At 46.1% G+C, this 284,698-nt stretch overlaps 11 protein-coding genes and 1 non-coding gene across 13 annotated transcripts in view; 7 read left to right on the top strand and 5 right to left on the bottom strand.

Annotated features, from left to right (window-relative positions):
• Nucleotides 1–33,054: 33,054 nt before the first annotated feature.
• LOC131271968 (apyrase-like) lies at nucleotides 33,055–34,737 on the bottom strand. Its single transcript, XM_058273568.1, has one exon. It carries the CDS (start codon nucleotides 34,735–34,737, stop codon nucleotides 33,055–33,057), a length of 1,683 nt encoding a protein of 560 aa, XP_058129551.1.
• Nucleotides 34,738–36,166: 1,429 nt separating this feature from the next.
• On the top strand, nucleotides 36,167–37,966 carry LOC131271957 (apyrase-like). Its single transcript, XM_058273556.1, has one exon. It carries the CDS (start codon nucleotides 36,167–36,169, stop codon nucleotides 37,874–37,876), a length of 1,710 nt encoding a protein of 569 aa, XP_058129539.1. The 3' UTR covers nucleotides 37,877–37,966.
• Nucleotides 37,967–44,586: 6,620 nt separating this feature from the next.
• Nucleotides 44,587–47,176, top strand: LOC131271948 (pickpocket protein 28). Its single transcript, XM_058273545.1, has 7 exons — nucleotides 44,587–44,644; nucleotides 44,766–44,883; nucleotides 45,196–45,505; nucleotides 45,572–46,434; nucleotides 46,502–46,593; nucleotides 46,672–46,841; nucleotides 46,907–47,176. The coding sequence occupies exons 1-7, from the start codon at nucleotides 44,587–44,589 to the stop codon at nucleotides 47,174–47,176; spliced, it is 1,881 nt and encodes a 626-aa protein (XP_058129528.1).
• Nucleotides 47,177–47,238: 62 nt separating this feature from the next.
• LOC131258469 (mitochondrial fission process protein 1) lies at nucleotides 47,239–48,628 on the bottom strand. Its single transcript, XM_058259795.1, has 4 exons — nucleotides 48,336–48,628; nucleotides 48,128–48,255; nucleotides 47,947–48,056; nucleotides 47,239–47,883 (listed from the first exon to the last, which is right to left on the bottom strand). The coding sequence occupies exons 1-4, from the start codon at nucleotides 48,385–48,387 to the stop codon at nucleotides 47,715–47,717; spliced, it is 459 nt and encodes a 152-aa protein (XP_058115778.1). The 5' UTR covers nucleotides 48,388–48,628; the 3' UTR covers nucleotides 47,239–47,714.
• Nucleotides 48,629–54,764: 6,136 nt separating this feature from the next.
• On the top strand, nucleotides 54,765–83,083 carry LOC131272048 (myotubularin-related protein 4). The gene is made up of 12 exons (XM_058273665.1): nucleotides 54,765–54,881; nucleotides 71,818–71,941; nucleotides 72,018–72,207; nucleotides 72,280–73,119; nucleotides 73,187–73,568; nucleotides 73,652–74,187; nucleotides 74,274–75,196; nucleotides 76,868–77,379; nucleotides 77,615–78,120; nucleotides 78,195–78,384; nucleotides 78,456–78,572; nucleotides 81,152–83,083. Exons 2-12 carry the CDS (start codon nucleotides 71,821–71,823, stop codon nucleotides 81,755–81,757), a joined length of 4,923 nt encoding a protein of 1,640 aa, XP_058129648.1. The 5' UTR covers nucleotides 54,765–54,881; nucleotides 71,818–71,820; the 3' UTR covers nucleotides 81,758–83,083.
• Nucleotides 80,737–80,809, bottom strand: Trnam-cau (transfer RNA methionine (anticodon CAU)). Its single transcript has one exon. It is a non-coding gene; the product is annotated as a tRNA-Met (tRNA).
• Nucleotides 83,084–84,699: 1,616 nt separating the features above from the next.
• Nucleotides 84,700–89,732, top strand: LOC131272186 (5-oxoprolinase). 2 transcript variants are annotated; one of them, XM_058273840.1, is made up of 3 exons: nucleotides 84,700–85,079; nucleotides 85,500–86,075; nucleotides 86,109–89,732. In XM_058273840.1, the coding sequence occupies exons 1-3, from the start codon at nucleotides 84,723–84,725 to the stop codon at nucleotides 89,151–89,153; spliced, it is 3,978 nt and encodes a 1,325-aa protein (XP_058129823.1). In that variant the 5' UTR covers nucleotides 84,700–84,722; the 3' UTR covers nucleotides 89,154–89,732. The 2 variants fall into 2 exon arrangements, with proteins under 2 accessions (XP_058129823.1, XP_058129822.1); XM_058273839.1 differs by having other exon boundaries at nucleotides 85,500–89,732.
• Nucleotides 89,733–91,973: 2,241 nt separating this feature from the next.
• Nucleotides 91,974–180,580, bottom strand: LOC131260299 (uncharacterized). Its single transcript, XM_058261995.1, has 15 exons — nucleotides 180,453–180,580; nucleotides 176,973–177,529; nucleotides 156,914–158,802; nucleotides 156,744–156,837; nucleotides 136,809–137,028; nucleotides 136,591–136,730; nucleotides 136,367–136,494; nucleotides 133,922–134,357; nucleotides 133,714–133,841; nucleotides 133,429–133,644; nucleotides 133,211–133,361; nucleotides 132,796–132,871; nucleotides 96,918–97,663; nucleotides 96,689–96,851; nucleotides 91,974–96,614 (listed from the first exon to the last, which is right to left on the bottom strand). Exons 3-15 carry the CDS (start codon nucleotides 158,794–158,796, stop codon nucleotides 93,880–93,882), a joined length of 7,116 nt encoding a protein of 2,371 aa, XP_058117978.1. The 5' UTR covers nucleotides 158,797–158,802; nucleotides 176,973–177,529; nucleotides 180,453–180,580; the 3' UTR covers nucleotides 91,974–93,879.
• A 991-nt stretch (nucleotides 180,581–181,571) lies between these two features.
• Nucleotides 181,572–203,006, bottom strand: LOC131262398 (E3 ubiquitin-protein ligase MYLIP). The gene is made up of 5 exons (XM_058264429.1): nucleotides 202,837–203,006; nucleotides 202,312–202,705; nucleotides 183,563–184,578; nucleotides 182,899–183,465; nucleotides 181,572–182,813 (listed from the first exon to the last, which is right to left on the bottom strand). Exons 2-5 carry the CDS (start codon nucleotides 202,396–202,398, stop codon nucleotides 182,624–182,626), a joined length of 1,860 nt encoding a protein of 619 aa, XP_058120412.1. The 5' UTR covers nucleotides 202,399–202,705; nucleotides 202,837–203,006; the 3' UTR covers nucleotides 181,572–182,623.
• Nucleotides 203,007–210,182: 7,176 nt separating this feature from the next.
• On the top strand, nucleotides 210,183–213,158 carry LOC131271939 (uncharacterized). The gene is made up of 3 exons (XM_058273532.1): nucleotides 210,183–210,203; nucleotides 212,688–212,942; nucleotides 213,024–213,158. Exons 1-3 carry the CDS (start codon nucleotides 210,183–210,185, stop codon nucleotides 213,156–213,158), a joined length of 411 nt encoding a protein of 136 aa, XP_058129515.1.
• A 1,113-nt stretch (nucleotides 213,159–214,271) lies between these two features.
• LOC131271934 (diphosphomevalonate decarboxylase) lies at nucleotides 214,272–215,973 on the top strand. Its single transcript, XM_058273523.1, has 6 exons — nucleotides 214,272–214,417; nucleotides 214,474–214,544; nucleotides 214,619–214,733; nucleotides 214,811–214,945; nucleotides 215,005–215,330; nucleotides 215,390–215,973. Exons 1-6 carry the CDS (start codon nucleotides 214,363–214,365, stop codon nucleotides 215,822–215,824), a joined length of 1,137 nt encoding a protein of 378 aa, XP_058129506.1. The 5' UTR covers nucleotides 214,272–214,362; the 3' UTR covers nucleotides 215,825–215,973.
• A 66,519-nt stretch (nucleotides 215,974–282,492) lies between these two features.
• The window catches only part of LOC131271864 (zinc finger CCCH domain-containing protein 13), a 23,455-nt gene continuing 21,249 nt past the window's right edge, over nucleotides 282,493–284,698 (top strand). Inside the window, exon 1 of the mRNA XM_058273422.1 lies at nucleotides 282,493–282,537. Coding sequence (XP_058129405.1) covers nucleotides 282,493–282,537 — 45 coding nt within the window. The remainder of the gene's footprint in view (nucleotides 282,538–284,698) is intronic.

Genomic DNA, 284,698 nt, shown 5'->3' with positions numbered 1-284,698 from the left:
TTTCACCAATCGAAAGCCCTACTGAATCCGCAGTAAGATAAATTTATTCCTGACTCTAAATGGTCTTAAACTCAACTGTGGTACGTACAAAGTGTTAAATGAAGTTTGAAGCCAGTGGAATGCGACTCACACGACCGATTTGCTAGAGCTTCCAATCTCAACTACCAGCGATCGAGGTCTTCGGCTGATCGAAGAAATCTCACAACCGCTCGATCGGGTCATCGTCTTCGAACATCGTAATGTCGATATCATCACATGAGTACGCACAGATCCGGCTATCGCATCGTTGATCATAACAGGATCGAGCGGAAGAGGCCACTCATGTTGTCTCCCCTGTGGTAATCCATGTTCAATTGCATTTCCTCTATTAAGTCGTTACTCTTCCCCCCGGGCGATCACGCGTTTCTCCAAACCCTAACGATGGTTTCTGTGGTGTTTGAAGTGTTCATCAAAGTTACTTCCGAAATCGATGAAATTAAACTAAACAGCATGTCGCCCATCTGTTCCCAACTTCTTCAAGATGAATCGCTCCGACGTCGTCCAGTTTCGAGCTTCGAGTTTACTTTTGCGTTGCGTTGAAACAAGTGAAAGCTCCTCGAGGTGCAGCCGAGAATGATTAATTGTGCGTGCGGATCAGGTTTCACTAATCTCCATCCCGTGTTGGCCTACGTAGAGCGGGCAAAAGCACCTCTTCAAAGCAGAAGAGTTGAAATGGGTCCTCGAACGGTCGCTCGATTGCCCAAAAGCCTCGTTTGTCAGCGTTTGCGGTGAGTTTGCGGGCCCTCGAATATATGGGGCGTTATATTGGCGGATGCCCCGTTTGCATGATACAGGAAGCAATAACTCACACCCGAGTGGGTCTGTTCGTATTAACTAGCACCGGTCGGTATCATCTATCCATCTTACCGTGAGTCTTCGGAGGGGTCAATGGATGGGCAACAAAAAAAAAATGGAGGAAAGTCTACTTGTAACATGGCGTAAAAAGGCCTCAGGGAAGCGCCATCAAAAGATCATTCTCAAGGTGCTACTTGAGTGGAAGGAAAAAGCAACGTTGTGGTAGGAAAACCCCTAACAAGAAAAGGCATTTCAGTGCACCGGAAAACCCTAGACGGAGGCCACGCTTCCCCCTTCGGAGAGCTTCGTTTCCGGCGAGAAAATGTGATTCCAACACCCGTTTGCGTTTTGCTAGCTGACGAGCCAGGAGTAAAAACTCGAACGAACAATATGAAAGCCATAAGATAGGAAAACACACCGCACGGTTCTCTCCGCCGAAGCTGAAGCCCTTTTTCTCCCTTTTCCCGGTATTGTCCACGCTCCGTGGGCTATTTTTCTTCGCCGGAAAAAGCACTTCAACGCGCTGCGCCGGACGGGTGACTAATAGAAACGGACCGTTTTCCGCATAGATTGCTGAATAATACCGCAAAGAGTTGAGCCGAACTAGGGATCGGTTGGGGATGTGTTTCTGGGAGGAAAAAGAGGGCGGGGGTAAGGATGGGGGGGCAACCGCTTTACACAGCGAGATAGACAACGACGTGTGAAAACCCGATGCCCTCCCCTCGAGGATTGAGGACGATTTGTAGATCGGTTGAAATCTAACCTCAAAACCGACGTCCTTCACCGGCCCTCAATCTACCCTTTCCTTATCTCCCGGCGCATTCTATCTTTCGTTTTCCATCGAAAAACATGCCTCCCCCCGGTGGAGTTCTCGTCAAACAAGGGGAGCGTGGTCTCATGGAGGGACACTTTTTCCCTGCATCCCAAGTTGGAGGGTGGCCCATGGAGTGGAGGGAAACTAGTGGACAAAAAGAACATTATCATTCGCACGTTAAAAGGGTCCACTCCGAAGTTTCCGGAACCCTGGTCGGTTTTCTTTGTCAAAGCAATAATGCAGCAATGGAAGAGAAAAGGATTTCGCCGTGCGCTGGTTTTCCACGGTATGAAAACAGAATAGAAGGATGAAACGGGGCGATGAATTGAGCTGTTCATCAATCAATCATGGGCCGATCCAGCAAAAGAAAAATGGTGAAAATAAAGTAAAAAAAACGATATCGTTGTCGTTCATACAAAAAAAGGGTAAAATTGTGCCTCGAGGTAAGAGCCATAACTTAAGAAGATTTAAAGAGATATGCAGGACATACCATAAACAAGCGGACGTTGGAGGATATATTTCTCTAGACCTTATCGTTGTCTTAAATTGAATTTTGGTAACTTTCAGTGTTTTTTAGGATTATTTTTGCAATAAACTTTTCTCAAACTCTCAACGATCCGTTTGCACGATAGGTACTGGTTAAGTGAAGCAAACATAAAACAGAGTCGTAGCATACCAAACCTGGACCAGACCAGTCCGGAAAGTTACGACTTTTCTATTCCATACCACCGAACCACCTTAGTCCTAGCTGAAGAAAATTTTCTTACAAAAAACGCCCCACCGCTTTTCATAGATTTATCTGGCTCAAGACGCAATGTTGGTCTGCTTTTTGTTTTCGGTGACCCGAGCATGGCTCCCACAAATAAAAAGAACAGTACGCTTCAACCAAACCATGACGGTCAACTCATGCAAATTTTGTCTTCAAGGGAAAAGGTTTTCCACCGCCCGAAAGCGGCGTGTTTCCATTTTCGCTTTCTCGCGTTTCGGTCGAAAATTATTTAAATTAGAAGACATTTCTGGCTCCGGCCGAAGGAAAACTCGGACTCGTGGACTCTTAGTGGAAGAAAAAGCCAACAATAGAAAGGGAAACGCCACAAGTCAAGCAACACTGACCATGAATTGAGTTTTTGGTTCTTTGCCCTCACTGACCATTAAAAGGAGAGAAAAAAATATCAAACCATTGCAACGTGCTCCATCCAAGGATGTACGCGAGAATGTCCTAATGATAGCTCGGTTAATGGTAGAATTTGTTTTTTCACTAGGTAAAACGGCCCGGTTACACGGCCCAGTTACAGGATCCAAGTACAGGACCCGGTTACAGTGCCCGTTTACAGGACCCGATTCCTGGGCCCGGTAAGTGGGCCCGTTTACAGGTCCCGGATACAGGGCCCGTTGACAGGTCCCAGTTACAGGGCCCGTTTACAGGGCCAGGTTACAGTGCCCGTTTACAGGGCCCGGCAACACGGCCAATTTACAGGGCCCGTTGACATTGCCCGTTGACAGGTCCCGTTTACAGGGCCCGGTTACACGGCCCAGTTACAGGATTCAGTTTACAGGGCCTGGTTACAGGGCCAGTTGACAGGTCCAGGTTACAGGGCCAATTTACAGGTCCCGTTTTCAGGACCCGTTTACAGGGCCCAGTTACAGGACTTAGTTTACAGGGCCCGGTAAGTCGGCCCGTTGACAGGTCCCGTTTACATCCCCTGGTAACACGGCCCGGTAATACGGCCCGTTTTTAGGGCCCGGTAAGCAGGTCCGTTGACAGGTGTCCCTAAAATCTCGAAAACGTTTCATTTCCTTCGTACTGCAAACTTTGAATGAAACTGTGTAGCACGTTCACGTTTTGCTTTGTTTTATTTCGGCAAAGTAACCATCGACTACCAAAAACTCGTTCAGCGCAAGAAAAATTTCCCCTACCATCCTGCATCCATAGTATCCTTAGCAAAAGCACAGCGGCTGGGGAAACCTGGGGAAAGTGCGTGGGAAAACCGGAACGTCGAAATTGTCGAAATTGTGCATCTCGCTTACGTGCTCGCTTCGCTCGTTCACTTTTGCTATTGCTATCTAAGCTCAAGGTCGAAATTGTCGAAATTGTTTGCATCTCGCTTACGTGTTCACTTCGCTCAATCGTACTGTCTAATGGAACCACTCAGTTAGCGGAGTTTGTATACGGGACTAGGTAAAACGGCCCGGTTACGCGGCCCAGTTACAGGACCCAGGTACAGGACCCGGATACAGGGCCCGTTGACAGGTCCCAGTTACAGGGCCCGTTTACAGGGCCCGGCAACACAGCCAATTTACAGGGCCCGTTTACATTGCCCGTTTACAGGGCCCGGTTACACGGCCCAGTTACAGGATTCAGTTCACAGGTCCTGGTTACAGGGCCAGTTGACAGGTCCACGTTACAGGGCCAATTTACAGGTCCCGGTTACAGAGCCCGTTTACCGGGCCCATTTACAGGACCCGGTAATACGGCCAATTTTCAGGGCCCGTTTTCAGGACCCGTTTACAGGGCCCAGTTACAGGACTTAATTTACAGGGCCCGGTAAGTCGGCCCGTTGACAGGTCCCGTTTACATGCCCTGGTAACACGGCCCGTTTACAGGTCCCGTTTACATGGCCCGGTAATACGGCCCGCTTTTGGGGCCCGGTAAGCAGGTCCGTTGACAGGTGTCCCTAAAATCTCGAAAACGTTTCATTTCCTTCGTACTGCAAACTTTGAATGAAACTGTGTAGCACGTTCACGTTTTGCTTTGTTTTATTTCGGCAAAGTAACCATCGACTACCAAAAACTCGTTCAGCGCAAGAAAAATTTCCCCTACCATCCTGCATCCATAGTATCCTTAGCAAAAGCACAGCGGCTGGGGAAACCTGGGGAAAGTGCGTGGGAAAACCGGAACGTCGAAATTGTCGAAATTGTGCATCTCGCTTACGTGCTCGCTTCGCTCGTTCACTTTTGCTATTGCTATCTAAGCTCAAGGTCGAAATTGTCGAAATTGTTTGCATCTCGCTTACGTGTTCACTTCGCTCAATCGTACTGTCTAATGGAACCACTCAGTTAGCGGAGTTTGTATACGGGACTAGGTAAAACGGCCCGGTTACACGGGCCAGTTACAGGACCCGTTTACTGGGCCCGTTTACAGGACACGTTGACAGTTCCCGGTTAAAGGGCCCGGCAACACGGCCAATTTACAGGGCCCGGTTACACAGCCCGGTTACAGGACTCAGTTTACAGGGCCCGATAAGTAGGCCCGTTGACAGATCCCGGTTACAGGGCCCGTTTACAGGGCCTAACCTTATGGATTTAGTTTTATACTTAATTTTATTCTGCGTTGGTTATTTCCATTACGTTGCAGCACCACTTTTCCCAAGAGTAAATGCAGTGTTCGAAAAAAATTGTCCCTTAAATCTCGAAAACATTTCATTTCCTTCGTACTGCAAACTTTGAATGAAACTGTGTAGCACGTTCACGCTCTGCTTTGTTTTATTTCGGCAAAGTAACCATCGACTACCAAAAACTCGTCCAGCGCAAGAAAAATTTCCCCTACCATGCTGCATCCATAGTATCCTTAGCAAAATAACAGCAAGTGGGGAAACCGTACAGTGCGTGGGAAAACCGGAACGTCGAAATTGTGCATCTCACTTTGGCGCTCGCTTCGCTCGTTCAACGGTGCTATTGCTATCTAAGCTCAAGGTAGAAATTGTCGAAATTGTGCATCTCACTTTCACGCTCGCTTCGCTCGTTCACCTGCGTTATTGCTATCTAAGCTCAAGGTAGAAATTTCATCTCGCTTACGTGCTCGCTTCGCTCAATCGTACTGTCTAATGGAACCACTCAGTTAGCGGAGTTTGTATACGGGATATCAATTTCTTTCGCTGCCTGCTTTCTTTTTTTGTTACCAACAATCAAACAGAAGCAAAGTGGATCCATCATGGAATGACGGTTTTTGCAGGAAAACCCATCGTTGGACAGGAATTTCCTTTAGCTCGTCAAAATAAATGATGTGCTTGGGGATCAATAAATAAGTTTCGGGTGGTAGTTAAGGAGAAGAAAAAGTTTTCCGGCACCACATCCACGTTAATTATATCCTTTTTAGTAACGAGTTTTCCTCCGAGTCTGTCAGATAAAAGTAGAAGAGCGAAGTAGATCACAAAAAGATTAGGAAAAAAATGGGCCTGCTTCGATGGCGATGTTCTATTTTGCTCATGAAGCAATTTTATCAAATCAAAACGAATAAAGCTCATTATCATCTCATTTCTTCGGATGAAATTTCTTGCAGCTGACTAGCGAAGGTGAGGCGCCGTGTAATATATTTATTGCAATAAGTTCGTCATTCCACGCTCCCACCGAACGTCTGAGCAAACCGCCAAGCTTGAACCATCTTTTAAAATTACTTTTTTCATTTGAAACATTTGAGGGAAAACTCACCGCCATCGTCTTGTGCCCCACACCAAAAGAGAAAACAATATTCAGATGGTCACCTGCTCACAATTTGCCGAGGAAAAAGGAAGCCTGGCCCGGGAATGGCCAAATATGCAAAACAAACGGCGAACAAAATGTAAAATTACGCAAAGAATGCTGCATAAGTAATTTTTGGCAGCGAAGCTCATCTCTCAAGCGATAAAGTTTTTTTTTCCTTTTCCGCTGAGGTGTATTAAAAATTGGCTTCTGGTGTGGTTCTGACAGGGCCATCTTATCGCTCCCACTCTTGCCACCATTTCCTGCCTCCGCATTGTTATGCAATCTTCGGAAACATTGTGCCAAGCTCGTGGCGTCCCTCCGTTTGGTCCATCGGTCCTACCGCAAACTTCCTTGGAGTGAGCCTAAATTTCCGGCACGCCCGGAAACTCCGATTCACCTTTCATCTTCTTTCGGGGGCTTGGGCTTGGGGGGTGGGGAGCTAAAAATAAAAGTTTCTACAACGGTAGAAAAATTTGAACCGGTCTGAATCCTCAAGAAAAACATCGTCGTCTGCTTGTTTTTGTTGCTGCGTTGGCTCGTTTTAGATAAAATTCTTCCTTGCTTTTTCCTATTTGACCCTGAGTTGGCACCTTTACCGTCGTCTTCTACACCATTTAAGCTACTGTTCACCACGCCTAGTCGATTTTGCGGTTGAATAAAAAGCAAACAAAAATGGTATTAGCACTTGTTAGACGTTTCCATTAAAAACAAAACGAAAGGTTGGCATGAAATAAAATTGTTCACCCACCGAACAAGACAAAACAAAAAAAAAAGAATCACATACGATCCTCCCACCGTTTGCGAGTTGAAAAGCACATCGTCATCGTGGGTATGATTTTTTCGCTCCCCCCTTTCCTTTCCACCGTGCAATGGTTGAAACAAACGACGCCAGCTCGGCAGGACCATCCTTGGAGGCCAGAACGCCATCGTGCAGCCGGGGACGTCTATTATCGTAACATTCTTTCCTCAAAAATAAAGCAAAATAAAAAATTCACCCCCTCCCAACACCGACCAGGATATGCCATCGCAAACAAGCGGGGCCAAATGGTGCCGAAGGCTTCGAAGTGTTCAACTTTGAATAAACCTTCTTCGGGGGAAGTATGAGATGAGAGTGAAATGAGGAAGGAGAAGATAAAGAAGAAAAAACAACATTCTCCCTCGAACGAGTACCGGAAAGTTCACACCCATCCCGACACCCGCGCAGCCTTCCCCCACCCTGGACGGGACACTTTCTCTGCTGCATATATTTGGTCCCCCCTTATAGACACACACACACACCCATACACCCCGACAAACTGCTCGAATGATAATCGCATGCAAATTAGTTTGGAAAACATTGTCCTCGGCCTCTACGGCCCCCCTTTCGGCAGAAGAGCACCCAACGGAGAGCCACGGTCCAATAAAGCGACCACCAAGCGACGCCTTAAGTATGCCTTGATGTGGATCGAGTGATTTTTCTATTGCCTCTGCCTTTTTTTTGTGACGTCCCACATTTTTTTTTTTTACTTGTTTTGCTCCCTCCTCGTGTGAACTTTTTTCCATCGAACGGCGAGAAGGATTCTTTTTCCGACGAATTTTTGCACCCTCACTCGTTGTTGATTTTTGGCGGTCTGCAGCATCACACACGTGCGCCCTGCATAATCGAAACTTTTCCGAAATTTTTCGCCCGACCGTCCGGGAGGGGGTCGAAAGGGGTGGTGATGTGCGGAACGAGCGGCGGATTAGCTCCGTGTTTCGGAGGGGCCCAAAGTGGATTCCAATTAGTGTAGGACGGCATGTTGTTTTGGGTGTATCTGGGGGATGCTTATTTTTGTTCTTTGTAATCAACGTGAACTTCAAACTGTTTCGCTTTGACCTTTCAGGTAGTCGTGATCTTTTTGGATGTGATCAAATATGCCATCCATAATGGACATATGTAGAGATAATCAATGCTAATCTGATCTTAATTATATCGCAGAAATCAACACAACTTTGTTTCCAGAAACGATTGATCCATCTGCTTGTACCGTTCAATCGAACAAAGTCCAGAAAAGTCCAGAAAAGTCTTAATCCAATCCCAACCGAGACGTTGTTATGATGCGCTCCGTTTCTCAATGGTAGTCAATCAATTATAGTTTATTGCTGCAAACGCGACCATCGAACGATAACCGTACCGTCGGGGTTGGAGCATCGTACATCCGTGCCATTGCTACACCGTGGATGCACGTTGCACTTCGCTGCACTTTCCATTATCGTTGCAGCATTGCAACTTTCCGTCTTGTCAGGTTTGCCGTGTGTGTGTGTGTGGGGGGGGTTGTTGTTGGCTGGATCGAATTAATATGCTCGCCGTACATACCAGGCAAGCGAGTATGGGATGGAGGCTACGGCCCTTTCGGTACCGAACGTGGCGAGCATTGCATTGTCGGGCAAATAAATAAACTATTTCCGCTGAAATGCCACTCAAGAAAAAGCCGGTACGTCGGCGAACTCACGTTTTGCCCCCGGCGTTACGGCCGGCTTTCGCCTCGTGGTGGTCGTTGTCGGGATAGCTGTCGGTGTGGTGCCCGAATGACTCCTACCGCTCCGGGACGACGGACTCCATCCGGAGTTGAGCCACTTGCGCTACACTCGATTGCTGCGCAAATAGTTCGTGAGTCGGCACACAAGAGCTGTGTTCCGAAATCGCATCTCCCAAGGACCCCGTTTGCCTCACCCGGGGGGGGGGGGGGGGGGGGGGGGGGCTTCACCCGAGTTGGGTTTCTAGCTCGACCGGAACAGCTTTGCTGGCATGACCGGCCGGAAGCCGGAAATAGACGGACTTAAGGCTGCCATTCCTACCGGCGAGCTTGCCCCGTACTGCATGTGCTGTCTTGGGGTGGAAGTTTCCGATGCCATTCTTTTCCATTTGTTGGTTGCCTAATAAAAACTTCCCTTCGAGCTTGTGAAGTCAAATAAGGTAAGCCATTAAATGTAGCTCTTCCTGCCTTCCGCGAGAATCTTTGCGAGAAGACGTTGAATCAGATTGGCAGATAAACTCAATTGCGCATTGCCCGGCCAAAGATACCCGTTAAAAGCGAAGTTACAGGGAGGTGGGAGTTTGTGTGCTTCAAAATGGCTACCATTACCTGTCAGGACCTGCAACCTGCTACCACGGAGCACACGATTGCTCTCCCCGTCAAGGGATAATCCAATTTGTGACCGGGAACAGAAGGATTCTCCATTAGCGCGTGGAACGTGGTAAAGTATAGCTCACCTGGCAGAACCCGATGAACCCCCCATATGCCGATAACAAGGTTAGGCGATGGTCCTCGTTCATCCACTTTGCTGTGCTCCTAAGAGACATCCTTCGGCGCTCGAAAGGAAGGGATCGAATATGTTTCATTAAAAAGAACACCAACTCTAAAGGCGAAAACACACGCACACCTTGGCACAAACGCGCGTGAAGTGAAAGCGCCTCCAGCGCGGAACCATCAATAAAATAAACTTTCGCCAAACGAATTGTCACCTCGAGCTCCACTCGAATGTCACCGTCCTGCGAGAGTCAGATCGAATTTCTTCTGACGCATTCTCACGTCGGCGTGTTTGTAGGGTATCTTGAGTGCGTAATGGTTTGCGCCCCTCCCTCCCGGCGCTTTGCCTCACACGGAACTGTCCCGCATGACAATTTGTCCCATTTATCAAACCCGCGCCATGTGTGCCAAGTTTGCAGCGTAACGGAAAAAAAAAGAGAACGAACCACGTGGACGTGACTTTCGGGCACTCTTCGCGGGCTGAGAATGTGAAAGACAATGATTCATGGCAGTCCGGCTGGATCGAAGGCCGGGTGAGAACTTCCATTTTCCGACCCATCATTGCCATTACGGATAAAATGCGCACCGCCCGTAATGACCTGTCACCCGCCCGGGTTTTTGGGGTGTCTAATGGGTGACAAGTGATAGGCAAACACACAGTCGAGTGGAGTGGAAGAGCGTTTTTCGGCCCAAGAGTGGAACGATAAGCGGGAAACCTACGTGGTGCCGCGCGAGAGAGTCCCATTAACCTACTCCCCGGGGCCGGTGCGTGGACTTGACGAGGTGCGTTTAGCACGTGCCGGATCGAGGAGCCAACCGGAACCAATACGCGGTTCGCTCTTGACAGTGAACTCGAAATCGAAAGCTCCCCTTTGGAGGGTGGATGGATGGATCGTTGGTTGGTTCGGCGTAAAAATGTAATGAGAAGAAGAGCAACGCACAGCAACGGCGAAGTTGGAGGGGTTGGAGCAGAGACCACCACAAACAGATGTCCGTGACCGGTTCGGTTTCGGTCCACCGGTGCCCGATGGTGTGTGTCCATCCAACGTTTGCTTCCAACAATTCAACCAGACGGCCGTTTGAGCTTTCTTTCTGCGCCGGCCGAAGAAGAAGCGCTAGCCTTTTTTGTAGCTGCACAGTGGGTCAGGGAGTGAAGACTTATCGGTCAAACGTACTTAATTTTTTTTCAATTGGTGGTTGGTAACCGAGAGGGTAAAATTAAAGCTGTTGTGAAGTTCGTTTATGGTGCGAGAATGAAATGAAAAAGGATTGGTTTTATATTTTGCTATTCCAATTACCATCTTCTCAAACTCGGCTTTTAACAGAGAAAAACATATGAGGATAATTAAAATTGAATAAATTTGGTTATCTTACTCATCCCAAAGATGCTCATGAGTGCAACGGAAACTTTCTACATAATAAGTATTCATAACATATAAACATTTCTAATACCCTTTGATATGAAATAGGTGCAAACTTATCTTCTTTTAGGAAGACATTAATCAACTTAATGTGTTTCATCAGCTAAATTTAAACTAATTATAAATATTTTCGAAGTAACAATACGATCTCGATCGGTGGACCGTCTCACCGCTGTGACTTGAAAGGTGAGAGTGGAAAGAATGGAGCTAAAAAAGCATGAAGATCGTCGAGACCATCGGACCTCCGAAACGAGAGAAAGTGTCGATCGGTTTCACCCGATACCGGGAGGGTTTATTTTGGGGAATTTTTGTGTCGTTTCCTCATTTTGTTTTTTTTTCGTTTTGTTTCCCTCCAAAAAAGATGTCATCAATTTGCTCGGCGACGTTTTCGAACGCAGAGAAGCGGATCTGAGCGGAGCAGATGAATCAGAGATGAAAGTTGTAAAATGCTGTGGTTGCGTTGTCCATCGAGTCCAACATGTTGAGCCGGGTTGTGTTAAAATTTTACACAAACATAAAGAGAACGATGGCGATGCTAACGATCAAGGGATGTTTTGAAAACAACTAAGCATATCGCGATCGGTCATCGACACGGGGCGTGGAGGAACAAGTTTTCCTCCAGTCACGCAAAAATCCGAACCTTATGTGATTGCATCGCGAGGGGAACGATGGACTTCCCAGGGCGGTTCATTTCGAATGCAATCCATGATGCAACCATGATGCACCAAGCGTTTCGAAGGATTAGAAATCGATCGACCTCTTCTTTTTTTATGTAGCGTGATTCATCGGAGCGTTGCGAGGAAGGAAGTCATAGTGCGTATCCGGTGCGTTAGTCAATCGAGTCGTCTAGTTTTTGTTGTTTTCTGTTTTTGATGCTCACAATGGAATGCAATCGGAATGCACTTGACCGCGGTGTGTCTTGCGAATGGTTTGCAAAAGAATTCGCAACCGTTAGGCGCATTATTTTACATCATTTCCACAGAAGGACAACGTTTGCCAACATTCCGGTTGGGAAATCTTCGAAAACAAAGCACTAACTTTTATTAACGAGAATTCGAGTGGAAAAGAAACATTAAATATAATGAAAGAAACAGTTTTTCAGGAATAGATACAACTCATACATCATCTGGATAACGGTCATGGTGAAATAACGAATGCATCGCTACCGAACGGAGGCACAATCTTGGAATCAATTGTAGCAGAAGCTAGACAATCCCTAGAAATCTTGCCCCTCTCTCACCCGCCTTTCCCTTCCCTTCCATCCCTTCCGTCTTTCGGGAAGTCACCATGGACGACGCGTAAATCCTTTCCATACCGATAGCTTAATTTATTACAGCAATATAATGAAAACGAATAGCTCCGACACACCATCGGCATGGTCTTCCGTTACGGATTGTTTCGTTCGGTTCTGGGTTTTTCTTTTGCTTTTGCCCCCCTCGGTTGAGGCTTAATGGACGGATGGATACAATTTTCGTTGATTAGGACAAATGGCTCAAGGGCTAACCGGACCGGATTCCGGACCAACCCACCCGGCAAGCCTTAGGGAACCGGGATGGGATCCGGGAAGCAGCACAATTTTCTCGACGCACAACAGCACGCAGTGTGTGTGTGTGTGTGTGTGTGTAATAAACTATCTAACAACGGAGAGCACTTCTGATTAAAGGGCCCGTTCTACTGTTTTATGATCCGAAAAATGGACCACTTCTGGGCAAAATCGGGAGGAGGGATAATGTATGGGGATCGTTCTGGATGGCGAAGGATCGAATGGAGAAGGAGGCCGAATGTGTTTGTTATGGCATAAGAAATGTTTGGCTCCATCGAAGGAACCATCGAAAGTTATGCAGTGTGTCCACATCGTTTAAAGCCAACAGCAAAAAATAGGTAGCTGGGAAGTAGCTATCAACTACTTCCTCATGTCCTGGAGTTTCCCAAGGGCCGTTCCTTTGCGAGTTCCGAACAATAGCGCACAACTTTGTCGCAGGTGTTTTCCCGGCTTTTGAACGGTTTGATTATACTCGGATTTCCAAACGGCCAATCTGCAGTGCAATGGCAAACTGCCGAATCTCCACCGTCATCAATTGCACACTAAGGAAGTTGTAAAAGTCTTCCTTTGTGGAGGGATGCACTTGGCAGGACGATGCAGCGGACGGAAAACTTATTGTGTCGCCGTGGCGCTCACTCCGGGCCCAACTTTCAAGCGGTTACGAGCCAAGTTTCTGTATGCGTCGAATGTCAGGAAGTTTGCGGCCATTTCTCATCGTCTGTAAAGCTGTCGTACGACACAATGGGGAAGATGGAAAGTTTTTCCACCGGTCCCTGGGGGGCTCTCCTGCTCCCATACCTCCCCATTCGTCCCCGCATGTCCTTTGAAAGGGTGAAAATTCAATTAAATCCCGCCCAGCCAGTCCAAGGTTCGGTCAATCACCATTACCGATCAAGCGGCCCCACGCTGACACATGTGGTCGGGGAGGTAGTAGTGGTGGTGGTGCGTGACGAGACCACAAACGAACTATTTCTGGATCCCGGCGGATCTTCAATGTCTGTAGAGATTCCATCCCCCGTAGCCTGGCACGTGGATAGACAGATTGAATTTAAACATCCCCCCGTCGACTTCCGAGTAAAACTCAAGCTGGAAGCAATTGCCGAAGGATTTAGTCTTGCGAATAGTCAATCCCACCCAGACAATGGGAGGAAAAAGGAAAAATGGTTCAATTCAAACTGAACCTCCTTAAAGGTCGAAGAAGATTGTGCAAATAGTACAACGTCTTCGGTTCGGATAATCATTTCCCGTGAACCAAGTTAGCCTGCAGCCAACGTCTTCATGGCTTGTACTCGACAATCGATTGTACTGAGGAAGTACGGATTTGTGGATTTGTCGTGGGGGAAGATGTGCAACGCAACGAATTTCCCCTCGATCAAATGGTTTCATGCAAAAATGTCTATTTTCCACGAACCTGGGTACAAACATGGAAACGTTCCTAACGTCGACACAATTCTCGTTTAACGTCGAGTTGCTCGAACATGTACTTTGTCGGATTCTGCATACCGGTTCCCGATCGATCGCTTAAAGATTTGACTTATCCTTTATCTTGCTGCCACGTTGCTGCCATCTTTCGTTTTCCATCTTTCCCCACGAGAAACTGTGGAAAATCTGTGAAGTACGAGGTGTGCATGGAAAAATCGAAACACGATGTTCACGTGAATCAACGCTCCAAAACAAAAACAAGCCCAAGTAGCTAACATTGTTGTCCGGGTCTAGATTTAACTCACGTTCGGCGAACGAAGACCGCTTTCCCGCCCCGATCGATGATAACGATGGGTGTGGGTAGGTGTTGAGAGCCGTGAAAAAAAATCGAATATTGCACGAGAAATTGTGTCGCCCGGGCGTGATTGAATCGAACGGAGTGGAATGTTGGATCGAAATTTAAATGGCAATTTGCTTCACCCAGCACGTTCGCCAATGTCTGGGTTTGTTCGGAGGCGGATACTTGCTTGTTTGCTTGCTGTTTCCACCGAGCAGCCAAAGCTTGTCTTCAGGATGCCCTGAAGCCATCGAACGGCGTGAACGAGAGAAATGAAGGTTAACTTGGCGAATGGAAAAGATAACGGCACAGGAAGGATTTGGCCTTGATCGGCACCCTATCACTCGGGAGGGGGTGGAACCAACACCCCGAGCCGGGTGGTGATGCTGCACTGTCCTGAACCACCCGATAAAGCGGCATAAATCAGATCCTCGCCTCGGGAGCGGATTCACAGTTGGTTTGAAAGCTTTCGAAATGTTTCCCACTGGAAGTGCGCACTTAAATCCTCCAACAACGACCAACAGGGACGAGCTCTGGGAAAAGCGGGTAGGTCCTTCTGAGAGGAGCGGGGATTTTGTGGGTGTGAATTTTCCACACGATAAACGATTATTAACTGAAAACAGCAAACGTTTCGGTGGGAAGGACTTGGTGGTAGCTTGAGGAGCCACAGAGACAAACGGCAACATCGGAATCCACCGACACCATAGTTCAACACACTCTCTCGACTATGAATCATCTGTGTTGGTCTTTTGCCCCGTTTGGGACAGCAGAGAGACGGTTTTCCTCCGAAAGGATGTCGGAGGAACGGGAGGTTGGATGACACTACAACCCAGAAGGACTCTTCTCGGCGTCTTTCTTTAACCGCAAGCAACATCCCCGCTCGGTTTCGTATTTCTTGGGAAATGTCTCCGCTTCGCATGGAATGGTTTGCCTTTTGGGATGAAATCATGCAAAAGGCATTTTGCACAACCATTTGCTGCATATTTTATGAACAGTGATTAACAACATGCGTGCGATAAATATTTTAAAATTTAGTTACTTTAAAATACTAAAATTATTCGAAGAGAAATGTATTTACGCAAAATTGTGTGTCTTTAAATCTTGGATACAAATGCATCAAAATTATTACTCCTTATTTTCCGAGCAACAACCAAGCATCGTAACCATCATTCAAGAGTTTGTCTTTAGCGATAAAGTGCAGCTACAGTCCCTTCCCAAATCCCCCAAATACTCCATGCGAAAATGGGCATCCCCATATAGCCTCAGTCATAGTCCATGAACTCCAAGAGGTCGCCTAGTATGATCATTCCGAATCATGAAATACGCCAGTCCTTGGGGAGGCACGGAGTTTTCCATCTCACGCAACGTCCCTTTCCGGGACCTACGTGTTCGAGGGTTTATCTAGCAATATTTGTGTGTCTGAAAATGTGAGTCGAGGAGTGTTAAAGTATTTTCACTTCTCACTCATATCGCATAAATAAATAAGTCATAAATTTTTATTCACGAGTCCCACGAGGGAAGGGCAGGCTGGCCGGAACGGCTGTGTCGAGAGCTCGTGTGCTCGTAGCTATCGCTATCGAAATTTGAAACGTGGCGAAAAAAACGGGAAAACACTCTGACAAGCTCTGATGTACAATAATAAAAAATGGAAGCGAAGGAAAAACCACAAGGCTCGAGCAGGGCCGAGGGGTTCGCAAAACGTGGGTCGCCGGGTGCACGGGAAAAACAAACCAAATACGACGGGCATAATTCACGCAGCATCCAGCACCGGGTGCTAACATTTTCCACCGTATTGGTGGCGATGCTTTTTGTCGGGTTTTTATTTTACTACTGCCGAAATCCGGCACTTTTCCGTCGCCTCGGTTTCGGCGAAGCCGTATGTGTGTTTTATTTTATTTGCCAACCACTTTATCATCGCAAAACCGCAACTGAACATTTTCGGCGGGTTTCGCTGGTAGGTAGGTGCTCATTTGTTTACTTTTCCTGTCCACCTGTTCCACATTTTCCCATCCTTCTGACTTCCGTCTTATCACCGTAGAATTTCCACGCGAAGGTACCGAGTTTTCCTTCGTCGCAATCGGAAATCTTGTTTGTGCGTTGCTCTTAGGCTGGCACTCGCTACCCTCGCCGGGTGCGTGGTGTGTTTCCGGCGTGGGAAAACCCGCAAAACCGAACGGCAACACCGTTTCGGCGAAAACGGAAAACTTTTGGAGCTTTTGCCTACTGAAACACACCGCCCGGGGGTGGGGTTCGTAATTTTTATTTCACGTTATTTTAAATTTGTTCTACCGCCAGTTTTACGCGGCGGGCAGAAATGTTGCAAAAATTATTAATTGTGGCGGTGAAAATGTTGCCGAGTGTGCGCTTTTCTACCGAACGGCGGAACCAACGGTGGGTTCGGGTTGTTCGTGAAAAGGCCTACCACCGCGCGCGGAAAATTGCACACCAGAAAACGCAAATAAACCTCCGGCCGTGTGATGTTAGACTCGTCTTTTATTAAGGCTACCCGCGGTTTGCAACGTAAATAATGCTCTTCTCACATGCGCAACGGCAGAGCGTTCAATTTTCCAACCAAACCAGCTTGGTTGCCGGGTGGAAAAAGTGTACGGAAGCCGTACCTTTTTTTTTATATCCAACTGTCCCATCCTATCGACATCATATAAATGGTAGGTTATTTTTTATCCGTTTCCTAAAAGGTGGAAAATGTGTGTGATATGCTTTTTTGGTGGGGTCATATAAATTGCTCGGAATTTAGAATGAAAAATTTCCCACGAAGTCCACCGTTGCCAAGGCAAGGGACGATAGCGTAACATTTCGGTCCGTGGCGAAAAAGGTGCGTTCAACATACCGGCACAGGCAAATGGCCTGTAAAACCTATACGACCGGAAATGAATGATATGTCGCAAAAGCTACGCTTATTATAAGTCTTACAGTCAACTCTCTTTTCAATAATTTATACGTGAAAACTGGTGAAAAACGACAGCGAAACAGAAATAATAAGTGTAGTGAAAACTACCCTAGTTGATAAAACTAAATTGAAAGTCTCTTGACAAAATTCTTTTTCATCGAGATAATAATGCAAGGCCAAACTTCAACACAAAATTCCACTTAGAACAAATCGCTAATTATTCCACCTGCTCAAGAAAATTCCGAATTTTGTTGCAAAGTTTCCGCTGCGGCTTGGCTTGGACTTGTTTGCGAAGACGTTTTTGTTTTCTCTTTTCTTTTTCCAGCTTTACACTCATTTAACGACTTCCTGCCGTGTGCAGGTTTTCCCCGTTCTTCGTTCTTTGGCGGTCGGTTGGTTTATGTCGGTTTTGTTTTTTTTATTCCAAAACGTACGTGGCTGCCATTTCATTGCAGCCAGATAAGAGATGTCCCGTTTTCTTTCTTCCCGCGTACCATTTCGCAAAATCTCATAACTTCGTGCTCGCTAACGATCTTTCGGTTTAATTTCTGCTCGGTTATTTCTGGTGGTTTTGCTGTTCGTGGACCGGGGAGAGGCAGTAGCGCCGGTGAACTTTGCCAGTTACAAATTAACTGTCAAAAGAAAGAATGGCTCTAAAACACTGTTCCGGTCATTCGCGTTTCGTGCATGATTTTTTTTATTTCAGCCCGGATGTTAAATGCATGAACCAGAAATAAGGGGGGGGAGAGAAAATTGGTGGTGGAGCTGCATGCCGCCAGGACGGTTCTGTTGTTGGCAAATCTGTTATTTAATGAACTCATGCCAACTTCCGTTTTTGTGGCAGCTGTCCCACAAGGAACGACTCCCCGGATGACTTTTTGATGGCAATTTGAACTCGTGTTTGCGTTTTTCGAACCAACGCTCCCGGTGGAGGAAGCCAAAGTTTGCTTCGCCAATCTCTCGAGAACAATATGATGATAATCCTGAAGAAGCGGGAAAGTAATTACATGCATTAACAATTTGTTTCAACATCACAAAAAATGTAATTTAGTGACAACCTCACATTCGGGTCAAAATGCTTGCTTCGAAAGTAGAAGGCCATAGAAAATTTATGGTACCATTTCTTTTCTTGTAAATTCTATGAAGCATTCAGAGACCCCCCACAAACCGAATGCTTTGTCGTCACAAAAAAACGACAAACCTAAACCTCATAAGCTCCGCAATCAAAAGCATCCCCTCTCATGGAACATTTCGAGATTTTGGCTTTGAAAGTTTGAAAACCTTATCCCATGCATCTGTCCACATGCCAACAGTGCTACGGTTTTTCTCGTCTCCCAACATGATCCAACCACCTGCAACAGTACGTGCTTTCATCGGGTATATTTTGGCGTAGTCGCTGTAGTAACTTTGCTGACCCCGGGACGACGCATCCCGATGAGGATTGAGCAGATTTTGGTTTTCGGAATCCGAACCGTGCACGTGCACCAGCTGCATCAAAGTGAGAAGGTTCCATTCAAAGAGTGCCTGCAACCAGCCCAAAAAAGGACTTATCCAGAAGGATCATTCATCGAGACCGAGGACGGGATCCTTCCATTCCGTGCTGGCATGTTCATAAAGGCGGTATGTTGGTTTTAAGCTTTTGCCCGTTTTTTTTCCTCCCAAAGCAAACGCACGCATCCACAAGGGAACGATGGCGTTTGCAAATGTTTTGAGCGATGGATCCCTCCCGACGCGAACGAAACGGTCCTAACCGCAACGCGACTAAAGCTGGTCGGAAGTTTCAAATTATTCATAAATAATTTATACCGAATTCACACGATGGAAGCCTCTCTCAGCAACATCCCCGTGCCTTCCGGAGTCGTGGCTTTCGAGCGTTTGAAACTTTTTCCCGTTGGATTTTCATTTCATGCCGAGTTCTTGGGCGCAGAATTGCACTCTTGGATGAGGTCGGGAACTTCCCTCCGGGATGCAGAAGTTGTTCCCATTCCCTGGCAACATTCGGGCGACTAGCGCTACTAGTATCATCACAAGTCATTGGGGCAAAGTTTTCCGCAGACAACAACTATCGCTTCAGCTCAGGCAACCGTCATATTTTACCAACCTCTGCACTTTGCCACTTTTTTTTTTAGTTATTTTTGTACCCAGTTCGCTTTCCAGCTCCGTTAAGCTTAGAAGCTATTCGAAATAAAATCACGAAACGTGTTCCCGGAGTGTTATGTACACATGCGACGCTATCGAATTGTGGTTCAAAACGCACAGTTGGGTTTCGGTTACAGTTCGGTGAGTCACGGGGAGGTCCATGCATGGCCAGTGAACCTAATGTCCAAGTAAAGCTGTGGAAATTTAATGCGGATGCGAACCAGAATACGAAATGTCGTTCCAATAAGTTGAAATAGTTTTTTAATTTAAAAAAAACTGGAAAATTTAAACCTTTCGGTTTTGAACGAAATAAAAGGAAAATAATTTAGCTTAAAATTAATAAATAAGTAAATTATTTGGAGGAACATCCAATCCCATTTGCCAAGCGAATGCTTTTTATTTAGACATCAACATAGTTACATGTAATTTCATTTTACTCTCTGTTCTAATTTAAATGTTGAAAGTTGTTATGCTCCAATTATCGCCACCTCGGTTCATAAGGTTCATGAGAATTTAATTATTAACAAGAGTAACATCACAACGTCCCTGCAGGAATGAAAACTCAGTACGTTTCAGAGGAAAGTCAGTGGCAGTTGTGTTTATGAACTTTAAACAGGATACTGCCATGTTTTTTCGGCTGGAAATACCATCCAAGTCCCAAAGCGAGGCGTCGCTCCTGCGGGGCACAGCTGGCCGATGGTTTCTGCATTTCGAATGCCATTGCCGTCCTGTGTCGAGCAGGTCGCGCATGTACGGCGTGGTTCCTTTCACGTTCTTACCCCTGAAAGGAGCCTCACTCCAGCGGACGCCCTGTGTTTAACCTATTCCGGCCACTCGGAATCTTCTTCACACCCAACGCGCGCGTAAAGGAACGTCGCCGAGGGTGAGAAAATTTGAATTTACGTCAGCAGTTTCGCAGCACCCGACCCGACAACGGGGTACCACCGTTTTGGTTGGGAAAGCTCTCCACTCTCCCGGGTTGAAAGCGAATGGGAATGTCGTACTTTGTCGTTACATTTTATAAATTTTTCGCTTTCAACCCTCGGTTCCCAGCGTTGTTGCCCAGCAGGAAACGCCAGATTCGCGTCGCCCTAGCGGTTGGTGTGTTTTTCCGGCTTCCGTCGCTTCATTCCATTGCCGCTTCCCGCTTTCCCGGGCTCCGATGGTGACAGTTTGGGATCATATTTCCCACCAAATTATGAGCAAACGTTGCAACGTTTTTTTTTCGTCCTTTTTTTTTTTGAAGCCAAATGGTGCCTTGGAAAAAGTTTGGTGAAAATTGGATTCCTCTTTTTCATTTTTGTACACCTTATTTTGTCCCTTATCCACCCGATTCGATCGATTTGTTGTTAGATACGGTGCGCCTCGTTGGACGTGTCCTGCGAGTTCCTCTCCCTCTGTTTGCCAATTCATACTTCATATTGCCTTATCCAGCCCTCCAGTCTGGCTGACCAGATTTCGATGTTTGTTCAGCATGTTGGTACGTGAAAAACTTTCGTTTATTTGTCCACCTCTTCATGGTGTGTTTGGTTTTTCTTTCCCACCAGTTTATATTACGCTTTATATTGCCCTAAAAACCAATTTACCCACACTCCCCGCGACCACTTTCTTCTTCCTTCTTCGAGCGGATTCTTTCGTACGTTCGTGCATCGGGCGTCCAAATAAGCACGCTCGTGAGGATAATAAATTATGCATCCGTGCACCGGCGAACTGAGGGGGGAGAAAACGAAAACCGACCGCCGAAAACAAAAAAGCTAAGGACCCGGCTGGCAGCGAACGATAAATAAGTGGATAAATATAAGCGCCGTGTGGCGTCGGCGGGGACGACGGTTTGGCGGTTCCGAACGTATCCATCATTTATGGCACATCGGGTGAAACTCGATGGCAGTAAAGCATAGGACAACGACGACGACGACGACGACAAACGTTAAAATGATAATCCTTGGCGTGAAAGCCAACCAACCCTTCGCCCGGTGGTGCAAAACTCGAGCACTCCGTGGACTATCTTTTCACACAAGCCATTCGAGGTGGTTCCCAGGTTTCTCGTCCTTCACCACGCGGAGAAATTCCTGGAAAAGCTTCTGTTTCTACAACCCTCGCAACCCCTCCCATTCCTGACCGACCAACGATAAAAAGCTATAAAATGATAAATTCGGGAGTCCACCCCCAAAAGGCGACGGAGAACTCACCGGAAACAAGGGGGAGACGAACCGTGCGGTTACCCGGTAGATCCCACGCCGGATCAGAGCCATTTTCGCGCGCGTTCTGGCCGCGTCGGAAGTGGATTATGGCTAATTTATTGCATTGGCTTTTCGGGGTATTTTCCGGGAGGAAAAGGAAGGTAAAGGAGGCAAAAGAGAAAAAGAGGAAAAACATAACACACCCACAAAATTTAAACCGAACGCAAACGAACACCGCGGATTTCGGTCAGGAATTAGGAAAACGAGCAAAGGCTGGACCGGGAGCGGATGGAGCGCGGTGCTAAATAAATAAAATCGACTGGAAACAGACGCTCTTCGGCCCCGGTGCGCTGAAATGGGTTGAAAATGGACGCCGCATTCCTTTTTTCTCGTTATTTTTATTTGCCTTGCTCCCAACGGGCTGAGAAAACAACCGACCAAGATAATCCGAGGCAGGAACTTTTCGCGATTCCCAAAACGTTTTCCGATACCGGATGCCGGATGTCGGTTGGGCAAAGCGGTTGGGTTCTTGGGTTACTGATTAGCCACCGTTTTATTACTGTCAACCCCGGAAAGGGAAGAATTTCCTGCTCGGGAGGAACATTGATCCCTGGTAGAAGATGTGCTCAAGGCATAGCGACGAACTGAATAGTAACGCGTCGTGATTTATTCGCGAAGTTTTTTCCGTCTTTTAAAAAAAGACCCTCAACGTTAGAACACGATAAATCGAGAATGATTTTCTATTCTCGTTCAACGGCGAATTTTCTGTTTAACAATGGACGAGAATGACAAATGCTTTCCAATTTATAACCATCGCCCAAGAGAGGACCGTCAAAGAAGTCAACCCAATGTTGCCGTAGATTAGCCAATAAATCAAATCCTTCAACCGAACGATGTTAGGACCAGAGCGGCCGCCAAAAACGACATCATTGTCGTCAATGCGCTAATTAGATCCAATCCTCCGTTACCGACTCCGTTTTTCAACCCGTAAATCCATTTACTGCCACAAGAAATTTAAAATGAAGACTAGAGTAGAAGCAAAACAACCCGTAAGGACGTGGACTAGAAGCGTGCCCGATTAATTTGCAGTGACCGCCAAGATTCGCCTAATGTGCGTCGAAAGCTCACCCGCTTCGGTTGTGGTCGGAAAAAAGGTGGCTTAAAATATCGCTGCTGGTAGCAACGCCATCCGCCCTTGGGGTAAGCGAGGGCCATCCGTTTGGTTTCACCGGCTTCGTTTTGGCTTTGAATAGACTGTTCAAAGGCAGGTGTTCTTAGGAAAGTTTTTCTTGGAGTTCCTGTTCCTATGAGACGCCCAGTTTTTCACCCCGAGATAGAAATCGTAGGACAAGAGGAGCATTCTAATAGGTTGGGCGCAAAAAGTAGGCAGTGAGATCGAGTGATCAAGACGTCAATATATGAAACTTTTATGATCGCAAATGACTATTTGCTAATTAAATAGAGTTTTTCTCATACCATCGACATGCGACAAGTGATTCGCAAATGATGATGTTTGTAAAAGTAGAACAGATTAATGGTCTAGTAATCAAGCAGGCCAAGTTGAATAGGAAAATTAGCATCATCAAAGAACTTGCCTACTACACACGCAAGAGGTCGAACTTAGTTAACCTGGCACTGCGTAAGTGTCCTCCAACAAAGTACGATGTCAATTCAGAGTGCTTTAGCCTTCGCCACCATATGTGCTTACCAACGTCACGAGAAGAGGATGGTTTGTTACCAAGGTTCTTACACCCCCCATGAAACTGCGATCTCGGTTGGAGTAAACTTCTAGTACGCAAAGGCACATTACCGTCCCGCGTGTTATAGTCTCTTGTGGTCATTGCGTAATCCTTCTCCAACTTCCAACTGACTTGCGACCAGTGACACGGGGAACCACTACTACAGATTAGAGTGCCTCGCTCTACACACCTTGGCTTCAGTATACTAACCGAACGATCCCTAGAGTAAACACTGCAAAATCATTCCACTTGGAAGGGGACAGTTCGGTCAAGTTAGCCGTTAGCGTTCCTCTGCACATATCTTGTGTCTCTCTTTCTCTCCTTTTCCATTCCGTACCTTTATTTTTATTTTTATTCGCTCACCGACACGGCTCAACTAATCGACCTTGCGCTGCGTTAGTTATTTCATTAATAAGCGACACAAAGGAGAAAAAACCTGGCTTACGTTCACAAGTAAAAAAACGGAGCCGCGACTAACCTGTACCGATGTTGGGACGTTCGGTTGCACGAGGACTTGGATCTGGCGATGCTTTTCGTTCAAGTTTGTGTCTCACGATGGTGGTGGCACAGGCTGGAAGCTAGCGACTGGTTGAAAACTAGTTTTATTGAACCTCCCCCCGGTAGTTCCAAGCCGGACTTAGCCTCTTTGTACATTCCTTAGGTAGGGTTGCTTGGAGCCAACGACCATATGATCGTGGGATAAACAAAAAGTGTATTAGAACTGACCCCATCTGTAGCCAAAAGCAGCAGGAAGGCAAACTATATCCTGTTAAAATAAAGTCTTTAATTTGAAGCAGCTCAATTTGTGGTTCATAGGAACCCTAACTGATTAGGATACGATATTACCTAGCAACAATGAAAAACTGTCTTCCTTACATCGCTTCATCTTGCCCCATTTCAGATAATGTTTTCTTTGATGAAGTACATCAAGAGATATTATTTTATCTTTTTCTAAAGACAAAAAACGATACAACAACACTTCTCCATCCAACATGCTTCACGACACCTTTGGCCTAAGACGTTGATCTACTATCACCGTTCCACGAATTCTGCTTACTGAGAGCGCCATGAGCGATCCTTATGCCACAAACTCCCCACCTGAAAAGGGCCCTAGAAACTGGCGGGGAAAAACAAGTTTTCCGTTCGTCCAACAACTCATAAACAGTGTTTTTATTGCCCCGACTTTACCTTCTCGTGCGCCCTCGCCGTTCGACCGACGGTTACCCTTGTTTTAACTCCCTTGTTTCGACCTAGGCCCAGCAATTGGTACTTCGATGTAAACGTACGCCTCTTAAAGTGATTGCCTGCAATGCATTGAAGAGTTGATTACCTTATTGTATTTCTCTATCTGCACCGTGAGATTGCGATTGCACTCAGGGAGCAATTGGTAATCGAACGATATAACCATTGCAGCACGAGAAGTGATGACGTCCTCTGGCAGTGGCCCGGAAGTGGTCATTCTGCAGGACATTTGTTCAGTGATCAATGCTTCTCATTCGATTTAGACATGCTGTGCTGCTAAAAATCAGCGAAGAAATAGGGTGCAAGCTTGAGTGGTAGCTCTCAAAAGCCCACTACATTCTATCTCTTGAACCATACTCGAGCCATAGAAGTCCAGGTCTTCCCTCAACTGCTCCCTCGTAGTAATCGTTGTTTGTCGTCGCTGGTATGTATTCGGCAGCAGATTGTGCACTTACCCGGAGGTGGAAAGGGATGATCCTTTTTCCCTTTTCTGATCAACTCCCGATCCATTCCAACACACCATCCCGGACCGACTGGAAGGTGCCGTATATACACTATATTTATCCCAATGGAACGTAACGTTCGTTGGCCCATTTCGACGCCCATCCGTTCGCTTATCTACCGTCGGTTGTCGACGCTAGTGAAGTGCACCAAATTATCATCCTTTGGTTCTACAGAAAGCGAGCAAAAAGGGGGAAAACTGGGAACCCAAACGCCCAGGGAGGGAAAAGGTCAATCCAAAAGTTGAAGCCACATCCAGGGGATGTTCAACAAACCGTACACGGTGGCGTCGGAGGAGCGGACCGGGGAGCAAGAAGAAAAAAGAAGGTCGCTTACGAAGTCCTGATTGTTCCTGATGTTAGCAGTTTGCTCGTAGAATGCAGGAAAGGATTGCGTGTCCTTTAGTTTCCGTTCATTCATTCAATACGCTGCTGGGTGCGTTTGCTAGGATATGGTCCATCGACCCGGAGGATGTCCTGTCGAGGACAGATATGTCCTGCCGTGCTAACCTCTTTCACAAGATGTCGTGCTTGTAGTATCCTTTTTTCATAAGCCTTGTATACAGCTAAGGATAAACCCTCGGACAACGGGCTCAGTTCACCACAGGACAGATATGCTTCGAATTTGGGTAAGACTGCCTCAAAGAATCCCAACGAACCTCGACGTAAATGAAAGCCAATCGATTTCTAATGCATGAGATGACTAACGAGTCCCAGGCCGGTTGTATTCAGCCCAAAGTGGTCGGTGAAAATTCATGAGAAAGTAAATCAAACAGAACTCTATTCCGACCGTCAGATGATCATGGTTGTGCACCCGACGGAAACGGATGCCCATCGACGTCTGGCTCACCGAAGCTTGTTTTCTGTCCTCCATTGCATTGCCGAATTCCGGCCGTTTTATTGACAACCCAACGGAAAGGGCAGACAGTACACTCAACATCCACCCAGACGCTGGGGTGAAAACTTCCCTCCGGAAGCTGTGATTAATTAACCGGCACTGAGTGCTTACGCTTCTCCGGCCTTCGAATCCATGACTAATTGATAATTAATGAGCCATTGGTGATGATTGCAGCCACACCGATGGAACGCTGCCCTCCTTCCCAACCGGAAGGCGTGTCCCGGATAGTGTTGCCGGCTTTTTTGAGACTCGACTGACATCACCGTTTTTCCTCTGTTTTTTATCGATCAATTTGTGACATTCCACCGACTCGATTGCACGGGAGTTCGTCAGCGATGACACAAATTTACCCGCGTGCTTCCGGAACGTTATCCTATCAGGAAAGCGATGGAATTTTCTCCCACCCCTCCACCGGCAGTCGTCCACAATGCTAATGGGGACCTCACGTTTCCAGTGCTCTCATCTTTAATTTAATTTATTCATTTAATTTCACGTTGTTTCAATTTTATCAACACCCCATCCCGTTCGTTTTGGAGCAATGTAACGGGGGCGGAAAAACCACACCAGTGAAATTGTATCGGATTTTATCAATCAAAATTATGCACCTTCGTGATTTACGGTATTTAAAGCGATTCCGTCAAACCCACTTTATGGTTTACTGTAGCATAAATGCGGTTGAAAAACCGCTTCCCATTTGCTCATCAGCATTTATTCAGTTCAAACGGGGATGTCGATGTGAGTGGGTCTAGCGGAAATTGTGGCTCATGTCGTGTGGTGAAGGAAATTGACGTATTTTTGCTCGAAAAATCAGGAGCAATGATTGGAAAGGAAACCCCACCGACACACAACACATTAAATATGGAGATTGCTTATTGATCATTTGCACAGCAACTGAACAAAGGGGAGCTAAAAATACCAATCCCTTGTGAAACAGTCACCAAAAAAGGCTTTCTTTTATCTTGCCCCGGTTTCAACACCATCGCAAACGCCGTTTGCAACGCTTTCGAAGGCAGTGAAACCGAAATTCAAATCAAAGAACACGCCACCCCTTACGGTCATCAATCACCTCGGGCTGATGTTATGTTGGGCAGAATTAGTTTTTCAAAAATGTTCCGCATTCTCATGTGTGCGGTGGAAGATTGGAAAAGGGGGGAGACGAAGCAAAAACGAACATGAACTACAAGAGCCTTGATAAAATCAGCCATTTTGTGCTACGACAAATAACCAATGATGTTGACTGATGAACAGATTTGGCTTACGGTTTATTGAGGCAAACCCTTAACAAAATTCGTTACTCACCACAAGGACCTCGGTTGATACCAATTATCTCACAACCTTTACCATGCAATGGAGTCGAGCTTGCCGGAGTTCAAACGAAAACATTTGAAAGTTTTTACAAAAAGAGCCCTACTCCAGTTTCCTTGTGCAGGAAGATGGCGTTAAACCAAAAAAAAAAACCCTTGACACCCCAAACCTTGTGACCATGTGTTAAATGAGTTGCACCATCACCATTCCACCGGTTCGGTTCCGGTAGTACAGTTCCGCCAGTAGGTCGTTCAACGGCCTAGACAACGCTCGGCAGGACGATCGTACTTTGAACCACACTTTGAACTAGTTTCTGACCTCAAGAGGTGCGCAGCTCAAGAAGGTGAAGGAATAGACCGAGAGGAATCGTTGGCCGTTCCTTCTGAACCACTTAGCCATAGTTTAGTTTTCTACCATTTTTAATACACCTTTGGCCTTCCTCCGAAACCGAAACCTCCCCCCCCTGGTGTGAGTTGTCCCCAAGGCGGCCGTTCTCTTTACCCACCATGATCGATCGAGTAAAGTGGTTTCGTACGACCGTTTGCCTGCAGACATAAGAAAATTTGCTCCTTCTCTCGCTCTCTCTCCCTCCCTCTGTTTTGCTTGGTCCCACCCATGTCTTCCATCTAACCTTCGATTGATTGAGTTTAGATTTCGCGGTTTCGGATTTCGATTCGGACGCTCGCTCGAGACACATTTGGGCTGTGTATGGAGTGACCACCCGAAATTCCACGCCGGTGAACCATTCGACTCCGGTTGGTCTCCGAATTAAAAACAGCCGCCAGCCTCCGGGCAATGGCCCGGAAAGCGCCAACTCGTGTATCACTTTAAATCATTAATTTAATGACAGCACGACGGACCGACGGTCTGGTCGAAATGAAATTCGCAAATACTCCCAACGGTTAGGTTTGAAAATAATAAGATGTGAAGTACGGTAGGTAAAGAAAAGAAAAGTTTGCGAAAAAAAATAAACCATCACCGTCTTCCGTCCGAACGGATGCTCTCTCGGTCGGGTGGAAAATTTGCCAAATTTCTCCCAGATTGCACCATCTGCAGATCCGGCTGATTGCAAACTTTGACCATTCGACAATCGATCCTCTCACCGGAAGCCGTCGGTGATTGTGTGTAGCGACTGCTTTTTAATATTCGAGTCTCTTTTCCTGCGTCATTGATCGTAGCCTTGCAAAGAAAAAACTTATCACTTTCACTTGCACACCCCGAGCAGCGCTTTGCGGAGTTCACTTACGATCGGATCTACGATACGAAGTGATTCCAGCCTCCAGGGGACAGAGGGAAGTCAGCCACGGTGTTCGGGAAAGTGATTTATGATTCCAGGTTCTTTTTTTTTCTCGGAAAGGCAAGAAATCTTCTCCGTTAGAGAAAACCGGGCAGGAACTAACAGCCCTAACCAAACTTTTTAATTCGTTAGTGGATTTTGCACAACCTACTGCGAATCACCGGGTGAATTAATTTAAACATTGTTCATTACGTGCTGCTTTAACTGTTTTCTTCTTGTGCACAACGGATCATAATTTGCAAAACCAACTGGGCGGCAATTGCAAATTGCATCGAGGGAGCGCGCAAAGTTATGAAATTAAAAGCAAAAAGGATTTTGCACTTGCTTTCTCGTTGGCGAAAACTTTTTAACGAACATCTTTCCTTTAATTCCCCTTTTTTCCCTGTTGAGAAAGGCCGACTGGAATTAAAAGAAAAACGCAAATAGAATGAACCAAGTTTTGCAACACTACAAATTGATCAAATAAAGATTGTTCCCAACGGTCCGGCCCTCGCCTTTGGTGCTGGGTAACTTTGTGCCGCTCTTGTTACTATTTATGAGTTTTGAAATTATATCAACACCGCTTACGCTGCAGAATGGAAAACGTTGCCCCAGGACGTTGCTGGTTGGAAAAAAACTGCCTTCATTGGTCGAAGCAAAGGGAACTCAGGAGGAGCAAGGAATGAGCGCCGTCGGTGTTAAAAGAAAAGTTACCTTCGCGCCAACCATTAAAGGATGAAAAGTTTTTCCTGGTCTAAGGGGAGTAACTGTGGTTCCTTGCAGAAGAAGAAGAAGCTGAAAAAAACACAACACACGCACCATAACACTCGCCCGTTTCCGGTAAGTCCTCCTCCACCACGCTGATTCCATTACCCACGGAGACCACAATGTTGATGAAGCTGCTAGCGGTTGTCCACACGGTTTTGTGGTTTTAAGTTTCCCCTCCGGGCTGGCGTTAGGAAGAAGTGAACAAACTTTGCCGTAAAGTCGGTTTGGGTCCTTCGAGCCAACCAGCATTCAGTTTCCATACTTTTGTTTTTGCTACCCAAGAAAACCTCATCACTCGGAGGCGGCGAAAAGGCAACCGCGTCGCCTTCAGACCCAACACCCAAGGTGACAGAAACGATCAAATGTCTTGCGGTGGACCTTAGACAACCCGAGCGCAATTTATTGCTCCTTAGATCCTTGTATAAAAAGGGAGAATCTTGGATACAAAAAGATCAATAACGAAGACACCAAATTGAAGATCGACATGGATTCCTGTTTTAACTAAAGTTTCGTAAGAAAGAGACGAAGCTCGGATAGAAAATGATTGAAATCAAAGTGCATAGGATAGAAAAGAGGTGGAACAGCAATTGCTATAAATTCTGCGTCTTTCGTTCGCAGATCGTAGTGATCACTCGACTGTACACATGTTCCGGACAATTTAGTTCCCTTTCAAGCAATTTTTAGTCGTTACTTATCATTATTCATTCTTATTTTGTAACTGTCCTAGTCTTTTCACACTATCTCCGTGGGTTGGTAGAAGAAAACAACGGTTGCAGAATTTTCCCCGCCATTTTTTCTTCCTTCAAACACGCCACAGTTCCGTTGTCTCATCAAAGCTATTTATGGCAATTTGCGCTTCTCATCTGCGTGCAAAAACTTACCTCAGACACATGATGAGCTCCTCGGGCGACCATCGCCGCACAAACCGCCCCATGCAACAGGAAGCTCACGCAAGCAAATGGAGATGCTGCGGGAGGAATGTCGGCGACGGCGGGGCCCACTTCCGGATCCGTTCTAGTGGAGCCACTAACGGATCATCACCAGCAACCCGGTTCTACTTTCGATGCGGGCGATAGACAACGGGAGAGAGGGAGAAAAAAACGGTCCACTAACGGGGCGCCACACAGCAGATATCTTCATTAAATCGCCCGACGACGACGCCGCCGAACGAACGGTTTATTTTGATTTCTTTTCCTTTCTTTTTGCCATGTAATAAATTCCACTCCACTCTTCGACACACGTTCGCGGTGTTTTGTTCCTAGCGTTTTTGTGTATGTGTGTGTGTGTGTGTGTGTGTTGGCCCTTAATCGCGTCTGGTTCTATCTGCTTCCTCCCAGTTTTCACCATGTCGCCACATCTTCTTCCTTTTGCTCTTGCTTCTTTCACACCCCGAAGTTCACCCGCTTTTCCAATGGAAATCAGCACAACACCACTATCTTCAGTTCCGCCGGTAGACGGCGTCATCATGCGTGTACCCAGTAACACACTCACAGATACCCACTGCATCTTCTCGATCATCCTCCCCCTCCCCGCACTTCACCAGACCGGAGCAGCTCGTACGGCTCGGGCGGAAATTGGTTCGAAAACTAATTTGCATCAGAATTCCGAGCCCGAGGAACTACTTTACCATCGAACGGTATATTGAACCACGTACCACGTTTCACTGCCGGATTGGAGCTGACCGGGTGGGAAGCGGAGAAGGAGGAGGAGGAGGAGGAGGCTCGGCTTAAGGTCAACCCAAGCAGGATCAGACACACGGTAGCCGACAGGGTGAGCGGAACGCGAAACGGAAAATTGCCACCAAAACCGACGCGCGGGAAACGTTCAATATCCGGCCTACCGGCCGTTCGTGCGGAATGCCAAATTAGAAACGTGGGTTTTATTTTGGCGCCAGCCCCGTATGTGTATGTCAACACACTGCTAAACAAAGCGAAAGAATGCACGTTTCAAAAATTAAAACACGTGCTCGCGTGCTTTCGCTCCTACGGCCGCAAAAAAAGGCCGACACAACGTCGTAGGACACTCTAGATTGTAGGTTGGACAAAAGTGAAACTAACGCTCACGCCCCTACTAATTGCAAGTTCCACTTTGATGTGACGCATTGCCACTAAGTGTGTAAAGTGACAGTTGGTGGCGCTTTTCCTTTTCCGATCCCTTCCCCCCGGAGCGAACCTAACCGGATCTGAAGTCAGTGCACCGGCTCGGAAACCGTTTGCATCCGACGATCAGTCGCTAAACGCTAGCACGACCGTTGGCCGTTCGATTGGCTGGCAGCTCTTAAGCCTCTTAGTCGCTTTCACCTACTCTCGCGTGTTGGTGCGATGTCGAAGGATCGGGTGTAACACACGCCGTACACGTACTACGGACTTGTCGGAGCCGCGCCACGAAGCACACGATGCCTGCAACTATCACGGGCCACGGTTGAAGGTAAACTAAATCCGTGTTGCACCGCTTGGTGGAACGTACCTAGTACCACTCGGCCATCGAACGGCAACTTTCTATCCCAACGAACCAACGTGCTACTGAGCAAGAGAGCGAGCTTTGTTTGATGGGGATGCAAGCTCGCAGAGATGCTCCACGAAAGCTTCACCGCGCGCGAGAGAACGTACCGAAAGCACAAAAACTCTTCGAAGATGCAATCACCGCATGCTGCGTTGATGAAATGAAAACAGAGAGCAAATAACAATCGAAGCACGTGAGGAAGAGGTTCGTGAGAGGACACGTTTCTTAAAACTCGCGAGAGAACACGTGGGGAGCTTACGGATATCATCTCCGAAACCACGGGGGAGACCTGTTGGACCACATGGGGGGACACAAGAAGAAACGAGACGGCATACATGCACCAGAAGTAGCTTCAGGCCGCGTGTGTTTCGAGATAGCTGTCGGATGGCCTACACGATAACGAGCATCGAGGTAAGAAACTGGAGTTGGCTACAGGCGGGCACGGAAAAAAGCAATAGTTAATAAGCAAAATTTAAAACGAAGAGCAAAATTAACGAGAACCATTAATCTTTTTAAAACACAAAGTTGTTCAATTTTATTTATAAAACTATCCGACAAAACTAAAACATTTACTTGAATGATAAGACAAAAAGCGGTTTCACTAGCAAAAATAAAGGTATTTAAATCTGAGGACCTTTGAATCATTCTTTATAAAAACGATAAAGCTTAAAAATGATATGAAAAACACATTGAATTCATTCCCAAACCCAAGAAACATTAATCATCACAAGTAACTGAAGACCACTGAACGGGCAAATTCCTAATCACTACTGAACCGATTGCAAATTGGGAATGTACACTCCAAGCTAAAGCAAAGACAAGTTCGCTCACTCAACTCAGAGCAGGTTAACCGCCACGAAACCGTCACAGAATGTTTACCACCCCGGGCACAACATGCCCGGCATGTGTGCCACACGGAACCACGGGCACCGCGGAGAGCTGCTGGAAAATGAAAAACTTTTCGCCGAAACTAGTACCGACCTGAATCTCCGACTCATTGCTGCCGATAGAGATTTTGGTGTTCGAGAAGTCAAACTCTTGTGTTGATGTTTGCTAACACGCGAAACGCGCCTTGAGCCATTTGTTTTGCTTTTTCGGGAAGCTCGTTGACTTTGCCAAAGTTTGCCGTATGCGACAAGATTCCCGCCGAGGGTGCGGCTTTTCTCCTTTGGATTTTGGATGGTGCCGGTTGAGACGGCCGCAAAACACGAAGATCAATGTCGTACCGTTAGCCAAAAGCACTCCTCTACCAATGGCCTCATTCAGTGCGCAACCGAAGCTATCGGTTTGATTTCGACTCCTCGAATGTGCTTCTCCAAAAATCCAAGCATCGACGGGAAAGAAGTGAAAATCCGCTAAAGCAAACAAGCTGTTGAGGCTGGCGTCTGGAACTGAGAGGTGCTTTCTCGACCGGGGCATGGGGATAGGAATGTTTGGCAGTGACGTGATAATTGATGCATGTACGTTTTGATGTTTTCGTTTTTCGCCGCCGAATATCACTCGAGAACGGTGATGCGTCCCTCGATCCCGGCGATTACCGGAGTCATCTTCCGCACGTACCCCTCGAGGACGGCAATGTCCACCGGACCCACTTTGAGATTGGTGGCATGTTGGGGAATCATCGTGTATCCGCTTCCACCGTTCCTTATGTATGTTCCGGTGGCTACACGATAAACACGTGTCGGTTCCAGTGGTTCGTACTTTGGCGTCTTACACACAAGGCAGCGTAGTGCCACCGACACCACACGACTTCCTTCCGAACGTCGAAGGTCGTACACCACTCGCATACCGGACACCTGCATCATATCGGATGTTCCATACCGGGAGGCACTGTGCTCCAAGACTTCCAACAGATGGCGTCCTTCCAGATCGAAGCTATCAACTGTGTCCTCAAAAGGAACGGCTGTCGCAAGATCGTCGTACGTCAAATGACCATCACGCAACGAAGTCCTCATTCCACCGCCGGTGTTGAACGTAATGGCCACGTCCGTCCACTGATCCGGCTTCGGGGCCTTCTGGAACTCCGTGGCAAAGTAATCGATGTACCCGTCCGTGATGAAGTTCCCAAAGTTACACTCACCATGAGAACACTCCGCCTTGGACAAGGTTACGGCGGATGTCCCGACCGGTCGGTTTGCTTGAACATCGACCTGTTCCCGCCATGGTGCCAGCTCGTCTCGTACGACCGCATCAAGTGGAACCGACTCATCGAGGAACTCCGGATTGCCCTCCCAATCGCGGATGTTTCCTTCCCCATCAAAGTACAGAGTGATCCGACCGACATATTTAGCGTACGATGCTGCCTGCACGATGAGAGTGCGATGACCAGTGGGGTGTTCCACCACTACCGGATAGCTGTCCTCCGCTTGATCCGGGAACGTCTCGGTGGACCCATTGTATAGGAAGGTATGTGAATGACCACCGACCACGATATCCACCTCGGGCAGCTCGCGGGCGATTTTACGATCAATCTCTAGACCGCAGTGCGACAGAACGATAATGTGGGTAACTCCTGATTTCACCAAACTCTCGATCTCCGTCCGCAGATGCTCCACCTCGTCGAGGAACCGCAACTTCTCCGTCATTCCCATCGTATTTGTCAGATGATGGATGACTCCAACGATGCCGATCTTTCGTCCGCCGCGTTCCAAGACTATACTTTTCCGGTACTTCCCTTGCAGAGTAGGTTCCTCCGTATCGTCGATATTCGCCACCACCACCGGGCTCTCGATCACATCGAGAAAGGGCACTAGACCACCGATTCCATGCTCAAACTCGTGGTTCCCGAGGGTCATTACATCTGCCGGTAGCATGTTCAAGAAGTGCGCCGTTACGTTCCATCGGAGCAGCGAGTACCAGAGCGTACCCTGGAAGTTATCACCCGCGTTCAGATATATGGGGTTCCGGTCGGCGTACTCCTGCCGGAGAGATTTCACACGGGACACAACTCTGGCGTACCCTCCGATGCACCGTTCACCCTCGTCCGGTTTGCAGCGCGTCGAGTAGAAGTTTGTCTCCTCAAACCGGGCATGGAAATCGTTCAGGTGGATCAGTGTGAGCGGAAACAGATCGTTTTGTTTCGCAATCAGTACTCCCGAGTGGCCAATGGCAGATCTGACCGACGACGTGCACGCCAAAAGCAACACACAGACGTTCACCGAAAACCGCCATAGAGTCATCGTGCTAAGTGGATCCAAACAGTGTGACTGGCGAGCACGGTTCCCCTACTGCACCGCAATCAAGCTACGACCAAGTCGTGAGTTTCACCTTCACAACGACCACAGCAATATACTGTTACGTCACGAAAGGCGTTCTTGATAAGAAAATCTGCCGCGATCAGCACTGTCACGGATTACACCGAAGCGTGATGTCGACGTGAATCGTTTGTGGCGTCTTTGAAAGAGATGTAAAATGACGGTTCTCTGGGATGGCAGCAACACGCAGTCTCGAGGTACGATGTTCGGAATTCAACTGGCCGACGGTAGACCGGACTGATTCGCTTTTTAACCAACGACTGTCATCCTTCATTGGCCAGTTTATTATTCATCGTAAGATAAGCAAACCGACAAAAACACACTTACTGTCTGTTGACTTTGTCGTCGGATGGCGAAGAAGATGACGAATTGACACTAACCGAACCGAGATGGTTCTTTTGATAACGCTGTATTTTCAATCAAATGGTTTAATGAGCAACAACAATGATCGAACCAAAACGGTTCGTGTTTGAAAACTGTTGTAAAAGTTATTTTGGTCAGTTTATTACTTTTAATATGGGTCTAACACCTCAAGTTTGAAAAGGTACAGTTAGTGTGTTTATTTTTTCATGTATTCTTCATGAAGGCGTGGTCCCGAAAACATCATTCCTTTACTACCGCGTTCACACAAACCGAGGAATGCGTGTAAATCGATATGGATCGATTTTTGGACGGGTTTGATGTATCGAAAAATTACACATGATTTATGCAAATTGCAAATAAGACCCTCCCCGATCGAATTCCATGGAGAAGATAAAATTAACTAATGATTTCTTCGCACGTCATGGAGTTTTAGCAAATTGAAGGGAGTCAAATCCATTACGCTTATATATTATTCCCATCTTATCGGCACACATTAATCACATGCCGTTATCAGTACTGGCACAAACGATCGTTCTCAGATATGGAATTAATTTATTGTGATCACGCAGATATCACACACAGCTAACAGCACAGGTTAGATGATTGTCGGAATTACATTGAGAAGTTATTTTTACCTTTTCCAAATTATAGTCACATTGAACATTTTAATCCCCAAATACCATAAAATTTCATTTTACAATAACTAAAGAAAGAATTGTTGCTGATGAAAGAACCAAATACGCCAAAATAAAGCCTACTACGATGGCAAACAAACCATCACAGATCAGTAAGCCATTGCCAGCGTTGGTGATTGCCCGAAGCCAAAAGGATGCACAACACTGTTGCCCAATCTCCCCAATCGAAAAGAGAGAGGAGGAATCTAGGGCAAAACGGTTCCCTGATTATCGTAGCGTTGCGTCGTTATAACTCTTTCTTATCAACAACAACCGGTCTCGTGTGCCAGTGTTCGTCCACACTCGACCCGAACAAGATGTGGACCGAGTCGGCGCGTGTACTTTGTGGCGTTCTTTTGACGCTGTGTTTGACAGCTCCTCCCGGAACGGAGGCGGCCAGCATCGATCCGCAAGGTGTCGTCATCAGTAAACCTCAGAAGGAACAGAAAGACAACAATTCGCTCTACCCACTGACGGTGATTCATTTGAACGATCTGCACGCACGATATGAGGAGGTGAACACGGTTTCAACCCGGTGCAAACCGGATGAAGGTGACCGGTGCATCGGAGGGTACGCGAGGGTGGTGGCACGCGTTAGGGCCCTCCAGCAGGAGTACGCCGACCGGAACCCTATATATTTGAACGCGGGCGATAGCTTCCAGGGCACGATCTGGTACACACTGTTGCGATGGAACGTGACGGCGTACTTCTTGAACCTGCTACCAGCCGACGCAATGACCCTCGGGAACCACGAGTTTGACCATGGCGTCGAGGGTCTCGTCCCATTCCTCGAAGGGATTACGAGTCCTATGGTGGTGGCGAACATTGACGACGCGGAAGAACCAACGCTGCAGGGCAAGTTCCAGAAAAGTGTGATCCTAGAGCGAGGTGGAAGGAAGATCGGCATAGTGGGAGTGATACACCACGCCACGGATACACTCAGCATGACGGACCGGGTGCGATTTTTGGACGAAGTCGACGCCGTCAACCGGGAAGCAGCTGCCTTGAAGCAGTCCGGTGTGGATATCATCGTAGTCCTTTCGCACTGTGGCATCACGATCGATCGGAAGTTGGCCCGTGAATGTCCGGATGTGGATGTGGTGGTCGGTGGACACTCCCATACGCTTCTGCACGAAGGACCGGTCACCGATTGGCCGGATAGTCCGGAGGATAGCTATCCCGTGGTTGTGGAGCAGGTGTCTAGTGGCCGGAAGGTGTTGGTCGTGCAGGCCGGCTCGTTTAGCAAGTACGTTGGCCACCTGGTGATGTACTTTGACGACGCCGGGGAGATCGTTAGCTGGGAGGGAAACACCGAGTACCTAGACGAACCGTACCCCAAGGACGATGAAATCGAGCGGGAACTTGTGCCTTGGCGTGCGCAGGTAGATTACCTGGCCGTGCGCCCAGTTGGCGTTTCGTTGGTATTCCTCGCGAAGGAAGGATGCCGAACGGGAGAATGTAACTTTGGAAGTTTCGTTGCGGACGCCTTCGTGGACTACTATGTCGGCCGGGATGTGGCCGAATCGGAGTGGACGTACGCTGCAATCGGTATTACCAACGATGGAGGATTGCGGACGTCACTCAACGCCGGTACACTCACGTACGAGGACCTCGTCACGGCCATCCCTTACGAGAACACCGTCGACACGTTCGACCTGCGTGGCGAGCACCTTCTGGAGGCCCTTGAGTACAGCGCGAGTCGTTACGGAACCGCCGATGTGCTACAGTTCTCAGGCCTCCAAGTGGTGTTCAACCGGACGAAACCCGCCTTCCAGCGGGTTCAGAGTGTGCAAGTGCGCTGTCGAGTCTGCCGAGTGCCACGATACGAACCGCTGCAGCCAAGCGCCGTATACCGAATTGCGATTGCCGCCTGGATTGGCAGCGGTGGCAACGGGTACGAGATGTTCGGTCAGCACCGGTCAAACGTGCGCGTTGGACCGCTGGATATTGACGTGTTCGAGAGGTACGTGCAGAGGATGTCACCGATCATGCAAGGTACCGATGGGCGTATGAAGTTTGTCACGTGATTTCAAGCGCACTCGAGAATGGTTTTGTACGTCTTCATGACATTGAAAGACTCCTTCTTTAACAAAATAAATGTTTACTTCATGACAAACGAAAAAGTGTTTACAACCAAACAGCAATAGCATTTGATTGATATTTAAAATTATTAAGGATCGTTACAGGGACATTCCCGATGACATTTAATTTCACAACTCAAACTCTTTAAGAATATTTAGAGGATGTTGATCATTCTATAAAGTAAATCAGACAGGAGACAAGACAGGAGTAAAAACTAGTAAACTAGTTTCAGTTTACCCTTGGGAAACTTGGCCATTGAGAAATATTCGCTACTTTTTTGTTATTTCTGTTTTCATTACCACAAAACCAAGCTAAGCTGCCTTTTTTAATAAATTTATCACTGAACTGCTCATTTTTCATTCACTATAAAGAGCAATTTCATTATCTAAAGTGCATCCATTAACACAGAAAGTGGAAAAGTTCAACACGGACATTGCAGATGTAATGCAACGCCACTTTCCTGCGGCACTTTAGACGACATAAACGATAGTGAAAAACGTGATTCAAAACCAGGGAAAACATCAAGTCCCATTTTTCTGCACAGTGTATCTCCCCACACACACCCGGTAAAAACTGCAAGTGTCAACTAGCTGATGAGAGCGCGTTAATTTGCATCAATTTACACCGCGCTGTGCCCTTATAAGCAACCTATGTGGCAATGCTTTGCAAGCTCATTTTCATTGCGTAGCTTTTTTTTTAAAAAAAGGGACAATATTTAACAAAGAAGCAATGAAAAAGCATCCCTCGTTGAGGGAGCCCATGTTGAAAAGCACCTGCATCTCGTTGCATCGTCGTGGTTGACCTCAAAAAACCCGGCCGGCTACTCGGTGGCACTAATGACGAAGGCAAATAGCGATGTGCTATTTATGAAATCTAACTATCCCGAGGGAAAAGAATGGCGTTGGTTGCAAGGGCGCGAGCATCTGTTTCTATGGTTGCCGGGGGAAAGCTAGTTAAGCACGGGAGCTTAGCTTTGGAACCTGAGATCGTTGTTCAGGAAGCCGGTCTTTATCACTGTAAGCTTACCGACATGGACGCTCGTCCCAGAGGAAGGTCAAAGCAAAATGCAGAGTGTTGTACCCTGAACTCTAAGGAAAACTTAGTTTAAAACTTATCTCTGTTTAAACACTGAATCCTTTGTTCAAGCACGAATTAATTACTTAGGTTGCTTAATGATCCTTGTGTCTCAAATTAAATACCTTTCAGTTTAATTCGTTTAAAAAGGAGTAAACCAGTATGAACCCTTGCCATGGGCACATATCGAATAATTAAATTAAAAGACATTCCGCCAATTAAGAACCATCTTTCCCCAGAATCCGAAGAATCTTTTTTATTTTGTGCTCGAACACGAATAAAACCCATACCAACAAGATTGGAAAAGTTAGACCATTCCCAACCCCCTCCTTTTATGAGAATTTATCCCAAGTGCATTGGTGACATTAATTTCTACATTCATTTTTTACGAAACTCCACCCAACCCCGTCGTGATAAAATACGTGTTATATGCAGTAGCGACACGGGTGCGAGGAATTTACAGCAAAAGTTTACGAACATGTGCCCAGCATAAGTGGTAAAAAAGGGAACTAAAACAAACAGTCCGTAACGCCGGCTGCATCACTCCAACTGAACAAACATCGGAACCTTGTACTGAAAAATGTCCTTTCGCTTGTGTAAATGTCCCTCGTCGCCTGCTTCGCTATGGCGCTTCCTCATTTCCGACAATGAATGTTTGTGGATTTTACCCTGCGGTATGTTACATGCAGCGGAACCAGCTTGTTGTAAAGTCCAGAATTTAATTTCAGCTAACATTCAACCCACCTTGTGTCATACCTGACCCAGTTCGGTTCGGTCCAAATTAACAGAACCCAAGTGACCACAACCGGCTTTTCGGACAGCAGCAACTCCATGGAGTGGGTAACACACACACACACACACACACACACATCCTTCGTGACACTCGGTGCAATTCTGTGCCGTTTGCCATTCATATCGTTCCGTTCGAATCAGACCCATCAGGGCTTGATGAGGGGTGAAAGCGCATCAAGTCAAGTGTGTCCCGCGTCGACGAGTAATAGGTAAAAGTGGGATTAGAGGGAGGAGGGAGGACAATGTTTATGCAAACTCGACAAAGATAAACTTTATGTCACACCATCGGAACATCGTACCGTGGCATTGCGGCGTCGGTTGCAAATGCAATTCCGCGCACAGTGGGACATTAGTAGATGTTAGGTTGTCTAGGACACTCAAGTAGATTCAAAGTAGATGCTCTTAAGTAATTTTATAACCTTAGATCTGCTTTCCAAGAATTGTGTAAATTTGTCTACCAATTCCAAACAACTTTCTTGTTTAATTTTTTTTTCACCTATCTTCTTTGCTTTATAATAATGCAGCTTATAAACATCTTCCAAACCCAATAGTATTTAGTTTAGTAAAACTATTTGAAATGAAGCAATTACTACAAGTAATTAGAAATATATTCTGTCAAAATAAATAACTCATGCCCAACTGTGCGACCGTGCATGCAACCACCAGCAGTTTCCTTCCGAGCCACAATCATCCAAAGAACATTCGAGCACGATTGCCGATAGAAACAATGCATCGATCCAGGCATATTGTGCTCCAGTATCCTACCGAGAGTTTCCATTGCCGGATCGCATCCGTGGATGGAAATTTAAGAACCGTTTAACCAACCGGCAGTCATTTCGGCACATCGCGACACATACCTGCAATTCGCTTTGGTTTGTACAAAAATGTGACACCATTTCCGGAGAACAACGAAAAGAGATAGTAACCGAAATCGAACCGGAAAAAAACGATACCCCACCGAAAGTGGTTCACTTTCCAAAAATCGGATAAACTTCTCAAAATCGCTTTTAAATTTCGTTGCGAAAGTGAGAATATGCACTTCAAGCGAGGTGGTGAATATAAAAACAAAAGCTCCCCGATTAATTCGGAGCCAGGATTCGATCGCGTTCGAATTTCCGAACAATTTACGTGAATGGACCAAAAAAGCGGACAGTGACATTATTGATACAGTGGTGTTATCTTACCCTCAGGAACTCTATCGTGAAGAGATGGGCAAACAGGGAAAAACACATAAACCCGTTCTTATGATCTTTTAAGCAACTCAAACCGAAAGCGTACAACGATACTACGAAAAACAAAAATCAGTAAACACATTAATTCGCAATCCTGTTGGACCTTCGGATACGTTTAATTAAAAAAATCGACTTTGTTCAACGATCCGGATGCGATACGGATAATGTTTTCACCCTTCTTTTTTGACGGTAAACGGAATATTAAAAAAAAAAAAAATTGGGCGGATATAGGAAAAGGCCAGAACCCGGTACACTGATTGTGACGATGAAAACGGTGTTTGGGGTTTTTTAAAATGAGAATTCATAATTTTTCGATAACTGTTGAACGAAGTCACATTGGAAGGGAAGCCATTTGGAAGGATTAAATTCAATTTCATTCATTTCGCCCAAAATAATCTGTATCGTGATGTCTGTTGTGCAATTATTCGTCGAATATTCGCTTGGCTGCTGACTGTGTGTGTGTGTGTATGAATTTGCTAAAGTGCATTCCCAGCTTCCAACAATGCATCGAACGAAACAATCGCGGGAGAGAAAAACATTCAAAAGTGCATTTTAATCTCAGCGACGACCCTACGCAATCGGGTGTCATTTATGCTGCACTGCACGCATGTTGCCTTTGTACATTGCGTATGCCGTTGTTTTATCTGTTGATATGCACCACTTTTTAATTAACATCCAATGCCGCCGTCAACCTGGAAACGATACAAATTAACGCAATGCGCTACGTCCAAGGGGATTTAAAATTCAAATGGGGGAATAGCAGCGTACTTCCTAGAATTTTCGTGCAATTAAATTAACATCGTTTGGATTGATGAGGATCATACTTTTTTACCCACTGCACATTTAAATGGTTTTTCTCATACAGCTCAAGAAGGCTATTAATTAATTATATGGAAAGTTAAATTTAAAATTGGATCCATGCTGATGGGTTCGAGATTTATTTGGAACGTAATTTGAAACCGTTTTCCGCTGAAAAAAAAAGTTCGCCCCGTTCGTCGGAAAATCCAAACCATTAAAATTGAAACGAACCTTTAAGGGCAATGCCAACACACGGCTGAAAACATGAAAGCTTTGAATAAACATCAAACCGACCATCAGCCCATGCGAAGGCGGAGGCGGCGAATTTTATTCGATGCAAAATAAACAAATATCCTTCCATGTCCAACCCATTGGATAAAGCGCTGAACTGGAATTTAACTGTATCAAAACCTTTTTACTGGGAAGTTTTTGTTTTTGTGTTTTCTTTTTCCTGCTCATAAGCGGGTTATGAAGAGCCTTTAACATTTTCAACAGTGAATTTTGACCTTTACAAATGTTCTATCGACTGATACTTCCATACTTTTAGCTTAGGTTATGCTTTTTAGTTCATCATTGGGTGTTTGTTTCCACTCATATGGGATAGTTGTGTGGAACAAAAATTACGAAAAGAAAATCTGCTTTTATCAGCATGAAAACTCATACTCCAATTCCTCCGATAGAAATATCTACAGATCTAAACCCCGCTCAGATTCTGGCAATGCAACGATTATTGATCGAATGGGATAGAATTTCATGATGCTCCCATTTTCCTTTCTTTTTCCTCCCTAAGCCGCCATCAAAAATAAGCTATTACGGGTGCTTACAACCCAGGTTTTGGCTTCTATCCCGTTCCCCGCACAGCATATTTCCTTGCCTACCGCAAGGAAAATATGCTAACCGGAGCCGCAAGCAGATGGTACACAGGCGGCTACGGTCGGAATCCCGCCGGTCAAACCGCCGCAGGATTAAGCCGTTAGCCCGTTAGATTTCCATCCCCCGTCGCCCTCTCGTTAAACCCTTCTTGCCCTTGCACCACCTTGCAAGTCGCTTTTGGCCAACAACTCACGGCCCAAAGACCCGAACCCGAAGGTAACCGGGCGAAAAATTGGAAAGTGATGACTTTAAGGGCGGGTTGTGCCGGGTGACAAAATTGCAAATTAAACTTTAATGAAATTTCAATTTAGGACAATCGATTAGGCTCTGGACGGCGACCGGAGACGAGCCACGGCGAAGGATGAGGGTCAATCGAACGGGGCAAATAGTGGAATAAGAGACTTGGTGCTGGAAAAAGACTGGTAGAACGGAACGATTAAGATGACCACGCTAAGGCTTAGCCAACCGGTTAGAGGTTCGTTACCCCCTTCAAGGGTTATCTGTTTTTTAGACGATGTTCGGAGGAAGTTTTCAACCACAGTTCGACTAAAGTTCGTTTGTTTGGATCAAGTTTAAAAAGGTTAAAAACAGGGCTGGAATGAAACTCCACGTCTTATAACCCTCATAAGTGTATTCCAAACGAAAACATAACTGGATCAACAATAAGCAAACTTTGAAGAACACACAATTCAATACCTATCGAAAGGCGATTCCTCATAAAATCAGGGGTTTGTTTAATATATTTGTTAGTGTTAGCGGGATAAGAGAAACAAATAAAATCCCTCTAGCTTACCAACAGCTTGTTTGCGGTTTGGAACGTTTTCCTTCGTTTGTCTACCGGCGTCGGCTAACATAATGGGAAACCGGCAGGCTCCGGCATCCTAAAGCACACAGGATCGACTCCGTGCTTGTCTGCATTTTCCTCACTTGTCAGCCAACAAGTCACCTATCCTCGACTGCCGCTGCCTCGACTGGAAGGATTAATGTTACCTTCGTGACCAACCGATGGCGTTTGCTTTCTTTGTGCACGGGGGAGGTTGCTGTGATGTACGGGCGCCCCCCACGAAACACACAAACACACACCGTACACCAAGAAAGCTCGGGGAAATTATATCCTCCCGTATGTGTGAAGCACAGGATAACGGATCGTGTGAGCAAGAATGGTTGATTGATTGTCGATACATGCAAATAATTTCCTTCCGGCGGGCCGGAAACCCGGTGGCAAGTGGAAAGGCCGATGGAACAGCTAGGGCCTATGATTACGTGCCGATGATGATGCTGCTGTTTGCTTCCCAATCGTAGGGTTAGCAGGTAGGAAGCAGTTTCGGGTGATTTTGGGATACCGCAGCGAGTGGGTGGGTGGGTGGCTCACTGGGAAAATGTGTACGTACAAACTTCTTCTCCCACGTAGGGAAGGATGTGCCACGACGTTGGGCAAACAAAAGTGGGCTCGCAAAATTTCCACAAACAGGAATAAAAGACGCTATCGAACGAGAATGTTTTCCGATGGCCTTTTCCTCTTCGATTCGATTGGCCCACGATATTTCCCTACGTTTTACCGACCAATCGAATGGAACGAAAAACAAGGATCATTATTGAGCTTTCGATGGGCTTGGGCTTTTGGGTGGGATTACCACAAATTGCACCATTCGGTCGATGATATGGATGATCAAAAACGGGAAAATCGCACCCAGGTTGGATTATTGGATCACCGGTTCGAATATTTGCCAACCTTTGTTAATAAAGATGTTTGACAGAAATGGCTTAAGGCATTTTTCTTCAAGTTTTATGGTGTAAATAAAATTCTTAATTGATCAGGATCAATAGAAAATCGTTTAACATCAAAGTATACAAATTTCGAGTAACAGGTGCATTAATAAGTGAACATGGCACCGGTTTTTCCTGTTCATAAGCATCGGTTTCCCCTGGCGGGTTCCGAGAAGGGTGAGTATTTAAAAAAAAAAACGACCATCTTATTATGCTTTTCTAATTAGTCTATGATTTATAAAACCAACCAATCCAAAACTGAGCTTAACTAATCACCATTAATTAAAACTTTTCACAGAACCGCGGGACAAAGTGGTAAGAGTGTCGTTCTCGGAAAACCTTCGTGAATATTGCCTCAATACCACCATCCATGGGCTGAAGTACATTGGAACGGTTTCAATGACGGTATGGGAACGGTAAGATAAGCTCTTTATTAAACAAACCGATGGTTATCCTTTCATTCGAAGGAACAAAAAATATGTGTTTGCATGCAAACCAATGTTATCCATGGCTTCATAAGTTAAGACCCTTCATCGTCGACCACAAGCAGAAGCCACGATATCTGTTTGTTTCCACTTAATTAGCCCCGATAAGTGTACGATAGTTAGCATGGGATAACAAAACCCAAACTGATTTAATTAGAGCCGATTAGGAAGTCGGAATACGGAATGCTATGAACACCGCCGGAACACCTACAAACTAACCGGTGCTAATCGCTACGTTTCCAGGGCGTACTTCTTCCTCACCTTCCTCATCGTGACCGTCTGCTCCATCTACTTCATCTCGAACGTCTACATCAAGTGGCAATCGTCGCCCATTATCATCGGGCTCAATCCGATTGCGACGCACATCCGAAACATTCCCTTCCCCGCGGTTACCATCTGCAACATGAACCAGGTGCGACGGGAGGCGGCCGAGCGTATCGAGGCACACACGCTAGAACAGTCGGTCCTGCAGAGCATCTGCTCCATCGATGGAGACTTTAACGTCACTACGTACGAGGGCAAATGGTCCGTGGTGAAGAAGCTTCTGTTGAGTGTAAGTTCCGAGCGATGAAGCGGAGGGCTTGTTGGAGTATTATTAACTCGCACCCTACCTTTTTAGGCGACACAACCATGCTCCGGACTGCTGAAAGCATGCCGCTTCGCTAAGCATCCGGAAAAGTGTACCGAAATTTTCCAATCCGTCTTCACCGACGAAGGACTGTGCTGTACGTTTAATACGCTCGATTCGGAATACATGTTTCAGAAAGAAAATGCGCTCAACATTTTCCCGAAGGAAACGAGCGATGCCGTGGGACGTTTCCGACCCATTCTCTGGACGCCCGAGACCGGTTTCGTAAGCCATCCGACGAACAACAGCTTCCCGCGGGTCATTGCTGGAACGGGAGTTACGATGGGGCTCGCCATCGTGCTCGACGCGAATGTGAGCGACTATTACTGCTCGTCAACGTCCTCGACCGGGTTTAAGATCATTTTTCACAGCCCAACCGAGTCGCCGAAAATCACCGACTTTGCGCAGTACATTCCGGTGGGCTCGGAGAACCGCATTATCATCACGCCGAAAATCAACGACGCGGCGGAAACGATTCGTAAGGTGGCCCAATCGCAACGGCAATGTGTGTTCGCCAACGAGGCCAACCTGTCCTACTACAGTGTGTACTCGCGCAACAACTGCGAGTTGGAGTGTGAAGCGAAGCTGATCCTGGAAAACTGTGGCTGTGTCCTGTACTACCTGCCGAAACTGTACGAGGACACGAAGATCTGCAGCCGGGCGAATGCCCGCTGTTACGAGCAGATACGCAGCTCGATCGCATTTACGGCGAATACGAGTTTGTCGTGCACCTGTTTGCCCGGATGTTTTGAGGTGAGCTACGTGCCGGACGTGACAACGGCGGAATTGCAAGTCGGACAGTTTGAAATTCGTGAACCGATGCTGAGCGATGTGAAGGATGAGCAATACGCCAAGTAAGTGGGACAATTTGGAGCAAATCGATGGGAAGTTAAACTGACCGTTGGCTTTTTTCAATCGAAGGAAAAATCTTGCACTGGTATACATCTACGTTAAGGATACCTATTACCGTAGCTTTACCAAGGGAGAGCTCGTTGGATTTACAGATTTTCTATGTAAGGCCGCCCTATGCATTACATTATAAAAAAGCGCTGCTTGGTAATTTGGTTGTTTTTTTCAAATACTCACCGCAGCTAATGTTGGTGGACTTCTGGGACTGTTTCTGGGATTTTCCATCATCTCGCTGGTGGAGGTTATATACTTCCTAACGCTCCGGCCATACTGTACCCGAAAACGGCATCAGGCTAAACTGCAAGAACCCGGCAACGGCCTCAGACAAGATCCTCGGCGTGATTTGCTTTGGGTAGAACGAATCTGAATTTGTGCAAATCCTTCCCTGCTGATGGCCACACTTTGCCTTCTTTTCAGTTCGGTTCGAAACCTCATGGAACGACGGCGGTACAGTTCATTGGACGTTCGTTCGGGCAAGAGTACCAGGACCGGCTCCATCACCACCAATACCAGGCTGACGGACGCAGCGTAATGGTAACTGAGATTGCTGCCAAAATCAAACAAATTGTTCACTCTCGACTGCAACAGGCCGGTGGATGGTTGCGGAATACATTTCGGTCCAGGAGGAACCAGCTTGGCCGTGCCTTCGGTGCCCCCGGAGTACCAACGTATCCTTTCTACGAATGAATCTTTGCAACCGCTCATAGCTTAACGGAGAGGAGACTAGCGTACGTTGATTGTTGGTTGGTGGCAAGCTTTTGTGGTAGCAAGTTTTATTGTATTTGGCTTGTAAAGGCATCCCTTCAGCACCAGTTTTGAGCACGTTTTTCGTACCACTGTTCTAGTTGTTCCTTTCACCCTAACAATAGCAAGTCAGTTAACGATGAGAACTGTCCTATCACAGTAAAGTGTATGAATGTAGTAGAACGTTTGCACGTAAAGTGTCCTTGCAGTCGTTATAGACAATATAATATAACCAGTAAATTTAACATCCTTTTTTCAATTCGTATAGCCTCAAAGTTCATAGTGACAAAAATAGGACTCTGTCGCGACCTAAAGCTACCATTATTGACCGAACTGTCTATCTGTCGAGTGTTTGTTGTTTCCGTGTGCGTTTGTGTTTCCACATTTAACTAACTAACATACTGCTGTTTGCGCTAATATCGATTCGTGTTCGAGCACCGTAGGGAAAACGAACGAAACATCGTCATCACCAGAAGCACTATTATTTGACATACTTCCGATAGGTGTTATCCATCGCATAGTCAACCGCACGGTCGATCGGATGGATAATGAACGGAATTGCGAGTAGCCCGAGCATCGTTGGTCCCCACTTCGCAACAGGACCTTTAACTTTGTTCGCTTTCAAGGCGACCTTGGACAACCAGCAGATACTAAAACGGAAGAAAGGATTGTTTGAAAACTGATGTGCTTTAGATGTTTGAAAATATACTTACCGGTTGATGGTGAATCCAGGAATAATAACGGATGCAAACATTTGCCACAAAAGTGTGTCACCGGATGCAACGGCAGCTCCCCGTAGTCCACCTCCAAGGATTTCTGGTTTCTAGTAAGACGAGAAACGAAAGAGCTATAATAATTCAATAAAGCTTGACTGAAAGAAATATTCACACTTACGTCATATTGCTTCTTCGACTTATCAGCCGTATCCGCGAGAACGTACGTTATCGCAACAGCGTAGCTGGCGTGTACGAAAACCTTCTTGATCACGGGACGGAAGGCTTCACCGATCTCGTTCGTATATCCTGTATTCCCAGTTCCCCCGAATAGTGATGTAATCCAATCGATTCTTGCAAACAAAGTCCGTCGATCGAAAAATACCTACCTAGGTAGCGCACCGGAGTGTCCCGGTAGAGGTCCTTTTCGGTAATTGACATCGTATTGGCACACCGTATTGTCACCGTTCGCTAGGGGCACAGGAAAAACAAAACACCAGCAAGATTGCCACTCGATTCCTCTTATCACCTAGGCGATAATCAATGCACTCCTCACTTGACTTGTTACGCTTCCGATGGGATGCGATAGTGAAGTGTTTTGTTTACATAACATTGAATTCGCTTCGCACGTGATAGAAATGCCGCTAGATTCTTTTTAGCAAGGAAAATCTCAGCTGGCGCATGCATGCTGCATGACGTGCTATCCGTCAAGAAGATATCAGCACAGTTTGTGCAGGGTTGTATCAATTCAATTTTCAAAACAATCGTTCAAAGTTTTCGCGGAAACCTGAGCGCAGAACATTTGTCATTGATTGTATTTCTTAAATAAATCATAGAAACATTTCAGAAGAATATGTACCTTTGTGTAGCTGTTTTTAAAATGCATTTTGTATCGAAATACATCGGAATCTTTTGAAGTCTTGCTGGCAACCCTGTTCACTGTTTATTTTACGTTTGTTTTCAGCATGCAGTACACGTATGTCTATGCCTAGACAATATCTACCGACGCTAATCCTACGTCAGCTACATTGTCTCACAACAGACAAACTGACAGCAGCTCTCCTCAACAAGGGACCCTTCGATCCGATCGTTTCGATCCAATCATCAGCGAATGTGTTCGTGAACGGGCAATGTTTTGCACAGGCGCCTACACCTCTACCAACGCGACCACTTGTGCCAGCTAAAACTACTTCTGTTCGCTCTTGTTGGTGCGTTGAATGATGGAAATGACGCGTTTGTTCACTGTCTGCTTTTAGTTCACAACCGAACCGAAGTGATCTGGCCGTTTTTCGTACACCGTGGTGCGTGTCGCGAGACAAAACGACGTGAAAATTCGTCGAAACTGCATCGAAGTGCATCGGTTCCGTGCGTGAAAAGCGAGCTCGTTTGCTTCGTGTGGGCGTCCGTGGTGTGTTTTTCTCATCGACGACCATCGACCGTCGCCATCGTCGCCGTCGTCGTCGTGATTGATTGCGTAAAGCACCCCACAGTGTGTAAGCGAGTTTCTCCCGTCTTTTCCGTGCAGTTTTCAGGCGAAGAATCTCCAAGGAAGGCCATCCGTCGATTTCTTTTCACCGTCGCACACACGCCCTGATCGTGCCGTCTCACTCATAAGCTGTGATGGTGCAAAGTCAAAAGTTCGATGCAATGCCTTGCGTGTTTTTTCCTACCGCGTCATTAATCTCCCCGCGAGCAGCTGTGTTGTGGAAAAACTTGTGGCTGTGTCGGAGAAAGAACGAACAGCACTTTTCCTTTGTCGCGTAATCGTAATTCACGGGAACTGGATGCATCTTTTGGTTCGAATTTGAAATTAGTCTTATGCAAATGCAGCAACGAATTGAACCTGGTCTTGTGCGTGTGTGTGGGTTAACGAACTACGTTCCGTGAATGTGATCCGTTTCGGTACAAAGAGGTGGACCACAGTAGGCGCAGGGGCGGTGCAGTGGGACGCTCTAGTGTTTCAGTGCGTGCAGTGACTGGATCGTTTTTCGTGTTATTTTGTTTTGTTTTCTTCTTACCTTCTTTGTGCCACGTACAATGGAACGGGAAAAGCGCAAAACAAAAACGATTAATATTTGAATCGATTTTTCCTACCACATTGTTTGGTGGTTTTTATGGAGACAGTTTTCTCTGTTTTTCCTTTCATGTTTTACTACCGGTCGTTGCTTTTTTGTGGCACGGGGTATGTCGTGAAGTGATTCATGTTCATTCTTCAATTTTCCAAAGGACACACCAAGGTGGTGCAGGTTGCTAGTGGTTCCATTCAAGCCCAACAGCCAACTTTGTTGATTGTGAACGGTAGTTGGCGTGAGTTCAGTGCTTTTTGCGGGTTCAGTGGAAAATATGGGCCCTTGTTTATGTTATGTTGTTTTGTTTTGTATTTTGTAATGTCGGCAAAAGCGAACGGATCCTTTGTTTTCGATTTCGATTGGTCACCATCGTCGTCAGAAGACGGCCACCACTACCACCACGAACGCCCAAGTGTAGGGTGGTGTGGTGCAGCGAAACGCAGCAGGCCGTTAACTTTTCTTGCGATTCCCTTGAGATTCTCCCACATATCACATGTGGGGTGGGGTATGGGAGGGTGGTTGCTACCAACACAGCGGATGGGAAAATTTAATTCGCAGTTCTTTTGTTTCTTTTTTAGGGTGCATTTTCTTAAAGAAAAACAACGGTCGAAACAAAGAAGGAAAACTGGTTGAAGCTAAGCGCATGGCAGCTTTGTTTATTCTTTTTGCAACCCACGGCTGACGTCTGTCGATGCGATGAGGTTTTACAGGACACGTCGGATGCACTTTACAGCTGCAGCGGTGTGCGTTTCGTCCGAAAATTATCATCTGTTTCGACCCAAGAGGACAACTTGCATGCTCCCCAAAACTACATTCGACCCACCATAGGGCAGGTGGTGGAGAGGGACATTGCAACTTAAAACGAACACATTCTCGAACCAAACAGTCGATTAAGAAGATGGAGGAAAAAAGGGGGAAAGGTCGCAGTGGCGTTTATTCGCGATCATTCGCAGCGCCATCCATTCGGTGTGTTTGTGCGCGGGTCGTTGGTGACCGCGGGAACCGTCGACTGTTTATTTTCTTCAATCCCCCCACCCCCATCCCACATATTCGACATTGGCGTTGTGTTTGTGGAAGATTGTTGTGTGTTTGAACTGCGATTGCTGGCACTTTTGAAAAAGGTGAAAAAGCACGGCAACCCCATCGGGCTGTAGTTTCGGTAGATGGTTCAAGATGGCTGAAGGAAAACAATTTTTTAATTGTTTTTCGAAGAAACATTTCGCCCTCACAAAGAAACCCGCTGTTGTAGATTGATTTATTGCCCTTGAGGGTCGTTAGAGATCATAATGTTTACATGATTTCCCAGTTATCTGCCTTTCATCGTCAACGATATTGGTTCCGTTTATCTGTTGATTTTTTGCTTTTCTTCTATTCATTTTTGTCTGTCGTCGTGGGTTGGATGCGCACACAAACGTTATCACTAGCACACGCAGCCCGTCGCGTACTAGCAACGACCTTCGTTTGCCACAAAAACAAAACATACAACGCGAACGTTGTGGCGGATCGCTGTAAGTCCCGTGTAGTGGTGGAGCACCTTAAACCACCCCACGGATCACCCTACCCCACATTTTAAAGCGCAACCTTCGCCTCCTTTTTAACATCCTACTACGGTATGATAGCTCACAACAACTGGATATATGAACGCGCTTCAACATTCAGTAGTCGATACTACGACCGCTGTCGAAGTAGTGCTACAACAACACAACTCGGCCGATAGTAGAAAAAGCAAAGAAAACAACTTCACGGTCATTTGCTCTTACTTGGAATACCCCGCGACCGCTGGCTTGCATTTGTTTTTTACGTTATCTATGTATATTATGTACTATCTTTGGTTTTTGTTTGATTTTTCTGTTTTTTTCGTTTCATTTTAGAGAAGAAAACAAAAACAAAACAAACACCCCGAAAAAATAAAACACTCTACGGGGAAGATAATAAGCATACGAGTATCATATCAGGAAGAAAAAACCATCTTCACCACCTCAATGTGGAGCATAATTGGCATCTGGCAGACGTAGAAAACAGAATAAGAAACCACAAAATCATATCCACGCGGGGAAGAGAAAAAATCCAAAAGGCCTATATTTTACGAGCGAAAATGATGGAACAATTACTATCGGTGCATGAAGCATGATGATGAATAAGCTTTGCACAAGGAAACAGAAAATTGAAGAAGAAAGCGACACAAGAGAGCCGCAGTCGGCTCAAAATGATCAATTTTTGCTCGATATGCCATACAAGAATGGGATTTTTGTGCCACTTCTGGAGAACAATAATCTTTTTAAACTAACGAAAACGGTGTAAAGTTTTAAAAATAATATTTTAATTCATTTCACGGACGACAGTCATGTACAAGACGTGTTTACTCAATGGGCTCATCAGTTACGTTCCATTCTACCAGACTAAATAATTTCGCAACGGTTGCCTTCAAGCACTCAAGCCCGTTGGCCAATGTTTTATTCTAATTAACAATTCTGCACAGTTGGCAACGTTGAAAGCCATACAATCATATTCGGAACGTAATCGGTGGGTTGTGGGGTAAGAGACGCTGTAAATCGTCGCGGTTTGCGGTTTACGATTAAATTGAAACTGCTTCACGCATTTTGCTTGGTGTGCTTCCTTGCTTCATGGAAGGGTTTTTTACTGCTTGTTTGTTTTAATATTCTTCATTTTTCAAGTCCGTCCAAAGTTCGGCTGGGAGACGTACTGAAGAATGTATGGCGACTTTTTAAAAAGCACACTTAAATTTACGAACGTATGCCGTGGCCTAATATATACGGCAAAATGGACCGGGGCAATAGAAGGCCATTGAATATCTCAGATAAGAACGTTATGTAACCTACGGTCTGGAAAAACGACTGGCTTATTGCGTTGGGCAGCTTGGAGCGCTCGAAGTTTAGTTCTATTTTACTTTTTCTTGCGGACACGTGCTTTCAGGTGAGAAATCACATTTAAGGACACAAACCCGTCACGACTTAGACTTGCTGCTGTGTCACGATTCTGGCAGGGTCGCCGGTACATGTCGCGAATTTGAAGTGTGTACATGTCGTTCAGTTAGCTCAGTGTCTACTGCTGGAAAACAGTATCTTTAGAGGGTTCAGTAAATAAACAGTATCTTGTGAAAACAATCCTTAACGAAACATGCTCAATCGAGAATAATCAGTTAAACATTATTTTAGAAAAATAATCAAGACAAAGTCTAACCGAATAAGGAAATGTCTTTGTACGGCCAATAAGAAGAGGTTTGCTTTGTGTAGATGCGTGACAATGACCGTTTTTTCAATCTATTCCTCTTGTTTCACTGTGCGTTGAATGTCTATTTTTTAGTTATTTTCCATGCACCCAGTTTTCTCGCAAACGGTTTGTCATGGTGTGTGAGTAATGAGCGAGTTTTCCATGCCATTTACAAACAAGCGAACAAACACTCATGTTCACGTTTATGCTGTCCATGTGACGTCCAGCTGATGAATGAGTTTTTACGTTGCTATTACCTTCCGCCTGATGTAGTTGAAACTTTTGTGACACGTCTGGAAAAGCTTCCTGCTTGTAGCGCATAAGCCCCCGCTGTTGTGTACCATGTGGATTTGACTATCGATTAATTACGTCACAGAACAAATCATAGCAACCCGATGGATGCAGCATCACGTTTAGAATAAAAATAGCCGTGAAACATAACATTTTTCGTTGTTTTAAAAAGTTATTTACTCAATTTTTATAAAATGAAAGAGGCTTACCGTCGCCACAAGGGAAAACAGAATTTCATCCCACTGTATTCCCCAAGTGTGTGTTACCGACCTGCTGTCAAAATTCCAGCAAGCGGGTAGGCAAACGTCAAACCCTGTTGGAAAAGCTTTTCCGAGTACACACACACACTCACACATATCACCCCGTCCACGAAACGGCGCGTGTCTGTCAAACAGCATCATCTGGTGGAAACTCCTTTTCCTCGCCGTATTTTCTTGAGACGTTCATCACCACCGCAGACACCAAGACCATTACTTGGTTTCCTTTCGGGGGGGTTCCCGTGTCGGACGGCAGGCCAACAGCAAACTCTCTGTTTGTGCAGCTCGTGGCGTGGAAGTGGTGCTCGCCGTTCGGTTCAGTGCAGTTACGTGGCTCGTGTGCTAGGACATCATGAATTCGCGGTGCGAAACATTCGTTCCGTAAATGAAAGTGTAAAGTTTAGTGACGCTCGGTGTCGTCAGCCTTATTATAATTTTTCCTTTGCTCCTATGCGTCACCTTCAGGTTTGAAGTTGCGAGTGAAATTTGTGCCCCTGTTTCATGTAATATGTGAGTGTTTCGTGTTGTGTGAAAAGTGTCAAGTTGTCGTTGCTTCGCTGTTCGGAAACCCGCAGCAAACGAAGAGTAAATCGGTGAAAGAAACTACCAGCTAGAAGGAAAAACCTGTGCCGTCCCAGTGGTGTGTTTCCAGGTGGTGTTGAAAGCACGCTGTCCTATATAAAATAGACAGAAACAGTGCCCAGCAAAAGTGTCGCGAGCTCACCGTGAAGAAAATCCTCTCACTTGAAGGTGAAGAAGAGGCGTCCTTCACGACCTACTACGGCGGCAGCATCCTTCGCAAAGATGGTACTCTGGTTGGTGTCCGGATAATAGTGGAAGTAGCCACCACCACCACCATCACTATCAAATTGGGTTGTCTGGTTCGTCCTCGGTCTCGGCAGTTCGCAAGAAGATCCTTCTGCTCCTTGGTACAAGCAAAAGTAGCCACGTGAGGGGAGTGCACGGGAGGCGAGGGGTGGTGGCAGGCATGCCAAGAAATGCTTAAAGGATTATCGAGGTCAATCTGTTGTTGCCGTAACACGCTGAAAGTTTGTCGCAGAAAAAGCATTAACTACCATTGACAAAGGTAAGTAAATGGTTCTACAATTAATTAAATGGGGATTTAAAGTTGATTAGTTTTTTAAAAGTTCTACAAAGTTCCGATAGACTTATAGATTTTTAAGTAGGGCAAATTGAGTAAAGTCGTCTAGTAGAGTGTTGTTGTCATATTGAGTAATTTTATGCAATTTTCTATTTGACAGATACAACCTTGAATGATACTTTCCTAAATTTTAATCTAACCTTACGTGGCCCCCTTCTGATCTGGACATCATTTATAATTAGGCAGCACTGAACAATAATTTCCGCATCCGGCATCGCCGATTTGCTACCCCTCCCTTCCCGATCTGATGAAAATCGCATCAAAAACGAATTGCGACCAATTAATCCCGCGCTCTATCGCGTCCAGCCTTGAATGTTTTAGTCAAAAACCAATTATCTAACGAGAGGTATACAAGGAAAAGTAGAAAACATTAGGCCGAGTGTTGGGGGTCGATTTTTCATTACTACCTTCATTTTCACATCGGCCCGACGGCAAACCATTTTAGAACTAGATCCGTCCGGAATCGCTCCGTTCCTTAATGCGCTCTAACTTTGGCTTTGGTCGTGCCAAATTGATGAAGTTCCGGGACGGTGAGTTTTCCTGAACTCCGACGGCCAAATGGCCGACCGAAACAGAAAACAATGATTTTTTTTTATCTTTGGTTTTTGCAATCATCAACGGAAAAGGGTGGTAGTTGGTGGTGGTTCGCAAAAAGCAATCAAGATCAGCGACACGCGATTTCGCAACGGCCGGGTTTTTTTTTCGTTCATACCTATTTGCTCTTCTGTAAAAAGGCTTCACAGAAACAGTTCAATCGTACTCGCCAGATGCAATCGTTTCGTTGACGAACTGGACTTGATAGGGATTGCCTCTGATCGATTAACAAGATGGATGTTTTCCTTCGACTATTAGGGTTTCTATGAACCCTTCAAAAGTATCTATTAATTAGGTATTTTACTTTTATTTTACTCTAGTATTATTGAAAGAACTTATTGTTCCATTTATCAATGTAACACGTCAGTTTTAGTAGTTCTTCTTTCACACTCCATAAATTAGCCTTTGATAGAGTTGGGGTGTGTTTCTCTATAATATGATACTTTCGTGGGAAAACTGGATCATTACCTTCGCGCGTCGCCTTGCAACACCCATTGGCGCTGTGTAATTAAGCCGTATCTAACTTCTATTTGCTATCGATTGCCCGATCAGACGGCGCCTCCTCATCTCCCACCCTCCTCCGCAAAACCATGGCCCATCCTCTCCTCAATTGCGTTGATTGATGGACGGTTCCAGTGCTCGTCGTTGTATCGCAATGGCAACCGATACCAAAACCGACTGCTGCAAGCCTGTCCCCACGGGCCACAAGGCCCGCACGTCTAGACGTGCTCGACAAGCATCGCCACGTACACGGGGCGCATTCGCCTTGCCTCGGTTCCATCTTTGACCCGGTTCCTTCGTAATGTCCTTTTTCGATGTTCGGTGGACTGTCAAGACCGTCGGAATGGGGCAACATCGGTCGGTGGCCAGTCCCCCGGTGGCCATGGGGAGAAGGGACATGAAACGGGTCGCCTAATGGAAAGGCTCCATTTTTGGTCGTTTTCGGACGGACAACCAACCAAAAAAGAAGGATCCGCCATTGCGACATCGAGTTGTTATCACTCTTTTTTTCGATGTACGGAGTCAATGGTAAAGTATCAGTAAAAGAAGGAACGGCAAACACTTAAAAAACACTTATTAGCAAATATGAAAATTATAAAAAATCAAGAAAAAAATATACATTAACAATATGGAACTGTAACCTCAATTACTCTACAAAAATACATTGCCTTGTAACCCCAATAAAAATTAAATTAAGGAAAATAATGGGCAACGTTTCGACCTTACCTCACGATGTAAATTGCCCTCCTTTGTCCCCCACCCCGCCTGGTGGTTTATTTTTCCTTCTGTTAATGTAAGCAGGAAGCCGATGTAATTGGGTCGGTCGGAAGTAAATTTGTTCAACTTGCGTTGGTTGATGTTTTTAATTTGATTGAAATATATTTTTGTGTGCTTTTCCATACCTTTTCATGATGCTGAAACGCTGTAAAAAGTGTCATGTGCATTTGTGATGGTAGGAAAAAATGGAATTGTGACGTGAACTCGCTACTAAGAAGTAGGTTTCCTTATGTATTGGTATGGTTATTATGTTCTTGAACTATTTCAACTTCAACACAAACTCCTTCAAGAAGGCTTTCTGGCGGCGGCCGATGGCGCTGGCTGTTTATCGAACACGCATACACATTCCTCCATCACCACCCCTCCCCCACTCGGCATGCCACGGATTGTTTATCAAACGAAGGCGATTGCGTGATGAATAGTTAATGCAATGCGTTACCGCAACTGTTGGGCTTCCAGAAGCTCTCGGAACATGCAACAAAGTTGCCTCCAGACGCCACTGCCGCTTTCGAAACCGTCATTTTCGGTGCCATCTTTTTTTTTTTTTGGAAGGTGATGCAATAAATGGAGACCGATTCGATAAGGAACTTGGGTGGGGGGTGATGAAATAGTGTCCTTTTTTCGACAGTAGCTATGAAAGAAAATTGGCTATGGAATTCATACTGTTGATGTATTTTTTAGGAAACTTTTTTCACATAAATAAAATATGTTTAGAAGCATTTTAATGTGCTTGAGTTATATTGCAGGACCGATGGAGTTGCTGAACGTTCTCCTTCTTCTGAAACATCCCCTTCACAAGTCGCGATAATAGTCCTAACATCGGACCATCATCTGCCCCACTATCACTGCTCGGGAACGAATATCACGTGAATAGTTTATGTACCTCAGCTGGAACGGTTTCTTTGGCAAGTGCAGCGGGAGATTTGCACTTGCCAATCCCGATAACCCGATTGCACCGGTTCGTGAGCCGAGGATCGATCGACAGGCAGGGATTTGCTTATCTGCCCGAGCGGAGTTCATCGACATACGCTCTGCTGCACCACGACGTTCAAGTCTCCTCTGAGGGATGAGAAGTGTATTTATTTATGGCTCAGCCTCTCGATAGACTCTTTAAGGGATAGATGATCGGACTGCAGGGAAAGATCGTGTTTGGTGAACGGGAGAGCGAGGAGCTGGTTCAATGTTTTGCGAATAAATATAGTCATTTGCAAATGTTTTGCTTGCCTTTTTAACCGATTGATGATGATGATGATTTGAATCAATTTTAAATATTATCATGCAAAAAGGAACCCTTTAGAATCAGTTAATTCAGATTTTGATTCATAAATCTAAATTTCACTTATGTTTGGAATCTTTGTTTGGATCTATGAATCCCAAATAAATTATTCGGAAGAATGAATCTCGCCAAACGTTCTCAGACACTTAGAACATGTTTGATGTATAGTTCGATAAAGTTTTTCCTGTCTTCAGCCAACCTCAAGCTAAATCCATTAGAATTCACAAGCGTTTAAGCATTTCGTTTTTCTTCGTCCTTTTGGACAAATGTATATCCCCTAGCCGTTAACCAGCTGCTGCTAATTCAAGTGTATGCCAAAAATAGCTCGTTTGCCGTTGAAGGAGAAGAAGACGAAAAAAGCGCGTTCTTCAAAAGAAAACACCACCGCTCACGTTTTTGATGCATTTGCTCGGGTGCAGTTGCTTGTTGCAAAAGAAACGAAAAGAGGAAGCAATTAGGTCATGGGAAAACAGACACACTGCACTGCAGGCCGTGAGGGGCGGCCCCCAACACTGAAAGAGAAAATAAACGCCTTTCCGAGAACGTCTTTGTGCTGGACGTCGCTCGCAAGCAGAACCCGACGGACTTTCCCTCTCGACTACCGGGCCAGGGGGGTTGGACGTAAACGTAATTCACTGCACTGCAGATGTAGTACAACACATATCGCGCCGTGTCTTCGTGTTTCCGGAGGGCACAAGGACAACGCTGCGGTGCGCGCGTACTTGACAATCCCTCGTACGTAAGGCGTGGGAAACGGAACCGGAGATGATTAACGGCAAACGAAACCGGAACTTCCTTCTGGGGAATGGGAATGGGGAACTAAAGGGACTACCTTCAAACGATACCAAAGAATGTGTGTGGCGAAAAGTGTCTGGAAAGTTGGTTCTTTTGCTCGTGTCTTCCGTCGGTTGAGATTGAGATCAAGATTTATTTTTGTACACCGGTCTGGAAAGCGATTCAAACGTCGCGTTTGGACAGCTCCGTAAACATCTGGCGAAAAATAAAAGCGAAGAAAAAACCCAGGGTGGAAATTTCGGCAAATTGTAAACCAAACGGAAGGCGCATCAAAATGTTGCGAATTTTTTGTTTTGCCCCTCCCCAGAACTCTGGCGATGATCTGGCGGTTGGCAGTAGCTCGTAATTGACCTCGAACCAGGCCATCTGCCCCAAAACTGGTGCAATGACTGGCTGGAATGGCCATGGTCTTCATCGGCCCCTCCTGGCTGGCTGGCTGGCCGTGTGTTATTTATTTCATTTCGTTTAACTCCATGCCACAGTGGTTGGTCCGAATGCTAGTTTCATGAACCTGGTGGCCGATTTTCTACGGAACACGAGTGTGTAAATTTAATAAATAAATTAAGTGCCAATCGGAAGCGGTTCCCCCTGTTTTTACGGATTTCGCTTTTATTGCTCTTTCTTGAGCTGCGTCAACGACGGGGTTTGGTAGGATTTTACGCCGGTTCCCACATGTCGCAGGGTGCAGTGGTGGGAAGTACGGTTGATTCGGACTCAAAGTTGGCAATAAAAAAGTTATTTCATATTTTACTTTTAGAACCACTTCAAACTTTGATGGAAGGGGATGATCATTAAACAGAACTGAACCAATGAAAATTGACAAAAAGAAAAGAAAATCGTAGCAGATATATTAAGTTATTAGCATCATACATTTATATCCGATTGAAATGAAATGACTAGTGTTGTGCTTAATGAATCTTTTGGCGAGATTCATTCATATGAATCTTTCACCTGAGATTCATTCGGATGGATTCATGAATCATTGCGGATTCGAATCTTCAAAGCTTAATGAATCTTTCGAAACTTTAATGAATCTTCATGAATCTTTCATGGATCTGTCACGAATTTCCCCGATTCTTTCATAGGCGAGGACAATGCGACCAAAACAAAAAAAAGGTGTTCCTCAACCCATTTTTGGCTGGTGACTTTTCATCAGTTAGTGTGTCTTTAGGATTCATGAATCTCTCGACGAAAGAATCATGAATCCCTTAGAAGGCAGAGATTCATTCAGATGCATGAATCGGAATCAGATTTACACAACTCTAGAAATGACACAAACGTTTGTGTCGACGTTTATTTCGAAAACACATTTTCGTGCAATAAATTTCAATTTCTTGAAAAGATCCCTTGTCCGACTTTGAAAGGGCAATATCGCTTTTCATTATCCTTCCCATGTGGGCCCTCCGAATTGTCTCGGTACCCTTGGGAAACTGATTAAACATTCAAAAGCACCTTCTGGTCGGCGAGACACACCACACCACAACCCCTTTTTTCCGGCAAGGACATTCGCCGCACGCGTTTCCGTCTGGCTGTCGGCCGGACTTTCTTCCGGCGTCGAATGGAAAAATGGTCCCCAGCGGCATTGCGACAGAGAATTCCGAGCCAAGAAAGTCAAGCTCAGGTGGTGTCTGCAAAGTCGATTCTTGTCGTCTCAGTGTTTGAAAGGAAAAATATGTCCCCTGCATAATTGAGGAGTAATTTTTGTGGGAAAACGCACAATGGGTTGCCTAGCATTCAGGAAGTGATTAACTTATATATCGTCGAGTATGGAAATGTTGTCAAAGAAATTGACATCAAGTTTTAAATCAAATATTCATCATTTAATGTTCCACAAAGTGCCCGAGAACTACATCCTGTGCTACATTGTCGCTTGTGGGTATTTCAGTTCGCTTTCGCTTTTACCACGGCACGTTATCGACGTGATATTATTCCGCAAATCACTCTCCTCACAATTGCGGGAATTTGTTAAACCTTAGTTAAACAGCACTACAAAGTAAGGCGTCTAACTTAAACCCCCCCGCTTCCAACGCAGGCCGCGGGAGGGGGGGCGATAAGAAAATGGTGCACACTGCACGGAAGTTTTGCACTCCGTACAAACATCACTTGATGATTGGTGACGTCGGCCTCGCCTGACCGACGGAAGCTGGTTCGGTCCAGATTCTAAATTGCTAGCGACAATATAAACTAGTTGTGCTGTTACCGATTCCATTTCCAGCTGGCAGCTGATTTCATAATTTGTTTACCCTTTAGCAGTCAGCGGACTTTTATTGTTCAACGGAATCAAAGTTGTTTGTATTAGAAATCGGCAGATATGTTTTTTTTTATTTAAAACACTTCAGCTGATTAAAACTATATTTGTATCACATCACCAAAGTCATTACATTGTTTCGTGTTTTGTTCTCTCTTGTTGTCTGATTTGTGAATGATATTTTGTTTGCAAGCCTTCGATGTAATTATGTTTTATGTTTCCTTTTCTTTTTCACCCTAGTAGATTGAACTTGTGATAGAATGGTTTTAATGTAAAACTCACTTTTGTTGCCAATTTGAAGCTGGTTTTTCTCCTGAACAATTTGCTCTGTAAAAATCCATCTTTGATTTTGCTTTCACCACCCAAGTAATAACACTTCTACATAAAATGTTTTATTATAATTCAATCTTTCAACATTTTTCGTTATCTTCTACGTTTTACGTTTGGTAATATATTGAGTTACTTCGCTTGTGTGGTTTTGTGAGACAAGATTCTAAAAAAAACCGAAGGGAAAATCTTTTCCATTTTTGGAGAAATGCGGAAGATGGTTTCGAATCAGCCATTGATCTTTCCTTTCCTGCCCTCTTACCTACCCACCATTACGAGTGGGCGACCGCGAGCCATCGACCCGGCTCGCGATGGATTCGATCTTCAATCGCCTTTCTCCTCCGAGGGTACGACGTACGGAAAGCTTTGCCAAAAACATTAAGACAACAAAAACCGGTTACATTGCGCATGTTGATGGCTCGATCCGCGATCGGGGAGAGTGCGGAAAGATTTCGATTGCCTCCCCCCCCTCAGTTGGTGCGCTGGGCTGGCTCAAGAAGCAGTTCATGCAACAACCACGAGCCTTCGTTCACGATCCCGCGCTGTGTCGGGGGGGTTTTTCCCTCCATTTCACTGCATTTTTTCCTCTTCTGGAATGCGACCGGTTGCCATCGATCGCGTTTACCTTTCTGGAGTCGCCGCCGCCGCTGCACGGTTGGAAAAGAGAGTCGAGAGTGGCGTGTGCTGCGTTTGTGGAGTCGTTTTTTTCCCAACAACCAACCAATGCGCTAATTGTACACGCTGCTGGTCTGGGGCGGGTTACAACCCGGGCCCCGGTAACCTTATGGGGCACGCAAGTGTAAATGTCAAGCTTTTGACGAGTGCAATGGTTCGTGTTGTTCGTGTTAATTAATTAATGGAAGGAAATTTTTCTTCTAGAAGGAGTTTATGTGTAATAAAAAATTCCATAACCCTCCCAACGGTTTACTGTTGTAAAAACAAGGTTCTCAATATCGAATCTTCAAAAATATTTCTGCAAGTCCTCTAGGGCGATGGAACATGGCGCGACAACCGGGTGTTGTCATTCTTCCCACGCCACGTGATCTGGAGTACCGAACAAACCTACACCAAGCCTCACAGTTAGACGAGATTGTCTATGGACTAAAACAGTTAGACGAGATTGTCTATGGAACCGGCTCCGAAGAAAAACGGAACTGAGTGTTCGAGGCACGGCACGCACGAGCCACCCGAAGGGTGTAAGGGTCGTTGCAGTCCGGAGGGCAGCATACTAACGTGGCGTGGATGATTAATTAGATGAAGGAGAAATTGGAATGTGCGCGCACAATCACCGCTTCCAGAGGCCACGGCAGAGACACAAGCGCGCGTGCTATCCTTTACATCACGCTCGCGGGAAACGATGTTTAGCCACCCTTCCACCACACCAGCCCGGCTTGAGGGTCTTTGGTACGAGATCCATTCATGTGCCACCCAAACGGCTCGCGCTGGTTGTTACTGATCGTACTGAAGATACGAGCCCCCCTCGAGAGAGATACTTTCACCGCGAACGCTTCAGATTTACTTCTTAGGCGGGCGCTTCTTCCTCTTAGCCGTGAAGTACCAGGCCCCGGGAAAGGAGACCAACGACCTTGCTAAGAAGCAGCAGCGCCCGAGAGGCGGACGAACCCTTTGGTGGACGAACTTTCCCCCAAAGTAGTCGTTGCCGCCGGCGTTGTTCGGCGAGTCCTCCGGTACTCTTAGAATAGCCCTCTTACCACCAACACACAAGCGTGTATAGACCTATCGTTGTCGTCGTTGTGCTGCATGCCCACGTCCGCTGGGGGAACGTACGGCCATGACCAAACTTGGACCGCTTTCGGCGGGGTGTACGGTGTTCGAGAGTCCCAACCGGGTGGCTTTTGGAGGTGGTAAGGTCGCTCACTTCACTGCTCCTCTGCGAGTTCCTCTCCCCGTCGACAAGGCCGGTAGACGCAGTCCTCCAATCCCCCGACATAGCCAAGTCGGCCAAGACTTCATTTTTTCTCGACCCTGTCTCGGTTAAGGTATTTAGTTGCCGCCGCCAAGAGACATGTGGACACACACCACACGTACACGATCGTTGTGCGCGTATGTGTAAGGGATGGGGATCTCGCATAGCCGGATCTTGCCGGCATTCGATCGCGCAGTTTGCGATGCACAGAGTCCACGTGTGGTGCAACCCCGGGGTTTGCTGGTTTAGTTCGTTGTTTTATTTTGGCCAGACCCTACCAAACGCCGGGGTGTGTAGTGAAGACGGTTTGACTTAACCCACTTCCTTTTGGTGGATCGTGTCAGATATGTCGCCTTTCGTGTAGTGACGGATCGGCGCGAATTTGGTCTAAACTCTATATCGCGTACGAGGTGGCCTCCAGCGTCCTCCTCCCAAAAACATCGTGGCAGTGGCAAAACTGAGTGTTTAAGGTCGATGGTCTTCTGGGGTAGCAATTTTTCGCATCATGGACACTGACACGACGCTACCGGTGGACCTTGGAGACGGAGAATGGGATATGATGGTGCACCGGCAAACACCGGAAGGATTGTACGAGCAGCGACTGCCCTCCCAGTCCTCCAAGGAACTCGGTGAGGTAATTTCAACGAGGTCATACACACATGGCAGCGGGTTTATCGAGAAGAAGCACGTCATTTGAAGCTCAGAGTTCAAACAAACTATCAACACTAATGCCTATCGCTGGTTGAAGTTTTCTGGAAAATCCCATAATCTGCACATAAATTGTTTCTTACAGATTTCTGAGAAGCCGTAACGAAGAATTTAGATTGCGAGAGGTAACTTAAAACTGTAGCTGATCTTTATCGATAGACGTTTTCCAGGAAAAGATTTGAAAATTCTTTGGAACAAGTAACTGGTAGCGCTCAAATCCCCAAATCGAAACGATTTGATTAAACGTTTTCCTCCCTCCGAAATCCGATAAGCGACTTTCCCGTCTCAAGTTCCTCGTATAGACGATAGGCGAGCGGAGCTTGCGTGGCCACAAACGGTGCATTTATGAAAGGTGCACGAATTCAACGAAAAGCCGACAGTACCTGTGCCAGAATCTCGATTTTCGTTTCAAGGTTGAGAGGTCGTTTTGGTTCACCGGCACTTCTCTCGTGGGTCGCTGGATTTCGCTGGTGCCGCCGTAGTATTCTTGGGGCGGTGTGCAGTAAACGATAAGTGGAGCTTGATTAAGGCAACACCCGGGAATGAGTCGTTCGGTTTAGCGAACTTTACATTGGCAGTGCCTAGGATCCTTTCTCCCGGAGGGAAAGTGTATTTCAATAGTGCAAACGGTAAATGGTTCTAAAGTGACGCCTGGCCAATGGTACGCAACAACTGCGACTATTACTGCTTCCAGTCGGTGGTAGTCGAGGAGGAGTGGGAGCTGTTGGCCCATTCTCAACCGTTCCGGTCGCGATGTGGTTCTTTCGCCGAAGAGGAAATTCCCAAGGTAAAGAGGAAGGCTTTCCAAGGAACCTTTGGAAGAAAGTGAGTGATTTCTTTCATTTGCCATTGTGTGCCACAGTGTGTGCTATCGGGAAGGCCTTCCCTTTTGCACAGCTTGGCTTAGCTTGTGGTGTTCCCAGTGCCCCCAAAAAGCAAATATAATCTAACTGGTTGTGTTACAACACTCACCAACCCCTATCGTCAAGGGTGCACAAACGTCTGATAAGGTCAGTTAGCGCTCGCAAAAATGCAACTGCAAGTGCACATCCCCTACCCAGGGGGGGATGGTGGAATGTGTTTCTGTGCATCGTATCACGTCGTCAAAAATTCCAGACATTTACCAAAACCATCGCCCCATTCGTAGTGTGGCTGGTCGGAACACATTAATTTGGCGATGGGGGGGATGATCATGACCTGAAGAAAGACCGCGAGTGAGTGATAAGAAAATTCGATTCGAAACCGCGAGCCAGCGATAAGATGGCAAAAGGTATGAAACAACGGACCCACAAGTGAAGTGGCACCTCACGGAACGGGCGCGTTTCGAATGTCGGTTGCGGAATGGATTGATTTCCCGAATTCGGTGGAAATGTGAGACGTTGAACCTTACCTCCAAGGAAGGACACCCGGTTCAAGAGACGTAGCTCTAATTTCGTGCAAATACCACTAGCTTGTTGTTCACTTAAGCGTAAACTATGTGCATGTGTTAAAGTGTTTTAAAAATAATGACTTTCTTTAGGAAATGGTTGTCCATGGTATGTAAGCAGCTTATAAATAAAATGTGATTCGGCAAGGTCCTTTTAACAGGAAAGGCATTTAAAATGCTATCAACACAAAAAAGAAAGGTTATCAAATGTAAATAAAAGATATAAACTATGGAAGGCTTGCAACAAAATTACATGTTTTCAAGTGCTCGATAAAAACTGTGATTGTAGATGAACGAGTGAGTGGAACGAAGTAAATAATGCCAAATAATGGGCAAAAGCAATTGTGACTCATATTGCCTTCGTGTTTGTTTGACATCAAGAGAATTTTTTGGAATAACCGTGGAGTTCTAGCACTCATTATGCTTTACTTTCTTCTACACGTGGCATAATGGATTGGTAATTCCACGCTGTCAAAAGTGATTTACGTGTGTGCGAGGCCCCTATCAACAATTGTTCTTAAAATAGAGCTCTCGGTGCCAAACATACTTACCAAGCAACGAAAAAAAAACCCCAATGGGTTCTGTAAGACGTCTGACTGTAATCTACCGACCGATTAATGCCATCGATTTGGCGCCTACCGACTTCCAGCGTCTCGTGACAACGTTCGGTCGTAGTTTGAGTGCATCCAGGCTTATCATCGCCCACCTAACGTTTGCAACAAATGGTGGTTATCACACAACCACACCAGCACCATTCAGTAATAAACATTAAACAGAGGAACTGAAGTAAAAAAAAGGAAACATGTTCGAAGCCAAAGCCAAAAAACAACAATATTGCACATGTCTTGTAAAATGGGGCAAGGAACGACTCCCCAAACTCGTGAACCGCTTGCAAACCAAAACAAAAAATTAAAAAACGTCCCCCCCCGTAATCTTTAGCTTGTCTTATCTCGGACTGGGCTGTTAGACTTTGGCTGGTTTGGTTGGGTGGGGGGGTTACTTGCTTGCCACCGTGCAACCGGATCGTCCGCATCTCACTCTGGTAACGTTGGAGGAAACTGGAAACGGACGGACGAAACGGGTCAAATTTGGCGACAAACTGTTCATGTTCACAATTGACACCAGCAAAAAACAAAAAAAAGGAAGATGTCGCTGTTATCGGTCGCGTTGGAAATTGCGCCGCAGAAACGGGTCGGACCAAAACATTGGCGTCCTTGATCTTGACGCCAGACCGGAGACCGGTTGCAAGTGAAGCGAAAAGATGACGCTTTGCGACAAGACAAGAGTGCTGGCAAAGATGGTCCTGGTCGGATGCGTCGGAAGCCATCCCAAACATTGACGCACTGTTTTGTGGAGCGGTGTGCGTCCTGAAGGCGAAATATAATTGCCGATGGCGCCGCTGGAAATCCGGTGCAATGCAGCGTTTTCGGGATGGCCGCCGGATGCTTAGGGTGTCGATGTCGCACTCTCTTCGCGCGGGGCGAAAGCGTTGAACCATTTCTCCGCCGGCAATTAGACGAGGAACGCCTAAGTAATTGGCCTGCAACTACGCACTTGTCGTTTGTTTTCGGGGTTTCCATTTCTCTCGCCGTGTTCCAATCTTTTCGGGAAGTGTCGGGGCATAGCGTGTGAAATATAATAGTTCAACCCCCGTGGTCTTTTGGGTGCCCACGAAAGTTTAGCAGTAACTTAAGTCTATACGCTCCTTCATTCCAAAAGATTGGATATCTTGTGCTTGGAAATTTACTTGGAATATCACTTTGTATCTAAGCTGAAACCGAGGTCTAAAACCATCCATCGCCATCCAGAAAATCCTGTTACTGTTCCGAGTTCTTCTTTGCCACGTCCACTTAAAACCAGATCACGTGATAAATAGTAGTCTGTTTTGATTTCCTCTTTGGCTTTCCGCTTTTTCAACATGGGAACTTTCCACTCGTCGTTATCCACTCGGCGTTCGGGGCCCCTTGTCTATATGCAAGTGGCATGTGCTAGGAATCACGCACGCAACCAATAGACGAAGAAATGGAAGTGAACGACCGAAATGCATCCCAAATGAACGATTGGGGTGACAAAGAAATAGGGAAAGAGATAGCGAGATTGCTCTTAAGAAATGTCTCCACTTTGGGATGCAGGACTGTGTGCGCAGTCGTAGACGAGTTGATAGCTATAGATGCTGTGGAAATTAAGAACTGAGCCGGAACTCGTGATATTTGTCACGTATCGCTTTTTTGGGGATATTTTTCAATGATGCCTCATGGAGCTAAGAAAAAAATGGCACCTAGATATGATCAATATTTACTTCATGTTAATTCTTTGTGAAATTCAAGATTTCCTTAGGATTACCTGTTTCTCTCATTGTAATACGGAAAGGTTTCACGTAGGTTCCTCAATGTCCGGATGTGTGATTCGCACCAGACAGACGTACGTCAGTTTTATCTTCCGGCTTAACACTGTTTTGACAACTACACACTTGTTTTGCGAGCTTAACCCCGGTGTACTGCAACGTAAAATGCAGGTGTGTAATCGCGCACGGCGATAAGAGCGGCAGGACGATGCTAATAAACTGTTGCTAAATAACATTCTCCAACCGCCCCTTGGCTTTAGACAATGTGGTGATGATACTGAGGAACGCTCAACCGTTGAGAGCTGCATGAAAAGGTGTTAAACGAGTAAACACAAAACAGGTGGAAAGGGTCGCGAAAAAATTCGCGCTGAAATAAATTGGCAAATATACACACCGGTCACGCCCACCTTCAGGGGGGGGAGAAAATCAGGAGTCAAAACAGTATAAAGCAGGTTAAGATATATCGTAAGATAAGGTACGGTAAGATCCTCTCGCCCCGGAGGTGATTCCCGGGGGGTTCACTTTTTTTTCTCAACCCTATGGCGTCGTAGTTGAAAAGTTTAAACTGGTTTCAACCAGCTCATGATTGGTACGCCTGGGTAGGTAAATTACACTAGCCCCAAAGGCTTTTTACAATCATTTGTTTCATGTCCGTACTTGAGTATAGGCGATCGCGATCTCCGTGTTTGGTTTCTGCAGAACACTAACTACGGTTGTTAGTAAAGTGTCTCTCCAGAGAGATAAGTGCGATGTGTTTTGGTTGACTCATTCGGAGTAAAACAACATTTCACACTTCGTTCCGGCAGCAAAAAAAACAAACGGCTGTTTGTTGAAGGATAGGTGGAGTTCCAAGGTACCAACCGTTTCTAAACAAAAACGAACAGCTGATAAGGCGTCTGTCGAATGGCACATGTGATCGCAATCACGTTTCTGAACGTAAGAAGCGCACTCTGCGATGGGGAACTAGGAGCTCTGGTCTATTTCTAGGCACCAACTTCGGAAAACTCTTGCCTATCGCTTTTCCGTATTGTCCAAGGAATCCCATATTTCACACCATCGCTGGGATCGCTGTAAAAATACATGTTCCCCAGCGTGACCTACTCAAAGGTCGACAGGAGACGCCCAGCTGTTGCCAGCGTTCCATCCATGGACTCTGTTTGTCTAGCGTCGTTTGGGTTTAGCAAGAAGTCTAAACAAAGAATGTACAACAACCACACTAAGGATCGCTCAGGCTATAAGTGCTTTGGACATGATGATCGGAAACGATCGCCCCCACCTTAGCAGGAGGCTTACCATATCACCCTCCGAACCATGTGCATTGTGTGTTTACTAGCGGCTAACGTGCTAGTATGTCGATGACGCACGTACTCTTGTGCTCCGATCGTGTCAGATCACACGCGATATAGCAGCTGTCGATCATCTGATCACCCCGGTGCAGGAGGTTGGCCCAGATGTTGCAGGTTCCGATTGTCAACATGTGGGTGGAAATCGCGTGAACGCCTTCCCCCCTCGTACGAGGGTCAATGATTCTTGCCTCTAAAAGGGGTTGGGTTGTGAACGTCACGTTGGCGCTTCCCGTATACTGTTCGATGACTGGTTCAATTCGATTCCGTGGCCATAAAAAAGGGTTGTGAACTGGAACTAAAATGTGTACACAAACATCATTGATGCTTGAGTTGATCATTGATGACGTGTTGTCCAGACGTCCACCATAAAACGTTATGCCCCGTAAACTTCCTGTCTCTGCATGTTGCTATGCGCCAATAGGCAAAGGCAATAGATTTCTACACCCAGTGATAGTTGTGGCTATGTGAGGACTGTCACGTTTACCACCACCAGCAGAAGGCCGATGCAGCAGTGCGTCGTGCCCATTTGATTCTAACGCACCCTCATTGTCGTCATCATTCTCCCGGACATATGGCCATGCATGGAAAATGCCACAGTCATTGTGGCAGAGTCTGTCGGACTTCATCCCATAATCAGTCGAAGAAGGTGGCCACCAAGATTGAGGCAATCATCCGTATCCCACTCCACTTCTTCGCTTCTCCCTGCCCTGCGGAGCTACCCACTTCCTCTCTCTCTTTCTCTCTGTTTGAAGACGTGTTCAAATACACAATCATTCTAATAGCCTCTGCTCATCCCACAACCTCTCTCGTTCTCTCTTGCTCTGTCACTCCGCATTGGCTTCCGAAGTCGGGGACGGGTATTCTCACCATATTTTACCCCCGGTACAGCTGGTCAGCGATCACAAACGTATTCCAGCGCTCGACCGGAGCGTACGTAAGCTTCATTCACCGTAAGAACACAACCCAGCTATTACCGCACTCAGTGGACGGGGAAGAATATCTGTGCGGAACCTCTCAAGTATTATCAACCTCTGCACGTCTGCAACGAAGGAAGAGGCCTACACATTATCGCAGTGCGGAGCGGAATATTCTGGAACACTTTGGAACTGATCGGGGAGTGTAGAAAAAACCTATAGTAAATTTAAAAAACGACCTGCAAAAATACACTCATAGTGATAAGGCGCGGGGAATACGCGATCGTGCCAGAGAGCCAGTCTTACGTTTTCGCCGCATCCACGAATTTGGCGGCGTAATCTCTACAACGCCGGGATCCTTCATCAACGATGGGGATAAAGTTCCTGCTCTTTAACAGCCAGCAAAGCCGAAACTCGCACGGAGGTGCTAGAAAAGTAAATATCAATCAAACATAGGAGTCCTCAAGTTATGGGAGTTGAGAAATCCGATCATGATCCAATTTATTGGATTTCATGGATGAACGAAGAGTTTAAGAAGGTATAAGAGACCTCTCTTACCTGAAGGAAACTTGATCTACGGTTAAAATACTTCGGCGATCATTTCAATATAATCAGGATGTCATCTTATCCAATATTGGATGATGGAGTATATCTGATATCCGATATAATAATCGACGAGATTTCCAGAAGTTTCTTATTCTCTGAAGGAAAAGAACTTCAGTCGAAATCTGACCGTTCGCACTCAACCCTTAGAATCCTCCACTCGATGGCTCAACATCGTACACCAGGAGGAGGTCACGTAAAGGTTCACCCATAGACATCCCTCGGGGCGCGAGCGATAGGTGCCAGATGTGCAATCTGACAACCGACTTCAAGCTGCCCATCTGGGACAACACTTTTGCGGTGCCGGAGGTCACCGTCGGCGACGTTGCGGCCTCGCGCGGGAAACTGCAGATGCACTATCAGAGCACACATCACACTTCATCCCCCGTGATGTTGTTGTTCGGTTCGGTGCACGCACAAACCGTTCACACCAAACAATCATCACATCACAACAACATCTCCTTGAGATGGGAAAATTTTCCATTCGCGCGACGAACGGTTTTGATGCGTTCCACATCTGGCGCCCTCCCCCCAAGCAAGTGTTTGTTTGCCAAACAGCTGATCCAACTATATGCAACCACCGCAGATAACACCCGCAGGGCGGAGAGAAATGGGTCTGGCCTTTCGATCTCTTCCGCACGGTTACGCAGAAGGTGGCGGGTTGTGCTGTGGGACCTACTATGTCCATCCTGATGGACGTTTGATTGCATCGGAAGAAGGTTCAGTTGAAGGTAGGCCATCGGGCGCCTTCTTATCGTGGGGAGGATTGGAACTGCATTAACCTTTTCTCAATCAAAACCAGCTCGAGAGTGAGAGTGAATGATTGATGGATCATCAGGCGCAAGAGGGGGGGTCTTGATAACATCGGGCCATAATTAACGGATCGCCACTTCTTTATGAGGATGGAGTTAGTAACAGTAACGTGATCTGATGGTGCGAGAAAAAGCGGAAGACAAATCTCTCCGGAGATATCTTATCTGCACGCCGGCGGAGGGGAACTTATAGCAACACCTACGGGAATCACCAAGGAATCAAACGATCCTAATCTCCTTCTCTATTCTTGTCTCTTTGCCAGATAATGGAGGGGTCGGGCACCGGTTCGCCGCAGTCATCATTGTGCATGGTGAAGCCGGCCGAGCTCTTCCCGAAGCCAGCCCTCTTAAAGGATGATGAAAAGCTCACCGTCCCGTTTACCGAATGTAAGTACGAGATCCGGGTTCGACCGAGACCCGAATGGGGTTTTTAACATTTTCCTGAATTCCCTTCCCGCTTCAGTGGCCGGTGAAGGGGTCCACTATCTGGGTCAAACGGACGACGGGATCCTCGCCCTGTCGAACTACAGGCTGTTTCTGCAGAAGAACAGCACCGGCGCGGAGGTGTCGGTTCCGCTCGGACTGATCGAGTCGACACAGGTGCGCGATCTGTTTCACCTGATCGTCAACTGCAAGGATGCCAGCACCGTCAAGTACGTCTTTCTCGGTTTGATCTTTCGCTTTGAAGTGGTTCTCTAATTGGAGTATTTTCTCGCGTCCAACAGATGTTCATTTGCCACCTCGGAACAATGCAGCGAATGGCACCGTCGGATAACACTCGCGATCGGCGTTCCGGAGACACTGGAGTCGCTGTTTGCCTTTCCGTTTCAAGTGTGGGCCTCGGATTCGGCGGCCCTCAACCAGGACAACGAGTGGGCCGGACGGCTACAGCGCGTCGGTTCGTTCGATGACGAGTTCCGGCAAGAAGCGGAGCGCCTACAGTTCGATCTCCAGGGCGCGTGGCGCATCAGTCAAGCGAATGCGGACTTCAAGCTCTGCCCGTCCTATCCACGGTTGCTGCTCGTACCGGCCTGCATCTCGGACGACACGCTACAGAATGTGGCTAGCTTTAGGAGCTCGAGGCGCATCCCGGCCGTCGTGTGGCGTCATCAGCGCACCGGTGCAGTGATCGCCCGATGCAGCCAGCCCGAAGTCGGTTGGCTTGGGTGGCGTAACTCAAAGGACGAGCAGCTTTTGAAAGCCCTCTCCGATGCGTGTTCGTTCGACAAGGGCAGCCAGGATCGGTCACAGCAACAGGAACGCTCGAGAAGAACCTCACAGCGTACTCGAAACAGTTCCGAGGCATCCAGCGAAAGTAGCCCCCCGAGAAGTCCCGAGGGAAGCCACGAGGAGGTGGAGATGGATGAACCGAAGAAGATCCTCATCGTGGACGCCCGATCGTACACGTCGGCGGTCACCAATCGGGCACGGGGCGGTGGTTGCGAGTGTGCCGAGTACTACCCGAGCGCAGAGATTCAGTTTATGAGCCTCGGGAACATACACGTGATACGGAAGAGTTTCCACGCACTGAGACAACTTTGTGCGTCACAGGCGGACATTCCAGGGTAGGTACCACAAGGGAAGGATGCCGGACATGAACAAGACTATAACTGGTTTGAGTTTGTTTTACAGCTGGCTCGGAATGTTGGAACGTACCGTTTGGTTGCAGCATCTTTCCGGCCTGCTGGCAGCGTCGATGGTTGTCTGCCATGCGATCGAGCGTAACGGGCGGCCGGTGTTGGTGCACTGTTCCGACGGTTGGGATCGTACGCCGCAGATCGTTGCCACGGCCCAGCTGTGCCTCGATCCCTACTACCGCACGATCGATGGCTTCCGTGTGTTGGTCGAGCGGGAGTGGCTCAGCTTTGGACACAAGTTCGCCGATCGCTGCGGTCACGGACCCGGGTCCGATGAGGCGAACGAACGGTGTCCAGTGTTCCTGCAATGGCTCGACTGTGTGCATCAGATTCATCAACAGTTTCCGTGCAGTTTCGAGTTCGATATGGGCTACCTGGTAAGTGTGTAGCACCCTTAGAGACCATTCCAACGTTGACGTTACCTCAATGGACAACGCTCCTTTTTACTTTCCCATCCCAGATTAAATTGGCGCAACACTCTCACTCGTGCCTGTTCGGAACGTTCCTCTGCAACACGGTCAAGGAGCGGCAGGAGAACAGCGTTCCCGATCGGACGTTCTCCGTGTGGCCGTTCCTGTCCGGGCCGATCTACAAGAATCACCTGTACGTGCCGAACCGCGAGCGGGTCCTCTGGCCGGCGCACAACGTGCGCGATCTGCGCCTCTGGAGCGAAGTGTACCTGGGCAGCTGGGGTGGCAATCAGCAGTGTGCCTCGGATGCGGCCGAATATCCGCCCGCCAATCCGGTCGGACACACCACCGATACCACCGCCGTCGGGCCAGCAGCGGGCCGAAGGGGCGTCGAGGGTAGTATCATAACCGTGGGTGAACCGTCGGTGGTGGCCGTGGGTAGCAACGGTGGGGTGGCAGCTGCCGGGGGGCAGGATTTAAACGGGTCCATGACGAAAACACGCTCGTACAGTGATATCAAAGAGGCGACCAGTGGCGGTGCAATGGCGCGCCGTTCCAGCGATCCCAACATGACCGTAGACTCAAGGTAAGTGTGGTGGCCAGCCGTCTGTGGCCTTCCAAACCAGGGTTCACAAATAAATGAAAATATTTCCCTTCCCCCCGACTCGGTAGCATTCTCGGTGGTCCAGTGCTCCATCTATCGCAGGAGGAGAGTTCCATCGATTCGAACCTATCGTCCGATCGGGAAATTTCGCCCGATCCTATGCAACTCAACTCGACCGACGAACACCACTATCATCGGCTTCTGCTGCAGCATCATCTTCGGGGTGGCAACAACACCACCACCAGCCCCCAGCTGACCCTAGACTCCGGTGATTCTTTTATCCAGCACGCGACCGAGAAGCTGCAGCGGCTGACACAAGACTTGAACCAGGTGGACGTCGAGGAGCTCGAGGGTGGCGGCAACAAGAACCAGCCGCAGCAGCGACGCACCTGCAACGGTGACACGACCACCGGAACAACTGACACTTCCGTTCCATCTAGTCTTTTCCTAAGTAACGGCAGTAGCGGTGGCGCTGGTGGTGCTGGTGGAGTGGACAGTTTAGTTGCCGCGGCAACAGCCACACTCATTCCCACTGCGACCACCGACGTGCGTGCCCTGACCACGATGGCCGGTGGAACACCGCCGGCGCACGATCACACCGATAGCTACCGGTTCCAACCGATCGTCCCGGAACTTCCAACGGCGTCCGTACCGTTCGGTCAGCAGCGTAGCAGCTCCCCGGCACTACCCACCGAAGGGCAGAAGAACCATCACCAACCATTACACCAGCGACTATCAGTGGAAGATATCGATGAAAATACCTCCCGGATCATCAAGATCGAAAACTACCAATCGACGGTGGTTGGTGGTGGGCCACGGAACGATGTATCCGACGGTGGTGGCGGTGGTGGTGGTGGTGGTGGCATTCGTAACATCATTGGACGACCGATCATCACCGGGGACGATCTTATGATGGAAAGTGTGGACCTAAGCGGCGTCGGCTGTGACGGTGTTGACGGAGGAAGCTTACTCGTCGGAACCGGAGTCGGTGGTAAATACGACAAGCTGTACAAAATTATCAAACACTTCCTACGGCAACACATCTAAAGACCGAGACCAAAGCGCTTCAGGACCAGGTTTTTGGAGTGTTGTAAAACAGAAAAAGGGATTCCTTCGGTTGTCGGAAAGGTGACCGGGACATGGTAGAACCAATGTTTGGGCGTTATGTTGTACGTTCCCTTTTCGGGCACACACGTGAAAGCACTCGCCAAACTTTTCTACGATGTCCACAAAAATGCAAACTTAGTCCTCTTTTGTTGCGCAAGCATAAAAGAAGTCTTTTGGGGTTCCGCTCACAGGAAGTTCTAAGGCGCAAAGGACAAAAAAGGCACTGTCCATCCTTACGTGGCAGTGCTTACTCTTTCTCTCTCTCTCTTTTTCTATTGACACGCATGACAGAGTTGGAACGGAAACATTTCTCTTCAAAAAAGTATGTCGAGGAGATAAGTTTGATTTTCTTCAAGGCTTGCGAAACGGGTTTGTTATGACTTAGGGTGAGAGATGGGAAAATCTGTGTACATATAATACTTATTTCAAATGTAACAAAACCGCATCGTCGTCGGCATAGAACTGACCACAGATTCGCACCCGAAATTTCTAGCGATAACGTCTGACCGGATCCAGATGCTTCGGTTTCCTGGAGGGAACTTACGGGCGATGCTGAGTCTTAGCGTACAAAACCTGATAGCGATACGAAATGTAAACAAATAAATGAAACATAAACCACTAAACGAGAAACATACAAGAAACGAACAAAAAAGCATAATCTTGTTGGAAGTTTTTTTTTTAATTAAAAACACTCTTGTCTAGAAGATTTCGCATTTCGCGTAATAAGATTGTACACTGTAAAATACCCTTACAAAATTGGGATGAAAGGAATGCAAATGTCTGGGGTGGCTTCTTGCTCTGTTATTGATAACGCGCTAAATGGTTCACTGGAACCCGCCAAAGACTGGCAGAAGAAACTACACTTGATAAGAACTGATTTGTTTACCTTTTTTTTTTTGGTATACCTTACTTTTTTGTCGTAATTCGTTTTTTTATTCTTCTCCGGTTAGAATCAAAGTTTATGTTTTTTTTCTGTGGTTATGTCCTGTTTTTTTGCAATTGTTTATTCTATGTACCTTACGCAGACAAAGTGGAAGTCGTAAATTATTGAAGGCGACATGTTCAATTATATTGCGTCTAATTTGCTACGATTGTGTAATTGAGAGTTCTGGACGTCACGATTGAAAATTACAAGTTATAAAAAAAAATACTCAATGGAATGGACGATGTTTGTTAATTTATATAATAAAAGATGCGAGCACTTTTATCTCATTGAAACACGATACTGGCCAATTGCAGAAAAACAGGTGCACTATAACGATGGTCAAAACGATGTATAATATATTTAGATATGTTAAAATAGCTTTGATAAAACATATGGAAAAGTTTAAAATAAAATGTCCGCTCGTATAAGGAAGGATCCGGTCTCAGATGGGAATATTATAGAAATAAGAGGAAGTTTAATAATACAATCATGCACGCTTTTTCCGACAACCAAAAGTAATCCAAACGGTCTCGTTCGTCTTGCTTGCGTAGGATGTGTGTTTGTAATTCTATTCTGTTATTTGACTTGCACATGTTCACTAATATATTTTTCTCTTTTTGCTACGTCCAGATATGAACCTCTCCGGCTCCCAGAATCGACTAAATTCGTCCTCACCATTGCCAAACGGTGGTCGATCGTTCAGTCCTAACCTTTGGCACGGTTCGATCGAAACCAGCACCGATACGCTGGTGCCGATGGACCAGTACGGACCGTCGGCGTCTTGTGCGTTCCCGCTAAGCCCACATCACACTGGAAATGCAGGCGTTAGTCGACCGGAAAAGCTACAAATGATGACGGACGAGGCAGCGGTGTACGAAAGGCGAAAGGAAGGAGCAGCCGACCAAGTGGCTGAAGATGGTGGTGGTAGTATTAGTAAACTAGTAGCCGTAGGAAACAGTGATAGTAGCAGTCAGCTGGAATTGTTGGTGGCGGTGAACGGGGGATTGGGGAGGATCGAACGGACGGGCGATGATAACAAGGACACCGCCGGTGGGGGAACAACAGTGGGAACCACTACCACAGCGCAGACTGGTGATAGCAACGGATGTGATTTTACTAGTGATAGTCAGGATTACGATAGGGTAAGTGTCTTCGGCGTCAGCTGAGATGACGATGAAAAATGACTGCTGTGAAACACTTCCTGGACCTCAAACTACCACTATGAACTTAAATTACCAGGGCAACGAGCCATAGTCACGTTGCCATAGTTATTTGAGTTTACAAGTCCTGATTTAAGGTTATGCGGGCGTTTGACAGCTGGTGTTGAGTGAAAGTGAGCTTGTAAATAATTTTCTATCTACTTCCTTCCTTTTGTAGAAATTATCAAATCAGCCAACGTCTACGTACACTGGCCGGGCAGCGTACGATGTTCCCGATGGGATCGCAACCCGCGACACCCGTTCAACACCAAAGGAGCTTCTCGATAATCTACGTTCACGGCCACTGCATCAGCAGCAGCAGCAGCCGGAAGTTTCCCCATCCGTGCCGGAAAGTGATCGTGGACCGCCTGCCTCGATTGGTCAACACAACAACTGCAGCGTCAACTACAACAAGCTGAAAGCGAACAGTCTGGCGCGAACGACATCCCCGCCGCCGCCCATTACTAACAATATGCTCAGCTCGATGATGCTGATGGACGAAAGCATCATCATTCAGCCGCAGTTTCAGCAGCTCGAAATCAACGGCAAACAGCCACATTCCGGCACCGGATGCACCGATGCTGGCGAGCGGCTACAGAAGGAGCAGCAGCAAAGGAGACGGCGAAACTCGTCCCTTTCGAAGCACGAAGCACTCATGAGTCCTATCAAACCAACCAATGGAAGGTGAGGGGAATCGAGAAAGGAATTCGATCCACATATCGATCCTAAACCAATTCCTTTCAACCCTTTTCTTACAGTTTATCCCCAAGTGCCACACACTCTCGGTTTTCGACGCCGGGCGTCCGCTCACTGCCACTGACACCACCGAGCACCGTACAGTTTGCGACGGATCGGCCACCGGTTGCGACGTTCTCCTGCCCGGACGGGTTGGCCCATGCCTTGTCCGAGCAAAACTTGCGCCTCCAGCAGATTGTTTACGAGCATCGGGTAAGCTAGCTTAAACTACCACAAATGAGTTTATTCAACTCCACGTTTATGTTCTTTACCTTTTCTTCCAGTTACGCGAGGAAGCGTTACAGCGCGAACTGTATGCGACCCGGTTGGCTCTCATGAAAAAATCCTGCCAGCACTGTTGTGGTAGCAGCGTCCAGCAGCCGGACGGCAACGATGATCCGGTAAGCAGAAGACTCGTAGTGACATACGATGTACACCTTCCGCTGGAGGATCCATTCCTTCACTCCTTTCACAGGCTTTCTAACATGTCCAAAGAGGATTGATTCCTTCAATATAACAAGCTTTCTCATTTGTCCTTTTTGTCTCGTACGAGAAAAAGTGGACAATCTGCTTCACCTTTCGACACAAATGCAAAGCTTAATGCTTTTCTTTTTGGCCACCAGACTCCAGGAAGAAAGGGCTTTAACGTTGTTTGCTCCAAACTTGGTTTGATGAAAAAAGGGGAAAATGGTACATACCGGACGAAGAAGGCAAGATCCATCCAAACTTAAGCCAGGCCATATTTTCAGATCATAAGAATATCCCGCAAAAAGAGAACTGTTTGTTTATCGTAGTAACTTGTGTTGCTTGCGCCTTTTTTAAAAGCGCTTCAAATTCCTTTCTATTTTGTTCCGTTTGGCTGCCACCGTTGATCTGCTTATCTTATATTTTATTTTCTCATCTTCTTTTCTCTATGTTCTTGTCCAATCGTTTTCTACTCGGAAAGCCACCCTAAAACCTTACATGCTGCGCGTATGCTGATTGGCTTAACCGAGAGAACAAAAAAACATGCGATCTAAACCAGCATAACAAACTACCGTCCACCGTCCTCTACTACTACTACTACTACCACCTATATCCTCCTGCCGACCCCTTTAACCAACCCTGAGTGATTTATTCTCCTCCACCATTGGCATTGGCATGTGAAGAGATGAGGTGTTTTTGAACTGTTGTTATCGATACGACTAGTATTACCTATCAACCTGTCGACCAAACCTACCAACCTACCTACCTACCTACTACTACAACCACTAGGTGCCGGTGAGCCTTTCCATAACCAGAGCTGTTGCTACTTTCACTGCCGCTGCTGCTGCTTCCACTACCTTCACCGACCTCGACAGTAGCAGCACTAGCGATTCAAGGACAGTTTGTGGTCGTTGTTGCGTTGCAGGTAGTGGGCCATGTTCACTGCACCACGCCACAACCACCACCACCTCCTACTTTTACCCGACGGTTCAGTGGACAACAAGAAGTTGCACCTCAACCACAACTACTTCTACTACCATGACGCATGAGAAGCAGCAACACCGTTGGGAATGTCCTCCATCAACGAAGGAATCGGATGGAGAGAGCTTGGAATGTCTCGAAGCACCACCGTGCACTTCCCTTCTTCTTTTTTCCGACGAAGAGGAAGACGAAAAGGAGCAAGAGGAGTTCTTGATGCCAGGAGTGGATGGACAATCCACTCCAACTATAGAAGAACAGCAACTTCGTGAGGAATTACGGAAGCATCAGCGTTTGTTTACGCACACGGCTCGCGTTTGCCGTACCGTAAGACGGTTCCTCGAACGTACCAAGCAGAAGAAACATGGCCCGACCGGGGAGGAACTTTTTGCTGGGGAATTTTATCGTGACACACGCCCCCCGAGGGAAACTCCTATGAACTACGATCCGCTAGGAAGCGCCAACGAAGGGCTTGTGTTGGATGGCACGTTTTTGAAACGATACTTCAGCGAAAGTAGCGAGGAGGAGGATGAAAACGATGATGATGATGATGTGGACAGCAGTGTTTTTGGTGGAATTCAAATGATACGCAGAATGGAAGAAACACGCGCAAGAACTTTCTCTTGGGGAAGAGGCAGTAGTGATGATGGTGGTGGTGGTGGTGGCGGTGGTAGTGGACACAAGATTGACGCTGATGTATCCTTCCCCCATCAACTGGTCAGTGATGATTTTAATTTTGCACACTCCTATTTTTGTTTACTTGTGTGTCTTTAGAAAATTTTGTAAACGCGTACTTTTCGGAAACTGTACGCGCGTCCCGATGGATGTGTTTTGTTTCATTTTCTGTGCTATACTAATCCTTCCTTCAAGGTTCATTAAATAAAAACCCTCTAACTCAACAAACCGATAACTTATCACTCTCAAAAAAGAAACAATCAATTGTTTTTCATTGCATGTTTCATGTGCTTCACAAAGCGGTTTTTGATTTTTGTTTGAGTTTAAGCTTGTTGTTGAGTTTATATAAAAAGGATGAAAATGAAAAAAGAATAACCCAATTGTTCCAGACAATCGTTGAAAAAAAAAGTTTCCCGCTCCGAGTAGTGCGAGAAAAAAGTTGTTTCCTGCCCCGAGTGAGGATCGAACTCACGACCTTAAGATTATGAGACTTACGCGCTACCGACTGCGCTATCGAGGCTGTGTGTTAGGAGTGGGGATAAAGCGTAACAAAAGTCTAGGTAGAACGCATGCAGAGCTTCTCACGGTGAAACATACTTGCGTTGAAATATGGGACTGAATTGCAGCGAGAGGTGGGCCATCGATGGGGGATTTATTTGACCATCGTTTTTGGCTGTTTCCAAGGGAAAAGAAACTTTGTTTAATATATGCTGTTGGATTGCGACTAGAGTATAATATTGCAATTTTTTTTTAATGGTTTCCAATGTGCTTCAAGTGTGTTATGGTGCGGTGGAGAGTTCGATGGCTGTTTAATTTTTTATGTTTTTTTTTACTCCCTTTATCTATGTTCTCTCTGGTGCAGATGATCGATTCGATGAACGAAAACGCATCCAACTGTTCCTGGGAGGCGGTGGATGACCGCAGTGCGCCTTCGTCCGGTGCCAACTCATCGCAGCAGATGCAGTACAGCAGTGGCGTCGGTAGCAGCAGCGTCCTGTGGGTGCCAGACCATGCCGTCACGCGCTGCACCACCTGTCAGACCGAGTTCTGGCTCGGCCTTCGCAAGCACCATTGCCGTTCGTGCGGTCAAATCTTCTGCGCAAACTGCTCCGAGTACTCGGCACACCTGCCGGACGAACGGCTATACCAGCCGGTGCGATTGTGCGGTCCCTGCTACCAGCGAATATCGTCGACCGTGGCCCCCGCCGTCAATTCCACCACCAACACCAACACCTCTAGCTGCGCGCCGGGCACCGTTGCCAACGGAAGTGCCACCAGCTTATACCGGGCGACCAGCAACAACAGTGCGAGCAATCTGTCGCGATCGGCCGGCAATAATCACCCCTCGGTGCATTCGATGATGGCCGAATGGAAGCACGAGGGCAACGCGCTCAGGGGCAGCTCAGAGCCGCCGCGGGTGAACGAAAGTTGCTGCAAGCAGAACGTCGCCGCAGCGGCATCGAATTAATCCCAAGACACTCTGTCTCTCTCCGACTCCCTAATTGCCCCCTGTTGTTTTTAAAAGGCATCACCCAAAGGGAATGTGCCCCAAAGTCAGCGTGGATTGGTATAACTTTTCCCCAACATTAACCAACACAAACAATTATTTATCATCGTCACTAGACTGGCAAGTAATCATTTTCATTGGATATAGATTTTGTTATACTATGGCCCCTCCGCTCTGGAATGTACAGAGCTCCATCACATGATCGATTACATTTGATTATCTTTGTTATTGTTTTTATACGCCTACGTTCTTCACTATTTATTACTATTAAAAAAGGAAGCTTACCGCTACTTTGCCCCTTTACGATAAGATGCTCCTGGACTGGACTGCGTTTCCTTAACAATCGGTTTGGTTTTCACTGGAATGAGCAATCAAACAAAAATCAGTGTAAAAGAAAAAAAAAGACTCGCAAACGATAATATATGTATGTACATTGCGGACTCATTATTACACATTAAGCACGTGCGTTTGTCGACCTTTTTTCGATTGAGTTTTTTTTTTAATATTTTGCCTTTTGTTTTATCAACTTTGAATGCGTTCAGCTAACGCTGTGTGATTTGGTCAGAAACGGTTAGACTCTATTTTTGCAAGTTATGCAATGTAGAGCAAAAACATAGGGGATTAAAGAAAGCTGGTCGTTATCAATTATAACTTATGTGGCAATACAAAAAATGGTGCACCTATATCTGGAGGAATGAAAATTAAATAATATTAAAACCAAAAATTGGAAACCTTTTAGGGAAAACGCATTGAGATCGTAAAATTGACAAAATCAACGGTATTAGAACATACAATGAGAAAACTATTCCTACGAGTGGCCCAACCTCCAAATGTGGAAACAAACAAAAATAGGCTCGAAACAAGCAATTATAAATAAGAAAAAGGTATAGTGTGGAAGCCACAAAATCGCAAGAAAAAAAAACAAAAAACAAAAACACAAAATAACAGAAAACACCATCGAGAACACAAAGAAAATGTATACATAGATAAACGAAAACAGAGCAATGCAAATACACATGGGAAGGATATATCGTTTAAAAATTGTAATCAGCATAGCTAACAAATCAAAGGGTAGTTCTAATATCGCAGCCAAGTAGAACAAGAAAGCAAAAACAAAACTAGGTTTTGACGCAAAAATCAACACAAGCAGCTAGAAACGATTTCCTTCTTAGCTCCCAATGGTACGCCCCTCGCTGCTGTGCATGCTGCTATCCAAATAGTAAAAGAAAAAAAAACACACACAGTAGATAAAAAGCAAATAATAGACGTACTGTAAGCAGTCTATAACATTTAGCAAACAACCCCGATCACGTGGCAAAACACAAGATTATTACACAGGAGTGTGAGTAGAGAAAAGTTTTTTACGTTTTTTTCATCTTCCTTTTTTAAACATATAATTTCACCTACAAGACAAGAACTAAGTAAAACGATAAGGAACTGTCACACGAAATATACATCCAGCTCGCGCGCACGCAGAGATTCCCGTCTCTGGAGGACCGGAGATGAGCAATCACTTTCGGGGGAAATACCGGTTGCCACCGATTCCACCCAGCATGGCATCAACAACTAGTTGACAAACTAATAGCATTATAAACAATTGTATCGTACCGCAAACAAACAAAAAAAACAAATACGTGAAATACACAAACAGCAAAACTACAAAATAACAGTTTGGTACGGTTTATCGCAGTTTTAGTTTTTTACTGAAAGAAATTAGGTTAAAAAATGCCACAATTTAAAACAAAAACCATAAACCAAAATTGTTCTCAAAGTACAATTGCAGAATAGATATGGAAAGGGTTCTGGAGAACCAAATTTAAATTTAAAACTTCTGGAGTTAGGCTCAAGATTTTCACCTCACGTCATCTTCATCTCACGGCTCATCTCACTCGCCGCATTCCATCGTCGCAGTGAGCCTTCATCTTGCAGCAACAGCTGAGATGAACGTTGCGCATGCGCTGGTGTTGGTGAACATCCCGGCCGGCTGTTTAGGGTAATATGGTGGTCAAACGTACGCTTACAAATTATCACAAATTGCTTCGTTTCGTTTTACAATTGCTGCATTTCTTTTCTAATTTCTTTATTTTTGTTGGATGATACACGTAATGTTCTATTTTAGGAAAAAAAATGGGAAATTCCGTTGTGGTTCCCATGGCTACCTAGAGGTTTAACCTCTTGAGTCCGTGCAAATGCGATTAAACTAAAAACACCAGTCCGAAATGGATCCAGATCAATTCTTCAAATTACTTTCCCCTTAAAAGTTGTAATTTTTCCTTCATTTGGAAATGCGTAATAATCTGAAGAAAACATTGTACTGGGGTTGTCCATAGGACCCCCATGCTTCCTTAGATTGTTTTTGTTTACATAATTTCACACGGAACGGTGCGCCGGATGGCCTGTCACAGATTGCGAGACGAACTGATATCACGACGATACGCGGGTGGCGTGCGGATTGTCGGACGCAGATTTTTCCTTCTCCCGGTCGGCAGTGTCTTTATCCAGTAGTGGCCGCACAGTCATCTTGCTATCGTGGTTCCAGCCAGACGGATTGCACGGACGGACACAACGGCAGCTTCGCTTCTCCTGAGTGTTTCGCTTTTTTGCCCTTCGGTTCTTCTGTGTGTCAGCGTTCGACCTGTCCAGGGCGCTTGTCTTATCTGCTGGTGCTTGATGGTGGCGTCGTAACCGAGTGTGCCTGAGGTTGACTTTGTCCGCATCTCATCGCCTTATCAAACGGCAGAAGTGTTGTGGATGTGCTTAGTTTTCATTTGCTGACGGGTGGCTTAACGGAACGTCGGATATTTGTGGACCGCCGTAGCTACTACATCTTCTTCTCGACGTTCTTGTGCCAAAACTAGCCCGAGTCGGAGCCAAAAGTCAACGCGTTTGCCAAGAGATAGAAAGTGACCAAAAAGTATACGTATAAATGGCCAGCGGAAAGTACAACTTTGCCATCGATCGCGGGGGCACCTTCACCGACGTACTGTGCATCACGCCGGACGGGACGGTGCGCACGCTGAAGCTGTTGTCGGAGGATCCGGCCAACTATCCGGACGCCCCGACCGAAGGTATCAGACGTATACTGCAGCAGGAGACGGGCCGAGCGCTTACACCGGATGGGCTCATAGACACGGGACTTATCGGATGGGTCCGGATGGGGACGACGGTGGCCACCAATGCGCTGCTGGAACGGGCCGGCGACCCGGTGGCGCTCGTCGTGAATCGCGGTTTCAGGGATCTGCTGCAGATCGGTAACCAGGCGCGGCCAAACATCTTTCAGCTGGTAAGCAATTTACTCTGATTTTTATTGGTGTTAGAATCGTAGCATGCGAGCAAACTATGCGAAATGTAAGTGAAATAAACGATCAAGTAGGCTTGGTTAGAGGTTAAATCAGATCCGTTACAGCAACACACACAGATAAGCAGGAATAAAACAAAGATAGGACATTTTATAGATCGCGTAAGGCGTTATACGTATGGCCTCTGTAGAAAACATAAATATGTAAAGCTTTGTAGAAAATTTAAAAGAAAGAACAACAGTCTCGGTAGGGATTCATCTTAATGTTGTAATTCAATTTCATTTCTGGTCTCAAACAAGGGTACAGCAATACAGCTTGCTGAGATTCATTACTACAATCGGACAGGACAGTATCGGATACGAAAACTTCTAACTGAATTTTTCCATTTATTTGTTTCCCTTTAGAATATTAAAAAACCAACCAACCTTTACCGGGAGGTAATCGAGATCGATGCGCGTCTTGTTCCGGGTCAGGAAGGCATTTGTCAGCTAGGAGAGGGCATTACCGGCGGTTGGAGACGCCTAACGGGGGCTTCGGATGCGACGTACCTCGAAATGATCCCACTGGACGAGGTGGACCTGCGAGCCAAACTGACCCAAGTGCTCGCGTCCGGAACCCGTTCACTGGCGATCGTTTTAGCACACAGTTATGCCTGCCCGGAGCATGAGCTCCGTGTGGGAAGTATTGCGCGCGAGATGGGCTTCCAACACGTGACGCTATCGCACGAGGCCATGCCAATGTGTCGGCTGGTGGCACGCGGGTTCACTGCTTGCGCCGAAGCATACCTAACGCCGCACGTCGAGCGTTATCTGGACGGATTCCGGGCCGGATTCCGCGATCAACTGCGTGGCGCGGAGGTGCTGTTTATGCAGAGTGATGGTGGTTTGACGCGCATGGAAAACTTTCGGGGAGCACGCGCCATCTTGAGTGGACCGGCGGGAGGAGTCGTCGGGTACGCGGTGACTGGAGTTCGCGATGCAGCTGGGGAGGATGAGCAGGACGCGCTGGTGGAGACACCACCGTTGATAGGGTTTGATATGGGCGGTACCTCGACGGATGTGTCCCGGTACGCCGGTTCATACGAGCACGTGATCGAGAGCACGACGGCAGGTGTTACCATTCAGGCTCCACAGCTCGATATCAACACGGTTGCGGCTGGCGGTGGATCACGTTTGTTCTTCCGCAGCGGACTGTTCGTCGTGGGACCGGAATCGGCCGGTGCGCATCCCGGGCCGGCCTGTTACCGCAAGGGGGGTCCACTGACGGTGACGGATGCGAACCTTATCCTCGGTCGGTTACTTCCGGAGTACTTCCCGGCCATTTTCGGACCGGACGAAAACGAACACCTTGACTATAATGCATCGCGGTCTGCCTTTGAGGCACTTCGGGAGGAAATCAACGAACATCTGGCAACGGATGAGGCCGGAACGGGTCCGCTCACACTCGACGAGGTTGCCATGGGCTTCGTGCGAGTTGCCAACGAGGCAATGTGTCGGCCCATTCGCGCGTTGACTCAAGCACGAGGCTACGACACTGCCCGCCATGTGCTGGCGTGCTTTGGAGGTGCTGGAGGTCAACACGCGTGCGCCATCGCTAGACAACTCGGAATGCGCCGGGTCGTGATTCACAAGTACGCCGGCATCCTATCCGCCTACGGTATGGCGCTGGCGGATGTGGTCCATGAGGCACAGGAACCTTGCGGGCTGGAGCTATGTCCGGAAAATCGTGCCGCGTTAAAGGAACGTCTGCATGCCCTTTCCGCTCGCTGTGTGGAGCAACTGGAAAGCCAAGGGTTCGCACTGGCCAACGATGGGATCACGCTGGAGCCGTACCTTCACTTGCGCTACGAGGGAACCGACTGCGCGCTCATGTGCACTCCGGATCGGGTGGTGGAAAACGCGGACCATACCGTGTACGGTTTCGGTGACTTTGGGCGCACGTTCCGCGAGCGTTACCGGAGCGAGTTTGGGTTCGTTCTGGAGGGTCGTCGCATCCTTGTCGAGGACATTCGCGTCCGGGGCTGCGGACGAGCGACTCTGTTCGATGAACCGGACATCCCGGCAGCGACTGGTCCGATCTACGCGGAGAAAACGACCGTGGCTTACTTCGAAGGCGTTGGGCGGCAGGTAACGCCGGTGTATGACTGTGCCAAGCTGCGGTACGGTCACACGATCGATGGACCGGCCATCGTAATCGATCGCCTCTCGACGATCGTGATCGAACCTGGCTCGCAGGCCAACGTTACCCGTCGCGGGGATCTGGTGATCGAAGTTGATGCCCTTGTGGACGAATCGGCCGGCGGTGGCCGAAAGATCGTTGACGAGCGGCTCGATGCCGTGCAGTTGAGCATCTTCAATCACCGGTTCATGAGCATCGCCGAGCAGATGGGACGCGTGCTGCAGCGGACGGCCATCTCGACCAACATCAAAGAACGGCTCGACTTTTCCTGCGCCCTGTTCGGACCGGACGGTGGGCTGGTCAGCAATGCCCCACACATCCCAGTCCATCTGGGTGCCATGCAGGAAACGGTTCAATACCAGCTGCGGGTGCGCGGAGGTACACTCAAGCCGGGCGATGTCCTCCTCTCGAATCATCCGCAAGCCGGTGGCTCGCATCTTCCCGATCTGACCGTAATCACGCCGGTGTTTGCCGGCACGGACGACCAGCGGCCGGTCTTCTTTGTGGCCTCACGCGGACATCACGCGGACATCGGTGGCATTACACCCGGCTCGATGCCACCACACTCGACATCGCTCGATCAGGAAGGGGCCGCCTTCAAGTCGTTCCTGCTCGTCGATGGAGGTGTTTTCCAGGAGGCCGCGATCGTGCAGAGACTCACGAGTCCTTCGCCGACCTCTGGAGCTCCAGGGACGCGCAACCTCTCGGATAATCTATCGGACCTTCGAGCGCAAATTGCCGCGAACCAGAAGGGCATCCAGTTGGTGTCGGAGTTGATCAACGCGTACGGCCTGTCGGTGGTGCAGGCGTACATGGGCCATATGCAGGCGAACGCGGAGCTTGCCGTGCGCGATATGCTGAAGGCGATCGCCCGGGAAACGCTGTCCCGAACGGGTCGCACGGTGCTTGAGGCCGAGGAGCACATGGATGATGGAACTCCGATTCGACTAATCGTGCAGATCGATGCGGATCGTGGATCGGCGGTTTGCGACTTCACTGGCACCGGGTCCGAGGTGGCCGGCAACTGTAATGCCCCCCGGGCCATCACCCTGTCGGCGTTGATCTACTGTCTGCGGTGCATGGTAGGCCATGATGTGCCACTGAATCAAGGTTGTCTAGCCCCGATCGAGGTTCGCGTCCCACCGGGATCTATTCTTGACCCGTCCGAGGGAGCTGCAGTCGTCGGGGGAAACGTGCTGACGTCACAGCGTGTCGTGGACACCGTGTTTGCCGCTTTCGGTACATGTGCGGCATCGCAGGGATGCATGAACAACGTCACGATCGGGGACGAGGGTTGGGGATATTACGAAACCGTGGCCGGTGGAAGTGGAGCCGGTCCGGGATGGCACGGAACGGGAGGTGTGCACACGCATATGACCAACACACGCATCACGGACCCCGAAATCTTGGAGCTGCGCTATCCGATCATCTTACGCCGGTTCACTTTGCGTGATGATGCAAGTGGAGGCCGTGGAAGGTGGCGCGGAGGGGACGGTGTCCATCGGGAGCTTCTCTTCCGTAAGCCCCTGATGCTGTCGGTGCTCACGGAGCGACGTACGCTACGCCCTTACGGGATGGCAGGTGGAGGTCCGGGAAAAGCTGGTCTCAATCTGCTCCTGCGTGTTGGTGATTCAACTGGCTCGACGCGTCCGGTGAACATCGGTGCCAAAGCGGCCATCCAAGTTCGTGCCGGCGATGTGTTCTCGATGAAAACTCCCGGCGGAGGTGGTTACGGTGCACCGGAGGACGAGGAGGAACCGGTTCGGGGCGTTGTAACATTGGCCACCGACGGCTATAATCATCCGCTCGCTCCGTCCTCGAAGGCGTTCATTGAGCGCGGCAGCGTGTACGAGTACCGGATGGCTCAGGAATCGGTCTGATGGCACGAGGTTGGGTTTAACTTTAATTTTTACCTCGTCCTGATCGTTGTCCTGCTGATCATCGTGATCGTAATGTTTAAATAGCCACCGGAGAGGCGGGTGACTCCGGGCCAGAGGTTCGGTTTCACTTTGTCCCTCGATGGAGATGGGGAGAAGTTAGGAGAAACGTAAGGCAACGAAGCACAAACATCACGAGTGTTCACTCAAGTTGAAATTAAAATCAAATTCTAACAAATCAAACCACTTCCTCTCTCTCGCTCCCTCTCTGAGCAAATGGTTCTTCCATAATATTTCTTCTCTACCTTACCTTTCTACATTACATAGATCGAAGGTTAGGGCATAGGGTTTTCTTCTCTCCCTTTTAACATAACGGGTAGCTTTAAAATGTAGGAAGTTTTACCGGAAAGTGTTTGCAGGTATCGTAGTACGGGTAGCGTAATTCTCTAGGGGCCACTTATTAGGACATTAAGACAACGATGGGGAGAGTTCTAAACTTCGTAGAGTTAGTTTGAAACTTTGATACGTAACCAATTTTTGCCTTCCCTTACAATGTAGCCAAATTCAATAAAGTATTCAAACGTAAATCATATATCGAACACAATTGGGTGAGCTATTTCCAGAACAATGATGACAATGACAAACAGGATGCGCAACAGTCGAAATAAGATGAATTTGGTAGATTTTTTAATTATTTTTTTTTTGTAGATTTTTAAAGGGAGCATATTATCTTAGCAAACTCTACTTACCTTACGGTCGCGAAAGACATGACATTTCATTTAATTCAATGAAATCGCACACTTTTCTGTAGGACATGATCTTTTTTTTCGAATTTTCTATTTTATTTTTCGTTCCTTCTCGGTGCTGCTCACAGCTGGTTGTTACACGCTTATTGTGTTTTATTTTTTCACATATAAGGACATTTTTACACTGTGCAAAGAAGTTACGTGCTCTTTGCCTCCTCGATGGACTGGACGAAACACGGTGGCATAAATGTATTACTCACACGTCAAAGTGACCACTGAAGATGAGTTTGTGAAATGGGACGTACAAAATGCCACACATACACTTTTTCCAAATTCACTGATTTCTTTTGGCTAATCGAAACGAACAAAATATGGAGCACAATTAACGCAGTCAATGAATCACCGCCATTTTGTTTTGATTTATTCAACTCCTACGCTGATTCCGACAGTATTTCGGTGGCCATGCGCCGCAAAAACAAATGAAGAAAAAATCTATTTCATCGACAGAACAGTGGACTAAATGTTCGGTTTTGAAACATGCTTTTCTTTCGCAAAATATTTAATCACCGGTTTACTTTAAATAGTGCAACCCGTTGTCCAGTTTAGTGCGCTTTTCATGTTATCTACGTAATAAAACCAGTGAAGTGCGCACGATTTGGATTTATTCACATTCATGGCTTACTTTTCACCATCTCACTCGCAACTTACAGTAACGCACGACCTCTTTCAATGGGATCAGTTTGTTTTCATTTTCTTACTAGCTTTCTCTTACCTATCTAAGATGTTAGGTTTTATTTCAGCTTCATTTCATTCGACTCAGCAGAATACAGCGGTTGCCCGAGAAATGTACGCCACATTTTTTTTACACAATCATTGATGGCGCTTTTTAACAATCTACCATCCAATGTTCTGCGACCTATTGTTCTTCGCGACACCTTTCAACGGTCATTGGCAAATTATGTATATACACATACACACCCACACGAAACCGGTCGTTAGCAACCTTCCTCCGAGACGTCCCGAATCAAACTGAATTGGTGATCTAGATTGCGCACGATTTGGATTTATTCACATTCACCATTCACCTGTTTGTTTCATTCTTTTTCTTCGTTGAGTGGATTTTCCTTTGGTTCGTTTTCGATCATGAAAGCGAGATGCGAAATTTCCTGTACAATCCACTCCACGGTGCCATGTCCTTAGGTTAGTTTCAATTTAATACAATTTTAAATGAAAAAGGATCAATAGTACGGGGCAGTTGGTCTCTTATGCTGATGCGACTTAAAAAAAAACAATATGACCATGTTTATTACAACGATTTGCCCCTCGTCTGTCCCCTATACTTCTGGTTTGTTTTAATTCATTGTTTTTATCACAATTTTATTTACCTCCTGCTGTCGTCATCCTAACCGGTACGATTTTGCTGGTTTGTTAAAGTTTCGCAACAACTGTTCCCTTCCATATCTCATGGCCGAACGGTTATTTCGATGAGCGAGAGTGTCAACAGCCTACAATATGTTAAACTGAAAACACTGATAAAGGAATCGCCTTCGCTTTTTTGCTCTTAGCCGGTAAAGTGTGAACCGCCATTGCCGGTCGCCAAGGTGACACCAGTGCTGACTCCGATGGGACCATTGGACCCGTTGCTGCTGCTGCTACTTCCGTTGCTGTTTCCATTCATGTTTTCTGCCACCGGTGTTGAAGGTTTGTTGTCATCTGCAAGAAAGGAAGTGATCAATGTTTGCCTGGGTAGCAGAAGGTTGAGGAAAAAACAGTCAGCAAAGGATCATCCGAAGCATGTCCCGGGAAACGCCGCAATTGGTAGAGTATGGTGATGAAAGGTCAGGTTTCCATGAAGTGGGCAAGAGTTTTGTGAAATAATTTTGTACGAAGAATAATGAAATAGAAATTTCGGGTGTTTAGAACGAAATTAGAAATAGTGGGTGTTAAGTCATAAATCGAACAAAACATTGAAAACAGTACAAAATAAAACTGAAAAAATATCAAGGGAAGAAAACATTCCAATTTTCGGTAAGCAATTAAACTAGTAAACACAAAATTGAAAATGAACACAAAACAATTGTTGGTACGCGTTTTGATTATTGTTTCAGTTTCTTTGCTTTTTTTTATCTGTCGTCAGTTTTTACATCATCACCTAATAAACATTTCCTACTGATAGTACTCGAGTACTATTCCTGCTGCACTGCAAACGCTCTATCTGGGCTCCTGTTCACTACATTCTCGCAATTCTCCTACCAACGTTCTACAACTCATATGCTCCGCAACACATTGTACGCCATTTACTTCCTTATATTTCCTTACTTTGTTGCACTGGTTGTTTCCCTTTCCTAGTCACACACGTTTTGTATGGTTACGATTTATTAGGTTTTGTTTGGATATTTTTTCTGAAACTTATCTTTTCCTTTCTTGTTTGCTTTCTTCGTCAGAAGATAGGATCTAAAGCGGTATCGTGGTGTCCTAGGCACTACACCATATAGAGATAGAACTAAACTTTGTCTCCTATACTAAGTTAAGGATAATAATAAGCATACGGGGGGGGTGGTGCAATTAATTATATTGTTTTGCTGGTAATAATTATAAAAATAATCTTTACCTCATCTCCGACTGCTTTCGATTGGAGTTTTGGAAAACAAACCAAAAGAAGAAAAAATGCTCTTACCACCTAACTAAAGGGATCCAAACACTATTACATTAAAGCAGACAGAGTTTGCATCCGTTTCTGAGTGTTCAAAATCGAATAGAAGAGGAAAGTTATGAAATTATGCAGCATCTTACTTATCTACTCGCTTTAGTATCCCTTTCACGACGGTATGTGTGGTTTGTTGCCTAACGTCGATAATGCACAATCTTAAGTGTAAAATAAAACGCAATGATAAGAAGCCAAAGAGAATAAAAAAATAAAACTAAAGTAAGAATCTGTCCAGTGTATGGGGGATAGAAGAGATGTGTTTAAAACTAACATGTAAAATTATACAATGGAACCAATCGATTGCTTCTTACGCACTAAATTATAGTCCCGAGGGCGAAGGTCACCCGAATTCCGTTTTCGGTGCTTCCACACCGTGTTTGGTCAAGCGTCGCTTCAGCATTGATGGAATTTTCGGAACCATACCAAAAAGTCGATGCCCCTCTCTCTCGATTCTCGTGAACAAAAGCGAGACTTTACGCTAATGGGATGTTTTTTCTCTCTCTTCTACAAAACGAGCATATTAGAAAACAACGTCACAAGGACGAGCAAACTGCAGCAGAAGATTGGGGGTGTGTTGTGTGCGTGCTTTTGCAAATGTTGGTCTGAACTGTTCAGAGCATATCCGAAGGTGACGGCTATATTGTTTACTCTTATTCTGTATATACAACGAAAGTCTTACACTAAACGCTTTTGGGAATTTAATCCCAACCTCCCCAAAAACAACCAGAGGTTGTGTGTGCGCATGTAGTTACATATCCTTTCCAACCCCTTGTTTTTTTTTGTTTGCCAATTCCACACTTTCAATGTTTTTTTTAAGTCGTTTGCCGTGAAAATCTAAATCGTATCATTTTCACCAATTGTCACCTTCGCGCCGTACCGTACACACAGCATCGTTTTCCTTTTGTCCGATCTGAGATCTTGTGGAAGAATAGATGTGGTTGTGCTTGTGCGCTCGCTATGCTGCTATAGAGGAGCATATTCGTATTTACATTTTTATTGTTCGTCAAAAAGTACTCCGAGGAGAGGAACAGCAAGATTATCATGTGTGTAGAGCTTTAACATTTTTGTTTCAAATGCTTTGCCTCGTTCTAGGCGAGAGCGATCTCAAGGATATACAAATCCATCATCGCACGCCCTCTCTGTCTCTCTCTCTCTCTTAGAGTGTATGGAACACAGTGAGGCCCATCGTCCAGGAATAAAGAAGTATCTCAACGAGTCAAATAAATATTCCTAAACCTTTTCCATATACCACATGTAGCCTTTCGTGAGAACCGTCTCACCGGTTGTCACCCCTTTGCGCGCCATTGTTAAGCCCTTCTACAATAACGGGCGCCCCGCCGTCTGCACTGTTCCCTATGGCGGACTTCTTTCCGTTCTCCGCGCCGTGAAGATGTGTCGTGTCCATTGGCTCCACATTTGAACGGTCGTCGGGCGTACTAACACCACCGGGTGGTGAGGTACGCCGCTCACGTTTCGATGGTGGAAGCACCAGTTCCCGTTCGGCAACAACGTGATCCTCGGCCGACGGTTCAACGACGACAGTCTTATTATTACCTGCTGATGCCGCTGTTCCACCGATCGGGGTGCTGGTACCCGAAGTCGTCGTCGCCGTCGTGGTGCCCGTTTTCGTCGTGGTCGCTGATGGTGGTGTTAGGGGGCTGGCACCACCTACGGTGCCACCGTCGGGATTATTACCACCACCGGTACTGCTGCTGTTGCCATTACTATTCACACCCGCTGTGGGGGAAGTGGACCGTTGACGCTGGTGCTGTTTCTCTAGCACCGTCGTACCATTATCGTCCGCTCCGTTGTCATGTGGAAGAGGTGGTGGCGGTTGTGTGGTGACATTCACCGGATCGTCCTTCGCGTTCGACCCATCGCCACTCGCCGCACGATCGTCTTTACCGTCCTTCGCCATCGGGTCGTCGTTCCTCGCGTTGGAGGCACCCGTTCCATTCGCTTCCATCACCGGCGTTGTTTCCGGGGGGGTTGCATTCAAATTGTCCCCGCGCGGTGGGGAGGACGACACGGGACGTTTGGTTCCCGTGATTACTCCACCGGTAGTAGTTCCATCATCCAGCTGCGACGATGATCTACCGCCGCTAGTCGCATCGTTGACGGTCGATTTGATGACATTCGTGACACTGCTGTTCGTGTCCACGAGGGGTGTCAGCACGGATGGGGAGGGTGCGCCTATCGTTGATGGTGGCGAACGGGACAGCTTCAACACCGAGGGCGACAACGATGAGTCATTACCATCACCGCGAGATGGTGCTGGAGGTCCTGTGCTGTTAATACTAGCGACGTTTGTACTATTTACATTGAGTTCCGGCACCAGCGGACCGGCCGGCGATGAAGGGATGACGGAAGGAGGGGCAGCTGGAGGAGGGGCAGGATCGGATCGTACGTTCGACGGTGGTGGAGGTCCTCCACTGTTGCTGCCTCCTCGGTGTTGGTGCTGCTGTTGGCTCGCTGAAGAACGTTCCTGGGAGGCCGCGGCAGCCGCCACGAGCGCGGCATGATGATGATGATGGGCTAGCTGCTGCTGCTGCTGTTGATGATGATGGCTTGGTGGTGTTATCACACTGCGTCCTCCACCACCACCACCTGCTCCGGGAGGATGTTGCGGTGTTTGTGCGCCGGGATGGTGGTGCATGTGGTGCAAATGATGACTTCCGGCACCGGCCGACGATGGATGGGACAGCGAGGGATGCGGCAGTGGTGGCTTGCTGCTAAGCGAGAGTGGCGAAGCTGCCGCAGCAACTGCGGCCATTGCGGCGGCCGTGTAGTACGGATGCGGGGCGGTCGCGGGACTGTTGCTGTTGCTAACGCCACCGCTGCTGCTACTGGCGGCCACCACCGGGGATGAGGGAGAAGCTCGGGTGGCCGGATGTGGCGATGGATGGGTGGACGATTTGCTGGACGTCAGGGCCAGCGGGGCACCGTGGGGCGAAGTGAGATGATGGTGCGGGGACGGTGCAAGATGATGCTGGCCACCGTTGTTACTGCCGTTCGCCGACGAGACGACAACGCCAGCCGGTGACCCACCGGAAGAGAGGTTCATCGATCCGTGCGCCGGCGGAGGAATGTGCCCGGCAAGGCTGAGGTTCTGGGCGTTCGCGAGAGCCGCTGCCGAGTGGGACAGATTCAGCCCGCCCATGTGCGCCATCGACGAGTGGAACGCGGAGTTCATCGTCGACGCGATGCTGTGGCTGTAGGCGGCCGCTACCGCCGCCAGGCTTGTCGGGATCGCCGAATGCCCGAGACCACTGCCGGGCGGTGGTGGTTGTGGCACCATCCCGGCCGACGGATGCGATAGGTTGAGCGTCGAAGCCGACGGTGGCTGTGGCACTTGTGACAAACCGAGACCCATGCTCAGTCCCAGCGATGGGTGCAGTGGGTGATGCGAGGGAAGCCCCAGCGGACCACCCTGCGGACGCATGCCGAGCCCGAGCGACGGTGGCAACCCCGGCGGAAGGCCCGGAATGGAGAAGAACTGCCTCGGCAGCGAGTGAGGTGACATCATGTGCATCATGCGTTCACGCTCCCGTTCCCTTTCGCGTTCCCGCTCCCGCTCCCGAGCTGCCTCACGTTCGCGTTCCTTCTCGCGCTGCTCCCTCTCCCTCTGCTCCTTTTCACGCTGCTCCTTCTCGCGTTGCAGCCGCTCGCGCTCCTCCTTCTCACGCTGCTCCTTTTCGCGCTGCTCGCGTTCCCGTTGCTCGCGCAACTCGCGCTCCTTTTCGCGCTCCATGGCCGCCTCCCGGGCTTCCCGGGCTCGCTCTTCCTCGCGCAACCGAGCCGCACGGTGCTCCTCTTCGAGCTTCATGCGCTCGTGAATGCTCGGCATGCCCATCCCGGGCAGCATGCCGTAGATGTTGGGCGAGTACGGAAGCGACGGGTAAAGCGGGTGACCCGCGGGTGAATGATGACCGGCGCGGAGCATCGGGTAGCGCGGATCAAGATAGATCGCCGGATCGTGGTACGCGAGGGCGGCCGGATTGAAGAGATTTGCTAAAATGTCCAAAATACGGGAAAAAGATGCATTAATAAATTATCCGATGCTGGGAACGCAAGGGTTTACTCACTTGGCGGCATACCGGGAATGGAACCGAAAGCCGAATAGGCATCGATAGGAAATGCACCGGCAGGATGCGTCAGGCGTTCGTCGGGTCTGTACGGCTGGAAACCGCTGCGGGCCAGCAGTTCCGACTGAATCGTATTCGAGCTGGGTGCACTCAAGCGTGGCATCTGTGAAGAAATCAGAACATTAGCTCACCGGTGTCTCACAAATGGGTTTTCCTGCGCTAAAATTACCTTCTCCGGGGGCTGCGGGGAGGCACGTTGCTGTTGCTGGTGTTGCTTCTTTGCCCCTTCGACGCCACCCCCGCGGCCTGAGCCCCCACCCTCGGGCCCTCGTATCCGACCATCGTTGATGATGTTCCCCCGCGAATCCTCGCGCCTATCGACCATCGACGCCATCGAGTTACCTCGTCCATCCATCGGCAGTGGCCCTCCATCACCCGCTCGCTCCCGCTCTCGATCGCGCTCCCGTTCCCGATGATCTCTATCACGTCCACCCCCACCTCCTCCTCCTCCGCCTCCCCCTCCACCACCACCAGGTCCTGCACCGCCACTGGGTCCACCATTCGCACCGCCGACGCCCGGCTCGTCGTCCTTCCCATCGGCCTGCTTGGCCAGGTTACGCAGGGCCGCTGCGAACGAACCGGTCCCGTTGCCTCCACCCCCACCACCACCGCCACCACTACTGCTGCGTCCACCGGACGAAGGATTCTGTGTGTTTGGCGACGAAGAGTGATGCGGTGGCGGGCCGGGTGCGGCACCTCCACCGTGCGCCACCGACGGTACGCCCAGTGGTGGCTGCTGGGGTGGTGGAATCAGTCCGGGGGAGGCACCCGGGGGCAGATGGTTCGGACCACCGATCAGGTGGTTCGAGTGCGGCGAGGAAGACGGATGGTGCTGCAGGAGCTGTTGGGCCGACGCGGCAAGCACTGGCGGGGCCGGGCTGGTGACGGGACGTTTCTGAGCCAGCTTCGATTGTACTGCGAAGAGAACGGGGAAATAGAAACGAAGAAGACGCAATTAATACGATATCCAAAATGGCCGAAAGCATCAAGAACGAAATTCGAATACGGGCGAAATCATGTTTTAAGTAGGGATGAGCGTACTGAGTAAGAGTGAGTGATTGAGTTGAATCTTGCTATTGAAAGATTGGTTTTAGTACGAACGGATAGTTTCTGAATACTCCATTATTATTTGCAACCTTAACTGGGATTCGAATCCGAAAAGAGTGAATGAGCGAGTAAAATAATTACTCCGATTAGAGTGAGCAATGGAGTTAGTCGCCGCAGAGAGCCGGATCTCAAAGATGTATATGTATTCATATATAGTTCTTACCTAAAGTCCCGGTTTGGGACTCATTCACTCTATTAAAAATCGAATTCCAAATAAGAATTCAAATCTCTGCGACGACTAATAACTCCGGTTTACAGATTTTAAATAAAAAAAAGAGTGACTTAAAGATTCGAATAATCGTGATGATTGTTCACTCTGAATTAAATCTTTAAATAGTCTTCAAATCTTTAAAACCTTCATCACTAATTTTAAGTTCTCTCAAATAAACAGAATCGCTGCAAAAAGCCTCTCTGGTGTAGTAAACCCAATCGTTTTTGCAATTCCAAATGTTCGACAAAATACAGGACATCCTATCCATCATCGGTCTACCGTGAAAATATCACCGCAAAGCATCAAGTGATAGCGCAAATGATGTGTCTCGTATTGATGCAGATTTCGACATACTTGTCCCAATTAGTTTGCAGAGCGGGACGTGGAACGAACGATTTTACATTGCACCGACAAGACCCTCTCTTGGCGGGCCACGTCACGAATCGGTGCGCTTTTTAACAAGCATCTGATTGGACGTGGTTCACCGAACATTCAATATGCAAAAGCCTGCGGTTCCAGCCGTCGTCGTCGTTGTAGGATGCGAAAAATAGGTTGGGACCGGCGGGAAATTCAACAAGTATTGATTTTCCTTTCCCCAGGCAGGTGCAACTGCAATTGGAATATCATGTGGAACATATTGACGTAGGTTGCTACCCCTACCCAAATCCCAATGAGTGTACAACGAGGTTAAAGGAATGATTTTGTGTTTGGGTAAACTTTGTAAAAACTATGTGAAGTTAAATGAATTCGTAAACTTTGTACTGAATTGAAAGTACACCAAAACATCCGCTTTCATGAACTTCTAGTCCTGATTTATCAGATATTGGTACATCCTGGGAACGGATGGAATCAACTGGCATTACATTCGATTAACGTTCACCTCCTCCAGCGTGCAATGCATGTTCGACTGGTGATCCACACGTGAATGTTGGATCCCAATCATCCCATCCATCACCGTTAGGCGTTAGAGTACGCAGGATGTAGGCTAAAGTGATTCGCCGTGAGTATCCCAGCCCGGGGATGGTTTATCGGTTGCTTCCGATGGATTCTGATGCCTCGCATTACATGGGCATAGCGTATGTGCGACCATTTCACCTTCTTCTCAGGGTCCCTAAGGGAGGAAGTTCTAAACGTGGAACCTTGCAAAACGCACATCAGATATGCGCCCCTCCGGTGGCCTGTGGTGTATGTGGTCGGGGTCCTGTGTAGATGGACACCGTCCGTGATGAACGTTGATTTGATTTGCGAACCCGGTTGGTTGCATCGTGCTCGATGCCATCGTTGGAATGGAACAGTAATTGAACCGCAGCTAGACGTCCCATCGTTACTTCTAAATATTTGCGCTACACTCGGAAAGCCGTCTCACACCGAGGAAGCGTATCGCTGACTTCCGTTGTGGCTTGTCGTGTCTAATTGCGACCGGCAAAATGGGAACCTGACCCAGGCAAGGATACAAGGAAAACCAAGGGATCGATGCGTAAGCTTTGCCAAAGTGTAGGTGTAATTTCTTTAGTGCATGAAATTCCATTCAGCACGCTATCAGTAACGAGAATTGATATGATGTATCCAATATAAAAAAACACCACGATTCAAGAACGCATAGTTTAGGAGCTCTCTAGAGATACGTAACAAATTTGTCGAGGAGTTGCCTGGAAATCATTGGTCGTAAACTCGGGTTTATGAGGGACATACTTCCTAAACACAATTTCCTGAACCAAACCAAACGCAAACAAATCAAAATGGAATGAAAGAATAATGTACATTCGCGCCAAACACCTTAAGGCTTAAGTGAGGCTTAAATCGCGACATAATCCTTCCCCTCTAAATGAAGGAAAATTCTTCTGTAAATCACTGGAAGCTCTCGAAGCGAACCCAGGGGTTTCCCTTTTTTTCCCCTCGCAAACGGGACAGGTTTTCACCAAGCGATGTTTAAACATACCAAACGCCAAACAGTAGCTTATGTCTTTTTGAGGCCGCTGCCCGAAACACGACTCCCAAAACCGGATCCCGGGGTTTCAACAAAAGAGGCACGCAACAGATCTTAACGTTTAATTTATTTTTCGCTTCCCGAACCTGGCCACCATAACCGGCGCGGCAGTAGAAGTTGTTGCGCTCAAGGGAAGGGACACGAAAACTCGAAACCGACCTCCAATCTATCAATGATCCTTTTAATACTTTGGCATGCCTTTGGTCTCACTTTTACACCAGACCAGACCTGGTGAGGTTCGATTGTGTTTCGTGTTGTGTTCGCTTTCCTGGTTCAGTTCCGTTTGTGACGATCGGACGAAGGACTTTTCAAGGGAAGGATTAACGGTATTATAAGACCCAAGGACCCTTCTTCTTGCGCAACTTCCGTTGAGCGAAGGGTCTGTCGTCGCAGGGAGTTTCATCTCGCGGGGATGGGTGAATAACGAAGTGTAGAAAAATCACTTTACGATAATTGTTTGCTATGTCTGACATTCTTTGGGGTCCGGATTTCACACCCCAGGGATTAGGACTTCCCAATGCACGCTATTTTGTTGCCCTTTAAAAGAAACTCGATGACATTGAAACTAGTTCGCATGGTGTCGTTCCAACGAGAATTGAAAAAGGGAACTGGTCCCTGGAACTAGCGAAGCATAGCGTTCCACCCTAAGAAGCAGCAGGAATACAACTTATCGCCATCGTCTTAAGCGTTTCCCTCTTTGTCACGGTAATCAATCCCATTCCAACTGCTCATGAATGGAAGGGATTTCACTCGTTTATCCCCGGGGGGCCACATTGTGGTGGCTAGAATGTGCGTGTTTTCTTTTATTTCCACCGCTGCTGAGGGATGTTAATGATTGTTCGTGGCCTCTACCATCGCCCGGAGCAATCTGGACGTGTTTCGATGGAAGCGACGGTGGCATATAATCAATTATTCACAAGCCAATCGAAAAGTGCCCGTTAAGCGTTTGGAGTACTTTGCCGGATAATTGGGATCGATTGGTTTGCTTGCTTCGTAGTTGCTGCTTTTCGGTTTCGACGAGAATTATTAGTTCTTGCGGTTCAGAGAGAAATAAATGAGTATGCAATTCAACCTAGATCGTTTTCATTCCTAACTGTTCCATTTTTTCTTTTCGGTTGGGATTTCAATTATGCATACGCTGAAATTTACATACACAAGCTATGTTCCAAGTCAAACCACTTCAGTCTAACTTGACAGGATCTAAATGCGATTGTTGTCACTTTGAACTTTTGGGGGGGAAAACTCCACGAGAACAGAGAAGATTAGAAACAATCATTTTTGGTTCGGTCGACCGATTCTGGTGACAAAAAACAAACACCAACCAAAACCCACTCATGTTTTGGTTATGTTGTTTTTATACGGCCACGTTACGGAGCGATGTCCCGGTCTCCGTTTCAAGTGGAACAAATTGTTCCAACTCTCGGGCGCAAAGCAGCTGAAATGTTCTAATACGTTTAAAGCTGGTTCTATTTCGCTTCTAAAGGGGGACCGAAGACGAATCGCTCGTGTGCTGGTGTCATAACATTCGGCAACCGATCCGAACCGTTCTTGGGATGTGATGCTCATCATGGGAGTGACTTTTACCATAGCGAAACATTAACAGTTTTCCTAGAGAGGCGACTGCTTGGAAGATGATTCATTGGCGATTACCTTTTTTTGTTTTCGCTTCTCGAGCTCTCAGCCTTCACCCGCAGCTTAAGAACAAACATTTACGGGGTAGTAGGAAAAACTTAGAAAACATTTATTGCCAGAAAACCCCCACCGGTGTGTGTGTGTGCTGAAGGAAAAACAAGCTCTAACGAGGGTAGATAGAGTATGAGCAACTACCAAGTCAAATAAAAACCCCCACACGAGTGAAAAGAAAACGATCACCTCCACCCCGCCCTTTTGGCGATGATGATCTGCCTTCTCCTTTAAAAATACAAATAATAATAATAAACCAGTGGGAGAAAACGATCCCATTCAACAAGATAAATATAGGCACTTAAGTGAGTGGTGTGTTTACAAAACTCGGCAAAGATGGCAATAAAAATAAAAACGCACATCTATATCCCGTTCCGAGTGCGTGCGTGCACATCCATCTAACCGGCCCCCTCACGCTTCTCTAATTTCCCTCACCCGACCAAGAACGAAGAAAAAAAGGGCAGCGGGTCGGTCGATGTCGTGTGGGTCGAGAAAACGGTTTGCCCGAGAGCTCATATGTCGTCCCAGCCAGCGTCTAACCTCTCTAACGGGGCCTCCTATATCCACTCGTTGCCCGCATCATTTTCGAACCGTTTTTCCTTTTTTTTTTTTCTTTTTTCTTTTGCTTACTATTAGGAGGACTGAAGATGAACGCAGTGGAGAGAACACGAAACAACCCGCGGGGGACCCAATTTCATCGAAACTAATATTATTGGCTGCTCCCTCCACCCATTTAGGAGTGTTTCCACCGGGTATCTAGTTACGGGAATTGTACTGAAAATGTGTGTGTAGACACAAACCGTATTTCAACAACTCGAACTTCGGAAGGAAGCAGTTTCTGGGCTGGAAGCGGAAACAGAGACTCATTAGTAGCTTATCCGCATTGAGGATTGACTAATTTCATCAAACCATACCACCACCATGTACAACACTACACTCGATTTTCCAGTTTTTCCCCAACCGGAATGAACAACAATCAGCATTGTTGGGTGGAAATGATTTGCCAATTTTACGCCATCCCGAGTTTTTGAGAAAGGATACAATAGTGGCTTTTGACGTTCGGGTAAAAAAGGGTTTTTTGGATGGAATCGTCACATGATGATAACCAACATTAAATTAGCTTGCCAGCAAAACTATATTACAAATGAAAATCGGTTGTTGAATTTAACGTTCAATGAAACCAAAAATCGTTTGATAAGAAAGGAGGAATATTTAATGCATGAAATTTATATTCTTGTAACAAATAATCCTAAATGTATTATTATAAGTTATTTTTCCTACATCTTGCACAACCATAAAAACAAACTTTGCTCAGACCGATAACTTTCCCAAACGCCCAGGGAATGCATTCAACACCCCTTTTCCTCGAGGTTAAAACAGAGGGATCTTTTTTCCGGTATGTGTATGCGTGTGTTACGACCGCTCACCTAATAGCTAGCCATTATTTAGGGACTCGTTTTACAACACGAAAACGAGCTGTTAACACTCTGCCCTGCATAGTACACACCGTTCTGATGTACTTCTGTTGGGGTATAAATTTATAATACCAGACACAAACACACACCCGAAACCATACACCGTACGCTGCTGCGTGCACTGGTCCAGTGTTAATAGGGTGTTTTATTTTCTACTTAGATTCCAGGTTTCCCTACCGCTTTTGGGCGGCACGGAAGCGATTGGAAAAGCTGGTAGCGTCGTTTAGCTGATGAAAGGCGACGAAAAACGCCGCAATTGATTTCTCGCCCCCGGGCGGGGCGAATGATTTTCCGAGCAGTTAATAGACTGGCTGCCGATGAAACACATTCCGTGCATATTTGAGACTCGAAATGCGGGGGCGAGAGGGGGGAGAGTTTTCCACTGCATTATAAATCTTGCCAGCAGATGTCGGAACTTAATTAGGGTGGATTTTTTTCTAACTACTCCAAGGGGAGCTATTTTTTTGTCGCCGGTTCCGTTGTCAAATGCCAATGGAATTGGAAAAAGTGTATGTAAATAAAAGCATGTAGGCATAAGTTAATTTCTCCCATCAATCCATCAGCGGCAACAGTCGAGGACGAGAGCGCCGCCGCAAATACTGTCACTTTGAAATGTCTCATAATTACCGCTTTACAAACCGTCACCGGCGACGAGTGTTTCGTGTCGCGATCGTCAATGATGAGCACGTGAAAAAAGCAGCAACAGCAGCAGGAGAGATTGACAAGATACATGCCCAGCAAAATCACCATTAACCTTCGCCGGCGAACGATCCGAACGACGGCGTGCGGTGATGAACCGCAACTGGCAAATGATGATTTGTGACGCTCACACACATCGAGCGATGGGTCCAGGTTCTCAGGGGTCGGTCAGCGGTCTGTGTTTCCCTTGGCAAATTGCGGCACGTCTTGGCAGTCCATAACTCACGGAACACCGCCCAACGTGGTCCTGGTCCAGGGAACAAACGGACGACAACGTTGGAGGTTTCATATTCTAATACTACTATGCCATTGCACGTTTCGTGCCATCCGGGTGAAGCAAATTGTGGGTGTCGATTGCGTGCTTCCATAGCCAATTTGTGCCAGCGTTCAGGACGAGAAAATTATGACTAGTTTTTCGTGAAAAGTAACATATTTTTTTTTGCTAGATCTCTTTTCGACTTTTTTGCCTGTTTGAATTTAGTAGAAAAGATCATGATATTTCTTTTTAAAAGAATGTTTTAAAAAGTTTTTATCATTACATAATAAAATAACATTTTTACTATTCCAGATGCCTTAAATAAAAAGTGAAATGAAAGTAGAAGTCATCTTTATACCATAACGCTTTAAAATATAATGAATAAAATGTATATCATAGGGTAAAATTGAATACAAAAAATATTCACCCCAGATTGAGCGACTCCGTGTAAAGCATGTGAGAAAATTGCTACAAATTGTAAAAAACAAAATCCCATTTACTACGCCACATTTCATGACATCCACCGCACCACCCAGCGTGTGCCCCAGTGGGGGGTGGGGCGTGGGGTGGTAGAGAGGGATATTTTGGCTTTCGCTTTCATCTATCATGCAGAAAGTCGACCCACACCGAGCGCGCACTAATCCGATCCGGAGCAAATGGCAACAACATTACCACCCCACACGCTGTCGACATGTGTAAATTCACCGTGACGACGCACACGGTCCGGTGGCAAACGAGGGGTGGTAGGGGTGGGAAACACAACGGGCAGGACAAGTGAAATGCCAGGAAAATTGAGAGCGGCAATAAACAAACAATCATTTAACGCGCACGCCTGAAAACTGTTTTAACTGTCACTGCAAAGACCCACCCTCTGGGCACCGCCCCACCGCCTCTTCACCCTTCCCCGTTTTTCCGCCTTTTGGTGGTCGCACACATACGCACGCACGCACGCACGCGGTCATGACAGATGAGTGGTGTGATCAAAGCTGTCACGGAGTTAATGAAGGTTGTGAAAAACGTCCAACAAACGACGGGACAAAATGTGGCGGCCTCCCCCCCCCGAATCCGCAGCCCACCCACCGAGTGCAGACAAGGAGTGAAAGGCAGAAGAGGGGGTGGGTTTAAACCATGATCCACAAGCTGTCAGTGGAGAAGAATCACGCACCGGCGTGACCGCTTTGACTTGGTCGATGGGGGTTTCGTTTTTTTTTTCAATGGCGAGGATCAGTCGCACAAACACCCAAACCCAAATCCGCCCCAATCGCTCGGATGGCGATGGTGGTGGTGATAATGTACGGAAATCTTAGACGAACGCCTCGAGCAAGCGCTACGCACAGTATTGTACAACGTTCCCATCCGACGTTCGAAACGACCAGCTTCTAATAAAACCTTCGCCGCAATCGGCAGTAAAGTGCGAGGGATAACGGCAGGCGGAAGAATTTATGTCAACCGGAAACCCCGGCTACGAACATCTTCGGCCGGTCTGGGCACGTCGGTCGGTCGAGGTTTGTGTGTACGGATGTGCCGGGATTGGGAGCGTGTTTATCCGGGCGTGAGCCGGGAGGAAAACAGTTCGCCGGAAAAACGTACGGTACGGCCCGCACGTTTCCCCATATGCGCGGCTCTTTGTTGTTGTGCTTTTCTTTTGAAACGCGATACTGGGGGTGTTTGTTAATGTTTTCATTTCTTTGAAGGTTCATAACCATAATAGAATCGTCGAAAAAGCGAATCTTTCCAAACGCAACCAAGTGAAAAAACAGTACGGTTTAAAGAAAATAAATTTACTACCGCTAAAAACCTGTTCTGAATAAATGTTGTTTCAGGTTTTTCACTGGATGGACCGTTCTCGATTTTTCAACATCAAAGGTTTGCTCTCTTGGAAGTCAATAATGCAACTATATTCCATTTTCCAACAATATATTGCGTATATATGAAAAAAATAGATGTTAAGCGATCCGTTGGAAATGTAGTTTGTTTAAAGACTAGTTTGTTTAAAGACTTCTTGATTAGAGTTTTGTAACTCGGATTAAGATTCATGAATCTGAATGATTCTTTGTGTTTTAGAGATTCATGAATCCCAAAGATACATCAATTGATGAAAAGTGATGCTCCAAAAATGGGAAACAGGATCCCCCTTTTTTTGGTCGCAAGATCCACGCCAATGAAAGAATTATGGAGATTCGTGACAGATCCACGTAAGATTCATGAAGATTCATTAAGGTTTCCAAATATTCATTAACGTTGGAAAATTCGAATCACAAAAGATTCATGAGTCCATCTGAATGAATTTTAGGTGAAAGATTCATATGAATGAATCCCGTCAACATATTCATTAAGTCCAACACTATTCTTGACTAAATGACTTCTTACATAACCAGGGAGTTTCCGTTGGCAGAAGTTGACAAATGAAAAACGAAAAAAAAACTTCCAAAACGATAAAATCCTTTACACAACGATGAGCATTTCCTGCCACAGCTCGCCCCGGAAAAACTAGTCTCTGATGAATACACACAAACACATCTAATTCCGAAGAAATACACAAATCGATTACCGATACCAAAAAACATTACACTGCCCGCCAGGATTAACACCCGTCAAGGGGATGCGATGCATACAAAAAGAGAGCACAAGGAAACGAAATGGGAGAAACATAATAAAAAAAAAACTGTCAAGAGGAAAAGGAAATCATTTCCCGCACGGCAATAAACACGACGGCCAAACGACGGCCCGGCTCGTTTACGAATGTCTACGGGAGGGGGCAAATAAAAAGTGGCACAACAGACCACACTAAACCCCGTGGAGAAAATGGCACCGAAGAAAGCAACAAATAAAACATGGCGACAAATGACGATTACTAATAGTTCGGGCGGCGGCAGGATGGTACGGCCATAAATAAAAGAGCGGGAAGAAAACGGAGAAGAAAAAGAACGATGCGAACGTATGTGTGTGTGTGTGTATGTGGAAAAAGAGTGGGTGGAAAATAAAAAAAGAATCCCCGGGCTGTTATGCGATAAAATATGGTCGCAAATAAAATAAACCTACATCTTTGCTTCGGACGTTGATATTCGTTTTATTCATTTTCACCGAAAGCAGATTGGTGACCCGCAAGACGGAGGGTGAAGAAGGGGAGAGCAGAGAAGGGGGGAACAAACCCCAAAACGAAGTGGCGGAGCGGCGAGCGGAGTATTTTATCAGCTCGCTAATTAGATAAATCCGTATCATCGTCGTCGTGTATCCGCTCAAACGATTATTTGCTGGTCCGAGGTTAAATGTATGTACAACAAAAAAAAAAGAGCCACTGGGAGTGAAAGAGAGGAGCAGAAAATCCCGAACCCCGAGTGACTGGCCAACAAACGCACGATGCGCACACCCACGGTCCATTTTTCATCACCAACATTCGTCGACTTTTCCGTTTTTCGACTACTGCCACCCGGTTCCGGTTTCCTGACCCAGCCCTGCGGCCACAAATCCTTCACACCGTAAATCAATTACTCGTCCCGTCCCGCTCGCTCGCGCGTCGAGCCGTCGACGAAAAGCACCATGCGCATCCATCACCAGGCGCCTCCATCGCGTGACGATCGCTTTTTATCTTTGAGCTCACGGCAGCGCGAAGGGGAAAGAAAATGCCCCACAACAGGGGGTGGTTGCGGGCGGTGTCGGTTCGGTTTGCGGAGTTGGAAAATCCGCTCGTCGAGGGCAGTGTATTTACCACCCACTTAGTGAACCGAAGTGACTCGCCTCGGTTTAATGGTGATGGTGTCGATGTCAAATTAAATATGAACTCAAGTGGATAATAAACAGAGCAGGCGACGGGGAGGTCGGTTGGTGACGGGCCGGTTGGTGGCGCACCGGATGGCAGGTGGTGGATGTGTTTAATGTTAGTGTGAGTGTGCTTCCACAGACTTTTGCGTGCTGCAAGAAGTTATAATAGGGGGGTGTGCGAACCGAGAGAAAAGTTAACACCGAGAGTTGAACGTTCTTAACAAGTTTTCCCCTTTAGTGAAGGATTTTTAAAGTTAGTATTTAAATGTTGGCCAAGTCATTCAAACCCAGCAATACTTGAGTTTGCAATTCTTATTTCATATCAGCATGTTAAACATACGATAATGAGTTTAATTTTCCACTATTTCATATTTTCCTAGAAATTTCCGTTTGTAGGGGAATTTGATTTTCCCCCAAAGGAAACACCATATTTACTGAGATAAGAGAGAGTGTATGCGAGGGAGCTAGACAGAGAGCACATACCGACAGATCTGTGTCCGTGTATGTGTGCGTAGGTGGGTGGATAAAGATTGCTCACGTCGTTAAATAAGACGGTTTGTGATTGTTGTGAGAAGATTTCGGGTGAGGTTTTCATAACCGCAGCCAAATCATTCTCAGTTCATCCTTCCTCTCCTACCTTTTCCGGTTCCGATTCGGCGGATCAGGATGGGATTTTCTGTTGCTCAGCAAAGTATCAGTGAACAGCTTACAACGACGAGCCGGTGAAGGAAAATGCGAACAGATGCTGTTACTGTTCGTGTCTGATATACGAGGATAATACATTCCGGACACGGTGTTCATGTGTTCAGCTACTTTTTGTACAGCGAATGCCAGTGAGAAATCAGAATACTTTGCACATTTTGAAGACAATGAAAATGTTGAACGAAAATTTTCAATTATTTAATAATAGAAATAGAATTTTAACTTACTAATTTTCTGCCATCAAATACTTATAAGTTTGTTTCATTTTTGGCTTATTCATTTGCTATGTTTGTTTTTAGTTTTCCCTCAACTAAACCAACCGAACATAACGATCACCTGACATGACGAGGGTCATCATTATCAAAGGGGATGCAGGGATTTTCCCAACTGTGATACCCTTTCTGCCATTTCCATTCTCGGTCTGTTTCCACTCAAATAAAAATTCAACAACCAACCTTCTGGCGCTCGGCTCCTAAGTACTATTGATCTCTTTATGCTGCAACAAAAGATATGGCTGATCAAAAAAAAAGAAGGGTATTTTTTCCGCCAACGTTCCAACGCGACGAAGGCTTACCAGAAGGCTCAATAGAAGGAAAGGGAACTATTTCGAGAGTTTCCTTTTGCCAGCGACAAAGAATCGCTTCAGCGTTATATCTGTTTCTCCTTTCTTTGCCACGGAATAAAATAAGTAAGTTCGCAAATCCTTTACAAAGAAGCATCGAGCGGAAAGTGGGGAGAAAAAACATCTTATTTTGTCAACACCGCCACGGAAAGGCACGGAACATTTCTTCACACCGGGTAAAGTTCCACTTCTATCGAGAATTGGAAAAAAAAGACGGACCCACCCACACAAAAGCCTTTCCTCTTCTCGGGCGGAGCGCGATCCTTGAGAAAGAAAAGCGACAAAAAAAAGAAATGAAACAAGACCCCGAATGGGATGCGAAAAAGTGAACAAGTCGGAAGCCTTGTCGTTGAAAAGGATGCAAACGACCCGGTTTTTCTACCACTTGTCTTCCCCCTTTCGTCCATCGATAAACTTCACCCGTCCCGTTCCCGGGTTGACTTTTCGGTTCTGCAAACAGTTTTGCCCAGTAATGGAGTACAGGCTCATCATTTGCATAATAACAGGAAACGATAGAGTTTCGCCCCGGGATTGAGCGGGCTCGGTCGGGAAATTCACTCGTACAATGTTTGGGGAAAGAATATTGCACCGATTCGATCGGAAAAGTTTAAATCATTTAGCTAGCTCGAGCTCGAATTTGCAATAACCCATAACTTAGCAGACACTTTTTGGGGTTTCACCGAGGATTTCTTTTGATGGCCAACGTTTTGGGTTTAGTGTAACGAAGGGGCCTCGATTTTTCTATGACATTTTGATACTGATCCTTTCTGTTAAACGTCTAAGATTAATTTAGGTCAGGTCCACCGTTGTCAAATCACCTCAACGTATCGTTATCGGTATCATTCCATCCCCGTTTATGTAACACATTTGTACCTTTGATATGATCCCAAAGATGTCTCACATTAACAAACGAATATACAACCGTTTTCCTGTTCTCCCCTCTCTTACCGGGTAATGGGATCGGTGCGTGAATGTTTGCCAATCCTCGCGGTATCCATTCCATGTTGATCGAATTTGACAGCCCGTCGGGATCAACGCCTGTAGAACGGCAAGTCGAGCAATCTCACGGGTAAATATTCTAGCACCTCAAGAATTATCTACTGAACTTGTTAAACACTTCCGGATTATCGTTGCGCGGATTCGGCGGCAATTAGTGAACGTTCAAAATACCGACGGTAAGTTGACGCCTAGGCAGAAAATCCCTTGATTTCTGCTGGAATGCACCGGCTTGCAGGGAAACATTAGGCCCCATAGATGTACGATTATCTACTTTTGGAAGTTGGTTAATGCTTTTCTTACAAGCGAAACTTTACGAGCAAACTTTGTTAAGCAAGCTTAACACACATTGGATCACATTCACACTTGACAACGAATCGCACTTATAAGCGTTCGAACACCTATCCACTCTGGAAAATGTGCTTCATTTATCGGTCGAGGATTGAGCATTTCGAAAAACCATTTGCATGGTCACTGGTTCGGAATAGATCCGTTTTTTGGAATTCGCGTTTGATTGTTATATTTTTCACTGGCAGAACATGTTTGTTTCTGTAAACATTTACAAAAACTGAAACGAAATATTTGCTTAGTAAACACTCAGACACAATTTCAACAACGGTTGATGGAAGCAGTTTGTATTATCTTTCAGTACCAATGAATGCCTTTTTTCCGCAAACAACCCAAGAGGTATTGCGCAGGTTAAGATCATTTAATCAAAAACGTAGTTGAACAATTATAAGCACCTCACAATGACTACCAAATTGACGAAAATGAATTATGAAAAACATTTTAAATAATATCACAGTCCTCCGTCGAATGAATAATATAGAAATTTAAATTAATGAATGAAGCAAATAACAGAATAGAAGAAATATCGTCAACAATACTCTTCAAATGGTCATGATTTAATCTGTCATCAGTTTCGATGCAAAAAATATTCGTAAAACTGATTCCACTCATCGATAAAAAAGAGTGCAGCAATTAAAAATCAACAAAGCCATGCATGCAAGATAATACACATTTGATGAAAGCATATTTTTATTCAGATTTAAAAAAAGGAACAATCAAAGAAATTGTGAAGTGGCAAAAAATATCAATCATCAATCGGCAGGAAAGGAAACAAAAAAACGGGAAAAGATTTTTGTTTATGTGCGCAAATGCGATGCACTGATAGCGAGAGGCAAGGTTGGTCCCGTTGTTCAAAGTGCATCCCCAGCATCCAATTTGCATGCCAAAGTGAAAACCAACATGGCTGAAATCCAGCTCCGGATCGGTGGCGTGTTGGCAACACTGCACGGCCAGTTCGCTTGTTGGATGCTGCAGCCACACACTTCCATTCCAGCAGCAGCAGCACACGAATTGCGTGTTTGGCACGCGCCCACACACCACCACAGGGGGAGGCGGTTGGAAAAACCAGCCGGTGGAGGAAGTGAGGGTTCCTGTGCGCTTGACTCGCATTTCCACCGTACTGAATAATTTAGTGGCACTGATTTACATGATTTGCTTTTCCACACTTTTCGTTCCGATTACTCAACTGGTGCCTTCTTTTCTCTCGCCCGGTGCGCGTTCGTGATCTTTTACTCTCTCATTTTCCGTCCCACCGATCTATATATTTTTCCTTTCCCTTTTTCACTGCACAAAATCACATCGGAAGCGTTGCATTCGGTACCAGACCTTTTTCTTCATCGCCCCCGATCCGGGTGTTTGCACTGCAGCGTCTGGCAACACTTACATCCCGTTCTCGCTCGCACACTATCAACACGAAAAAAGCGGCATATGCAAGTGTTTGCCGGTCCACAATCCAGCACCCTCTTGTGTGTTTGTGTGGGTGCGGTGGGCAGATTTGTTTACCTCAAGAAATGGCCGAACGACACACATCATCAGAAATGTGTGCTCTTGAGCGGCGGGCACCTTTTTCCCCTGTTTTCCCGATCTCTCACACAACACACGCGATTGCTAGAGAGAGCGACACACATTATTCCGCCCGGTGGAGAAAAAACACCCCGATCCCGAACGTTAACCCCCTTCGGAACGTCCTTCTCTCGGTGGCGGTGCGTTTTCCATGCGGGAAAAGCGCATACAACGACAGGAGTGCGGCCAGCACGCAGGCGCAGACCACCGACAGGGGCAGGCAACATCGTAATATGCTGGTCTTTCTTCTCGTCTTTGTTTTTTTGTTGTTGTTGTTGTTGAGTTCTCCTTTCGGACTGTTGCTGCAGCAAGCCGTTACGCGTGGGAAATGCTCGAGAAAATGTGCATACTGTCGCTCTTCACTCGCCACACTTCACATCTCGATGGCGTTGATCTTGGGCAGATGAAAATCACACTTGCTGTGTGCACATGTGCATTTGCAGAACACACAGTTTCAATTGCCATATTTTATGGTGAGTGAATGTCTTATAATAAAATCAAGCATTACAACAAGGAAAAGACATGAATTTCCTTTCTTTGGATTAAAATTAAAACTTGTCACTGTAAAACACTTATTTCAAAAGGATCTTTAGAGCTAATGTGTGCACTTTACTTTAAAAAAAAATTATAAAATAATTCACAAATACACACAGCACAACAGTGCATTTCTTCTTATCTCAATCTTGACGGAACCAACGGATTTTGAATCAATTTTCCGCAACACTTGGTGTACATTATTTTCCCACTCCTGCGTGCCACAATTTCACACCTTTGGTTTACATACTTCCAACAAACCACTAGCGCTATCTCGCCTTCTCGTTCACCTTGTGCGTTTTATGAACTTCCTTCTTCCCCTTTCCGGTCACAGTAAACGTCACGGCAACCCACCTCCAGAACGGTGGAAAAAGGACAACGATGCCGAAGGCTCAACACTGGCAACGGCAGCAACAGCAACAAGGACGACAATGAGAGCGCGGCGGCAACCACACCGCGCCGTGGTATTGCGACGACGACGACGATGGGAACTCGACTCGACTCGATCTCAAACACCGCGGGAACGCATTGATCCTGTTGCGACAGCTGCTACTGAGACACTGCCGGCCGACTTGAGGGATCGGGCGCCTTGAAGTGCGATTTTCCCCACGACGACGACGGCGACGACCGAGAGTAAAAGGTCGGTCCGACGCGCTTCGTTCGTATGCGTGTGACGAGACGGGATTGCGCGTTCTCCTCCAAGAAGAAGACGGAGAAGAAGCGTTTTTCAGATCGGTTTTCCCGACCGAAGCGGCGTTTCCTTCAACACCGAAGGAACCGTGAGGTTGTGTTGGTTGGCAAGCTGTGAGTGGTGTTGGTACCGGACTGAAGAAGAGCATTGCTCGCGCACCATATGTATTTCCCGAGGAATAAAGAAAGCACAGAGAGAACATCGATGGTGTTGAGTGGACATAAAAAAAAAAGAACAAAAACCCTCCAAACTTCACACAAAGAAAGGCCAACTGAAAGGCCCGAGAGATGGAAGCCGTGAAGTGTGAGATGAAGAGAAACATATACGCCACATGTGGCCCGCATGGAAATGTTGGATTGGGTTGGGTTGCATATGGTCCTCCGACGACGACGATGATGCTGATGCTGATGATGATGATGATGGCTTCTGTCCGTCTCGCTTACGCTCGCTCAACCCACCCGAAACTTGCGGACGCGCAAGTGTGTGAGGGAACCATATGGTGTCGAACACGGCACAGTATCGCCACATAGATGGATAGATTTTCCCGCAGCACACATGGAAAGCGGACGACGCGGGCCAAACTCCAAGATTCCTACCCCACCAATACGCATATGAATAACACCAGGAAGGCGAACACAGCATCCTGCTGTTCCGATGCAAAATTGCAACATCGAAGCTGGAGGAGAAATGGGAACGAAAGGACGAATCGGTCCTTACTCTTACCATTGCCTTCTCTCTTTCCATCTCGGGCAATATTTATGGTAACGGTAAAAGAAAAGCGTACCCTTTACCGTTACACGGCGGGCCACAGTTGCATCGACCAACGTCACATTCCCGAACTGGGATATAGTGGTTATATTGCCGTTCAGGAGGGTTTTGGTTACTGTTCTCACAATTTTTAGCTGTTGCTGCCAACGACCATGACCAAGTGCAGGACACAACTGCACACAAGGAGAAGCAAAATAAAGAGATATCATTGCAACAGAAAGAGACAAAAACAATGCAAGTATTTCCAGATGCATTTTTGTGAAAAATATAAACATTTGTTTAACCTTCATTACATATTGCACGCCGTATCGAACATAGAAACAATTGTTTTTCACAAATTATGTTGTATTGAGATGTGCAGATTTCTTGGATTTTCCTCAGGAAAACTTTAGAAACTTGAGATAATATAAAAAGTGTTATACACAAGACATAAATTCAACAACCAAATTCAAATGAAACCGCACTAAGTTGAGTTACTTTGCGCATTCTTTTTTATACAAACTCAAACAGCGTGTGAAGGAGCAGTAAACAACGCAACAACGCAACAACTAATGACAAGCAAATAAACAACTATAGAACAAGTTTTAGAAGTTTAAAAAAGAAAACATAAATATACAAAGTTGTAAACGAAGGTTGAAGGGAGATAAAACGATGTGCCTCTTCGGGGTGGAATTAAAATGGTACTGCTCTACGCCAAATAACACCACGTCAACATTGTCACGTTGTTGACAAGAGAACCGCAAAATATACGGATGAGTGATAGGAAAGAACATTCCGCTCGCGGCGTGTCCGTGTGCTAACACTGACAATGTGTGGAGTTAGTGGCTGTCGCACTAATGCGCTGCCTTCGCATAATAAAAAAAAAAAACGATAAGAAGTCCAGCAAGGAAAGGAAAGGAAAATTGAGGTCTCACCTCACTAATTTGCTGCTTAGTGTCATGGTGGGAAAAGAGAAGAAACAAAAAGGACATCATGCGCCACAGCACATAATCAGCCGGGATTTTTTCAACTAAAACGACGAGCAACTAAGATTCTTTTTACTTTTTCAAGAAAAATAGTTAGAGTGAACAACTCCACAATTGAGCTGCGTATTCATGGAAAAGCCTTAAAAGATTCCACGGTGATGAAATGAACCACACACAGCTGACATAAATTTTCTGAAAAGCCAAAGCACATCATTCAGTCCTGCCGCAGGATTTCTAACCATTCAAATCACATGAACTGTCCTCATTCCAACGTAAAACAGAAGAGCAACACTTTCAACAAGCATTCAACGAACTGCTTGTATATGGGTTGAACAGGATACAACGCTCGTATACAGGTTGAATTCAGCGCAGAGGAAACCAGAGTAGCGAGATTTTAGTACAAAATAGAAGAACCAACTTCTCAACAAGAACACAATAGTTTCTCCTTCAACCATTTCCACTCGCGCATTCTTTCACCAGAACAAGATGAATCGCGACATACCAACTTTGCTGGCATGTAGTGTGTCGGCATAGAAACGAAAAATGGCTGTCGACGATCCAATAACCCAATGCTCAAAGCCATGTCGCAAAGGGCCAGTGATGCATGTAGGTTACAATGTATCAATGTAAAATGTAAAATGTACAAACATAATTTATTTATTGAGTAAAAAAGTATAAAAACCTTGCATTAAATCAAAGTAAACTGAAGAATAATTCAAAGGCAGAAATGAAAAAAAAGAACCACAAAAATGAAAAATATAGGAAAGATAAATAAATAAATTAGAAACATATAAAAACTAAATCAAATTTTAAACAACCAAAATGTAACGGAAAACCCACCCATCCTTTATAGAAAACTTGTGAAAACTAGAGCGAAACAAATATTTGACAAGCAACTGGCAACACTGACGCGATCAATCGCATGGGAACTACTGTGTGCATTTCCACCACCTACTGGCGGACTCGCACACCTCCGCCCCCTCTTTCCCATTGTGGAGTGCAATCGACTTACAAATGTTTGCACCATGTTCAAGGCGTATTTACTCTACTTTGCAGCGTTTTTGATCGTCATTTGGAAGATTGGAGAAGTTACTATCTGCTTCCCTATCGTTTCCATACTGCTGACTACTACGGGACAAGTTTCAACCACTCTCTCTCTCTCTCTCTCTCTTTCTCTTTCCGGCCTTCCCTTACGTCACATTCAGTAGATCCTGCTCCGGGCTGAGAAGGTTCTTTGTTTAAGAATCGGAAAATGTGTTAGGCTAGTGTGCGCGTGGCCTTGCGAGAGAAGCCTCTCCTGGCCCGATGTTGGAAACCGTCTCGCAGAAGTAAATTTTCCACAGAGTCTGTACACATACACACTCTCTCTCTCTCTCTCTCTCTCCAACCCTGGCGTACGCCGGAAAATGCAACGCAGTTCGCTATATAGCGGCGAATGACAACCCCCAAGGTGTGCAAAACCCCGACCTGAAGGTGCACACAGAGAGACGAGTGACCCTTTCCACTCCGGGTCGCGTCTGACATTGGGACGGCGAGCGAGATCCTTTGTGAAATATGTACTACACAAACAAGTGCACGCTTTCCTGCGTCGGTATGTAAGCTCTCGGAACCGTCCTTTGGCAAACTTGCTGACTGGTTGTGATATATGTGTGTGTGTATACGTAGGTAGGTGGGTAGCTTAACTCTAGGACGAGCAACACATGCACTTTATATACCGCTCGCGCTTCTCGCTCGTTCGGTCCGTAAATTATACTCCCGGAACGACCAACCGATTCTCCTCAATTTTCCACTTGAAAGGGATACACATCACTTCACAGCTTGGACCGGAAGGGGTCCTTCCGCTTGCTTTCATTTCCGTAACCTACCCCCAAACATCCCCGCTCGCCCCAGTTTTCCGTCCAAAAGTGACGATGCTTGAGGAGCATTTTGCTTCCACCTGATGGATGTCGGCCAAAGTGTCGATCCCTGTGCGAGGGGGGGGAGGGTGGAGGTGGATCGGGTACGCAAGGGTAGTATGTACACCACACACAGACACACACACACCCACAAGGGTCGGCATGCACATTGACGTTGCTCAACTGCTGTTTCTGCTGTTTTTCTGCAATGTTGTGTTAAATTGCGACCGTAAAACGAAGAAAAGGAAACAAACATGACAACAGCAATCTTTTTTCCGCCTCACGAGATCCGTTTACCTTTCACCCCCGTTTTCCTCAACGCCATCTTTCTCTTCATTCGTCCCCGTCCCGCTCGCTACTCCTTTTTTCTCCATTCGACCTTTACCGGCAAAGGAATGTTCGTGCTGCGGAAATGATTTGAAAACGATCTCGCCTGCGGTTGACTTTTATGGGTGCCACAAACGCATACACACACACACGCACACAATATGCCACCCCCCTCACTTACCCACCCCTTCTCCTTTCCCTCACTAGCACAACACCGGGAATGTCCTTCACAGCGAGCGGAAAAAGGATATTACGCTCGGTTCGTACATGTCGCTCAAAACAGCAACGACTCTTGAAAAAAGGACGTTTGCGGTACACGGGCGTGTGTGTGTATGTGTTGATGTGTGTATGAAACTTCCTTCTCTAGCACTTGCCGGGTACTGTGCCGTACTCTTTCTGTTGCCGTTTGTTTGCTTTTTTCCAGTTCCAGCACCGAAGTGACAGCAGGAAAACGAGCAGCGCACAACCGTTTTCGCGTTTGAGGAGAAAATTGGGAAAACCGGGGCCGGGCCACACCACCTCTTCGCGTTGATTGAGTTGAAAGGTGTCAAGTACCGCTGAACCTCAACGCTTACATATCGTCGTCGTCGTCGTCCCACGTCTTTTACCCACATTAACAGCCCCCGCGCCGCCCCCGTCTCGTTGCGCCCTGGCCACCCCCCCCCCCCCTCGCGGGTTTTCCCGACCCGAGTTTTTCTCCCCCGTGCGCGCTTGTTACGGTGTGGTGGAAAATCGAAGCAACAAACCCCCGACCCCGAAACACCAAACGAACCGAAACGAAACCAACCGCCACATTCCACCACCACTGACTTCTTTCTTCCGCACAAGCAGAGAGCGTTGTGTATGTGTTTTGTAATACATTTAACGATTTTGCGATGTCCTGGACTGACGACTTGGTTGGTTGGACAGGTGAAGAGAGCACTGGGCTTGGTGGAAAACGAACGAGTCGTGAAAATGTGGCAACACAAATTCCCGGGTGGAAGATTTATTTAATGGTCTTTTAAGTTAGTGACAAAAAGACATCGACACCAGGTTCGGAGCGGTTTTGAGCGAGGGGGCGCCACATCCGCAGGAAGCCGGGCAGGACGGGCGAAAGGGAAACCCGGTCGACAACTATACCGGTACGAAACTACTAATCTGCCGCAACGTAAAGTGTGCGCAATAAACTACACGAATGACGGAGCCTCGGCTCGTCGCCACCGAGTGTCCCTTTTCCACTCTCAGAGGATGGGGTGTTTGTTTCGAGCCCCATTCTCGGGTGGCGCAGCAAGGTGGTGCAATTATGCTGATTTACCTTATTTATTATTTGTGTATGTGCAGCATTTGGGGGAAAGTTAGTCTCGCCGTCCAACCGCCACAAAAACCACAATCCAGGTCCGCTCAAGGGGAAATGTTAAGTGGGATCACATCGGATCGGTCGGAACGATGTGACGAAAGCTTGTTGCAACTATGAGTATTTCTGACTGACAGCTGGAGTCATGTTTTTAATGTCATGCGATTCCATTTCCCAATGGTGGAGTATTAATTTGAGGAGGCTTTCGGGAAATGAAAACAAGGTGATTGAAAGCCTAAAGTCAAATTAATAAATCATTTCAATACTTGACACCACACACAATTTTACTAACTATGATAAAATTGAAAATATTTCGCAATTTAATAATTACATCCAATTAAACACTTGAAAAAAAGACCCAGGTTTAAATCAAATAAATTCTAACGCAAAAAAATCCGGTTTCAAATCCATCAATTTAGTTTCATCAAGTACGAAATAACCTACTAAAAATTAACCAACGCTAAGGAGGTTTATGATTCTGGATCAAACCTTTATGCCCACACCGTCAGCTTAATTAATAAAGTGTGCTGAAAACGCACTCAGCAAACGAAACTGGGTTCCAACGCCATTGTTCAAACAGTTCTTTGAACATCCACCGAACGCTTTCGGGAGGAGTTGCAGGTCTCAATTTTTTATTCATTTCCCATTTAACCCTTTGGCACTCGAAATCTCTGCCCCGCACTTAATCCCAACACCGCTTTTTTGCCTTCTGGCAACTATTTCCACCGGTGACCCCACCATCCGGGGTGGACAATTTCCACCCGATAGCACCCATCGGAATAATATCATTCCGGTGAAAGGCAAGCAATCGTTCGGAAAGGAAAATTTCACTTTTCCCTAGAACGGGTCGGGGGTGGTGGTGGTGGTGGATGGGTGGGTGGCTTGCCCATTAATGGAAAATTTGTCAACGCCAGACGGTGACGCGGGTCCAGCGGATGGGGAACGGGGGGGAGGGAGAGCGGGCGTGCGAGGAAAAAGCGAACGAAACACGAGCCCGGGTTCGGGTCATAAACGAAGGCTAATTGGAATATTCACACAAAATGGAACGATTATTTTACACCCCACCCTAACATACACGGACAAATTGACCCACCAACGCAGCGTAGGTGGGTTGAGTTCGTTATGCATCTGAGTGTAAGTGTGTTTGTGTGTGTGTGTCGGCGAAAACTGTTGCATTAGGTATATGCTAACTGGGCGCCTCCATCGTAGGTTTTCGTCGGCTCCATGAACATTGCTTTTTATTTGAAAAATCTGTTGCTAGCCTTGGCACCAGCTTTGTTTCACTGTGGGGGTTTTTCACGCCGCCCGGAAAATGGTGTAAGCGATAAAGTGCATAATAGGATCACTGTGCTCGGTGATTATACGGCACGACGACAATGCCATTTAGGTGCGACCACAGAATCGCTTTGTTACCCCTAGGGCCGGGTAAGTCAATAAATACCCGGTGAAGGGTTAGCGTTAAATTGAAGCCAAGCGTAGCGAGAATAACTATTTCAGGTGACAACAAAAATGACAGCTATTGTTGGGCAATTGTGGTAGTTGTCTTTATAATCCAATGGAAAACAAAATAGCCCAGTTTAGGGAAGAGGCTTTTTCAATTACTTTTTCGACGAAAAGATATTTTATCACAGAAAGCAAACCATTCCCAATTCTTTATTTATCAATTTAAATTATTAATTGGTAATATAATTATAATTTATCTTCCCTATCAATGAATGCATGCCAGATCGAAATTCTTTAAAAAGTCACAACGGTAATGGAAAAATTTCTGCTAATTACTTCTCACATTAATTTGATCGGATGATTTTACCCAAACACCTCTCTCGCCAAGAACAAGCAATTATGAAATTTGCCACATTTAATTCAATACCATTGAAAACTTCATTCCAAACCACTCCACTCCATCGCCGCCCTTTAACCACCCCAGAGCTAAAGTTTCAAATGGCGACAAAGTAGGAGCAATATCTTTTAATGGACCTTTCATCTGCAAGGCGGGATAAGGCGGGGGTTGTGCGAACTTGTTGTGCCTCCACATTTAGTGGAACCACCGAAATAGGCGTAAGACAACCGACAAACATCGTCAGCTTTCCACCCCGAGTTGCCGATGTTGCCGAGACGATGGGACACCCGGGAGCAATCGTTTCGCAACCATTCGAAAACGGCCAGGCTTCACTCCTCACCACCTCCTTCGCTCGCTGAGACGAACATGAAAACTTTGTTCAAACCAACGCCAAACACCACCAAGCCTTCGGTAACGGTCTAATGTACGTCACTGCACTGCCCTTGCCTTTTTCCTTCCCTCCCGCCGTTGGATTGAAACGAGAAAAGCGTCGACCGACGGAACGGGAAAAACTTTCACAAATCTCCACCATGCACACACACACACACACCCACGAATCCGCTGGTAGCAACTTCAGCTGGACAATGTTTCAATTTACTCAACAGCCATATAATGTACTACAGCTATTTCCGTCGCTTGCTCCTTCTGTTTTACTCCCCAAGCCCGCACTTTGGTATTGTAGCCAGGGAATGGCCGAGACATTCTTTATGCCAATAAGTGGGCAAATGAAGTTTGTCCTTTTGGTGGAGGAAGTTCGAGGAAAAAAACGGGGAAAACATACCATCTACCCTCCCTCCCCCGTCCGTTTGGACAATGTTTATCCCGACGGGAGAGTGCAGGAAGGATAAAGGTAATCAAAGCATGGTAAGAAAGCAAACTTGAAGTATACGAAGCGAAGGAAAGAAAACAGTGAAAAACGAAGGCGATAAAAGCAGTGGAAAATAAACCGGAAAAGCTGCTTTAGAGAGCTGTGGTAATACCGATACCGTTCAAGCTACAATCGGATTTAGGATCTTTTTTATCGTTTCACATCGTTTCTCTCGCCGCTTTTCGATCTTTAAAATAGTTCTCCACCGTCTGCGAAAAGGTATCTCTTTCTACGTATATGTTTTTATAGAGGAACATTCGTAGTTTTATTTGCCTTAAAATTAAAAGTAGGTAGTGAAATGGCTCTAAAACTTTTATTCGGAGAGTAAAGGATATTGAAGGGATCAACAATTGAATATCAACTACAGCGAGTTGTTAAAAAACTGTCTAAAATATGTAAAAAATTATCAAAAAATTACCGTGAAAGGACAGTTAGTGAGATTTTTGTAAAAAGTTGGATGATAAACACTTCAGGCATAATTTTTAAAAAATGTTATACCTTTTGTGTTGTGCGAAGAAATAATTAATTTTTCAAACGCAGATTCCGAAGCGGTTGACATTCCCACTCCCGACATGCATCATGCGGGAAACTGACATGACAGCGTTGGTGGACGGCTTATTTAACCGGCACGTGCGATTTCCATCTGCCCACACCCAAACGCCATCCTTAATCTGACATGCGACATAAGAAGGACATCGGACAGATAATGGGAGTTCGTTGGGACACGTTCGTTTCAAGTTCTTTTTTTTTAAATTGTGCCTACCCGAGATCGGTCACCATCGCAACCTGTGAGCCTCGACCGCTCGGGATCGATGGCGTGCGGCACTATTGCGTCGTCGCCTAATTGAATTGACGACGATTGTTTCCTCCGGTGCGGTGAAGGTGGTTCCGGGGTTCCAATCGAACCACTCTCTCCTCCACCATCAACCGTCAGTCATGCGCTACTTAGTGTTGGTCTGTTGGTCTTTGAGCTTATCACCTTAAGCCCCAACAACTTCGTTGCCCGTCGATTCTCCACTCCCCGGTAGTTAGGACGCTTCCGCTTTGACGACGTGCACACACACACGGTTCACTGGCACAGGATTGAGGTTACGTACGTGGGCAGTCAAAGCAGCAGCATCCAACGAGGGACGGGAGGACGAAGAGTGTGTGTGATTGTGTTTGCCGAAGGATGTAGCACAGAACAAAACGGGAACGATAACGACATCATCGGTAAAAAGAGGAAAGAGTGTCTTCTTGCCGGACGGTAAGGTAAGGTACAATTTCGACCAGTGCTCTCGAACGCCATCCATCAAAGTTTGTTTGTTTTGTATGTTAAGTCTATTTGCATCTTTTCTAATGAGGATCATTCGAAAGAACAGAGAAAATTGCGCTTATTTGTAGGCATTTTAAGGGAAGTTTAAGGGAAAAGTTCGCAACAACTCCACTAAAAGGTTGGCAAACACTGACGACTAGGGTGACCATTGGACGTCGGAAACGAGTACAGAAGCAACTGACCTGGAAGTTCTCCCTAGAAAAAGCAGCACACAAGGTTGGGAAAGGCATCGAAACGGGCCGGAACATAACAGCACGAGCCAAGTCCATCCTCCTGGCTGGACCAGTGGACCAGGCATCAATACGCAACATCCAACAAATACGACACATGAGTGAGCGAAATAAAGGACAATGTCGTCCAATGTACATTGTACCGGTCTGGATTTCTTCACCCGATGCCATGCAGAACCGAACATTCCGGAGACACAACACGCTCTTATCGCACGTTTTAGCCTTTCACCCTGATTGCGACACGTCCGGCGTTCTTGCCCCGGACACCACCTCCGGCTCCAGAGGACGACTTCTTCCTTGTGGTCAAATTGAGTTAAATGTTTCAGTTCATAAGCCAGCCGCATTATGTCGGATCAAATCAAGCGCAAATGACTCCCTTTATCGGGGAGGTCTTCGATCAAAACCTGGCCACCGCCGTTCGGTAGCCGGATGGCAAAACAGGGTGACATCATGTTGTGATCAATGCTTGGGCAGAGAGACGTTCGTCAGTTGCGCCTTTTGTGGCTGGAAAAATGTATCGATACCTATCCGTTTCTAAAATGGATAAGCATTGACTAAATGGGATAGTTATATCTGAAGTACTGGGGGACTTTTGTTGGACTTCATAGAATTGAAAGGTGAATTATGGTTTGGAACAGAAGAGGAAAAGTTCAGGAGAAATTTATATTTGTAAGTAATTGGGTTCCAAACCCTGATTCAAAGGAACGTTGCCATCTAAAAATATGATTTTGAAAAGTGATTGAGGACTCACGTCTATTTATTCACGAATGCAGGATCCTTCTGAAAACGAATGCCCCCCCATAGCCATTGGGGGGTGTACTGAGTTTTTAATACACATTTCAGTACTTCAGGGAACTACGGCACAACACTCTACGCCAAAGTTCAAACCCAGTATTATTAGCTAGAATTTGTTGATTCTAAAAACCGGCGGCTCAACGGAAAGTTTATGCAAATCGGATGCAAGCCTGCGCAGAGAACCCCAGAACAAGCTCAGCCGAGTGCCTATTTTTAGAAAGCAGAACAGAAGGTGCTTCAGGATTTTTTTTTCAACGGTTTCCAACCCTCCATTGAGGGTCCCGGGAAAGGAACCACCGCATCCATCCATCAGAATCGAAAGCATCGATCGATCTCGGTCCGCAGCACAAGGACCCTGATGTTCGCCATCGCAACCATACAACGCCAACGCCAACGCCAACGATTTTAATCAACCATCAGCATACATCGGCCGGACACAATTCACGGCGGCCGCCTTCCAAGCGCTTCCTGCGTCCCCCCTGATGGTGCACACGCTCCATAGATCAATCGGTCGGCCCGGGAAACGGGCCACGCCATCATCATCCTACAGAGGCATAGCCAGTCGTGCTCTTGTGAACGGGTTGCCTCTCGCCATGACAACGAGGTTTTTACGAATTTGCATCACTTCAATCGTGCTGAGGTACGGGCACGGGTGTGTGTGTGTGTGTGTGTGTGCACACGCAGTTACACAAAAGATTCCATTCGACGGGACCGTCGTCGTCGTCGTCGATGGCATCGTTTCCGGCGAAATAGTCCAGCGCCCGGCGGTTCAAGTCACGTCAGGATGCAACGATGCACAACATGGCACTGATTGCAAAGTTCCGAGAACGGCATTTCATACGATACCAGGTACTATTCAATGGTGGCACGAGCAACAACCATGATTGAATGTATATTCTCTGGAATTCTCTAAAAGAACGATATCAGCGCAACGTTCGTAACAGACGCAAAATTTCCTATTTCAAATGTTTTCTAACCAACGGTAAAATGTTAAACATTTCTTCCCGCAACCATTTTCAAATCAAATTCACATTCGATTTGGACGGCGGGGTGTGTCCCGGATGGTTCCCGTATTGCGTGACCAATTGTTCGAGGCACACCAAAATCGAATCCCGAAATCCAGGATACGTCTGTGCGAGCCCAGATGCGAACCAAAAACAGCCTAAACAACAAATTCCATCAGGAGTTTGTAGCTGACACGGTCGAAAGGCTGGGCTTCCATTGCCGTGGACCTCTGGACTCTTATGGCCCAGTGTCACATGTCTGGCCAAAATGGAATGAAATGCCGAATTCCATCTCCCATTAATCGAGATGGTTCTCACAAAAATCTCGATCAGCAACGGTTTCGCTACAGATAAATCGGGTTCAGTTGCATCGTTGCAATGTAGATGATCAACATGAGGTTTAGGTGGGACATGTAATTATTCATAGAATATATGTCAGGTTTGGTACGATTAGATGATTCCTTTACATTCTACAGGGTGGCATCGTAGAAGTGATACACTTTGTTTATGTAATAAAATTGAAACCAGGTATGATACATCTTCGTAAACAATTTAAATAACATCTATTACTATTAAACTTGCATTTCAAGTAATTTATTTCAAATCTTTCACCTTGGCACTTGATAACGGCCCGTAGAACCTTATGGAAGTCGTTGCAGACCGCACGCACAACTTCATCCGGCATTTCGTCCCATATCTTAAATAACCGGACTCTCCATTTTTTACCCGGTTTCTTCTCTAGAATAACCGTGCCTGTCTCCTCGTATCGCTTGATGGTCCGGAAGACAAATAATCGACTTAAATTGAGATGAGACTTAAATTGAGGCAGACAGACAGTCTGCCTAATCTGAATGTTTTTCAGACCTTGCAAATGTTAAATATTTAATTATACGCAAGTCTAACTCATTGTAGTTTTCTAGAAAACTGAACTGAACACTTAGTGTACGTTTTGTACATCAATTTTAAACATGTTAATTTATCAAAATATACCCATGTATGCGACACAAAAAGTTTTTCAGAAAACACTCAAATAAGTGTATCACTTCTACGATGCCACCCTGTAAATAATTTACCCAAATGTTTCCTTTACGGAAAGCTACTGAAATAAACAATATTTACGAAATATCACTTAAGTTCAACACTGTATCTAATGTATTTACTGAAAAATCACGCTTCAGGGCACTTGTGTGACACCCTTCAAATCCAGAATAGCAATTGTGAACAACAGTATCTAGCAGAATCCTTAAACAAGATCGATAGTGTACACTTTTCTCCCTTTTGAAGTACGTCAGTACAAGTTGGAATTCAAGTATACCACGTGAGTTTTTGTGTACAATGTTGAGAATCCAGATTGCCTACCAGTTTACAACAAAAATCTATGTAATCCACGGTTCAGATTCGAGGGAAAATAAAAACCCCACCACCCAATAAGCCAAGAAACCAATGCAGGTGTAACGACAGCGCAGCAAACCAGCACAAAAAGAACGAAAACGAAACGAGTTTAAAAAGTCCTTAGACGTAACGCTTCCTTTTCCGCTCGGATCGCTGCACTTCCGTTGGTTATTCACTCTTCCACTCCCTGGCTTGGCTTGGCTCGGTGTCGTATGATGGATAGCTTCCTGCAGAGAGCCAAACCATCGAGGTAGCGGAATCGGAACGTTCTGTCAGGAGTACGTTTTGCAAAGTAAATAACCACCACTTAAAAGACTGTCACATGCTCGACGGAACACTGCATTCCACCGAACCATGGAATAGTACCGGTCGAGCAGCAACAAGCAGAAATAACATTACGGTGTGTGTGTTCATAACTGGAAGGCTCATCGGTGTGTCATCAGAACTAGTTTTTGCACAGTTCTTGGGCAAACTTCCACTCAGGACAGTCCTCCGAAAGGACAATGTTGTCCGGTTTGGAATCTCCGTTACATACACATGATGCAAACTAATAAGGTTGTTGATTTGATTATCTTTTGTGTTCCGACGATGACATTGTCAGTGATTCTCAATTCATTGGGATTTTAATTTGCAATAACGCTCAATGAAAGGAAAATGTTTGATCTACAATATATATGACATACGATAGACTAAATTAAATCAGATACTAAAGGCAACACAATTGCATGAACGATAACTATATGACGGAGTTGATGCAATAAACGAGAATTTATTTCAAAACCCAGAAGGAATGAAAATCACAATGAAAAGCAGAATATAGCAGCAGTAAGTGTCAGTAGCTTGTAGACCTCAATTCTGCACGGAGTTGATTTTCACCGGCTCAAAACTATCATCATTGCGGTGTGGTGTCTGCGGGCATCCGACCACCAGGTCCGGTAGCAACAGCCCACATTTTTGAACTTCATTCAAAGAGTTTTCACACAAAGCACATCTTACACCCTCTCTCTCTCGCGTTTGCTCATTTCCAGCGATCCTTTTCCCGTGCGCCTTTACGCGGGCGTTTTCCCACTCCATTCGCGCAGGAATTCAACGTTCCAAAAGGTGCAAAACCTCGGTGGTTCTGGCTCCCGGTAGGGCGGCGGGTGTGGGGGTGCGAAGGTATTCAGGAATGGTTTTGTTAGTTCACACCTTTCGCCTTTCGCAGAAGGGGTTGAGACACTTAGACACACGAAGAAAGCATTCCCTGACCCGTGGAAGTAGTGCGAGCATGAACACGAAATGGACTCCGCCCGCCGCACACCAAAAAAAATGTACTGTCGTTCACACATTCTTGGCGAAAATGAAATAGTTTTCCGAGGTAGATTATTTTCACCGAACCTTTCCTCGGTGGAGGTAATCATTGGAAGGGCATTTAGGAACAACGGTGGGAAAGACGAGAAAGAACTAGAGCATGGTTTCGAAGAACTGTTAAAGCTCTTGCACACATTGCCAATGTTGGCGCCAACTTTCACTGCCAATATGCAGATTCTATGGTATCGCCATCTGTCGGAAAAATTTGCAACCAAATCTTGCTCAACCAAAAAATTTTGGTTGCAACCTCGCCAATGTTTGACAATTCAATATTACCTAGTACAGAAATGGTAAACAAACCAGTATACCAAGCGTAAACAACCATTCGCATTCAAACACAACTGGTGTTGTTTATTTTTAATGTAAAAACGAGTATAGAATGAAATTTACAACAATGTTGTCGTCGACAACTTGTCGACAACTTGCGCTGATACTTCACACATGAGCAATGCCAAGGCAAGCTATTCTGACAGAAAAACAGAGGTTGTCAAGTATTGCTTTGGTATTACCTTGGCAGACATTGCTCAGGTGTGCAAGAGTTTTTAGGGAAAAGGATAATCACTGACAATTTCACATAGATGTGGCATAAATGAGGATTTCAGTAAAGAAACACGCAGGGTTTCGTGTCTCGAGTAGTAGTGAAAAAATTGGAATAAATTTGGTGTACATCTTTGTTTCTCTTCTTACTGCAATTAATTACTTGTACAGAATAAGTGTAATTGTTGGGCAAATTTAAGGTAAGTTCAACAACAAACTTACCATAACCGGTTAAAAGCACAAGGACCCCAAAAGCGCTTATTACTCTCCAATACAACATAATCTAACGTTCCGCTTTACGGTTCACGCACCATTTCACGGATCAGCGTCTAGTTTTGGGAGACCGTTTTATCGAGCCCGAGGACGCGATGTTGCGATATTTGTACAGCCAATAAATGAAAACATTACGGTGGGACGTGCAAACGTGCGTGTGTTTGTATGTGGTTCACGACTGCACGACTTGTCCATTCGGTTGATGATCAAACCATACCGCAGTTTCGATATTCCTTGTACGCCTTTGCCTATTACCCATTTAGCTGGTGCGGGAATGGATATAGCGATACAGCGATAGCATCATCACCATCCTCGTCCTGCTTTTCCCGACGGAGCTGTGGCTTCGCATCCGCCATGTCCGTTTGCCGGGAGGGAGGAAAGGGGAGGAAGCTCCAGCCCGGGTACACTCCGGGAATCCGATAAAATCAGCACTAATTCTCGACACGCTGCTCCTCCCGTCTCTCGCCAGCCGTCAACGTGTCGAGCCCGAGCTACAAAGTGATTACTGCCGCGTGAACCGTAATCAAATCCAATAAAATACACCAAAGCGCTCATAATCACTAGGGCATTCGGTTGGCTGTGGATGGCTCGCAGTGAGACATAGCCATAGCCGGGTGTTTGGCAAGCCCGGAAGAGGATACGGATTTAGGCGTTGAGCGTTAGAGCAGCAGTTCGTAAAGTTCGCCCCCGGAAGAGGTCGGGCGTCGGGAAGATCCAAGGTTTATCGATAAGACCGAACCTCCACAACGACGCATTATCCCCTCGTCCTCGATGGAATGTACGAGTTTGTGTCGGGGTGAGTGTGTGTGTGTGTGATTTGGAGTGGCCAAACAAAAATAGAAGGGCATAATTGAAGGAAGGAATCCTTGGGAGGCCCGGGAAGTACGACTCTATTTCATTAGCCTCACATGGTAGTTAGAACATTCCATGATAATCTCATTTCAATGCCACTTAAAATAAAGTTATTTGTGCATACCAAACACACCCACTTGCAATCAATAGTGATAAGTAAACTTTAAGTACTCAAACCATTGAACTAACCTAGTTTAAACATTCCATCCAGTAGTTGTGAGGGAACAAACATTCCGTTTCGTGTGATAAATTTCTCAACGGTAAGTAATTCCAACTGGCTGTATATCCTTGCAACAAACTTCCAAGCGTAAGACAGCTGCCCATTTTCCCAACAAACCCGAAAAATCCGCCACCCCGTAACCTCCCTCTCTTTAAATGATTCTTTACCCAAAAACCCACAAGTTGTGACTCTTCACCGAAATTCGTACACTTGCGTTCGGTGTCAGAAACCAGTGTATGTGTGCATGCGTGTTGGTTGTGTGTGGGTGTGTGCATGTAAAGGAAACGATGGTGGTATCAGGAGGAGTCCCACTGGAACGTTTGCGACACCCTGTCAGCACACAATGGGGAATGGCCAGGAAATGGTCTTCTTAATAACACCATCTCGTCTCGCCGCGCTTCGCTCTACCGGATGGTTGTTTCCTTTTCTGGGGTTTTTTCAACCCCTCCCCGGTACAACTTTATTTGCCCACCGGATGCCCCTGTCCTTTCCGAGTTGGGGAGTGATGTAAGTGACTCGCCACAACGGCGAAAGGAACATCCTTGAGGAAAAACGGAACGGTAAGCGAAAAAGAGGAATAAGCGAAAAGCTAAACGACTAGGTTGGGACCGAATGTATCTTGGGAACGATGGACGGATGAGACTGCTAAATGGTCACCCCCTCACGCTTCCCTTCTCTCTCTCTCCCCACCCTGCTCATATGACAATCTCGGGGCACCTCGAGACACTTCGCATCGTCGCGTCGTCCTTTTCGGCGAGGCACGCGCTTACAACGTCAGCGGTCGCATTTCACCGCACCTCGTATAAAATGTAACAAATTATTCACCAAACTGGTACGTTACCTTTTTAACACAATCTCCCCGCGTCGGCTGTTCGCCACCCGCAAATCGGTCCCAAAATGAACGTCTGGCTGGGTGGAGGAGAGCTCTGGGCGGATTGTGTAGCTCAAGTTTCCCAATTTTCCCGAAATTCCCTCGCACCGATTCGTCCGTCCCATTCGACGTTGGATGGAAACGATTCGAGTGAAATATTTATCCACACGCTTATATTCTCGTTTTTCCTCAACGTACGGATACACCACCTCCGATTCACCGTCGGTTTCTTTATATCAACACCATCATTTCCACCCTCGGAGCGGTCGCATTTGTGTCGCATCGTTTTCCACATGCGGCAAAATACCACCACCACCTTGCAAGCGATATGATTTTCCGCCTTTCTATTAGCAGAGACACCCGTCTCGTTGCTTGACATCGTCCACATTTCATCAGGCAGCACGTCAGAAGATTGGGGTGGAAAAAAAGCAGCAGCTATCATTCAATGTAGTTTCATTGTATCAACGCAACATCCTTCGTCTGCTTCCTGGTCAATGTGCTCATAATAACCGACTTTACACCTGTTAAAAATGTAACCACAATGTGGGGAAAAGATCGTTAGGATTTATTGAATAAATCGACTAAAAGAAAACCAATTTTGATAGATTTTAATGAGAGGTGTCACCTCTTCTTTGACATAAATCTCAATCTTACATCGATGGAAAACGTGCCACCAGAGGGACGATCTAGTCAACGGGATCAAGAAAAGGCGGATTACTCATTCCAGAAAATAATACCAATTTGTCATTCAGCACACACTACTACGCAAGGATGATGGAAGCAGGCGAGCGAAAGGGAGCAAACCGAAGAAAAAGAGGCCGAATTATGGGGTAGATTATAAACTTTATCAAACCACCGACAAAAACCTACTTCGCCAAACGAATAATAACAACGCAATCTACACAAATTAGTTGATGTTTTCCTTCTTAGCAAACGGTCGCCCCGTCGACGTCGGTAATCGATCTTCCTCATCACCTCCAGGACCTCCCAAGGGGGAGGACGACACGCTCGGGCTAGGGGGGGGGAAGGAAGAATGGAGCTGATTCCGAGACAAAACGGCTCACCACGTCAGCATCGCGTCACATCCCCCGCCTGCACCGACAAGCAGGCGAACCATAAGGCGGGAGAGGCATAAGGTTGAAAATCCGAAAAGTTATACGCTCCACGGTGTTCGTGTCGATGCTATAGGTTCTCTTTCACCCGACCCTCCCCCTCCCCCAAGCACTCGTGATTTGCCACTTGTGTTGGTGTGTATGGCTTCGTTTATGTATTTATGCATTGTTTGTTTAACTCAGTGAGAAACCATCAAACGGATGTAGTCCACCTTTACTTGCCCATCATTGCCTCAACCACACGAACGCCTCGACAACATCCCAACCTACCTTCCCCGCCCCCACCCGCCCGTGCGCCTCAGCCGCGGGGGAGAAAATGCGCTAAAGCTTCCCGTTTATCCGATTTCGTGTTGTGGTTTTTCTTACCAATTTATGGTAATTTGTACACTCTTTTCGGAGTAATTTGCGCAGACTCTTCCGACACCCGAAACAGAGCGCCCGGGAGGAGCCGGCCGAAAGAAGTGGAAGTGCGCGAGGTGCTGGAAATGGTACAAACAGTCATACACACACACACACACACACACACAGCAGTGTGTACGTCCGAGGCGTCATCCGGTGGGCACGATGGCAAGTGTTGCATGTAAGAGCAGCGCCGAGAGGTGTAATAAACCCCGTCGTCGTCGTCGTCGTGTGGACACATGCGCATTTCAAAGGTGAGCATCGCCAGGCTAGATGTCGACCCTACCACCTCCCACTTGACAGTAGAACTTTCAAAGGATCCTCTACCATCGGCCAGAGAGAGGAATGAAGACACGCGTACACACACACACATACACCAACAGTGTGTAAAGTGCAGTGCAAACGGGATGCGAACAAAAACAAACAACGCCACCGTGAACCAGGTTCATCCTGACGACCTGACGCTGCTCTTCGGAAGCGACCTTCTTGCTGCCAGCGACTAACGCGCACGCCTGCCTATGCGCCAGACGGGGGGCGCTGATGGTCCGAGGGAGAGGTGAGAGGGGTGGGTTTCGGTTATATATACTGCCACTGATCCACTGGAGCGAAGAAGCCACCGCCGTGGCAGAAGGATCAAGCGTGAAGTGGTTATTTGGTTGGGGTTTTGAACGGTTAAGTGAATAGAGTCACGCATACACTCTCGTACACACCCACATTCGCAAGGCCTTGTCAATTCTGAACTCCCCCCCCCCCCCCCCCCCCTCCCGAATGGAGGAACTACTGAATGCTCAAACTCCTGCACCGACGGTTGTATCCTTGCTCGAGGGTTCGGTGGCGCCATCTTGCGTTCAGACAAATATCCTTTGGAAAGCCTCAGTCCGGAACACGAACCAAAGGATGGAAAGGACGAGTCCTGGGTGCAAGTTGTTGCATTCGAATTAAGTGAAACTTTCGCCGTACTATTCGAAGAATAAAGAAGCTTTTTGATTGAAGCTCTTTAACAACGTCACTTTAAATTTGTGTTCGCTAAATATAGGGTTGATATAAAATAACCAAGGTACTCACGTGCTTCCCGCTTATCAATCGAGCCTTTCGTCGAGCAATTTTTCTTATTTGGCATCGCACGTAGTCCGCTTTGAGACTGGAAAGGGGTAAGGAAAAATAACGTGAGGTTTATTTTCTTAAAAAGCTCCATTTTAACACTAGAATCCAAATAGTAGACATTTTGACCACTACACCTTTTTCTCTTTTCATACCTCAAAAATTCCGGAATATTTACTAAAACACAAAACTCATCAATACAAAACTAAATGAAATTTAAATTAGCAAAGAAATTTCAGAAAAAGTCAATAAATATACTAAAAACTAGTCGTTTATGGATTCGCAAAATCTTCAAAAATGAAGAAGGATTTGTAAAAGAGAGGTCAAAAGGACTGCTAAAAAGCATTCGAGCAAGCAATCTACTGTTAAAGGCACTTACATTTTTAATCGCCTTGTCCGAACGTTCGCCACTCGGCAGCCTCGCTACCGAAACTTCCGGGCTGTCCTCCGGTGGCGGTGGCTGTGCCACCCAGTTGTACTCTCGCTTTTCGATGGCCACACCGAACCGATCATACTCGGCCGATTGTTGCCTACAAAGAGACGAAACAAATTTAATAAATACATCCTTGCACTACCCTTTTTACTAATCGCTCCTACCTCAAACTCTCGTAGCAATCTAAACACACCACCGCGTACTCCCCATTTTCAAGCAGTATGCCGTCGCACTTGCGATTGGCCACGAACGGATACTCCCGAATCGGGAGCGCACGGACCCGCTTCCGGTACGTGGTGATGCCGCACAAGTGGCAACAGTAGTCGTGAAAGTTGTACTTGCGCTCGGTCGGAGGAAGAACATTACCCTGAGCGTCATACCTGAAAGGTAGTAAAGACAAAAATGTGTTACAACAAACGGTTCGCATAAAAGGCCACATAAATACGTACTTCCGCCATTGGTTCAGCAGCGAGTGATAACAGAATGTGCATACCAACGCCGAACTGTCATTGCGCAGCTGCTCGGCATTGGGTGGCGATTTGTGTTCTAACAGGAACGGAAAGTAAGGCCGAGAACCCTTCAAATAGAATTGAAAAAACAAACGAAATTAGTATCCAAAGTGCCTGGCGCAAAATATTGGTTCTTTTTTCAAGCTACCTCCTTGATGGCGTACAGCAACCGGGCAAAGATCATCTCCGAGTGCAACCCGCAGATGAAACAGTACACGGAGGTACTTGGCGCGCATGAGGCTGGCGTCGATGGAGGCGTACCGCCGAGGCTGGACTGCGTGCGCACCAGACTACCGCTGCCACTCCCACCACCACCACCACCACCACCGGGCGATATTGAGGCCGAATTCGGTGTCGGCGACGGGATGACGTACTTCCGGTGCTCGAGTGGCACACGCTGAGCATCCATCGTTTCCCACTGGATGGTCAGCTTGTCGACGCAATTCCGACAGGCTAGCACGCGGCTCTGATCGTTGCTGCCTTTGAGGCAGGGAAAATGCATTGCATGCGAATTCATATGCTCGGCACTGGTGGACAAATACTCCATCGATTGGCTGGGAAATGTATTCTTACAAATGGAACATCTGGAAGAAAGTCGAAGAAGAACTCATTAACACCGTCAGCTTAATCCAAAAATTAAAAACCAGATACACTCTAAATTGAATTTGACTAAATCATGTGTTTGACAGTGACCTAAGCTGGTTTAACAAGTCGTTTTCGAAGTTTAAGTCGCCCTATCCATTGAAAACCCCTATAAACTTATCTTTCCGATACATTTAGCGATGGAATCAAATCCTTTACACTTGTTCTAGCGTGGAACTAAAATGACGGAGGTTAATCGGTTGTCCGCTTAGTTTGATATCGTTGCGTTTAGTATTTTTTTCTTCTAATACCAAACAGGAAAGCCTTTTCAAAGCTGGTAAGTCTATCTCAATACTGTGTCGAAAAATTGCGAAACAATTTGTTTACATTTACTGTGAAAATTCGTCACGCACTCTGTAGATCCGATAATTTTATGACAAGACTATGTCATAATACCTCATATTTCATCCAAACAAACAATTATCATCATTTTGAAGGCACAGGATCTTAAACATTCACACACTATCGCTGATCAGATGTCGTACCATAATTCCTTCCGGTAGAACCAATCGATCAATCGTTAATCTGAGTCAATCAGCTCGGCAACAAACGAGCTCGTTATCACACGACACCCAACACGAAAATATCCCGATTTCCTGTTGTTTTCCTCAACCCAACCACCGCACCAAATCTAAACAGCGCACAGAGCCCATGCAAACAGCTCCTACCTAGTTTGTACTGGTTTTGGTGATAATTTGAAAATCTGCTTTCCATCCTCCAGCTTATCACACATCACAACAAAGCACGATCACTCTAATTTCGCTATTCGCGCGAAAATAATAATAAAGAAGGTGGAATTTGTTACCTCGTGTGGGGCTTGTTGCCAAAGGCCACCAATTTCTGTCACTTCTTAGCACACACACGCAAGCTGTTCAAGGTTGTTAGCGCAATAATTTCGCACACGTCACGAAAGAATGGAGAGGAAAAAAAGCGAGCTGATTGTATCGCTCGGCGCGCGCGATCCTCTTGCCCAGTGACGTAATCGTTGACATACTACCGCAAACTTCACTCGCAAACCGTCCGACACTCGCGATGGCCGTTGTTTACGATCTGGATTTTCCAAAAACGTCCCCACAAGGTTCGTTTCTGCACAGCTGAGTGAAGGTAAAGGGAAAGAAACCCGAAAGAAACCGTGCAACAAAAACAATAGCCATAAAAGAGGCGCTGAGCTATATTTCAATTTTGTGATTTGATATTAAAGAAGCGAAACGGACGTGATAACAACCCCTGAAGAGGGAGGATATCTTGAGCCGATCTGGTAAAAGATTACGGACCACCCCGTGCACGTATGATCCCAAAACTGGATGAAATTGCGTGATCCAGCTACGAAGTTGACCGATAAAGGAACACACACAAATCGTTTATCTAATAGCTAGCATGTCGGCATGAGCCGGTGGCAGATAGCTGCATTTTAGGGTCTAAGGCGACGTGATAAGGTAATGGTGGTGTATTGAATTACCAACGTAAGTGGATCAAGCCATTTGTATTGGAATGCTATCTCTACCGGTATCGGACGTGACGGATTTAATTGATTCGAATCCGCTCGTAATATAAAAAAAAGTTGCCAGCTTATACAAGATGTGCGAGAAGATGTTGGTCAGAGTTTGATTTTTTTTATCTTGCAACGTTATCTAACTTTTCAAGTTGGAATGCCACCCTGGATTTTAGAGTGTCTTTTCTATTCAGTTCTATAGCCTGACAAAGCTGTAAATTTCTTGCCGATTAACCTTTCAAATTAATTCCGTTTCAGCCTTTAATTAACCTTTCAATCCTTCTGCTTATCTTTTTGATTAGCACGAGTCATACAATTATATACATTCCAGTTGACTTCTCCTTGATTGATTTAATCGATTCTTCAGATTATAAACAGTATCCTAAGGCATTGTATATTCTTGCAAGCCCTTCAAAACAGTGCAACACGCGTCTCGGTTCCCTTTCGTCGTATACTTACTGATGACCGTGGCCATTTTCGACTGGCCCTTGAGAGTGAGGTGGTGGTGTATTTGGTCTTGAATCTCTTCGGTTGCCCTTCTGGTCCCGCACCGGTATCCCAGACAGGGTGGAGGCAAATTCATAAGGCTAAAAGTAGAGGAAAGCGTAAATAAAAGTCACCGTCATAACACCACGTGCCAAATCACGCGCGTTGCGTGGCGCGACCGTCCGGACCATGCTTACCTTAAACCGTACAACCTCATTTATCACACTGGACGTCATTTTCGTCGGCGACGGATAACGTTCATCCACATTGCTCACGATGCCCCCTTCCGCTCGGTGGGCATTTTTCTTATTGCACGTGGAACATATTTGCACCATCCCTGCAAAGTGAAGCATAAACGAAACACGTTATTTCAACGTTCACCTGAGCTGCTTACGCGTTTGCGGCTGCTACGCACCTTGTGGACTTATTGGACTAGCATTGGTTGGCGCTTTCAGGGTTTTGATGAACGGAAAGTACGGTTCCCGTTCGGCGTTCGGGCAGCAGTACACTAAGCGTAGTTGCGAGGACGGCGTGTCGGCGCCGCACGTGTAGCACACGAACGTGGCCGACCGTTCCTGAGTGTTTTGGCGTTTTCGGATCTGGTACTTGCGGTGAGCTTCCGGTGTTGAGCGAGCCTGAAACGGAACGAAATCAAAGCAATTCATTAGCCAAAACGTCAACGATATGTTTGAAAGATGTACCGCAAACAAATGGGTGATAACATACGAAGCATCGCTTTTCTTATTTCCTGATTTTTTTTATCAACATTCTTCTAACCGATCGAACATCCACGTTGAAACAAAAGGCAAACGTACTGACGCATCGAACGCATCTAATTAAAAACACTCCATTTCATAAAATCTAATCGACGCATCAATGCGGTATCGAACGACACACCCAACGTCACTGTCATTCCACGTATCAATATCGCCGGAACTCCGGCCCTCCAAAGATGCGTCACCGCGACGACGCACGCTGATATGAAAATGAGGCAGAAAAACCCAACCCTCCCAAGAAAAAGCCCACCTGTGCTGCTTTTTTGCCGTGCGTCATCAAACCATACCCCGCGAGGCTGCAGCCGAGATAATGAAACTTGATTTACAATTTAATTATTGGCAATCAAGATTCCTCCAAAAAGTTGCAAAGAAAAAATAATAATTGCGAACCCTCAAAAAAGGTATCGGCAACAAACTTTCGACCGATAGAGCTCAGGTCGACGAAATTGTATAGATTATTGAGTTACGAAGTAAGACAATTGAACTCTTATAATTCGTTATCATATTGAAGAAACATTCATTCAGAAATTAATATGAATTGAGCAGAAAAACTATTTTATAGTAAAACCCGGGAAGGTGGAATAAATCAAATAAACGATTCAATTTATAAATTACAACTAGCCACAGATTGTATACCATAACGCCCGAGAGCCGTGTTGATGTAATCAATTTAGCTCCTTTAGGCAGACACATCTCATCCATAATCGATGCCGGCACGAGAAAGCATATGCTCGGAATTTATAAAAATGGATACAAAGTGAAGAAATAGCTGGTCTTGGTCATAAATTTCCCGCATCGTCGAGCGCATCATAACTGAAACGATGCAACTACAAAACGTAACGTAATAAATTAATAACTCTACATTTGAGCCCTGGACGAAGTTGATACGTTTTTCCTAGCGCTTGTGGAAAGCAAAGCAAGACGGACACTTCTTGATTAGGTTATTGCACGCCCTAGCAATAACATTATCACTCATCCAATCACCTTTGTATCGAAGAGATGAGTTGAAGGCATAGAAGAGTGTAATGGAAAGACATCAATTATTTCTACATTGTTGTATTATACACTCTGGTTGATTCTCCAAGACAACTTTCACGAGCATAACGAAACTCGTGTCATCATCGTGGTCGAGTAGACTGAAGGCAATCATCAAGATCTTCTATTTCTCGCCCGGAAGGAAGTAAGACAGGAAGTATTACGTCTAATCAAACGTTACACCAGCGCGTACGGACAATTCATCCATCTCGATGCTCAGTACAACAGGAAATGGGTGGTTACGCTTCGGTCGAAAGCATATTGATCGAGGGCAAACATGTTCTACACTGCCCGTCGAAGATCTAAATTAAATAACGATCCAGCACTGAACTGAGGGCCGAACTAAACCGGTCCAAAGTGGATTCCAAAGATGACGAAAACTACAATTGAATAGAGAAAAATCCTACAGTTAATGATCGTTTGGAGCAGAACGAAAACTGGTTTTATTCCAAACGAAGATGATTTCACTGGTAAGGTCGCGTCGTCGATAATTTGTGAAATCATTAGAGGGTTGGAACTTCGTATAGACAAGTCTCAAATTAGACGTATTGACTAGAACATTTAGCTAGGCGTAAAACAAGATGTTAGGGAAACTTTTTACTCTTAAGACCGCGTGATGTAATTAGAATGAAAACTGGTTATTTTGCTGTTTGTGACTTGCCGTTCCGTACCTAAACAACATTACAATCTCTTCATCCTTTGGGGAAGTCCAGGCAAACGGATTTGTGCCCCGGGCGTTAGTGGAATTTGCCAATTTAAACCGCCTCACTGCGGTTGATGCTTGTCACGGGTTTAGCGAGATCGTCAAGAGGAGAAAAAGAGAAAAGGAACGAGTTCGAATGGAATGGCGATAAAGCGGACGGTAGTAAAAATATAAATATAAAACGACAAAAAAGAGTCAACGCAAGGACAGAAAAAAGTAGAGTAAACGTTGAGTCCACTGATAAGCTGGCGCAAACCAAATCAAAATTGATAAACCGGACCCGGTCCGGACGCAGCCGGACACACCACCGCTCCAGTTTGGCTTAACCTCTGAAGGAAAACTCTAAAGATGAGAGCAAAACAAATGTCACAATTTATTAACGATTATTTCATTAAAAAAACGTTAATTACATTGACAATGTACGATCACAAACTGCGGTGACACGCACGGTAACAGTAAGAATATAACTTTATTGATTCAGCAAGCAATGTTTCTCAAGCTTTTGATACCAACATTAGATTGCTGATCAATTTCTAACCAATCCTATTACCATTCCGTTTTAGAATAACAAAACTAAAACGGAAAACGTTATTGAGGATTGAGAAACATAAAATAATAAATGTTTGGGCCAATCATAGAAATTACAAAGAGCGATAAGAAAAAGTACTTTAATTACTGTTGGAACATAATTTTTGTCTGTTTCTTGAAGCTGCTTGTGTTTGAGCTTTGTAAAGATGGCTGTTTACAGATCAAGTGCTACTGCTATTTTTGACAAGCGTTTAATCCAGAGTCTTACTGGTTTAATTTTGAATTCGAAGAAATACCAAGCAACCAGTATATAATCTTAGAGCTAGGGCAAGTATCTCAAATCTGCCCTAGCTCTAAGATTATATACTGGTTGCTTGGTATTTCTTCGAATTTAAAATTAAACCAGTAAGAATCTGGATTAAACGCTTGTCAAAAATTGCTATTGTTGCTCATTGACATCGAAACAAGTAGCCCAAAACAAAAACTATGGCATTCCCTTGTCATCAAAGGGTTAAGTAAATAAAAAAAACGCGACATCACGCGACAAATCGACCACCATACCCACAATGGAACGAAACCCAAGTGGGAACCGCGAGTTTGCAGAGTGTGTTCGCACCATTTGACTCCGCCACCCGTCAGCAGTCGATGGCGCCCGACCCGCGGCCCGGTCGACTTCGAGAGGCACATATTTTTATAGAACTTGCCACCCCCGGGACACCCTCCACTTCCACTCCCCTCAATGCCATCGAGCGATATTTTTACGACTGGTATGGCTACCCACAACGAAACTATCGCGGGGCGACTCGGGAGAGGTGAAACTGCGCAGATTTAGTCCTCCCCCCCTCCCAACCAACCGTTCGCTTTCCTCCACCGACTGTCCCACCTTCGACTATTTGGTGCTAGAGGTCCCTCTGATTGCCTTACACACCCTCGTTAAACTCCGCGTTCCACCCAACAACACTTCGACCATTCATTCCGCCGCGTGGTCTGATAATAATTCCGCGTCTCCGGCGCGACCCGGACTTCGAGACCAACGACTCTTTGTCTGTTTGAAGTGCCGTTGGGGTCTCGCTGCCTTCAAAACCTTCCGTGCCTAGCTTTTTATGGCAAACCCCCCACCGGCGGACGATGATGGCGGGGGGCGGATGGATTCGGTTTCGCGCCGGAGCCGGTGGCGAACGGTTTAAATCTTTGATTAATTGCTAATTGTGTTGATTGGCGTGTAGCAAAAACGTGTTCGCGGTCCACGGCGAAGGCAGGTCCGCGCCGATAGCGGCTTTATGGCAGTACGGCGTACGGTGGTCGTTGCTTTGTTGGGAGCTTGCTCAGCGACCGCAACATTCATAGAATGGTGTTCGATTTTGCGCCGGTTAACGACGGATATGAGGAGGTATCGATGTGAGAGACGAAAGGCAGGCATTTAGAAAACAGGCACATGACCGTAGCAAAGGTAGCAGAAATTCGACTGCGAGCGTGTGTTACATTTATGAATCACGCGCTCGCACGAGTTTACCATTCGAAGGCATTGAGGGTTAAAACCACAAAAACCGGATTACAAAAATGAAACAACTCGGCTTAGTATTCACACAATAATCGTTCTCCATCGTTCTATAAAGTACATAACCAGTGGATTCACTTTATCCGTTGGACTATGGGCAAAGGAAAGGAAAAATATTGATTCAATCAAATTACAATCATTCGCAATTGATTAAAAAATAATTAAATTCCTGAGTGACCAGCTCGACAGTTCACAAGGGGATCATCTAACGGTTTAAAGCAATAATAAAATTAAAAAACCTTTTCATCACAATCAAACGGGATCGTCTACCGCCTCCCGGGGCAGGAAAATCCTTCCATCTTTCCCCCCGAACGTTGGAATCGGTAGCTCTCTTAATCGGCCATCGCATCTGCGGCGGAATTCAAGCAAGGAAAGTGAAGAAAATCCAAATAATAACACAAAAAGACCCACACACAACCGTTCATCGCCTCCATCGCCATGCTGGTGGTGGTCAACTTTAGTGTCTCAATCGGAAACTCGATCTGCGGCAAAACGGGCAACCGGAACCCTCCTCTCCCCCGCGAGTCGGCGAAATCTCACCCCTCTGGGGCGTTTTCATTCTCCACTCACTCCCCCCACCCCATTCGAAGCGTTCATAAATAATGTAAACTTTGGCGCTTAATCAATTCAACTCTGCGCGACCTCCCCCCAACGGGCTTTGGGCACGCTTGCGTATGTGTGTATGTTTATGCCTACCTTCTTGCGGGTCACATCCCTACACAGCCCCCGCTTACCTTTGGTTGAAATCAATTCCACGTCGCGAAATCGGTTGAAAAAGAACTATTGCCCACCACCACCGACCGGGCGGCTTCCTCCATTTTCCTCGATAAATTTGAATCGAGCCGACATGGCCACTCCTGCGCGCCCGGCGGGAGGACCGACCGGTGGTACCAGGAGCTGCTGCTTGTGCCTGTTAACACGCGGCCAACCCGCAGAAACGAGAAGTCGGTTCGTTATGTTATTTTTTTTTTCTCCTACCAATTTACCAACCCGCGAATTGATGTGACGCTCGTTGGTTCGTTCGTCAAAATGGAGCGTCGTCAACACTTCAGAGGGAGGGTGTGTACGAGTGTGCGTGCGTGTAGGTTTCGAAGGGTGGGGAAAGTGGGGTTCGCGGTTTACAAGAATTACAAAAAAAAAAACTGCTTTAAACCAACAACCAGAACTCGCTCCGGCACACAATAAACATCCATGCATACACATCATCATGCCGCGCTCCTTCACTGGAGGCGCCCGTCCAAATTAAACTTTCCTCTCTCTCTCTCCCCAGCCCCCAAACTGTTTTCCCAAGCGTATGCTCTCGCCCTCTCTCACTCTCCCCTTTTTCGCATTTCCACGACGAGGTGACAAAACGGCAAACGGGTTGTTAGTGCGCGAGCAAATGGGGATGAACGCGGGGTGCAAGTGGAGAATTTACCAAAGGTCAGGAGGCTGCCGGGGGCATAACCCACTGGCGGGTGGGGCGGGGGGATTTGCGGAGAGGACAGAGCGCGCCAGACGCAAAGGCGGACACGTAACACGTTACGCTAAAAATAACGTTGACTGTCGCCTTTCCCTTCCCCACCCCGCCATATCGCGTCGCCCCACCGCACACACACACACCCACCCTTCTGCTGCTGCTGCGGCTGCTGCTTGTCTAATGACACGTAGTTTTGGACAATGGGAAGCGGGTGTACGGGAGATTCGGAGCGGACCGAGGGGTGGCATCATCACTGCAGAAAGACGACCCCTGGGGCAGGGAGGCGAACGTTGACGATGGGGAATTGTTACCAGTTTACCTTCCTCCCATTCCCCCCCCCCCCCCCCCCCCTACCAAACCGTACACACCGCGAAAAGCTTCCCCATCATGCTCCATCTCCGTCTGTCTCATTTCTTGTTTCTCACTCTAGCTCACCAAGCAGTGGAACACTTTAACGCGCGCTCAGAACGAACGGGTTTTTTTTGCGTGAATTTTGCCCTCCCCGCCGCATCAGCACGGCGCGACCATAAAACTCACCCGCCAACCCCGATAGTCCCACCGTCCCCACCCTAACCTCCTACCACCAAGTGATAGCTACTAAAATGGGAAAGAGCCGCGTGTGTACGATGCGAGCTGCAGAGGAAGGGTCTGCTGGGTGGGTTGTGGAACCGGCGGGGTCGTGGCAGCCGTGAAGATACAGTCCGGATTCATTTAAATTGGTTCCACTTCAAACCGGCTCAAACGAGCACCAAAGCAAAGCGAGGATCTCCGCCCGCCCAACACCCTGGGGAGGGGGAAAGAACAAGCGGGTGCGCCAGGGTTGGCTGCTGCAGGGTGAACGGTAAAGATTGCGGTTGCTGCAATTTATGCCAAACTCGGTACCGAGCCACGATAAAAGACAGATAAGGGCTTATAGAATTTCGCATCCGACGCAATGTAGCCTTTTCAATGTAGAAAAGTTTGAAGAAGATTTATGTTCGAAACACATTTTACGATGGGGCGGAGTATGTTTTCTACAAAAAAACTAACGAGTTTTTTTTACAGAGTAGCATAATTAGTTTTTCTTCATAAAATGATTGAAAAATTAAGAAGGAAGGAAGAAATTTAAAGTTCAAAAATGTTATGTCACATACATAACATAATGAAAAAACATATTTTTTAATTAAACCCCAAGTAGACAATTGTCAATTAAATCATGTAATTAATCTGAATTTAATATATTTCCATTTGTAAAATAATTTCTAAAAGTTTAAAATATTAAACCCTTTTTATAATGGCCCTCAACATGTGGCACCGTGTCCCACAGTGCGTAATGGGATGCGGCAACGGAGAAATGCCGTTGCAGAATACAAGGCCTTGGCGCTTACTTTACTTGATACGGGGCCGACTACCCAAAGATGGGAGGGAATGCAGGGAAATTGTGGTTACCGCGGGGGGCAAGACGCGTGTGACAGCATCAAGACCAAAACACAGGGGTTTTGCGGTTCCTTTCCTGTGCGATACACGATCTCTGTACCGGTTCGCACCGAAGGCAGCGGAACGAAAGTTCAGGAAGATGGAAAGTGGTCGTTGGAGCACACCTTGTACCGAGACGAACACCTAGTTACATTCCATCTCCGGACTATTAACTGCCTCCATTCGTCCACATCGTGCGCCTCGGGGCGTAATAGCAAAGTTCGGGCGGGGAGCCCAACTGGTAAAGAATCCTTTTCTCACCCAAATAGCGGCATGCCGGGGGATGACAATGTCCTACACGTGATGCGGGGTTAGGTCTGCCTCTTTCGCTTAAATAAGTGTTTTTACCGATGGTGTAATGAAGATATAAAACTATAGTATGTACGGAAACAGGGCCGAGACAAAAATGAGCAACTATTATGGTAGTGTGTGCTAGCATAATTTAGGGTTGTAATAGTGCCAGGGTTAGATCCATCTAATTTTTCTACAAAATTTTTATATTAAATCACGTTTATAATTTCCTACTCTGAAGCAACGAACACAATATTGAAGATCACAGTGCAAAATTATTTAAAATTAAACTTGTCACTGTCACTTTTTATATGTTTTATTTTCAAAACTCTTCAGCAAAAATGAAAGAAGTATCAAAAACCACACTGCAAATGTATTTAAAGCTAAACTTGTTAGCAAAACAAAAACATGCAAACAAACCCCAACACGGAGTGTATTGAACGTCACTGCTGATAAAAACACACCGAGGGCAGGCCTGCCAATTTGATGTAAAAGGTAAAACCACCCCCCAGAGGACGGCCCATTTTCCACCACCCAACCAACCGCCCATCATCGAATGCAGCCCCGAGCGGTAGAGGAGACGAACGCACACGCAAACGAACGCACCCGCCATCGGTTGAATTGTAGGGGAAAGAGATAAGATAAAACGAGGTCAGACCCAGTTTCTGTGCGACATTGCAGAGGCACTTCCCGAGAGCACTAAAGGGAGGGAAATTCTTTAGGAATGCTGTGGCGGCAAGAAACACACAAGAGGAGCGGAGTTTAGATTGTTGAAGTCGGCGGGGAATTCTTCGTCCGTCCATGCTGTCAGTAGTAAATGAGTTCTTCACACTTCGGCGAAGAAAAAGATGTAGGAACTAATTTTCACTTGCATAACATAACTTCTCATAGAAGCTAGACAAGTGAACGACTATAAACACAATACAAATAAAATAATAGGGCCTATTACGAGACTCGAATAACTCTCTCATCACACGGAAACCGCCGACTCGAACGTTAGAGAAAATTGCATTACGGTCACTTGTTCGAGTCGATGAAAGTTTCATCGATTTTTTTCCAAGCGCAACTGTCAAAGTGGTGTGAATCGACTGTTGCATTTTGTAAACAATGAAAAATTTGTGAATAGTTCGGTGTGTGTTTTTTCTCCAAGTTAAAGCGAAAAGATACCTCCGCATTATGAAAACGCCATATTTTACTTCAAGTGTATCTTATGTATCGTAATTTACTATTGGAACTCCCGTGAGGTCTTTTCGATTGAACTTTTTGGCACTTTCCGTAGCACTAGACCACTACGGATACAAATTTGTCGTATTCGAGATCCCGTTCGAGAACTGTAATGCAATTTTTCCCAAATTGTTCGACAGATTACTTTGATCGACAAAAAAGTTCTCGAACGGGAGCCGAACGGAAACTCGAAGATGAGGCATAATGCAAATGTGCCGTTCGAGTCGGAAATTCTCGAACGTTCGAGTCTCGTAATAGGCCCTAATGTTTCGCTCTAATTGGATTGAATTTGATTCAATTTAACATACTTCTTGTATTACCTAAAACCAATTGTATATTGTCTACGAAATTCTACTAGTAAAAATTAGTAAGACCTGTAACATAAAATCAATTTTACTCAATCAATTTCCCAAAATAAAATCAATTTTTATTTTTATACAGCTCAACCGATAAATGTACCCACTCCAAGTACCTCGTATTGCCCAAACGCAACTAATACTCAAAAGCTGCCTTCTTATCTTTTCCGATAAAACCAGCTCAGATAACTTCAGCGATCGTTGCAAAACCATCGTCAACTCCGGTTTCGAGCGCAACCACATAAAAAAAAAGTATCGTATCGCGCTAAATCCTTTATCGGATTCGGGTACGATAATAAGTTCGGCCAGTTTTTCACCCTTCGAAAAATTGCTTACTCACCGGAGGAGGTCAGGCGTTACTAAGCCGGTAGTAATTGTGTTGCGATATTTTAAGAGACATTTTCCCCCACCCGCCCGCCCGCCCACCAGAGAGTGTCCGCAAGCGTTATAATATTTTATTTTTTCGCATGCCTAAAAATAAACACACCGAACCCGACAGCGACGACAGCGCACATTCGTCGGCGCAGCGACAAAAGTTGATTGTTTCTTGGGCAAAACGTTTTTCGCCGCGCTTCGTTTTGGCAGCAACCGAAACCGTTTAAATAACCATAAATAAATAACACATCAATCCTCTCCACGAAACACACCTCTCGGGGTGGTGTAAATTTGAATACTCATCCACGAAAAGAGAATGGAAAGAAAAGCAGTAACAATGAGAAAAAAGACGTAGCTTGACGGATTATGAAGGCCAGGGAAGTATAGTAAAAACTTTAAATCATTATTTATGATTAACTTCAAATAGAGGGAAATTGTTTGATAAAAAAAATGCAAAAGTGATGAAAAAACGATACAATCAGAATACAATAAGCTTTATGCTTCAGATAAACAATTATTTTTGAAAAGATATAACCTAAATTGGGTAAAACACATAGTAAGAGATTTGACAAAGCTTCCTTAAAATAATTTAAGAAGGCACTGCTCTGATCCCGTTCGTGACCCCAAAGTTTTGGGGCCTAAATTAAAAAGACATGAGTAACGCAAGCAGCAGAAACAAAAACTGAAGTAAAAAAGGACACCTTAAAATAACCGAACAGGCAATTTCGGCGTGGCATTGACCGTTCCGTTTATAACGAAAAGGCACAAATAAGAACGAAAAAAAAAACCACAGGTGTTACAAAAAACTAAAACAGCGGAAAAGTTATTTCTTGCCACTCCCGGTTTGCGAATCGCGGCTCGGGCGGCTGTTTCTTGTGCAAAGAACACTAAGCATGGCGCAACATATGACAATGAAAAATAACATGGGCGTAAGAAAACTGGCTGGTAGAGAAGAAACTTTAAGTAAATAAAAATGTTCGCCGCGTACAACTGCCGACTGTGCAAACATACCAACAAACACACATACACACTAAAAGGTAGGAAAAAAAACACATCATCTACCAAATGCTGCAGCGTCAACAGAACAGAGAAAGTAGCAGAAAAAAACAACAACAAACACAATAGGCTAAACAAACATCGCCGCCATCGGTGTTGTTGGTGGAACCGCGAAAGATAGAGGGTCGAGTCTCATAACCGTCGTTATCTGACGACCGTGGGGTTGCTGTTTGCGGCCCTTCGGTAGGTGACGAAGGTTGGCAAAGAGAGCAACCGAAGGCGCAGGGGAAACATGGAGCACGCCCGGACAAAGATTGCGGAACGTTTGGCGTGAACGGCTCGACGTCCCGACGGCAGATTCCGCAGTCCGCCAGTGGCGAAGTAACAGGGCGCCTTTTAAAATGATGGAACACAGAGGGAGGGTATGCTGGTCGCGGAGGTGCGCAATCTGAAACGGAACCCCCAACAAACAAACGAACACAACTCCGTTTACAGTAGACATACATACACACACATACGCACACAAGCCAACCCCCTGGGTGGCAATTGTTAAACGATGCGCAAGTTCAACAAGATTAACCGTCGGCGTCTCCCAGTGCACAGTGGTTTCTTCGGTGGTCCTTGTCGTGTTAATCAAGAATTGGCACGCGTTACTTATAAAAGCAAGCTGCATTATATTTGCATTTCATAATCTCTTTTACTAGTATGAAAAATAACCTCACACACAGCAACATAAAAAAGAAACAAGTTATCAAAAAATTTTGCTGGGACAACATCATTTCAAACCATTATAGAAAAGAGAGGGTAGCTTTTATACTTTTGTCATAATTCAAAAATAGTGATAACCCGTTCAAAACTTAAAAATAATGAATCTACTAAAATATTTGAACAACTTAAAGACATTTTCATAGAAGTTTCAAACCCTGAAGTTTGAACATTAAAACATGCAACATTCTGGAACGTCCTGAGCAAATACTTGGATACCTCATAGTGAGCAGCCTGAAGCGAATTGATTCAGTAAAATTCAAATTCAAAATCCAGTAAATTTTCATGCCAAATGTCCGCGATCTGCCCCACAGTGAAGCCCCCCGATCTTTCCCTTCGCACGTTGAGCTCGATGGTAGCGAACCAGAAAAGGACGCAAACGTGCAAATTAACAATGGAAAAAAAGAGTTCCCTTGTTTGCCAAACTTCCGCCTACAGCCACACAATGACAAAAACACACACACAAGTTCCAAAATGTTTCCTCCATTTTGAGCGGAACAAACCCAAAAGTAACGGATGGTGTATGTTTGCATATTTATTTAATTTTTTCCTCACCTAAAAAAACGGCACGCGGTGCTGACTGCGTTAATGACATTGGTGCTGCTTTAACCTGGTAAGAACACAGTGGGACTCATCATCATCATCATCAACGTCATTACCGGCAACACAAAGCAGTGGAGGAAGGGTAGCTGGTTGTGTTTCGCACGGGCGTTTTGACGTCGCTGTCTTATGTGCGTTACTTCACCGCAGGTTACGAAGATGCACCGCACCAGCCAACGGTCGAAAAAATGCAGAAAAATAAACTAAGCTCAAGAAAGCAAAAGGCAAAAATTCACCCCCAATGGCCCCGGGAAACCGCCGGTAACCGGTTTTGGAGGCGCAACCTTCGCCTGTTTTTTTTTATTTGCTTGAATCATTTATCTTCTCCCCAAGCACTTCCTTCCGTGGTGTGAAACGGGATGTGGCTTAAGGGAGAAGACGGTCTCTGCCTGCCGGCATCATAATTGTGCGATCGCTCGATGCTCGATGCTGTTGATCATTAACGCTGATCAATGATGCAAAAGAAACCGACAACTGTCGATTGGACGCTCCTCTCGGTCTCTTGCGTTGTCTTGGGTGCTCACAGAGGAACAACAAAAATAACCGGTTACGTGGAAAATGTTTGCCCCAACGTCACCCGAACGTTGTTGACAATTTGAGTCATGAATGGTGTTAGTCGATGTAAGAACCTTGTGCTCTACATTGAACGTAACATGTTGCTTCAAGGCAATGCGGAAATATAATTTGTGAAAAAGAAACACCCCCTAGTAAGAGTGTCAGTTAAAAATAGTAGTGAATCGATTTTTCTAGCAAACTAGCGTGGGAAACAGATACCTTCATCGACCTTTTGCGCGTCAGAGGTATTACAGTAAATTTTACAGCATCCTATACCTTCCGACGTGCCCATTTATAGTTCTCAATTGCGGATTGAAACATTGAAAGCTCAATTTTGGAAAACTGATAATCTAGGATGGGATTTCCACAAATAAAGCTGAAGCTTTAAAACTTGTAAAACTTGTTTTTACTGAACGAAACACCATCTCCATTTATAGTAACCACCCTTTACTATTCCTTTACTAAAACATTGATGTGTTTGTTCAGCTCAATATTTAATAAAAAGAAGAGTTCAATACACCGGAAGGCGTATAAACCAAACGTTGAGGATCAAAAGCCTGCCACAATTTCGGCCAAACCAACAAACCGAACAGACAAAACTACAACAAACTTGGTTCTCTACAACAAAATGGAAGGCGGCACGAAAAATGTGGCGCGTCCGCAAAAGCCAACGTGTTTCGCGGTGCCCAATTTCGATGTTATAACCTTCCTTCCTTCTTTTTTGCAAGACGCAGCCAAACGGCGCTGAAGAACAAGCGCGTGTCATGTTCGACTTGGAGTTTGTAAAAAAAAAAGCAACGCCCGTTGGAAAATGAGTTTTCAAGAGGTTTTTTTTGCTCCTGTTTCACACAATTGACAGCGCTGTTTGTTTTGCAGTTTGTCACCAGCACCTGCTATAAAGGCGCGCGGTTCAGGACACGCGGCTATTAATTTACCGTTTTCAGGTTTTTGCTAGCGAGTCATTTGGCTAGTGTCGCATATAATGCTGCTGTGTCTTCGATCAATATTTTTAATGTATGCTTGCCCCCTCCTCACCCCCCGTCGGGTTGGAGCAATTATTGAAACTTGCGTTTGTGCCAGATCATCGAGAATTGAAGGGTGAATCCAACCGAAACAGCAGCTGCTGTTGTGTGGCCAACCTTAAAAGGGTGTCAGGTGCAAACAGCTACCCCGAAGAAAGATAGCGAAACATGCTTAGCAATCGAAACCTTAAAAGAACGATAATTGCACGATCATTGGCTTAAAAATTAAAAAGAAAAAAAAAGTAGACAGCTAAAAATTCTCGAGTGACTCTGACGAATACTAATTGCGGCGTGTCGACGAAGCGAAGAAGAATGCAATCATCGTCAAGACGCGCGTTGCTTACGCTGAGGCGTACAATATAATATAAAAACAACTGTTCACGAAAAGTCGCATCTGATTAACGGTCGGGGCGTTAAAAAAAGATTTATTGAACCGGCGCGCCCTGCCATAAGCGGACGGAGTGTATCAGCACATCTCCGGGGGTTGCCCTCGCGTGATAACCTTTCCCTCTGTTGAAGCGAGACGCTCCCCGCCTAAACAAAACCTTAGCCCCGCGTGACCCCGGGGATCATGCGGTGTTGTGGATGGTGGAAAACGGTACACGTCAAGTGGGTCGCCAGCATTGCTCCCGCGCTCGGGGACGTGTCATTGGGCGATTGATGATACTGATGATGGTGAAGATCATCCCCTATCGGAAAGTTCTGAGAGGCCAACACACACACCCATGGGGGAACCAACAAATCGACCTTTGCCACTCCCAGCAGGAGTTTCGGGAGTTGTTCAACAGTCGAATGTGCTACCGATACTATCAATAACGCCGCCATGTGGCGTGGTTGGGGCGCAAAAAAGGAAAAACCGAACGTCCACCGGAGATAAGCATGCTTCCCTGGGAAATGCAAAACATCGCCCGAGAGAGCGTCTGATCACTAGGTTTTTGCAGCGTAAAAAGTCACGAGGCCAGCGACGGGCAGCAGAGCAACAGCGGGCACCACACTCCGATGGATGTGTTGATATTTAGTTGAAATTGATGTTTTTACACGAGCAAAACAAAAACCGGACCCTTTCCGTAGGTTATTACACTCCGATGTAGCGCTGGAGCTGGCGTGAATCAGGATCCATATGTGAGTGTGTGTATGTGTGTGTGCACTCTTAAACCCAAAACATCACGAGCTAAAATGGCTGCCACGGGCACGAAAGCGGACCGTGAAGGTCGAAAATCCAGCCCGATCCATAAAGCGTGCCACGTTCAGTATTGAAGGGGAACGATAGTCCTAACCGGAGAGTTCCAGCCAGCCATATTTGGATCAGTGTTGGGTTGCTTTTTTCCATCGAGAAGAAATTCACAGTTTGTAGAAGAAAAAAAAAGTCACTTGAAGCTTATCAGCGAGCAACAGGCAAATATACAACCCAATCAGTCTGCACTTCCGGTTGGGAAAGTCGCAGCAAAGCAAGACTCGAGAATCATAAATTATTAGTTTGGAACTTTGAAATCAATCACATTTCATTTTTCGTATGATAAATTGCTTCGTATTTTAGTAAAATTTTCATAAAAATAAACGAGTCACTTGTTACATAAATATGATAAGGTAAATCGTAACAACGAAACCAAAAGGTTAGCGAAAAGAAAGTTTCTGTCATGGAAGTGAAAAGTGCAAAGTAAAATAATTATTAAATTTACATATAAAATAAATTACAAGTACGAAATAAACTCCATTCGTCGGGCAGCAAGCAGATCCTCTTAGTTTTTAGCTCCAATAAATGTTATACTTCTTTGGGTATCAAACCGATTTTCGGCATAATTTACAAATAAATAAATAAACGGAACCCGAAATGTTTAGCGCCTGTGGTTTTTTCACGAGGGCGATGAGCGTAGAAGGTCATCAAATTCAAATGACTGGCGCACACTAACCGGCCAAACCGGGTCCTGAGAGAGGCCGGCCGGTTGTGTAAGTAAATCGATCGATAGCGCACCCACTACTCCTACCCATCAAAGTAGGCTTTGATGGTACACCGCACCCTCGGCCCAACCCAATCAACCGCCATTCCGCCGCCGTTCCGCTTTGATCGATGACAAAACCGGCTTCCACCGACAGAAGCACCAGCAGCAGCAACAACCCGCCATCGATGCTGACGTCCGACGGAGCTAGTTCCGTGTTCCGCGCGGCGCGGTTCGGTTTCCATGCACCGGTTCGACAAACCGGTTCCGACCGGTTCGGTGTGTGTCATGGCGGTATCGTAGGATGGAGAGCAGCGCGTTTAGATGTCGGTCGGCGCAACGTCTCCCGCCGGCACCGTCCGGTTCCTCTTCCCATCCCTTCCACGCCGGTCTCCACGAGGGAAGTACAATAACCGGGTTGTTGTTCGAGGATGACGTGAAGGTTTTCTTGTCAGAAATCCAAAACGGCCCGAACTGATAAAGAGCCCGGGACGTGCCCCGTCCGAGGTGGCGGTGGCCACCATCGGAACACGGTCGTTCTTTGATAAATTTGTCGCGACCGGAGGATGAGGTGTGTCATTATCAAGTAAGTGAGGGGGTTGTTTGGGCGGGTAGGAGTTTGTTTCCCTTTTCAATACTTTTATTTTCACTGCTATGATAAGGTAATGAGTTGCGTTGCACGTACGAATCGATAACGCTCAACAACAAACGTTTTTGTTTCTTTGCGCTATTGCTTCATACCTGAGATAAGAACTTAATAATATGCAATTCGAACTATGAACCACGTTGATTAAAATAGAACGGGCCGTGTAACACTGAGTTAAAGTCTATTGCATATTTGTTGGATGACTTTCATATTTGATTTTTGGTGGCGCGTAAAAATTAATCGATATAAAAAGTAAACACGAAAAGCAGATTAAATAACAATTTAAACTACGTACCAAAGTCATATTTGAGTCAAGAATGTTTGCTTCCCAGGAGATAGTCAACTGTAGATCACGAAAATTAATTTACTTAAATGGTTAAAAACTTCGTGCTTTCAATAAGCTTTTGTTCACCACAACAACACCACAAAATATATGGGAAAAATTGTGTTTTTTGTTCTTTTTTTCCAGGTTCAAGTTCAGGTGCAATCAAACATAAACACACAACAAAACGTTGATTACAACTACTTTTAAAAGAGCAAATAGTCAGCTGGGGTTTATTCACAAATGCTAGGAAGTTTTCTCTTTAATCTTCACGTCCAAAAAGATCGGTATAAATTTGCACTGAACCTTAAGGAATCGTAAACACGAGGAAAGATCAAAAGAGCTTTTGGAAATAGGAGCCACCAAGTATTGCGCACTCCTTCGCGATGACTATCGTGCAGACGTTCACATCCCGAACGACCGGGAGATACTGAGGCGCCCCGACCGCCTTTGCTGGAGCGAATGTCCTGCACGCTGGGGGCGCAGGCAACGTCATTACTACACACAGCCCAACCCAACGCAACGCGCATCTACTACGCCACACATCCGAGACTGACATGCTCATCGGACACATCCTCCCGCGGACCCGCCACTCTATCAACCAGCACCGTGTGTGCTCTAATGTCTCCTCGTGTGGGTGTCGGTGATGGGCACGGCAAACGTACACTACCAGCGCGAGATTCGCGCGGAATCACTGGTGGAAAAAAAAAAGGTGAAGAAGCGGGAGTCACTAGTATCGCCCCCAATCGCATCGATCACATGGGAAGCGTGTGAGCAGCAGCAAGCGACGTCGAGTGCGAGGTCATGTATCGCGCCGATAGACACAGCGCGGGATGTGTATAGGCAATATCGATGCTTTCTATCAAATTAATGCCACGAGAAGTTCGGGCTGCCCTGTCAAGTTTCCAAAGTAAATCCGACGTGGGACGTGGTAATAGTAGTCGTCGTCGGTCTCTTTTGTTCACCCCGTTTGGACCGATATCAGTTTGAGGATCCCTCAATATGTAGCGTCCTTTAACGAATTTCGTAGAAATGTTTCAATGCATAAAAGAAACCACTTTGGACCAGAGATTCGAACCCATACTGTTCCTGGAACGGACCATGTATTAGACCATGTGGTATTAGACATTATCAAGCGCTGTTATCAAGATCAGTGATTAAAGTCCGAACGAATGAATCCGGTTCAAATGGGAAAATACATGAACTTTGACAAATCTATACTGATTGATCACACTTACAGTAATCAATCCATGGAACTCTTCTAAAACGAATGTAGAAGATGAGGGAATTATTGCTATCAGGAGATTGTAAGTAATAAACTTGCAGTTCCGAAGACAAACGTTTAACAGAAGGCTCAAGTCCTATGACTGACAAGGAGACATAATGGAATAGTTTAGTTTTTCTTCCTTTTTCTGGTTGTCTATCGATTGCGGATTTAACTACTTAACACGCCCCGTCCGGAGAGGCGATAATTGTTCCCTCGTCTGCAAACACTTTTCACACATTCGTGTCCGTCCAACCCTACGTCGCTGTTTGCCACGTTCAATCACCTAAGAAAGTTGGCGGAACTAGCCGTATCCAACCCGATCCAGTTCCTGAACGGGAGTGGTGGACATTGCCGAAACGCTGTAGCCGCTGCTGCTGATGGCTGCTTCACGCGGGCCACATGGTGGCGTGTGTGAAGCTGGTTCTGAAGCGTGTTATTTTCCAATCGCCGCGGACAAACCGCCACCAATCGTACGAGACACGCCATCATCTCGTAGAACGGACGTGCGCTGTCCGGGAGTCCGCTAATGGACTCGTAACGCGTACCACCGCGGTGATAAGTTGTGAAAATTGGCAACCCATCCTAACTCGCGGCCTTCGGGTGGCGCACGGGGCGGCTAACGAAAGGAAGAGGGAAAACATTAGGAGTCACCGATATGCTGCTGGATAACTAACCGGAGCCGGATTGAATCGGTTTTATCGTCCCGCTTCTGCGTTCCAGCTGTACGCTCCCAATCAAATGGGTCGGGGGGGGTTTTTATTTACAAAGTGCTTCACTGCAAACGTAAGTCTTTTAAGTATCGTGCAATAACAAAAAAAAAATGATTCACTTTTTTCCAGTCTCTTCTGTAATCAATCGTCATTACTTGCTGGTTCCGACGCTTGGCCGTACAAGGGCTCTTGCGTTTCAAGACTAGAACTGAACTTCCAACGCCAACTCATCGAGACAAGTCTAACAAAAAAGGACCAGGCTGAACAACTAAACACTCTCGTCCGCCACCTTCAACATCTCACCTTCGCTAAGAAGTTCCAGTAGTCCTCTCTCCTCCATTGCCGCTAATAAGTTATAAAAATAGCCAACCATTGAAAACCCCCCATCCCAGCGTGGAAGGCGAAGGAAATGAAAACCTTTTTCTATTTGTACTCTTCGTTTGTTGGTTCCGTTGGTGAGTGACGTCGTCAAGTTGTTTGACTAACGTCACGAAAAAGCGGGGAAGAACGTCGAATATTGTAGAAAACCTTAGTGATTTGACCTCAAAACCAGAAAAAATTCTGCTTGCATTGCCCATTTCTGGTGCGGTAGGATTAAGAATCATGCACGCAATTATTTATAGAATGGAAAAGAAATCGAATTTAACAAGAAAATCCGACGGTATTTTTTTGACGCCAAGTACCTATTTTTGGTAACTCTCCCGTTGAATCGAAAACAAATAACAAAACTTTGATGAGAAAAAATGCAATCGCCCCAACATTGTTGGTATTATACCAGCATTTATTTGCACTTTTTGCTACACGGCAGGCCACCCCGTTAAGGGATGACTGCGAATGATGTGGCATTTTATGTTCCGGACGTTCCGTTCTGCTTTTCTGCAAACGAATAAAAACTAAAAGTGAATGAAGCTTGGAAAGAAAAAACTACCTCGGCGGTACTGTTTACTCGATTACAGCACAAACGGGTGAAGAGTTGCATCAGCAGCTATCGCTCAAAACAAGGTTTCGATCGGTGTTTTTCTTTCCGAACCATGTTCGCGAAAGTCAAACACGTGTAACAACAACATTTCAACAATACGAGCCATGGCAGTCAGAAATAACCTTGCAGGTTATTGAAAAATATGTTTATAATTTGCTTTATAGGTTGTTTAGATTTTTATTCTACTTTGATGAAATCCTGCATGTCAGTACCATTGAAAAAGTAAGTTCGCTTTGCTCTTTATAAACCTGATCTAAAAGGTAGTGATACCAGGTAGAGCTGGATCCTGATCCCAATCTAACTTGAGATCGATCCTCCTAATCCAATCCAGAGCCCTGTTCTGATAGATGACAGATCCCAAGCGATTCAATACTCGGGTTCCAAATATCCCGGATTTTGAAATCCGAATTTTGTATCTACATGCCAAGGATTCTGAATACAGAATCTAAATCTAGATCTTAACGGATTAGATCCCAGAATCTGCATCAGGATCTGCACGGATCCTAGAGCTTCTGCAATCGCGACTCCAATCCTGGAGTCTGATTCTCAGTATCTCGAACGTGATATCAAATCCGGATTGATAGGATCTGGCATAGAGTCTCAGAATTCTATCAGAATTCAATTTCCCACCTTCTAAAGCACTGGAACGGGTTGGAAGTAGTAATCCTAATGGCTAAGAATCATTATAGCGCCAAGGCGCGTTTCTGGAGACGAGGAACCAACGAAAAGGATGCTCGTATATTATTGCTCAAAACACAAACGACGAACTGGATAATGCTCGCGCTACTTACGATGAACGATTTCCACTGATTGTGCAGATACAGGTGGCACGCCCGGCACGCCTGCACCATACCCTTCGGGTCTTTCGGTCGCGAACGTGCTGGTCTGTGGAAGAAAGAAATGGATTAAGTAAAATAAAAATCCTGTCAAATACCATTGAGTAATAAAGTAGCCCACGTACCTGGCGTGCGTTTCGTCAAAGATCGGAAAGTACGGCTTCTCCTGGTCCTTCGCGTCCTTCGGCTTGACGGTGGCGATCTCCATCAGACTGCCCCGCCGGTGCTCGTCCCCACACACGTAGCACACTTCCGTCATCGAGTTCTTGTCCGGCATCGACAGGTCGAGGATGTCGGTGCCGGTACTGCCGGTGCTGCCATTACTGTTGCTGCCGCCACTGCGGATACTCTCCTCGGCCAGCGTTAGGCCACCGAGCGACGAGGTACTGCCACCACCGACGATACTGCCACCACCCGATACGCTGCCCGGTCCGAGCCCGACACCGGTGGCCGAGTTTCGCAGGTCCAGAGCGCCCTCTTCCTCGAGCCGCAGATGATGCTGGTGCGTCGCGGAGGATGATGCCGACGAACCTCCCGTCGTCGGCTGTTGGTGGTTGGAGGCCGGTGTGGCCGCCGCGTTGTTGTTACCGGCCGCAGTTGCACTCTGCTGGGCCGCACTGTTGTAGTTCACCATCTTGAGTTTGTGGTGCGCGAAAGAGGACATCCGGCGGCCGTCGTAGCGCAACGAGGGAGTTCGTTCCGCGCCCGGAGAGGGGTTCTCGTGCGTCGCAGGCCGTGGAGTGGTCGATTTTTCGTTCCGACTCGACGGTCTCTGCTGTTGGGGTGTCGTGGAACCCGTCGATGGTTGAACGACATTTGTAGGGGTTTGCTGCTGTTGCTGTTGCTGCTGCTGCTGCTGTTGCTGTTGCTGCTGACTCGCGAGATGATTCTCGAGGAAGCGCTTCGCCGGATGGTAGGGCGGAACGGTGTTCGTTCCGTCGCCCTTCGCCTGCCCAGGTGATTCGTTCCGTTGCGCTCCGGGCCCTCCCCGGTGAGGGCTTTCGTTCCTCGCGACCGGCAAAGCATAGGACGACGAGGAATTGGACGATGGAGGTGGCGGTGGTGCCTGCTGTTGTTGCTGATGATGCTGCTGCTGCTGCTGTTGCTGCTGCTGCTGCTGCTGCTGCTGGGAGCGAGGACTTTCCGTCGCCATTCGACCACCTCCGCCGCCACCGTACGGACCTCCCGGACCACTGCCGAGATGCTCCGCACTTAGTCCCAGCACCTGCGCCGCGTACTCGCCCTGACTGTTCAGCTCCGCTCCGATGTAGCTCTTGTCGTCCGTGCGCTTCAACCAGTAGAGCCGCTGGGAGACGGGTTTGCCCTCGCGCTCGTGGTAGTCCCACTGCTGGGCGAAGGTCGTGAAGCAGAGATAGCACGACCGGACGCCCACCTTCGCCGGTGTCCAGTGGGGAACGCCGGCCGGCGGTGTGTGCGTTTCCAGCAGCGGAAAGTGCGGCTCGTTCGGGTTGTCCGGGTTCTGGCGCACCCGAAGGTAGTACTTGTCCTGTGCACCGTGCGCTCCGCAAACGTAGCAGATGTTGGCGGATGCATCCTCCAGGTTGGACGCCACCGACGGCGAACGAGACGCCGACGGGTGATGCTGCTGTTGCTGATGCTGATGCTGATGCTGATGCTGGAGGTGTTGCTGCTGATGATGGTGCTGGTGCTGCTGCTGCTGTTGCTGCTGATGCTGATGGTGCAGGTAGTACTGGGCCGAGGACACCGGAATCGGACCGGGGCTACCATGGTGCGACGGATGCTGCTGCAGATGATGCGGCGGAGGCTGCTGGTGGGGATGGTACGCCGGGTGGCTGGCAGCGTTTGGAGGTGGTGGCTGTTGTTGCTGATGGTGGTGGTGGTGTTGCTGCTGCTGCTGTTGATGCTGATGCTGCTGATGCTGCTGCTGGAGGTGGTGGTGGTGTGACGGCGGAGGTGGCGGGGGCTCCGGTTGCGCTAGGGAGCCCCCACGTAATTCGTTCTTAATGTACGCCTTTGCCTTTTCCATACTAATCTGCGAATTAGAAAAGACAAACGAAAGGTGAGAAACATTAGTATACAAAATTGATCGGACTAGTAAACTTGAAATAGAAAGAAGTTAGTTATAGAATGCACTCAAAACATGTGTAACCCAATCTCAATTTGATAACGGTAGCACATATAAGACACAAAGATTTGTTTACAAAGTAAAATATTGATGATCCAAAAATCGACGAGTAAATTTAAAAACAAAACAAAAATTTTTTATAGAAAAAAAAATGTAAGATGAACCCATCTTTTTTATTAACAAAATAAAATTAAAAATGAAATCCGTCACATTGGCATCGTTTATATGCCAAGGGTCACTTCCCATGATTGCAAATAGCAAACAGATCAACAATGTCATGGAAAACCTTAGTTGCGGCAGTGAAGTTTTGACATTGAATAAAGTTTATACAAATGAGTTCATTGGCAAACGCAGGACAAATTTCCTGAACTCATCAAATAAAAATGGTCACAGTGCAATGAAAAATAGTCGAAGCAACAACAACAAAATAAAGTTATTAAAAACTGAAACCAAACAAATCTAGTTTCCTATCAACAGAGACTCTCTTCGTCTTATTGATTGTTTCCATTAGAGTAACAAACTTAACCTTCAACTAATCATACGTCAAAAATAAAACTATTAAAGATGGAACTGTTATGAAACGCGATTGTAACAAGCGGCTCGATAACCTAAGGAGCTTTTAAAGAAAACCCGTTTGCTTGAATGTAAACCCAGATAAGGCGCATCGCGGAGAGGACGGTCATCGTCGTAATGAGCGCCATCGTAAACGTTTACTTCACTACTTGCACTTGGTTGTCTGATCTTTGCACCCCAACGGAGGAGGAATGTTGGAACGTCCTCCGGGCGGATGTGGATGCCGAAGTACGTTAGTTCCCATTTTAATGATGATGGAATTCAATAATCCCGATCGAAACCGACGGGCTGGAAGTTGAATTTGTCGCTGCCGTTCCGTACACAAAACAGGGTGGAAGCGAAAATAATCAATGCCAACTTGGACTGGCTGCTTGTAATCCTTCCCAGTCCTTGTCGAGTGTAAACAACACCCGAATCCACTGTTGGTGGTCGCTGTTCAAATTATACTTGACCCCCCCTCTTCCCCTCCAGCTGCAGCCGCCTCCTTCAGACGCTATGCTAATGAAGGGACCGATTTCGCTGCTGCGAAGATTCATCCGGTAGCGGGGCTCTGTCAGGCCTCTGAGACTGTCTTTCCAATTCATTTTAAACTGGACTTTGACTCACGTCCGGGGAATGTGGTGGGGAAAGCTGAGGCAGGGTGCGGATGCGGGTTTTTTGTCGATGTCGATCGGAAACCCGGATCGAAAATGTGAAACTTGGAAAGCATTGCACACAACGGTACGGTGAATAAATATACATGCACAAGTCACATTCCGCGCGACGAGATAACCAAACACACACACACGCATCGCGAGCCACAGGGGAAAAGGAAAAGAATATTAGCAATTTCGCAGGGTATTAGCACATCGTTACGCAGCCTCTTCCTTTCTTCATACCAGCCCGTCTCGTTTCATTCCGCTGGGGACAGCTCAATCCAAAGCCAAAATCTCACGTAGTCCACGAAATCCGCCGTCGTTTGACGGTGGAAAGGGGGGTGAGGTGAAGGCCGGGGAGAGAGGGAGAGAGAGAAGACTCGAGATCGGCAAGACCACACGTTGTCTATCATGTCCCCGGCACCCCCTCGCGGAGGGCAGCAGGGGGACAGGGTGTTTGGGTCAAAAGGTTTCACCTCAATCTCCCCCCCCCTCCCCCCTCCCCTTTTCACCACCCCTTCCCGGTTACAAATGGCCGAACGAAGGCCGAACATTGGGCGAACCGAGCGCGCTCGTGAAATGGAGCGAAAAAGCAAACAAACAAAAGGTTATCAAAGCGCGCGCGGCGTCCGCCATATTCGCGGTCGTGATCGATGGCGATGATCTTTGGGACCCCACAGCACCACCACCAACCCCCCTCCCATCCAACCCCCCGGGGGTCCACCGCCCCCGGGCTCGGCGTGACTCGCGAATTCGTCCACCTACTACATGCGCAACGAGGATGATCGAATCGAAGTGACCTATGGCCGACGGGGAGGGGTCGCGCCCGTCCGTGTGTGTGTGTGTGTGTGTGTGAAAAAGCGGTTCCTCTTTGCACAAAACCGTGAGTTTTGTGAGTACGTGCGAGTGGGTGAACCGCTGAAAAAAAAGAAGGACAGAGCAGATGAGACTGAACTGTGCTAATGAACTGTGAGGTCATGCGACGAGCGTTTGTTAGCGGGTTCTTTTTTTTGTTTTTGTTATTTCATATGTTTGGTATTTGATTTCTTTCTTCCCACTTGTTATTGTTTGTTTTCGCCCACCGTTTGAGAGGGTGTTTTTTCTTTGGTTTTGTTTTTATTTTGGTTGAGTCGCCGTTGTTGGTTTTTTGGATCCACCGTTTTTTTTTATTTACGTTCCACTGCAATGCTCGTGCGCCTACACCACCTAACCCCGCTACACCCACGGTGGTACAACAGCATCCATTCCGAGCTCCCGACACCAGACCTCTACCCCTCCCCACCCATTGTTGATCGAAAATTTGAAAAAACGACGACATTAACGCATTTGTCACAGCATCGAAAATGAAAACAGGAACGAGCATACATTGGCCCCACGTGGCGGGGGTGGGGAGGAAGGTTGGCAAAGTTGGGTGGCTTCGTTTAGAGCATTTTTGGCAATCGGCCACAAACCTGTCCTGCCCTACCCCTTCCCGGGTGAACCAACGAGCGCCTAAATATGTGTCTGCGTGTGAAACGAGATAGTCATCGAAATTCGTCGCGACACGGTTTTGGTTCGATACGTCTGCAACAAACACGGTTGGGAGGCTGATGGAGTTGCCTCAGCATCAACGAAGGTAACAGGGGGTGAGAATAACAAGGTGTCACATTCTAATCAATCATATTAAACTAATTGGGAGTACTAAAAATCAGCCAAAAGGCATGTTTTCTTGATGGTTCGTGATCTAAAGCTTGTGCATTTAGTGGTTGAAATGATAAAAGATTATAGATTCTGCATTAACGCTTCTCTATGCCTCTTTTTTATACAAAATAATCTATGTGAGATATTTATAGAGAATTTTAAAGTTACATTGATGAAAAGAAGACAAATTAAACAATTAGAAAGACTCAACCAGCTTACATGCTCTAAAAAAAGGTAACGAACCGTACCGGGAAGTAAAGGCGAAACATTTGGCTAACGACGACATGCAACACAGGGGCCCATGCCAACCTTCGTCTGGTAAGTCATTAAACTACAGAAAACCGTTTGGGCGGATACCAAACAAAACATAAATTCTAAAATTAAACCTAGACTGGTGGCGGAGCGAGGAATAAATTGCAAACAGTCAAACGCAAAACGTCCACGGCTTAATTGGCCAGTTCGTCTCGGTCGTTTGCCAAAAAAACGAAACCGAAGAATACACACCTCTTGCACGAAAAGGATATGAATGAAACGCACATACGGCGAGGAAGATGATGAGCAACACGACGTCGGCATGTGCAGGCGGGTTAAGTAGAAGGGCGGTGAAAATAAAAGTGCAACATCAAGCTGCAACGGAAACGTTCAATAAAGTGCAAGCCGTGAGAAGAAAACAACCATTTAAAAAAAAAACTAAAACGAGAAACACTTAGACGAGCAACAAAGCGATGCAAGCTGAAACAGAAATAGCAAACGACTTGTATCCAATTCCTCCCACGTACTTATTATGAAAAGTCGTCCGGCGGCGACGCGGCGGCACGCTCAGACATTCCGCAGTCTTACTTTCATTAGCTTCCCTTCCACACAACCCTCGCCCAACCCGGGCCACGATCTCTCATCGACATCGATGCGGGAAATGTGATGTTGAAATTCCGTTTCACGATCCAATGAAGCGCGGTGGTGGTTGGGCAACGGGAAGTGAGTGGTCCTCACCTCATAAACATCAACAAAAGCGTGAGTGCATCTCGGTGCATCGGACACAGTGTGTAACTGCATCGTTCAAATTTAAACGCGAAATACCGTTTCTTCGACGCATCGACAAGCTCGACTTCCCGATGGCTTGTACGGGTTTAGTTTTATATTGGCAATAAATTACATCTGTGCACAACACTTCCGGCGCGAACAGACTTTATAGTTTCCGTATGTCTCGCTCCATGGGCCCCCGTTTTACATCAAGTAGCAAACATTTATGTATCTTTGCTGCATCTATATTATGCAGTGAAATTGTTTTATGTTTAAACAACACGACTGTAGCAAAAGCGTAACGAACATCGTAACTATCAAACACTTTCTTCACGCGCGATACACTGACACTTACAACCGATTGCATGCTCGAGTAACATGAATATCCTAGCAATTCCATTGGCACACCCATGCCATAAATCCCACGCAGCCAAGATCGCTTCCTAGAGGGAAAAACAAATATGATTTCTTATGTCGCACAAATTGCTGTTAGTGCCTTTGGCGTTTTCGAACCAACGTATCGAGTGAGAAAGAGCAGAACAAAAAAAGCAGCTTCCTTCACACAGTTGTTTACTTGCCGACATTTGTATAAACAAGATCCCACCCCGTTGACTGTATCCAACCCTTTATTGCCGCACCGAACCCTTCCCTTCTTGCGTCCTGTCGTTCGTTTGCATAAATGATTTGCATTTCACTCTCTGCGCTCTTGTTCCGATGGATAGAGGAAACCATCTTGCCGTCACATTTCGAGGGCGCAGGATAATCATCATCCCGGAAGGAGGGTTTATCCTTTCGACGACGGCGGGATGCAGAAGGAAGGAGGGCGATTGGCGAAAACAATTTCATTTTCTTGTGTTCGGTTCCAACGCGGTTGCCATTCGCCGAAGGGCGCGAAGGCATCGCTAGGCAACATTTATCCACCCACCATGAACATCGGGGCTCGATACCCTGTGCAACCCACTCGCCATACACCCACACACGACCATTGTTGAGCAACATTTCGCCATTTTTCCATCCGAGAGCTACTTTCGTTACTTCAACCTATTTCTAATCGAAATAATTTTCTTGATCCTTCCGGAGGCAAATGTGGTATTTTAGCCCGCTCCGAAGCCCTTTTCTACAATTTTTTAAACAGTGACTTAAAGTGCCATTTTGATGATCCTTTCTGCAGGACATCCCCAAGAAGACTTTGCGCAAACATTCAATGCATGCCTCGGAATCGATTGATCCCCTTTAATATGAGTTCCGCCAACGCGATTCGTTAGATTCCTCGTTCGGTGGATGGACAACAGTACAACCTAACCATAGTATAACCTCCCAAAGGACTTCAGGCAATGTCTTTGTTGCCGACAAACAATGGCGTATGCTTCCACCATGTTTGACGCTCGTGGAAATAATCTCTTCGGAAAACGCAACGAGAGAAGCTGCAGCAACATGTACGTCATGGGGGGAGGAGGGAATTCAGACGACCGAATTTAATAACGTCCTATATCGCCTCCCATTCCTAGGATTCCTCTGGACATCCACCCTTCGATCCACCCTGTAGACACCAGGAGTTCGAAGGAGGGGACTGAATTCTGCTCTCGACTTCCCACACGAGCTCGTGAGAGTATGTTCCCGAATGAAAACAAGCAAACGATTATCAAAGCACGCATACAATGTATACAACACAACACACCAGGATCCAGAAGATGGAGTTCTGGGAACTGGGGATATCTAAAACACGTGGCGAAGTAGCTCTCGACACCGAGGATGGGAAGAGGAAGTGTGTAATCGCCCACGCTTGCCGTCCCCGTAGGGAACCTGCAAAGCCTCTGGACCAAATCCGCTCTTCAGTCCAGGACTCTCGGGCCTGGAAAGTCCCTGAATGAGGACCCACAAACACAGGGTAACGTCGGTGCGGCAGAGTGTCGGCAATCGGTTTATGACCGGCATCTCGTCCGTCACGTAGGGAAACTCCGTTTATCGATACGCTACCAGCGACGGGAACCATCCCGATGACAAATCATCCGCGCAAGAGCTCGGCACTCACACGCACGGCGAAGGGGTCGGGACGATGGTTACCGGCCATCGTGAGTCGTCTGCCCTTTATCTCGACAGGCCGTGTTTGTCAGCGGCTCAAAAGATTCGGTAGCTCTAGTGGAGGGGACGAACACTAACAGATTAGTAGAGGTTCGAGTGGAGCAGGAAGAGCCGGAAGTCTGGCGTGACTCTTATCGATTGGGAAACGGGCTTCAGCAGGGAACATTGTCGACGTCGTGGCTATGTGCGCTTACCTACATTTGACAAATACATATTTTGGAACCTTCAAGTTTAGGTTCAATTCCCAACAAATAATTGTCAATATTGATTGTATTCCAACTTATCCAATTTATCCAACTTACGAATTTAAAACAAGACCAGATAGGTAATTCCTAATATTTTATATTAAAATTTTTATATATCTTCAAAATTGTTAGGTACATTTGTTATTTAAGGTCCAATACCAACCGGTAGGGAATTTACAGTTCCTGCTGGAACATCAGCATTCTCGTTGCGTTTAGCAGAGCGCTCGGAGGGAAAGGAAACCCAAAGACATGCCAATGGACCTCCCTTCCATTCCCCAAGGGATCGAAACGCACATACCAGAAGCGCCACAAAGCCCACCACCGACCGAAGCAGGCCAGCTAGAATTTGGATCACACGGCAATCATTCGACATCGCCCGGAAAATGGATCGTTATCCGCATTGCGTCAGTGTTTCGGGGTGAAGTGGACCGAACAGCAAGCGAAATTCAATGACAAAACCAACGCATCGGGAAAGTTATGCGGCATGTACAAGCATCTTAATGCGTTTCAAAATACTAACATTAAAGTCGAATAGGGTTTTCAAATGTCCTGTAACTTTAAGCAAGTGAGAGGTAAGACCTTCAAGTGAGTTGGTAACATACCATGTCCCAACAACTCATTACAGATTTTACTTCCGTCAAGGAGTAACACACATCGATCCGCAAGAAATACAAAAAGACCACCATTCGCGCCATCATGGATGAAAACTAACATCTAAGCAGAAAAGTCATTGTACTCCATCTTGTTCGTCTGGCCAGACCCAGACAGAGTGTAATAACGATCCCAAGTTGCATGTATGTTGTAAGTTTCCACTTTCAGGAGAGAATGATGATTATGTGGGAAGCTATGTGCTCCATTCCTGCTTCAATTTCCTGCTGGAAACGTTCTTTTTCTTCCTCCATCATAATTACATTACACACTCATCCGATTGGCTTTAATACCACTCCAGTACATTTGTGTGTTGCCGGAAAAAGGTTCCATTTTCTTTGCCCTTCTCTTTTGTTTCTTCCCAATCGAACACATCACCCAGCAATGGTTCACATTCCTACTTGGAATGTTGAGAGTAATTATTCTAGTTTTCCCTTTTCATTGTCGTTTTGGGTTTGTGGTATCGTTTTCTGTTAGTTGTGGTAAAAATTCATATACGCCAAATATCATATACGAAATTGAATAGTTTTCCACTTTTGTTTAAAATTAGTCGAGTTAAGTTCGAGAGAAATAAAATAACATATTAAAGTTCATGGTTACAAGAAAATCAAGTTTGTTGGGTCGATTTGTATTTGAACTTATGAAATAAATTGAAAATAAATATTTTCTTCTCGTAAATGCAGATTTGATTTGGTCATAACTTCAAAAAAAAGGAAGACAATTGACCTTTACAAATCATAATTGTTTTTGATGAGAAAGTTTCTTCCATAACAATGGCTTTTTGCTATCCAAGTCCACCATTGTCGGGTTTTTCTCTTGAAATTGATTCTTTTCTTCATTGGCTTCAACTTATTTTTTATTGTCAAATCAAACTAGCTCAACTCAAGAACTTCTCTGTAGAATAGTGGAGAAGAAACTTACAACGAATAAAGTTGATCTTTAATGAGTTAAACTTTTGCCTCCCACCCGCACCCGACGAAGCCAACGTAGCGCATCGCGAAGCATTTTTGGGAAAACCCCCCGAGGGAAGGAAACCCAACCGCCAGGGGGTGTTGTCTCGGAGAAGGGTGAAAAAGTGCTGTAGCCCCAGCGCCATTGCGATTCGGTGAAATGTTATCGCGCCAAGTTTGCTTGCAGAGTTATGTCGTCGACATCCCGCATCCGCCACCTTTCCTAGCCCCCTCTTACACTTCTTTTCTTTTCATCAATGCGCTTTGGAATCGCTTTTTTTATGCTGAGGTTCACACATTTTCCTGCAAAAGGCCCCGGACAACCAAAGTTGCTGGCATAGACGAGATTCATTCCCACCGCGCGCACAAGTGTGGAAGTGGAGTCGGCATGTGTGCGCCCCCCGACCAAGAAAAACTCGGGACCCTTTCCCGCCATTTGACACCCTCGTACCCGTCTAACCACGTGAAATAACATGGAAACCGTAATTGGATGAACATCGAAGCCACAAAGTCAAATGCTTAGCTACCGGCGGGCTTTTTCTCCCAGAGCAAGTTGGAGTGGTTGCTACTGAATCAACTGGATTCGCCGAGCCCTTTTCAACAGTTTTCCACATTATTCAACGTGCCTCCGACGCACGTTGTCCACCCACCCGCCGTTCCGCCCCTTGCGTTCCTCACCCCATCCACAACGGCGTCCGCAGAATAACATCGAAACGGACACTTGTGCCATATAAATTGAGTTACGGGAAAAGTTTGCTTATTTTCCACAGCGCGTTTGTGTGCGCCGGTTGAGCGTCAAACAAGAGGAAAAACACTAGAGAGATGGTCCTCTAAGGGGTTTGGGGAAGTGGTGAGAAAAAGAGGAAAACACTCCCCGTTTCCCTACCTACTGGTAGCTGCTACTGCTTGCTTCCCTTTCTGGTGGCAAAGTATCAAACAATGTAATATGGAAATGGCTACACTTTCACACAGCATGACCCTTCGCTTTCCTCCTGCCATTTCCCAACGGTTTCCTTTTTCCAACTTCGGGCGCCACTCGTCTGGTACCCCGCCCCTCGTCGACGACAAACAATAACAACAAATGCTTGCCGGACGAAGCCCCGTTTCTTCTGCGAATGAGGCAAACTTTAAAGAGACTTTATGTCAACGGCCAACAACGAACGGATAAAGGAGCGAAAAAGAACAGACGCCGGCGCCACCGTCAAACATCAATAATAAACTCGGCTTTCCGAGGATAACCGTTTGATGGGGGAGGGAGGTGGAAATTGAATTTCATTTGCGTTCTGATTACGAAGAAAAGCATTTCGAGCGAATGGAAGGTGAGGGCCAATATGCGAAAATGATTGGCAAAGAGCAAACAAGCAGAACTGCTCATTGATGACGCCATTTCACAAACGATTTGTCGTGCAATTTATTGTTGATTAATCAATTTGTAACCGATTGAATCTGCACGAAATGAATTCGATGCAAAAAAGCAATAGAATTATATTCAATACAACATAGTAACATCAGAAAAATTTAATAAACATTTAAAAAAAATAACACAAAGGTAAAATAAATTAATATGTTGACAACCAAACAAATGCTCGAATTAGCAAAAAGTGGAAAATGAAGCAAAAATTCTGGTAACACTAGAACCTTTAACACCAAACGCCATCCATCGAACGAAGGGAAGAGTGGTGAAGTGGTCAAAACCGAATAGCGTAAAAGTGCAAGCACGCAGCAAAACCGGTACAGAGGCACCAAGTGGAGGAGGTAAGGGGCAGCAACAGAGAAATAAAAAAAACAGATCTCCTCACAGGCGACGTGTGTGTGTGTGTGTGTGTGAAACATAAATTGGCCACCCGCGTGAGTGCGAATGTGAGAGGGAAGTGAACCGATTTAAAACAAGTCCCCAACCGCTGACGCACAGGGGGAACAATTCACCTCAACCCGCCCTTTTCTCCACGCGGGGGGAGGGGAGCCCGCAGTCCTGACTGGCTTTATTGTGGGGAAGACATAGGAAACCGCGATCCGGAGAACATCAAACGATATGCGAATGGTGCTTCAAACGGTTGCATTGGCGTTTGGTTGAGAGAAACGGAAAAGTCAACGAAACACAGGACGGGCCCACAGAGGGACAGGCGGTCTACAAATGAGCGGACAATGGGCTTATGATTCGAGGACAAACTATTTCTTTGTGAAGGCAATTAGACTTTGATTTAAACTAATTAAGCGTGAGAAGTTTAGTTTTTTGTTGAATATTAAATAAATATATTCAAACATATTGAAATGAATGTATATTTTATCCTTTTAGCCGTGGTGCTTCGCTTCGGACATACTTTAATTTGTATTAAATAAGAGCATAGGCAATTAAACTATCCAAATACGCTGGCATTACGTACAGTCGCTTTTTGTTTTGTGCACAGATATGGTTTTATATTATTAATGGAACTGTAAACATAATCAAAAAAAGATTAAATATACTCATTCACCCACGAATAGAACTCGATTTTCTGTATCATATGTTCCACTTCTATATTTATTTTGAGGACCAGCAATTGGTCCGTTTGATACCTGTTACTGGTCTATTTTATTTTTGGAGGACTTTGCTTAGGGAAACAATAGAATGAAAGCAAAACGATTATAAAACCAATTTATTTTGATTCACGATTTATACTCCTACAGTAATAACTAAATATTTTACCACTATAAGTCTACTTTAACAACTTGAACGAGAACTAATAATTTAGAAAAAAAACCTTGAATATAATAAGTCATTAATTTTCGTAAATGCCATGATCTAAAATTGCGTCAAAATTTAGTATTTCTCCACTAGCTTGAAACCCCTTTTCCCACTGTGCGCGTCCAAGAACCGTCAGCACGCAGAAGCGTTTAGGTATGACGAACGATCGCTCACGTTTTCCGATGCGTTTTCCCCGCCCACCCCCTCATTCGGAAGCCGTTTGGCGAAACGACCGGTTACCAAAGGCACTGACCCTTCCCCTGACATTCAGTGCCGGAGGGGGAATAGCAATCACCATCCCTGAGGGAATGGTCAGGATTTCAGTTTGACCCTCTCTCACCCCCATCAGCCGATAAGCGTGTGCGAGCTTTAAGTTACCCGAATCCCGTTCAAACATTAAAGCACGGAGGCTAGGGGGAGTGTGAGGGTTTGGGTAATGGGGGGGATGATAGTAATCGGATGCGATTCCTTCGCGGACTACCGTTGTTGTGGTTAGCTCTCCGTTTAACCACACCCCAGCTGCGTTGAAGGTGGGTAGAAATCACTCATTTTCACGGGCATCCACGAGTGGAGGAGGTAGGCGTCGTTGGTGGTTTCCGTGGAGAGGGCGCGGCTCACACATTGGCAAATTTATTGGATCACTTTTGCAAAATCGAAATAACCCCTTCGACATGTTGAGGGGTCGATGGCGGGTGTGTGGGACCTGACAGGAATGTTACGACGAGCGTGCGCGTTCGCGAGATGAACCGGAGAAGCACATCGACGGAGAAGAGTGAAGGAGAGAGGATGAATTCCGATCGGAGAAGCCGGCCGGCTAAAACATACACTTGGAAATTCATACTGCATTGGTTCGTGCGAGAAGATGAGGAAAATTCTCCGCAGATCGTAAAGAGAGCTAGTTTAGAAAATTCTTAAATAACCATTTGAAAATTGTCCAAAAACTTTCGAGAGGTATCGGTATTTCGCCGAAAACGATTCAATGTACACGAATGTCAGTGTAAACACAAACGCCTCTCCCCGGTTCAAAGGAAGGTGTGTCGAGAGCTGGGCCGGAAAAAAGGGTGTACAAAAGGTGGAAAAGAAAGCAAAAGCATAAAGCGTGAGAGCAGCGGCAACAGTTTAGCCATCGGTAGACGATGGGGCATCGATGATTTTAACGATTGCCGGAGGTGGTTTGCTACGTTCTTCGCCCCACCGCACAATCACGCTTTCCTGATCCGGATCCCTCGATCGGCGGCCATTAGCGGAGTGAGCCGGTTTTAACGATCATTCGGATCGATCGTGTTCGCCAGAGCTTCTCAAACTTATTGTTCGCATCAAAACCTTGTTGTAGAAACTGTAAATTTCAACTCTCCATTGGCGAATAAGAATATGAGAGTGTACGTATTTAATTTCTCTCGCTCTTCATTTCAAAAGAATGATTGAAATATTTTTAATTATTAAGGTACGACCGACGTTCTTCTTCTTCTTCTTCTTCTTCTTGGCGTAACGACCTCTTGGTCATGCCTGCCCGTTAAGGGCTTACGAGACTTGTTTCCCTGTTGTACGTGGATAGTCAGTCCTCTCGTACAGGGGAGGGTCCGGTCTCGGTTGGGATTCGAACCCACGCCGTCGAGGTGGTCGGCTCATGGGCCGATTTTCTAACCGGCGCTACCGCTCGGCTGTCGCGGACGACCGACGTTGAAATGTGTGAAATATATTTGACTAGCTTGACGCCCCGGCGTTGCTCGATGACGAAGGGATTGAGAAAATAATTATGATTTTAAATATTACTTGAAAGATATGTTTAAATTTGATAGTTTCAACAACGAAATATTTAAAATGTGTGATATTTCATCAATTTCCCCGTAATGTATAAACCTTAGGGTAACTATGTTGGATACACCTTGACATTTGTTTACATTCTTGTTTTGTTTACGTTAGTAAAACTGAGTTTAAATTGTAAAATTTAGATGATTTTATAAAAAATAGTGATCAAACAAACCTTCAACAACATCTGCAATACTTAAACTTAATGTGTGAAAAGTATCAGAAGCGACGGTTTTGTATTGGCCGAATTTGTAGTGTCCACAAAACTCCATACATAAAAAAAGCTAAAATATGTAGTAGATAACTTTTTTATTTGCAGTACTACCAACGATGACAAAACAATTAATTTTTTACCAAGTCCTTAACAACATGTTAGGAAGCGCTGGTTTACGGGTTTTTTTCCCCCCAATGACTAGCTCATATATGAGCAATACGAACCCAAGCGTTGCAATCGCTGGAATAAACTCGAGATCAAGGATAATAAAATGGTTAGAATCAATCGCAATAAAATGGAAGCAAAGCCGTTCAAAAACTATAAATTTTGTGAGGAAAATAAACTCTAAAAAAATAGCAACAGGATAAAACATCAACAGAATTTTATCATTCTTTCGTTCCTTCCCTCCGAAGTGATGTTGATAAATATTGTGTTATCCTCAATATACTTGCGCATCTTTCGCGTCGAAAGTTTCTCAACGTGCACAAACAGCGCAATCTTTTTGGCCCATTTGGAATAAAGACCACAGCACGACGGTGTGTACCATCATCCTCGCAAATGATCGATAGCATATTTCCATACAATAACGCCTACGAAAATAAATTTTCACCCATCGAAGAGAAGAAGTTCCGGGGAAGGGCGGGTCTGGTGGCGTGAGGGCAAAAGCCGGAAGGTGGAGACTGTTAAAATATTTACTCGACGTTCCGCGCGTCGCACCAGAACACACGCCCGCCTCAAGACACTTGAACTGCCGTGTTCGGTCGGTGTACAAACAGACTTTAATTGCGGCTACGGAACTGCCATAAACTTTTCGGAAGAGTGTACATGCTCTAAAGTGGCTCGACGCGCTGGGAAACCTCGTGTGTCGTGGAACACGAAGGTATGTGTTTGTCGGTTGATTGTCACCGCAACGGGTGACACATTTCGCTCCGGTTGTGAAATGCCGGTTATGATTATCGATTTTATTACTTCGAACCGGTATGGCATGTGGTGAGAAATACATGCGAATGGCAGGAGAGGGGGAAAACATGTTTTACATAGTTTGGTGTCCATATGGGAGGAAGAGGATAAAGAAGTTTCATACTGGTGGTACAATTGTTTCTATATCTTCAGCATGATTTTATTTTTGAGTGTTGTCTTTGACGTTTGTTATATGTTTGTTTTGAACTCACATTTGATTTTCTTTCACCAAATCTTTATTTTCTATGTAACAAACCTTCATCTCACAACCGGTAAAAAAAACCAGACGTCACAAATACACGTAGTCCCACGGCTCCAAATAAACGATCAAACAAATTCGTTTAGTCCAGAAACCGGCGGTACCAGAAACATCAGAGGAAGGAAGAAGAAAAAAAACGGCCATCATAGCAAAGCTGATCCATGATCGGGTTCATCCAACCCCATTTTCTGGCTAGCGCCCTTTGATCAGCACGCCACTCCCACCAACACCATCCCTTTCGTGGGGCGATCTGATGATCCCGGGAAGCCGCCAACTCATCCCATCATTACGCTTACTCCGGTCCCGAATCAAAACCTATCTCCCCCCGCGGTGCATCTTCCCGCTTCTCTTCACGATCTTCTCTCATCATTATTATCGTCTTCGGCGTGATTCCTTGTGTCCAGGAACTGGCGGGCATCGAAACGCCAGAAAACACAAACCTAACTCACGGGCGAATCAATCGCCACCCCTTTTTTTTACTCGATGAAGTCGCGGGATGGTGAGAGAAAGGGGAAAGATATCTTCCTCCGCAGGTCATTTACAGAAGCGAAGCGAAACATGATCTCCACCTAGTCAGGGTCGCTTGGTTGGGATTTTTTTTTACATTTTTATCCCGCTCGTACCATTCACGATGCTCTAAAAGTGGAGAAGATTAACTCATAGAAAACTTTAAATTTCAAAGACTAGTGTGACATTATTTACTTCGAAAATATGAATATTTCCATATTGACGTTTATTGTAGCAAAAATTGTCTCTAAAAGATTAAAAATTGTAACCTATAACTAGTCAGAAAGTTATTTCAAAATATGTTACGGTTTTCTTTAGAGCAGGATGATGCAGAATGTTTATGTCTCACACCAACACATAGCCGAATGGAAACATACGCGATCGCTTTCACTGGCACTCATCGCGAAGAGGAAGAGGAGGCGAAATATAAAGCCTTCCAACCGCAGATCCGTTTAAGAACGACGATCGATTTCCGATCGATACATTGAAGCATCTCACGGGAGAAACAGGACAAGGGGCAAGGGAAAGATGCCGGTGGCCGGAGAGCCGTGAATGATGAAGATGAATAATCGGCGCTTAGTGGTGGTCTACGTGTGCTGCCGGGTGTCTAATTTGATGCTTGTGGTTTCGGAAGTTTGCCGCAGCATCCGATGTAAGAAAAATCACCCGTTGGTTGGTGCAAAGGAAGATCTACGAAGATAAGTTTAAGCTTCGCACGTTGAAAAGTGTATATTTAAAGACCAAGACTAAGCGAAGCGAGATCCAACTTTTTGCGGTAACATCGATTCACTGGGTATTAAGTACGATTAAGTACGAATTTTAAGAATGCAACCTTCTGTCTCTAGTAGGAATCCGTAGAAACGGATTAGCTTTGGAGTATCTATCGCGTGTCTTCAAGCTTGACGATTGCTAGAAAGGAGTATAATATCCAATCCGTCAACAGAGAACAATAGAGGAACCACCGCAAGCAAGTCATGCGATCAGAGAGAAGGAAGCTGGTGCCAATTTGAATAATTCATCCAAGTTCTCGCTACATCCTGAGGAATCCCAATGGGGAGGTGCTGTAGGGTGGTTCCATAACTTTTACAATTGCAACTGTACAGAAGTACCGAGTCGTAGCCTAGGGATAATCCCACCAACACCATCAAACTTCATCACTACACAACGAGCAAGCCAACGGCGTCCGCGGATATCGGCTGAACTTACCAGACGTACCCCATAAATCAGCTACAGACGTCATGTAAAGCTCGACCGGGAAAACCGTCCAGCATATCCGTGAACCGTGGCCATATATCGAACGCCGTACATGCATACATATTCATCTCTAAACGGCCGAATGGAAGAAGTTGATGCTTTCCTTCGCTGGTGGGTTTCTACCCTTTTCGCCCGGAGAACGCTTTGGGGAAAAAAAAAACAGTATTCGTAGAAGCGCTCGAAAGCAATTTCTTATGGTTCAATTGCTGCCCGGTTGAGAATGGTACGGTTTCGCCGACGCGGAAACGGGTGGCCCGTAGCCTTCCGAAGCAGTCAAAGATTTTATGGAGCCGCTCCTATTGGCGTGCGAATGCAGCATACGAACTCTTGAGCAGGGTGAACAACCGGTGTCGTTGCGGACATCATTGCGAAAGATTAGGCAGAGGTATCCATCGATTGAAAATAATAAAATCAGGGATAAAATCCAACCGGGAGCAAATGCCTACTCGAATTGTTGATCCTGGGATAAAATGGATCGCGGTGATATCCCAAGTATTCTGACTAGAATAGAGTTCCAACATTCATATCATTGCTGGAAGTTGATGGGGATTTCAGTATAACAAGCTTTAGCCTCTCAGTTCGAGGAATATTACGTGTCGTTCGTAAAAAGTACTGGTATGAGTTTTAAAGAAATTAAAATTACTCTTACATCATGTAAAACTGAACATTCTACCATAGAATAGCTACAGCAATCATTAGTTTCAATATCCTCACCCAAAAACTCGTGTGTTAACTTCTAATCCGTTCCTGGCATCCCACCACGCATTACGAGATAGGGAATAAAGCATGCTTTTCAATAATACCAATAGCAGCAGCAGCAGAAAAAGGAAACTCACAACTTTTCGATCGGTAGACCGTTGTTTAAATTTATCCACCACTGACACACACACATCCTTTGCGGAACCGTGTGTAAATTGGAACCGCGAGGACATGCTCCCTTTGTAGTTAGCTGTAGTGGATTTGCAAGATGTATGAGAGAAGGAAGCGCGGGCAGGGGGGTTGGGGGGATAAGGATCTGCGCTTGTGTTGCTGCTGGAGTTCTGATGACGTTGATTGTTGGCCGCTCAACAGCCCACACCATTTTGGATAGAAATTCTCGTAGCATAAGGGACAAGGAAAACGTTGCGGTTCATTATACAAAACTTTTACCACATACAGCACGGAAACACAGCCGTCCCCGCTCGTCGGACCCTGGGGTTTTGGGTTGGGGTTTGGAATATGAGATACAAATTTAACCGTTGGCGTGTGGAATGAATCTTCCGGTAGCGAGAACAACCCGCATTTACATACGATGGACATACGATCCGTGGAATAATGTTTCAATGCATCTTAAAATCCACAACCGTCATGTCCATGAAAGTTTAAATATTTCTTTAAAACATGACATCGAGAGCAGTCGGTTCAGGGGTTGTACCATTGCATTCTCCAAGCTTGCCCTGGTTCGGCAATGAAGGAAGGCGTCTAGTGTTTTCGCACGAATTGTACAAACGCCAGCCACCCGTTCCCTATCATCGATAGATTAAAACAGTACCGCTTTCGATTACAATCTGAAAAGGGTTACGGAAGGGCGATTGATGAGAAGAGGTGGGAAAGGCTGATGGACGTGCGGTGTAAAACCCAGACGCAACGCGATAGTGAGAGCTACACGTGCCTTCCCGCCAGACAATCGCTTCCCTTATCCGAGCCATCCATCTTTGGCCGAAAAGAGGATCATTATTACAGGGAAATACAAAACAACAGACGTTTCTATTGATTTCTTCTATCAATTCTAAGGTTTTCCTTTGTTCTTCCTCTGAAAAGTCGGTATGATTCGTATGTTTATTGAATGCAGATGTTTTAATTCAACCACAAGCTGTTGCAGCGTTGTAAATCTAATACTAAAAGCAATAAATAAAATTAAGAAAATAATTCACACATGGCTTTACATTGAAACAATATAAGAGCAGATGTTTTAGGTATTCTCATACTAGAACAAACTGAATTCCGAAGAAGTATGTTCCCATAGAACAGAAGCTTAAGCTTTCCCTCAAGGATATTTCCCGTGATTGGGAAGTGAAAAGTTGGCGCCGAACTTTGTTGTACGAAACCAAGGCAACGGCTTAGGAAAACGATCCCCGACAACGCTAAGAGATTGGAGACTAGCTCTTTTGCTTCCGGCCAAGAGATTGGAGAAGGTGCCCAACTCATTCAAGCAAGATGGCAGCCGCTGTAAGCCAACCTTGGGCTGGAACAACTCCGTGGTTTGTAGGCAGGCTCGCTGATTACGCGCGACCGGGCTGCAAGAAGCTACAAAGAGGGCAAAAAAAAACCAACCAAACAAATAAATAAACAAACAAACAAGCAGCCAACCAATCTTCCGAACCCCTCCGAGCGGCCAGAGTCACCGGATCAAAATAACGGATTCATGTCATAACCGATTACGGTCGCCCTCTTTGCCTCCCTAGTGGCCGACCTTTCGCGACGACGTGTGCGCACCCCACCCCTGCTGCTCGTTCTCCTCTTCCGGCAATGCTTACTTTGATGTTTTCCTAATAATGTCGTTGCGGCCGTTTTAGGGCCGGGAACGGGTCGCACCAGGTGGTGGTGTCGGGGTGAGGGGAGTGGTGCGAATCGATGCGTCGAACGTTGATATCCCGTCCCCCGGAAGGCGCTGCGAGTGTGGCGGGGGGAGTTCGTACTTCCGGTTGATGTTGTAGCTGCTGGCCGAAGCTGCGTTGGTTGTGTGAGAACACCGCCACCGGTTTCTTCTCCTCCTCCTTCGACGAATCCGTGTTAACTTACACGAACCACACACACGCGCACACACACGCACAAGAGCAACAGAACACGGTGGTGTGTTGAAATTTACGCACTAATCTTGCCTTGTGTTCTTCACACAAACACACAGCCACCGAGTGGTACAACGGAACACACTGGCTTAATTTGCACAACCGAGGAAACAATAAGCCGTTGGTTGGTTGGTTGGTTGGAATATTTGGGATTATAGCAAAACTTTGCACTACTTCCATACACACGAACGCGCACACACACACACACGCGATGACGACTGGCGACGATGATTCTGCTTCTGCTGCTGATGATAAAGACGATGATAATGATGATGATGACTATGCGGACCACCACACAACATTCTTATCAATCACATTATATGCAACCACCATCATTTCGTCGCGCACACACAAATGCACGTGTGCTTTCGTGAGGCAAACTTGCTTGTTGACAGAAAAAAGAACAAACCGTCTTCGTTTGCTTCTTTTCGCTGCACAAAGAGGTTAAACCCACGGCGTACAACAAACACAGGCCTACTACTTTCTAATGGCCCCAACCACAAACACACACGTACATGAACACACACGGGCTCGAAGTAGATGCGTATGTGCGCCAAGGGCACATACACTGCACACACACACACGTTCGAGCGCGCGTGACACTTGCGGCGCACACTGCGGGACAATTTTCCTTGGCCCTTTTTCCACCGCAAACTTCTTCCTTGCGCTCCTTAGTATTAATGCGGTAGGCAAAAGAAAAACACTACAGAGGCGGTGACCTTCCCCCTTTCGAGACGATGGCGCTTCAAACTTGGCGTGGGCAATGGGAGACTCCCCCTTTTCTCGCTTCCTCCACCGTCTCCTCGGACCGCCCGCCCTTCGCGTGCCACTAGAAATCAATTCCACCACTATCACGACACCGACGGCCTGCTGTGATCGTTGCCGCTGTCGATGGTGGCGTTGTGAATATCGCTGCTGCTACTACTGCACGGCACCATCGCTATCATCGCCGCCATCACCATCATCATCATCATCACCATGTTGGCCGCGGCAAAATATGCGTCACACTACCTCCTCGCTGCTCGCTGCTGCTGGAGGCGACCGAAATGCGGCGCTGCTGCTACTAATACCAGCACTAATGGCTAATCTTTCGCAGCGATTACCCCCGACCCTCGCTCGGCAAGGATATCGGTTGAGGGACGCGATGGATCCTCGGCGTCCGAACGGGGCGCGATCTGCTGACGATGTAAACAAATACCACACCAACGGATCGCGGGGGGTTGGTTTGTGAAAATTGTACACACGCGCCCAGGAAACACGCACACGCACTCGCCACTCGCGGGATGCGGCGTAGTATATTTCTTCTCGCATGCACTAGAACCGCGCGACACTGCTGGAGGAACAATGGTGTATGAACAATTTTTACAACTTACGATCGCTAACAGATGTACACACGCACACGAACGCCGCCGCTTCTACTCGATCGGACGACGTTTCGACGACGCGCAGCCGGAAGGAGCTAAACCTTTATAGCATCCATTGTGTGCGCCCGTAGCTTACAACTGGTTCTGCTACACGAAATCGTACAGCATGAAGTACCACGCCATCGATTCAACCCCATCCGCCGGAGGGGCTGAGAATATTCCGAAAGATTTCACTTCAATTTGCCCAAGCCTGTGCAATGTTGCGCCCTTTGTACCGTTCACTGCACGCGAAGGAAGCACTAATATTTCACTACCGAATCCTTCCGGGAGATACCTAAAAGAAGAACAAAGGAAAAAAAGGTTAATATTTTACCCGGTTTTTTACTTTCTACTTCACAAAAAATCCTCGCCAGGTAATCATAATGGTTTGACTGACTGTGTTGTTATTGTATTCCCGAGGGCGGCCTAATGAAAGAAGAAAAAACAAGGATCACAGATGCCGACAGCTTCGTTCGGATCTGTCATTTAAATGACAGGTCGCATAACCCACACTACTGCAAGGCGAAGGATTTTCCTTCGTCCTCGCGGGATGACGTTTGACATTTACCGCTGTCGTATTCTTTTTCGCATTTTTTTTTTCATACAAATTGAATGAATTTTCTAAAAAAGTTTCCTTTTCTAACCCAAAATTCCATTCAAGTGTGCCGCACAGCGTAACACTCGGAATGTTAACCTCGACTCGATCCGCGACTACGACAGCTTTGACGTTTGTACGTCCTCCATCTTGCGAATGCGGCTTTGCTTCTCAAAACACACGACCCGAAGTGGATTAATGGGCAGTCACTCAAGACGATTTCGATATTCCAAGGCGGTAGCAGCTGCGGCACCGTCTAAGAAGCTGGCCAGATGCAAAACACCATCCGCCACCACTCTTTCCCTCTTGCCCCTTCAACCAACAGCACTACCTCACGATCTACTACCACTACCACCACCACCACCATCATCTCCGCTACCCACGAATAACGTTGTTCCTTGTTCGTTTCGCTTCACCTCCCCCGTGTCCTTCCTTTGACAGGCAAGCGCGTGCGGTAAAATTGTGCCATTCACTCCTGCTACCGCGAACGGTTCCCAGCTCCCAGCCTTTCCCTTTTCTGGCCAACCATCCGTACACGTCGTTACGTTTCGGCACCCCGCGCCAGCCCGCTGTTCAGCACAAGCCGTCGATGGCGTTCCGAGCGCCAGTGTATGCGTGTCTTCGACGTCCCCGCCGATATAGCGAGGAGATGCGTGCGCGACGGGCACCACTGCGGTACTGCCGGTATGCTGGACTCGAAGGAAGTGGACGAAAGCTTCCGGGTGCCTGCACGGATCTTGGATTTACCGCCCGGATTCCGCTACGCACTGCTGACGGTCTCCTCCGGATCTGCCTTCCGCATTGCACGCACACAAAGAAAACGGTCTCTTCGCACATTCGACACACCGCCGGACTTTTGCTGAACCACGGGTACACCGAAGGTTCCTATGCCACCATCGGAAGGTTTCATCACCGTTGCTCCTGAGCTTGCTTGGATCGCCCGTTTTCCATACCTTTCAAGCACTCTTGCGAAACACCTTTCCCCCTTTTTCCACCTCAGCACTGCGCCACCTCAAAGAAACCACTGTGAAAGCACGCCAGCAGCACTGCGGACCAGGCGGAATCGTGAATTTCGCATTTGTTACGTTGCGCTGCGTTGCGTTTCACACTGCGTTGGCCCAGCGCGGTATCGGGCAGCGTTTTTGCGGCGCTTTTCGGCGCTTTTCTCACCTTCAAATTCCGCCCGCGAATGGCTAGCGACCCTTGCAGTCGACGGAACAGTCCATTAAATGTTGGGACGGAAAATAATACGTGAAAAAACGGAAACCGCGACGACGATCATGACAGCGAAACGACGTCCGAACAGCGATTCCTTCAACTGAATCAACTGGGCCACGAACACTTTGGCATGGGCTTCACCAACACATCCACTCCGTATATAGAAGCGTACCTTAAGGTAGCCTAAAGGCTTTGCCACATGACAGCAATCTTTCCCACTTATTCAAACATGGTTGTCAACCATATGAAGAAATGGAGGATTCTATCCATACGATGGTAATTGAAAATCAAACGTGTTGTTGGTAATTGAAAATCAACATTCCTGATCAATATTTCGGGCTTATCCATCGATCTAGTCAACGAAATCGTGTACGAATACGCTAAACGTCAGCATGGCCGAGAAAGAATGCTTTCGTACGGCAGAGCCTTAAGGCTGCTGTCAGGGCTCTACCGCGTCAGGTTTTGACAGGCGAAAATGGATGGGATTTGACAGATGAAGTCGGTCGTTTGATTTTATCGTTCAATAAAATTAAAATCAAGCCCGAAATTGAGGCTTTTATACAAAATAAATAATAAAAATCATTCAAATTTCTTAGAGCTTTAAAAATAACAAAAATACTTGCGAATCTGACGTCCGATAGATATTGTGCGAACAAGGACTGATACCAGCCCTGTCGCTACCCTTTTAGCGGATATTTTTAATTTATCATTATGATCCCTTTTTATACAACAAAGACTAATATGTAAACATAGAAAACATTTAAAAAACACGTCATTTGCTCTTTAAAATATACTTTTTCAGTATTTTGCTTTGCAATTGGTAACACTGTATTCGGCGAAAATAAATTCGAACACGGACTGTGACGTTTCGAAATAAATTTGAAAAGCACGTTTAACTGCGTTAGCACACGGACTACGAATGGCAAATTGGCGAAGTCCAATAAGACGCAGTAAAAAATGTTCTCGTTCTATTTACACGATAAAAGAAGAATAAAGACAAATAACTTTATGTCGAATCGTGTAGTTGTCATCAACATGAAATAAAACTCTTAACGTATATTAAGCGTTATAGGTTGCATCGCTCTGGTTGGATAACATTAAGTTTTCACTGATTTGTTTTTTTATTATTACAATATTGATATAAGCTGCTGAATGCCGCCATATAGTGCCTTTCGCTTCTTAGAAGAACCGGCCATAAACAACTATTAATATCTTACACTTGGTAATCAACGCGCGCCTGGAGCTAAATCGACAGGAAGTTTGTATGCTTAGATATGATGATGGCGTCAGCGTCGGACCGACGACACTACAGCTGACTTCTCTCGACTGGTTTAAGTGGTAAAATGTCTTACACGGTACGAACGAATTTAGCAAGAGAGAATACTTAACATCAATACTACCATCAAACACTGGCCATGCCGGGTTGTTCGCCCAACCGTTCCACTCTCCTTGTGTTAAAATGACGCATGAGCGCGTGGTTTGAAATGAAAGATTTAGAAATTGATGCATTAAAGGACTGCGTCGGTGATAAAATGAAGAGACAAAAAAAAAACGGGATCACTGATGTTAAAACTATCAATGGGCGATAAACTTAACAGCTTACATACTAACACCAAGTGTGAACCTACCGTTATCATCATTATGTTCACACGTTGCACAACTAGTGGTAATTTTAACGTTTGCATTGATTCATTGACTAAATATCTGACACCCTACCAGGGAGGGGGGGATAGGTTTTTGTTTTGTAGTACATTTTCGTACTTCTATCATTTCATTTCCTCACAATCTATATTATCCAAGCACAACTAAACGCTATGATGCCTAACACTCTAACTTGGTTAGTTTTGCCTTTTTTTGTGTGTTACCTTTTCGTCTGTTCTGTTTTCCTGTTGTCTTTTCCATTCCTCCTACATTTTCTCCTTCTAAGATAGATTCAGACAGCAGCAGCACATTTAACAAATAATATCACCAATTTGCCTTATATCCTAACAATCCGTCGTTGTGAGCCGGGTTTCGCAGGTCTATTTGCCACGTTGTGGAATACGCATTTTGCATTGGCTTCGGTGAATCCTTCATGCAACGCACGAAGGATGAAAGCCCGCAAGATTGCCCGCTTCCGCTTTCTACTGCACCAAAGTCGCAACGGACTTCGGAGCAGCAATCGACGTCGATGTGGTGGACGACGGATCCGATCGCCGTCGGCTAGAGATCGTGGCGTTCGTTGAACCGCCCTTGCGTGACTGCAGCAATGGAGGAAGAAAGATCTTGCTGATACTTTCAATGTTCGAACGGCACAGTGGACAACGGTCACACCTGAGAGCGGGGAAGAAAGGAAAAAGTGAGTGACCTGTGTGAAGGAGGTTCGTTTGCAAATAAGCTCCCGGGGTATGATACTTACTGTACCGCGCATGACCGGCAGGCGGTCATATGCCCACAGGGCAGAAACGTCGTGTCGATCTCACCGTCGGCACAGATCGGACAGGTGATCGCCTCCCGTATCCGCTCGTCGAACATTCGCTCAAGCTTGCCGGCGTCGTCTTTTTGCAAACTCAGCGTTGCCTCGAGCCGACCGAGCGCAACCGCGGGACTTTCGGCCCCGTGCTCCTCGGCCCCGTTGCTGATCTCGATGCCGCGGGCATGCAGCGTCCGGCGGGCGGCATCGTACACCTCGCGGCAGGTGCGCTGAATGTCGAACACGTACCGCTTGCCCAGCTCGGTGTCCTCGTTGAACATCGACACGATCGTGCCCTTGAGGTCACGGATGAACTGCGTCGTCACGACGGGCCGGACCGTTTCGCACGAGTAGAAAACGTGCTTCTCCGTGATGGCCCGGTACAGGGAGGCGGCCGTGCGATGATTCGGTAACTTGAGCTCCACGTGCGTCTCCTCGTGTCGCTCGTCCATGTACGTCAGCCGGAAGGAACGCTTGATGGACTTGGCCGCTTTAACCGCGGTAAATGGGACGCTACACGGGAGAAAAGAAAAGAAAATGAGCATGTTAGTTAAATACGTCCATAAAGGGTCATCATCATCATCATCGTCGTGGATTTCACGACACCTACCTATACTTTTCATCGTCCTTCACAATCGTCAGTCCGTGCGGGCTGACACCGATCTTGCATACCACCGACGGCTCGGCAATCGTAACGCCCTCGAAGATTTCCTCCCCATACCCAACGAGACTGCACACTTCCTCCAGCAGCCAGTACTGTGCCGACGAGGCACTCATCTTGATTCGCGACAACTTCTCGTGCTCGATCGCAATCAACTGGTGGAAGTTTTCCGGCCGTACTGGAGGCTTTCCCTCCTCCGCCTCCTCATCAAATGCTGGCCGGAGTGCTCCGTACCGATGGTAAATGTTCTTTGGTGCTTTGCTGCTCAACTCGACCACGGAGCCGGCGGATGCGATAGTGGCCCCACCGCCGGTTGTGGTGGCCGTCGTTGGACCACCACTCGTCGCACCCGGACCCATATCATCCAAATGCCATCCGGTCGGCGGCGAAGAGCCACCGCCGCCGCTACTCTGCGAACTGACGCTGCCCCGTTTGCACTCGATCTCGGAACACTTCCGCTTCGAAGGGCGCCTTAGCTGCTGCGGTTGGGGTCTTCGTTCCGGCGTACTCGCCGCGCTAGCACTCGATTCCACCACGGACGACGATTGGCTTGCAGTGGCCGCCGTTTCCTCACTGCTAGCGGCCAGCGTTTGGACCGTCGCCGCCGGAACCTTTGTCGGATCGTACCGGAAACCGTCGGCCTGCAGGAGCAGTGCGGCCAGGTACGCCGCATTGGTCCAGCTCGAGGGCCGCAGGTGCCCGTCGAACAGCTCCTGGCGGGCCTGCATGTAGAACAGGCTGCGGACGCTGCTCTGCAGGATTAAATGCGCCGGCACCCAAAACTTTACCCGCAGCGAGAACACGATCGGATGTGTCCGATCGTTGGTGTAGAGGTGGAGTGGATTGCGCAGATTGATCCACTGCTTGGCGTTGCATTCGTCCACGTCCGCCACGCTGTCCCCGTCGCGCACTGGGATGAGACCGAAGTAATCCGTCTCACAGATGATTCCCAAATCAGCGCACACCTGAAAGGAGACGTAAGAATACATATTATATTAACATTCATGAAACATGTATTAAATAAAATGAATAAATATTGGAATATTTCAGGGAAGGAGAAAACATAACCTCAACGCATGTTGATGACTCCCACTCCTTCTTGGAATGCTCTTCGATACAGTAGCTTCACAAGCTTCCAGGGATATTAGCAAAACATATCCTTTCCCAGCAACAAACATCCTTCGAGCACTTTAAAAACCAATAAGTCAATTCGCAGGACCGGAAAAATAACCAAGCGGAACTTTACGACAAAACAACGTTCTCCTTTGTCCACGAAAGAGGAAGGCACTTTCAAGCAATCGATTTCTTTGTGAAGCCCATCTTTATCGTGCATTCACCCCCTTCTTCCGTTCCTCCCCCCCCACCAACCATGTGGCAACCAAAGATGGCAGACAGATGGAGCTTTGTGTATTGCAGTGTGTCCACGATGGGAGGTTGTCCCGCGTATGCACAAGTGTTTGGCGCAGTGCTAGAAAAACAACTCCCCGTCCGTTCGCATTGCAATGAAATGGAGAACATTCAGTTCCTCTGGGAGTGGCCATTTTTTTCGTTTTTGTTTTTTTGAGAAGGTTATTTTTGTGTTGTTGATTGTCCTCCCGCCACGAGGCCTCCCCCCACCGTCTATCGCGTTTTTGAGCGAACATATTTACCACCAGTTTCACGTGCCGATCGATCTTTCGAACCCAACCTCACCTATCTCGCCTATCCGAGACGAGTCAAAAAAAAAATTGTGTCCCCTAGTCACAGTGTCCCCGAGGTGTTTTCTTTATCAGTATCCCGGCTGGGAAATTGCTCTTTCCCGGGCGATTGTTCTGCTTATCAGCGGTTCCCTTCCCCCCCAAAAGCCGTACCGTTTGTCAACTACCCCTACTGGACCTATGATTGGTAAGGGGTTCGACCTGGTTCCGACCAGTCTTATCGTGCCTGTAAACTGTGTTGTTCTGCTATCCCCAAGTAAGGTGTGTTTGTGGTGGGTAAATATTTGATCCGCCATCTTCTCAAACTTTACAAAAAGCGCGCCTCTGTTGCCTCGTTCAATTCATTAACGAGGCGGGAATAAGTTCTCGAACCCGCCCCGGAGTCCCGCGCGTTCACGACGACCCGGGGGAGGTTTAAGTGTTAAACAAAGAAAAGTGCAGTGCATTCGATGCATGCATGAAAGTCTGTCTGGAGTCCGGCAAATATTAGATGTGTTATATCACTTGTTTGGATTGCGTAAATCTCGTGCAAGGGACACAATGGCAAACTTCTAATGATTGCTAACGATGTTGAATGAAGAAAACACGATTAATTTTAACCTCAAATGCAATTTTTGAACAAGGAACGCAACAATCCTCAGAATCTAAGATACTTCCAAACCTTCTGTACCTCTTTGGCACGTGTTTTCCATTCATTCGATGGTCATAACAGTGAAGTCAATAGCGCCATTTTCATTCAGAACCGGTTATTTTACGCACTCCCAGCCGAGGAACGGAAAGGCGAAGGATTTTCTGAATCTGAACAAAACAAGATAGAATGCAGTCTCCTTCAAATGGAGGCGTGTTCCAGAACCGAACGTCTTTACATAATCCGTTCGGGATGATACTAAATCATACTGTTTTCGAGAATATTGAGCTTACAACAACTCTGCCCAAAGGGGGATCGTGCCCAGTGGGAGTTGCCTTTTTCCGATTTGTGTGGGATTGTAAGCCAAGAAAGTCCACCACCATCATCAGCATCGAGATATCCGCGCATCCGCCGATGTTTACGAAATCGCTACGCATCCGTAATGAGCCCGCGGCGACTGGTTCCGAATTGTCCGACACACAAGGGGCTGCGTTGAGACGTCTCGAGGAGCATTTCGAACACAGGCTCGGTTCGAAGGCTCAAAGTGGAAAGCAAAACAGCGCAAGCAGTGATTTAAATGTAAGAAGATAAAAAACACACACACAGTAAAACCCGTTTCTCAGTGGAAGTTTATTTTGGAACCAGTCTTGTCGAGAACGGGGAACGCAAGAGGAAGCCAACGGGAACCAACGTAGGTGGAAAGGTGTCGACACCAGGGCCGGACACGACGCGACAAGGTGGGCGCTTCGGATGGGAGGCTTGTTATTTTTTTTCCCCCTTGTTCCTCTTGGTTTCAAGACTTTGCCGGTTGGTAATGAGTTTCGTGACAGAAGCCAGGCTCCGTTCGTCTGCGTTCGTTTTTCTTCCTTTCTGCAACACCGTGGTCACAACAACAAAACAAAAAAAACATGTTCTACGACCGGTCGCTGCTGGAAGGTCTTCGAAGAAAAGCTGGATCTTCTGGAGCTCCCGGCAACAGCGAATACACACCAAGTGGCCAGCACAGCGAGTGCGCGGTGAGGTGACCCACATTTTACAAAGCGCCATTGAAGTCCTCTAACAGGATGGTGTGTACAGAGAGGGAGAGAGAGATTGATAGTACACAAGCCACACAGTTCCCTTCATTAGGCTACACGAGGAAACCATCGGTGTCGGAAGGAGTAGGTTGTTTTTGCTCGTCGGGGAAAAGTCGACTATGCCATCATGAGAACTACCACCTTTTTTCCCCCCCCGTTTGTGTACACACCATCCGTTCCGTGCCGAGAGTGACTCATCACCTGATGGACACCTAATTATCGGGTAGTGTCACCTTGTCCTTTGATCGGAAAAGTGGCACTTCAAAGTCATTAAATTTTATCAACATTCTTTCCGGGCTGGTTTTTTTTTCGGTTCTGTGTAAAATTAAATTTCATCCTTTTCGGAAACGTTTAAATTTTAAATTAACACTTCCTTTCCACCAACACCACGTGCTGACCCCGCTGGGAGGAGAAATATGAAAGTTGGTTAGTATATAAGAAAAGAAAAAAAACACACCCCACCGTGTCCACTTGAAATCAACACTCAGCCGGTTACGAATGGGTGAACCAAACCAAACCAACCAACCAACCAACCTACCTACAACGGCCACATTATGCCGGGTGGACTTTGGACCTTTGTTTGTTTTCACATGGCGGCGGTTTGGTCCGTGCTGGCCGTGTCGTTGGTTTAACTCGCGATCGTTTGGAGGGCTTCGCGGACTTTCTTATCGAGGAGGTTCGTAAGGAAATGAAAATTCGGTTTGTTCGATGAAACGTACCAACGCAAACGCGTGCAAGGTGCGTAGTATATTTTCTGACGACCCTTAATTGACCGAGACAGTGGGGCTTATCGATTGATAAGCGCAGGTGATAGGCGGCTGGTGATACATCGACCATAAGTGCCATATCGAAGGCACCGAAGTGCTTGCATTTAGTGACCAACGAGCGCTTTCATCGTCTTTATGGGGCGTCACATTGCTGTCTGAAAACAAGCTAATAAAATTAGAAGGAAAAAATAGAGTACGTCCAACGATAACCAACTTAGTAGTACTTTAGCGTTAGCTTGTTTTTATAGAAAATCAATGGAATAGCGTTTCATTTAACGGTGAATGCTGCTAGCATTTGGTGGCATTGGAACTTAACGAGAATACAAGAGAGTGTCCTTCGAACTTTTATTCGGTTACAATCCGAGCTTGGGAGTTTGAGTCTCTTCCAACACGAAGGCTTGTTATGCTTGGGAATGCCTTCATTTCCATATCATTATGATCAAGGGTGGAGGTGGACAAAACTCTTGCCAACAATTCTAAAGCTAGCATTATGTTGAAGAAACATTTACAGTTACAAATTTCATTAAATTCTGAATTTTTAAAATTTTAATTAAGAAACCGTGAGCTATTACCACGGAAGGTTCTAATCTTATCTAATGCCCCACTAAAAGATAACCATATGACAACTTCTTTCCGCGAGTCGCGAATTTTGTTGAGGTAAGCACGTGTGTGTGTGTATAAATATCCGACACCTGTTCACTTCACCATGAGCGCATCTCGATGGTGGCGCCTCATCATCATCATCACGTTTCTACACACACACACACCTAGGCGGCCAACATATGCGGCGTTGAAGTTAGTTCCAAAACTACGAAAATTGGACTTTGAACGGTTGGGTGAAGCGAACGGCGTTGGACTTTGGACCAAGCCAGCCCCCTCTCCCCGCCCCACTTCACCAGCGTGGTTCCCCCGCGGGCCTTACCATCCCCGTTTTCACACTAGACAACAACCTCCTAACCGGCATATGGCAGGCAGAATCCAACCACCGAACACGACCCACACCAATTTGGCGTGTGTTTTTGCCGCCGCGAGCCGTTTCGAATGCTTCAACAACAACACCTCAACAAACGGCCGAAGTAGGAATAAAAAAACAATAAACGGGAGGAAGGGCAAACAACTCTCGCGTTGTGGGGTGGGGTAAATAAAATGTACGGGTTGTAAAACATACAAAGCAATGGACTGAAGGAAGGGAAGAGTTTACTACTCGCTGCCGGCTTTTGGCTCGCGGACGCGATCGCGATCGTCGCGGCTTATGAGCGATCCGAGTGGACAGCTCCATCATTTCACGCATACTCCAAAAGGCTCCGACGCGAGGCAGTGGATCAAAGGCGAGGCCCGTGCAGTGGATTTCGATGCGGTCACGTTTTCTCGTATTCAAAACCCGCGCGAGAAACCGAGCCCGGGCTTCAGAGTACGCACACATCAACGGAAATGATCCGCTGGCTGCAGTGCGACGGCTGTTGCTAGGCGACCGAAATGCGTCGATGAGTAGTGCGAGTGACGGATGGTGGAACATGGTGGCCGCGGCCATCATCGCCGGTCAAAGTACGACGCCGTCGATCGACGGTTGACCGGGCGCGCCGCGTCCGCAGCGAGGAGAGGTCGCTGGCGATGACATCATCTCTTTGTTGGCCACCGACGTGGAATGTAGCGTCCAGTCAGCTGCACCGATGAACACTCTCACACAGTGTATATATCTCGTGCCCTCCATCCGAATCCGATCATATGGTAAAGCACGTGTCCAGCGCGCGCGCTCGCTCTCTGATACCAATTAGACGTGATCACTATCGATCACGGGCGATGACAGACGGATCGTTTGATGACCGCTTGATGCAGGTACGTTGGAGGGGACAACTGTGGGTGGATCTTTTCGAGCATATGCACATTAACGAGCCAAAGTCCATTGGCCCAAAGTGATGATATTTGGGATTGGATGATTGAAACTTTCGGGAAAATGCCACCCTCATGTCAATTGAAGGTTATGTTTGCACAATTGACAATTCCATTACGATATTCGAGGCTGACCAGGACAAATTCGAAGCTTCTCGTGCACCAAAATGTGGTTGAATATATTTTTCCTGTGTGCCAACTTCTCATCCCCTGGCCAATGGATGATGGACTCGAGTGGACGACAATGACGTGAGAAGCGGGAAAGAAGAAAAAAATGTCTCCACGAAGCTGTCAATTGTTCCGACCACTTTTTGGCGACGGTGCGGGACTACAAAGTGTATGGAGAAAGGTGCTACTTAAAATCTCATTAACATTAACAAGACAATGATGATCTAATCGACCGAACCGACCGACACCCCCCTGGCGATTGTTCGAGAAGGTTTATCCATGGTGTCGTCATGCAAACGTGAGATTTTAGGAAGGCTAAGTGCGAGTTCTTTTTCCCAAGAAGTCGGTTATCCGTTGGCTGATAAACGTAAACCCCGACTCGCTTTCTACACAACCAGACGACGAGTCCTCCGCAGCTATGGCGGCCTGCATTAGTCACCCGAGCGCGTAGCTGGGATTGGAGGGGGCTTGGCATTAAATTAGGGCAAGAATAAATGCAAAGACACTCGACACACAAGTTGCGAACTTGTTTGTTTGTTTGTTTGTTAGGTTTCCCTAAACGAACCCAACGTGGGCACATTTTCTAACGTGTTTAGCATTTGAAATTCAAACCATTGGAAATTCAAATTGCTTCAACTTAATTATTCTTTCTCCGCGATGGGGGGTAGACAAACATTCCCGGTGCCTCCTCGCCCAAAGTTCTTCCCCAGAACCAACGGTTGAACGTGCCCGAGAGCTTTGAATAATCAATAGCCGCAAAGGGCCATCTTCCAGCGTGCCGGCCACCGAATACCTTGAACCGGGCGCGGGTGAACGATCCTGCCTGCCTCAATCCGGGGGTTGGGTTGAGGATCCTAGAGGTGCTACTGCGAGCCGAAAGTAAACAGTATAACCGTTTCGGGGAATGCGTCGAATAAAGTATCCAGATCCTTTGCGACAGAACGCGACGTTACGCCGTTGCCGGGAATGCAAATCATCCGAAGGACCAATGGTGGAGTTTGTAAGTTAAATAGGCATAATGTTTGTGTGCTATGAATAATCCTCGCTTTTGCGACAAGGGCTAATCTATCCGTAATTGATTGACAACTTTTTAGATGGACTTTGAAGTGTATCGTTTCATTTATTACTGACACAGCTGACCTTTCAACAAGCGGCATTCACGATCGCACACGTGCACTGGGCAAATAATTTGTACCGTTCGTAAACACCTGGCACGGTAATCCATCGAACTGCCCTGTGCCATTTAACACACAGTCCTCGTGTTATGTTTCCGCCTTCACACTACCAGCGGCATGTGCCAACCGCATGCTGCCTTTTGAGTTTTTGAGGTAAATTATCGTATTTCGAGGAACCCCCGCTGAAGAAAGCTAAGAAACGGAACGGGTGGAGGAAAAACCCCGGGGTCCAAAGTCTAGTCCACCCCGTGCCAAGTTGGGTGGTGAGGTAAGCGTACGCCAGTAGCGCGTGTACCGTTGTAAGTAAGACTTGCTCTTTTTTCTCTCTCCCTACTATTCGCCAAGTCATATCCACGCGAAATCTACGATGGTTTCTTTACACCAAGAAAACCAAAAGCAACTGATTCCGGTGCTGACACACAGACCTACAACACAACGCAATCCTAAATTCACCACTTGTTTCCGCCGGATCTAGATGGTTCCGCCTTTCCCGGTACCTCGCCTTAATCCGGGGGGAGGATTTAGTATAACCTCTTTTCTTCTTGCGTGTGTGTGTGTGTGTTGGTACTATTTACCATTAGTCGTCGCTTTTCGGTTAAATTCCACGGTGACAAACACCCCCGGGATTATGCAGATGTGGGGAAATCCCGAGGCGTTCCCTCGCCCGGGGGGCTAAATTCTGCCCGAGTCATGGTTCATCAGCCCTAAAACATTAGACAACAGAGCTCCACTAATCGGGTATATCTTATCAATCCCTGGGACGCACTCCTTACCTTCCAATGTCCCGGTGTAACCCGGTACGAAATTCGGGTGAAGGTGAACCAGGCATAAGGCACTGGGCCGAGAGATTAGGGCCGGTCTCGTGCCGAGGTTTGAAACGAGCCAGCAAAACACAAATTGCTCCTTTTCATGCACCCGGATCGATTGTGGCCAAATTGGATATATCATGCCCGGGGAGCTGGGATTTCACCGGAAGGCTTTTTTTTTCGACCGAAAGAGATAAGTTCGATGAGCTTGAGTGCGAAAGGATTTAAGCTTTATCTAGATTTGATATCATAATTATTTTCCACAAGCGTGTTTTACACCGAGGAAAAATTCAATTAATTAACGTTTCAATCCCATTCTCCTTCATGTAATTGACAAACGTGCCAAATGATAAACGTAATCGACCGTTGAACGTGTGGACACAATGACGAGCCAAAAGCCCATAACTGGACAAACATTCACAGTTCAGGAAGGAGCTTAAAGGGCGTCAAATCTAATCATAATCAGTGATTAAATAGAAACAATGTAGCGTACGTTAGAAAAGAACTAAATGAATGATAAATCTTTTTACTTTGTATACGCAACGAGTCAAGATGAGGAAACATTTAACCTGCGAACTGGCGGTGCGCCTCATAGTGAGAACTCAATTGCCGGCATATCCAACCATTTCGTGCGATCGTGTCGATAGTCACGTAACGCACTTGCAGTTGCCAGGCTCGTGCTGCTATGCATGTTCGTTATTCCAACCATTGCCTTCCCCCTCTCTCACCCCTCTCTTTACTCACGAAAATTGCATCAATCACCATCATCCTCATCATCCTCATCATCGTCAGCATCATTCTCACGATCGAAATTCCGACGATTAGGTATGGGTGGTTTTTGTTTTTTGCAGTACCCTTTTTGCCTGTCAGCGAAAGCGGTGACCTTTACCAAAGGTTACGCTGGCTTGCCGGCAACGCTGCTGGCGTTCCGAGATCCCCCCTCCCGGAGTGGGGGAAAATGCGGTCTGCAGGGAGGGGGGCGATCTTAAACCGGTTCCGGTGATTTGATTGAAGGATTTTTGCGCCGCGTTATGTCGGTGGTACGGGTGCTTTTGTTCGTAACTGTGTTCATTATTTTCGTTATTTTGCTCACATTGGCTAAGGACAACTACTCTTTGTTTTTACTCTCAGCAGGTCACCTTATAACGCACACTACTGAATGAGCCACCGAAGCCACCCCCACGTAAATCGATGCACGGGAAACCCTAAGGAAGGACCACCTGGAAACACATTTTCGCCGGCCGGAAATTGAAGGAAAAGCAAACCCGCCAAAAATGGTGGTTTGTAGCCGATTCAGCCTGAAGTACTCGTAGAAGTAGCTGAGGATGGGGGGTTTTCGCGGGGCGGAAGCCATAAAAAATCTTACCCAATTTGGCAGAAAATGAAACCGAAACACAATTTGTGTGCCAGGGAAAAAATGCACACTCACACCGGGTGGTGACAACTAAATGTTGTTGAAGCAATATTTGTACATTTGCTGGCAATTTATTTTCACAAACTTTGTGGGCAATTTGAAAACCTAAAAAAAACACCACAACGAAGGCAGTTTTGCTTCAAAGTGGGTCAGTTAAAAATTTAATTTAAATGAATTAATAAAATTACCCATGATTGTAGCCAACATTTTGTTGACGCAAAATGAATAACCATCTTACAGCTTCAAGCAACATTAACCTCCCATAAATTAGGTATACATTACCAACCGGAAGTGCGAACCTGTGAAGCTTTAATGTGGCTTTTTGTGTATTCGCTGACATCAGGAAATCAGTTCCAGCTTGGGAGAGATCTTGTACTCTTCAAGATCACTTTATGATACCATTAAAAATGCTTACGCGGACTTCCCCTGGAGTGCACCCGAGATAGTGAGATTGTAATCGCTGCAGTCATCGGTGATTCCGCGCCAATTTAGCGCGTTTCTCGGTCGACCAAAACCCGGCCGATCTTCCCCCCACCCCACCCGGGTACGATCCGATCCTCTCGCCCCTCGGTGCAATGATGCAGTTTTTTAGTACACTTTGTCTAGGTGTTGGTGTTTGCCCAGCTAGCGTACGGCCTTTCCGAAGACGCTGCCAGCTGCCAGCTGACACACGCGAGTATCGGAGTAATATTTCCTTTGCCACGCCGCCCCACCAACGTTCCCCCGGTCCCCCTCCCCGGTGGGGTTTCGCTGCCGTAATATCCACACCCCAAACAGTCCGTCGTCGAGTCGTTGTTTGCACTCGCTTCTGGTGTGTGTGTGTGTGTTTTGCTGCCCCTGCACCGGCAGCAGCCATATTGGAGCACATGTTTCGCGAGTGATCTCGGGTCCAAAGTCCAAGCCATTTTCTCGCTGGTTGCTGTTTGCAGTTGTATCGAAGCGAAACGCGCGCGCAGCAGCAGCACTCTGTCTAGCTCTCGCTCCCGCGCACAGCACGCTTTGCTGGTGGATCCGCGTGCCGCCGCGTAACGCCGAACAACTGGTTGGTCATGGCCCCCCCGTTCCCATACACGCCCGGCGGCGTTTACCGGCGTCGGAAGTCAAAAATGTAGTTTACCGGAGGACAGTGCCAAGCGCGTGGGGACGCTTAAATGCCTCTTGTTATTCTCAAATGCCATCACTTGGGTGATCATATTTCATGTCCAAATTAAACACCGATCTACACTACACAAGCCATTTAGGGGCTCTCTGATGATGATCGAGTTGAAAAGTAGAACAAATCCACCAGTATTACAATCCTTTCGAAAACCACTTTCGATGACCTTCATTGCATGGCTACACATGAAGAGCAGAGGGATTGTAAAGCGAAAAACACACACGGAAAACAAGAATCGGAAACCATCGGCGTCCGTAGGCCACGAAGAAGCGGTCAAGGAAACCAAAGGATATTGCTCAGCATTTCAACAGCTCATTCCACCAGGAATAGGAACGAAATGAAGATCATCATCATCAAGAGAGAGAGGGAGAGTGTGTAAATCCATATTATAGTATTTCTTGACTACCTGAGGGGAATGGATATGACTGGTATTATGCCACCGAGGGTGGTCTAAGGCTAAGTATTCTGAGTCCGTGTCTCTCATTTAGCTGCGCTACTCTCTATATCGGTTTCATCCAAACTGCGACCCGGTACCAAAGTCTACGAAGAAAGACGCCGGACATATGTGTGTATATATATATTAGCGTGCGCTTCAAATGGTCCCTCCTCCGCCATGTCGGTCGCGCCTATCACCGCCATTAGAAAAAAAGGGGAGGGATAAAAATAAACTTTTATTTTTACGACACTTTTACACAAATGTAACCAACCAACGTGAATGCGAACCGAACGAACGCTGCTCTCTCCTAAACGATTGCATCTTGGTGAACCGTTTGGGTTGCAGGCATTCGGAAAAACAGTTGGAAAACCGATTCTGGCCTCGACGATCGCTTTTCGATGCTGCTTGAGGAGGTATGTTGTTTTCCGATTCGGTTGGCAAACATTGAATGAGAACTAGGGCCACCTGAGAGTCCGACGAGTACCCAGGAGAGTCGACTAGAATCGATACAAAGTTGTTCGCCTGTTTTATTATGCGATCGAGCTCGGGTGATCTCATCATTTTTCAAGATTAATCTACATCTTCAGAACGACACAGGTCTTACACAATCCTGCCCCCGACGATGCGCTGTACTCTTATCCGAGATCCGAGCGGGACTTATGACGTCGACGCGACTGATGCTGGCGTTACACGATTGCGTTTGGAAAAACCACCCTTGTGTCTATGCCGGCCAACTGCCAACCAACGCCCACCGCTCGCCTCCCCCTAACCCCACCCCGACCGTTGTGATTCTTTGTTGATGCACAGTTTTGCGGTCACTCAACCCGAATGGCCCCCACCGCGAGGAGCAAACGAACATTATTAACAACCTACCCTAGATACGCGATAAACAGCTCAGCAACAAGCAAAGCGACGACAACGACCGACCGAACGACCCGATGATTACGAGGTGGCTATACAGTGGCTTAAATCGTTCGGAATCGAGCCCTAACATCGAGCCTCCCCTCATCGCCACTCCCATCGTCGTCGGGGTGTACGTTCGATGCTGGCGCAATTGAATCACAACCGTCGCCCTTTTGAAAACCACCGTCGACGGCATTCAATTGTGGGTTTGCAGGGATGGTACCACACACCGGGCATGGATGGCAAAGGAGGTCTTAAAAAATGACAATAATCACGGACCATTTGCGGCCGCCGACTGAACCAATTACACACAACACCCGTCGGGGCTGGTACACTATAACAAGGGCGACTAAGGATTGTACCGTTAGCGGAAACACCAGCGGACACCGGTAGTCGTTGTGGATTATTCATGACCGATATCGAGCCGGAGCACTCTAGCTGGTGGTAATGGCTGCGGTTTCCTGGTTGGGACGAGTGGTTGTACGCAGGCCCTTCACGCAATAGGTAACGCATTGGATCCGCAATGCTTGTGAATTCATTGTAGAAACCTCAGAAAGAAACACTGAAGAGAACTCCAATCTTGTTTAAAACCAGAAATAATTCCTAGCCAAGATTATGACATAACCTAAAACATCCTGGGTGTAAAGCAAAACATTTTTACTGTGTTCTTTATTACTTCTGACTTGCGAAATGGATGCTAATGGGTCTGTTTGGAAATCGAGGTACTGGGATTAAGATAAGGAAATAAAACTCCTATACCTAGGCATCAAGGAAGTGCCAGAGAAGAACTTAATTATGCGTCCGTTTGCGACTTTTTCTTCTCAGATTCTCCCATTCCTACCGTCGACTTTGTGTATGTGGTACCCGATTTCAAAACAACTAGGGACAACATCCACTTCTAATCCCACACCGTGCGCGTTTAGTTCTTTGTGAGTTCACCCCTAAAGCTGGACCCGCACGTTTAATGTATTCTCGTTTATTTGCGCTACTCATTAGGCAGTAAAATGAATCGCGGTTGTTTTGCGGCGAGAACATCAAAAACCCACACTCCCTTCCTCCCCATTGGCGTGACGGAACGTGTGGAACATGGCATAGGCTAACGTTTGCTAATCAATTCCTACCCGGTGGGCACGTTTACGGACGCCATATTTCCTGGTCAAGCGAACGGTTCGAACGTCGGGCAGCACAACAAGTAGCCGGCCGGAGTTGCTGAGAGAAGCCGGGGTTTTAGGTTCGGGAGGTGGCAAAGAGTGCAACGATGGAGCCATTCATCAACTCCAAGGACTCGCACGCAACGCACGCACCACCGTACGGCCGGTTAAGTCGAGGAGTCGGTTTGTATAGGACTTAGACGGCGTGCTGAATACACCTCCGTTACCCAAAGGGTACGACGACTTTCGGACCTTAACTAATGAGGCACGCAAAAAGAAACTTAGTCAACTGGTCGTTGGGGATTAATTATTCGTCCGATTTCGGCGGGGCCGTCCAAGTGGCGTCCAATTACAAACAACAAAGAACGGAGGTGTGGTCACACCCCGCCTTTGCCTCGAATTTGTTCTGTCCACCATTGTGCAATCGCAATACATATTCTGTCCCGACAACAACCCAACAAACCCGAAACTCCGCTGATGCCTGACCTGGCATCATCATCATCATCACTCTGGTGTCACTTTCGGGGTGGGTGTAATAGGGCACGTTTTAACGTTCGCGAAAAAAATTTCATCCGATTAACACCCGGCCGCGGGGTCGCGTGATGAGGGGATGGTGAAGGTGACCACAGGAGGTTCTCGAAAACAACCTTATGTGCTGCCGGGTTTTTATAGAGAGAGAGAGTTTGGTTGCCACTTCACCCCCTCTCAGTGGTGTCTTCAAACCAAATGTTTCGGGTTTTAATGCGCAGTACGCGACACAATCACCTTCGCACGATAACGCAAGTATCGTCCCCCCGATCCACCACCCCCTTCATCCTTCCCCGGTCCCGGGGGTGGTGGCTTATCAACCACTCGAAGTTGTTAAGTTTGTTGTTGACTGTGGCGAGAAGCGAAAAAAAAACTGGGGAGGGCCGCCGATGTGAGACATTCTGGGATGGTGGTGAAATATATGGCCAATACGCACCGAGAGAAAAAGCCCGAGGAATCTGAAATAAAAAGAAGCTTAATCATACCGCCATCAAAAAAGATAAAGTGTGCGAACTTCCTTCACGTCTCTCTCTGGGTCGTCCGCTGCCGGCGAAGGTCGAACAATCGGTATTTCGGGCCACCGCTCCCTTTATCTTCTTCGCCCAGATGAAGATGAAGATTGGTTTAGCATATTGTTTTCATTCGGAAATCCCCCCGGTCGCGTCCCGCCATCGCCACGGGGGGAATGTTCTTCTCAGCCACGCTCAACTCGAAAAACAGTGCGTAACGCACAAACCGGGAGCGAAACACTTGAGCCAATTTACATGGCCGCCACAACCACATTTACATCTACCGGGAGGGGTCGAGAGACAGATTGCGAAATGGAAAAGATGGCGCAGCAGACCGCGGGTAGGACACCACGCCGGCCGGGGGAGCATAATAATATTTACGACACCCAAATTGGGGACGATGATATTTTGCTCGCCAATTACGCCACGGCGGGCCGGCGGTGGAAGGAAGGCACAGATAATGCGGGGTTTATTTATTTATTTTGATAGACAAATAAAGGGATAGACTCGGGCGTCCTGTGTCGGGACCGAAAATTGACTCAACCAATGATGATGGTTGGCCTTTGGTGATTTGCACGGTGCGATTTGCGTGTCCCGGTCCGGACGGTCTAATTGGACCGGCAAATGTTCCCACCAGGACACGCAAACAATAACAACTTCCTCGGCGAACACGGCGGAAAAGGGGGGACTGACCGAAGGAATCGGGCTCGCTAAAAAAGGGAAGGTCCTGAATATGGAACACCATCGGGCAAATATCAAATGGCACATCATATTTAGCATGTTCGTGCGAATAAAAGGCTCTAATGAAATTGATTCGAACGTGTCTATCGGTGCGACACAAAGCAAAGCCTACCCCGATGTCCATATAGAGCAGTGATGTCAAACTCGTTTCACTTCGCGGGCCGAATTTCTTCCCAAAATAGGTTCGCGGGCCGCATTTCCTCCCAAAATAGGTTCGCGGGCCAAACCATATAATTGATTGGATTGATGAAAATAGGTTCTTATCTATGTGGTTTTATCTTAACAGCCAATCATGTTTCACATTTTCACATTTTTTCATATTTTAAGAAGTAATCTTATAAAATATATATTGTGTATTTTGGTAAAGATTTTAGAAAAGTAAAGGTATATAATTACAATAGCTAACTTATTTCTCCGGAGCTGTTATTTTGTTTGGAATGGTCTTGTAGTTCATCACGTTTGTCTTCTATAAACACTATTTATCCCCTTCTAGAAAAATCTGCGTAAAACCTTTGCTGTTGTCATCCGCTATATGTCGGCGTGATGTGGATCAAAGTTGCATATCACTTTCTTATTGAAATTGTTTAAATTGACATTCGTTCAGTTCTCTTGCAATTCGCAGTTCGTGAAGCGATTTACATTAATTATTTTCCTGTTGAAAGGAAAGTCAATACTCAAGGATCCAGACTTTCGATGTATTGTTTCAAAGGGGTCGCGGGCCGCACCCAATGCTCTTGCGGGCCGCATGTGGCCCGCGGGCCGCATGTTTGACATCCCTGATATAGAGTTTTGCATAAGAGTCGCATGCAAAAAATCCCTAATTTCCTCTACCACCCGGGAGTCACTTTAAAGCTGTCATCGCGCCCCAACTGTTTCCCGACGTGAAACAAATGTTAGCAGCATCCAACGAATTGCCGTTTGATTGGACTCCACGAACTGATAAAGCAACTGCGCGATTGTGCACGAGTGAGTTTTCACACCCCGTTACCGGCCGATCGGTTCGAGGAAACGTTTTGCGACCGGCTGACTGATTAAGGTTATCTCGAACCTATGGCCGTAGTCCATTCACGATTCTCGTATTTGCCAAGATGCAAACAGCACGGGAGGGTTTCCACAAAGGTGGAAGTGATCCCTCCAGCATGCGTTTGAAGTTTGCAGGCAAAAATAAAGTGTTGACTGTTTGTGGGAATGCGGGTCGCTTACTGCTGCTGTCGGATTGGGGCCGATAAGCATCCCTTGTTCAGGGGTATCAACAAGGTACGTCTGACGGCAGCAATTTTATTGTTCACTGCACTCTGATAACCTTTTTGTGGTTGCGTTGATATGTGGGGAGGGAGGTTTTTCAGCCGAGCATTCAACTCCCTGAGGTTTGCGGGTGCTGTTCCCTATTGTTGTCTGCATTGCAAGCAAACAGCATTAACAGTCCTCTCGGGTAGGCTAATAGTAATCGGGCGGCAAACATTAAACGGTCAAACAAGGAAGCGAACGGTAACGGTGATCAACCCATGACCCGCTTTTAAATTTACAACCCACACAAATCCCGATAAGGATAAACCAATCATCATGAAAGTCATTCACTAGTAAGTTTATTGAAGGTGCGATCCTTGTAAAAGCTCGGTCAGTGTAGGTGGACCTTTGGCCTGCACCACCCACCAGTGTGGTCGAGAGAGGGAGAGAGAGTGAGCGCGATTAGAGCTAGAGAATGCCAGGCCACTGCCAGGCCAGGGTCGTTGGTCTCGAGCCCAATGATAAGGACGCCAACCGGCCGGTGTGGTTACAAGGAGTTCACGAGGCCATCGTGTGGTTAAGTCCACTCCCTTTTTTTTGTTAGTTCGTATTTTATTGCAGCCCCTAATCAGCCTGGTGGTTAATCAGCACCAGGAATGGAAGGCACGGAAGGGTAAGAAAGTGGTTGGCTTGTTGCCTGGCGAGTTTTCCATCCCCTTGGAGGCTGGTCTCTCGGGCCGGTGATGATAACGAGCGGCATTGAGCCAGTGGGGGGTACAGAGTTGTTTTTCTGCAACTCAAGAAGGTTATACGTCGGCTTTGGTGACATTTCGCTTATCGCCCCACAGCGTTTTGGTCAGCTTGGGGTCGATACAAAACTGCATAAGGGTTTTCCGGAAGGTTTCAACGTCTTGAAGGTAATCCCCAAATGTCCTTCCTGTTTACAAGAAAATATTTACAACCTTCTGTCAACTGACACGCAGGATTACCCTTTGTTGCCTAAGCCCCCAACCAAGGTTCTTGCTCGTCTTCCAGCTGACGCTTCACGGGGGCTTGATGCCTTCGATTTAATTACATATTTATTCACCACACGATGCCCGTAGATGGACATCTGGATGGAATGCTGCCGGTGCAGCGAGCGGATTAGCACCCGAGTGCATCAAGACGGCGTCGTGTCCGCATTTAGGAGCGTGACACTGTTTTTGAAATCAGTAGCTCTCTCGGTTCCCTGCTCGGTTGATGGGGAGATTATGATGGCTGCCTGGTGGGATGTTTTATTGGTAGAGATTAGACAGTCCGGCGATAATGAGGCAATATAAATTTAATTGCGAAACGCTGCTGTCTGTCGCTCGGTGGTGGAAGATGATGGTGCCCTTGAGTCGATATAGCTTCGTGTAAGTTGTAGTTTACTTGTAATACGGAATTATATAACAATCCATTGGGCAGATGAGCGGAGTGCAAACGCAAATATCTATTTAATTGCATTCGCTTCACATCTTACACAAAGATGCATCCCGCCGTTGGTGGGGACGGAAGGCCTGTGGTGGGATTTACCGCGAAGGCATCTAGGCAAGAAATGCATCCAACGCCCACATACGCTCAAGTTGCATCATTCTAATCTCACGAGGGTTTTCGATGGTCTGCCCAACCTTTGTACCCGCGGACCCTCGTGTCCTTACGAGTGTGCGGTTGGTTGGGAGATGCGTTACCCCAAATTCCTTCGCTGCGTTTGGCTTTCCTAGAAAAGAAAAACCGACCGCCACAACAACAAACCGTGTGACTAATTATAGTGACCTCCCGGTGGTTGTGGTTCCGTTGCGGTGCTTCGCTAAAACATTAAAAAGCAACAACAAGATAGAACGTTTAACAATAGGCAAAGCTGTACCGATTCGGCGCCATCAATTGCGAACCAACTGCGGTACTACCGAATGCACATTTAGGTGAACGGAAAATCGAACGATCAAAGTGCAAGTGGTGTTTGCACACATTTTTTTTCGCTCTCCCCCTCTTTGCAACCCAAGGTATGGTGTTGGGGTTTGGTGAAGAGAAGCCATGAAGGGACCATCATGGTTCGCTGTGGGGTTTCCCTCTGGCATCTCGATTTCTGTGCGAGCATGTGCATTAAACTGCATCAAGAGGTTCTGTGTGTATGTGTGTGTGTGTGTGCCAACCCACCCTTCCACGACGGAGGGCCACCCTTCGTGGTTTGTTGTTTGCAGGTTCAACTTGCTCTTTTCCACTTCCTGCGAAAACCACTACCAGGCCAGACAAGCAGGCGCCAATCAGCTGCCCGCAGATGTTCGAACTCTTTGTTGTTACCATGTTTATGGGTAGCAATATTTTTTACCCATTTCCACTTTTATTTTACCGACTTTTCTACACCGAAGAAGACACCTTTCCTAGTGATTGGACGTGGATGGACATACCTTTTCCAGACACTCCTGGCTAATCCGTTTCGGATCGCACTGCACGCCGGATGTCGTCCCGTTGGGAAGATTCACTAGGCACCACATTTTGAGGCGTTTCTAGGATACACTTTTACTTTTCACAGTACACTTTGATGCATTCCCTTTGGGTGTGTGTGAGGAATGTGTGCTTGTTCTTCCTTTGTTGCCACCAATTTACCACCGTTCGATTATTGTGTATAAAAATGTTTCTTCACTCAAGTGAAAACGCTAATATTTTTGGTAAAATTGTTTGGTTTCTGTTCTCGAATTCTTTTTCCTTCGTTTCTGTGCGTCACGAGATGCCGAAATGCCTCGTTCTAGCGCTTCAAGGATATCTACAGGACCTCCGATTATACCGCGCACTCTCTCGCCACTGTATTGAGGTAAAATTACCAGCGTATGGATTTTTCCTTCGTCGATCGACTAAGCAAATGCCTTTTTTTCACCTCCTTTCCACTACGAAAACGGATGCCTTCGCTGGGGGAAAATTCCCAAAATACTGACAAGTTACTTTAGTAACGCGCAAAGTGGCGTACCTTCACCGGAGTGTCTTTTGCATTTGGAGCGCTCTTTTCTTCCCGTACACCGTTTTATAACGCGAACTGTGTGTTTATCGTTTCACCGTCACTTGTACTGCACCGAGCTGCATCTTTACAACGCGAGATCTGATCGCGACTGAGACGTCCATGCTGGGCACCGTCTTGTTTACGAATGAAATGGATCGCACGAACATTGCGAGTAGTGTTGGCAGAATCGGGATTCGGAAGACCCGAAGATTTGATCCCTAGAAGGATTCCAAAGATTCGAATCCCACCGACGGATTCCAAAGATTTGACTCAATTCAGATTTGATTTCTTTGGGACTTGATTTGATTCGGTTCTGACCTGATCCGAAATTATTCGAATTTGATGCGAGTGGAGTTTGTCACGGAACGAGTCGTTCTAGAGACAACGTGGTTGATTTCAGTTTACTCAAATCGAACGCTGCGTAGAATGGATTGGACATAGATTGAGTTTTTTGCGCGATTTGCTACTTAGGCTCTACAAAAATTCTTCGAACCTATTTTAACAAAGAAATACGGTAGAATGTCATTTATCCTAGGTGTTCTACTCAACCCAACCCATTTAGCCCTCGGAGTGACAATGATTCAAACCAGGACCTGATTTACAGTTTAGCCGGATTCTGATTAAAACTATTACTCTACATTGATCATCTTCTTAAGACAGTGTTGCATACAAAAATAATTGTGCCCGATTTTCAATGCCTGCGAAGAGCTTCGTTTCCTTACGTTAACAGATTATCACGATCAACAGAACTACTTACAGCGGTGAACCTCACAATGGAAATATGTACACGTTTTTGTTAAGGAAAAGCGTGTTGTGTTTTGATGAGGATACAGATTACGATAAATGATTTCCAGACCGACATTGACTGGTTAACATCGTCTCGCGACTGTTTGATGGATTGGGGTTCGGAATTGGGGATTTGGTTTACCCACCACAAGAATGAAGCTGCACGCCAAAATGGCATCAACAAGATTCAAAAACCTTTATCATAACTTGAAAGAATGGCTGACATAGCTAAATTGCTAACAACTTTTTAGTGCCTCGGTCAATCTCAGCATCAGACCCCTCAAATGAAAGGTCTTTTGAAGACAGATAACTCTGGACTTTTTAAAACACATAACTTTGTGTAACAACAGATTTGGGTTACTCCCTCGGAATCGAAATGAAACAGCTTCCACCGGGAGTGCATGGCGATAACGATATTGATGATTCAGAGGACCATTCACAGAATCGAAATAGCCTTTGTATTAATACAACATTTGATTGTTACTTTAAAAAATGGTATGAAAAATCGGCAAGTTAGGTAAGCACGCATGATATGACGGATTGGGATTCGGGTTCGAAGGTTCGAATCTCAGAATGGATTTGAATCGAAAGATTCGAATCCCTGCAGGGATTCAGTTTCCTAGCTCCTAGATCACTAGCACTAACATTACGAGCTTTTAAAGCTCACGGCTGATGAGAAAGAGAGCTATTATTTTCACCGGGCTCCGTGAGCAATGAGGAAACCGGTAAACTGGAGCGAAAAACGCCGAAACGGTTCAAAATAACCGATTCATATCGGGCGAAAATTTATAAAGAATCATTTGAAAGAACAGTTTAACCGGTCGAATGTATTTTGCATTACAGTTTTATTCTTTGAGTCAAATTTTAAAGCATTTTCCGTATTGATGAAATACTCTATGAATAAATGAGTGTACTGTTCGTTAAAAGTTTTGACTGTTTATGACAGTTATGATTGTTGGCCTTAGAAGTTGTCTATGACTGTTTAACAATTCTGTGCAATAAAATTTCCATTATTTTAAAGTAATATGTAGGATCCCAATGCCATAGTTATACGCTCTATCAAAATAGAATAAACAATTATCGCATATTTATAATATCATGATTGAACATGTATCGTTTATCACAAAAGATAACAAATATGATAGACAGCATAAAATAGCCATCACAGCCGTAGCACTAGTGATAAGAAACGATGGACACCGTTCTTCCGGGTTCCGTATTTTACCGAAAGCTGACATACTACATAAACCCCACTTCCTTCCTTCCGTCCGTGACGACTACCTTCATAATCGTTGATAATGCAAATCATTGCCTTCAGCTGGCGCCTCGAGGTTACGCAGTACCTCCCACAGTTCCACTGGAACCATCCTAATCAAGTTCGGGTCTCGCTTATCAAAAGAATTCCCCGAATACGTCATTCTGTGGCAGAAAGGTATTAAATGTTGAACGGTTATCAAAGCGGACCAATTTTGGTCACCTGGAATGATCTTGCAACATTGTTGCCAGCATAACCTACAATGATAAGTAACATCGTCGAAAGTGGCATTTTTGTTGATTGATATGATTCTTCTTGTGAATCCGTTATCGTTCATAACCTAGAATGAAGCAGTTTGCTTTGAAAAACTTGAAGTCGGCATTCTGAAAAATTTGACATCATTTGTAATTCTATCTTGTGTTGTAACAAAAACTGTCCTTAATTTAGGTTTTTCAAGCTTCAATTAAACGAATTTATTTGAAAATTGAAATCCCTAAAAACGTTTGTATTGATTGTTCTCTGTTACATCATGTACAAAGGAAGTATTTCATTTCCGTTTAAGCTTTACGACCCATTAGTCATTGGGGCACGCGTTCGGCAAAGTGAAATATCATGCTCGGTATGTAGACCCGCCGAAATTTCACCATCCACGTCACACATTGTAACACCCGGCCCGATGGAATCTAATATTTGAACAGGGGCGCAACCGTGCACCGACAAGCATGTGCTCCACCTCCTACGTCACTATCATATTTTGGGGCGGGAATGAGAAGCCGAAACGATGAAACACCGTTCAAACGTCAGATATGACCTAGCAACACCACCAGTTGTTGAAAAGTTTGGCCTCGACGGAACAAGATTTGTTAATGATCGGCTCTCGCATGCTGAATGCGATGATATCATGGGAGACAAGAGTTGAGAGAGTGAAGGAAACAAGACACTGGCGACGAAGAGGTTGAAGAGGGTTTTGCCAAACTCATCTCAACGTTGATTCCAACCCAGGATGTGCTGGGTCAAAGTGCGGCATCTCCCGTCCCAGTACTTCTAGTACATTCCTCCCGCGGATCTCGCGAAAAGGGATCATATTCACCATGAACGTGCATTATTACACCAGTTGCTCCCCACGAGAAGATCGATCAGCTGTTCGTGGTGTTACTTACACACATGCGCTTCCCCAAAGAATGGGGCTTACTCATCTTTGGCGCCGGCAGCGCGTAGCATAACTCGCGATCGCGCCGCACGTTTCTTGATACTCCCCATTCAGCTGCTTGCGATTTCGCGTACGTGCGTGTCAGCGTGGTCGAAAATGTTGCCAAGGACAGTGCTGCCCGGAACGACCTTTATGGTAATAAATTATGGAATTTTCTTTATTACATTGTTTTTAACATGAAAATTTGAAATTTTTAAACATGATTTATCAGTGATGAAACAAGGTTAAACTTAATTTAATGATGGGCAAAGTAATATTAACAAACCCGTTTAAATCTGTAAACACGTTTGAGTCCGCATACCGCCTCGTGGTCTTCAGTAGACAAAACAATGACCACGTATAATTCTTTCTCGAAGAGCAACACCGTCGCATCGAACGACTCAGGGGTTGGTAATGTTACTCTGAAAATCGATGGTTTTAAAAATTAAGCAATGTTTAGCGTTGACTAACAATTCGATTTGATGAGATCTTTTGGTTTAATTGGCAAATTATAAGACCATTTTAATATAAATGATCCTCTTCATGGTTTAATTGTTGCAATTGGCATACTTTATATATGTACTAAGAATATAATCTTAGCTGAATTTTAACATTTAAAGTTGTAGTCTCATATTAATAACTGTGCATTATGAAAGAAATCCGGCATTTACCGACCTCTGGTATATCGCAATTCAACGGTCTACCAACGACCCCAAATCGGCGTTTGGGAACATGCGAATTTCTTGTTCAAACATGTTTTCTGCCGAGCTCATCGTGATCGGCGCCGAACGCTAACGCGCTTGCTCCACACTTTCTTCCCTGACCACGTGGTTTTCTTAATTTATGGCCAACGGCAACAGCCAGACACGATTGCATCAGGTTATTCTCCTTAACATATCTACCGAAAGGTGTGCCTTGGTGGCGAATAGAAAGAGGAAAAAACTGCAACCGACAAGGATGGACCGATCGCGAGGACTCCATGAACGCCGGTACGGAAATGCCACAAAATCCTGAGCCGGTTTTTCCCACTGCCAGCCTCGGTGATTCACCGCAGCATGTCTCGAACAAGCACGTGATGCGATCGTGGAGCCTTCGTGTCGATCCTCACGTAGACGACGAGCCCAAATTTTTTCTTCAACTTTCTGTTCAGTTGGTGGTTGAGAGGAAGGCCTATCCTTTATTCCAGAGGTTGTGTTGATGTTGACCCATTTCTAAAATAGTGTTGGTTCATTCCTAAAACCATGCTCAATGTATCATAGCATTAACCAAAAGTCAAAACGGTATTGTTCTATTGAAACTTTAAAATCAACAACGACATTTCCCGGTTAGTCAGTCAGGATTAGTTAATCCCGAGAGCTTCAATAGATTGCAATCGTTCCGGTGCTGGATTGAATGGAAAAGTAATTAGTATTGTGATGCGCTGCTGATAATGAAAACGTTCTGCGAAAGTTTACACCCGTTCATCGCATGAAGTAACATAATCGGCAAGTCCCACGGGATCTGATAACGGTGGGATTCCAGACCAATGAACAAACGACGCGCGACGATGGTGGGAAACCCCAGGCACACCTGGTATCGTTTACTGGGAAAAATCACAAATTTCCCGTAGTTAATCACGGTTCAATAAATGCAGCACGTCGCCGATTTTATCTGTTCTGACGCAAATTTTCGACACAGAAGAGTGGGAAGTCTCTTGTTTTATGGATGGGCTTTGCACAACTGGTTACGCGAGGCCATGTTGGCGCACTACGATGCATTTGCATGCCGGGGATCTCTGCTGTCCTTCGTCTGGTTGTCAAGTGCGAAAATCCAGCCATTTTTCATGCCGCGGTTACCTTGGTGAAGGCAATTTTTTAACCACGTTTGTATTGGCTCTTGGCTCTCCCCTTGCGAACGGTCTTGGAGAAACCATGTCTTGGGTGTGGGTATTGTCTATCCTGTAGCGTGACTAAACGCCGGAACAATTTCGATAGGCATACCCCAACCTTGGGTACGCCTTTTGTGCGTCACACGAGTAGGACGTCACCTTTACGCGTAGTAGATGATTTACTAAAATCTTATCTTAGACCGGCCCTTTGGAAGGATACTCATTGTAGGCGTAATCTAACAGCAGCGTAAACCAGTATGTAGATCAATCGAAACTGGAACATGTCATGTGCATGGACAGCACTGTCACCGACGGCTTATACCGATGTTATTCCCAACGAGAAAATGATAGTTGATTGATTCAAATTTAGTCAGTATCAATGTTTACTAAGATCGCTGTTGCTTGCGATACAACCCTGTCATGTGCTTTTCATTTGAATGGCCTGTCGTCAGCAGCATTGGCCATGTGATAATTATTAACAGTAGGCGTGATGGAAAATGTGTCCCCAAGGGAACAACCCATAAGGCAGGGGTAATTTGCGGGATTTTCCTGGTACACAAGTATGCTCCAGTAAGGGAATGCCCTCTGGTGCATTTATTGCTGCATGGCTGGGATCTGGTGTTGGTACCATCTTGTTATAACTCAGAGGTCAAAATCATTACTGCAAAATCACAAAGTCAAGAAACTAATGGAGCTGTTATATATCTTTGTACATGCCACAGATTAGATGGCGAACATGCCAACAAAGTGGTAGTAGTGTACTTATGTTAACAAGTGCTACTGTAGATCTTTAGCGATTATTTGAAAAGACCATTATGTTGACGCATGTTTGTTTTCATTAGGCTTAAAGAATTTGCAACACTTTTACCACACTTTAGCTTGGAATTGCAACAACTAATCCGACCACGTGGTCCACACGAGATTCTTATCATGGAATATCAGCACTCCATTTCGCGCCAACGGGCCGGACTCACGAGTTCTCGCTTCGCCGGGAGGCGTGTTCACATTGTCGGCGTGTTCTCGGCTCCAGCAGCAGTGCCCCATTTGAATACGGTCCAAAGGTTTGGCCGGCATTATCAACATATGGAAGTAAATAAATCAAAAGATGTAACGCAAAATAAACTGCGCAACAGTGTATGGCGCGCACGTTCCGTGATACGCTTGGTTGTAGCTCTTCAAAAAAATTAAACCAAGACAATCGCTACTGGAATCTCATTCATACCCGATTCAAAAGACTATTGCCCACTAGTTCCATCGTTTACTGCGTGCATCCTTTCTTCTTCTTCTTGGCGTAACGACTTCTTGGTCATGCCTGCCCGTTAAGGGCTTACGAGACTTGTTTCCCTGTGAGTGCCGGCGCCACCGGGTGCATCCATTATGGCCAAAAAAACATTGTGATGCAATCGATGAAAGTTATTAGGCGATTTATGACCATATACGATCTATAAATTGGGACTACACATTATCGATCGATTTGCGACCCGATGTGGAGCACCTTATCAGTTAATTATAGGACATGGTGGAGCGACCAGGGGCACGGTACGTGGTGATGAAGATGGCCGAATGAGAGGGAAACACGGGCTTGTCCACGAGAAATCAACAGCGGTATATTTGCGGCCGGAATATTTGTTTTGCCTGCATGGCTTTCCGCGAAGCCGATCACGAGTCGCTCACGAGACCGGAATCCATCACTGCTTGTGCGCGCGTTGTTGTCCTGCAGCAGGTGTGGGGCTCGTTCGGTGGTCATGTCGGGGCGGTTCCTTTGCGTGGTGTATTCGGATGCTGACTATTACTGTTGCGCGAGCGCCTTGAAGGAACACCGCGATAACACCTCGCGACCAATGGGAACGGTCGCGAGGGAGCTGCTCCACTAACACATCGGCGCAGGTCGGGGGGAGCAGTATTTTCCGGTCTTATAAATAATAATAGCCCCGGTGGTTGGCTACAGCAAGTCAGTCCATTGATAGCGTTCGATCAGAGCGGACCGCGAAGGAAGCGAAAGCCTCAAGACAAGAGATCAACCCGTGTATCCGCGTGTGGTCATACATAAAGGATTACTGTTTGAGCCGTAGTGTGTGTTGGAGAATTAAAAGCTTAGTGAATTATTGTAAAGGTGCCAGTGCATCGACAGACTGTTTTATAAACAAGGACATACCATTGAAGGTGTTGATAAAACATATAGCAGATATGCAGTTTACCAGTAAAAAGGTAAGTTTCAGAGGTATTTTTTTATTTAGCAGAACGGTATTTGAATAGCAGGATTTAGCAATTTATGTGTAAATTTTCGTAAAAGTTTAGAGATTTTTCAAATGTGGAGTTAATAAGAGAATTGTATCTATGTTAGATGAAGTTTATAAATTGGAAATTTAAATTGACTTGACACAGTGTTTTAGCTGTTTTGATTTTCTGATAGGTAATTTCCATATACTTCAAAGATTTGCTTTCCTCCAAAATCAATTAAATCAATTTGCTCGAAGAAAGTGTGGTTGTGTTATCTTCTAGACGTTTCGTATGGTACGCTCTCGCTTCTTCTGATAGAGCGCATGGTTTATGTTTTTGGCTTTCCCTTTTTCAAAGACGTTTTTGATCAAATTTGTCATCCGTATGCGGAAGCTATCACGATAAGCACGTTACTTAAGAGTCTGACAATAATATCGTCACGTCCGCACGTACATTATCTTCGCTCGTGAAAATAGAACTGCACTTTGAGAGGGAAGGGGGGGGGGGGGGGGGGGGGGGGGCTCGAACCGTGGGATAACCAAAATACGCGCGATATACTTCCAACCACAGCCGAAGTAGGCCCTAGTGTAACCAGTGTGTCACCGTCCGTCTGACGAATGGTCACGAGAATCTACGTAACGGCTAGACTACGCACGCCGCATGTCACGCTGCCGGTGAATGGGCCATTCAGGGTCCTCCCCCAAACGATTAGTCATACTGGTAGAAATGATAAACCTAACGATATAAATATAATAGGGACACAATCGTCTGGGGGCTCCTCCTCGTTAGCCACACCTGCGCAATATGAGAAAGGTAGAGTAATTTAAACACCTGGGCGCTCATGTGATAGCTCCGACGTTGTGGCTCCTTTGATCGATGCGAAGTCCTGCGACGGATTTTGACTCATTGTGGCGCAATTCAATAGAAATACCCCGACACCGATGCAGTTGAGCCGCGAGTCAAAACACCGGTATGGTCTTATCAGGCCCAGGAGGATAAGATTGTTAATTGTATGCAATATGACGAAATTCACTTGCCACGGGGGCAGAGAGGATCAGACTGCATCAGTTCGGGCTTATCAGGCGCATGATCTCAGTAAGGCAGCACCACTATCACGTGAGGTGAGCCGAACGGAGATCAACCAGTTAGATCTGAATGAGGCCATTTCCGATGTGTGACTGGCGATACGTCTCCGTCCATTGCCGCAGGCGTCACTAAACGCTGTCAATGGCGGTCAATGGCCGACTGGCCGCCAAGGGTTAGTGTGGCATTCTTCGGGTCGGCTTAACGCACTTGACCGTGCGGTCGGCCTGATTGGTTGTTTTGATCGTTGTCAGTGTGTCAGGCGGGGTGCAGTGTATCTATCACGCTCGGGATGTTCCGGCCTGATAAGCCATCAATGCCATGGACAGTGTCGTAGTGTATGCAGGGTCGCATCTCCATCTTGGCTCAACGCAATCTCATAATATTGTGACGTCATAGAGCATTGGTGCAGGAAACACTCTGCTTGGGGTACTGATCATTTCGAGCGTGCCGTTTAATTCTTACCCAATTGTGGTGATCATCACCACAACAACAAATGGCCCCTAGCAACCGACGCGTCGGTGCTCCAGTTCTCCACTGCCGCAAGGAACGGCGGTGGATCTTTTCGGGACCCTAAATGTGATGATGTAAATTGTGCTCGTTAACTCGCGAACAGCGACGATAACCTACGCAAGGAGCAAGAGTGATGTCATGAATGAAATGAAGTCGGGTGTCTCCCGACAGCTGATTCCGGGAAGCTGCGAAAAGTTCGGTTTTTACTAGATTCCACCCGGAGACAGCGCTGGGATCCATCGATCCCTATAGGTTAACAATTCCCCAGCGTGGTTGTTTACCATAAAGCGCACCGGATGGAAAGATTTTTGAGAAGGGTATATTTGTGTCATGGTTAGGATTGGGTTATCATGTTACGGTTGCATTTGAGGATTTGTTGCTATGTACCCTCAGACGATTTTATATAGAAGGAAGTTGTTGTGACCATCTTTTATCCCGAGTCCTACAAGACTCCACCATGACACGGCTAGAGCACGACTCTCTAACATGATGTAAAAGGACCGTCTATTATCAAGGTTAGGTAGGATCGACCGCACAAAGAAATGCACAATCAACATGCGCAACACCCACGAAAGTCATCGCAAAGGTGGTCCCTTTGCGTTTCCACCAACGCTTCCGGCTGACCTTGCGTTCAGAGCATGGGCAGATCACCAGTTCCCACACCCCGAGTACATTATCAAAGTTATTGTGAAGCTCTATAGAGTGTGTTTGTTTACACACTTGAACCCCTGGTGACTTGAGGATCGCCGGGATCACTGTTTGTGTTACTGGACTTTGACAGGGACCTCGAAGCAAATCATCATTACAATTGCCTGCATGAATTTGCACTTTTCCAGCTTGAACGCTTATTTCATGGGCTTTCTCTTCTCTTCACAGATGTTCACGTCGCACAAAACACTTCAGCTAGTGCTTCTACTAGTATGTTTGGTCAGCATAGCTTCATACGTTTCGGCCAGGCCTTCAAAGGAGCAGCGAAGTCATATACGGCTTATGGATCAACTGTTTCCCAGGAGATCGGCTGCCAGAAGGACACCACACCACAGTGGTAATCACAACCATAAGCGTCGATCGGCCGACTATGAAGATTACTTTGACGCTGACTACAAACGTGTGCAGCCCTGCTATGAGGATGTAAGTTTAACCATTTCCAGAAAACTTCATTGGATAGAAAATTGACGAATTTATTCTTTTCTTCCCTCCCTCGACTCATAGGAGGACATAAATGAACTTTGCCAACGCTGTTCGAAGGTGACCAAGTCGTCGATTGTGTTTCCCATGTGCTGTGGGAACGAGGACGAAACGAGAAACTGGTGCCAAGACTACGTGTACTATGGTATACAGACGTAACCAACAGAAAAACTAAAGCATCCGGCCCATCTCTTACTACGGTCGAATTCGAATAGGTGTTCTCGAGCCAAGTGTATCTCATGCAATTTGTCGGTTGCATTGCTTCAAGCCCTTAAACTTACTTCCAAGATAGTATTTATTAATTTTAGTACCACATGTCTCATTTTCCCATCGTCATCGGTTATTTATTTATCTGCTTTTTGCGGGCAACTTTGAAATCAAACAGCATCAAAACAGTCTCACGTCATAACTTTTCTCGCCGTATCATTTCCTATAGATGCTGTGATTATGAATATACGATTTAGCTAGCCAATTTCTAGCAATTGTTGTGAGAGACCAATATAGATGAAAACAAATACTTAGCTAGATAGATACTTATCCGTGAATGTAGTATTGTACACCGAAGGTGAACGTTTATCAATAATAGTAGCTCACATTGTATAGTAATAGGTTTACTAAAATAAAAACCAAGTAATAAATAAGTAATGCAAATGGAAATTGATAAAAATGCACTGTTGCGTTTTTTAAACAGTCGAACTGAATAAGAAAGAAAAATTAGCAAATCAAAGATATAATCGAAAAACGATAACATATGTACATACTTTAAAATTTAAAATGGTTGCATCGATTTTTTTGCCACGTAACGGTTTGTCATGTTTGATCTCATGAGATTTTTTTATGAAAAGCGAGACGCCATGACTATCATAAATGATTTATTGTATTTGAAGCAAGATTGCAGCGACAGTTAAGGACTGTGCTACTTTGTGTCCAATTTAAAGTTCACTAAGTCACTGAGCCATGTTATTCACAGGTTCAGGCTTGATGTACCCATCACTAGCTCCACATTATCGCCGTTTGTTTTTGGGGCGAAAAGGCGAATTCAATTTCTACACAATTAATTTTCTCAAAAACTAGAATAGACGGAAAGATCTTTTGCTGCACAAAGTTGTGTGTCTTGAAAAGACTTTTCATTTGAGGGGTCTATTTCGAAAATTGGCCGAGGCACTGAAAAGTTATTAACAAATTAGCTATTTTGCCCATTAATTCAAGATGTGGCCAAGGTTTTTGAAGCTTGTTGTTGATCAACTGAGTCAGTTGGTTTGTTTACGTTGTCGTGGCCAGTTGGTGTGTTCAGCGGAGGAAAAGGTTTTGGTTACGTTTCATTAAGTTTTTAGATAGGAAATTCCTCAAAACACCCAATACGATGTCCGTTTCGGTGACTTGCATTGCTCCAGTAAATATTGCAATCGTCAAATACTGTAAGTTAGGTATTTTGCTACGAAATGTGTTCCTGACAAAGTGCTGTCTTTTCCAGGGGGAAAGCGTGACGATGACCTGATTTTGCCGATAAACGATTCTCTCAGTGTAACCCTTTCGACTGACCACGTAAGAGATGGAGACGCCTTTTCAAAGATGCTGAATTATTCATAACTATCTGTCGGTTCAATTTTTTGACTTAGCTTCGCACAAAGACTACCATCACTGCCGGTCCGGAGCTGCTGAAGAATGTGCTTCGCTTGAATGGTGTGGAAGAATCTTTTGAAAATCCACGTATTCAACGCTGCCTGTTGGAAGGTATACGAACAAACTAACGAATATTGATGCAATGAATAATTACGTTAACGAGGATGTTTTTTTCGTTCACTATTCAGTGCAAAAAAAAGCTAAATCATTAGGGAAGTGCCCTAAACCGGAGATGCTGGAATGGAAGATCCATGTAGAATCGGAGAACAATTTCCCCACCGCAGCCGGATTGGCGTCTAGCGCTGCCGGTTACGCTTGTTTTGGTAAGAGAAGGCTTTTAACACGCTTAAATAATATTCTAATAGACCGTGTTTTATTTTAGTGTACACTTTGGCAACGCTTTATGGAATCGAGGATGAAGAGTTAAGTAGCATAGCACGAATGGGCAGTGGCTCTGCTTGCCGTAGTTTACACTCAGGATACGTGCAATGGGTTATGGGGGAGCGGGAGGATGGAACCGATTCGTTGGCCGTTCAGGTAGCGCCGGCCACCGCCTGGCCGGATATGCACGTGCTTATTTTGGTGGTTAATGATCGGAAGAAAGCAACAGCCTCAACGCAAGGAATGTCTACCAGTGTGAAGACTTCCGAATTACTCAAGCATCGGGTCGAAAAGTGTGTTCCTCAGCGTATTGAGCAATTGAAGAAGGTATTCTCGACAATCTCTGAACCAAGATCTTTCCTAACAATAAGTTTTCTTATTTTCAGGCCATTGCGGAGCATGATTTCGAAACATTTGGCCGTATTGCGATGACCGATAGTAATCAATTTCATGGTATTTGCTTGGACACATATCCGCCGTGCTTTTACATGAATGACGTATCGCGACAAATCGTTCGCTTGGTACATGAGATCAACAATATGGCTGGCTTTATAAAGGTGGCCTACAGCTTTGATGCCGGACCGAATGCGTGCCTATTTCTGCTGGAAAAAGATGTAGCCGAAGTTTCGGCAATCGTTCGCCGTGCCTTTCCCTTCAATCATTCCCAGGAAGCGGATTACTACAAAGGAATCCCGAACGATGAGGCTGGCATGGCAGCTGTTCCGGAGAAGGTGCTGAGTACATTCTCGGTAGAAGAACCCAATCAGTTGCGGTACATTATTCATACGAAGGTTGGAGAAGGACCACGGCGTGTCGAGTAAAGTGCACTCAGAAAATAGTTGTACACCGAGTATTGTGAAATGAATCTTCGAAGTAAAAGGGGATTATTTTAGGGTATGGTTTATTTTTTCTATGTGGCTATTTATTTCGTTTTGTGGCTATTTATTTCGAATAAAATGGGGATACTTTTTTGTATAAATGACCATGCTGAATGGATCTTCACAATTTGAACCAATTTTCTTTGACGTTGTCTTTGAAGCCAAGAAAAGAAGTAGGCCAAGATGCGAGCCTTGGAGGGCTCCGGAAGTGACTTATATGGGATTGTCTTGTTTTTTTTATGTATCTGAATGTATAAAAAAAAACTGAAACTTTGCAGCTCGAACACATGGTTTTTAGCGTTCCCGCGCTAATTACGATACTGGTAAGTTCCCGATTCAGTGACCTTCTCGCAACAAAATCAAAGTCAATTTCCCGTTTCGCCGAAACTTTCTGGTTCAAGGTCGTGAGAGTTGCGGGAGAGGATTTTCGATTTCCAGAGAGGAATGTGAGAGATCTTTCGCGGGAAAATAGTCGCGCGCGACAAAAAGTGTAGTATGCGACAAAAAGTGTAGTACATGCGACAGAAAGTGTACTACGCGACAAAAGGTGTAGGATCAATGAAATCTGACAGTTTACTTTCAGCTTCATGCCAGAAAGGTTGTGCCTGCTGTTTTTCCACTGTGTTTTTCTCGTGCCACGTTGTTTTCTACCCGCGTGGTTTCCGTTTGCCGGTAAGTGCACGCCGAAGATTAGTGGATGGCAGCAGTGGTTGCAACGGAAGATATAAGTGGCCCCCAAAGGTGTTAAAACGGATTTGAAAAAAAACAAGATTACATTAATTGTGATTTGTTGTGATCGAATCTGTAATCATAAATCGTAGCCGTAATTGGTGGAGAGTGTCAAAAGTGAATCGTTTATCATAACTGATTTTTTGTAGTGTTTTGCGCAGCTCAAGGTGTGCAAATAAAAACAGCGTGCCACACCATCTACCGACACAGTTGCGTATTTTGATACCCTATCACGTGTGCTATATCTAAACGTAACGATTACTTCACTGACGCGATTGAAAATACTTTGACGGAAAAGTGCCTATTTCTGTGTCTACTAAATTTTGTAGAGCTCCGTTGAATGTACCTGCGTGTGCAGTATTCAATTTGTGATAGTTAAACGGTGTATACGTAATTTTTAAACTATCGTTTGAAAGCTTCGAGCTGATTACATTCTATTGTCCATCCGATCGACATTGGTGCCGTGTGTAAAAGTGATAGTTGTTGGGATGTAATTGACAAGAGTTATTCCCTAGTTGGTTCAACCAATCGAGAATTTATTGTAGTGGCATTGTTGAACGTACTAGATTGAAGCCAGTGAAAGATAGCCGCCATTTTGTAGTAATTAAATGAATAATGCGTTTCGATGATGTTCAGATCTGTGGAATGAAAATAACTTAATCAATTGCTTCAAACTGTTTGCAATAAACATACGTCCGATTGCTTAATCTATGCAAATCCGAAAGGTCGACGAGTGAAGGAAAACATTAGAACTAATCCGAGTCGCCGCTGCAAACCAAAATCATCCGAAACGTCTGAACGACTTCGGGTTCGTCTCAACACTATTCTGCTGAAGAAGGTAAATGATAACTTTTAAGCACTTTCAAACTGATGTACTCGTTCACCTAATTAGTAAACCAGTTCGTGATTTGTTCGTTTTCTTTCACAACGCGTTGTGCTTGCGCTTCCTTCGACCTCATGGTTTTCCCGTACTTTCCGATCGCACTTGCATGCGATAGTTGCGGAAAATGAATGAATCGCGCACAGGTGGCCAAACCGACGTCGTAGAACAGTTTACCTTAACCTCCGGTCCCGTTTTCCGGCGCGGGGGGTTTTCTCTCTTTTGCCTCCGGGTTGGTGGTTTTCCTCCCCGTAACCGTTAAACCGCAGGCGATGTGCGACGATGCGAAACGTTGCCACCGGTTCAGATTTCGGGTATTCTTCGATGTGCAATTTTTCATTCCGAAAGTGTTATGTTGTGTGGCTTCGCAAACGGTGCTTTGTGCTCGAATTTGAATCATTTACTCTCATTTCCAGCGCGAACGCGTGGCGCAAAACAGACATCGCAGCTCAAGAGTGGCGCTGTGGGGGTTTTGGGGGTGTTCGGTTTTTTCCTGCGTTTTTTTTTCTTCTTTTATTGTTTTGATGATCCAACGGGTCTTTTTTTGGAGTCGCGAAGGCAGCGGATTCTAGCGGTTTGATTCTTAACCCGTTGGGCGAGAATAAATTGGGCGCGGGAGTGGAACACAACACCGTTTGCGATATCGAAATTGCCCGAGGGTGGTTGGAATATGCCCATGGGGTGGTGCTATATTTTATTCAAATCAATTTTTATACCACACCATGGTTTCAGTTCAGTTTTAAAAGAGCTTAAGTGCAGCCATTCGAACGATGCTTTTTAATGGTACCGATTTGAGATAAACGAGCTCTTTTCACTGATGCGATGATATCATTCATGGAATTAAGGAACTGTGGTTTGTTTAGTTGGATTTTTGCTTAGTTAGTGAAATTTAACATTCATTGAATTTTATCGATTATTAATCACGTTTTACCGGCTTTTTTTCGCTTTCTCAAATGCATTCCGTATGCTTTAGCTGGTTTGCCCTTTGGGTCGCTTTGGTTTTCGTCTCGTTGTTCGATCGATTGCATTTTCAATTGCCACCTTCCAACCCGCCCACCAAACACATTTTTGCTGGGACAGCGAAACTCTTTACCTCACCCACGCCAGCTTCCCTGTTCGTGCCTTTCCCAAGGTTTTCCGGTAGATTCAGGCCACCCCACCGTTCAGGTGATTGATTGATTCGCCGACAACATTATGTGGCCAGCATGCGAAAGGGCTCTAGCTAAATCGTTTTGCGCTAAAAAAAAACCCCCCGTTCGATCGGTTTGTGCTTTGTTTTCCCGACAAAACGAAACTTTTAGACCCGCTAGCGAGCGGTGTTGAAAGTTGTTGTTTTCAAACCCACTGGATGGATGGGGGGGTGCTTTTATTTGAGGCCTTTCGGCGGGTGTTGATCTTACAAAAAACAAGCCAAGCCATCGTTAGATCGAATTAAAAGGGAAGGATTTGGAAAAAGGGGACCACGCGGGGGCTGATTTATGAACTCGATCGGTTGGTCGAGGTGAACCGAAAATCTGCATCCGGTAAAACAGAGCGATAAACTTTGACTAAAAGTTAAATAGGTTAAACGTTCCAGTGAGAATCCGATGCACTTGGCAAACGAAGGGAAAACAGCCTTTCTGTTGACCTTCTGTTGTGTTTCCGGTGAAGGGAGGACATCTTGGTTTGTTGAGCTTTCTTTATCTCGAGCCCAGAAAAGTGGAAAGTTGCTCAAGCGAGGGACACCATTTAGGAAAGAATACATAGGAATGCGAACCAGGCACGAAAAAAAAACACCGACATCCCGGGCAGACATTGCGTTTTATTAATCCGTCGCGAATCCATCCAGCTCCGACGTGTGGCTCCAGACTTGTGTGTGTGTGTGTTTGTGTATCCAAAGAAACATTTCTCCAAAATGTCATTCTGTCCGGCCCCAAACCTCAAGCCTAGAAGATGGCGAAAAAAACCTGATCCATTGGAGATGTTATGATTTTTGTTCGCCTCGCCTCTGCCAAAGGTGTAGCACTTGAGGAACCGGTTCGGTTCCTTCAAGCCATCAACAAGTCGCTATTTTTTGTTTGTCTCTTGTCTGCGACCCCTCCACGAGCCCACGGTTGGGTGGAATGTTTATGTTAATTTTGAAGAAGTTTGTTGATCACAAGTTGAAAAAGGGGGGGAGAGATAAAAAACCATGGGCGTTGTTTTTTTTTTACATTCTGGTAGACGTTTCTGATCGTGCTCCTTCAGTGCGAGATATGAACACCGGTCAAATGGCATCGATGCGAAGTGTATTGATCAACATGCTACGTTTCAGGGACATCTATTCGTTCAAATTAAACGTTTTCTTCAAGGTCCAATAAATACTTCGATCAAGATTGAGAACAGTTTCATGTTACTTTTATTGGCACATAACATCCTAAAGGGTTCCTGCAAAATGCTATGCTTGCGTGAAAATCGTAAACACCTTTTCCGATTTGACGATCGCTCCAAAACATCGTGCTTGTTGGGCCCGGAATTCCTCTCTTCGTGGGCTGTGACCGATGGAGGAAGACGGCTCTCAAAAAGAACAGATCAAGTAAGGGACAACCACGAAATGATGGAAATATTTCAACACTTACGTAGGCGTCTGTTGAATGTTGTTGGAATCCCGTGGGTGAAGCTGTGGAGATTGGTTGAAACTTTGATCTGGACGACCTCTCCAGCGCAAGAAGACACCTTAAGTCTCCAGAAGATGGAGCTTAAAAGGAGTGTCGATTTTGTGTTTTAAATTAGATTGATCTAAGAAACTGGTTTTATGTCGAACCAAATTCTCTCAGAATAAGTTTGTGGTTTCTTAAAAAAATGTTTTCGAAAAAATACTCTCCCCGTGGGTTGGAACATATTTTAGAATTTAGTTTTGTTTGGTAAATTTATATCTCTTTTTTGATACAATACAAAACACGTCCCAGGACAGAGGCATAAAACAAACAAACTAGAACGCACAAGTTCCATCCGCCTTCAAGTTTTCCATTCTTTTGCAAGTGTCTCATAGTTGTGCTAACTTTCGCTACAACTATCCGGCAGGGAAGTTTAAGCGACAATAAATTGAAATGAAGTCGGCGCAGCGTGTCCATTGCGGCATTCAAAAGCTCCTGAGCGCATGGCGTATTTTCCGTGGCACAAGAACGTCGGGAAAACTCATTCGAGAAGGCAATCTTAAGAACTTTACTATTGCTAACTTTATCGTTCGTGCCGTTGCCGGTGCTGCTTACTGTCTGGAGATTTTCTTTCCGATTTTTTTGTTCACTCTTCCTACCCTTTACGGATATAAATCTCCCATAAATAGGCTCAGGTTTTTCCTCCCACGTCCAGTGTTGTGGACGGTTTTTGCAAGTTTTTTTACTCGTACCACACCCAAAGCTACCTTTTGCGCGACGAAAGATGGTATAAATTTTCCTGGAAAGGAACCGTATCCCCCCGGAGAGGAAGATCCAAAGGGATGGTCGAATGGCAAACTTTTTCCTTTGATTCTGTACGCAGTTTTCTTCATCTGTCGGTTGCTTTCATCCCTTGAATTAATCCCGGGCGCGATACGCTAGCCGCTTTTTGGGCGGAATAGCTCTGCCGGTGAAATGAATGCAGGAACGGCAAAAGGGTTTTTCCTTTCGATTTCCAAGAAAATCACGTAACGAATGATCAATGGATCCGCGGAGTTGTCCGGGCTGCGGGGGCCAGGGGGTGTTCCGTATTTACCGGACCATCGTCGGTGTTTCTGCGTTCGGTGTGATCTACGGCGAGTTGGTAGAAGAAACTGCGAGCGAAAATCAATCCTTTTAATGAAATGGGGTTTCTTCGTGGATTCGGACTTTTTACGTCTGATTTGTACCATTTGGTACGTAGGTCTTTTATCAATCTTGGAGCAATAAACGAATGGGTGAGATGTGCGCTGAATAACAAACGCTAAGTAAGGTAGTATATCGATAACAAACACTGATAAAATCGCTCCCGAACCGGTTGCATGTTTTACTGGTCGCTTCAAACCACATTCCCTTACGTCCGGAAGCGGAAGCAGGAAGTTGTGTCTGTGTGCTGTCGCATCTTTGGCGTCACGGTATCAAACCAGGAAGAAAACTGTCTCAGTCGAACGCTCATGGAGATTTGTGCAAAGTGTTCCCGGGAAGTTAAAAACTTGAACCCACCTGGACCATAAACCTGATGGCAACATCTTCCTCCGCTTTGTGGTGAGATGGAAAGTGGGCTGCACGGTGGAGCCACCCTTTTTCTTCACCCTTCGCCCAACACCGAACGAAGGTGTCTTCGAAGGCGAGCAGTAGGTGAAAAGCGAAAACCCGTTGGCCGGCGAGCAGCTCGGTTTGTTTTCAGTAATTCATTTTTCCCGCTGAAAATAGCGTTTCGGCTTGACGGCTTAGGGGAAAAGGCATTCGGTGTGAGGCTTTGTAACGCGACAGTAAAACAAGATGGCTCGTAAAAGAAAAAACGGCGTAATGCTGTTAAAGGTACAAAAATCATCTGCCGGGCCGTGATGGGTACATACACTTTCTAAACCGTCGAAACAGGGTGGTGAAGAAATGGAAAAAAACAAAATGTTTGGTAGATGATGGTGGTCGGTGCGGCTCTAAGGCATGAGATCGTGTCTCTCCGTATTCGACATCTTCCATATAAGGCGGCGTTATCTGATGGTTGTGGCCTGTAGAGGTTTGTTGACGGAAACTGTCAGCCTCTCGCGATCAAAAGTAATACTTAGGCAATCGATTAGCTGGCTAACTTTTTTACCTGTAAACACTTACACATAATCATTGATGCTTTTAGTTATCTTTTTCTTTAACTATCAAAACATTCAATGATTTAACAATAAATCATCCTTATTTTTCATTTGCTATCGATTTTCTTGGATTTAAATCTCTTTTAGTCAAACACTGTACTGTACTGTTCCTGTTGCCCTAATTTAGTTGCCCGTAAAGTTCAACGCCAACAAAGTGTACCAGCGCCGATCGGTATCGACTTGGTACGCTTCCTACATCTTCCTCGGGAGGGAAAACTCCGCCGCCACGCTGCCGCCAGCACATCGAGAGGGAAAGCGAAATATCGTGAGAAAGTGGTCGTATTTTGCCCGTTTTATCTCCTTGCGCCACTTTACGTAATCGTCTTCGGTTCCAATTTGGCATCCCGGTAGAGTTCTGTGGAGTCTTTGGACTCCATCCCGGCACTTCCTCTTGTTGTTGTATTTCCCTCCCTCCTATGTACGTCTTCTTGACAATGTTTTTGCGCCTTATTTTGACCGCCACAAACATCATCTTCGCCGGAGGGGTTTTTTTTAACACCGCCCCATGTGCAGCATGGATTGGATTCGATTTGTTTGTTATCGAATTTGAGCTTCTGAAGAGGGTGTTTGTTTTCCCTCACTTCAGAGCGAGGGAGGAACTTGTGTTTTTTTTATCGTCTGAGGAACGGATGACTACCCAACTTCGGACACCTATTTTTTAGGTCGGGAAAACCCAATACTCGTTATTGGAATATTGCGGATTAGTTCGCGTTACAGTTTGATGGCAAAGTGAATCAATTTCTTGCTTTAGTTCTCTTTTATTCTACTGCATTGTCTTTATGGCTGTCATCGGAAACTCAAATGACAGAGGAGTTAAATTAAGTATTCATTTTGCATCCCTTGAAAGTGCAAGGATGGTTTTGATTCATGAAAATAAAAATCATCAAAAAAACGGAAAACATATTTGGAAGCAAATATAGAATCCAGGGCCTGCCCCTGTTTTTGTTAGCAAGCGTAACGAGATGAAAAATCATGCTGTCAAAAAAGTTTTTAATTAACTCGCCGTCACAATTTGCGCGTATCATTAATTCTTCAACTGTCAAACTGTTGCCGCTCGATGTAAATCTAGCTGGGTTATGTCTAGCGCCATCCCATTCCTGTGAGCCACGCCAACTTCTGACTCTGAAATCCACTTAATTGTAGGGCGGACACGTTTCCTCCGGGTGAACGCAATCTTCGCCGGTGAGGTTTCGCTTGGGATGTTATTGTTTCTTCATTCGAACTCTCGGAAAAGTCTCGGAAAGGAATACAACACCAACTCCCACATCGTCACGGTTGCGTTATCGCGTGCCAGGATCGCGTTGTCATCGGCAATCTCCAATGACAACCGGAGGGGGGCGCGCCACGAAGCCGACCGTCGGCGGAAGAATGTTTCAATTTTGGCCAGTGTCGAGTCAGAACTTGGAGTCTTTTGCGAGTGGAAATTGCAGATTAAGATAACGTGAACCGTACGACAACGGAGAGCCACTTCAAGAGAAGCTGTTGTCAGCGACATTCCTGAAAATAAATTAGGTCTTTGAAATGTTTATTGATGAACTTTAGTGAGAATAGCAAAAACATTCTTGTCTAAATCTGACTAGTAAAGCCGAACTGTGACGAAATTTTGGTCCGGCTGTGTCGGGCGTCACTGGAATTGAATCGCTGCCAACGTACTAAGCGACAGACCAAACTCAATGATGCTTGAAGTGCGTTACTGACGCATTCATTCCGATACCTTCACTGCTGCCGAAGTAGAATATTAAGGTTTTTATGTACACTTACGATTTATTAAGATAGATAACATTATAAAGTACTACCCAGCAGGAAGTCGGACGATCGTAAACAGCTAAGAAAAAGAGAGAAGAAAAATCCACGCAAAAGTCTACCGTGTTGTTGCCAAAAGTACACGCAAACATAGGACACCCCAAGGACTATCGTGGATCGGTTTCCGTTTTGGGTTTTTGGTGTGTTTTCTGCCGCCAGCGTCAAGAGGTGACTCGAGATGGCCGTTTGGTGCGAGGAACGGGGGGTGGCGCATAAATCTAATTCCCCTTTCCTGAAGCCGGTCCAAAACACACCGGTCTTTGCCTTTCGGTAAGAACTGCAGGTAAGATGTGTTTGTGTGGAGTGCGAAAAGAAAAGTGAAATATATTGCCACCGGCGAAATTCGTACGAATCCTTTCCCGCAAAGACTGGGGCTGGAGGATGCCGGGGGGAGGGGGATGAAAGATTGCTACTTCTTGGACCAATTGGCTTCGCGGTGCAAGTGCCAGTGGCAGGCAGAAATCCGCTAGTCATCTTGCCAATTTGATCCCTTCGCGTGGCCCCGTTATTCTTCTCCGAAGGGGAGAAAGTCACCCTACAAAATCAAAACATCTCTGGCACCCCGGAGGGTGTTTTTTGGGCTCGTTGGTAGTACGCCGAGCATCATTTACTAGCCACAGGCCACGGTAAACGTCAGCCAAACGTGAAATGATTCCTTGCATGGGCGGAAAAGCCGATGTCCTGCCGGTTCTTCGAGTTCTTCATCTCCGGCAAGGCGAATCTATCGTGGGGAAATAGGGGCCTTCTTGGGAAACACCTCCGACATTGGCTTGTCGGGACATTTCGCACGTGCTAATGTGATGGAAGTAGCCAATTTACTACCGATTCTCCACCTTCTGGTACTTTTGTGGTTATGGTAAACGTTTCCGTCTCGAAGGTTGCTGTGACGAATGTCACCGGTCTTCTGCAGAAGACGTTCCCCAACGTCACCATGTGGAGTTAGTTACACAGAAAAAAGAACATGGAAAAGTAAGAGTCCGTCTACCTTATTTCCGATGTGGGTAGTACTTTGAAGATGAGACTTTGTTTCTGTTTCCTTTGCGAATAACAGCAGACCCCTTTTTGGGTGATTGTATTTCAGCTTTAATAATTGGCGTACATCCGTGCGGCGGAACAGATGCCAAATGGGCAGATTCTGTATATCGTGACTCCATTCCTTTCGATACTCTCGATATCTGCCGGAAGTGAAACTCGATGCGTTCTGTTGTGAACTCCTTTTTTTTGCCAAATACTGAGGCTTCCATGAGCGAACGGTATCGGGGCACATTCTTCGATAGAGTTTGGTGTGTTTTTTTAGGCTGTGTGCATAATCATGTCATGTTTGTGGAACAAACTGTGCCACCTCCGGTATTTCACGTCTTGTACTAAAATGGGGACAATGTAGTTGTTCCTCTTTGTTGCGAAAGGAAACAAAAGCCATTTCTTTTCAAGATCCACACGGTGTTTGTCCTTTTTACTTTCCAAACATTCACCCTAAGCCGTACCGTCGGTGTGTGGGAATGGTTCGAATGAATCTTTACGGAAGAAAACCTTCATTCTGCTTACATTTCGGCGCCAGAAGGAGCCTTCCCTTGCTTCCTTAACATCCTGCTGAGAACAGGTTTTGGATAATTTCATCGTTTAACGTCGGGGTTTTCCGCGCGCGGTCGTGAACTCTGCTGAATGTTCCGTCCTAAGCGTAGTCCTCAAACACCGTTCCCATAATGGTCGTTCGGAGTTCGTTAGGGTGGCTTTTCCGACATTTTATCGGCACCATAACTTACCTAGGGGCGAATGGGAAAATTAAGGAAATTAAATGTAAGGCCACGGCCGTTCGTTCCTCTGTTCAATGGCTTGTGTAATGGTCAATGTTCTGGCAGAGCGTGAGGTAGTGTGTTTGAGATGATTTCATCTTAAACATCGGATGTAGACTTAAAACATGGTTTTAGTATATTCTTTCAAAATTAACCATAAGGAACATACATACAATTACAGCTCAAACTTTCTATTTCTTAAATATCAGAGTGAAATGAATGGTTTCAAAACGTCGAAATGTGGTTCCCAATATCGAACAAGCTCCAAAGGCAAGCGATCGAACTGGCTCAAACCTGAAAATTAAATCGACATCGGGGCCATAGCAACCAAAACTGGTCCAGTAGACGCATATATCCGATGCACAGAAACAGAAATGTATGGACCATACTTCGGTATGTTGCTCATCTTGTTCATCACAAACCTGCCTCAAAACAAAAGACCAAAAATACAAAATCGCAACGAGCAACGAGTCGTTCTCCACACACACACCTCTCCACCGCAGGGGGGCAAACACAGCTTTCAAGGTTATTATGCTAATTGAGGAGGATGTTTTGTCCAGTTTCTGTGGGTGAAGACGTTTTTCGTGGCTTCCTCGACGGCCCCGAGTTGGGTGCGTTTTTCCCGCGCAACGTAGTCCAACGGTTTTCTCCGGGTTCGGATCGAACATTCGGGGAGGGCGGGTTGGAGCATGTCGAGTTTTCACCTACTTTAGGCGAAGTTACCCCTCTCTGCACCTCATCGTAACATTTTTCGACAAAATGAAATAAAAACAACCCCCCTGCCCAAAAATAAAGTGGCCCGAATCGAGACGGGTTGTTTTTCCTGAGCGTCTTTGCCGCCGCCGCCACCACCACCGCACGGTTTTCTCACGACTGATGAAAAATTAATTTTCCTGCCGAATTAAAGTGCTAGTTTTCCATATTTTATCGGCACCGGTTGGTGGTTATTGTTTTTTCTTTTTGATCTTTGTTTTCTTCTCCGTCATATTCGAGCCTCGATCAGCAAACTACTAGTTACCGACACTTCGCACTCCCCGGTGGCATAAATGCGGCTCATTTTCCCCACAAGGGGGGTGGAAATTGTGCACGCAAGCAGAAGAAGCGAGGTCGAGTGTGAGGGTGAACTTTGGGGGGCCCCCGGATTGCTGCCATTAGCTGGGGAACGCTTTTCCATCCCGTTCGTCATTGCAGCATCAAGCTATGAGCCGGTTCATGCTTTGGATTTCTCTCCTGATGAAGGCATACCCGGTTGCCATTTTGAGTTTTTCTTTGCGTTTTCGGGTGGATGAGGAGGCGTTTTCGGAAGCTCGGCGAAGGCGTGGTACGATAATTTATGAGCTTTCAATTAATTAAGGATGCGTTACGATTCATAGGGTGGCCACTGGAGGGGGTGATCTATATTTTTTGTCGACTGACAACGATCGTGTGCTCCAGATAAAAAGGATCGGAAAAGTGTTACACGCACTGGAAAGTATTATGGGGCACCACGGAAGCCGTGTTGGTGTACATTTAAACTATCAATTTTCCTATGTTATTTTGAAACGATAGTACCAAAACAACAACCCCTACTAATTCGAGAAAACCTACGCTTATGAGTGTTGTGAGAGAAAAGAACATAACGTACAAAGGCGTTAACCGCAAAGCGAGAGTGCATTGCACAAATGATATATATTTCTTACAACTGCCTTTCGCTGCTTTCAGCATCGGCAAAGGGCTGGACAGGAAAAATGTAGGCCACCAGATCGCTCGTTAAAACTCCACGCCTGATTGAGTGCGCAAAATTATATATTGCACTTGCACGACTTACGATACGCCCCCACCCACATTCCGGAGAGCAACCTGATCTTTATTATTATATGTGTATTGATTTTATCAAATAATCCAATTGATTGCCACCCTGCTCGACGACAACGGTGATGGGGCGCTGTAGAAACCTAATCCCAATTAGCAGAGGCTCAACTTTACAACTTCATCCTCATCATCATCATCGTCGTTGCTGTCGTCGTTATCAACCCCATCGTCGTCGTCATGGGAGCCAAGCATGCAGGGAATGGGTCTAAAAAAGGAAGCCTTGACAACTGAATAGGCCCTTCGCGCATGATGAGGGTTCTTCTTTTTTTTCCGTCCCCCGAACTCACGGGCACGGTTTCAGCTGCACTAACGGCATTATTGCAGTTTTGAAATACCTTTTCCACCATTTTCTCATCCTATACCTTGCCTGGGTTTGTACTTTTCTACCATTTTTTTTTCATTTTGTCATTCCCATTAGTACAATCTGTGGTGTTATGACCATCGACACGGTTTGTAATCAGCTTGTGCTGCCCAGGAACCAGGTGGTCATAAGTGGAGCTCATGTTGAAAGGAAGCTTCGAGTGATTTAACACTCAATGGTATTTCGATGCCGTTGGTAGAAATCGTAGGGAAACGATGGACAAAGGACACAATACACAAATTGCTGTCACTCGTGACCTAGTGACAGTGAACTTCGTCCGTCCTGCGGTGGTACTCAACGGAGCTTTAAAGTGCAGATAAACGAATCCCTGGAATGTCGACTTACGATCCGCGAAGTGCAGATAAACGGATCTCTGGAATGTCCGGTGGGTGGTGAGAAAAATCGTTCCAAAGACACCTGAGCGAATGATTGAATGATTCACTGATTGAGACGCCGTCGTTAGGTCTTCCCTCCGCCGGTTGGAGCCCGGGGAAGTGCTTTGTGCGAATCCCAACAAGTGCGGCCCATCATCGCCATCCGTGTACAAAGTTGGGTGGTGGCCTAGTTGTGGCCGGGAGTTCCGTTCCGCGCGACGACAGGTACAGGCTCATAATTGAATTGTGTGCACCTGAAGGAAGAGGTACTACGCTCGATTGGACATCGGAAACGTGTTGCACGGTGTTTGTGTCGGTTTGTGGCTTTGCGAGCCGCAGCTTTCCGGGAGTCCTTCCAAGGGCGATGGAAGCTCACTAAAGGTTTCTAATTCCACTGACGTCGTCGAGCGGTGAACCGCTGAGCTCCGACTCGCTGCTTATAATCAATCACTGATCCGGGTACGTCAGCGGGTAAGCTGCTCTAGCCGCGCCACGGTCAACTTTCACCGGCCTTAGGAGCCTTCGTTGGCTTGGCCCACGACAATCCTGGAACTTCCATCCTGGAACGGGTGGTTTCGCTTTCGCTTATCTCTTATCGTTCCAGGTCGGTTCCGCTAAGCTTTCCTGCTGTGTACGGAATGGTGGTTTCGTACCATTTTTGGGAAGCCGCGGATTAAGACCTCGGGTTCCGCGAATTTCTGGTGAAGTCACCCTAACTTCTTTAAGCCTTCGGCTTGTAGTTGGCGTGATTTTAACGACTGTTTCTGGAATTTCGCCACACTTTTAGCCCAGCAAAACACGGAAGAGTGGCTAATCGTAGTCACGGAAGAGGGTCTGGTTTTGCTTTTTCAGATTTGGTGCCTCGTTTTTCCCAGCCACGTGGATGCGTGCGGCTTGGCAATGAAAATATAAATTATTCCGTTCAGCCGTGCAATAGAGCAACTTACCTACCGGGAGGGTCGGGCAGGCTCCGCTTGCGGGGTTTGTTTGGTTGGGATGTCATTAATCATTTTGCGAAATGTTTCTTTTTCCGGAGCTAAAACAATCACACACCCGTCGGGCCGGAGGCGCAAAGCAAAGAAAGACTTGAAAGGGAAAGCAAACCCTCTTTTTACCGACGGTCAGCTGTTTTGTGGAGGAGGTTGGCCCTGTATCTATTCGCGGACCTCTGGCAAACTGTGTGTGCACCAAAACGCCAAGGCTACGGCTTTCCGTTGCAAGGAATTTAGGCTCTCAATCGACGGATGAGGTCGTCAATAATCGGGGTTGCGTTCGGTTGCGCCGCGGTTTGCGTGTTGACGCTGGGCAGAGGTGTGCAATTTGTTTCCGATTTCCTGCGACCACCCGCTGATTAAGCGCGCACGCTCGTTTGGCCAACCGCCGGTCCGGCAATAATTTGGCAAAATCGAAAGTCGACTGGCGGCAAGGTGCGGTTTTTCGGTGCGGCCTCCGGCAATCGGGGAGGTTCGTTGTGATCCGGTTTGGTAAATGGCTCCGGGCGGGGAACAAACTCTATAAGAAGTGGTCACAACATTTGCCGGCGCAGAATTCCCGGGATGGTGTTAATTTTTTTGCCTCTGAAACTAAAACTCAAAAAAGCCCTGGAGAAGGAATATGATGGAAAGGATCTTGGGGCCATGCTTCAAACAGTGGGTTATCGCGAGCAATCTTCAGTCTGCAATCAGTCGGTTGGAAGTTGAAACGGAATTCATCGTGGATGTTTTCATTGGAAAATTATCTGATGGAGACGATGAATTGAACAATTTCGTGGAGCTCGAAAGTGTTTAGGGAAGAAATATTAACCGGATAAATTCATATTCCCGGTGCCAATTTCTCTCTTATTGTTTCGTTATCGCCCTCAAAGTGGTTCCATTGAAACTGTGCGGCGACATCTTCACAGGTGAAGTTTTCCACATCGTGACTTCCAGAAGTGTCGACACCTTGCAGGCCTGCAGCCTTTATGTCGTGAGCTCTCGAGTCACGAGCGGTGGAGAAATTGAACGACACCTCTCCGACGTCCTCCACGGCAGCAGCATCCCTCCCGCAGCGGGGCCAACATTTTGTCATCGCGTAAAAGTCGAGAAAGTATTACTGCATCCAATCATCCAATCATCCCGCCGCCTTCCACCCGCTCTAGCGGCGTCTCGATTTTCCCCGCTTGCGACGACGGGATGCCTTTATGCAAATTAAGCTATGCTTTCTATTTTTTGACACTTTCCTTTCTTTCGTCCACGATCATTACGTGTCTGAGGGTGCCTGGGAAACGTTAGATAGTGGAGCCTGGCGTTCGGGCTTCGTTCATCAGCTCCACCGAGCATTTCATCGATGACTATCGGGTGCAGCTTACCCCATCAACGGGCCGGTGCGTGTGTTAGTTGGTTCGGATCTGCCATTGGAGGTCGTTGGCAATGACGCAGGCAAGCCGGAATGGTGAGCTTGTCGCGCGTTGGGCGGGTCCGGTTATGTGAGCGGCCTCGTCCATCGAACCAGTTCCGTTTGGAGCTTTTCTGCCCCGGCTCTATCTTATTTACATTTTTCGTCCGGTTTTCGAACCGCGCGCGGCATGTAAATCTGTTTCTTCCCGCCGGACGCTCGATCGGGGCTGATTTTTCATTATCCGGTTCCGAGCGCAACGGAAGAAAATATTACGACACACGCGCGTCGGATCGTCGGTGCCGCGTAACGCCTTCGGGTTTGAATCCAGTTGCAACCCAAGCCTTTCGGTTGGATCTGGCCAACACAACACGGAGATGTCGACGCCCTCGCCCGATGCACCTCCAGTCGTCCCGGCCCGTTTGGGACAACAAATAAGCCAGAAATTTGATAAGCAATAGTCGTTTTCCGTTATGAGCGTCGTTACTTCCATGGGACGGGTTCGCCACTACGCGATGGTACTGCGTGATACGTTGATTAACGAGCGTGAGATTTTTGTGGCCACCAGAGGATTACCCGGAACTCCTCCGGTAGCCGGTGTGATGTACCGGAGCCGGTGAAATATGTTGCTACTAATTGGACTGGCGAGAGCGCTCCCTGCTGCACGGCTAAAGAACGCGCAAGGAAACGCTACGAAATTAGTATACGCATTAGAAATTCAAATTGTTGCACGGTGGAATAAACAGTTTAACGAATCCGTTCGTTTTTCATTTTTTTTTCTTTTTATTTTTGCTACGATAACATTAATGGACGTAATGCTTGTGAACGTGCGGATTAAATTTCACGCACTGCTTGAATGTTTTATGGGCGTCATGAGGTTAAACAAACCATTTTAATTCCCATTCCTTCTACTGGCAGACGAATGGCATGCAATGGTACTTGAAGCTTTTTGTTTATATGATTGACGTTCTACGACCTCCTGTAACGTTGCGGAATATAAATTGCGTTATCGAAATACCATTAGCATAACTAGAGCAATTAAAACCTTAAGCTATTGAGATAATCTTAACAACACCGTAAATTCCTTTCAAGCACTGTCAAAGTGTTGTACGATACATTTCATAGAGAGAAGAAAGAATGTCTGGCACAGTGATTAATCTGCATTCCCTGATTGTAAGGTGAAGTTCGAGCGAAAAGTAAGCAAAAAGTACACTTTGCAGCATATTAAAACATTACACTCCACCAAACCCAAACCCGGCCACAGCTTGGCTGGCGAGTGAAAACGTTGTAATGAAAACATGGATACAATTATTTCGAACACGACACCACTTGCGAAACCCTATATTTGTTGATGTGGGAATCTTGTTTTCGGATTTTTTTTTGTTGGTCTCTACTTTATTATTCGTTCCAATGTGCAAGTCCAACTTCAACACTCTCCCGCCCCTCTTTCGCGTCGGAATTGATGGAAGGATGCAAAATGTTTCGGCTGATAGGGACGGCACGATCGAGGTTTGGAAATTAAAGCCACAAATAAAATAAACTGGCAAAAGTTGTATGTATGCACGCGCGTTCTTGCACCGGTCCGATAACTGGTTTTTTAAAACCAGGACAGCAGCTTTCCAGTTAAGCCGGTCAAATTACCTCGCAAGTATGTATGGGCGATAAGAGAAAAAAGTGTTGATTTGAGGAGAAGGAAACAATTCTACCGGACTGAGAGGAACGTTCCGGTCGGGCGTTATCGGACAGGATGCTTGATATTAAGGTCGATTTGTTGGCATTCATACGTATCGCTGCCATCTGTCTTATCCGTCTTACGGTCAGTTGTCTTGTGTTGTTGGCTTTGGCAGCCTTTTTCTTTTGGCAGACATTTACCACTCCTGTTTTGCGAAAGGTGTTACAACCTGGGAAACATTACTGTGTAGGAATTGGAAATAAATAAGAAACAAGTAAGGCATACATTAATCTGAGCGATGACTGATGTAAGGAATCGTATCGCACCTCAGCATAACAACCGAGAGGCGAAAGAAAGAAACACGTGTCTAACCTTGAACGGACGCCAAAGAATTGGGGTAAGGGATAGTGACAGCACATAACCCAACCAGCATCCCCTGAAAGGTTTTACTGTCATAAATGTGTTGTTTTTTCTACATTTAGACATTCGAACCACCCTTCTACCCGAGCCATTCGATTCCCTTCACTCGGGGCGGCTTGGATTGGCGCGGCGCTAAATTGCACCGAAATTCTCGGTGCCTCAACAACTCCTCGGGGAGGCTCTTTTCGGCTAAATGCACAACAACCGTTACTCGCCGCCGGTCGATGGCAACAAAAACACACGGATAAACCTCGGCACCGGTTTTAACTGCCCTCAAACATACTTTCTGACCTTCGTCCGACCTCCGCTAATTGCCCTCATGTTGGACACAACCGTGTTGGGTCAGAAATAGCGGCTTTCATCTCGCTGCTTGTCGGATATGGCTTGTGGACATTCGGACAACAGCTTGGTTTGGTGTCGGGCAAAGGACAGCCGCGTGCCACTTTACCCATTGCGCAAAGATAACAATAAACGGTGAAAAACGGTGGAGGAAATCAAAAGTTGGTCAGGTTGGAAGGGTTGGATCTGGTAAATATGTAGTTTATGTTTTATTTTGTGGAGTTAAATTATGTGTATTAAAATTCCTCGAAACAAAATTTTGAAGATGCCACCAATAATCCCAACATACTTTCTCATATGATAACACTCGTTGACAACCGGCTCCGTTGTTTGTCTCTAAATTTTCCCTCCGCCTAAGGCGAACATCCGAGACTTTATGGATGGGGGGTTGGAAAAACTCACCCGTGGAATGGCGCTCCAGCGCGGGAATGTTGACAAGGTTTAAGTATGCAAATAATTGGGTGCCTGAGTGAGCAGTTCTCCCCGCCCCTTATGCCAAACGCTCCCTTACCCTCCTCGGCCGTGTTTGTCCACGTAGGGATGAGCTTAATTTTATTTGTCGTCGTTTCTCCTTGACAACGCATTCAAATATGTCACTGTAGCGGATGGTGTACTCTAGCTGGCTTTCCATCGTTGTCGTTTCCGGGGATATGAAAGTCTTCGACAACCTCCCCGGGGGCGGGTGGGTGGTTTGCAGATTTTTGTTTACGGAAGAAGTTTGGGATTCTCGTTAGGTTGGAAGTGCGTGGAAGTTGAGGGTTTGAAAATCCATTTTTACATGAACTCATTGTTTGCGACTCGTACGGTCTTTGTTCGGTTGAGAACCATGGGAGAAAATGAGCATTCTATTCAAAATATTTTCCTCGTACTTTTCGCAATCTTGTAGGCAACAATCTGAGCAATTAAATGGCATCTTATAGGACGAATTACAAGCTGAGGCTATTGAAAATAAATGTTTTGGAAAGAGCTTCGTTTTGAATAAAAAATGTAAGTCTCCCATTCAATGAAGGCTTCTGGCTATAAATTTAATTGAGGTAAACGATTATGAGCTACGTAGAGTTATTAAACATAAAGTTCAATTATACAGATTTAAATTGACTGACTCAGAGATATTTCGAAAATAAAATCTGAAGACAATAAAATTTAATGAATTACCATTGCCACACTTCATTTAAATCAACCTTCCTCTTAATGCAAATGTTGCATAAAACTGACACATACTTTTTTCAACATCCGCTATGTTTGGTCGCGGCAGGTTCAACCGAAACGAAACGATAAACTGTCGGCCAAACTCCAAGGCAAATGTAACATCCACTAATTGTGCCCACTCGGCGCCATTTCGGTCGTTTCGGTGACTTGAAAACTGGCCGTCCAATGGCCGTGTGTAAGAAATCGGTACGGTGCGGTTTTGCCTGGGTCGGATCTGCGCGTCGTATTTCCATTAGCTCGAAGGAAAATCGAACCACATTGACACTGGGTTGGAGGTTTTTTTTCCCTTCATTTTGTTTTATCTCCTTTTTTAACGTCCACCGTTTTCGATAAATGAAATCAAACGTCCACTGGGAGAAACAGGGAGGGTGAAAGGAGAGTGTCATTATCGATTTGATGTTGTCCAATTATCGGACAGTCCAAATTTGATTACCGTTGCGGTGGGCCAGCTTCGGCAGCTTTTCTTTCTTCCGGATCCACCCTGGGCCCCGTTTGTCGTTTTCTTGTGATTAGCTTTATGGACTGCTTTTCGGTGTGCATCTTGCCGCCAAACGGCCACGACCAGGCGACAGCATAAGCTGTTTATGCGCCGAGCATTCCGGAGCGCGGTGGGGCATGTGTTTGGAGTCATTAGATTAGCATTAATCTAATTATGAGACTTTCTCCACAGGGTTGTGTATTTATTTTTCGGGCAAGTTCCTTGGGCGTACCTTTTGCTTCCGTGTAACATGTTCGTCTTTCCAAACCGGCTTAGCGAGGAGGTCCGGCAAGGTGGAAGGGTTTCTTGTGGCTTTGTAGCGACCGCCACCGTCGAAGTGCAGCGCGACGAGTGAAATGCATCCGGGGTGCATCCGTCGGAAGGGGTCAACGATTTACCGGCACGGTGTCGTAAGTCAACCGGCTGGACCGAAACGGAACGGTTTAACGGACGCTGCTGTCGAACGTGTGAAGACACACGTTGGGCTAGGAATGCAGCACGAAATCCCTATATTGTTTCATCCGAGACCGTTGCCGTCCGAAAACCTCTTCCCCTATATGTCCAGGGCGGGGTCCATCTACGGTCAACATGTATGCTAATGCCCGTACAATATCATAAATTGGAAGGATTTAATTTCCCTCCCCGGGGTTTGTTTCACCGTGGTGATGTAAATTATCCGGAGTTTTCGTCTGGTGTCGCGACGACAACTTCCCCAAACCGTGCGGAAGGGTGTCAAACACCACAAGGGTTCGTTGGGCTACGAGATGACACTCTCGGCTGCGGTTCAGCAACCGTCGAAAGCATGTTGAGGACTTTTTTTTCCAAAAATTTTCGGCAAACCATGCCACAGTGTCTGAAAAATTCCACTCGCTAAAGGTTGGATGACCTTCCGGATGGATGGCTTTACGGGCTGGTAAGAAAAAGCTCCCATAATCCTCATCGGTGCCATCGGTTGTTGGGTGAAAGGAGCGTCGTTCGAGTGGTTATTCTCCGATGGTGAACCTCACATCGTCGAGTCAGTAAACATTTGAGGACTATCGAATCTCATTTGCATACCGCATATCATGCGTGTATAGCCAATAAAAAATAATGCCGACGCTTCGGGAGATCTCTTTCTCCCTTCTCGAGCTTTCCGGCGGGGGGGACCAAAACCGTCCGCGGGGAAGAACTTCAGAAACCGGCGGAGCCTATTACGCAGTATGATGTCATCCGAGAAAGACTGTGGTGGGACTCATAACAACTAACGGAATGCAGACAGCTTTTTTCGTCAAATAATTTTACACAAGATCCAACCGTTTACTTTGTATGGAATGCATGGATGTGACCTGTGACACCGGTTGGACTCGGGAATTTTGCAAGTTTGTACGTGGCGTGAAATGTCTCAATGTAAAATTGACATGGTACGATGATACAGCACCTTCGGTTGGGCCGTTGTTAAGGAGGGCCAAGATTAGCGTATCAAATGTCTATAATCGACAATCATTTTGATGGTCCTCATTGCCGATCGATTGAGGTTCAATAAAAATATCTCAAGATTGAAGAAAGAGACCATACTGGAGCTGGTTGCGTAAGTTTTGGATTACGCGTGTTCACCTTCCAGCCCGCGACATACCGAAGAACCGGTACATCTACGCCTTCTATGTTCCTCCCTTTTGTCGTCTCCCGATTTCTATCGGGCAAGGTGCGTAGTCGCGTCATGTCCCGCGAATAACGGAATAAGCAAACTCATCGATTTGTCCGTGTCGAAGTCCAAATGATGTCCGTTTCTTCACTGGGCACGCCGAGCAGAACGTTTGAAGTGTTCGCTCGGACGAAACCCCGGCAAAGCCTCGGCCGATGTGTTGGCGTGTTGTGGTCGGGCAGTTTGCTTTGGATAAAATATGAAGCGTTAGAGAAAATTAATATTTATGATACGCCGATAGTCCAGCGCGCTGGAATGGGCCCTCACGTGTCGGTGGACTTGGAGGCTGGTGGAATTTGGAAGGCTACGAGAGGCTGCCCGAGGAAGGGCCGAAAAGATCTTCGTTCTGAAGACAGGTTTCCTTGGCGCGGGTCGCTGGGTTTCGTTTGGAATTTTCGCCCAACGATAGCGCGGGGTTGAAGTGATTTCGAGAAGGGTCAAGGAACTGTAACCAGTTCAACGGCGGTTCAGGGCGATTGTCGTGTGTTGTATCTATGTCGTGATTTCGCCCTAATGATGCTGCGTTTGCTGATCTATCTTGGGGGAAAGGCTCCTAATGATCCCCAGAGCGAAGAACACGTTAGGAAAGATAGTTCTTTTTTGGGCAGCCAGCTTGTTGGCCATCATGTAAAGAGAGGTATCAGGGATTGTTTTCATGTTTTTGATTCGCAGCATACTAATGTCGCACGCTTTGTAAAGAACCTTAAACATAACCTAAGACGAACTGAATTTAGAAATCAAGTCAAGTAATTAAATTCTTCTCCGAATCCAACTTTCTTCTTCAACAAAACTGCAGTGGACCTGGAAGCGAGCGATAACTTATGCCTCTATTTTTGTCCCAACCCAGCAATGTCGATTGCTTTGCGGCAGGGAAGCGACTTCCCATTTTTGGGTCAATTGTATGCAGGATTCCTGCACGTTTATTCCACGCGGTTGTTGGACGTTATTTAAGTTCAACCGCCGAGTTGGCGTCCACTCACGTGCCAACACCCTCTTCTTCTGAGGTTGAAGTGACGACCCATTTTTTACCATTCTTTATAAGTGTATTTTGTGTGTCGCGGAAGAAGTTTGTGACGCCGGTACGTGGCAGTACGTCTTTACAGTTACAATGAAGATGCTCGATCTATTTAAGGCTATTCCTGCGACATTCCTCTTTCTTGTGAAAGTGCGCAACAAATAGTTTGGTGTGGAATTTATGTAAATGTAGTCAAAACGATAATTTATTGAACTCATTTTGGGTTTTATAAAACAGCTTTGAAGGAATTTAAAATACTATTTTGTGAAACTGCGTGGCGGTTGACCTTGGATAGTGGTTGCCCGTCTATTCATCCTTGTTTTGTAACTTATTTTGGTGAGCATGTTTTTACCACCAGCGAACTCTTTAATCACCCTTGCCAATTTAGCTAATCACCATCGGCGAAACGTCAGACAGGTGGATTTGGAGCGGAGTTCCGTGTAAACATACATATTGCTCCGATGATCGTTGACGTACGATTAGCGTAACCTACCGCTCCAGCTTCCGGCAGCTGTCATGTAGTCGGTTTCTGGATTGTTAATCGATATTTTCACGACTCGAACGGTCGGGTTCGGTTGAATCGTGCCCCTTCGATTCGTTCACGTTGGATTTCGATCGACAAAGAAGTCAAGCTCACGTCCTCGCCGCTCAGTGTCAGGTTTTGGTGATTTCCGCAACCTCGCATGCGATCCAAACGTATCGATCGTGCACTGATCGGTGGCACGTGGCAGCCATAAATCCGTACCCGTAACTGATTGGCTCGGGAGAGCGAAGACTTTTTAAAATACTTGCTGATCTGATGGATCACTTGAAGTGCCCATAAAACCCCCTCCCCTGCGGGTCGTTCCCGACAGCACGCGGAAAACGCACCACTTGCACCGGTGTACGGCGATCGATCGATGGATACGACGTCAGATCGAAGGCCTTCTCGGCTTTCAGGCTCTTAATTATTTTGACTATATCTCCGCGGGCGCGCTGGAAATAAATTAATGCAGAGAACGCTTTTCCGCGCGGTGAGCCGAAAACAAGGTCAGCTGAGTGAGGCTGAGTGAGAAAAAAAGGGTAGAAAAGACCGGCGAACGGGACAGCGCGATGGACAAAGGCCTCCGGTGCAATCGGTGGAATAATCACGGTTGCCAAACGTACACAGTACACAATCAGTGTTGCCAGTGTTGAGGTACGGACGCACTTTGGCCCCCAGCACAAGTGACCCGGCCCGTAGAAGGTGCACCGTTGTGGGACGCATTTTCCCGTGATTGCATCAACCGCAATGTCATGACGTCAGCAGCAGAGGAGGCTGTGTTTTGGTAATCAATTAAAGCCAAACGCTCGTTGCGCGCCCTCGTGTCCCGAAAAACCTCACCACCGACCGGGGCCGGGTTAATGGTATGCCACGGCATACAAACTCCCCTCGGCCAACAGATGTTTGCCGTCGCGTTTCGGCCGGTTTAATCCATTTAGCCGACTGCACTTGGTTCATACATTTGTTTTGATCATTATTTGAAATGCACTGGTCAAATATTATATCCACCCTCAATCCCCAATCGGCTCTCGGCTACACGCACCGCTGGGAGTTGTCTGCAGGAAAAACCACTCACCGGGATGAAAATGTCAACGGGCAAAAAACCGCACATCAATTTTCCACAATCAAATTATTTGTCATTTTCAATTCAATAAAAGCAAAGTCCCCATGGCGTTTCGCTTCCTGGTATGAGTTCCGGAGTTCCGTCCTGCATTCCGGTCCGATCGGAAATTTGCGCCATTTTGGTAATCCACAATTTTGTTGTATTCTGATCAAATTTGTTCTCCTTTCTGTCTGTTGGTGGTGCGTAGAATAGGTTGGGTTCGTGGTGAATACTAAATAAAATATCTCTAGTTAGTTGATGTATTTGAATAATCAAAAATACTTATTTGAAAATCTGGTATTCATTTCAATTAAAGAACCGGTTCTAAACGATCCATGAAATTTACAAATAAGTATATTATTTTCTTCTATTTTCCAACTTCTTTTAGCCCCAAACAAACTTTCTGGTACACACCTTAAAAATTAAATGAGCTTTTTAGCTTGGAAAAAGCGAAAAGAACTCGACATGCCCCGAGAGGTGCTCCATATTGTAAATGACTAACTTTGTCGGCTATGAATACTTTGGGAAGGTGCTTTTTTTCACCTACAGCAGCACACGTAAACCTCCTCTCGGAGGCATTCCTTCAAGAAGTAGGCCCCACAATGACCGTCCCAAGTACAAAAATGTGCAAAAATGGGCCCTTACGGGTGCTCCAACCGAAATGTTTCGCTTGTGAAAAACTCTCGCTCACTTTATATCGCTCCGGTGGGGGCAACTACAGCACCGGTCAGCTCTACCCCCCGGGCCGACCCAAAACCGACGGAAATAATAAACCCGCTTACTGCGCGGGTCGGTTGAGATTTTAAGGAGTGCCGCGCGCGAGAGGAGTCTGGCTTCAAGTTGCAGCGTTCGTTCTGTTCGGCCTGCTTCTTTTTTTTTCAGCCCCAAAACCCTGAAGGCTACAGGCTGGTGGCCGGTACTTTGGTCGTAAAACGCGGACGTATAAATCGTCGTCGAATTTCGAGGCCGAACGCTTGAGGCTCGCGTACCAAACGCGAGGGGTACGTTTAATGTTTGGTTTTTTCTTTAATTGTGCCGCGGAGAGGGCCTAGCAAAGAGCATAATTCTTTGAATCACCATAAGCGGCAAATTCGAATGTAGTTTGCTGGCAATAATCATCGCACTTTGTTGGAGGTTTTAAGCTGCGTTAAACGTCTGTTTGGTAACTCCACCAAAGTCGTGGTTCATGTGGCCGCAGCGAAATGCTTTTTGATGGTACACTTGCGTGGTGCAGCTTATCAAATTTATGTTCACGCTGGCGAAATATTGCATTGAACTACTTTAACTCCACATTTGACCAACTTAAATCTGAACTCAAAAAAGCTTTCTTGGAGGTACATATCCAGGATTGCAAATTCAAGGTTTTCTCACTTGTTGCCCTTGCTCGTGACATGGAACATGATAATGTTTAATCATGTTTTTATTATTTAAGGGTCGATAATATATGAGAATTCACATACACAGAATAGAATTTTTCCTTCAATAAATGCCAATTTCGACTTTAATCCCGTGGAAACCTTGAGTAATGAAATTAATACAAATTAATTCCACGATGCATTCATCGAGAATTATCATAGCCGTACGATTGGTTTCGCTCGGGTGGATACATAAATGCTTCGGCGAACGTTGCTCAACCGAGATTATGTTTTCTCCCCAGGGACCGCACGTTGGGGAGAATCGTGCCCAGAAGAAAGGGCCCAAAGGAGACCACAAGTTAACGTGCTGAATGAAACTGAATAAAGGTTTGCCTTTTTTTTTCTCTCTCTCATCAGACTGCGTACTTTCTCCTTCTTGCTGCAGCATGTTTCCGCTGGACAAAGGGTACGGTGCTGGCTGTGAATGTTTAGAATTTCAAATAGATTATGCTAACTAGCTAAAACGGAGTGTTTAGGTTGCGAACCATTCTCCGCCGAAGTTCGAGTTCGATTTGTGCTCCAATCGATCGAACTCGACTCGAGCCGAATCGAACAACATCGATGCATGCTGGGCGTGAGGTCAATTGGAGCGATTTGAAACAAATTGGATAGCTTATCGTTCGGTTTTCTGATAGCGACGCCGGGGCAGGATCCTGCCGTGCCGTTCAATGTGAAGCCCTGTCCATGCCAGAAGCCGGGCGAGGGAGATACACCTGCCATAAAAGCTTCCTTCCCATTCGCTGCGGCAAAAACGAACAACAAGAAACTTTTCCACCAAGGGGGAGGTGGCGCATGTCGGGAGTAATACGATAAATTTACATATTTTATTGAAATACAAATTTTCTTTAGCTATAAGCGATGGGGGAAGATGGGCCGCGACCCATAACGAAAGGTAGGCAATGTTTCGTTTCGTCTATAGCATCCGCTTTGAAAGCCATTCAATGGAAGTTCCTCAAGATTAACGGTCGGTTCGGTCAGCTGACGGCTAATCACATGAGCATTCCTTTCGCCTCTTGCCGATGCTGAGGGAACGAAACAGTTTGAATGAGCGAAGATGCATAAGTTGTGTGCCACAGGTAATGATAATGTTTGCAGCATAACTTTTCCACGAGACCTAGGGCGAACGACAGTGAGCAAAGGCTCCGGTGGATGCTGGTTGAAGAAAGTTTAACTATACACTGTCAATAGAATGAACTTTCACCACACTAAAAACAAATGATCATCGTGAACTTGTCAAAGTTACCTTCAATCTTCTTCCCTGCGGCTCCCGACAGGTTGAAGCGATCCCTGTGGAGTTAAAAGTTTCAGCCGCAATTGGCAAAACTTGGCAAGACATTGGCACACGGGCGCTAGATCTCCACTTCCTGAAGGTGTTGTCCACTATAGGTTTGGTGTTGGAAGCGCAAAGGTTTCTTGTCTCTATGGTAGTCTAACGAATCTCCATCTAATTACTTCTATTGATTTGTCCATAGTTGGGCTTAAAAAGGGGTAGGAGAATTTAGCCTGGACCAACCTAAGCCTGGCCACACTGACAGGGACGTCTTCGAACGACATCGAGTTTCGAGATAATCGCAGAACTTCGCTGCAAGGTATCATTTTCCTATTCCGCTTCTTCGGGCGGTGGATGAGTTAATTGTTTCTACATCCTTGTCACTGCACCTAAGCGACCGAACTCGCTGCAGATGAGCTCGGTGAAAGCATCCGTCTGTAGGATTGGTTAGGTAACGGATTCGGACCGTCGGGCAGCCTAGGGCACTTCTTAAAGCAGGGTAAACCGTTTGACTGCACCCGTGTTGTCTGGTGTGCCGATAATTAAAAGCGGAAAAGCCATGACAGCTCAAATTATCGCCCGAACATGGACAGGCTACAGCCCAGAGGGAGTAGTTGAAGACGTTTACTTCGATGGTTTCCATGGAGCTTGGGTTAGGTTGGGATCCAAGGAGACAGTGCCACGAATAAGTTACAGCGTTTTACATCTCAGCTAGCAACCGGGGCAGTGTATGTAGAACATCAAGAATGATAGCCTACTGTAGAGTATTTGATGTTGAATCGCAAAACCCACAAGTGGCAACACAAACGGGTAAGTAGAAAAATCATCACTTTCTAGGATCTACCAGAATGAAAGTTGACGCATGGATGTATGAAGTAGAGACGACCAGTTGAAAGGTACAGGATAAGGTAGGCTATGATCGCTTTTTCGCATCAGGAAGCGAGCGGGAATCACAACAATCCTCGCAAAAGTATGTTTTCGACCGGAAAGCGATTTTCCCCTACTTTTACCTGCACCCCTCGACTGGTCGTGCCTACTTCGAACATCCACGCGACAACTTTCATTCTGGTAGATCCTAGAAAGTGATGGATATTCTACTTACCGGTTTGTGTTGCCACTTGTGGGTTTTGCTATCCTACATCAAATACTCTGCAGTAGGCTATCATTCTTGATGTTCTACATACACTGCCCCGGTTGCTAGGTGAGCTGTAAAACGCTGTAAATCTTGTCAACGGAAGGAAAACCTGGCAGTGGATATAACGGAAGCTCCCAACTTCTGAACAATGAATCTAAATGGAGAATAGACGGACACATTGTATTTCGCTTTCTGATCCAATCTAAGGCCCCCTGCTCTGACCAGATATCATCCTAATATGTAAGTGAATCTCCACCAAGAGCGGCGAGTATGTTCCAACAGATTAAGTCCTAAAACAAGTGACCTTCGGCTTCCGCCAAGGCGATGGATGATGGGGATGTTTCCATGGTTCGTGTTCGTGTTCGAACCCTTCCACAGTACGGAGCCCAACAAAAGACCACCCATTTTTCGGAGGGGTCGTCGCACACATGGTAGCAGTGGATGTTCAGGGAAGCCTCAGCGGTCGGCATGCACGAGTGAATGTTAGCAATTTTAGCCACCGGGCCCTTATGTGGGAAAAGGGAAAGTATGCTCGGCTGCAAATTAATCGGTGATAAAATTCCCCATCTGCACTCGGTGGTGAGCCTGTCCCCCCTCCTCCCGTGCCGGAGGGACAAGTGAAAGAGAAAAGTAACAACTTGACAGCCGGCGACCATGTTCATTACATCCCAGCGGAGCGGCGGGATAGACCCCATCGGAAAAGTCGATCGATCATCGACGGTGGAGAATGGTCGGGGAATACCGGAATGGGGCGGCGTGGAGGTGCGGTACGGAGGTGAGAAAATAGGTGTCATAACCCAAACGGAACGGAATGTACCGCATACGCGCCGTGGCCGTGCGTCATAGTCCGTTGTTTTCGATAATTAGAACTGGAAGGGTGTAAAAATTGGAAAATTAGTGCCCTGTCAGAAATGAAAACACCGAAAAGGTTGTAGGCCACACGCTTTGGGACCACGCTTAGTTTCGCTCGGACGAAAGTTTCCCCCCCCCCCCGGTTTTTTGTTTTCATAGTTTGGAAATCGATATCGACATTCGGCAAAACTAATTGGAACATTTGTTCATCGTCGCCAGGGGAAAACCTGCTGTGCGGTAGCGTGTGCACCAGTGGGGGTAGTTAGGAAGGTTATGTGAAAGAAGGAAAATGTATGAAGCGAGATTAAAAACGTCTGCATTTTTTTGTTACTTCTTTCCTTTGTAACATTTCATAACGTTTACGTACTCCAACTAATTCGGCACAGAATCCTTTACTAATGTTCTCTTTTCTTCTATCTCTTTTCAGGTAAAATTGCTCAACCTCAATTTTCTTCCTCGGATTGTTTTTCAAAGGGTCATTCCAAGGCCCGGAAGATTCTCCAAAGAGGGAATAGATGTGAAAAGTTTGTAAGTAAATTTCAAACTTTTTCCCGTACATCAAAAAGCCTACTGTCGTTGGCAGAACGGACGGTTTACACAGGATTATCAGGACGGTTTTACACTTCTCTTTGGTCACCACTTGGGACTAAAAGTAAATGGGTTCATAGCGAGAACTTGGGTCGGAGTATTCGTGACTAATGGCTGTTCGGAAGTTGTTAAGAAACTGGAGCATGTTGTAAATTCTTCCGAAGAAGTTTTGGTTTAGAGATTGTCCCAATGAATCCTTGGTATCATAGACAAAGTACTTCCACGACACTGGTTCAGATTGTAATGAAGTAGATCTTGGTGACATTAAGGAAAGTATTAAGCTATTTGGCAATGTGTAAGTACTAACAAAAGTTGTGCTGGTTATAACTCAAATCCAAATGAATTGCTGGTAAACAATCAACCATGGCTAACGAGTTCACCGTATCCTTGTGATCTGATTAATTTGCATACCATTCTGCAACATTGCGTCCTCCCCAAGCACATTGGAAAATCTTACCCCTCTAGGGGCATCGGCTCCGGTTATATAATTTGCAAATTTAATGCAAAGCAGGACCGCTTCGGGTTGCGCACCAATCGATAAGTACACTTCAATCACTTGCGAGATTCCAGCGGCCGTTGGCCGGGGCTGTGGGACGCAAAGCGCACGCGGGTTTAGCCGTTGAAATAATTGAGCACAGCAGAGATGATGGGGCTCGGCCCGTGCGGAGCACAAGGCACCCATCGCCATCCGAAAGTGGCCGGGTCAGGTGAAATGTGTGCGCAATAATAATAAAGCAGTAAACATCAAAGTGCGGAGCGAAACCGGGCAGCTCCTGTTTTGCGGAAATCGACTCGAAAACTTTCGAATTGATCTTCGACTGGCTGTGCGTATCAATTTGGTTGTGGTTTGAGCTGGGTGGAAGGGGTTGCTGCGGAAAGCCATCAAACTATTCCGTCGACTTTGAAGAGCTTGTTTGCTAGACTTTCCGAGACACGGGACTGTTTGAGGAATTGCTGTGGATTGATGGATGTCAATGTGGAATCTTATGTTCATCCTGGACTTCTGTCTGTTTCAAGCCTGTACACAAATTGCAGTAGAATTAAGGAATGTCCTCGAGAGGAAGCACCAATGCAGCTTCGTTTGATATCCTTCCTGTCGAAAAATCAACGACGCATTCCGATACGTACGACTCGCAAAACTCGACTGCATATCACTGGGTCAATCTGGCATCCGGTCGCAAACAGTTTTCAGTTCGACGCATCGATGTTTGAGCTTCCAATCCATTTTCCTGCACCACTTCTTCCACCTCTCCCCCCCTCTTTCTTCCCCTCCGGTCAACACGCTTTGACCGAAATCATTCAGCCGTTTGGGGAAATAGTTTGTTGAAAGTTTTCGTTTGCCCAACCAACGTCGTCGTGGTGATGAATATTTGGCCTCACCCGAAGAAGGAAGCAAAATAAAACGCCAACATGAAAAATCACAACTCTAAAGTAGATCAGATCCAAATTTCACACCGGTGCACGGTGCCTTCAACTGTGCCACCGGAGCATGAAAATGTGCAACAACGTGTGGCCCGGGGTCTCGACTTCGAATCGAAGTGTCTTTTCGGAGCCTTTTGAGTGGTGTTGCTGTGATGTTCGATTTTCCATGACTGTCTTCCCCGCGTTTGGAGTCGTTTGGGACACGGGATCCGATGTTATGTCACCACCCGGGCCAATCGGGGGAAAACCGAATCCGTTCAGCAGCGTGTTGCGACTATAAAGGCTAATTCGCTTTGGGTCTCTCTTCGAAAAGCCCAGCGAAAGGTTTGTTTTGGGGTGGTTAGGCAAATTCGTTCGTTTGGCCGTTCCATTCAGCCTAATCGCCTTCTGTTGGTCGTTTTAAATTTTTACTAGCTCTTTAATCCCAGGGAGAGAAAAAAAAGAAACGGAAAACCCTTTCGGCCCAATCAACGCCGGCGTCGTCGTCGTTTCGGAGCGCTGCAGGACTGCAGGTGGAATCACGACTCCGTGGAACCAATCAATCACGGTGTTTTGCAAGCGGGACGTTTTGAACCCGGTAAAACGTTGCATGGGTGGGTGTCTCCACCCCATTTCTCTTGCATGTTGCCCGTGTGCGCGCGTCCCACTTGTCAAACCGCTACCGCTGGCATGATTTTATCTGGCACGGTTTAATTGACCGGGACTGGCGATCAAAAGCGATGAATTGACCGGACCGGCGTACGGTTTCTGTTTGCCGATGGCTGGCATGCCCCGCTGTACATCAAGCGGGATATTATCGTCTAGACACGGGGGGAAAAAAGGGTTTTCAACTGCTGGAAAAGCACGTGCCCGCTAGAGACATGCATATCGAGTGAGGTTTTTTAAAACTCTTTTCGTTTCTCCGCCGATTTTGATTTGTCCTTGGCCGGTGGCTTGGAATGCTGTAGAAATTATTGTTTTGACAATCGTTTTCCTTTCCATCGGAGGGGTTGTTTTTATGATTGCTATTTGTTCGGGAAACCGCCACCCGGGTGTTGGGGGTGTTTCACCTTCGGTGGAAAGATTGCGGTGTAAAGATTGATTAGCCAAGGGCCGAGGGTTTCGTTCGTTTGATCAATCGTTTTACCATAATTGCGGGTGAGCGAGGTAACGGTGGTGGTGAGATGGTTGGTTGGTGGAAAGGGTAAGCTTTGCTTCATTTATTTATTGGGGTTTTGAAAGCAATTTTAAGCGCTTGCAACATCGGCGAAAAATAACTATTATTATTGTGATACGCGATCAACCTTGCAACCAGGTTTTGGTTTCGAGTTGAAGTGTTATGACGTAAAAGGAATATCAAATTACATAAAGTCCGGTTGAATTTAAATAAATCAGCAACTCTTTCAACCAGAGGTCATTCGCCCTCAAAGTGGATTAAAATTATAGGAATGCACCACCCCACGCTGGTGCCACACAAACAAAGGCGTTAATTTGACAAATCCGACGAAAAAGCAACCCAGCTAATCGGCCCAGAAACATCGGCCACGTGCTAATCCGTTTTGGAGCATCTATTTATGATTTGTCTGCCCACCCTGAAGAAAGTGAAAAATCTCCCTCCCCCCCTCCCCCATCCACCATACTGCTCCGTTGGCGTGGTTCGTTTGAATAGGGGCGGCTTTTCGGCGGAAAACAAGAAATCGAAGGCAAACAGGAAACCGCGACACCGAAAACAGCGAGATCTATTCCATTAAAAGTCCATTACTCCAAATTGCTTTCACTTTTTTGTGTGTGTACGTATTTGTGTCCCTTCCCCGGCCCACCAACCCTTTCCGGAATTGGTGGTGGGTTTTTCCTTTCCCCCCACATCCCGGGGCGTTGGGTATTGCTTTTTGATTTTTATTTGTCCGATTCCATTTTCAGGTGAACAAAGATTAGATTGTTAGGTCGGTCGGTGTCGGTACAGTTAAATAACATGTTGTCGTTGTTGTTCATGTGTGCCTATCTGTTCCCCAAATTGTGTCCAAACGTGACTGCAGCAATAGAGGTTCCTCCGGAAAATGACAGGTGATAAATCGCCAATGTCGTGAAAACTGCGGCAAAACTGAGTGAGTAAATCGATAGCGTTGAACGCAACGAGTTGGTTGGGCCGGAAATTAGGCTAATCGTCACCCGCTCGACACTGCAATAAAAAGCTTAACCAGTTCGATTTGTCACCGGATTGTGGCCGATGATGAAAATAATAATTTCCGTAACGCGACGCAAATGTGATTTTCTTCCTCTTTAATCATCGAAAGTATGGGCAAACATTTGATGAGCAAATTATTTGATGAATCGAATTTTTAATGCTCTGTCATTCAGGGTTTTGTTTGTGTTGGTCGCGAAGGAATGCGTTAGCAAAAATTGTAGGAAAGTTTCACCATGCGAATGGTAAATCATTAATTTCCTTCACGTTGATGAGCTTTACAATTATAGAAAACTAATTCAATAATTTAACTCTAAAACAAAAGAAGAGGAGTCAACGTGTTTAACAAACACTCTCAAAAATCTTATTTTAAAATTTCTCGAGATTCAAAACTCTCTCGATATTTTTCAAACAATTTTTCATAGAGTGAAATCATGTCGAGTGATTGAAAAGTGCGAGATAAATTTTACAATCTTCTAAGATTAGCGTCAATTTTATGATGCGCTAATAATCTCTCCCAACCGAGGGATGATTACCATGCTAAACGAATTACGAGCTTCCGCTGGCTTCGCAGGTTCTTCTTAAACACAGCTTTGAGCACGCTTTGGGAGAACCCAACGAGTCGGAAGACGATAACAACCACCGCATTCCCAGCCCCTTGCTGCGCGCGAAGAAAGTGTCAGTAGGGCCGTAACTTTCTCAACCCGAAGACCTCCGCAAAAGCGCGAGCCGCAAGCGATTGAATGAAGTGCCCAATTTTGGCAACGATTGCCAGAAATGGCGTTGTGCGACTTAAATGGCCGGTGATGCGATGCTGCCCGAGGGTGGCACACTGGCCAGCATAGTGGCGCGATAAGGGAGAAACACATCCTTCCTCGGCAGTTGTTCGAGCTGACGAGGAAGATCAATCATTTCCCCGTTCCGTGGTAATTGGGAAGAGGAAAAAACAAAACTTCATTCCACCCGAGTTGGTCAGTGGTCGTGGTTCGAAACCGCGTCGCAGAGTGTGGCGTTCCTCACGACGCTTCCGAGTGGCCAAACCTGGCGTAACTTGGCGAATCGGTTGTTGCGACAGTCGAACGGTAAAACCGATGCGGTAGTAACATCGGAACCGGAGTCCCGGGGACAGGTTCCCCCGTAGCCAACATAATCCAATCTCTGTGTCCCTCGGAGACGACGACGACGACGCAAAGGGACCCCACGTAAGACCTGTTTGACTCGTTGGGGGTTGGTTTTTTTTTTTTCAAAAGTCATCTTAAACTGAGAGATCGCGAAAGAAGAAACCGAATGAGGGAGAGAGAGATGGTGGAAAAGAAATGTGTTTCGCGTGTCGTTTGTGTGAGTGTGTGTGTGTGTCTGGAGGTCGCTTTCTCTTTTTTCGATCTCGATTACCCTCCCTGATTCGATTGGTACGACCTTTTCCGTTGTGTCGGAGAAGAACTCCAAGGCTCCAAGGCAAAAAATAAAATCCGATGGCGGAAACCAGACCACTGACCGTCAGCATACGGGGCCATAGCCAAGCTAGTTTGTTTTACCGCCTTTCTTTTGAGCTATTTAGCTTGCGAGTACGTGTATATGTGTGAGGTACCCCCCAACCGGACACTGGCGGAAGTGACCCACACCGGTTAACCAATTGGAGCCTCCCCAGGTCCGATCCGTAATATCGAGAGCGCGGCTTGTATAATGGCTTGACCGCGGTGTACTTCTTCGCGACAGGTCATTGTCCCATGGGGCTCGGGAATGGAACTTCCCCCCCATTGTGGAGGGGTGAAAACGGTTTGCTAAGCGGTGTTGTTTAATCCCAAACGTGCCCCTCTCGGACCCGCCAAGCAACCTTTCGTCGAAACCGGAAGCGGATAGTTGAAATTGAAACGCCATTGAAAGCTTCTTCATTACACTTCAATGGCGGAATATTGTCGTCAGCTTTGGAGCGCTTGCGACGGAAGGGAAGATGAGACCACGTGGGGTTTTTACCACTTTTTCTGGAGACCTACGCGTCTTACGTCCGTTTCTGAAGATGTTCACTTTCAACTTCTTCCACCGCCTAGTAGCAATGTTGCGTACTACGTAATCACGTGCAGAGAGTCCCTGCTACTCAAGAAAACGGTGTCTTCACCCCATGGAATCCGGAATTCCAACATCCGGAAGCTTTGTTGGTGCCTCGCCCCAACTCTCGACCTCCTCGGATGAGGGTACGCGAAAGTGATTTCAAAATTAATTCCTTGCCATTTTACACAGACTGACAAAGTTTTCCCGCGGAAGAATGTTTCCACTTCCAAAGGCACGCGCTCGTCAAACATTTCTTATTTATTTTTGCCTTTAAAAACTTTCCACGGCAAATACTTTGTCGCGTCGATTGTCTCTCTTCGTAGGTTGAGCGATGTTGGGAGTAGGAATACGTAAGTAAACGAAACGAATTAAAATGTATGTTTTCCCTTACTTGGAAATTATAGAAATTCTATAAAAGATAGAATATACTGCATGACAGTTGGGAGAAACAAATTTGAATGTGAATTTTCCACGAGACACGCCAATCCATTTACGGTTGACAGCGAATCCTCAAACGGCATGTTCAATTTGGTTTGCCCGGATTTAGAGTGACATGATAAACCGGAAATTTATGGTATGTTTGTCGCGGTGCAGCACCGGGTTCCGCGTGGATGTCAGTTTGCGCAAAAAAAAAAAAAAAACGTAGGGAGAATTTATGCGATGCGCTGATCAAAGGCATTCCGTCATCGCGTCTCCACCGCAACAAAGTTTCTTGTGCAAATCGGTTTCCGTTATTTTTCCGAAACGCAGCGCATGTCTCGGAAGTTTTTCCTCGCCATCACCGCAGGAAGCAGGAAGTACGCTTTTTTTTCCCCCGAGCAAATGTGTGCATACCGTGCCGGAAGGGATGGTTTTTTGTTTGCTTATTTTGATTCATCGATCGAGTAGAAAGGGCAAAGGTCTTTCCGAGTGCGACACTTGTTTTTTTTAGCGTCGATTGGAAAAGAATGAAGATGAATGGTTGTTTTTCCGATGCGATGCGACTCTCGCGCCATGTGCTTCGATGGAAGCGGAGAAAACCCCGAATGCATTGCGGAACGACAACACGATTCCAGCGGGAACCACGATAACGCAAAACCGTATCAACCGTCAATGGTGTGCGCTGTAAAGTCGTGGATCCAAGCGTGACGATTCCGGACAGCAAGCTTATCGGTTGAGCAATGAGGTCTCAATACGGGATAGGAATTTATCGTCTGTCAAGTTGATGAAATGTGTTTTCGTGCAGCAGGAAAAAAATAGCGGTCTAAATGGTAACGACATCCTGCCTGTCAGTTTGGTTTTCTATGAAGAAGTATCACCAAGGACAACTGGGAATACTCTGTTGACTATCATTGCACAGTTTTTTAGCAGATTGTCATGTAACACAGGGATTAAAGTTTATTGCCATCTGATAGACAGTTATCAAGTGTAAAAATTCGAAGGATATTGTTTTCCCAATGATTTGCAGATGCTTCCATAATTAGTTATCCTATCGTAATGATAATTGTGTATATCTTATAGTCGCCACAAATTTAAGTAACAGTGAGTTTATGGTAGTCATCTGGTGAGTTTATAGTTTAATAATTATCTTTAATCCTTCTGACCATGGCATAAGCATGTTAAAAAGGGTCTTACGATTTCAACAATTATTGGCTGATTTTAAATTATCTTTACATCGCAAACCCAGCAATATTCCTGCAGCGTTCAGGTGCTGCGTCGCAAAATGTCAGCTACCAATAATGTTAAATGGTCTGGATTGCGTCCTTTTGTTTTTGGTTTGCGGCATTCACTGCCTTCGGACGCATATGCTTTAATGGAACATACCTAGGCCAAGTCATAAACGTATCAATATAACTACCCGAGTATCGATCTATTCGCTTGAGTCACGCAGTGTTGTTGTATCGAGGATCGTGCACGGTTATGCGTAGCTTCTGCGGAGTGTTTTTGGTCCGGTAATGCGCGGCCAAGTGTTGTTGCACCCGAAGAAGTTACTGCCACTGCGAAACGGGGGGCGCACAAAATTATCTTCGCCGTTGTGGTCTACAATCAGTGTGTATTAACGCGCCCGGTACAGTACGACCCGGCCAGCAATTACAGCGTGTTGTTTGCCGTCTTCCCTTTAGCGCTGGACGTGAGTTAGTTCCCCGGTGTGCCCTAGAGTACGTTGCCGATAGGGAAGCTAATAGACTTACGCTTGCGTTGCGTTCTATGGCCTCGAATTGAACGGGTTTTTGCGTCGGTGTGTTTTCTAGCCGGTCGGCGAATAACGAGCGCATTTCTTCCCGCAAGCTGCCGGCGGAGGTCGGTGTCGAAAAAGCTGATGGGAAATTGTGGGTGCCCGATCGTCGTATCTCACTGGAGTCAGCTGATGCTGTATCAAGGCGGTCGCTACTTCTAATGAGCAATTGCGGAGACCTTGTCCGAGAGCACGATTCGAGCGGTGCTTGCGCTGTTACGATTTGGACCGGAGCGGTAGTACAACCTAGTGGACCGAAAGGTGTTGTTACACGCCGAACTCACCGGGCACCGACCATGGAGCTTTCGGGCTTTGGTTGGCGAGGCTTGTTCGATGCAGGCTGTGCTGCGGCTTAGCCAGTCGCTCCGACCGCCAAACCACGAAGGGAAAGTGAAAGGACAAGTTGTACCGAGCTCTCAACCGGAGGCACATTCCACCAGTTTCCCTATCCCGTACACCACGCCACGACTTGTGCTTCTTCACCCTTGCCTGATGCGGTCCGTACCCCATACCCTTGGTTGGATAGTACTGCCACCGTGCGAGAACGAACAATCAATGGTCCGAGTCGAAACTGCGCTATAAAGATGAAAGAAAAACAAAAACATACACCGTAACTTAAGATTCCTTTATACCGCGCATTCCCAGCGATATAAACAATTAGGGCTCATAAACAAACTGGCGCGCTTCTGGGTGCTTTTTCCGAACCGAGTGTTTGACGCAGGTCTACCGGAGTGTACTTTTTTTTCTAGTCACCCCCATTTCCTATTATCTATCATTCCGACTTCGGGGCCATCAAGTTAGGAAAGCAAAGGTTTTTGTAGTTGGTCGTTGCATTCGTGGCTAAAGATGCATTAGTCCCCTCTTCCGTAGCGGTTGTCATTTGAGTGCATTTTTTCACATTTATGACATTCTTTACAGCACACGTTAGGTGAGCGTCGATGCAATGGGGCTTTTAGTTGGCCCTTTTTCAGCACACATAAAAGGGAAAGGAAATAGAGCCTAAGATGAAGGCGATAAAACAAGATAACTGGAGTAGTACATCTAGGCTTGTCTTAGGAGCCAATGGCGTGGTTAATTTCTTTGCACTTCAGAGCTGGTCAAAAGGACTTTTAACACAGATGAATATAGATCGTCTAGGGCCAAAAGAAAATTGGATCAATATTACGTCACTGAATGTAGGGAACAAAGTCTTAAGATCGGTGTGACGAAGTTTATCAACATTTACCACATACGCCTATCTTCAGTTGCAACATAGCACCTTTCCTTAAATTTAAAATGTCAGAGTTATCTTCACACTGAAAGAACGTTAAAGGCTCAGATAAGTGGACCACCGGCACCGCCATCTTCACTTTACGCTTCACTCTTATGCAATCGAACAGTTTGCTCGCGGCATGTGCTCCGCACAATGTGATACTTTGTTCATAATTGTTCAATATTTACATCCAACTCCGCAGCAGGCGGCGCATCTTTCCCATGACTGGAAATTAGCGTTGTTATCCTTCACGTGCAGTTGCAGTCACGCAGCGAATGCGCGATGAAATGCATCTAATTGGCGCAGCAATGCAATCGTGTTGGAGGTGAGCGTTTCTTCTATCTCTTCGTCGAGTGTTTTCCATCAGTAGGATTGACAGGAATCTTCACAATGTTGTACTTCGATGCAGCATATTGAGTCAAGTGTTTTTCTTTTCTACCGCCTTATTTTCATGCAGCTGTTTCTGCGCCTTGGTCACGTGCTCGAGGTGAGTGTAGATCGCATTTTGCCGTTACTCTTGTCCTTAAGTGTATCTTAGAGATGACTGAATTTTTATGTATTCATGCACTTGTTGTTAAACCACTCTAATACTTTGACTATGTTTTCAATCGTTCACGAATAATAAATGTGACAATGTGAGTTAGTAGACGTTAATGCGCAGTTAAGTTTACTCTTAATGCTGATTCCAAAGGAAATACTTCCCACAACACTCGCCCACTTTGAGAAGAACATTGTCATGGTGGACACATTCCAAACATTCCATGCACAGTGGTTTGTTCCACCAAATGCACACGGCTCTGAGCACTTGTCCTACATTCGTTGCATCTCTAGCAAAATCTTTCTGGGCAAACCTTCATACACAGTCCCCGGAGCTGCGGTGTTTATAGCAGTCGATTAGCCATTCATACGCTAATTTGAATATGATATGTTATTTCTCTCTCTCTCTCTCCTTTTTAACCCTACCCTACTATTAGCCTACACTCTTACGTTAGCTTGAGCTGGTGTTTCGCCGACAATCGTTAACCGTGAATGACACCACTCGAATTCCTTCGACAAAGTCGAACGAAGGAAATGCTTAACACCTCCAAGCAGGCCAACGACAGAGGGCAAACAGAACTCGCGCAGGTTGCTTCAGCTGCCCGACCTACCGCCGGACCGCTTAGCCAAACGTTTATCTACGTCCCTCGATTTATAATCGAGCTTAAGGTTCGAGCGCTGTTCGGTGGAGGTGGATGGAAATCTACTACGTCTTTAACGTGAAGCGTTTGGAAAAGGAAGGAGTATTGGCGTCAAAGTCTGAGAACGCGAACCGGAACCCGGTTCACCTTGAAAACGTTCTTCGTGCACATCTCGAACTTAGGTGATCTCACAGCAGCATCGTCCCACAAACACACACACACACACACACACACACACACACACACACACACACACACACACACACACATACAATCACCCAACGGTGTCACTTGAGGTGGTAACGTGTTACTTCAGATGAAATTCAACCCGAGTTCGCTTCCCAGCGGCGAACTGCTCTTGAATATCGTTGCAGCTGGTGACTTGACCGGACTTCTTCTTTTCTGACTGACACCAGATGGAAGCATCGGTCCAGGGATCTGCACGTCAGAAATTCCGCATATTCACTCAGCTGCATAAGCACTCTGTAAGGCTTTTAATTTTCACAAAGTTTACCGGCTAGAATAGTTTGCGTTGCTTGCGATGGCAGAAATTGATCCCTTGGCCTATTTCTACGTCCACTTATGGGAGAGCGTTCCTCTTCGCTGGTAGTGCGGTGGAACACTATCTGCTGTTCGCCATCAGCACCAGCTCGGCATGGTCCATCAACCGCCACAGGTGCCCTTAACATATGCGAACTCATTGCTCCCTGTGACGCGTGTGAGATGTGGTTATTTGATCATTGAAATGTCATAGTCGAGGCTGGGGCTCGGATTTCTAGACCGCCGCTTTGCTGCGCGTCCTCTCTTTTAGCGGCGGAATGCGGCCGAAGTTAGGCTCGAAGGCTCCGCCACCGAGCAGTCGGTGGAGCCTGCAAGAGAGCGACGTTCACCTCCCAGAGGCCGTTCGATCTTGCGCGCGATCTTTGTGATCGCTTGAAACCCGCTTGACCAGAGGAGTGCCATCCGCATCCAATGTTGCCTGAGGGCCAAGAACGTGCTGCCGCGAGCTTCGGTTGGTTGTTCGCTTCAGGGGAAATATTGTGACTAATGGTTGTGACTAGCAGGATGTTGTTATATTGCGCCGCAAATGCATTGTGATGAATAATTTGGTAGCTGCCTTGCTGTCAGCATCCGAGGCTGTGGGAAGCGGAAGTAGAACTCTGTCAGCAATGCATGTTGATTCTGGATAGCCATGTCTGGGCTACGAATTGTTTTATGGAATGTTTACTTCTTATAGAAGTGATGATAATATCAATCCATTATCCAAGCTGTTCAACTTAAGTAAAACATATATTGATAAAAACTGAAGAAGTCATCAATCAATGTTACATTCTTTGTCCTTTTTTCTGATTCAGTTCGACCAACAATTTTAAAATCAATATCCTTCCCACTATTTCTTCATCCTCAACCTACATTTCGATTCGCGCTCCGCTTCGCGTGAATGTCAAGCAGAAATGTTCAAATGTGTGAATTTTAACAAAAGAAACGAACATGATTTTCCATCGAACAACGCCTCACAAACCTGCACGCAAGCTGTTACACCCTCTTTCGCTGATTGATATGAAATATTAACGCAAAGCGCGTGTTCGTTTTCCGAAACTCATTACCAAAGTTCAACCATTTTTCACACGTTCCACGACCGTCAGCCAACCGTCAATTACCTTGCGAGTGGGCAAGGAAGGGAAAGTTTCTGCATGTTGAGGTAATGATTTTTTGGTTTCGAAGAAAGTTGAGTTACATTATATCCCCAGGTGCACCCAGGTTATAGTCCCGCAAGGAGGAGAGCCCTTGTTTATGACTGAGGATATTCCGTCGGCCGGGGAAGAAAATGGGAAAATTTATCAGGAGACAGTACGGGGGTCGATTTATCCCGCATTAAATAAACCGCCTCCTTGCATTCTTCCCTGAAGCTTTAAAGTGGGTTCTTCAGGCGCGAGGGCGAAAACCGTCCCGGATCGTATGAATATTCATGAGTTTTGTTGCAATAATAACAGATCGTCTTACAAAGAAGTCGATGTCGAATTGTCGTAGCTTAGTCCCACAACCGCCTGAAAGTTGTTTCTCTACCCGGGCTTAGATTATATCTCTCTTACATCCCAAATCTCGTAACCCGCTGGGGTTCCGTAGCTGCCTGTGCTCCAACTTTTCCTAGGAACGCTCCAGAGCGATTTGGTAATTACCTCAGTTGGTGTCTTTTTCGACGTGAGGCAGCAACGGGACGCGAAACAAAACCAAAACCCGGACGTGGAGGTTCCCAAGATTCCCCGATTCTCCATTAGGATTTCCGGCCCGAGATAAAACGGGACGCTTTCAATGGTTTTCCTTGGAGTTGGATTGGCTTAGTTTTTGGAATAATTGAATTTTAGTTCGTGATTAGAACGAATGTCTCTTGTCAAGGTTCTATCCGATCCTGGAACAAAATTGAAACGTGCTGACAGACTTCCCACAGTGCCATAGGTTTCACTAGGACACGCTGCCTCGAGTGAAGGAAATGAGTTTTTACCACGCGCCAACTCACATACACATCTCATGGGATGCTTAATTTCCGAAACGTGCCCCTTTCGTGTCGATTTCGTTCGGAAGGAAATTAAATTACAAAACTTTGCCCTGTAACAAAACCCGCCTTGTTGCAATGCTGGTGGATCCCTTCGGTCGCCAGTATTTTAACAGTGACGATACTCGCTTCCAAGGCTCGTTGGGATGCTCACAACCGTGCGATGCACGTCCGACGACGGGTGATAATGGCTGATGGTAAGTTTTTCCCCAAAGTTTACCCGTTCTCTGGCACGTTTCTTGTAACGATCTCTTGTGCGTTTGCTTATTCTAAACTTTTGCGGGTACGATTATGCTTCTCCACCGAAAGGTGATAATTGAGTCGTTTCGGGGATCTTTCGGGGAAGCATTTTTGGGATCCGTAGCGAAACTTTGTCCACGTCGACGAAGAATTGGGATTGCTCGAATGAGTGAACATTTGTCACAGCCGTTTCACCCGAGGTGTTGGAAGAAGTTTGCAGGCGACAATTACATGCGTTTTACAGCTTCATCAACTCGTTCGCTTTCGTCTTCAATGCATTGTGTTGCTTGCTTAAGACGTTTAACAAACCCTCTTCAGAGCAGGGAAGGATGGAAAATCTATTCCCATCTAGCCTATCAGCCAGATGCTGAAGTGGGTGTGATAATGTTTTCACAGCGCCGAAGCCTCCCACTTCCTGCGGGACGTACGACTACTCTCCACGGGCGGGTGACACGAGATTGGCCGTAAGTGGGTGACAGGTTTGCGCCTCGTTTGCTGCGAACAAGTGTTTGTACTCCCCGTTTAGCGATGCGTGGCGTTGTAGGGTGCGACAACAAGTGCGGTCAAAGTACATGCGGAGCAAACCCCTCGACAAAACTGGCATCCGTATATGCAAGAAGCAAGCCCCACTCGAATTATACAATTTTTTGCATAACATTACCCTACGTCGGATGAACCAGAGTTGTCTATGTAGTTGTGTGTGTGGTGTGACTAAGGACAGCAGATGGCTTGAAGAAGGTCCGCTTTCTTCGCTGGCTTCTTATGCGTTCGCTAAAGTTCACCAGACCGCAGCAAACTCTCGCACAACTTGCCACGTCGTGACTCGTTGCAACGGGCTTGGAAGGTAAGAGGTAATGTAATTATGGTGTAGAACAGCAGTGTGCCCTCCCACCTCCACCACCATCACCACCACCGCCATCATCATCATCATCTTCCTCGGTGCTTGCCGAGGCCTTGGGGCTGCGCTAATTCCAATGCACTTGTTTTTAGCGGCGATGGCAGCGCCTCCATGCAGCGCTAATGCGATGCAACTACGACGATGACGGATGACATCAGCAGTAGGCGTCACCGTGCATCGCAGACATTATGACATTAAGGACACGTTTTCCGGCTTGCTGAGACCGCTCATAGTACGGCAAACTTTGAGTGACATAATTCAGAATGTGTAACGAAGGTAGAATAAAAACAAAGTTTGACAGTTTAGTGGCACGGTGAAGGGAAAACATTTCTCCGTCGTGTGGGATGACTCTTTTCTGCTTGCTCAACGATGAACATACTTCTAAATGTAGTTAAACGGTTATGCTTGTTCCATTGTGCTTTTTTATCCACGCTTTGCGTTTACTCTCTCTATGGAATCAACGTTTACATGTTTCTCTGTTTTTTATCTTCATGTTAGGTTTATATCAGATGAGTTTTTTGTTTCAAAAATGGTTGCATACCATAGACCTTCTCTTTTTTATTGCGATTTGTTCAATGGCAAGAAACTTACGCAACATAATTTTCCCCGCTTCAATGGCAAGTATTTGTCCCTTTTTTTATTCACTTTTCGCAATGCTCACCCATAATGCACGCTGATTTCGCGTTAACAAATCACCAAATCATCAACAAAATAATTATCTTGAACATAACACCTGTGGGTAACGATCACGTCGATCGATATTGAGACTCCGTGGCTAAAACAATTAGCCACACCAGCCAGTCAGGCAGTGGAGCATACTTTAAAACATCGAGTGTTATTTCATCGAATACCGTCCGAGTCATTGAACATCGACACCAGGGGAATCGCGATATTGTTGTTTGGGAAGTTTTTAAAAAAAATATAAGTTTGTTCGCTCAGCGGATCAGCGAAGAAAATTAAGGGACGAATCTAAGATGAAGGAAAAAAGGCACTAATGAAATCGACGAAATCGGATGGAATGCCACAAAAGTAATGGAAAAAATATACAGAAAGTGAAACCATTTTCCTCACCGGTACACCGATGATGGTGTCTTACATGCGCCCTTGCGAAGTTGTTACATGTGCGTTCCGTGTGAGAAATCAGCATAAAATTATGCCGCTACAAATCTATCGTTTTCCACCCCATCATTTCTGGTCGCCGGACAATTAGCATCACACGCACTCGCACAGCTTTGTGCGAGCTTTCGGGGCGAATGAATGCGTGATGAAAGTCCACCGGCGGCGCACCTGTCGATGTCGGAGATCTTTTCCCTCGTTCATTGATTTGGAGCATCGGCGTGCATTGGAAACGGAAAAGCTCCCCTCCCGCTCTTTTCATCGACCCGACTGCTGCTGATGTCTTCATCTGCATCTCACCGTGTCGTTTCGATCTCTATTCGACGTGCAGCACAAATTACATTCGTTCCGTCGCCGTGGAATGGTGGAAAAGGAGTGGAACGTGAATGAAATTTTTTAAACCCACCCCGTGCCAGGAATGCTGCGGTTAGATAATTGTTAATGATTTTCCCCGGATGCCGGTGATGGCGTGCTGGTGGTGTTGTGTTTGTCTTTATGCTAGGTGTTGTGCAAATCCTATCACTTTCGAGGTGTCTCCGCAAGTGATTTGGTAATTTGTTTGCGTATTACTCTGTTTTTTTCCTCCTGTGCGGTGTCGCCGCTCATGCAAATATTTACCGATGGCGCAGGCCGATCTCGGGCCATGTTAGGCATCATTTGTATGCTTGCGCGTTCGAGCATTAAATCAACTCGTTCGTGACGAGTGGTGCGATGTTTTCCTCGCTTTGCCGCATGAGCTTACGAGGATGGTTTTTCTTAGCTTCCCTGTATGCAGGAAACAATCCCAACAGTCCTAATTTGAACATAAAAGGAGAATACAAATGATTTCGAATAATGATTGTTTTTTTTGGGAAACTGGTGAATTCAATTGGAACATGCAATTGAAATTTACAGCATTGGAAAACCGGTGTAACACAACTAAACTGCGAAACCATTGCCTGAAAAACTGCTCGTAAGTTCATTGTTCTCCAGTCGATCATTTGAAACGCTACCTTCTTTTAATTGCATTGGGATCTCACTGCGGGAACACGAGAAGCATAACATTATGCGAATGAGAAAGAGACTTTTTTGTTGCAAAGTATCCTCATTTCATGAGGTCCTAGAGAGTTTGTTCCGTCCTTTTTGGTGTCCAACCGACATGCCTCGCACTGGCATTTGCACCAATCACTCTAAGGGGAGGAAAAACGATTCCACGAAACCGTTTGAACGCCTTTTCGTCCCGGATCCATCGTACTTGTCGACATTGAATCGTGATGACCGTTTGGAGACATTTGCCTTTTTGTCTTATCTTCTGTTTTTGGTCCGCTTCGGAAAACATTGTTCTCGTCGTTGCTCTGGTTGACGATGCACGTACCCGAACTCTCATAGCAATACAATTTAACGACACTCTTGACATCCAGTGTCAAGTTCGGCGCTGTTCAGTATTCTGTTCCGAAGGGTTCGGGGTTTTTTTCCGAAACTCGAAAAACGAGTCCTTTCTCCATGGTGCGAACAAAAATGCAAGTGACATTTTCACTCCGTTCTCATCGAGTGCATGGAAAAAGGTTTGAATACCACTTCGGGAATTGATGCTTGTGTCGCTGGAAAGCTGCCAGAAATATCAAATGAAAAGAAAAAGAACGACCAATACTCGAAACAAGGAAATACGGCGCTTTTCTTTATCGAACTAGGAAAACGATGTCCCAGCGAGAGAAATCCGGTAAACTCTTCCAATCGATAAAAGGATCGGATCCTCATCGTTCGGGAGCACGTAGATGAAAGTTTTTCTCGTTGCGTTCCCGAAAGTTGTATGTTCTGCCCTAGGACGTCAGGTCGGTTAGTGCAGATTTCCAATCGACTTTCTACCCAGTGTAGAGCGGAGGAATGTTGTTGAAGAATAGAAAAATAAAATGCTGTAGAAATTGCCTCGGAGATGAAACAACGATCGATCGAACCGAAAGAGTGTTCTAAATCAAAAGTTTCGGAAAAGTGCCAATGTTCACATTCCGGCGGTGGACGCAGACTTCTCCCGGCCCAACGAGGGCTCCACGGAAGCAGAAACTTTCCCATTTCCATTTCGTTTATTGAATGAAATCAATAAGCAATTAAAGTGGCTTTTCCGGCTCTTGACCTAAGGGCTCGGTTCCGGCTTGAGGGAGGTGGGCAAGCAAATGAGACCATTTTCCGGAGCCCATCACGTTCTTCTAATTCATCGACAAAAAGGACAATCTGGCCGGGAAGGATGTTGAAGGATGAGGGTGAAGCCCATGTAGGGGGAAAAGTTTTCCCCATTTTTCCTGCCTAGTTTTTCTACGGCACGGCTCTGGTTCCTTTCCATTTCGCCGGCTGCATGTGAGTGGAATTCGTATTTGGCTTTCGTTTGTTGAAGTGGGTTGTGGTTTTTCCGGCCTTTGGCTCCGAGACAGACACACCAAAGATACAGGCTCAAACCGATGAACGTAATGCAAGCCCGGAATATGCCGAATGGGTGAGAGTTGGAGATTTTTGCTTTCTTGAGCGGAAGATGTTGCTCCTGGCGCCAGAGGGACGCTTCGCTTGCATCGCCCGCCCCGTTGAGTGTCGTCGAGCCGGAGAGGAGGGTGCGGTTTCGGTAGTAAATATTTTAGTTTGCTGCCTACGTTGGTCGTGTGGTTTCACCCCCCCCCCCCCCCCCCCCCGCGGAAAGCCCCGGGACGAATGGCAGAAGTTAAGTGAATTTGGCGCAAGAAGCCCATTCCGTTCCGACAGCTAAGCCCGACGTTATCTTGCGTAGAACTGGAGATAAACCACAAAATTGTTCCGTTGAAGTTGTGTGGAGTGTGTTGAAAATGTGTGCATTTAGTTGTGGCTTTTTTCCCATGGTACATTTTGTACATCAACTCACAAGATCTGAAAAGCCACTCCGACTTAGCGTGCTAAATCATTCAAAGCTTGATTCATGGTCACGGCGATAAGAAGTTTATAATTCCCCATTATTATGGAATATATATATAATATATTTATGGAGTTTATAATTGTGACATTATTATGGAAGGCAGGAGAAATTGGAATGGTTCGGTCGATGAATAACAAATACCGTTTCCAAAACTTTTAATCAAATTCTCATTTTAAATGGAGCGAGCATACATTTAACAAAACTTTTAATGTATTTCACGATAACAATGACCGTCCAGGTGCATAGAGCAGACCGAGGGTGTAATGAGAAAATTAAAATTTGCTAAACAAGTTTTACTTCTGGAATTAAGTGCCTTCTAGCGATAGGTGGGTTCCATTGTCGGGCTCCACTTTCTAAGCACCACTCCAAGTCAAGTTGGGCAGATTGAAACAATCACCTATTCTTTGCTGATTACGCCACCAACCATCCAAGGAAAGGGTGTGCATCGTATGGAGCCATTTCAAGCGGTCGTATGATGCCGATCATTGGCTGAGCCGGTTTCCACTGACCATCCATTCTGCCCATTTCCTGCCTGCCGGATGAGTTGAGGACCTCTTAAAGTGGAATATGATAGGAGATCGAATTAACGAACTTTCACTCCATTTTACCTTCGCTGTACGGTGCTGCTCTTTTCTTTGGCTTTTCCTCGCAGCAAGATTTTTCCCCCGATCGTATGCGCCGTCCATTGCATCTCGTTGGAACACGTGCAGTTCTCACCGAGCCACTACCAAGGCACTAGAGAAACTTTGTCAAGATATGGTACCTTGCCCTTTTCCATCTTAACCTCAACGAGCATGTCTACGGATAAGCCTTTTGTTCTGAACCATCACTTCTATGATGAGTTAATGGAAACGGCGAGACACACTTGCCCTCTGCTGCTACGTGTGGGGTTATGTAGCGTGTGATTATATTTCTTCCGTACCACCATATTTTGCACTTACTTTTAAAGTTTCCTATACTTTCTACTTTCAGATAATCTCGCTTCGTTTCCCCCGAGGAACTACAGTGCTGGGCAAAGACTAAGGTGAGTGTGTCATAAATTGGTTATTAGCGAAAAGGGAAAGGTTCAGCGATAGGTTCCCGAATGGAGTTAGTTATTTTTCTTCCAGCGTATGCCAATTTTATCACCTTTGTGCATCAGATATGTGACGCTGAGGGCTGATTGGTGGCTTTTATGGCATCGTGGTTTTATCCAGGTCGATATACTTCGATATATTTTATATACGTACGAATCAATGGCAGTTGAAATATTTGGGAATTTGAAATACTAGTAGGTCATCTATAGAACTTCGAAGAGATCTGTTCCTAATGATGCAAAAAGTTCAACTTAACTACAATGGAAGGCCACCTTAAGTAAATTACACTTAGCTTGGTTGTCCGTTCGAGGTATTAGCTTTCAAGGGACTTTCAATCTTGAAAGTAGTCAACCTCGACTACTACCACCCAGTGTTTCGATGTTTGAGAAATAGTGTCTTTAAATCCTGCCCGCTAAATTCAAGACCTTAACGAGACAAATCCATGGTCCCTTATCGCGGGTTCAATCAGTCGTCCGAACGGTTCGCCCCCGAAAATGGTCAAATGAATTCACCGGCTCGGAATTCCTGCCGCTTCGCTTCTTCGATAAATTATACCTGTCCAACGGCTGTCGGTCGATGTCACCTAAGTAGACGGATTTCGTCATTCAACGTTTGGGCCGCATGTGGTGCTTGGTTTTCTTGTGCTGAGTAAAGAATTCCGCCATTCAGTAGTATAGATTGACTTAAGTCTAGCTCATGCTCTGTTTGAGGCTCTCTGCCAGGGTGTATACACACGAGGCCAGTCTACAGACGGCAGCTTGCCTTGATTGCGGCTGGTGACCCCACTCCAGGAGGGTTCGGCATGCCTAGGACCTAGCGCAACGCACGCCAACTGGGCACACCCAAGAAATCGTGTGTAGTTCCGCGGCCAGTTCCTCGCTGACATTGAGCAACTCGATGGCCAAGAAAACGTTCCGAGCAAACCGAAGCGAGAATTCAAACCGCCTGTAGACCATCTGTTCCAAAAAGAGGGGGTTTGATACCTGGATCAGATATTGCGCCGAGAGTAGCATTAGGCCATCGTTGAAAGGCGTTGTCTCTGTCTGTGTCTCCCATTTTGAGCTGAGCGACGTCGGTTGAGGAACTCCAACGGAACCTATCTGATCGTCCCCATCGGTGACCTAGGTGTACTACACCAGCGTTGAACTTATGATGATGATGAATAAAAAACACCACTTCTATTGATTATCGCAAACCATCACACGATCTATATGATTCCGCTGACCAGCTTGACCCAGATATTGGACGTCCTACGTTGCTGGAAGAAGGTGACACAGTCGGTGTCGTCATAACCTGTCCCACGGATTCCGTGAAGGTGCAAAGCCATTAATTTTCCAATCTACTCCGAACCGCCCTTCGGATTCCTCGTCGGATAGCGCTGAGAGCGTTCTGTTGGAGCTTCTTCTGACCTCTGATGGCGATGACATCCAATTTCCTTCAAAAGCTTCTTCGCGTGCTAACCCTTTGCCCCCTACGGAATGAGCCTAATGGTGGTGTGGTGTAACCTTGACTCGCCACCATCCGCGAAGGTGCAACATCCACACAAATAATGGAATGCGCTTCGTTCGTGAGTATGAGTTGGAGTATATCGTGACTTATGGGGACACAAACTGCGTTTCTACCTAAGACGTTTAGTTGGAAGCATTTTTGGATTAAATTATTTCCAACCGAAATGTGAAGCATCGTTTATAATTCAATTTTGTTCGTTCCAAAATTGTGGCGAGGATATCTTCTTGGCGTGTTTGAAACGTATCTATCAACATCGATGTATCTTGATTTCCCATCGGTGATGTATGAATATCGACTTTAAATCAATTTCTCACGATTCACACCATTCACCGCTTTCCGTCGGCATTGAGTATGGGATCGTACCGAACGGCTGATTGATTAAAGTCCGGCTCAACATCAGATCGCAGACAATAGGATGTTCCTGATGTCATGCTTCCACATGGTCGAAAATGACTAAAGATTTGACCGTGAGGATGATGATGGAACGTTAAACGATACAACAAGCATTTTCACCTTGGCTGCATCCCATGAAAAAAACGTTGTTGGATGGTTGATCGAGACAAATTCATCTTCCCTTTGTCCCATCAACTACTACATAAACCTTGTTAAAAACTAACGACAATAATGATTATTTACATATATTTCCTATGACAAATTTTAGAACTAGCAAAACAATTGGTATGGTTTCGACTCAAATCGATACTAGACAGTTGCGTTTCGTTTTGGTGGACATAAATTGGGTCAAACCGTGCGTCATTTGTCATTTTGTCGACACGTTACGAGCAAATCATTGTGTTGTTACTAAATTCCACTAACGTATGCTAATCGCCGTTGATCTACATTAGATCTCATACCCCCGACTGAGAGCTTCGTAGGCCATTATTATTAAATCGTGTTAATTAAGTTATCATTTGCCATTTTCGGGGTAGATGACCCTGCCAACGACACGTCCGACACATGTTTTAGGTGCATGTGGGCAGCAAAGTTATGAAATTTTAGCACAAGCAACGACCGATGGGATGTTTTATGAGGGTTAGCTGAGTAGGTCGTAAATTGTAGATAGTTTCGTGACTTCTATTCATAAATTAAATTTCTCAATAAATGATCCTTATTTTCATACCTGAATTAAATCCTTTATTGAGCGTAAAAAAGATAGCATTTATTAAGTTTATGTTTTGTACAATTAAATGGTTTGCTATAGGCCCCAATGGAAGTGATTTCAATTTCATCCCGATTTGATGTTATTACCCCAAACGGCTGCGGTGACGAAAACAAAGATCTCGACTAGTTTGACGATGAATGGGCTAGATTTGTTTCACCCCGAGGACAGATGAGGAACGAAAGCTTACGATTGCTTACGTTAAGCCTCCGCCTCCTGCAATCGTTCTGTTGCCGGACGATGTGGTGCAATCAGTCGCGAAAACAGGTTATGATCGATCAAAACTGAGCGACCGAAAGTGAGCATAAATTGCGACCGCATTCTTGCGAAGGTAAAACCCCTCCCAAGGCACCCGAGCGGTCTGTGGGCCTCGGCATCGACCGTTCCGAAGTGGCTTGGAAGTTACATAATTGCAAGCAATTTTCAACCCTGTGCACCCAATTAATGAGCCACCGTTTGGTTGGGCGACCCATCGCTAACGAATTTGTCCCTCGGTGGGCAACCGGTACCGTTTTTTTATAGGTTTTGCTTTCTGAACCCTTCTGAGTGGGTTTTACTTTATGTTTTTCGTTGAGTTTCCCAGCGAAAACAGTACCTCAAATTGATGGCGTTAATCTTCTACTACACCGTCACAAGTTGTAGTGGGTCACAAAAAGGGGAAATAATTCCAAAACGGTTCCGGTAGGTCGAGCCGAATGGAGCGAAATTAAATCGTAATGTCTTAACCCAGGGGTCGGCAAAGTGCGGCCCGCGGGCCAAATCCGGCCCGCCAAATGATTTTATCTGGCCCGTAAGAATATTTTAGTGCTTCATACAAAAAACCCATCCTAATTTTTATCGGATTTGCTAGGTTTGTTTTCTTCCCAAAAATGAAGATGCAAATTGTTTAACGAGGTGTTCCAGTTATATGTTTATCGATAACATTTTAAATACTCTATCTTTTCCCACTTTTTATGAAATTTTGCTATTTGGAAAGTTCCTCTCTCCATTACAAAGGGTTTGAAAACATTAAAGCATCGTTTAAAGTACCCGGCCCGCAGCTTCGGTTTCTCTTAAATCATCTGGCCCTTTTTGGAAACCGTGTGCCGATCCCTGTCTTAACCATCACGAGGCCCGAGGAGCAAATCTGTCGCCATTCATATTTAATACATCTCCATTACACCCGAGCTCGTTCGAGATGATCCCTGCTTGCGGGGAAACTCGGTGTGGCCAACCGAAACCCGTCCGAGATTTTCGGGAATCCTTTCGCTCGGTCGCTTTAATGAACCATTACACCTGGGGATTTATTGCTGCCGGTAAATGTCAGGCTCTTTATTAATAACATCTGCAGGATATGGTTAGAAGCAGCGTGGAGCCACTGCGTGGTTCCTGGTGAGTAAAACATTAATGAAGGTGTGGCTCACGGAACCGCTCCACAAGGTAGTCGTCTTTCCGCATGAGAAAAAGGGTGAAAATGTAGTCCCAAGGGAGGGTGAAAATCTGTCGCAAAATTGACAGAGACACGTGCTTTTTAATTGCCAGACGTAACGTCGCCAGCCATCCGCAGGTATTTGCGTCCTTTTCCCAGCGGGGTCGGATTTCAAAGGCCACCGGAAGAATCTGGGGATGGGGAAATCAAAAGACCACGAAACGACGATTTATGTTCCGATGGTTTTTCCGCAACCAGGCGTGTTTTGGTTTTCCGGCGGTGGTGGGGGGTTTTTTGTTTGCCTTGGAAGAAAATGTACACAAAATCTGGAAGGTGTGGGCTTTCGTCCCGTGTTGACTTTCATTGGCGTGGAGTAAGGGCAACGAATGTGAACACACCCGACTGGATCGGGTGTAAAAACTCAATCCCGACGGAAAAAGGGTTACGAAAGTGAGTTCCAAGGGTATCACCACCGACGCGGATGAAAAGAGCCGAGTGCCCTGCCGCCAATCTTCGGCATGGGATTGATTTGTGACGGCACGTTGCACGAAGGTCGGAAAATGCTTGTGGGTAAGGTAAAATTATCGATACCCAACCGGCAGGCGACCGCAATCTGAGTTTGTTGGGCAACATCCTGTGGTTTGGTATGCTGATGTTTGCCCTCATGTCCCTTCCTGGCGTTTGTCGGAATTTTCTCCCTCCCGATGCGATGTGTTGGAAATGTGTTTTCCAATAATGTTTCACAACATTCACCCTCAATGTAAGCTGTACCTTGAAGGGTATGAACCGATGGCACTGGGGATTCGTTCCTAGACCAGTCTGCCGTCGGTTTGTAAGGATGTGAAGTGAATTCTAATGCATGTTTAATGGACCCAAGTGCGCCCAAGTGAAGGCAAAGGTAGATGTGGCGACTCTACGATGCTTTGAGATCGGGTTGAGCTGTAATTGTAAATATAAAATAAACATATGCCACTTCAAAGGGTGTGCGTTACCTTCACTTAAGTACCACAAATCGTTCAGACACGTTTAAAGTGACCCGGTATTACCCTGAAAGTGTTTTGTTCTTCCTTTTTGAATTAGCCCTGCGTCTGGTCTAGGCAATTTTAAAGGGCGTATCAAAGGGTGGACATTTTTCTTTCTCTTTGATTTTTGAGAATAAAAATAAAAGCAAGGCTATGTTGGGCTAATTACATTATAAACATAAGAAAGATTATACATTTAAAAAAATAGGAACTCATCAATGAAATCTTATATCTTAAATTAAAAACATGGATTAAACCTCACCAAGCTGATTGCTTAACAGATTTAGTTAGGATTAATAAATCAGGTTTTATTATTAAAATACAAATCAATTTTCAGTTCTTCAGGGGATCATTTCCTCCGTCTTATTACAACACAGCCGAGGTATACAATCAACGCGACTTTGAACGATTGCACGGGCAATTAGGCGATGAATAGCGCTTTTAATTTGCAAAGCTATCACCGACGGGCGGCATTATCTTCACTCCCCGGTTGACACTTTTCCTCTCCGGGTTGCCAGCTCTAAACATTTACTCAAGTCATTTCGTCAAAGTTGAAAATCGTTTTCTTACAAGTCCTATCATTAGCAAGATGCCGGCAAAGATGATGATGATGGTGCTGGTAAAGATGATACTGGCGGTGGTGATGAGCCCAGATTTCACGCGTTCGGTGCAAAAGCCGTCGCTGTGCAAAGCGAGCAGAAGCCCCCCCGTTTTTTTGTCGGCGGGGCTGCACGGGATCACGATAAAAGTATGGCCGGGTATAATCCCTTGGCGTCAAATTTATGTTTTTGCATAAGCCCATCCGTGGTGCGGCCGGAGATCACGTTGGCCTCCGGACCTGGTGGAAGGAATTCCTTCCACGGACGACGACGAGCGTGGCAGCAACATTCGTATGGCTTTTTCATGAGCCTCTGCAGGATGCTCCCCTGTGTACCGTACGTTTGTGTGTTGCTGGTGACTTTAACCTTCCCTTACGAAATGTGTGTGTGTATGGGGGGAATTTTTCGACGTTGCTTTTTTGGAGTTTGCCGAAGAGAAGTTTCAACATATCTCCAACACCAACGCCGGACTGAGCGGTATATTAAAATTGCTCCAAAAAGGACCGAAGCACGCTAAGCGAAAGGTGTTAAAACGGTTTATCTCGCCGCGGGATAGCCAGTTGCTCAACGGTTGCTACCGAGGAAAATCTGTTGAAATGCATCCGTGGAAAATTTAAGATCGCACACAGCTCATGTTTGTTTAACCGAGGGCTTTTTCCGAAGGATATTTTTTTTTCGAGTGGTATCAAAATCCAAGGAGTGGAGAAGTGAACCTACGAGAGCTCCGGGAGGATGTTTGTTACGATTAGAGTCAAATTTATGGCACATTGTGTAGCTCCATGCAGGAACGCTTACTCTCCCCGCGTGAAACATATACAAGCGAAATTGTAATCTCCTAGATATAGTGTATTTCAAACCACTTAAATAGAAGTCCGCGGTTCGTCGCTTGCTGATGTTCTAACGCACGACGTAGCTTCTTAAATTCTTGTTACAGCGTGGATTATTGGGAAAATTGATGACGCCATAAGAATCAACACCGCGACACACCCGGGAAGCGGGCCAGCATTAGCTGTGCAATGCACCGTAAATTTCGACAATCGTAATTTAATGCCGTATCAGCGGTTTTAATTAGCTCACACCAGAGGAAAACGGAAAATGCCATCCAATTACCCATTCGTAATGTTAATTAACAGTTATGGTGGTGTTTTTTTTTCGAGCACCCCTTCCGCCACCCATTTTGGACCCTGCTGGATCGGCAGCGGCTGTCGACAGCTTTTGCATAATTCGGCAATTTATTTCGACACTATCGCGGTAGCGTTCGAAAATCAATCGTCTTTAGTAAGCGAAACGACTAGGTGGAAGGAAAAATGGCGAACCACAAAAAACTGGCAAGACACACACACACACACACAAAAAGGGAAAATCAAATAAGAGAAAAACCAATCGAACCACCTCGTCCGGCAAATTCAATTTTTCCTCCTTCCCCCCTCACCAAACCCTCTTATGTGGGGTAATACTCACCCACCGCGGCCGAAAACTTCCTTTCGGTGAAATCGAAACTCTCGTCCGCTCGTTGGCGTCCCGCGACGTAAGTCGTAAAATAATCGAGCATGTAATTTCATTAGCAGAAAATGGCGTTCCCTTTCCCTGTGCCTTTTTGCGCGCCGGGAGGTTTTTCTCCTCGTTCGGTTCGTCTTCTACTTTGTCTGCGCGTTGGGGAGGGGGTTGGGGTTTTGCTTTCCGTTGTTACCCATTTTGCCGTTCGATCAGCTGGCCGATCGAAGGTCCAGTGTTAGCGGTAGCCAGCTTTCGTTTTCATTCGATTGGTGTAATGTTTTTTGTCGACAGTGCGATGTTTTCTTAAGGCTTTTTTTTGCAACCTTCTTCTAAAGGAGGGTGCAGTGTATTTTCCGTTCGTGAACCGCAGAAGCAAACACTTTGTGGATCGTTAGCCATGCGGTATGAAATGGAACTTTTCCCAGACGAAACATTGTGTTTGCCCTACCACCCCGTAACACGATACACTCCACATCGATGCATCGATTGATCGGTGCATGTGTACCGGACCTTCGGTGCAATTTCGTCAAGAAAAGCGTGATCCCATGTTTCGTGCTGCGGTTGTTTCCTTCGAACCGGTATGTTTTATTCATTCGGAAAACGGTAGCGACATTCTGCGACCGCACCGCAGCCGTCGTGACAACAATTTTGATTCTCGAAACAAGATGTTCGACCCGGCCGGATAGACACACCCAATTAATTTTCAGCGCGCCACAAATTGTGCGCTGCACGAAAATTGGTTCACCGTGCTTCAACAAGCCGCGGTGGCGTTTGCAAAGGAAATGGGAATGGAAATTGGACCAAATTTTCGTCGGCTCGTTCGGCGCCCGGGGGGCGGTAATTTTAGGGTTCGTTTAGTGCGACGCGCCTCCCGGTCGATCGGTGGGTGTTTGGCGTATCATCGTCTAAAACCACAAATTGCGGAAGAGTTGTCGACCGCCTGCCCGCCTGGAACATGGCAGAAGTGAACGAACCATTTCAAATTGCCACCTGAACGGAAGGGATGGGAGGAGAAATAAATGAGGTTGTAGGGTGGTAAAGAGCACGGGCGACATTTGATGAAATTGATGGGATCGTTGCAGATGCCACAAAGTTAGAAATGCCTAATGGTGATGCTTGCGTTCGGTTCGGAAATAATGATTACGATAATTACGATAATGGAGATGGTAATGGCGAGCTTACATCACTATGTTATTTATGTTGGAAGAGTTCTGCACTACTGAGGTTCCAAGCGTTCGAACGCATCTGGTTTTGTTTGTATAATTTCCTATAACGGTCTATAAATTCTTTGTTTTTCTGCATTGCTTGCTCCTATATCTATAGTTTTCATTTGAAAATTGTATTATATTCTTGAAAACGTCGGAAGCTGCTAGTTTCTGTTGCTTTTCTCTCCTTCTGTTGTTCTACTCGTTTAGGCTTTTTCACCCGATATGACATAACTTTTCCATCATCACAGTTTTAATCTTTCAGACGTCTTCCGTTCCAACGAACATTCTTTTCTTTCCTTGAACTACAACTTTGGGATGAAAGCTGTTGAACAGCATTGTGATCGTCTTGATAACACCATCACGTGACGATATGCATTCCATTTATCAGCACTTCCGGTTGCACCTTACAGGATGGAAAATTCCTTCAAGGTACTCTGTTTCCTCGTTGGCGTTATTGTGAAAATGCTGGGAACACCGCTACCGGGAAAGCTTTCGAGCCGGATGAATAAATATTTTCTTAAAATATACCTCACCCCATTTCCTACCCATTCCGCGTGCCATTTTTCCATGTCACCATTTTCATTTGTCATTCGTGGAACCACTTTATGCATCCTTGCATCCGGAGGCATCGCAATCCCGGCACAGCCATATGGCGGTGTTCTCGTGCACCTTTTTCCGACGAACAAATGTATCACATACGTTTTGATGTGCCGTTGCTAGTTTTATTGCCCCGGGGAGCATTCTTCAGGTGCAGAATGCGTTGATGGCTTACCGGCGGATTTGTGAGAAAATGCAATCAACAACGAAATTCCTCCAGGGTGAAATGTTATCGAGAAGGTGTTTTATGGGAAACAGCGACGACGACGAAAATGGATTCCAACGAGAATGTTGAATGAATTGTGCTTTTCAGGGGTTTAGTATCAACTGAACTCGTTTGAAATTTAAATATTAAAAAATAGAATGCACGTTAAAAATTAACATTTTTTAAGTAAGCCTTTTTGGATTTTTGACAGGTGTCAAATTCTCTTGTCTTGATTTTTGTATATTAGATAAACATGCAGAAGAGACAAAAGATCTTGCGACAAAGCACAATAGATGTCTTCAAAGGCATACCGGTCGTAAGGTGCGTACCGAACGCGCGTGATGCTGCTCAACCCGGACTCGAAACCGTGGAGGCCACCGAAGATAAAGCATTCCAACCATGTCCGACCAACGTCAAATGCTTCACCGGGGCAAAAGTTCAACCGAAAGATCCTGGCACGTAACCCGAAGGTTCATGGGGCGTCCGTATTCGGCCCTGCGGCATCGTTAGCAGCGCCAAACGACCTTCGTCGAAACGTGCCACGATGACAAACATGAACCACGTGCACTTGCAGTCTCCGTCTCTCGTCTTACACACTGAACGGGCGGCCAGGAGGTGTTTTGTGTACGGATTGCGCAACCAGCGAGTGCACATCGCACTTGCCGTGCCAGGTTACCGAGTTCGACCGGGACCGGGTTTCGTTCGCTCGAGGATTTGTTTATACACCTGAACATCTTAAGCCGGTGCCTGTGCCTCAGACGACGGGACATCTTTGGACGGAAGGTAATCCATTGAGCAGTAGCGAGCGTGCTGAACCGTGACTGGCTTGTTTGTTTTAATTAGGAAGCATTAGGAACAAGATGTTATGACACATTTAATTAATTTCTAGGAGCTTTCAGTCGAGATGAGAAAATATATTTGCATTGTGTGTTCATTTAAATTGCATTATTTGTATATTGAAGGCACGCTTCATCTTAATATTAAAAATATGTTTAGATAGACGTGTTAAAATCAAAACAGAATTAGTTTTACTTTTATTACAATCAACTATGAATGAATGTTAAAGAAAATTGGGAACAGAGAATTTTCTTAGCACGTACTTTTAATGTATCGTAGTTACTTGAAAAAGGGACTACAAATGCTAATGCCTATTACGTTGTCCATGTTCATTTGTCCGAAGCTATATAATGGTTGTTTCAGTTACTGTTGGTTCTTCGTATCAAAACCGCAGACCACCGGCTATCGTCCCTTATTGGCACGTGGCTGCTCTAAGCTCGCAAGATCGGATATCCTTCCGGAAGCGGGAAATCGATATTAATTGGATTTATGCTGTTTGATACCGGTGTGGCACACATGGTGAAAGTGTGGCCGGATGTGTGCCTTAAAGATGAAGGCAGTCCAATACCAGTTAACTCACCCGAGCCATCGGGCTCCGAGGCAGCGGAAAAGCACGTGCCGACTCAGTGAGATTTGGTTCAAAATTCAATTTTCTCGTCCCAATATTTGACTGGCCGAAAAGGAAGAGAAACCGAGATGTGCTACGAGCGTCTCTAGTGGAACGTTAATGAAGTGATCGAGCAAACGTGAACGTAAGGTGTCGCGTGTGCACATGGTTAAGGTTCTCTGTGTCGTGCAAATGTGGCCTGAAGAGGAAAGTAATATCGAAAATTAAGCAATCAAATAACATCTGACGTTCGCGCATCAACCCACCATGGTTAGAGAAAATTGAGTGTAAATTTGAGGTTGACGATTGAATTGAAGATGTTATTTGATTAGAAATTTGAGATGGAGGCACATTTTGAATCGATTTAATTTCCGGCAAAGGTTTGGTTACGATGTTGATCATCTACTTATTTTGCCGCCAATAGCTAATATTATTTTTGCAGACAGTTTCCGTTTTGTTCCTCTCATTCAAAATTCGTAGTTGTTGGTCGTTTCAATATTGTTATGATCTCAAGGGAAAGCTTGTACAGGAGAAAACCTGACCGCGTTATCGTCGTCCAACTTTTTAGAGGCTGGATTATGCAACGTTCAAAGATGGTACATCATATATATATTACTGCTAGGCTCCGACTAATCCTCACGGGAGAAAGCGCTTCCTTTTTGGCTGCAAAACTTCACCCCTCAAACACTTCCATATCGTGGGAGGCCATATAAATAAATGGTTAAACTTTACGCGGAGCCACGAGCCACACGAGGCGTGTGACGTTACAAAACCGGCATGTTCAGCTCGCATGCTCCGCGTTTCGTAACGGCAGTATGATAAATCATACGTGAAGCGGGATTAAAATCTGGCCTCTGGCTAATTTATTGCGTTTTGTTGGCCCCCTCCCCCGGCTTTAAAGTGAGTACACGCCACCGGCAATACCGTGTTGTCCACACCTGATTGTGCTCAAATATGTCTATCCACCGATCTTGGCCTAAGTTACCCTTTTTGGCAGGTGTGTACGAGGGCAAATCCTTATTGCTTTGGCTGTTGGTTTGGCTTATTTTTTCAACAACCCAAACATTTACACTGCAGTGAAACATTTTGGAGGACATTTTGGGAAGAAGGAAATACCATCGCGACACTTTTTGGCGGTCTCTTCCCGCCTCATTGCAATAAGCCCGGTAGCGTGGAAGTGTGGCGTCAAATTTATGACCCTATTGTTGACGATATGACCCTTTTTTGCACACTTTGTCTTTCTGCATACGTGATGTTGCCGATGGTTTCTTGCTTTAGGGACTTTTGCTTGGGCAGCACACAAAAAAGGAAGGCCTTCGCTTTTCGCTAACTAGGTACATTCATTTGCGGTGCGAATTCCCTTATGAGGAAAAGATGAACTATCCTGTCGTGGGCGGGAACGAATAGTTTATGTTTCCATTTTGATCTGTTGACCGGCTTTCTTTATCCTGCTGTCAATGCGATGGAATCATCCAACGCTGTTTTCTGTTTCACGGCGGAAAAGATTTCAAATCGCCCGTTTTTGTTAACGCAAATTGCTATTACAATCTCGGCCTGTGAACTGCAAGCAAACGGCCGGAACTTGCAGCGGAACATGATGAAGAGAGCGAAACATTCCCGCACGTAGCCATTAAACCAAGAAATGCACATGCGAAAGAAACATGAAACACTTGCAGCAAACCGAAAGATAAATGATACGGTAAACAATGGATGGAATAAACATTATCATGAGCAAATTAGTATCCGCTTCTTGAAGTGCCATTGCGTGTGGCGAACTTCAACTTCAGAAGCTCTGGTGGAGGGAATAAAAAGTACGCGTCAGATGATGATCAGTCGAGAAAGAGATGCTACTTTAATCGTGGGTTTGTGAAGGAAGGTAAAACTGTTTACTGTCAAAATAAAATGCTATTTACGACCGCTTGGAGGTGACGGATGGGTGAGAGAAAGCTCCGTCGCAGACAACTCTTTCGCCCAAAAACCGGAAATGGATGTACCTAAAAAATCAAACAAGGATGACTTTGCCACTCGTGTTTATTCACTCTTCCAAAAGCTCGTGAGCCTCTACCGTCGAAAGAAAATAAAGAAACCATGTTTTAGTGCAGCAGCCTAGCGGGGAATAATAATTTGACCATTTTAATGTGCAAAAAGACGTAAAAACATATCTACCATTCATTGTCTAGTTACAGTTGCAAAGGCACGAATTGCCTGTGTTGATGATTGTCGTTCGGTTTATCGTCGGTTTAGCGAAAAACAACTATGGCCGTCATTTTAAGAGCCATATCCGGTCGTGTTAGCGTACGATAAGCCCAGCGAAATAAAATTCGCGAACCATGCGTGCCACTTCTACGTTCATTTTTATTTCCCAACTTTAACATCTATTTTATCAACGTTGACATATCTGAGGTAAAATAAAAGAAAACAGCACATAAAAGCGCTCACATACGCATGTGTGGTTCGAATCGACCTGAGACAAGAAACATATTTGTTTTATTACATTTTTATGATACCTTTTTATGTCCGCGCTGGGTACCGGAAAGCATTCCATACGCCGCTATTTCTCTTGTCGAATGCATTTTCACAAAAAGATGTCAAATTGAACATTTTGATATCTTTATTAAGGTGTTGTTTACCTTCTACTGTATCTAGTAGCAATAATTAGACGATATTTGGTAATGAAAACGTGAAAGGTTTTCTTTCGATTTGTGTAAGAAAATCAAAACATCTTTTACTTGAACCTTTATGACAGGTTTTGAGGGGAACCGTTCACTCACAACCTTTGAAACAATTTAAGTAACATCGTTTCTCTGACAAATGGAGCTACTCCGGATGTAATCCAAGCTCATAATTTTGTGAAGCATAGAAAAGTACCTCGGCACAAGGGGAGCGAAATACATTTAATGCCTAGTCTGCAATTTCTGTCTACGAAATCTTTTTATCGTAATCGTTTTCATCCTGGAACTCGTTCTTCCCCATTCAGATGAACCTCACCCAAGTAAGGCTTCAGTCGGCGGGAAAAGTTGAATGCCGAATCGTGCTTCCTGGTGCAGTTCCTCAGCGAGCCTTCTTGTGAACACTATGAGCACGCACACGACATAGAAAGAAAACCTCACCGAGTCCGGGAAACAAGGACGAGAGGGAACACTTTTATTTGTCTCGACGCCACCACCACCACCAACAACCGCCCGGCGGTGAAAAGGAAAACAAGAAATCTCTGCCGCTAAATTTACCCATTTGTATTCGAAGCACATCATCAACGGGACGCTCGCGGCCTCCCGGAGGACCTTCAATCGTGGCGCCCGCCAAACGATGCTGCAATATGCTGTTTTATGTGGCCTCATGAAGAAACGCTGCCGAACGCGCACCCCGTGAGGCTCCCGAATGTGGTTGCGAATCGAAACGAATCAACACAATTTTGCGCTGGCGCATCATCATCACCATCATCAGCGTCATCGGATGCAGTAGAGTGAGGCAATTTGGGGAACTCCACGTTTTCTTGATTTTGGAAGGTCGAACAAAAAAAAAATACACATGATGGTGGGAGAGTTTTCCATTATCGGGCGGTAGTATTTTTCTCCCAGAGAAAACGAGTAAACCAACTGTGCGGTTGTTTTGTATCTGTTACTTTGTGGTAGTAGTTTATTGGGCGCCTTGTTAGGTAGGGAGTCCCGATGGAATCTGGTAACCGTAAACTTTTGAACTGTTTTAAAATGTTGTTTCATACCGGGGAGTATGCAGTCCGTCCAGCATTCCTTCTTTTTATAAAAAGTAAAACCGCACAGGACCAAAGAAAAACTTTAGCGTTGTAACCTGACAAGGTAGATTAGTTCCACCTTCATGGTTCGTGGTTTTTTTTTTATCTCTCTAGGTTCATTCAATCCCAGCTTGTTTTCCGGATCCTTGGTCGGAGGATGCTCCTAGTCGGTGTTATAGAGTTGCCCTCGGAAAGGGAGGTAAATGTTACCATTCTCGAGCTCTCCAACTTAGGTTTTGTTCTATCGGGCGAACCTTGCGGAAGTGTGGAAACTTTTCCAAGCAGCAAATTAACTTCCGCAAAGTATAAGCATTTTCTTCACGGCTCGTTTGGTTACCGAGAGTGGAGTCCTACTGCTTCAGAGCGTGTCAATGGGTAAGAGGATTGGTCAATAGGAAAAATAAATGCAAGAGCGTTTGGTTGGTATCTGATTGAACACAGGAGTTCATTAGTGATTGGTTTTAGTATGTGTTTGTTAAAAGAAAAGCAATCAATGTCTTTTCAGTGCCGAGAATGTTTTATATTGTCGGTCCACATAAAACTGAGTAGAACTTTGGAATAGTTTCTATCGAAAGGCTAATGAGAGTATTCTTTACAACACAAGCGCACAATGATCTTTTAGCTTAAATTGAATGTTTCGCTTGACTCAAGTTTAGATTTAAGATAAAATTATACAAAATGTTATACTTAAGGTCCTGCAGGATACTCCTCGTTTGTTCTAAAGGAGCAGTATTCCGTATTCATTTCTATTAAGCTTCTCATTCCCAGAACTTCTTTTCAAGTTTTGTTTCTTTAGTTTCCAAGAAGTACTGTTGTTGTATAATACGAAAACTAGTTAAAAGAAACCATTGCAAGCTATCTGCAAAATTTTCTCAACCGTGTCGTCTATTCCATTTCATTGACAAAAACACCGAGACCGTGTCAATTGAAGCGCGTTACAAAATCCCCGCCATTGCGGGATCTATTTCGAAGTGGCATTGTCCTGCTTATAGTCCTGGACCAAACGTCAGCCAGCCAGACACCGCTTCTCACCGTGATTGAGTCGTCCTGTTGCTACGCACCGATTCTACTCCGACACGGTAACACTTCAAATAGGATTAAAAGTAACGCTTCGATTGATTTAATTAAAGTATTACCAGCAAATAAATCTTGCGCCCCATGTTATAGGAGGGGATTTTGTGGAGAACAATTGCTGGTGGTGTGGTGAGTAGTTAATTAATTTTACCACCCAGCGTAAGAGCGGTCCGTTTTGGCGCAACGTTTCCCCATGGCACTGGTTTGGAAAGGCGCGAAATTTGAAACGGCTCAATAAGGTGCTTGAGTTTGTCCAATTTCTCTGGAATGGCATTTAGTGATATGCAATTACTTTTATATCTGCAGACCAAGTTGAATTGAGTTGGTGTTTGGAGTCTTACAACCTCATAGCTTTCCAATTAAATATCCAGTTTGCTTTTTGTTTCAGAACCGGAAGTTTCTGCATACTAGCTCAAATGCATTTCTTAGGCATCCGAAAACCACCGACATTCTTCTGCGTCAACAGAAAGCGGTTCCCTGAATGTAAACCATTTCTCTGTTCCCCGTCCTATTTTCACCAAGCGCCGGAAAAAATCTCATTAGACTAAAAGCTGTGGTCGGCCTTCCAAGGAGTCCACAGTCATAAGCCGGCTCGTCCTTCAAACTCTATCACTATCATTAGACGGCCGGCAGAAACGCAGCCCCCGCATCAACACCATCTACTTCCCATTATTGCATTTTCCATGCGATGCGGGGAAAGAAATGAAGACGGGATAAGTCAGCGGTGTCTTTTCAGCAAAAAGTTATCACCCACTTCGCGGGAAAACCTATGTTGGCTCCCGCGTTCCACGCCTTGCTCGGTAATTGCAGACTTCTGCGGTTTGAGCGGATGTTGGAGGCGCCATAGCCTCGCGCTCACAATTGCAGTACTCATTTGCAGTGTTATTTTTACAATGCATTCATCTAATGAACACATCCTCCTTCGTAGTCGTAGGTGAATGGAAGCTGGCGGCAACATTATAACGTGAAGTGAAGCTCCAATATTAAATGCAGCACTGGAGCACAAGGGCATTCTGAAAGAATGTAATTTAGCTCCGGGCGGAATTGTTTTTACCATTGCTATTTACATGATTTCAATCTCATTTGAGAGTGTTTGTCCTGGACAAATAAATAGTACTTTAGAATTGGTGCATGAACATGCGACACACATTCGTTTAGTTAAGCATGGATTAATGAAATGAAAACTCTCCAGGAAGTTAATGAACTTTAGCAAAAGTTTTATGAAGCCAGTCTTTTGTTTTAACAGTCACATCTTTCGTCCAATATCTCCTGATAAAGGTGGCCACTACTATGCACTTGCACTACTATGAGGTTGCAACCAATATCGAGCCAATTCAAAAACGCCAGATCGATCGATTTATTACCACTGGGTTCCGATGGTCTACCGTCGGTGCAAAGTAGTTCGATTTTACTGGGTCACTGGCTTTGAAGTTACGCCCGATGGCTTGGAGTTGAACGCCAATGGCCTGAAAGGGTGGGATGCAATAAAATATTATACCCACAGTCCTACGCGTCACGACCGATCAGCATTAAAACCGAACCCGGTGGGAGGGAGAGACTCAATAAAATATCGAAATCGCAAACATAAGCCTTTCCTACGCTGCACCGCTCTCCCAGAACGCTTCTGGAGCATTCCTGGCTGCAGCATCCGGCGACGGTCGTCCCGAGTTCGTTCGTTCGCTGGCTGCGATGCGGTTAATTGCAAAATATTTGCATTTTAAATTGCGCCCAGCGTTTGGTCTGCGCAATGGCGCGGGCGCTCGAGGAAGGCATTGAAATTTTCCACGATTGGGGAAAACGCTATAAGCGACGGGGGTCGGATTAAAAGAAGTGGCGCCATGGCGAAAAAATGTGACGGTTGAAATCGAATATTAGCAGCGTTTCAGCGCGCCCCGATGGGTTCCAATGGTGCATGAAGGCCCACTTGATGCGGGCAAACGGTTAATCAACACGGTGCGCCATAGATCCGGTGGGGCTTTCAAAGGGTGTTCATAAATTTAATTTAGGTTTAGTCTATTTTCTCTTTTACGGTTCCAATTTGTTCAAGGTAGTTAAATCAAATTGATTTCTTGTAAGATCTCTCTGTCTCTTTAAAGAAACAATCACCATGTTATACAAAAAACCGCCCCTTATCTGCTGCACGATATCTAATACCCTCCATTTTATCATCTTTTCTTGCAGATTTCGGAACACCGTTCGTGACATCCGCTTGTTGAACATTTCGCACACAAGCACCGCAGCAAAGCTCATCCATTGATCTTCCCCTGGCCGAACCACGACCTTATCTGGGACACCCGGTTCCGAGCTGCCTTCGTTCGCGCCCTTTCCACCCGACGGCTTCGACGATAAATTATTAGTTATGAGTTCTGACTCCCGGCACAAAGGGACCATAAATGTCGGAACGTGTGCAATGATTTATGAGCGGCTCAATCGACGCACTCGATTGCATTGACCGGTGGAACTTCGTTGGGAGGGTGACGAGGGAGGGTGGAAGAATGCGGAAGAATTGTAGTCCAAGTTCTTTTCTCGGTTCGGTGAAAGACGTTTGGTGGATTCGCATCGGCGCGTTGTGCGGAAATGATAGGTTGTACTCTCTGAGTGGGGCAATAAGTGATTCTGTTTAAGCGAATCGAACCGTGTTTTACCACTCGAAGGAGCATGACTGCAAAAGCACTCATAGTGTTTTTGTTTTTAAAATCATTTAGTTCAAAGCAAATGTTTTAGTTTAAGGACCTCGTTCCTAATTTCCGTTTGAACGTTTAATTTGCATTAAATGCTCTCAAGTGATTTTCAACTGTAACGTGCAGTGTTTTTTTTTCTACAATTTCCCTTTCTAGCAGCAAACCCACGCAACCCTACCCCGTCGTAAAGAAAAGGGGCTTGACCATCAATGAGTGAGTGCACCTGGACCGAAGTGTAAAACATCAAATGAAAACAGAGCAAATTGGCGATAGGCTGGGAAAAGCAAAAGCCGACGACGAAAGTGAAACTCTTGCCGGTCAGCCTTCACCGCCGCCGCCGGGCGGAAGTGCCCGACCCCACTTCGCCTCCGAAAAGTGAGTGAGTGAGTGAACCAGTGGAAGGAGTAGGAAGTTTGGTTCTTTTTAGTTTTGTTTGTTTGCATCGTTCAACGGGGCCGCCCAGGCAAGCTTGTGGGAAAAAGTTAATTAAACCAAATATTCATCCGTGCATCCGTTCGCGGCGAAACTCTCCGCTCTGCTTTCGACTGCGGCTACACGACAACATTAGACCGGTGACCGCAAGGGTCGGGAATTTTCACATCGACAAGTATCGCGCGGTGACGGCGAGAGGAGAGGGAAGGGGTACTGGTGGTGCCGGCAGGTTACACAAGCAGCGATCAAAAACTTCTCCCGGCTAAACGACAACAGCGGCTTCAACATGGAAACCGAGGAAATCATCAAACTGGTCGATGGGATCTATAAGGTGAGTAAGCAGCTTCGAGCGGCGAAGGAAATGAGATTTTGCTTTCGGTTTAAGTGGTGAAGTTTGGTTTCTCGTTTGTTATCAAATACTAACTGGTTTTCGAGCTGCCAGTACTCTCGTTAACAAGGCTTGTAGCAGACATGATCTACTTCTGGACTTCTGCTCTATGGCTTGTACAGAACTTTAAAGTCTTTTATATCGCAATCCAACCAAGATCAACTAAACAAGAGGCTAATGATATCGTAAATAGTTCAATATTTAATGCTGAATCAGTTCCAAACTTGCTAGGTTGTTCCAAACCTAGTTCTTAGAATCGTCCGACTTATCCACTATCTCCACATCGCGATAGAGCCATTTGAAACAATTAGAAGCACGAAGGACGTGCGACTGACGTCACGAGATTCCAGCGTCAGTTCTTCATTCTTCCTGCATTCCATCCTCCCCCAATAAGGGGCTAGGCTTCGTCGCAGCGGCCAGATTGTATCTCACTAGATTGTGGTTACAAATGGTTACTGTCGGCATGCGAGAAAAGGGAGAGGAAAAACCAGCCTGAACCAGTTTTCATCCACACCACGCCGAGCCTTTGGCAGAACGGCACATGCTGGTGCAAAAAGAAATAAAAAAACAAACGGGTGGCGTTAGTCTGTAGTCTCGGACGAATCGTTCGAGCCATCGACGTGGTGTGGTTGGAATGTGGGTTAAAGTAGATCAACCCTGGTCGGTTGGTAGTATTACTGTGTGATTTTCTAAGCTGGCTGGACGGACGGAAAGAGAAAAGAGGTTTGCGCGGCGTTACTAACGGAGAACGGTCAGAAGGACCTGACCCGGCCTGTACCAGGTATCCACAGGTGTGGCCTGTAGGTGTACCTCTCTCGGTGGAGCGTAAATATTTATGATGCGGACTCGTGAACCATTTTAAGGCACTAGAAGGAAATAGAAAAAGCGAGAGACCTGTTCAGTTGAAGTAAGACCAACAAGTAGGACAACGTGTAGGGTCCGACAGTCTATGCCAGCGGCAGAAGAGTACAAAGCTAACGTAGCAGTCTTATCGACAGCACTGACACCAGTGCAACAGCCCGTTCTACTGGGCAAATCTGGTCTTCGGCACGGAGCACGTTAGCTTTGATTTTCGACATTTAACCAGATTTAAACCACCTTCTATCCTTTCGGGATGAGTGGTTCGCTTGACCGAACGACTGAAACCTTGTGACATCAGGTCTAAACAGTTCCGAGCGCACGTTACCATCCAAGGACCTTGGTTGCCTGGTTTGTTTGCCAACGGACGGAGGCCCTCAGTGCCGGTTTCCGGTTAGATATCAACTCGTTTTCACGATGCGTTGCACACGGGAATGCACTTAACTACGTTGCAGTTCGGTGGTGGCATCTGCCGTCGCCTCTACGGACTCCGTTATTTCCGGTCTGATGAATTGTGTCCGATTTGTTGTAACTGGTGTTGCAAACGCTGGGCCATTTGTTTTGAGCGGCGGGACCGTCGGACCGGCGAGTGCGTTGTAATTCTCTCGGAAGAGGGAAGGAGTTTGGTTTAGGTGACGTCGTCAATGTGTAGCACAATTTGGTGTGTGTGTGTCCGATAACGCTTCCGACTGCAGAGTGTGGTTACACGGGCTTAACATGGGCTTATGAAAACCGACTGGACGGAACAGAAGGAATTTGTGATGAGTTTGGATGGAGTACGGGAATGCGTGTCATATCTGGTAATTCGTGAACCAGAAGAGTGGTCCTGGATATGCAATTAAAGTTTACATTGTAATGAAAAATGAGTTTGTAATTTAAATCAAGTTTTGCAGTAAAGTTCTCCAATATATAATTTTAACATCATGAATTGGTTTCTTCGCTCTATAACGTAGAAATTACTTGGTTCACAAGTGCCTTAAGTGTAGACATAAATTACGTCCTAAGAACAAGAGAAAAACAAATCCAAGCACTGCCAGAATACTAATTACTATCATAACATTAGAAAAAACATTTACCGACGCCATGTTCAAAGCAAACCGACGGTTAATGGAATAAATCTTCATCTCCGTCTCCCGTTGGCCACCTCTCGTTCCCGAAATTAAGGTTCATCAACTTAAAGGATCCTCTTAAACGTAAACCAGCATTCTTACGACACCGTCTTCTTCTGATCTGTTTTTTATCCCGG

This window comes from Anopheles coustani, chromosome 3 (genome assembly GCF_943734705.1).
Source record: "Anopheles coustani chromosome 3, idAnoCousDA_361_x.2, whole genome shotgun sequence".
In the NCBI taxonomy this organism is placed as follows: Eukaryota; Metazoa; Arthropoda; class Insecta; order Diptera; family Culicidae; genus Anopheles; species Anopheles coustani.
This window is presented reverse-complemented; position numbering and strand designations above follow the sequence as displayed.

Coding starts and splice junctions, on each gene's coding strand:
- LOC131271968 (XM_058273568.1), bottom strand. CDS start 34,737: ATGACTCTATGGCGGTTTTCGGTGAACGTCTGTGTGTTGCTTTTGGCG.
- LOC131271957 (XM_058273556.1), top strand. CDS start 36,167: ATGTGGACCGAGTCGGCGCGTGTACTTTGTGGCGTTCTTTTGACGCTG.
- LOC131271948 (XM_058273545.1), top strand. CDS start 44,587: ATGGCACCGGTTTTTCCTGTTCATAAGCATCGGTTTCCCCTGGCGGGT. Junction 46,435..46,501: donor AAGGATGAGCAATACGCCAA/GTAAGTGGGACA, acceptor TTTCAATCGAAG/GAAAAATCTTGCACTGGTAT. Junction 46,842..46,906: donor CTCGGCGTGATTTGCTTTGG/GTAGAACGAATC, acceptor CCTTCTTTTCAG/TTCGGTTCGAAACCTCATGG.
- LOC131258469 (XM_058259795.1), bottom strand. CDS start 48,387: ATGTCAATTACCGAAAAGGACCTCTACCGGGACACTCCGGTGCGCTAC. Junction 48,256..48,335: donor CACTCCGGTGCGCTACCTAG/GTAGGTATTTTT, acceptor CTGGGAATACAG/GATATACGAACGAGATCGGT. Junction 47,884..47,946: donor CCTGGATTCACCATCAACCG/GTAAGTATATTT, acceptor CTTCCGTTTTAG/TATCTGCTGGTTGTCCAAGG.
- LOC131272048 (XM_058273665.1), top strand. CDS start 71,821: ATGGAGGGGTCGGGCACCGGTTCGCCGCAGTCATCATTGTGCATGGTG. Junction 75,197..76,867: donor CGTCGGAACCGGAGTCGGTG/GTAAATACGACA, acceptor TGCTACGTCCAG/ATATGAACCTCTCCGGCTCC. Junction 77,380..77,614: donor ATAGTCAGGATTACGATAGG/GTAAGTGTCTTC, acceptor TTCCTTTTGTAG/AAATTATCAAATCAGCCAAC.
- LOC131272186 (XM_058273839.1), top strand. CDS start 84,723: ATGGCCAGCGGAAAGTACAACTTTGCCATCGATCGCGGGGGCACCTTC. Junction 85,080..85,499: donor GGCCAAACATCTTTCAGCTG/GTAAGCAATTTA, acceptor GTTTCCCTTTAG/AATATTAAAAAACCAACCAA.
- LOC131260299 (XM_058261995.1), bottom strand. CDS start 158,796: ATGGAAAAGGCAAAGGCGTACATTAAGAACGAATTACGTGGGGGCTCC. Junction 133,842..133,921: donor TGCTGTACGCCATCAAGGAG/GTAGCTTGAAAA, acceptor TTCTATTTGAAG/GGTTCTCGGCCTTACTTTCC. Junction 133,362..133,428: donor GATTGCTACGAGAGTTTGAG/GTAGGAGCGATT, acceptor GTCTCTTTGTAG/GCAACAATCGGCCGAGTATG.
- LOC131262398 (XM_058264429.1), bottom strand. CDS start 202,398: ATGTGGTGCCTAGTGAATCTTCCCAACGGGACGACATCCGGCGTGCAG. Junction 183,466..183,562: donor AAGGACGATGAAAAGTATAG/GTAGGTGTCGTG, acceptor TCTCCCGTGTAG/CGTCCCATTTACCGCGGTTA. Junction 182,814..182,898: donor TGCCGGTCATGCGCGGTACA/GTAAGTATCATA, acceptor CCCCGCTCTCAG/GTGTGACCGTTGTCCACTGT.
- LOC131271939 (XM_058273532.1), top strand. CDS start 210,183: ATGCAGTTTACCAGTAAAAAG. Junction 210,204..212,687: donor TGCAGTTTACCAGTAAAAAG/GTAAGTTTCAGA, acceptor TTCTCTTCACAG/ATGTTCACGTCGCACAAAAC. Junction 212,943..213,023: donor TGCAGCCCTGCTATGAGGAT/GTAAGTTTAACC, acceptor CTCGACTCATAG/GAGGACATAAATGAACTTTG.
- LOC131271934 (XM_058273523.1), top strand. CDS start 214,363: ATGTCCGTTTCGGTGACTTGCATTGCTCCAGTAAATATTGCAATCGTC. Junction 214,545..214,618: donor TAACCCTTTCGACTGACCAC/GTAAGAGATGGA, acceptor TTTTTGACTTAG/CTTCGCACAAAGACTACCAT. Junction 215,331..215,389: donor GTATTGAGCAATTGAAGAAG/GTATTCTCGACA, acceptor TCTTATTTTCAG/GCCATTGCGGAGCATGATTT.